The 234,043-nt window shown below is 35.9% G+C and overlaps 5 protein-coding genes and 2 long non-coding RNA genes across 12 annotated transcripts; 6 read left to right on the top strand and 1 right to left on the bottom strand.

Annotated features, from left to right (window-relative positions):
* The first annotated feature begins 17,864 nt into the window (after positions 1–17,864).
* LOC128230716 (uncharacterized protein K02A2.6-like) lies at positions 17,865–21,767 on the top strand. The gene has a single exon (XM_052943162.1). It carries the CDS (start codon positions 17,865–17,867, stop codon positions 21,765–21,767), a length of 3,903 nt encoding a protein of 1,300 aa, XP_052799122.1.
* Positions 21,768–44,333: 22,566 nt separating this feature from the next.
* LOC128232553 (tumor necrosis factor receptor superfamily member 16-like) lies at positions 44,334–52,329 on the top strand. 2 transcript variants are annotated; one of them, XM_052946189.1, is made up of 6 exons: positions 44,334–44,832; positions 45,327–45,768; positions 48,833–48,997; positions 49,639–49,777; positions 50,401–50,495; positions 50,953–52,329. In XM_052946189.1, exons 2-6 carry the CDS (start codon positions 45,345–45,347, stop codon positions 50,967–50,969), a joined length of 840 nt encoding a protein of 279 aa, XP_052802149.1. In that variant the 5' UTR covers positions 44,334–44,832; positions 45,327–45,344; the 3' UTR covers positions 50,970–52,329. The 2 variants fall into 2 exon arrangements, with proteins under 2 accessions (XP_052802149.1, XP_052802148.1); XM_052946188.1 differs by lacking the exon at positions 44,334–44,832 and having other exon boundaries at positions 45,301–45,768.
* Positions 52,330–53,970: 1,641 nt separating this feature from the next.
* Positions 53,971–106,480, bottom strand: LOC128231426 (citron rho-interacting kinase-like). Of its 2 annotated transcripts, XM_052944240.1 has the most exons (46): positions 106,393–106,480; positions 105,011–105,250; positions 104,105–104,280; positions 103,482–103,562; positions 101,942–102,105; positions 101,091–101,184; positions 97,972–98,181; positions 96,755–96,908; positions 96,346–96,523; positions 91,958–92,243; positions 91,245–91,382; positions 90,587–90,727; positions 90,055–90,180; positions 89,493–89,606; positions 86,862–86,924; positions 85,605–85,688; positions 84,990–85,115; positions 83,894–83,980; positions 83,489–83,605; positions 82,721–82,830; positions 81,501–82,174; positions 80,791–80,939; positions 80,050–80,226; positions 79,325–79,357; positions 72,181–72,354; positions 70,799–70,992; positions 70,263–70,398; positions 69,333–69,437; positions 68,663–68,803; positions 67,873–67,986; positions 66,563–66,589; positions 64,898–65,060; positions 64,258–64,421; positions 63,446–63,593; positions 63,057–63,249; positions 62,435–62,674; positions 61,925–62,030; positions 61,625–61,705; positions 60,938–61,079; positions 59,830–60,062; positions 59,421–59,529; positions 58,366–58,497; positions 57,454–57,534; positions 56,954–57,035; positions 55,543–55,710; positions 53,971–55,207 (listed from the first exon to the last, which is right to left on the bottom strand). In XM_052944240.1, the coding sequence occupies exons 2-46, from the start codon at positions 105,219–105,221 to the stop codon at positions 55,036–55,038; spliced, it is 6,798 nt and encodes a 2,265-aa protein (XP_052800200.1). In that variant the 5' UTR covers positions 105,222–105,250; positions 106,393–106,480; the 3' UTR covers positions 53,971–55,035. The 2 variants fall into 2 exon arrangements, with proteins under 2 accessions (XP_052800200.1, XP_052800201.1); XM_052944241.1 differs by lacking the exon at positions 66,563–66,589.
* LOC128231427 (uncharacterized) lies at positions 73,715–77,277 on the top strand. Of its 2 annotated transcripts, none has more exons than XM_052944244.1 (2): positions 73,715–73,822; positions 75,038–77,277. In XM_052944244.1, the coding sequence occupies exons 1-2, from the start codon at positions 73,801–73,803 to the stop codon at positions 76,399–76,401; spliced, it is 1,386 nt and encodes a 461-aa protein (XP_052800204.1). In that variant the 5' UTR covers positions 73,715–73,800; the 3' UTR covers positions 76,402–77,277. The 2 variants fall into 2 exon arrangements, with proteins under 2 accessions (XP_052800204.1, XP_052800202.1); XM_052944242.1 differs by lacking the exon at positions 73,715–73,822 and adding an exon at positions 74,007–74,135.
* LOC128231428 (uncharacterized) lies at positions 93,406–96,310 on the top strand. Its single transcript, XR_008260369.1, has 3 exons — positions 93,406–93,593; positions 94,290–94,327; positions 95,984–96,310. It is a non-coding gene; the product is annotated as an uncharacterized LOC128231428 (long non-coding RNA).
* Positions 106,481–111,546: 5,066 nt separating the features above from the next.
* On the top strand, positions 111,547–159,941 carry LOC128231463 (serine/threonine-protein kinase PrkC-like). 3 transcript variants are annotated; one of them, XM_052944322.1, is made up of 20 exons: positions 111,547–111,636; positions 111,900–111,954; positions 117,279–117,409; positions 117,693–117,936; positions 120,657–120,971; positions 123,598–123,640; positions 124,404–124,852; positions 130,726–130,820; positions 132,558–132,649; positions 133,618–133,803; positions 135,290–135,507; positions 137,792–137,889; positions 140,205–140,333; positions 152,011–152,092; positions 154,207–154,341; positions 154,609–154,738; positions 155,366–156,204; positions 156,585–156,886; positions 157,143–157,304; positions 157,959–159,941. In XM_052944322.1, the coding sequence occupies exons 2-20, from the start codon at positions 111,945–111,947 to the stop codon at positions 158,073–158,075; spliced, it is 3,777 nt and encodes a 1,258-aa protein (XP_052800282.1). In that variant the 5' UTR covers positions 111,547–111,636; positions 111,900–111,944; the 3' UTR covers positions 158,076–159,941. The 3 variants fall into 3 exon arrangements, with proteins under 3 accessions (XP_052800282.1, XP_052800281.1, XP_052800283.1); XM_052944321.1 differs by having other exon boundaries at positions 156,585–156,892; XM_052944323.1 differs by lacking the exons at positions 111,547–111,636; positions 111,900–111,954; positions 117,279–117,409; positions 117,693–117,936; positions 120,657–120,971 and adding an exon at positions 121,366–121,377 and having other exon boundaries at positions 123,599–123,640; positions 156,585–156,892.
* Positions 159,942–162,138: 2,197 nt separating this feature from the next.
* On the top strand, positions 162,139–164,832 carry LOC128229740 (uncharacterized). Its single transcript, XR_008260123.1, has 3 exons — positions 162,139–162,770; positions 163,307–163,467; positions 164,208–164,832. It is a non-coding gene; the product is annotated as an uncharacterized LOC128229740 (long non-coding RNA).
* Positions 164,833–234,043: the final 69,211 nt, after the last annotated feature.

The following is a 234,043-nucleotide window of genomic DNA, read 5'->3' as shown; positions in this document are numbered from 1 at the left end:
TTGATAATGATGATGATATGATGATGAATGAATGATGATGATGATGATGATGATGATGATGGATGATGATGATGATGATGATGATGATGATGCATGAGGAGTGACGAAGAGGATGATTATGACAGCTGAGATTATGACAGCTGAAGATTATGACAGGTGAAGACGATGTTAATGAAGAGGGATGTGAAGAGAAGAAGAAGAAGACAGAAGAAAGAAGAAGAAGAGAAGAAGAGAGAAGAAGAAGAAGAAGAAGAAGAAGAAGAGAAGATTAATGCTAACTTTGGCATTTTAGATATTCACATTGCAAAAAAGGCTGATGAATCGATTCGTTTATACTTTTCAAGTTTTGCCCATTTAAAGTTATTAATCTGATTTTCTCAGGTTGGCGGGATGCAGCTTTACTAGCAGTGGAGTTCGCTTCCTCTGCTTCTGTGGACAACACCATAAAAAAAGTTATGTTTAATTTTGCTCACTTTTCTAGAATTTGTTGAAAGTCCGAAAATGTTTTCAATCAATAAGTCAAATTTTCTTTTATTTTTAAGAAATACACATAAATGAATAGGCATTTTCTGTTGGTTTTTGAAATCTTACAGTGAACATGTTAAAAGGCACCAGCATTGTTCCCAAGATCTCTTTAACCGAACCCGTGTAGTAGAAAATGTTTATTTAGTTTTGGTGTATTACAATAATATAGAATTGAATATTGGACGAGTCTTCATTTTTTTACATTGAATGTTATTTTATGTATTCAGCAAATTGAGAAAATTAAGAAAACCTGATATTTCATTCTTTTGGCTAATATAAGTTTATAAGCACTTCTATTCATTTGTTTAATATTTGTTTGTTTTATTGTTATTGTACTTGATTTATTTAAATATAAACTTTATATAGGCACATATGGTGCTGCTTCTGTTCAAATGTTTCAGCGTCCAATGTACCGGAAGGGTACATCCATCCACCCGAAGAGATGCCCCTGGCAGTGGAGTTGGCTTCTGATGTCCTCCCCCCCCCTCCACCATTGAGGCGATGGCTCATAGCGGGACTGGATGAGGTAAGAATAGTTCTAGAAACCTTATTCATATATATCTATATATTTATATTGATAAAAAAGATAATGATAATAGAAATGGGTAAAACGCGTACATTTAGAGATAGTTCAAGGATTGAATATGTAATGGATGGTGATTATGACCTTGCATTCGGAGAATAAAGATGAGGAGGCGGGTGAGGATATGGATGAAGATGAGGATGAAACACAAGAATGCTTCTGCTACTGGTGGTTGTGGTGGTGGTGGTGCTGCTGCTGATGATGATAATGGTGCTACTTCTTCTGCTGCTGCTGTTGCTGCTGTTACTGCTGTTGATAATGATGATACTGCTGAAAATGATGATGATGATGATGATGATGATGATGATGATGATGATGATGATGATGATGATGATGATGATGATGATGACAAAGAGGATGATTATGACAGCTGCTGCTGCTGCTGATAATGATGCTACTGCTGATAATGATAATGATGATGATGATGATGATGATGATGATGATGATGATGATGATGATGATGAATGAGGAGTGACGAAGAGGATGATTATGACAGCTGAAGATTATGACAGCTGAAGATTATGACAGGTGAAGACGATGTTAATGAAGAGGGGATGTGAAGAAGAAGAAGAAGAAGAAGAAGAAGAAGAAGAAGAAGAAGAAGAAGAAGAAGAAGAAGAAGAAGAAGAAGAAGAAGAAGAAGATTAATGCTAACTTTGGCATTTTAGATATTCACATTGCAAAAAAGGCTGATGAATCGATTCGTTTATACTTTTCAAGTTTTGCCCATTTAAAGTTATTAATCTGATTTTCTCAGGTTGGCGGGATGCAGCTTTACTAGCAGTGGAGTTCGCTTCCTCTGCTTCTGTGGACAACACCATAAAAAAAGTTATGTTTAATTTTGCTCACTTTTCTAGAATTTGTTGAAAGTCCGAAAATGTGTTTCAATCAATAAGTCAAATTTTCTTTTATTTTTAAGAAATACACATAAATGAATAGGCATTTTCTGTTGGTTTTTGAAATCTTACAGTGAACATGTTAAAAGGCACCAGCATTGTTCCCAAGATCTCTTTAACCGAACCCGTGTAGTAGAAAATGTTTATTTAGTTTTGGTGTATTACAATAAATATAGAATTGAATATTGGACGAGTCTTCATTTTTTTACATTGAATGTTATTATTTATGTATTCAGCAAATTGAGAAAATTAAGAAAACCTGATATTTCATTCTTTTGGATAATATAAGTTTATAAGCACTTCTATTCATTTGTTTAATATGTGTTTGTTTTATTGTTATTGTACTTGATTTATTTAAATATAAACTTTATATAGGCACATATGGTGCTGCTTCTGTTCAAATGTTTCAGCGTCCAATGTACCGGAAGGGTACATCCATCCACCCGAAGAGATGCCCCTGGCAGTGGAGTTGGCTTCTGATGTCCTCCCCCCCTCCACCATTGAGGGCTCATAGCGGGACTGGATGAGGTAAGAATAGTTCTAGAAACCTTATTCATATATATCTATATATTTATATTGATAAAAAAAGATAATGATAATAGAAATGGGTAAAACGCGTACATTTAGAGATAGTTCAAGGATTGAATATGTAATGGATGGTGATTATGACCTTGCATTCGGAGAATAAAGATGAGGAGGCGGGTGAGGATATGGATGAAGATGAGGATGAAACACAAGAATGCTTCTGCTACTGGTGGTTGTGGTGGTGGTGGTGCTGCTGCTGATGATGATAATGGTGCGACTTCTTCTGCTGCTGCTGTTGCTGCTGTTACTGCTGTTGATAATCATGATACTGCTGAAAATGATGATGATGATGATGATGATGATGATGATGATGATGATGATGATGATGATGATGATGATAAAGAGGATGATTATGACAGCTGCTGCTGCTGTTGATAATGATGCTACTGCTGATAATGATAATGATGATGATGATGATGATGATGATGATGATGATGATGATGATGATGATGATGATGATGATGATGAATGAGGAGTGACGAAGAGGATGATTATGACAGCTGAAGATTATGACAGGTGAAGACGATGTTAATGAAGAGGGGATATGAAGAAGAAGAAGAAGAAGAAGAAGGAAGAAGAAGAAGAAGAAGAAGAAGAAGAAGAAGAAGAAGAAGAAGAAGAAGAAGAAGAAGAAGAGGAGAAGAAGAAGAAAAGAAGAAGAAGATTAATGCTAACTTTGGCATTTTAGATATTCACATTGCAAAAAAGGCTGATGAATCGATTCGTTTATACTTTTCAAGTTTTGCCCATTTAAAGTTATTAATCTGATTTTCTCAGGTTGGCGGGATGCAGCTTTACTAGCAGTGGAGTTCGCTTCCTCTGCTTCTGTGGACAACACCATAAAAAAGGTATGTTTAATTTTGCTCACTTTTCTAGAATTTGTTGAAAGTCCGAAAATGTGTTTCAATCAATAAGTCAAATTTTCTTTTATTTTTAAGAAATACACATAAATGAATAGGCATTTTCTGTTGGTTTTTGACATCTTACAGTGAACATGTTAAAAGGCACCAGCATTGTTCCCAAGATCTCTTTAACCGAACCCGTGTAGTAGAAAATGTTTATTTAGTTTTGGTGTATTACAATAAATATAGAATTGAATATTGGACGAGTCTTCATTTTTTTACATTGAATGTTATTATTTATGTATTCAGCAAATTTAGAAAATTAAGAAAACCTGATATTTCATTCTTTTGGATAATATAAGTTTATAAGCACTTCTATTCATTTGTTTAATATTTGTTTGTTTTATTGTTATTGTACTTGATTTATTTAAATATAAACTTTATATAGGCACATATGGTGCTGCTTCTGTTCAAATGTTTCAGCGTCCAATGTACCGGAAGGGTACATCCATCCACCCGAAGAGATGCCCCTGGCAGTGGAGTTGGCTTCTGATGTCCTCCCCCCCCTCCACCATTGAGGCGATGGCTCATAGCGGGACTGGATGAGGTAAGAATAGTTCTAGAAACCTTATTCATATATATCTATATATTTATATTGATAAAAAAGATAATGATAATAGAAATGGGTAAAACGCGTACATTTAGAGATAGTTCAAGGATTGAATATGTAATGGATGGTGATTATGACCTTGCATTCGGAGAATAAAGATGAGGAGGCGGGTGAGGATATGGATGAAGATGAGGATGAAACACAAGAATGCTTCTGCTACTGGTGGTTGTGGTGGTGGTGGTGCTGCTGCTGATGATGATAATGGTGCGACTTCTTCTGCTGCTGCTGTTGCTGCTGTTACTGCTGTTGATAATCATGATACTGCTGAAAATGATGATGATGATGATGATGATGATGATGATGATGATGATGATGATGATGATGATGATGACAAAGAGGATGATTATGACAGCTGCTGCTGCTGCTGCTGATAATGATGCTACTGCTGATAATGATAATGATGATGATGATGATGATGATGATGATGATGATGATGATGATGATGATGATGATGATGAATGAGGAGTGACGAAGAGGATGATTATGACAGCTGAAGATTATGACAGGTGAAGACGATGTTAATGAAGAGGGGATGTGAAGAAGAAGAAGAAGAAGAAGAAGAAGAAGAAGAAGAAGAAGAAGAAGAAGAAGAAGAAGAAGAAGAAGAAGAAGAAGAAGAAGAAGAAGAAGAAAAAGAAGAAGAAGATTAATGCTAACTTTGGCATTTTATATATTCACATTGCAAAAAAGGCTGATGAATCGATTCGTTTATACTTTTCAAGTTTTGCCCATTTAAAGTTATTAATCTGATTTTCTCAGGTTGGCGGGATGCAGCTTTACTAGCAGTGGAGTTCGCTTCCTCTGCTTCTGTGGACAACACCATAAAAAAAGTTATGTTTAATTTTGCTCACTTTTCTAGAATTTGTTGAAAGTCCGAAAATGTGTTTCAATCAATAAGTCAAATTTTCTTTTATTTTTAAGAAATACACATAAATGAATAGGCATTTTCTGTTGGTTTTTGACATCTTACAGTGAACATGTTAAAAGGCACCAGCATTGTTCCCAAGATCTCTTTAACCGAACCCGTGTAGTAGAAAATGTTTATTTAGTTTTGGTGTATTACAATAAATATAGAATTGAATATTGGACGAGTCTTCATTTTTTTACATTGAATGTTATTATTTATGTATTCAGCAAATTTAGAAAATTAAGAAAACCTGATATTTCATTCTTTTGGATAATATAAGTTTATAAGCACTTCTATTCATTTGTTTAATATTTGTTTGTTTTATTGTTATTGTACTTGATTTATTTAAATATAAACTTTATATAGGCACATATGGTGCTGCTTCTGTTCAAATGTTTCAGCGTCCAATGTACCGGAAGGGTACATCCATCCACCCGAAGAGATGCCCCTGGCAGTGGAGTTGGCTTCTGATGTCCTCCCCCCCCTCCACCATTGAGGCGATGGCTCATAGCGGGACTGGATGAGGTAAGAATAGTTCTAGAAACCTTATTCATATATATCTATATATTTATATTGATAAAAAAGATAATGATAATAGAAATGGGTAAAACGCGTACATTTAGAGATAGTTCAAGGATTGAATATGTAATGGATGGTGATTATGACCTTGCATTCGGAGAATAAAGATGAGGAGGCGGGTGAGGATATGGATGAAGATGAGGATGAAACACAAGAATGCTTCTGCTACTGGTGGTTGTGGTGGTGGTGGTGCTGATGCTGATGATGATAATGGTGCTACTTCTTCTGCTGCTGCTGTTGCTGCTGTTGCTGCTGTTACTGCTGTTGATAATCATGATACTGCTGAAAATGATGATGATGATGATGATGATGATGATGATGATGATGATGATGATGATGATGATGATGATGATGACAAAGAGGATGATTATGACAGCTGCTGCTGCTGCTGCTGCTGCTGATAATGATGCTACTGCTGATAATGATGATGATGATGATGATGATGATGATGATGATGATGATGATGATGATGATGATGATGATGAATGAGGAGTGACGAAGAGGATGATTATGACAGCTGAAGATTATGACAGCTGAAGATTATGACAGGTGAAGACGATGTTAATGAAGAGGGTATGTGAAGAAGAAGAAGAAGAAGAAGAAGAAGAAGAAGAAGAAGAAGAAGAAGAAGAAGAAGAAGAAGAAGAAGAAGAAGAAGATTAATGCTAACTTTGGCATTTTAGATATTCACATTGCAAAAAAGGCTGATGAATCGATTCGTTTATGCTTTTCAAGTTTTGCCCATTTAAAGTTATTAATCTGATTTTCTCAGGTTGGCGGGATGCAGCTTTACTAGCAGTGGAGTTCGCTTCCTCTGCTTTTGTGGACAACACCATAAAAAAAGTTATGTTTAATTTTGCTCACTTTTCTAGAATTTGTTGAAAGTCCGAAAATGTGTTTCAATCAATAAGTCAAATTTTCTTTTATTTTTAAGAAATACACATAAATGAATAGGCATTTTCTGTTGGTTTTTGAAATCTTACAGTGAACATGTTAAAAGGCACCAGCATTGTTCCCAAGATCTCTTTAACCGAACCCGTGTAGTAGAAAATGTTTATTTAGTTTTGGTGTATTACAATAGATATAGAATTGAATATTGGACGAGTCTTCATTTTTTTACATTGAATGTTATTATTTATGTATTCAGCAAATTGAGAAAATTAAGAAAACCTGATATTTCATTCTTTTGGATAATATAAGTTTATAAGCACTTCTATTCATTTGTTTAATATTTGTTTGTTTTATTGTTATTGTACTTGATTTATTTAAATATAAACTTTATATAGGCACATATGGTGCTGCTTCTGTTCAAATGTTTCAGCGTCCAATGTACCGGAAGGGTACATCCATCCACCCGAAGAGATGCCCCTGGCAGTGGAGTTGGCTTCTGATGTCCTCCCCCCCTCCACCATTGAGGCGATGGCTCATAGCGGGACTGGATGAGGTAAGAATAGTTCTAGAAACCTTATTCATATATATCTATATATTTATATTGATAAAAAAGATAATGATAATAGAAATGGGTAAAACGCGTACATTTAGAGATAGTTCAAGGATTGAATATGTAATGGATGGTGATTATGACCTTGCATTCGGAGAATAAAGATGAGGAGGCGGGTGAGGATATGGATGAAGATGAGGATGAAACACAAGAATGCTTCTGCTACTGGTGGTTGTGGTGGTGGTGGTGCTGCTGCTGATGATGATAATGGTGCTACTTCTTCTGCTGCTGCTGTTGCTGCTGTTACTGCTGTTGATAATGATGATACTGCTGAAAATGATGATGATGATGATGATGATGATGATGATGATGATGATGATGATGATGATGATGATGACAAAAAGGATGATTATGACAGCTGCTGCTGCTGCTGCTGCTGCTGATAATGATGCTACTGCTGATAATGATGATGATGATGATGATGATGATGATGATGATGATGATGATGATGAATGAGGAGTGACGAAGAGGATGATTATGACAGCTGAAGATTATGACAGCTGAAGATTATGACAGGTGAAGACGATGTTAATGAAGAGGGTATGTGAAGAAGAAGAAGAAGAAGAAGAAGAAGAAGAAGAAGAAGAAGAAGAAGAAGAAGAAGAAGAAGAAGAAGAAGAAGATTAATGCTAACTTTGGCATTTTAGATATTCACATTGCAAAAAAGGCTAATGAATCGATTCGTTTATACTTTTCAAGTTTTGCCCATTTAAAGTTATTAATCTGATTTTCTCAGGTTGGCGGGATGCAGCTTTACTAGCAGTGGAGTTCGCTTCCTCTGCTTCTGTGGACAACACCATAAAAAAAGTTATGTTTAATTTTGCTCACTTTTCTAGAATTTGTTGAAAGTCCGAAAATGTGTTTCAATCAATAAGTCAAATTTTCTTTTATTTTTAAGAAATACACATAAATGAATAGGCATTTTCTGTTGGTTTTTTAAATCTTACAGTGAACATGTTAAAAGGCACCAGCATTGTTCCCAAGATCTCTTTAACCGAACCCGTGTAGTAGAAAATGTTTATTTAGTTTTGGTGTATTACAATAAATATAGAATTGAATATTGGACGAGTCTTCATTTTTTTTACATTGAATGTTATTATTTATGTATTCAGCAAATTGAGAAAATTAAGAAAACCTGATATTTCATTCTTTTGGATAATATAAGTTTATAAGCACTTCTATTCATTTGTTTAATATTTGTTTGTTTTATTGTTATTGTACTTGATTTATTTAAATATAAACTTTATATAGGCACATATGGTGCTGCTTCTGTTCAAATGTTTCAGCGTCCAATGTACCGGAAGGGTACATCCATCCACCCGAAGAGATGCCCCTGGCAGTGGAGTTGGCTTCTGATGTCCTCCCCCCCTCCACCATTGAGGCGATGGCTCATATGCGGGACTGGATGAGGTAAGAATAGTTCTAGAAACCTTATTCATATATATCTATATATTTATATTGATAAAAAAGATAATGATAATAGAAATGGGTAAAACGCGTACATTTAGAGATAGTTCAAGGATTGAATATGTAATGGATGGTGATTATGACCTTGCATTCGGAGAATAAAGATGAGGAGGCGGGTGAGGATATGGATGAAGATGAGGATGAAACACAAGAATGCTTCTGCTACTGGTGGTTGTGGTGGTGGTGCTGCTGCTGCTGATGATGATAATTGTGCTACTTCTTCTGCTGCTGCTGTTGCTGCTGTTACTGCTGTTGATAATGATGATACTGCTGAAAAATATGATGATGATGATGATGATGATGATGATGATGATGATGATGATGATGATGACAAAGAGGATGATTATGACAGCTGCTGCTGCTGCTGATAATGATGCTACTGCTGATAATGATAATGATGATGATGATGATGATGATGATGATGATGATGATGATGATGATGATGATGATGATGATGAATGAGGAGTGACGAAGAGGATGATTATGACAGCTGAAGATTATGACAGCTGAAGATTATGACAGGTGAAGACGATGTTAATGAAGAGGGGATGTGAAGAAGAAGAAGAAGAAGAAGAAGAAGAAGAAGAAGAAGAAGAAGAAGATGAAGAAGAAGAAGAAGAAGAAGAAGAAGATTAATGCTAACTTTGGCATTTTAGATATTCACATTGCAAAAAAGGCTGATGAATCGATTCGTTTATACTTTTCAAGTTTTGCCCATTTAAAGTTATTAATCTGATTTTCTCAGGTTGGCGGGATGCAGCTTTACTAGCAGTGGAGTTCGCTTCCTCTGCTTCTGTGGACAACACCATAAAAAAAGTTTTGTTTAATTTTGCTCACTTTTCTAGAATTTGTTGAAAGTCCGAAAATGTGTTTCAATCAATAAGTCAAATTTTCTTTTATTTTTAAGAAATACACATAAATGAATAGGCATTTTCTGTTGGTTTTTGAAATCTTACAGTGAACATGTTAAAAGGCACCAGCATTGTTCCCAAGATCTCTTTAACCGAACCCGTGTAGTAGAAAATGTTTATTTAGTTTTGGTGTATTACAATAAATATAGAATTGAATATTGGACGAGTCTTCATTTTTTTACATTGAATGTTATTATTTATGTATTCAGCAAATTGAGAAAATTAAGAAAACCTGATATTTCATTCTTTTGGATAATATAAGTTTATAAGCACTTCTATTCATTTGTTTAATATTTGTTTGTTTTATTGTTATTGTACTTGATTTATTTAAATATAAACTTTATATAGGCACATATGGTGCTGCTTCTGTTCAAATGTTTCTGCGTCCAATGTACCGGAAGGGTACATCCATCCACCCGAAGAGATGCCCCTGGCAGTGGAGTTGGCTTCTGATGTCCTCCCCCCCCTCCACCATTGAGGCGATGGCTCATAGCGGGACTGGATGAGGTAAGAATAGTTCTAGAAACCTTATTCATATATATCTATATATTTATATTGATAAAAAAGATAATGATAATAGAAATGGGTAAAACGCGTACATTTAGAGATAGTTCAAGGATTGAATATGTAATGGATGGTGATTATGACCTTGCATTCGGAGAATAAAGATGAGGAGGCGGGTGAGGATATGGATGAAGATGAGGATGAAACACAAGAATGCTTCTGCTACTGGTGGTTGTGGTGGTGGTGGTGCTGCTGCTGATGATGATAATGGTGCTACTTTTTCTGCTGCTGCTGTTGCTGCTGTTACTGCTGTTGATAATGATGATACTGCTGAAAATGATGATGATGATGATGATGATGATGATGATGATGATGATGATGATGATGATGATGATGATGATGACAAAGAGGATGATTATGACAGCTGCTGCTGCTGCTGCTGCTGCTGATAATGATGCTACTGCTGATAATGATGATGATGATGATGATGATGATAATGATGATGATGATGATGATGATGATGATGATGATGATGATGATGATGATGATGAATGAGGAGTGACGAAGAGGATGATTATGACAGCTGAAGATTATGACAGCTGAAGATTATGACAGGTGAAGACGATGTTAATGAAGAGGGGATGTGAAGAAGAAGAAGAAGAAGAAGAAGAAGAAGAAGATTAATGCTAACTTTGGCATTTTAGATATTCACATTGCAAAAAAGGCTGATGAATCGATTCGTTTATACTTTTCAAGTTTTGCCCATTTAAAGTTATTAATCTGATTTTCTCAGGTTGGCGGGATGCAGCTTTACTAGCAGTGGAGTTCGCTTCCTCTGCTTCTGTGGACAACACCATAAAAAAAGGTATGTTTAATTTTGCTCACTTTTCTAGAATTTGTTGAAAGTCCGAAAATGTGTTTCAATCAATAAGTCAAATTTTCTTTTATTTTTAAGAAATACACATAAATGAATAGGCATTTTCTGTTGGTTTTTGAAATCTTACAGTGAACATGTTAAAAGGCACCAGCATTGTTCCCAAGATCTCTTTAACCGAACCCGTGTAGTAGAAAATGTTTATTTAGTTTTGGTGTATTACAATAAATATAGAATTGAATATTGGACGAGTCTTCATTTTTTTACATTGAATGTTATTATTTATGTATTCAGCAAATTGAGAAAATTAAGAAAACCTGATATTTCATTCTTTTGGATAATATAAGTTTATAAGCACTTCTATTCATTTGTTTAATATTTGTTTGTTTTATTGTTATTGTACTTGATTTATTTAAATATAAACTTTATATAGGCACATATGGTGCTGCTTCTGTTCAAATGTTTCAGCGTCCAATGTACCGGAAGGGTACATCCATCCACCCGAAGAGATGTCCCTGGCAGTGGAGTTGGCTTCTGATGTCCTCCCCCCTCCACCATTGAGGCGATGGCTCATAGCGGGACTGGATGAGGTAAGAATAGTTCTAGAAACCTTATTCATATATATCTATATATTTATATTGATAAAAAAGATAATGATAATAGAAATGGGTAAAACGCGTACATTTAGAGATAGTTCAAGGATTGAATATGTAATGGATGGTGATTATGACCTTGCATTCGGAGAATAAAGATGAGGAGGCGGGTGAGGATATGGATGAAGATGAGGATGAAACACAAGAATGCTTCTGCTACTGGTGGTTGTGGTGGTGGTGGTGCTGCTGCTGATGATGATAATGGTGCTACTTCTTCTACTGCTGCTGTTGCTGCTGTTACTGCTGTTGATAATGATGATACTGCTTAAAATGATGATGATGATGATGATGATGATGATGATGATGATGATGATGATGATGATGATGATGATGATGATGACAAAGAGGATGATTATGACAGCTGCTGCTGCTGCTGATAATGATGCTACTGCTGATAATGATGATGATGATGATGATGATGATGATGATGATGATGATGATGATGATGATGAATGAGGAGTGACGAAGAGGATGATTATGACAGCTGAAGATTATGACAGCTGAAGATTATGACAGGTGAAGACGATGTTAATGAAGAGGGGATGTGAAGAAGAAGAAGAAGAAGAAGAAGAAGAAGAAGAAGAAGAAGAAGAAGAAGAAGAAGAAGAAGAAGAAGAAGAAGATTAATGCTAACTTTGGCATTTTAGATATTCACATTGCAAAAAGGCTGATGAATCGATTCGTTCATACTTTTCAAGTTTTGCCCATTTAAAGTTATTAATCTGATTTTCTCAGGTTGGCGGGATGCAGCTTTACTAGCAGTGGAGTTCGCTTCCTCTGCTTCTGTGGACAACACCATAAAAAAAGTTATGTTTAATTTTGCTCACTTTTCTAGAATTTGTCAAAAGTCCGAAAATGTGTTTCAATCAATAAGTCAAATTTTCTTTTATTTTTAAGAAATACACATAAATGAATAGGCATTTTCTGTTGGTTTTTGAAATCTTACAGTGAACATGTTAAAAGGCACCAGCATTGTTCCCAAGATCTCTTTAACCGAACCCGTGTAGTAGAAAATGTTTATTTAGTTTTGGTGTATTACAATAAATATAGAATTGAATATTGGACGAGTCTTCATTTTTTTTACATTGAATGTTATTATTTATGTATTCAGCAAATTGAGAAAATTAAGAAAACCTGATATTTCATTCTTTTGGATAATATAAGTTTATAAGCACTTCTATTCATTTGTTTAATATTTGTTTGTTTTATTGTTATTGTACTTGATTTATTTAAATATAAACTTTATATAGGCACATATGGTGCTGCTTGTGTTCAAATGTTTCAGCGTCCAATGTACCGGAAGGGTACATCCATCCACCCGAAGAGATGCCCCTGGCAGTGGAGTTGGCTTCTGATGTCCTCCCCCCCTACACCATTGAGGCGATGGCTCATAGCGGGACTGGATGAGGTAAGAATAGTTCTAGAAACCTTATTCATATATATCTATATATTTATATTGATAAAAAAGATAATGATAATAGAAATGGGTAAAACGCGTACATTTAGAGATAGTTCAAGGATTGAATATGTAATGGATGGTGATTATGACCTTGCATTCGGAGAATAAAGATGAGGAGGCGGGTGAGGATATGGATGAAGATGAGGATGAAACACAAGAATGCTTCTGCTACTGGTGGTTGTGGTGGTGGTGGTGCTGCTGCTGATGATGATAATGGTGCTACTTCTTCTGCTGCTGCTGTTGCTGCTGTTACTGCTGTTGATAATGATGATACTGCTGATAATGATGATGATGATGATGATGATGATGATGATGATGATGATGATGATGATGATGATGATGATGACAAAGAGGATGATTATGACAGCTGCTGCTGCTGCTGCTGCTGCTGATAATGATGCTACTGCTGATAATGATGATGATGATGATGATGATGATGATGATGATGATGATGATGAATGAGGAGTGACGAAGAGGATGATTATGACAGCTGAAGATTATGACAGCTGAAGATTATGACAGGTGAAGACGATGTTAATGAAGAGGGGATGTGAAGAAGAAGAAGAAGAAGAAGAAGAAGAAGAAGAAGAAGAAGAAGAAGAAGAAGAAGAAGAAGAAGAAGAAGAAGAAGAAGAAGAAGAAGAAGATTAATGCTAACTTTGGCATTTTAGATATTCACATTGCAAAAAAGGCTGATGAATCGATTCGTTTATACTTTTCAAGTTTTGCCCATTTAAAGTTATTAATCTGATTTTCTCAGGTTGGCGGGATGCAGCTTTACTAGCAGTGGAGTTCGCTTCCTCTGCTTCTGTGGACAACACCATAAAAAAAGGTATGTTTAATTTTGCTCACTTTTCTAGAATTTGTTGAAAGTCCGAAAATGTGTTTCAATCAATAAGTCAAATTTTCTTTTATTTTTAAGAAATACACATAAATGAATAGGCATTTTCTGTTGGTTTTTGAAATCTTACAGTGAACATGTTAAAAGGCACCAGCATTGTTCCCAAGATCTCTTTAACCGAACCCGTGTAGTAGAAAATGTTTATTTAGTTTTGGTGTATTACAATAAATATAGAATTGAATATTGGACGAGTCTTCATTTTTTTTACATTGAATGTTATTATTTATGTATTCAGCAAATTGAGAAAATTAAGAAAACCTGATATTTCATTCTTTTGGATAATATAAGTTTATAAGCACTTCTATTCATTTGTTTAATATTTGTTTGTTTTATTGTTATTGTACTTGATTTATTTAAATATAAACTTTATATAGGCACATATGGTGCTGCTTCTGTTCAAATGTTTCAGCGTACAATGTACCGGAAGGGTACATCCATCCACCCGAAGAGATGCCCCTGGCAGTGGAGTTGGCTTCTGATGTCCTCCCCCCTCCACCATTGAGGCGATGGCTCATAGCGGGACTGGATGAGGTAAGAATAGTTCTAGAAACCTTCTTCATATATATCTATATATTTATATTGATAAAAAAGATAATGATAATAGAAATGGGTAAAACGCGTACATTTAGAGATAGTTCAAGGATTGAATATGTAATGGATGGTGATTATGACCTTGCATTCGGAGAATAAAGATGAGGAGGCGGGTGAGGATATGGATGAAGATGAGGATGAAACACAAGAATGCTTCTGCTACTGGTGGTTGTGGTGGTGGTGGTGCTGCTGCTGCTGATGATGATAATGGTGCTACTTCTTCTGCTGCTGCTGTTGCTGCTGTTACTGCTGTTGATAATGATGATACTGCTGAAAATGATGATGATGATGATGATGATGATGATGATGATGATGATGATGATGATGATGACAAAGAGGATGATTATGACAGCTGCTGCTGCTGCTGCTGCTGCTGCTGATAATGATGTTACTGCTGATAATGATGATGATGATGATGATGATGATGATGATGATGATGATGATGATGATGATGATGATGATGAATGAGGAGTGACGAAGAGGATGATTATGACAGCTGAAGATTATGACAGCTGAAGATTATGACAGGTGAAGACGATGTTAATGAAGAGGGGATGTGAAGAAGAAGAAGAAGAAGAAGAAGAAGAAGAAGAAGAAGAAGAAGAAGAAGAAGAAGAAGAAGATTAATGCTAACTTTGGCATTTTAGATATTCACATTGCAAAAAAGGCTGATGAATCGATTCGTTTATACTTTTCAAGTTTTGCCCATTTAAAGTTATTAATCTGATTTTCTCAGGTTGGCGGGATGAAGCTTTACTAGCAGTGGAGTTCGCTTCCTCTGCCTCTGTGGACAACACCATAAAAAAGTTATGTTTAATTTTGCTCACTTTTCTAGAATTTGTTGAAAGTCCGAAAATGTGTTTCAATCAATAAGTCAAATTTTCTTTTTTTTTAAGAAATACACATAAATGAATAGGCATTTTCTGTTGGTTTTTGAAATCTTACAGTGAACATGTTAAAAGGCACCAGCATTGTTCCCAAGATCTCTTTAACCGAACCCGTGTAGTAGAAAATGTTTATTTAGTTTTGGTGTATTACAATAAATATAGAATTGAATATTGGACGAGTCTTCATTTTTTTACATTGAATGTTATTATTTATGTATTCAGCAAATTGAGAAAATTAAGAAAACCTGATATTTCATTCTTTTGGATAATATAAGTTTATAAGCACTTCTATTCATTTGTTTAATATTTGTTTGTTTTATTGTTATTGTACTTGATTTATTTAAATATAAACTTTATATAGGCACATATGGTGCTGCTTCTGTTCAAATGTTTCAGCGTCCAATGTACCGGAAGGGTACATCCATCCACCCGAAGAGATGCCCCTGGCAGTGGAGTTGGCTTCTGATGTCCTCCCCCCCCTCCACCATTGAGGCGATGGCTCATAGCGGGACTGGATGAGGTAAGAATAGTTCTAGAAACCTTATTCATATATATCTATACATTTATATTGATAAAAAAGATAATGATAATAGAAATGGGTAAAACGCGTACATTTAGAGATAGTTCAAGGATTGAATATGTAATGGATGGTGATTATGACCTTGCATTCGGAGAATAAAGATGAGGAGGCGGGTGAGGATATGGATGAAGATGAGGATGAAACACAAGAATGCTTCTGCTACTGGTGGTTGTGGTGGTGGTGGTGCTGCTGCTGATGATGATAATGGTGCTACTTCTTCTGCTGCTGCTGTTGCTGCTGTTACTGCTGTTGATAATGATGATACTGCTGAAAATGATGATGATGATGATGATGATGATGATGATGATGATGATGATGATGATGATGATGATGATGACAAAGAGGATGATTATGACAGCTGCTGCTGCTGCTGCTGCTGCTGATAATGATGCTACTGCTGATAATGATGATGATGATGATGATGATGATGATGATGATGATGATGATGATGATGATGATGATGATGATGAATGAGGAATGACGAAGAGGATGATTATGACAGCTGAAGATTATGACAGCTGAAGATTATGACAGGTGAAGACGATGTTAATGAAGAGGGGATGTGAAGAAGAAGAAGAAGAAGAAGAAGAAGAAGAAGAAGAAGAAGAAGAAGAAGAAGAAGAAGAAGAAGAAGAAGAAGATTAATGCTAAATTTGGCATTTTAAATATTTACATTGCAAAAAAGGCTGATGAATCGATTCGTTTATACTTTTCAAGTTTTACCCATTTAAAGTTATTAATCTGATTTTCTCAGGTTGGCGGGATGCAGCTTTACTAGCAGTGGAGTTCGCTTCCTCTGTTTCTGTGGACAACACCATAAAAAAAGTTATGTTTAATTTTGCTCACTTTTCTAGAATTTGTTGAAAGTCCGAAAATGTGTTTCAATCAATAAGTCAAATTTTCTTTTTTTTTTAAGAAATACACATAAATGAATAGGCATTTTCTGTTGGTTTTTGGAATCTTACAGTGAACATGTTAAAAGGCACCAGCATTGTTCCCAAGATCTCTTTAACCGAACCCGTGTAGTAGAAAATGTTTATTTAGTTTTGGTGTATTACAATAAATATAGAATTGAATATTGGACGAGTCTTCATTTTTTTTACATTGAATGTTATTATTTATGTATTCAGCAAATTGAGAAAATTAAGAAAACCTGATATTTCATTCTTTTGGATAATATAAGGTTATAAGCACTTCTATTCATTTGTTTAATATTTGTTTGTTTTATTGTTATTGTACTTGATTTATTTAAATATAAACTTTATATAGGCACATATGGTGCTGCTTCTGTTCAAATGTTTCAGCGTCCAATGTACCGGAAGGGTACATCCATCCACCCGAAGAGATGCCCCTGGCAGTGGAGTTGGCTTCTGATGTCCTCCCCCCCTACACCATTGAGGCGATGGCTCATAGCGGGACTGGATAAGGTAAGAATAGTTCTAGAAACCTTATTCATATATATCTATATATTTATATTGATAAAAAAGATAATGATAATAGAAATGGGTAAAACGCGTACATTTAGAGATAGTTCAAGGATTGAATATGTAATGGATGGTGATTATGACCTTGCATTCGGAGAATAAAGATGAGGAGGCGGGTGAGGATATGGATGAAGATGAGGATGAAACACAAGAATGCTTCTGCTACTGGTGGTTGTGGTGGTGGTGGTTGTAGTGGCCAATCAGAGCCCACTATTGGTAAACCCGCCTCTGTGTATGATAAGCCCGCCTCTGGCTAACAGTTGCATGTATGTCGATAGTTGAGTTATTGATTAGATTCAAGATCGTGTGCGTATGAGTATGAATGTAATAAAGCTATATTAAACCATCCCGATTTGGGTCTGTTATATACATTACACTGACAACATTACATTGGCGACGAGGATTGAGGATAAAAGTGCTAGTAGATTTACATATGAAATACGTCAGTATCAGGATTAACGCACAATGGCTGGATTAGCGCCGTTCCCGAAATTTGATGTGTACGGGGAGGAAACATCCCTTGGCACAAGATGGACTAAATACGTGACAAAGTTGGAAAATTTGTTCACAGGACTTAGCATTGACTCCAAAAAACGGAGGAAAGCGCTATTACTTCACTATGCCGGAGATGAAGTATTCGAAATATACGAAACATTGAATCTTGGAGACAGCGATTCAAACTACGATGACGTCAAGCAAGGGTTAACAGGCTATTTCCAACCGAAGAAAAACAGAGAGTTCGAGCGGTTCGAATTTAGGAACCTAAAACAACATCACGCCGAAACAATAGACCAATTTGCAACTCGCCTCCGCCACAAGGCAGACAATTGTGAATTTTCGGACAAAGACGGTGAAATAAAGAGCCAAATCATCCAAGGCTGCGTGTCAAAGAAACTACGACTTAAATGTCTGGAAGAAGACAAGCCGCTTAAAGATATTTTAACAATGGGAAGAACAATGGAAATTGCGGACAGACAAGCCAAAGCAATGGAACCGCAATACAGCGACGTAAACAAAATTAAAGTCACACCGCAACACACAAAATCGCAACATGCAAATTATAGCTATCCACCCTCAGCACAAAGAAAACGTCAACAACAGTCACAATCAAGACAAACGTGCAGAAACTGTGGCGGCATATATCCACATCAGACCAAGTGCCCAGCCTACGGAGCGACATGTAATTATTGTCGTAAACCAAACCACTTTATTGGCGTATGCAGAAAACGAACGCGTAAGGCACAGGTTCATGGAATTGACCAGGTGGAAAATGAGGCACAAAAGGATCATTCGGTGTCGGATACAGACACATTATTTGGAGTCAACGTTTTGACAGATAACAAAGTACCAAAGATAATATTAAGCATTAATGGTGTTCAAACGAAAACTCTAATTGATACCGGAAGTTCAATAAACATAATCAGCCAAGATGTTGTTAACAAAATGAAACCAAGGCCAATGCTGAAGAAAACAAACATAGAAGTGTTCGCATTTGCACAAAATAAACCGTTAACCATAAAAGGCAAATATACATTTACAGTGGAAACTAAATCAAAAGTGACAGCAGCAGAATTTCACGTTGTTCAGGGATCATCAGTGACATTAATCAGTTACCAGACATCTGTTGAACTCGGTATTGTGCCAGTAATAAACTCAGTGAACAGTAACAAATACGAGGAATTATGTGACAAATATCAGTCCGTGTTCACTGGACTAGGCAAATTAAAAGACAAACAAATCAAGTTCCATGTTGACGAAAACGTCGTGCCTATAGCACAACCAGCTAGAAGAATTCCATTCCACGTGCGAGAAAAAGTGGAACAGGAAATAATACGACTAGAACAGCAAGATGTCATTGAAAAGGTGGACGGGCCGACACCTTGGGTTTCGAACATTGTTGTAGCACCAAAGCCAAACGCTCCAGACCAAATAAGGCTTTGTGTAGATATGAGAAAAGCAAATCAAGCATTGAAACGCGAGCTTCATGTAGTGCCTACAACTGATGACATAATCCTGGAATTAAACGGATCAAAGGTGTTCTCCAAAGTGGATTTTAATAAAGGATTTCACCAGCTTGAGCTGTCCGAGGAGTCACGCAACATGACAGTGTTTGCATCGCATGTCGGATTATACAGGTACAAACGACTGAATTTCGGTGTAAGCGTAGCGCCAGAAATATTCCAGAATGAAATACGACAAGTGCTTACAGGTCTCGAGGGAACATTGAACATATCGGATGACATTATAATACACGCACCAAACCGTGACGAACATGATCGGAGACTCGTAGCCGTACTGCAACGAATGCAAGACAAAAATCTCACACTCAACAAGCAGAAGTGCGAATTTGGTAAAACCTCTGTCAAATTCTATGGCTTTGTTTTTTCGGACAAAGGCATAAGTCCCGATCCGGCCAAAATCACAGCAGTTCAAAATATAGCCGAGCCGAAGACTACAGGTGAATTAAGGTCATTCTTATGTATGACCAATTACCTCTCAAAGTTCATTGACAAGTACTCTACAATTACGGCACCCCTGCGTGATTTATTGAAAGATAGCAGCGATTTTAAATGGACAAATCAGCAGCAGACTGCTTTCGACCAACTTAAACAAGCGCTATGCAGCGATACAGTGATGAGCTATTTTGACCCGAAAAAACACACAGAACTATGGGTAGATGCAAGCCCCGAGGGAATATCAGGGATATTAATACAAGAAAACAAAGTTATCGCATATGGAAGCCGGTCATTGACGCCAGTGGAAAAGCGTTACAGCCAAACAGAACGAGAAATGCTTGCATGTGTTTGGGGCTGCAAACATTTTCACATTTACTTGTATGGAAAGGAATTCCAGCTAGTAACCGACTGCAGACCCCTGCTCTCAATATGCACAAACTCTAAACAAATACAGTCAGCTAGACTTGAACGATGGCGATTGAGACTTACCACCTACAATTTTACAGTCAAGCACATGCCTGGAAATAAAATGATAGCAGATTACTGTTCCCGACATCCAATAAATAATTACTCACACGAAAACATAGCTGAGGAATATGTGAATTTTATTGCCAATGCCGCAGTGCCCAAGTCATTAAATCTCCAAGACGTGGCAAGTGCCACAGCCAAAGATTGTGTGTTGACATGCATAATATCCGCGCTTCAAAACAACACGTGGATTAAGCAAACATGCGCCGGTGATGGCAGCTATAACTGTTATCAGCAGCTTGCAGACGAACTGACCGTCCTGTCAACAGAGCATGGAAACGTTCTCCTACGAGGAATCAAGCTGTGTATCCCAAACAGCCTGCAATCAAAAGTAATTAGCCTAGCACACGAAGGTCACCAAGGGAGAAACAGAACAAAAGCGCTCTTACGAGAAACCTGCTGGTTCCCCTATCTGGACAAACTAGTCGACGAACAATGCAAAAATTGCATACCATGCATGTCCGTATCACCACAAACGACAGTAGAACCGATCAAGCCAAGCCCATTACCAAAGAAACCGTGGGATGAAGTGTCAGTTGATTTTTGTGGGCCGTTTCCCACAGGAGAATATTTTATGGTAGTTATCTGTGACTACAGTAGATACCCATTAGTTGAAAAGTTAACAAGCCTGACTGCACAAAATGTCATATCGCACCTTGAAAGAATTTTTGGAATGTTCTCAATTCCAAGTGTGGTAAAATCCGACAACGGAGCGCCGTTCAATAGCCATGAATTTACGCAATTTGCAAACAGTATCGGGTTCAAACACCGGAAGGTGACCCCTCTAGCCCCACAAGCCAACGGATTGGTAGAAGCATTTATGAAGCCACTAGTAAAAACAATGAAAACTGCTACAGCGTCTGGAAAGAACTTTAAATCTGAACTTACTATTTTTCTAATGAATTACAGATCAACCCCACATCCAAGCACAGGACTTTCGCCATTTGAAATAATGTTCAATCGCAAAATGAAGACAAAGCTTCCAACATTTATCGTGCCGAGAAATGATATATATGTACGCAAAAGGGATACTAAATCAAAGCAAAAGAACAAAAAGTATGCCGATGAGAAACGGAAGGCAAAACCGTGTACATTACAGCCAGGCGATCCGGTCCTTATTAAACAACCCAAACAAAATAAATTAACAACGCCATTCAGTCATAAATGGGGATACGTCGTCAGACGAAAGGGATCCATGGTCACAGTACGCTATGATGGCCGTGAAATGACACGCGACGCCGCACACTTTAAGTTGGTACCTGTACCGCCCACACACAGCCAACAACATAAACAGCGTTCAGGACCGCGTGAGCAGCAAAACAACGAAAACGAACAACGGCGACCAAACAGACATCGTCAGATGCCGATACGTTATCGTGATTGAATGAGTGTTAATTGTGTGATTTTCTTATCCAGGCCATAATAATGCCTGCATAGTATAAATGAGTTTCTAGATAATAATAGAGTGTTAATAGCAAAAAACACACACACAACTATTCACATGCAAAATGCTAATAAACTCAATCCGTGAAGTGTGTTAACCATTTCAGGGGAGTAATAACAATTAACTTCAAAATTCTGGGAGCGTCCAATGGACCAGAACATTGCAGAGATCCGAAACTGATTTACAACCACATCATGATAATTAAACGGACATTTGCTGGGAAATCTCTTCCCGGTCAAACCATTTACATGATATCATCTTAATGTTATAAAGACAAGCCAGATTATCTAACATTCGAACTTAATTCTTGTTCTTAATGATCTATAATGTGTGTGCTATTAGACAGTTTTATTACCTGACATTTTCTAAATTTGTGAGGAAAAAGGGTCAGAGGTTAATTTATAGACAGACAATAATCTTGTTTATTTCAATACATGGTTGCAAGTGATTTGATTATTGCAATGATATTTAAGAAAATGATAGTTTCTGTTAAAAAGAAATAATACAATGTTTTATGAATAATTCATGAAAATATGTTTATATGATTTATTGATCTTTTTTTCATATAAGTAAAATCAAATCCATGTAAAGGAGGGATGTAGTGGCCAATCAGAGCCCACTATTGGTAAACCCGCCTCTGTGTATGATAAGCCCGCCTCTGGCTAACAGTTGCATGTATGTCGATAGTTGAGTTATTGATTAGATTCAAGATCGTGTGCGTATGAGTATGAATGTAATAAAGCTATATTAAACCATCCCGATTTGGGTCTGTTATATACATTACACTGACAACATTACAGTGGTGCTGCTGATGATGATGATAATGGTGCTACTTCTTCTGCTGCTGCTGTTGCTGCTGTTACTGCTGTTGATAATGATGATACTGCTGAAAATGATGATGATGATGATGATGATGATGATGATGATGATGATGATGATGATGATGATGATGATGATGATGATGATGATGACAAAGAGGATGATTATGACAGCTGCTGCTGCTGCTGCTGCTGCTGATAATGATGCTACTGCTGATAATGATGATGATGATGATGATGATGATGATGATGATGATGATGATGATGATGATGATGATGATGAATGAGGAGTGACGAAGAGGATGATTATGACAGCTGAAGATTATGACAGCTGAAGATTATGACAGGTGAAGACGATGTTAATGAAGAGGGGATGTGAAGAAGAAGAAGAAGAAGAAGAAGAAGAAGAAGAAGAAGAAGAAGAAGAAGAAGAAGAAGAAGAAGATTAATGCTAACTTTGGCATTTTAGATATTCACATTGCAAAAAAGGCTGATGAATCGATTCGTTTATACTTTTCAAGTTTTGCCCATTTAAAGTTATTAATCTGATTTTCTCAGGTTGGCGGGATGCAGCTTTACTAGCAGTGGAGTTCGCTTCCTCTGCTTCTGTGGACAACACCATAAAAAAAGTTATGTTTAATTTTGCTCACTTTTCTAGAATTTGTTGAAAGTCCGAAAATGTGTTTCAATCAATAAGTCAAATTTTCTTTTATTTTTAAGAAATACACATAAATGAATAGGCATTTTCTGTTGGTTTTTGAAATCTTACAGTGAACATGTTAAAAGGCACCAGCATTGTTCCCAAGATCTCTTTAACCGAACCCGTGTAGTAGAAAATGTTTATTTAGTTTTGGTGTATTACAATAAATATAGAATTGAATATTGGACGAGTCTTCATTTTTTTACATTGAATGTTATTATTTATGTATTCAGCAAATTGAGAAAATTAAGAAAACCTGATATTTCATTCTTTTGGATAATATAAGTTTATAAGCACTTCTATTCATTTGTTTAATATTTGTTTGTTTTATTGCTATTGTACTTGATTTATTTAAATATAAACTTTATATAGGCACATATGGTGCTGCTTCTGTTCAAATGTTTCAGCGTCCAATGTACCGGAAGGGTACATCCATCCACCCGAAGAGATGCCCCTGGCAGTGGAGTTGGCTTCTGATGTCCTCCCCCCCCTCCACCATTGAGGCGATGGCTCATAGCGGGACTGGATGAGGTAAGAATAGTTCTAGAAACCTTATTCATATATATCTATATATTTATATTGATAAAAAAGATAATGATAATAGAAATGGGTAAACGCGTACATTTAGAGATAGTTCAAGGATTGAATATGTAATGGATGGTGATTATGACCTTGCATTCGGAGAATAAAGATGAGGAGGCGGGTGAGGATATGGATGAAGATGAGGATGAAACACAAGAATGCTTCTGCTACTGGTGGTTGTGGTGGTGGTGGTGCTGATGCTGATGATGATAATGGTGCTACTTCTTCTGCTGCTGCTGTTGCTGCTGTTACTGCTGTTGATAATGATGATACTGCTGAAAATGATGATGATGATGATGATGATGATGATGATGATGATGATGATGATGATGATGATGATGATGATGATGATGATGATGATGATGACAAAGAGGATGATTATGACAGCTGCTGCTGCTGCTGCTGCTGATAATGATGCTACTGCTGATAATGATGATGATGATGATGATGATGATGATGATGATGATGATGATGATGATGATGATGATGATGATGACGATAATGAATGAGGAGTGACGAAGAGGATGATTATGACAGCTGAAGATTATGACAGCTGAAGATTATGACAGGTGAAGACGATGTTAATGAAGAGGGGATGTGAAGAAGAAGAAGAAGAAGAAGAAGAAGAAGAAGAAGAAGAAGAAGAAGAAGAAGAAGAAGAAGAAGAAGATTAATGCTAACTTTGGCATTTTAGATATTCACATTGCAAAAAAGGCTGATGAATCGATTCGTTTATACTTTTCAAGTTTTGCCCATTTAAAGTTATTAATCTGATTTTCTCAGGTTGGCGGGATGCAGCTTTACTAGCAGTGGAGTTCGCTTCCTCTGCTTCTGTGGACAACACCATAAAAAAAGTTATGTTTAATTTTGCTCACTTTTCTAGAATTTGTTGAAAGTCCGAAAATGTGTTTCAATCAATAAGTCAAATTTTCTTTTATTTTTAAGAAATACACATAAATGAATAGGCATTTTCTGTTGGTTTTTGAAATCTTACAGTGAACATGTTAAAAGGCACCAGCATTGTTCCCAAGATCTCTTTAACCGAACCCGTGTAGTAGAAAATGTTTATTTAGTTTTGGTGTATTACAATAAATATAGAATTGAATATTGGACGAGTCTTCATTTTTTTTACATTGAATGTTATTATTTATGTATTCAGCAAATTGAGAAAATTAAGAAAACCTGATATTTCATTCTTTTGGATAATATAAGTTTATAAGCACTTCTATTCATTTGTTTAATATTTGTTTGTTTTATTGTTATTGTACTTGATTTATTTAAATATAAACTTTATATAGGCACATATGGTGCTGCTTCTGTTCAAATGTTTCAGCGTCCAATGTACCGGAAGGGTACATCCATCCACCCGAAGAGATGCCCCTGGCAGTGGAGTTGGCTTCTGATGTCCTCCCCCCCTCCACCATTGAGGCGATGGCTCATAGCGGGACTGGATGAGGTAAGAATAGTTCTAGAAACCTTATTCATATATATCTATATATTTATATTGATAAAAAAGATAATGATAATAGAAATGGGTAAAACGCGTACATTTAGAGATAGTTCAAGGATTGAATATGTAATGGATGGTGATAATGACCTTGCATTCGGAGAATAAAGATGAGGAGGCGGGTGAGGATATGGATGAAGATGAGGATGAAACACAAGAATGCTTCTGCTACTGGTGGTTGTGGTGGTGGTGGTGCTGCTGCTGATGATGATAATGGTGCTACTTCTTCTGCTGCTGCTGTTGCTGCTGTTACTGCTGTTGATAATGATGATACTGCTGAAAATGATGATGATGATGATGATGATGATGATGATGATGATGATGATGATGATGATGATGACAAAGAGGATGATTATGACAGCTGCTGCTGCTGCTGCTGCTGCTGCTGATAATGATGCTACTGCTGATAATGATGATGATGATGATGATGATGATGATGATGATGATGATGATGATGATGAATGAGGAGTGACGAAGAGGATGATTATGACAGCTGAAGATTATGACAGCTGAAGATTATGACAGGTGAAGACGATGTTAATGAAGAGGGGATGTGAAGAAGAAGAAGAAGAAGAAGAAGAAGAAGAAGAAGAAGAAGAAGAAGAAGAAGAAGAAGAAGAAGAATGCTAACTTTGGCATTTAAGATATTCACATCGCAAATAAGGCTGATGAATCGATTCGTTTATACTTTTCAAGTTTTACCCATTTAAAGTTAATTAATCTGATTTTCTCAGGTTGGCGGGATGCAGCTTTACTAGCAGTGGAGTTCGCTTCCTCTGCTTCTGTGGACAACACCATAAAAAAAGTTATGTTTAATTTTGCTCACTTTTCTAGAATTTGTTGAAAGTCCGAAAATGTGTTTCAATCAATAAGTCAAATTTTCTTTTTTTTTAAGAAATACACATAAATGAATAGGCATTTTCTGTTGGTTTGTGAAATCTTACAGTGAACATGTTAAAAGGCACCAGCATTGTTCCCAAGATCTCTTTAACCGAACCCGAGTAGTAGAACATGTTTATTTAGTTTTCGTGTATAACAATATATATGTTATTGTAGAGAGGATATGGCTTCGTTTGGATATAATGTTATTAGTAATAAATTCATCAAATGGAAAGGCTTAAGAAAACCTGTTTTTATTATTTTGGATAATACTAGTTTATAAGCACTTTTGTTATATGCTTAATATGTATTTGTATTATTATTGTACTTGTTTTAATTATATAAAAACTTTATATGGGAATATGTAGTGATGCTTCTGTTCAATAATTTAGCGTCTACTGTACTGGAGTGGTCCAACTAAGAGATTGTCCTGGCAGTGGAGTTGGTAACTGATGACAACCCTACAAGGAGGCGATGGATCATAGCGGGACTGGATGAGGTAAGAATAGGTCTTGAAACATCCTCTACAGATATCAAGGTGCCCATATATATATATATATATTAATCTTGGCATTCCGGGGACCGCTGGATTGAGGCGACAAAAATTGGCCTCCTTAATATTTTCAGTGCAGATATTATGCATCAAATATCAATAAAAATGTCCATTGACAGTAATGTTATTTACGAGATCATTAAATCTTATTCTTTTTTAATATGAAAACAATCTTAAACTGTTATGTGAGTATATTTATGTATCCATGAAAACATCTATTAAGGCGACAAAGAAAAAAAAACTGTTTTAAATACATATTCAACGTTTTAACGTTTATTATTATGTCTTTTTGACAGTAGTATAAATCGTCAAATAAAAGCAAATGAGTTATCCGGATTTTGTCCATCCGAAATCTAAATCACAAGTATCAACATCCAGTATATTTTGGCATGTTTTTTGGAGAAAGTCGATTGATTTCTAGCAATTTGGTCTACCACTACATCGTCGCTTCTTACAATGTGGTATGTTCCAATATAAATAGGCATTTGAACCCTTAACATCACAGATGTTAATAAATAAAAGACGAAATGATACAAATGCCGGACATTTTTTTAGTCAATATAATGTCATCTCATTAGTCATTCACATCACAAATTGATAATAAATTGCATTTTCCCAGATTTACAACCTCCTGTTGCAGATATTTCGGAGGGCGTGGCTCGGGTGCACCAGCCACGCAGAATCAACATGTTCAGCTGAACTGGGCCCGGGAATAATATTAGACTCCTGAGCATCGCGGTGAGTTCTTGTGTTTTTATTTCCAGGCTGGTTACACCGCCAGACTTCCTGCCTGTATTTAAGTTTTCCTTTCGTAACTTTTTAAAAAAGTACCTCGAGTCTTTCAATTAAATCGCACCTGCGACACCTGTGCAGACTACATGTAGATACAAATTAAGGAACCACAATGTGTAAAAAGCTATTTGGGTGATTTAAAATCAGATAAATAAACAGGATTCTCATGGTTAATAAGAATCCCTGTGGACCTTCATTCTTTACTTTGTATGAGTAGATTAAGTATGTAAGAAATGAGGATACAGGTGTGACAGTAAACAGTGTTTAATTAGGTATGTTTGTTTTTATTTTATCACCATTTTGAAGTTAATGATTGTATGTTTACAATTTAACCTAAAATAGATCAATTTTTAAAACTTTAACGTTATTTTCATGATTCAATAGGGAAATGCATGAATTATGAACAGAAAATTTCTGTTTATTATTTATACATGTAACATTGATGTGTACAAGACTCACATTAGACACATGCCATAAAAGATATCACTATGATTTTTTTCACAAAACAAACGATGTTTTTACCTATAAAGTTAGAACTTTTACAGCATAGTTAGTAATGTCTTCTGCTCATTTTAATGATATCATTACATGGAACAATCATTATTTTACAGAATGCCAACCAAGTGTTGCTGCCTTGACATGGTGGAGGCCTCCAATTTACCTGACTGTTCTGTGACAGGTAAAAAAGATATAACAATAAGATGTTTCTTTAATATTTTATTCTTCCACTCTGAATGCTAACCTAAATTATATACTGACCTTTATTCGCTCATGGGGTCCATCAATTGTCTTTAGATTCCGGATGTTCACTTTTAAAATTATTTTTCACAGCAATTAGCAACCCAAAGATGTGAAAACAGGGTTGTTTTTCTTCTTTAGCATTGGCTGTTAATAGGTGCCTCCCCCTCTCAAAATACAGTGTGTGTATCTTGAAGATCAGGCAGTTTTCCCCCAAAACAAATTCAGTTTTTTCCATTGATTGAAATGTATACAAACAAGTGTCCAGTTCATGACATCAATTCTAAATTATGCAATGGCACCTATTATACTACAGGATTCTTGATCATAAGCCCTTCACATATATCTTAATAGGATAGAACGGTTACTGTAAATTATTGCAAGAAATTATGACATTAGTGGTGCATTTCTTGTTTAAAATCATTTTTGTTTTTTAAGGTAAAGAACGGATCGATGATTTCCTTGATATGGACAAGACCCGCTTCCTGCAGGGACTGAGCAGAATAGAGCAGTATTGAAAAACAAGAACAAAACATTTTAATGAACACAAAACACTTGCGTTCGAAAGCACAGAAGAAAAAAGCTGCAATGACGATAGACTAAAACGATTGGGGTTACACCGCGATAAAATACCATCAACAAAGTCATCACACACCAAACTACTAAGTTTTCAAGATACTATCTTGGAACTTTAAACATGTGTTCGGCATGAAGCGAAGATGCATTTGATGCATTTATCATATGGATCAGTCCAATATTTGTTAGAGTGTGGAAAGGATTCTTAAAAAATCTCGTGATGCAAACAAGTAATAATTTTCAGGACAATAATGAATTATAAATATTTTAAAAGATACATACTGTGGAAGAACATTTGATACATACTTATTCACATTTGTTAAGAAAAATCTGGAGTCAGTTTGATCTGTACCTTGCAAGCAATACTATGCAAATAAAGTAACTTTATTATTCATATACATTTAGTCTGATGACTTGATTTACAGGTGTACAATAAATAGCACAACAGTTACCTATTTGTTTGACTGACCACTGTGCACACACTGAAATATAGCCATGGGTATTAAAGTGACCAATAAAGCTGTATTTTCACAAATTGACAGTGTGGACCTTTTTTGGGTTTTTTCTAAGAATCTATATAATAATATGGCCCCAATTTCTCGAAACATTTTAAGCTTAACAGGCTTAAGTCGCTTATTTCAATTAGGTTTAAAACATACTAATAATTGATTTTGATAAATGAAAAATGGTTTCTTCTAATTAGCATACAGATTTTTCTTATATAATTTATAGAAAACTCTTAACAAAAAATAGTTTAGCTGAATTGTGTTATAAGGGACTTAAGAAGTTTCGAGAAATTGGGGCCTGGTGATAACACAACTTAGGTCTTTCCAGGATTTGTGTGTATTTTTGAAGGTAAATACACATACAAGTGTAAAACTGATAGGAAATTTTGGATATTTGCTCAGTAACTACAGCATTATGTAATACTTGTCGTATTCATCAAAAGCTCATGTAGCTTTAAAATGTGTGTACAATTTTCCACCATTCTGTCAACTGCATGCCGCATTGTTGCTACAGTTAGAGTGAACTTTCAATAAGAAATGAGATTGAGTTTCAAAGAGACAATACATTAATCGGGCAACAATTCATTAAATGGAAGTTTATTGCATTGATAAGAAATTGCTACACCCAGATCTAGAATATTGGAGCCTTAAACCATAATTATACAAAAACCTTGTTATATGTACACAGACAATATAATTATTTTTAAGATATTTGGTAACATGATTGCTTAATAATATCATTGTGTCAATGTTGTGATTGTGAATTTTTGGATTTCAGTAAATATTTCTAAATCAATTCTGGTGTTTATTATTTTCTAAAACCCAAATAAGTTTTCGACTGGCATGGACAGGCATAGGATAGCATAGTATGAACAGAGACACAAGTGTCTTCCATAACACTCGGTTTTACTAGATGTTTATAAAAATAATATACAATGTAGCACGAAACAGCATTAGAACTTAATACAAGAGTGAAATGTACAAATACAATTTCACTCTACGTTACTGCCTTGACAGTTTGAATGTATTGTAAGAATGCAATGTAAGTTTATATTAATTCGTTCATCCCCACCAAAGGCAGATGGTTATTCTTTCATAGTTAATGTCTGTCCGCTTCTCCATCCCCCTGTCCGTCCGTCTATAACTTTTTTCTGTCCCGAGCCATATCTTGGTACTTGATAATAAAAACTTGAATGAATGTATATGTGATGAGGGAAATGATGTGTTAAGAGATTTTACATTCCACTAAAAAAATGTATTGCAGATTTATGGCCAATTGGAACTTAATAATAGCTTTTTATTTAAGGAAATATTCCACCAGGCGCCATATCTTAATACTAGTGGGTTATATACCACTTTCCATAAGGTCATACACATGAATGGGAATGGTGCATCTCAATTGCCGTCAAAATCTATATAATTATGTATAGTAGAGTTATGTCCCTTTGTTACTTTCAAACAACCATTACTGCCTGTAGACAAAAACATGTCCAACCAAAACTCTGATGATTTGTCAGGCATAGTGACCTCAAACTTGGTAGTTTGTTGATATTGACAAGTAGATGACCCTTATTGTTTTTAATGCCAATACGGTACTTTAGGAAGTATTTTTCTCTGTTTAATGTTTATCACTATGCCGAAATTTGACCCCCCACTTTGAAATCATTTATGTCCATGGGTCACAATTAAAACATGAAACACTATGAACAACGTTCTTTAATAACGAGCTGACTGTTGCAAGCGTTTACATTCGTGTGAAAGGAAACTGTTAATTTTATAACAAGCACGAAATTTGTATTTAGCATTTACAGTTTCTAATTCAACTGAAAATTCTGTTTAATTATAATTTATCAAATATTAAGTCACCATTCACTAGCAGATTTGAAGGGGGGGGGGGCGCAGCCGGCGCGCACAACCTCTTAAATCGTCCGAGTTTACTTTTTTATGTCAATATAGGAGAAAAATATAATAAAATTAGTAGCCTTCCCGTTTCGACTGGTCATTGTTTCGGGTTTCATTACAAATATTACCATCACTAAATTGTCTCTGAAGGTTACGAGAGCATCAGTGTCAAAAGAAAGATATATATAATATGTCCCCCTAATGTCATAAAATATAGATGGTCCCCTTACTGCCTCAAAAATAATATAATATATACACTGGTCTCCATTAACCCTTCGACATATATACCTGTCCCCTTAAAGCTTTTACAACTTGTTTTATTTTTATCTTGGAAAGAGCAAATTATTGCGATATCTTCAAACCAATGATATAAGATTGCTGACAAAAAAATCAGATCGTAGATTTTCATGTTTCCGTTCGAAAATTAATGTTTTGTGGCTTAAACCGTTACTAACGGTTTAAGAAAAATGGATAAAACATCAATTTTTGAACTTAAATATAAAAACCTGCAATTTTAGTTAGCAGTCTGATATTACTGGTGTCCATGGATTTTCGCAAAAATTGGCTCGTTCAAGACAAAAAATAAAAATGTTGTCAAATCATTCAATCTGTGAGAGTGCAGCTTTAAAACCTGCAATATACTTATAATTTATTAAGGCGTCCGTAAATAACGAATATTTTTTGTTAATTAATTTAAGAGGCATAAAGCTTGTACACGTCTTAAATGATCATTTCAGTACTACATTATTAACAAAAAAGCAATATAAAGTATAAAACAAAAATATACAAATTTTCCCCTTAATGCCGTACAAAATGCCGGTCTCCTTTATGCCCTAAGTAGATTTTGCATAAATATATATATGTATACATTCGGAGCTCCTCGGCCATTTTATCGAAAACAACCTCGGATGTATTTGGACGGTTTACATACTCAAAAAGAGGTACGTTTAAGTCCGCTGCAAGTAGATCGCGTAGTAATTTTATATAGAAGTTAACTTTATAACTGAACTCTTGGGAATTTTAATTATGTTTGCAATAATACACTTCACTGGCAATCAATTTAAACCTAGATCAATAAATACAACTCTGAAACACTACATTTAATTAATGACACAATTCAAAAATGAACGAACTATTTCAACAGATGTACCGGCATACATCCGAGGTTGTTTTCGATAAAAATGGCCGAGGATATTCGAATGATATGTATAATGCAATCTTACACTGGTTTCGTTTATGAAAGGAAATTTGGCGGATTTGTAATTATGTTTATGTCTTTCGGGTAAAACAATGTCAGAGCTCTAATATTTAATGGCAATTTTACTGCTGTAGACATTGACTTCAAAACTTCAAAGTTTATTGACAAATCGGCATATAACAATACCTTTGGCCATTAAACATATGACAAATACAACTACTAAATGGTTTATAAAGAATACAAAAGGAAATTAATATAAACAATAAACCGTCCATTCCCCTCCATCGGTGGTCATGTCACAGTAAACACTCATTCGGAGCTCCTCGGCCATTTTTATCGAAAACAATCTCGGATGTATTTGGACGGTTTACATACTCAAAACGTGGTACGTTAAAGTCCGCTGCAAGTAGATCGCGTAGTAATTTTATTTAGCAGCTCAACTTTATGACCTAACTCTTGGTAATCTTAATTATGTTCGCAATATTACACTTTACTGGCAACCCATTTAAACTGAGATCAATAAATACAACTCTAAAACACTACATTTAATTAATGATATCATTAAAAAAAATACGAACTACTTCAACTGATGTACCGGCATACTTCCGAATGAGTATACACTAATACATATGTATGTGTATGTGACCTCCAAGTGGTTACGTGGTACACTCCACTTTAATGAATTTCCGTCTAATTTAGCAAATCGTAGCTATCAGCTAATAACATCTAGGGCATTCATGTACACTGTTGCAATCATTTTTTATTGATTTGAATCAGGTGAAGCGGTATATATAAACATTTGCTGGCCGATTTAGTAGGCAGTCAATCCAATTTAAGGTTAATAACATAACTTTAAAGAAATCGGTCCTTTACATCCAGTTCGAGCCAACGGGGAACTTGAGCCAACCGAGTTCGAGCCAACGGGGAACTTGAGCCAACCGAGTTCGAGCCAACGGGGAACTTGAGCCAACCGAGTTCGAGCCAACGGGGAACTTGAGCCAACCGAGTTCGAGCCAACGGGGAACTTGAGCCAACCAAGCTCGAGTCAACGGGGTTTGACTGTACTGTCACCCCATAGTTTGAATATTGAACAAGGTCGACACTACAACATTCCCGGACATGATAGGAAATTTTATGTCAACTTTGTCTTCTGAATGATTAAGATGAATTTCTTTTAGTTTGTCGAATATATAGCGACATTAAACAGACTTATATCCCGAGATAGTATATATGAAATTCAAGTAAGTTAGGAATTATGGCATTAATTAATACTGAAAGGAAATCTTTGTTAACAAATTAACCCTGTCAATGGTTCTCAATGTGACGCAACTAATGTAAACGTATCTTATTTTCAGTAATATATTTTGCTGTTTTTTAGTTGTACATCTTTTTGAAAATTGCATGAAATAGTCATTCTAAAATGGAAAATCGTCGAAAGAGCCTATAATGGTACAATGTTGTATGTATGTATTTTCAACCACAAATGGTTTGATACGACACCATTTATTTTGTGTAAGTACATACGTACTACCGTAAACTTTTAAGTGGTCTACATTTTATTGTGTACACTACCTACTAAGTGGGCCAATGTTTATATACATGTCGCTCCACTTAATTTAAATAAGAAACGACTGACTGCTGGATTACTGAAATAAATGTATTGTAAAACTTAAGAAATACTACTGGACAAAATAAAATGTTGACCACTAAAACATTCTAACTCCCACCCCCAACAATCACCCCCGCCCCACCTCGAATTCGTCTGTGGTTGAGTACCTCTTAAAATATAGTATAATAGTTTGTGTAGATAAACATGGTTAAAGGAAGGTCAATCATATACAGTCAAACCTCGCTATCTCGAAATTGTTTGGTCCTCGGGGAAATAGTTCGAGATTACGAAAAATCGATAAAACCGACTTACTAAACTCAATATATTCGTAAAAAATCGACATAACCAAAACTTCGAGATAACAAAGTTCGACATAGCGATTTTCGACTATATATATATATATTGTTCAAGTTGTTTTGGTGGTTTGTTGTTTGTGGTGTTACTCTTTCATTGTCATTTGGCGGTCTAGCGTTTTACCCCTGAACATGGTTTGTGGTGTTACTCTTTCATTGTCATTTGGCGGTCTAGCGTTTTACCCCTGAACATGGTTTGTGGTGTTACTCTTTCATTGTCATTTGGCGGCCTAGCGTTTTTCCCCTGAACATGGTTTGTGGTTTTACTCTTTCATTGTCATTTGGCGGCCTAGCGTTTTACCCCTGAACATTGTTTGTGGTGTTACTCTTTCATTGTCATTTGGCGGCCTAGCGTTTTACCCCTGAACATGGTTTGTGGTGTTACTCTTTCATTGTCATTTGGCGGCCTAGCGTTTTGCCCCTGAACATGGTTTGTGGTCTTACTCATTCATTGTCATTTGGCGGTCTAGCGTTTTGCCCCTGAACATGGTTTGTGGTGTTACTCATTCATTGTCATTTGGCGGTCTAGCGTTTTACCCCTGAACATGGTTTGTGGTGTTACTCATTCATTGTCATTTGGCGGTCTAGCGTTTTACCCCTGAACATGGTTTGTGGTGTTACTCTTTCATTGTCATTTGGCGGTCTAGCGTTTTGCCCCTGAACATGGTTTGTGCTTTGTATACATGTATGCAACTCATTCATTGTCATTTGGCGGCCTAGCGTTTTGCCCCTGAACAAGGTTTGTGCTGTGTATACGTGTATGCCACTCATTCATTGTCATTTGGCGGCCTAGCGTTTTGCCTCTGAACAAGGTTTGTGCTGTGTATACGTGTATGCCACTCATTCATTGTCATTTGGCGGCCTAGTGTTTTACCTCGAAACATGGTGTGTGGTGTTTATACGTGTATGCCACTCTTTCCGTTTCATTTGGGACCTTATGTTTTACCTCTAAACATGGTTTGTGGTGTGTATACGTGTATGCCTCTCATTCATTGTCATTTGGCGGCCTAGCGTTTTACCTCTGAGCATGGTTTGTGCTGTGTATACGTGTATGCCTCTCATTCATTGTCATTTGGCGGCCTAGCGTTTTACCTCTGAGCATGGTTTGTGCTGTGTATACGTGTATGCCTCTCATTCATTGTCATTTGGGGCCTAGCGTTTTACATCTGAGCATGGTTTGTGCTGTGTATACGTTTATGTCACTTATTCCGTGTCATTGGGGACCTAACGTTTTACCACTTAACATGGTGTGTGGTGTTTATACGTGTTTGTCACTTATTCCGTGTCATTGGGGACCTAACGTTTTACCACTTAACATGGTGTGTGGTGTTTATACGTGTTTGTCACTTATTCCGTGTCATTGGGGACCTAACGTTTTACCACTTAACATGGTGTGTGGTGTTTATACGTGTTTGTCACTCTTGAGCGTTGTCACTCGTGTTTTACCCCTAAACATTATTATTCGTGGTGTTTATACGTATGTATCCCTTATTCAGTGGCGTTTGGGGCCAAACGTTTTGCCTACAAACATGTGTTTTTTAGGGGTTTGTGTGTGTGTGTCTTAAAATAACAGTCACTATTAATCCAAACTTATTTATTTTATTACATTTGTGAAACAAATTATAACAACAATATTTATATCGAAATCACTTTCGTTGCAAAATGAAACGCAAGGGTGGAGTCTTGTGTTGTGAGAGAAACTAAACTTACGTACGCCCGTTTTCACAACAAAAGGGAATGCTTTGCATTGACGTGAGAGTAGAAACATCATATATGTACAAATGATAAAATGTTGTATGTATTAAATTGCTCCCCTTTGACAACATAGGCGAGTGCATTGCATTGAACTGAATTGAATTAAGGGTCAAAACATCAACGTTGTACAAATGATAAAATTGTGTATGTATTCAATTGCACTCTTTTGACAACAAAGTTTGAACTGAATTAAGTACCAACTAATGCATACCAAGAGGTCGAAACATCATCGTTGCTGACCGTAGATGAAGGAACAATAAATATCTGATTCCAGAGGTCATTGCCGTTCCCGGTATTCCGTAGTCACCGTTGAGATTTTCTTTCAAACACCGGTTATACCACCTGACTCCATGATATCTATATGCACAGCTGGCATTGAGAATCCGACCCTGGTCATTATCGAAGGTAGAAAAGTTCTGCCCGTATGGCGAGTAGCTTGACCCATCAGACAGATTGTCCCTACCTGTCACTGTAACAAAAATGAAATACTATGTGTATTGTATCATTTTACAAAATATTTTAATTGTTATGTCACTCGTCTCAAGGACCTTTACTCGAGTATTTATCGTTGCTTCCACCCCTCGCAAGGAATGCAACTCGAGCAGTTATCATTGCTTCCACCAATCTCAAGGACCGTTACTCGAGCAGTTATCATTACTTCCACCCGTCTCAAGGACCGCAACTCGAGCAGTTATCATTACTTCCACCCGTCTCGAAGACCGCAACTCGAGCAGTTATTATTGCTTCCCCCCGTCTCAATGATCGCAACTCGAGCAGTTATTATTGCTTCCACCCGTCTCAAGGAACGCAACTCGAGCAGTTATCATTACTTCCACCCGTCTCAAGGACCGCTACTCGAGACGTTTTCATTTATAGGTTACCCGTCTCAAGGACCGTAACTCTGCCATTTATCATTGCTTTCCCCTGTCTCAAGGACTGTAACTCTGCCATTTATCATTGCTTCCAACTGTCTAAAGGACCGCAACTCGAGCATTTATCATTGCTTCCATCCGTCTGAATGACCGCAACTCGAGCAGTTATCATTGCTTCCACCCGTCTCAAGGACCGCAACTCGAGCCGTTATCATTGCTTCAATCCGTCTCAAGGACCGCAACTTGAGCAGTTATCATTTATATGTTACCCGTCACAAGGACCCTAACTCTGTCATTTATCATTGCTTCCACCCGTCTCAAGGACTGCAAATCGAGTAGTTATCTTTTATATGTTACCCGTCTCAAGACAGTAACTATGCCAATTATCACTGCCTACACCCGTCTCAAGGACCGCAACTCGAGCCGTTATCATTGCTTCAACCCGTCTCAAGGACTGCAACTCGAGCAGTTATCATTTATATGTTACCCGTCACAAGGACCCTAACTCTGTCATTTATCATTGCTTCCACCCGTCTTAAGGACCTCAACTCGAGCAGTTATCTTTTATATGTTACCCGTCTCAAGACCAGTAACTCTGCCAATTATCACTGCCTACACCCGTCTCAAGGACCGCAACTCGAGCCGTTGTCATCGCTTCCACTCGTCTCAAGGACCGCAACGCGAGCAGTTATTTTTTATATGTTACCTGTCTCAAGGACCGTAACTCTGTCATTTATCATTGCTTCCACCCGGCTCAAGGACCGCAACTCGAGCAGTTATCATTTATATGTTACCCGTCACAAGGTCCCTAACTGTGTCATTTATCATTGCTTCCACCCATCTCAAGGACCGCAATTCGAGCAGTTATCTTTTATATGTTACCCGTCTCAAGGACAGTCAGTCTGCCAATTATCACTGCCTACATCCCGTCTCAAGGACCGCAACTCGAGCCGTTATCATTGCTTCAACCCGTCATAAGGACCGCAACTCGAGCAGTTATCATTTATATGTTACCCGTCACAAGGAACAATTAGATACACTTGTATAATCCGTATGATCTCTTTACATGAATTGGATTTCGAAATCAAATTTATTATTTAATGTTTTGATATCATTTGTTGAACATGACATGCTAGTTAGAAGTCAAGGTCAGAAAATAAAACCATAAATAAGGAAGCGGCTTGTCAGGAGGATAACTGAAAAAGAACCGAAGGTATTTAAAGGAAGTTTGGAACGTCCTTGTGTACAACTGGTGTATATATGCGAAACGCGAAACAAAATAAATGTAGTAAATTGTCAAATTTTAAAAATATAGGATAGCATTTCAAGAATTCATTGATTATTGCAAGCAATGAAACATTTCTTAAAATGATTTCAATGGTTAAATTTTGATATTAAACCTGCACATTATCATTATGTGATAACAGTTTAAAATATAAATGATTGTTTTTAAATCCGCAAACGGCAGTGCTAACCTGCATGCTATCAGTTTTATCAATGCAGAACATTTAACCTACGCCCACAAAGTAAATATTGACAAAATAGCTTGACAATAAAGAACTGCTTTATTGGATAGCGAATAATTGCGTTAGCCATTCCTGTTACATCAAGATGTAATCAGTATTGTATATGATTTTAGGTTACAATGAAAGCTTAAATTGTTGTGTGTGTGTTAAAGCACACTGGTTTGTCTCAATCCTAGAAATTATTTTACCTGAGTATAGTTTACATATTTAAAAACAAACATACTCTAAAATATGGATCAAACTTGTTATTTGACATTTTCTTTTCAGTTAAGCAAATATAGAAAAGTCGTCATTTCAAAGGTTAAAATAAAGTAAATTACTTTACCAAGTCGGAAACGCTGAAAGTTGTAAAGATAGTTGGCTGAAACATTTGGTGGCTTTATATAATTCAATGCATTTCTTTAAATTTTATAAGCGATTCATTGATGGCGTTTGAAACCTGATGTTAGAAAGTGTTACATAATTATACACATGTATACATGCAAGTGAATGAACTCTTCCTCTAATTAAACTTGTGATTGAAAACTGTCGTAGGTTTGGGCATCAATTTAACGCCATATCTTTCTCTTGAAAATAAAGAAGATATGTTACGATGTGAATTTAATGAGAAATTATAATGTACCTGTATCAATTACTCAAACTAATAGACAGAAGCAACTACTACAAACATGGCTGAGTGGATTGAAGCAGCCGAACTCTCACCCTTGAAGTTTTGGGTTCGAGCCCCCATCCTAGGAGCACCTATCTCGGTTTGGTATCATTTGAAAGGGATTGATGTGCAGAGAAAGATTATGCCAAAAATTAACTTAACAATGAAGGATAAAAAAGGCTTTTTTAGCTTTGTAATATTGCAAAACAGCTCATTTACGTCCGATTTCAGTTGAAATAAAGGAAAAATATACAAGTTGCAATACTAATTTGTTTTGTTTTTTCGGTCATTTGTTTTACATATTTGTTTTGCAGTAAATAGATAACTTAATTAAATGGGTTGAAACTATTATCTATTTTTATATAAAATAACAGGCTGTATAACTAAGCGTGACGCTTGTATGATAAACTTACCTGTACTAAATTACCTGTGTTCAAACTCAAAGTAAAAGTAGACATTCTTTTTATTTTAATGGTAATATTTTAAAAGTTTTGTTTTCCTATCATATAAGCATTTGGCCATAAAATTAAACTAGCGTTGGTTCCTCAAACATTAGCATATATGAGAAAAAAGTAAATAAGAACAATCAAACAGAAACTATGAAAGCGTCCAGGTGCTAAAGTGAAAAATATTTTCCAATATACTATCTCCTTATTAGAAGATACTCACTCATAATAATGACTTAATACGAGATATTATCTCCTAATTAGGATATACTTACTCATAATTATGACTTAGCTAATCGTTATGAAGGTGTACACTCCGCCTTTTACAATTGAACAAGTACACCAGTACTGGTACACCATCATCGTACCAATGTGTTTAACAACCTTCACCGTGCCATGTGCTTACCCCAATCATCATGCCAGTGTGTTTATTCCCCTACCGTACCAGTGTGTTTAACCCCCTACCCGTGCCAGTGTTTTAAACCCCTCACTGTGTCAGTGTTTTAACCCCCTCCCCGTGCCAGAGTGTTTAACCCCCTTATCGTGTCAGTGTGTTTAACCCCTCACCGTGTCAGTGTGTTTAACACCCTCACCGTGTCAGTGTGTTTAGCCCCATCACAGTGCCAGTGTGCTTACCCCCCCCCCCCCTTACGTTGTCAGTGTGTTTAACCTCCTTACCATGCCAGTGATTTAACCCCCTCACCGTGTCATTATGTTTAATCCCCTCACCGTGCCAGTGTGTTAAATCCCCTCACCATGCCAGTGTGTTCACCCCGCCCCTCACCGTGCCAGTGTGTTTAATTCCCTTACCGTGTCAATGTGTTTACCTCTCAATATGGCAATGTGTTTTAACCCCTCACTGTGCCAGTGTGTTTACCCCTCCCCTCACCGTGCCAGTGTGTTTAAACCCCTCACCGTGCAAGTGTGTTTACCCCCCCCCCCCTCACTGTGCCAGTGTGTTTAACCCCTTCACCGTGCCAGTGTGTTTAACCCCTCACCGTGCCAGTGTGTTTAAACCCCTCACCGTGGAAGCGTGTTTTACCCCCCCCCCTTACTGTGCCAGTGCGTTTGCCCCATCACCATGTCAGTGTGTTTAACCCCTCACCGTGCCAGTGTGTTTAACCCCAATCACCGTGCCAAAGTATTTATACCCTCACTGTGCCAGTATTATTACCCACATCACCGTGCCAGTATGTTAAACCCGCTCACCATGCCAGTGTGTTTACACCCTCACTGTGTCTGTGTGTTAAACCCCTCAACATGGCAGTGTGTTGTATAACCACCTCACCGTGCCATGTGTGTTCAACATACTAACCATGCCAGTGTTTACCCCACTCATCGTGCCAGTGTGTTTAACCCCCTCATCGTGACAGAGGGTTTAATCCCCTCGTCGTGCCAGTGTGTTCAGTCCCCTCACCATGCCAGTGTGTTTAACACCCTGACCATATCAGTGTGTTTACCGTCTCACCGTCCGTGTCAGTGTGTTTGATCCCCTCATCGTGCCAGTGTGTTTAGCCCCCTCACCGCGCCAGTGTGTTTAACCCCTTCACCATGCCAGTGTGTTTAACCACCTCATGGTCCATGTGTGTTCAGGCCCCTCAACGTACCACTGTGCTTAACACCCTATTCATGCCAGTGTGTTTACCCCCTCACTGTGCCAGTGTGATTAACCCCTCACCGTGCCAGTGTGTTTAACCCCTTCACCGTGCCAGTATGTTTAACACCATCACTATGCCAGTGTGTTTACCCCATCACCGTGCAAGTGTGTTTAACCCCATCACCGTGCAAGTGTGTTTACTCCCTTATCGTGCCAGTGTGTTTAACACCCTCACTATGCCAGTGTGTTTATCCCCTCATCGTTTCTGTTTGTTTAACATCATCACCATGCCAGTGTGTTTAACCCACTCAACATGCACGTCTGTTTAGCCCCCTAACCGTACCATTGTGTTTAACCCTCTTACCATACCAGTATGTTTACCCACATCACCGTACCAGTGTGTCTAACCTCCTCACTGTGCCTGTGTGTTAAACCCCCTCATTTGTGCCAGTGTGTTAAACCCCCCTCACTGTGCCTGTGTGTTAAACCCTCTCACCGTGCCAGTGTGTTTAACACCCGCACTGTGCCTGTGTGTAAAACCCCCTCACTGTGTCCGTGTGTTAAACCCTTTACAGTGTCAGTGTGTTTAACCCCTCACCGTGCCAGTGTGTTTAACCCCGTCACCGTTCCAGTGTGTTTAACTCCCTCACCGTGCCAGTGTGTTTAACCCTTCACCGTGCCAGTGTGGTAAACCCCTCATCGTGTCAGTATGTTAAACCGTTCAACGTGCCAATGTGTTTAACCAACTCACCGTGCCAGTGTGTCTACACCCCTACCGTGCCAGTGTGTTTTACCTCCTAAACGTGCCAGTATGTTAAACCCCTCATCGTGTCAGTATGTTAAACCCTTCATCGTGCCAATGTGTTTAACCAACTCACCGTGCCAGTGTGTCTACTCCCCTACCGTGCCAGAGTGTTTAACCTCCTAAACGTGCCAGTATGTTAAACCCCTCATCGTGTCAGTATGTTAAACCTTTCATCGTGCCAATGTGTGTAACCTCCTCACCGTGCCAGTGTGTCTCCCCCATACCGTACCAGTGTGTTAAACACCCTCACCATGTCAGTGTGTTCAACCCCATTTCTGAGCCAGTGTGTTAAACACCCTCACTGTGCCATTGCGTTTAACTCACTCACCATGCCAGTGTGTTTAACACCCTTACTGTGCCAGTGTGTTTAACCCCCTCACCGTGCCAGTATTTTATACACACTCACCATGTCAATGTGTTTAACACCCATCCTGTGCCAGTGTGTTAACCCTCTCACCTTGCATGTGTGTTTAACTCCCTCACCGTGCCAGTGTGTCTACCCCCCACCCCAAATCTTGCCACTATGTTTAACACCCTCATTGTGCCAGTGTGTTTAACCCCTTCACCGTGCCAGTGTGTTTGACCTCCTCACCGTGCCAGTTTGTTTAACACCCTCACCATGTCAGTGTGTTTAACCCCCTCTCTGAGCCAGTGTGTTTAACCCCCTCGCCGTGCCAGTGTGTTCAACCCCCTCACCGTGCCAGTGTGTTTAACCCCTTCACCGTGCCAGTGTGTTTGACCTCCTCACCGTGCCAGTTTGCTTAACACCCTCACCATGTCAGTGTTTTAACACCCTCACCGTGTCAGTGCGTTTAACACCCTTTCTGTGCCAGTGTGTTTAACCCCATCACCTAGCCAGTGTGTTTAACTCCCTCACCGTGCCAGTGTATTTAACAACCTCACCGTGTCAGTGTGTTAAACACCCTCACTGTGCCAGTGTGTTTAACCCCCTCACCTAGCCAGTGTGTTTAACTCCCTCATCGTGCCAGTGTATTTAACACCCTCACTGTGTCAGTGTGTTTAACCCCCTCCCTGTGCCAGTGTGTTTACCGCCTACACCGTGCAATGTGCTTACCCCCTTCACCGTGCCAGTGTGTTTAACCCCCTTTCTGAGCCAGTGTGTTTAACAACCTCACCGTGTCAGTGTGTTTAATACCCTCACTGTGCCAGTGAGTTTACCCCCCTTTCTGAGCCAGTGTGTTTAATACCCACACTGTGCCAGTGTGTTTAACCCCCTTTCTGAGCCAGTGTGTTTAAGACCCTTACTGTGCAAGTATGTTTACCCCCCTTACCATGCCAGTGTGTTAAACATCCTCACCGTGCCCGTGTGTTTCACTTCAAATGGCACCTTGACGCTTCCATACTTCTTCCAATGTAAAAGGCGGAGTGTACAACTTTATAACGATTAGCTTAGTCATAACTATGAGTCAGTATCTTCTTATTAGGAGATAGTATACTGGAAAATATTTTTAACTTTGGCACCTGGACGCTTCCATAAGAAACTCAAAACGTAGAACGTAAACAAACATTTTTGTTCATATTTCCATCCAAGGTCATGTTTGAAAAGTATAAAATTCCTTCTACCCACGTTATTGTTGCGAATTATCAAGCATAGAATCATAGTATAGTGTCTATGTATTTGAATCTGTACAAAACTCTTTCTCTGTGTATTTTAGTGGTTACAGAACAACAAGAAGTAAACAAAACTTTGCATCAAATTTTGGTTTGAGCAGATTTCAGATCTTATATCAATTATACAACTAGGAAGTATAAGAAGAACGCGTTGTAATGAATATCATGCTTTCAATGGCAAAAACGTATAGTTGTTTTTTCTATGCGGGACATTGTTACATTGTAATAGTAGCAGTGTGACGAATTTTCCCCAGCCGTATAAAATAGTTGACTGTAACCTAAAAAGTTATTTCTATATTTATTTTGATAGTCATTTAGTTAAGAATAATTTTGTCCAATCAGAATGCTGATTGCAACCAATCAAAGTGCTTGGTTTTCAACCAATCGACGCGCAGTTTAAACAACCAATGAAAGCATTGCTTTGCTTGAGCGCTTTTCGCGGCGTATATATCGCCGAGTTTTTCACATTATCCGCCCGGTTAGCTCAGTCGGTAGAGCGTTGGACTGTTAATCGGACAACCCGGGTTCGATTCCCGGGCGGACCAGATCACTTCTGTTGTGATTGGTTATGAAATCCTTTCTACGACCATTCGCACTGTACCACTGCCCCTTGCATGTACAGAAGTTGTCAGTTCCTTGCAGAAGTAAAGGCACCTAGTACTGGTTCACCGCCCAGGAAAGGTGTGCGGTGGTTGAACTGTCACTCTGGGACCCTTCAATGTGCTCACGCCGGGACCCGGAGTATAAACTACTAACACCACCACCATTATCGTCATTCTCGATGGAGATACCGTACAGTTTACACCAAGAAATGATTAGTATTAATCAACTAGAACTTTGTAGTTGCCAATCTAAAATATTATCTATATTTTCCGTAAAGCTCAGCTTTGAGGTATTGTACAGTTTATAGCTGACCAGTGGACCGGATTGTTGTTGACAGATACGATAGTTAATGTAATGCCTACACTTCTATACTCTTGCTAGAAAGCTCAGCTATCCTGTGAGGCATAGTAAGTTGAAACGTCAACAATCTTTCAGAGAAAGCTCTGCTTTCCTGTTGGATGAAGTTCGAGCATATTTATATTTAGATTGCAGACGCAAAGAAAGAAAGTGAACGCATTTTATGTATTTACCACGCATTTTATGTATTTACCACGAAAGCTCGGCTATCATTAAGACACACGATACAGCAGTTTTAAAATTGAATATTTGTAATAGGCAGTTTTATAGGCATAAACTGTATTTCACTAGCACATCTTAAATGTATTAACATAGTATTAAAATTTATTGATGGAAACCCATGTATCTATTTTCCAAATTTATAATCACCTCACCAGGGTGGAATGCGACCCATCCTTTTTTAAATTGATAAGTTTATAGTAGTGTTGAAATAAACAGCCTAAGTATAAATAGATTAAGAAGGTTTCCCGTTTTAAAAATCCCACGACTGGTCTTGGCTCAATTAAACAGGAGTTACCCATTTCTAATGCATTCTATATTTCAGGAATACTTCATAACCAAAATGGGGCGTGACATTCTAGTGGCTAGTGCTTTGTTCGTGTTAACTGTATTCACACGAGGACTTTTGGCACAGTTAAATGACACTTATTATTCAATAGAAGTTAACTTTGAAACCATCGAGTGTAAAATGTGTCCGCCTGGCACTTACTGGATTCAACATTGTAGTCAAGACGGTGGCCAGGCTGTATGTCAGGCCTGTCCGAATGGACGCTTTACAGAGGACTACAATCGAGCGATTTATTGTGAAAGGTGTACTGAATGTAAAGGAAATTATAAAGAATCGCGTGAAGTTGTGGCAGAGGCGTGTACGGGATTTCACGACACGATATGTGAGTGTAAAGCAGGGTACTGGAGAGAGGAAGGAATAGTCGGAGATTGCCGAGAAGTGTCGCCGTGTGAGCCCAGATATGGCGTGAAAAAGTTGGGTAAGTTGTTTTTCATATATCTCAAACCAGAATAACAAATAAAATTTTACTAAAAGTGAATTGAATACCATTTTGTAAAATTGTTAAATGTGTATTAAACCACAGGCATCTGAATCATTGTTTGTCACTAAAATGTTGTTTAAAACCATTTTGGGTTCATACAATGAGATAAACAACACATCTGAAGATATTTAGTGTCTTTGATATACAAAAAAGAAACAAGGTATGTAACTCAAACTTACCCGATTTCACGATAGAGTCCAGTTTTATGCAAATTTCTCAACGAACATAAACAATCCATTTTTAAATAAGTGACATGGAAAGAAGAGTCAATTACCTTTATAATGGTGTGCGATATGTTGGTATAACTATAGTGTCTTCAGACAAACAAGCATAATACAATGTCCAATTCTCGTGTTTTTCTTTAGTCGAAAAGAGGACAGCAAATTCAAATCTTCAATTTTCCACGTGTAAACAGTACTAAACACAGACCTATTGAAGTTATTTTATGCTTCAGTGTACATATAAATTAATTCCATTCCATAATATCACGAAAAGACTAACACCACAATGTTAGAAACAACTGTACCAGTCTTTAAATTAAATCCTCTTTAAATTTCGTAGGCAGCCAGCCATTTTACTGACAAGCGCCCAGATGATGACATTGAAATGTACATTTAACATCTTTATACCGGCTTGGATGGGTCAAATACTCTTCTTTTGAGGTTGATCAGAAAAATCTGAGTGCTGTCAGGAAAGGAAAATGTCCGCCTCAAACAAAATTTTAAAGTGGATTTAATTTGAAGACTGATACAGTTGTTTCTTAAACTGTGGTGTTAGTCTTATTGTGATATTAAGGAATGGAATTCATTTATCTGTACACTGAAGCATAAAATAAGATAAGATAAGATAAGATAAATTTTATTTTAAGTCGGCAAGTCAGAAATAACAATATAACATAAGCGACAAGCGCTTTTGAACCGACTATAACAATAGTATACATGTTGAACCACAATGTCATGGTAAGAAAGCTGTAAAATAATTTTGAGCATTGTTTAATAAGCACATATCACATAACAAAGCAAGTAAAAGAGTTAAACCTGTGAAAAATCTGCTGCTCTAGACCAAAGGCCTAAGAGACACTTAAGAAAAAGAGAAATAAAAAACTGATAGTCAAAATAGAGGCAGAAACAAGAAACAACTTCAATAAGTCTGTGTTTAGTACTGTTTACACGGGGAAAATTGAAGATTTGAATTTGCTGTACAGCTCTTTCCGACTAAAGAAAAACACGAGAATTGGACATTGTATTATGCTTGTTTGTCTAAAGACACTATAGTTTTACCAACATATCGCACACCATTTTAAAGGTAATTGACTCTTATTTCCATGTCACTTATTTAAAAATGGATTGTTTATATATGTTGGTTGAGAAATTTGCATAAAACTGGACTCTACCGTGAAATCGGGTAAGTTTGAGATACACTCAACGAGTTAGACCCACATTCCGTTTCCCTCCGCGGATTTTTGCTATCGCGGCTAACACAATGATTTTATCGCCTGTCCGCGGTGATGAGTCGACCGGAGAATAACGAACTCGGCGTTCCTCGGAGGGGTTAACTCCGCGAAACTCTGCGGACACTAGATAAGAATCTACGCTAAAGTTATATTTATTTTATTAAAATTTTCAACCGATTACGACAGCTCCAGTAAATTGCTATTATTCTTTTTCCTCTGCCCGTTTTGCATGAAGTTAGCTTACCACAAGAATGCAGTCGTATTTCACTAGTTGCACATCCATCTTATAAACGTGTTTTTGCTAATGACTGATAAACACATTTCTTCCGAGAAATTCTAGGTTACACATTTTCGGAAAATCAGGAGGTCAAACACGCGTTCAAAGGTCACAGCGCATGGTTTTGAAAGCCTTCTTGCCTCGTTTTCTGTGGAATATTCCATGAAACGTCATAGCTATTTTAACCACCAATAATAAATAGTATATTCTACATTGTATTGATCACGCGCTTGACGTCAGAGGTCATGGTTCAGAATCGTGTAAATAGTCGGCTGCTTTATGATGCAATAACTTAGTGGATAATGATTCAATGTTTATAATTCAAGACAATATTCAATTGGCGTTTACGGACATAAATACAAATTAAACGCTGTTACATGTAAGAATCTTTTACGCTTAACAATGTGCATAAGCATAAAAATAAATAACTTCTAAACAAGAATGATTCCTTGCTTATCTGATTAGACTCGGAGTTCCACCGCGGGATCATAAAATCGGACTATTCTCAACGCTATCGTTCATATTAAACTCGGCGGTAAGCCAGCCACTCGGAGGAACTCGTGGGGATTTTAGCGAGGGCAACAGTTTTACCCTCGGAGGAAACCCGCGATCATCGACTTTAGCCCTCGGAGTGAGCGAGGAAAGTGGGTCTAACTCGTTGAGTGTACTGTACATACCTTGTTTTTTTTTATATCAAAGACACTAAATATCTTCAGATGTGTTGTTTATCTCATTGTATGAACCCAAAATGGTTTTAAACAACATGTGACAAACAATGATTCAGATGCCTGTGATTTGGACTAGGCTTGATCCTAAATGCAGACCTTCATCGTTTAAAGCAGTATACAACGTTTTAATTACATTGTACTTCCCCCGACGTTATAAAAAAGCACTGTTCTCATCAAGGGAATTACTGCGTAGGAGTTGAATTGATTTTTTAACACGTTTGGATTTTTTTTTGTCACAACATTTGTTCCCAAAAAGTGAAGAATTTTTTTCACTCCTTTGAAATCCATGCATGGTTTAGTTATGTTTTTGGTATCTAAACTTACATGTTATCAGCTCATTTTAAAATAGTTTCATACCAAATTTTGAGAATTAGTCAATGTTCCCATATTTTGGTAATGGTGATGCAATGTTGATATAAATCTCTTTCTGTATACATGACTTTCATTTATTGTATTGGTTAGCAGCTTTGGGCAATCTACATGTTCTTTTTTATTGAGTGAATAAGAGAGGACCAAGTTCAACCTAATGTTCACTACTTACAGCGAACAGTCACAATGATACAACATGCGAGAGATGTGTTAACGGGAAGACCTTCTCCAACATCAGTTCCGAGGTGACGCCATGTCAGAACTGTTCAGTTTGCCCCGAGGGATGGGTACAGAAATGGCCATGTAACGAATATGAGGATACTGTCTGCATTCCAAAAGGTGGTTCATTATTGTAAATATAAACATTATGAAAGTGTGCGTCGTGCTAAATCTTAAACAGTATCCATAACTTAAAACCATAAGAAACTTCAGTACGCATGTGACATAAGTATGTACTTGGCACCCATCGGTTGTCCTCTTGGTTAGTTGTAGAAGTGAAATATTTCTGACCATGCGTTTACAAAAATAGACAATCATAACATCTATGTAAAAATATCAGACTTACAGCCCTTTTATTGATGATGTTGAAGTGTTAACATTTTCCTTCAAAAATGTTGTCAGGTATTTTAATAGCTTATTTTAAGTTTTGTCCAAGGTCAAGATTACATATGTATGGCAAGTCGAACTAGTATGGAGTGAAGGACAAACAAAAACAGGTTGAATGAAAAACGGGCATTTATTTTAAATGCCATAAATGTTGTTATGTAATAAAGGAGGTATTTTTGAATTGTTTTCCGAAAAAAAACATATCTAGGTGGACAAAACAGTCAAAAGGAACCACCGGCCAGAGTATCTGGAATATCAATACATTTGTACAATTAAAAAAAAATGCCTTTAAAAACATTTATACTTGTTTTCGTTGTACTACACTATTAATAATGGTATATACAAAATTGTATGTATTACATTGTTTATTTCAGATGAAGTTAAAGAGTATAACAAAGTTGGTCTTATTGTTGGGGTGGTCTGTGGCGTTTCAGTACTCATTCTTGTGAGTGTCATCCTTTGCTACTGTTGTCGAAAAAAAAGCGCTCAAGTTCTTCAAAAGTTGCGTAACAGGTACTATACTTATTTTATATACATATTGGTTGCTTACTCATTGAATGCACCACTTTTGTTTCACTCGGTGGTCAGTGAAATTATGGAAAGAATATAAGCAGTTTTTCTTTCATAACGAAATGAAACCAATATTGTAAATTAGTATGAGCCATTCGCTTGGCACATTGTTAAAATCAATAATACCAGAAGTATGGACTCAACATACCCAATGCTTGCCACATTGTTTAAATCAATAATACCAGAAGTATGGACTCGCATACTCAATGCTTGCCACAATTTGTTTAAATCAATAATACCAGGGGTTTTATTTTCCCGACACAACTTGCTTTTGTGCATTTATTTAATAAAATATGACAGTTGTATATAAACCAGAAACCAGAATTCATACTTAAAAATGGCGAGTAGTAGTTGTTTACTGAAATAAGTGGTGGTTGAGGTAGGGTATGATTCAAACATATGTTAACAAGACAGATGCTATCTCGATCAAGTTAATCAGAAGTAAATTGTTAAACTCTTTATCTGGACAGGGAAAAAATCTTAAATATTACCTGTGCCTTTTAAAATTATATTACTAGCTTAAGAAGTTGGACACAATTAATCCGTTTTGTTTCTTTTTCATGCAGCTGGAGAAATAGACGACGTCAAGAAAACGTTGATGATGAGGAACAAGCTAACCCACTACAGCAAGGCAATGATATTGAAATGCATCAAGTAAATGGTAAGTACTTTTTAGCTAGTCTAACCAGTGTATTGTAATAGCCACTGCCTTGGTTGATATCTTCAGTGGCAGGTACTAAGTGTCACTGTTATAGTCATCTTGCAAAATCCCTAATTTGCTTTGATTGAAAGAGAAAATGTCAAGCACTGGCAACCGCTTGTGGTGCACTTGTTGTATAGTCAGGGCACATGTTGGTTTAAAACTACCCAAAGATGCAAGGTTTCTTAGATATAACATGAATTATTCAAGAATATAGGACAGAGAACATGAAACTAATGAGATAACATTTTTATTGGAAGAATTTATAAAAACACGATCCACCCTAGTGTCCAACTCTTCGTTTATTATATCAAGACATTATACTCTTATAAATGTACAGTTAAACATTTTTATATTGGCTCCCCAGTTCAGTGACTACAATGAAATTAAATTCATTATTTTAATATTTCCATTTCAGGAGGAAACAACAGTTAGTGAACCCCATTACCTTAGAGTACTTACTGCAAGAACAATGTCATTTGAGCGCAAAATGCTGATTTACTTGCCACACTCATACATGCTCGAGAATCTCATTGGCAGAAGCATAAGCTTGAAGACTATGAAACATATACAATGTGTATCAACAGGGGTTGATTTGACTATGTACAGTAGAACACTGTAAGATTGGCATGTACGGTAAAACACTGTAAAAATGGCATGTACAGTAAAACACTGTAAGAATGGCATGTATGGTAAAACACTGTAAGAATGGCATGTACGGTAAAACACGGCTAGAATGGCATGTACGGTAAAACACGGCTAGAATGGCATGTACGGTAAAACACTGTAAGAATGGCATGTACGGTAAAACACTGTAAGAATGGCATGTACGGTAAAACACTGTAAGAATGGCATGTACGGTAAAACATGGCTAGAATGGCATGTACGGTAGTACCCGGTTAGAACAGCATGTACAGTAGGGCACGTCTAGAACGGCATGTACGGTAGGGCACTTAGAACGGCATGTACGGTAGCACAATGACTGATTTATGAGAGTATTAGCGAGTATACATCTTTGAGCCTGTTACATGTACATATGTTTTTTTAATTCTGTACTTTATTGTTACTCTTCAACCCCTTTGTATTGTTTTTGTTTTGTTTATAAGTCTTGTTTCATGTGCATGTTGACATACATTAACATCAACTGTTGTTTTTTCATTTATGACATTAGTTTGTATTTATTTAGAATATTTCTATTTATTCCATGTAGAAGTTTTCGAATAAACACAATATTTTTAAAATTTAAGAGAGTTCCTGACGATTTTGTTGAATGTTCAGGAACATTTTCATTATGCATATTAGGGCTGACTTCTTATCTGGTGTCTTTCATAAAGTTAAAGTATCCTTAAAAAAAATATTTTTAAAATGTTAACCGGAGTGCTAGATCATTTCTAAGTCTTGTATTAAATTACATTTCAACCTTTTTGTGGGAATAATTCTGAGTGTCTAGAAAATGGTCTATTCAATGAGTCTATATTTAATTTGACATTAGAAAATACGAGCATAAGAGAGGGCATTTTAAGAACATTTGGACATTTTTCATTATTACAGGCATTATTTTTTTCAAATTATTTTTATTGATTTGTTGTTGAATAATAAATATGTTGTTTAAAGTTTTTTGCTGGTTCCTTTTTCTCTGTTGCATTTGGTGCTCTTTACAACAAAATTACAACTTCAAACCTCATTCACATATTGGGGACTTTCCAGCGTATGACAAAATCAAGGTGTTCTGTTAAAGCTGCACTCTCACAGATTGTACGATTTGACAACTTTTTTATTTTTTATCTTGGAACGAGCCAATTTATGCAAAAATGCATGGAAACCAGTTATGTAAGACTGCTGATAAAAATTTGATCACAGATTTTTATTTTCAGTTCAAAAATTGATGTTTTATGCATTTTTCTTAAACAGTTAGTAACGACTTAAGCAATAAAACAGTAATTTTCAAAATCTGCGATCCGATCTTTTGTCAGCAATCTTTTATTGTTGGTTTGCAGATATTTACGCAAAAATTTGCTCTTTCCAAGACAAAAAATAAAGAAGTTGTAAAAACGGTACGGTATATCTGTGAGAGTGCAGCTTTAAATATGTCTGTATCATCAATTTAATTCAACTTTATTATAGCAAAATTAAATAAAAACTGACCAATGAAGCTCCTTGTTTCGAAATAGATAACAGGGTTTTAGCTAGAGTTATGGAAGGTTGCTGCACCCTGTCCTTTTTTGGAAGTACTCTTCTGCCCTCATGGAGAACAACATGTGCACCCTCCTGCCTTCATAGAATTCAATTCTTAAGACTGTAAAATAGTTGTTTTTTATATTTTGATTAAAAATATATTCACTTCACACATTTGGCAATTGAAACCTGCTATGACTTCAAATGAACACAATTCCCAACATTTTCGGTCAAATTTAAAATGTTTAAATTATTTACTGCCCGTTTCTTCTTAAGCACCCTGTCCCTTTTCTGCAGCATCCTGTCTTTTTTAAAACCTGGCTAAATCCCTAAGAAGGTATGTCTACTCAGAAATATTATCTCGAAAAAGCGATCGTAGGATACATGCGTTGGTAAGATAACCCCTGATCATCTGGTAGAGGAGTGCAGTGCACAAGAACCATAACTCTTCTGAGCTTTTAAACAAAAATAGTTATTTACTGGTCAGCTTATTTTGTCTAGAGCATATCCTTGAGATTTTCCCAGCTTTTGCACTAAACACTTAAGACTGTTCTGTACTTATTTTGGCAGCGGATATGGCGGTCTGTGACGGGTTCATGTACAATTTCTGCTTCTCTTCCAAATTTGTTTGTGATAGCTCTTTTATTCCGCAAACAATTTTGATTGACACAAATGCTCTCAACATTGAGCTTAAGGGTATGATGCACCCTTACTCCCAAATTAGATGTACCACAATTACTGTAATACAATTGTTTTAATTTACCCAAAAGGATGAATACATATCTAAAACAATGGTTCTTATGAAGGATACTGTGCTTAATTTAAAAGAAAGGTGCAGGAAACACAGTATTTCTACCTTATGAGACGATAGTTGATCGCCAGACATTTAATAATTGTGCGTTTTCAGCTATTAAATACACAGTTACAATATTATTATCAGTAATGAATATTTCCATAAATGCATTTTTTAGAATGTAGTTAAAGGTTTATCACTCAAAATTTATGTTTGTTAAACATGTGTATGTATTGATTTTAAGTAAGAAATGGTGTCACTTTAATGATTGTGCTTCTATCCACAACCTACTCTTTGCCGTATGTAGAATTGTGAGTTTTGAAAGATAAATTGAAAAGTATTGTTTTCCAATTTGCGATTTCTTTCCCGATTGTACATCATCAGGGAGCAAACATTGTTGCCAAAAATAGTCTTGATACTTTGATGTCATCGGAAACAATAAAAAAAGTTTTGGTATGAAGTGTTTATTCCAAAAACAGACTCACGGTGACATTCATAGGTCTGTATTGCGTCTTAAACAAATATGACATTATAATGATTATAAATAAGGCACAATATACACAAGAGATACCCATTAAAAGCATTACGAAATGAAGAAGACGACAACAATATGATACACAGGAATAAAAAAATGAATTAAAAGAAAAAAATAATTTAAGATCAAGTCATATTACATGCATACATAATATTCAGAGAAAGTGTACGACTACTTTTAGGGAGATACTTTGAGAAAAAAGAAATACTCCTGTAAGAATTTTGCCATTTAACCATGCACAACAATACACTCAGAAAGTTTCTGTATAGTTAGAACAGCAGTTAGCCAAATTTCATTACATACAAGGCAAAGGTTGAACACAGAAGTGGTTTGAAGATATTCACTATCAACAAGAAACATGAAATGGCTTATTATCCAAAACATACTTTTACTGGCTGTATTGGATAAATTAAACATGCATGCAAGCCAAAAGAACACACTGGTAAAACATGCACTTGATTTCAAACATTTAATAAATATAGCCCATTAGCAAAAGACTCAACACAACAATGTCAAATTATATAACCCTTACATGTCCACAACAAAATCATCTGCAATACATCTAAACTTTATCCTACCAGATAACCCTGTTATTACTGGTAAATTTGAGGCATATGAAGTTAATTTTAATTCAAATTAAATATTACAACAATTAAACCTATAATTTTATACAGTAATTACAATAGGTTAATGCAAAAGTCAATCTTGATAATAAATATACCTGGTAGCTCTTCAGACATAACTGTGTGTATTTGTGGCCATTTGCAGGTTATGTGAGACAATGGTGTAGGTCATTTTGCCACCATTTATTTCTGTATTTCTTGATACTAAAGATCAGTCTGTACATTATTAATGCCAATTCTAGCCACTGTAGGAAACTTTAACAATAACTAAAGTTCAGTCTGAACACTGCTGTAGCTGGACACCGTGGATGATGAGGAAACACTCCTGTTACCATCAATGGAGGTGAGAGCCACTGTAGGAAACTTTAACAATAACTAAAGTTCAGTCTGAACACTGCTGTAGCTGGACACAGTGGATGATGAGGAAACACTGCTGTTACTATCGATGGAGGTGAGGGACAGGCGTCGACACAGACGAGGAGACTTGTACTTGTTAACGTTGTAGGTTTGGCTCTTGGAACTGTCACCTTTCTTGGCCGATCGTATACTGAAACATAGTGTATAACATGTAATTATTTAACAACCTGAAGAAAATGTTCGTACAGATTAACATAAATTTACAGGTTATTATTTTATTTGGATTTTAAAAGAATTTGAGAAACAAAACAACTAAAATTGATGGCCCTACGCTATCAGTCACTCAAAGAACCATGGATAACATTTTTTTAACTATATTTCTTGTTTCAATAAAAAAGATACATTGCCATAATCAAGTCTCCACTTGGCATCTTCATTGCAAATAAAATATCCTGTTTAGATTAAAATGTTGAACCATACCCGGTTCTTGTATTCAAAACCATCTTTTTTTACTAAAACACTCACCCTAATCTATTCTCTTTGCCCATAGGAAGTTCTATGGTCCCGTCCTTGCCCCGTAGACTGAGCATTTGGGTGGTCACCCCGTTACTCGAACCCACAAATACCGTGCAGGGTTCCAGAGCCACGCCCAGGTATCGAGGTCCCACAAGGTCGACAGATGTCTGCTTGCCCCTGTAATATTGAAAGAATCTCAGCTTAGTCATAAGTTTTTTGTAGGAATAGCAATGAATACTTAATCCGTAACTATCATTATTCAAATTGGTATATGTTGTTGGTCCTAGCATTTTGTGAAAAGTTAGCATCTAGATATTTTTAAATAAGGACAAGGCTAAAAAATACTTCCCTAAAGCTGCACTCTCACAGATGAACCATTTTGACTTTTTTTCTTTTTTTGCCTTTGAACAAGCCAATTTTTGCGTAAAGGTCTGGAAACCAGTGATATAAGACTGAGGACAAAATATCAGATAGCAGCTTTTCATATTTAGGTTCGAAATGTTATGTTTTATGCTGAAATACCCATATTTCTTTGAGCATTTAATAGTAACACTTTTAGCCATAAACTTCAATTTTCGAACATTAATGTTAAAAACTTTGATCTGATTATGTAACCAGTATATCCACTGGTTTCCAGATATTTCTGCCAAAATTGGTTCATTAAAAGACAAAAAAATAAAAAAAAGTTGTCAAAAGGGTCAATCTGTGAGAGAGAAGCTTCAAAGGTAAAAAGTCTTGATGGATGCACAAAAGAAACATTTTAAACAAAAAAAGCATATAATTTGTATACAGATAAAAAAATATTTTGACCTTTTTTTTTATTTAACTGTGGAATTTGTGGCCACCTTACTATCAATTTAAAACCCCTTTTTACAAGGCTCCTATTTTATTATCGGTGCACAAATCATACGCTTTTGTTTTGTTTTGACCATTTATGTCAAATGAGTTAAACATAATAGTGCATTAAAGTGAATATGTTTGTTTCATTCATCTACCTATTCTAGACTTTGTACCTAAGAGTAAAACACCAGTGTAACTAAATTGGTAAACCATGATCATTTTAAAGCGTAATTTCCAAAAATCTAATAATAGTCACAACCATCAGGTATTTCTTTACATTGTATCCATAATTTTTTTTTTACTGAAAATTTAAGGGATTGAAAAATTCTACCACTTTTGAACCCAATCTACTGGCTTGGAGACCCAAATCTACCGCTCTGACATTGCCAGAGGTTCACATGTCTGGAATTATTTTAATTATTGAATATAACAAATCATTCTAAATACCAATACAAATGTTTGTATCCAACAAGAAAATGGTCAAAATAGTGGACTTAAGATGTACAAGAACTTCTCTGTCTAGCTGTTTGCTTCAGAGCTAATCTGAAGAAAAGAAAAAAACACTGAGCTATTAGCCTACCTGATTTCCTGCTTACTGGCTGGGACAGTGATGGCTTGGACACTGGTGAAATATGTCACATACAGGAATGGCTCTTTGTAGGCTGTGAAGAAAGTAATACATTATCAAGTACAGAACATAAATTTCATAAAGACTTCTGATAGACCTTGGTAAATATAATATGCAGTTCATATACTGTATCACGATAATGAAATACGTGTGAATAAAGCATTGGATGGAATATGGGTCACTGTAATGGTAATGAACGACTATTTCTGACTATATTTAGCTGGTTCTGTATACTCACTACTAGTACAGTGTACTGGCAGAGATCAACAACTATTTGATCAGCTGTGACTTGACATTGCTTTTTATGAAGATATATGAGGAACCATAATAAAATTTCTTTCTGAAAGAGATGGTCAACACAAAGTTAATTTTGAAAAAAACTGTTGCCAACATAAAGTCTGTTAGTGAGTTGATTGAAAGAAGTTTAAATATTTGCTAAAATGAGTGTTTACCTAGAGAGAGAGGTAGACAGCTCCACTTCATGTCGGCGGGACGGCTTCTTCTTCCCTTATTGTCCACATACACACCAAACTCTGAAAATGGGCCGTTACAATGATCAATCCTGCAGAGCAGTACCATAAACTTGTCAATTCATTTTGGGGATATTACGTGAATGGTCATAACAAGTTTAATAAATTTTGCATTGAATGACCATAATTTTGATATTCTATTTATATCAAAATTGTATTTATACCATAAAAACTAATTTTATATTTTACAGCACTAAATACCCGGTATATAACAGATGGCTGTATTGCTAGAACATTTTCAATGCTATTAATTTATGAGGTCACATTAAAAGTTATTACACTAGTTATATATTTTCTCTGAACACAGCCAGTGCTTTTAAATGATCATGCTATAACCTAATACAGTGTGTGTAAACCACATTATAAATTGCATCATAAATGCTATGTTGGAAGGCAACTTTTTGCTTCGAATGAAGACTTTAAACAAAGATCATTTCACTATTTCTTCACCATTTTAAATGAAACAGTGTGCAGTCTACGCCGCTGAAAGAGCCCCGCCTTCGGTCTTTTACCAGACTTTGATTGAAAGTTTAGTTTCTTAAAACACTTCAACAAACCTTTTCACAACACAGCCGTCTGATGGAACACTATCGAAACATTATTTTGGAAAGGGGTTTGTCAGTGTTTGATGAAACTAATCACTTAATCAAACTCCAGTCATAAAACGAAGGATGGGCTCTTTCAGGGGCACAGACTGCCCTTTGTTTCATTTTAAATAGTTTAGTTGAAGAAAAGTTATCTCTGTTTTAAGTCTTCATTTTAAGCAAAATTTTGCCTTCCAACGTAGCATATATGACATAATTTATCACATGGTATATTTAAATGTTTGGTTACCATGGAAACACAGCAGAAACTCTAATGGCAGGCCTTCAGGTGAGACTTGCACCACAGCCAGAGGGTAGCTGTGATGGGTGGCCGCTCCAAACGCAGCAAATGCCAGAGAGCTGTCCTTCTTGTCCACAAACTCTGAAAACACAAGCATAGATACATAGTACACATATAATCTAAAAGACAAAACCTAGAATCTTCCTAGTGTCTGATGATTTGATTTCTTTCATTTTTTTTTAATAAGTTTTAATAAAGAGAAATACCTGTTTTAATAAAATTTTACATTTATTCGTTCTCAGATTTTACATTGATTACAATGTTTTCAACCTTCTTAAAATCTATTAAGTTTACCTACTTTTATTGACAGAGCACTGAACAGCAACTGACAGATACTAATTTCAACAGAATTCTGTAATTTTTAGCCTTATTTCATTTAATGTTCAACAGTGTTTCTTACACTATTCCGCAAGAAAGCATTTTATGTCACATTTGTTAACAATAAAGTTCATTTATGAGCATGTTATGACGTGTTATCATTGTTACACAAATTTTTTTTACAAACCACACAGTATATATTTGTATATTTCTGGCTCTATAGAATGTGAACCAGAGTCACTTTAAGAGATTTGATTTGATTTTAACTGATACACTATCTTTTTATACAGGAGCTCATTAATCAACCAGCGCCACTCCAGCCAGTAATGATGCTGATTAAGAAATGGCAATAGCTTAAACACATATATTCCCCAAAACAGAAATCTGTGAATCAGAATTGTCACGTAGTAGAAGTGCCCATACTTTTACAAGTAAAGGTCACCATAACCATGACCTTGACCCCCAAATTCAATAGGGGTCATGTACTTCCCATGACTACCGGTAATATAATTACTTACCATGACTCTGCAACAAGTCATCCAAAAGAAATTAATCAGAAATGAAAGTGTATCGGGGTTGACACTGGACAAAGTCATCACTATGTTTCTGCTATCCATCGCTGGCGACATAAATATTCAGAAACACCAACAAAAACTACTCTAATCTTATCTTAAAAACATTCTTACCCAGCAAACTGGGATGATCTAGATTGATCTTGTAGAATCGGTCAGTACCAACGATGGCAAAGCCCTCCACGACAATTACACAGCTGCATGGCTCCATTGAGGATAACTCCTAGAAGGAATGATTGAAACAGTTGTTCAACAGGAAAAGCTTATTTATGTAGAACACTTAATATTCAACACATTTACATACAACTGTATTTAAAAGCTCAAAAAGTTTCACTGTTTTAACACAGCTCTTTGAAATAAGAAAACTATGCAAGTCAGGCACAAAAGTTTGGTATTTTTTAGCCTAAAAAATTGGTTCAACTAGGAAAACATTTTTTTTTATCATGTACATAAACATAGAGCATAACAGGTGAAAACCCTTTCAAAAAATCAAACTGAAACCTGCTAACATCTTAATACCCACCTTCCTAACACAAAACTGCCTCAGCTCAGGGTTATACTTCATGACTAGGATCTTCTCCGTCATGCCGACCACCATGTACACCGCGTCCCCGCACATCCCGACGTCAAACACCGTGCACCCGACCACGTCACTGACAACATTATGGTGGACAGGCTGGGTCTCCTCCCCGCTTGACTGCCCCAGGCGTAACTGAATGAGCTTCTTGTCAATTGTGAGAATACGTCGATCTTTGCCTGAAACAAGAAAATACACATCACTTGTATATCAATATGGTATGATCTTACAAATTTCATTTTAGGGATATTCCAGTAAAACATATACTAGTAACCCACAAGGGAAGGCAATTATTATATAAAGTATATGGGTGGGTGTCTTATTTCTCTAATTTGGACCCCGAAAGGGTAAATTTGCTTCTGTAGGGGGATGGTATATTTTAAAAGTGCCTTCCGCATGGGGTTATATGTTTAAATGGAACAGCCCTTAGCAATTGTTCAAGTAAGACTAATATTATTAAAATGTGAAGGTAAGAGTAAGTCAATAATCTCCAGACAATTGAACTTGGCAAGTTAACATAAGAATTCATTAGCATACATAATCATATTTTGTGGTTATTAGGCCAGGTTCGGATTTATCTTTTACAGTTACTTATATTTCTTAAAAATTGTTTTAAATGTTTATCTACCGTAGCTGCAATGATGTTTCATTCCAATGAGCACAACAATTACTCTCTTATCTAGTATCATATTAGGGCTATTCCATTTCAACATATTACCCATGTGGAGAAGGCACTTCTAAATTATGCCATCACCCTACAGAAGCAACTTTACTCCTTTGGGGTCCAAATTAGCGAAAAAAGACACCCACCCATATACTATGAAAATAATTGCCTCCCCCCATGGGTTTTATGTTTTACTGGAATAACCCTTAGAATATGTAACAGTAATATTTCAATAGATTTAATCCCGTTAATCGATTCATCCTATGATTGGTTCAGTTGCAAACACAGCCATTACAGGCATTATTGTAAACGGATGTACAAATATTAATTTAAAAGAAATTTTCTGAAGAAATCGCTCAATCTCAACCATAAACTTAAGGACTAACTTACCCATAATAAGGACAATAAGGCTAAGTTGAGGAATAAACTTAAGGTGGTGGACGCTCTCGAAGGTGTTCAGTTTTGTGAGAACAGGAGGATCACGTGTTACATTCACCGCAAACAGGCCCTCATCTGCTCCAAGTAACGTCAACTGGAAACACAACAATTATTTAGGGATATTTAAGCAAAAATTCCAGTTGTAAAACTTCAAAGGTGTACAACTTAGTGTTCAGTTCTGTAAGAACAGGGGAAATTTAAGTAACATTTACTGCAAATATGCCCTCATCTGCTCCAAGTCACATCAACTGGAAATACAACATTTTTTTTGGATTTTTTTAGTAGAAATGCTAGACCTGTGTAAAACTAAATTCTGTTTTGTGGAAACGGGTGGACCTCTGGTATTATTCAACGCAAACAGAGCCTTGTCTGCCCCAAGTAACATCAATTGGAAATGAACAATGTTACAAACAATACATTCCAGTAAACAACCATTGAATCCCACTTGTTTAACTCAGGAGCAGTGAATATTTAAGCTCCAGTCTCTTCTCTAAACCTTGGTTTATTATTAACACAAATCATGTGCAAATTCAGATAACAGCTACATTTTCCTGATACATACATATACAATGTAAATGTATGTAACAACATGATTATATTCCAGAAAGCAATTATTCACTCATTCCTACAATTATTTACCTGCTTGCTAAGGAGCAGTGAACAGTTGAGTTCCAGTCTCTGATCTCCGCTCAGGTCCAGTAATGTGGTCATCTCCATCTTCTACAATACAAAACAGTGCTGATAAACATACATAATATTTGTAATACATTCCAATTACATATGCAAATCATTTTGAAAATATTGTGGAATTCTTAGTTTGCTCGGCAATGTCCTTCAGAAGTATTTGCACTCAAAAGACATGTAGGGAAAAACATTACTGCATCATTCCCTATTAATTAAAGATACAAAAAACTGCAGAATTCTTTAAATTTCACATACTGAGCGTTTAACTTTGTCCCCCTTCTGGAGGTGTTTGATGGCGGCCTCCAAGCTCGCCACCCACTGTTGTTTCTCAGGGAATCCCGGGGCCATAAGATAAAGAACCCTGAAATACAATGGTAGGGATCAACTGCTGTGATTACTACAGATAATGTTAACAAGATGACAAAAAAAAACTACTAGTCATCTACTTTTAAGATTTACTGGAATATAAAAATGTTTAACAAAACTCAAAGTTTTAAAAGCCTGGGATTGATTCAAGCTTGCAGGCTTGTGCTATTTTTGATAACTGAGTTCAACAGATAAATAATCTTATTAGTTTGCAAGCATGTTTTACGAAAAAAGCTTAAAAGGTAAGTATCATGTTGGGTGTTCATTTTTAAATCTGAATCACCACTAAATTTGTTCACAAACATATTCTTGCAAGTTTTCATACAACAATTAGCTGAAAAAATGACCTTTATGCACATAAAATATGCAGATAGTCTCTATAGAACTGATAAGCCCTACCTGCCCGGCCAACATGTCGTCAGTGGCTCATGCTCCAATCTAAACACATATGGCAGGTCACTATTTGCTAGACTCGGCAACTCCGCAGCACTGACTGCACTGTGTACGGTAACATCTGTCTCAGGGGGGACAAGGTCAAATGTGTCGCATGGATTGGCGTCGTTATCCTCGTAGAAGAGGAGAAGTATGTTGCCTTCCATTTTGGCATAGCGTCTTTCCCACCCAGGTTGCTTACTGCTCCTTTAATAGTTTCAAATATTGTTAAACACAGTATATATCAACCATATTCAAGTAAATCTTGTCAATGAATGTTAGCCAGCCTATCATAAATACGATTTTTTGAATCCTATGTACTTGGTCGTAATTCTTAATAAGATGGCTTTGCAATGTATATCTTATCCTTGAATCATACACATGTGCAAAAGACTCCTTCTCAAGTGCAAATCTTTAATGAAGCTTAAGTCCTGTCTAAGATTTTTGCACAACAACCACAACTTAAGCACCAAAATAATAAATTAACTATGCTTCAACAGGGGATCCCATAGTGTTGCTTGGCAACGCAGCTGGCCCCTTAGACATAACGTAAGAGCTAAGTGAGAAACTTGACATATATCAACCCTACCTTGGTACCTTGAGCCAACCAGTCATCGAAATCCCCTCTTCGCCCCCTTCCACAGGGGATCCCACAGTGTTGCGAGGCAACTGGGTTGGCCCCTTATCCATCATGGAGGTGAAATGGCGGACATACTCCGTGGGGAGGCCGCACGTTGGCTGGGCGATGTTAGAACACTTCACATGGCATACCATGGAACATTCTTTCAGAAAGGGAATAAAATAATAAAAATTCAGTATTAGCATACAGTCTGATAAGAAATATAGGTAACATGTGTTATACAGTTTGAATTAACAAATCTGCTTGCATATACTGTAGTTACTAGTATATATAAATATACCAGAACAATAGATAGAAAGTAAAAAAAGGAAAAACAATTTTAACATATTTAGAGCTACCTTGACATTTGGATGCCTGTTTCACAAAGGGGACACTACCCAGGCACACACCACACTTGGTGGCTCTTGTATTCAGCCCAGTCACAAACCGGTGCGGAATCTTGTGCTGAATCCGCTGTGGCGTTGGAGCAGATGACAATGCAAGTGCCTGGAAAAAATGTAATTAATCAGTATTGTATTGTTTGAGTATGAGGGATGGATTCAGGTCTAAAGTAGGGAAGGTTAAGGGGCCGAGACCTCTGTTAACATTGTTTCAAAGCAAGTGATGTACATTTCAAGGTACTTGTTACTTACTCAATGCAAATGTCCACCAAACAACAAACATAACAACTTGATAATAGTCTGAAATTAAAAGCTTTCAATCCTAATTTCAGGATTTATTCAGGGGCCCAATTCAGTAAGATATATGTAAGCCATACTCTGCAAAAGTGTGCTTGGGGACAACCCTTTAGAAGTGGGCAAAATCTATACATTTCATGTACTTATGATGGTTTCATTTTATTGCAATGCAGTTTAAGCCAAATACGGAGTAATGCTGTTATCATTTTTATTGCAATGCAGTTTAGGCCAAATATGGAGTAATGCTGTTTTCTTTTTTATTGCAATACAGTTTAAGCCAAATACGGAGTAATGCTGTTTTCATTTTTATTGCAATACAGTTTTAGCCATATATGGAGTAATGCTTAGAAAGTTTCAATCATAAGCTTTACAATCTTTTCTGAAACAGAGCCTTGAACTATATCATCCCAGACAAAATTAAGTTAGAAAACAGTGTATGGAACAAGGTGATAGCTATAAGCTTATTTTATTACCTGATGGGATTTCTTCACACTAGGGGTCAATAGAGGTTTGCCACTGGTCTGATGTGGGGCTGGGGTTCGAATCAGCACTTGGACCTGGGCTTTGATATTTGGGGTCATCATGTTAGTAGAATCCGCAACCATTTTCTCTCTTAGAGTTCCCTTTAGCTTCAACACTGAAAATGAAGAAAGAGCTGAGTAGAAGGTATACACATGTACCGTATGTTTTTTAATCGTATTTAAATAGTTTGCTGTAACCTACACTCCTAAGCTGGTAAGTAGTTTTCAGGCCAAGCATGAAATCCTTTAAATACTTTTGACTGAATTTGCACAAACACATGATAACACAGTCCATCAGAGTGCAATAGACAACCAGATAATTAATGTGTTTGTATTGAATTTATGCTGTCAATTGTACTTCTTCAGGAATTAAATATGTTGGAACTAATGAAAGCAGCATAACTGATAATGTTTTTGATTCAGCATTAAACAGTTACCGGTACTATCAATTGCCATGTACAATATTGGAGAGTGTTTTCAATTATATAATAGAAAAGTGCAATAACTAACGTGCGGATCAAGTACCCCTGACAAGTATCAAGAACTCAAGTATTGGATGCAGTTACTTTTACTTGAATCCACCAAAACCTACACTCATTTGCCTGCTTGTAGTTTTCTGCTCGAAGCCTGTCCAGTTGTTCCTGAAGCTGACGAGATTTCTTCAGCTCATTATCTAGAATTGTCTGTAGGTCCCCCATTACGGGTAACGTGCCCATAGCGTCCTTGCCTCCGGACTTGGCAAAAAACTTCCCGCCCTGTTGGTTACGCAAAACAGGGTTAATATTTCACGTATTTCAACTGTTAAATGTTACAGTTTTTTTAATAACACATTAACCTTTAATTGATTATCTTCGATTTCACAGACTTAGTTATTCCACACTGCTTCTAAATTACACATAAAAAATATTGAACAAAAAACTTTAAGGTTAGACATCCATCATTTGGATGCAAAGTGTTAGTGCATTTTCGATATTAACATAAAGATATTTCTATGTTATATTGATTAACCATTTTTATATTTTTGCATGGATGACATTTTCAAATAATACCATTGTGACACTACAATTATGATATATTAGAGTAAGGTAATAAAACAAATTTTTAGTATGATTACATAGCAATTTTATTAATTCATTTTTTTTATATCATACTGTCTATATAAAAAAAAACTCTCGGTGAAAACATTGAAAGTATTCAAACTTAACATTTTGTTTCTTTAAAATCAAACTTTACCAGTGGCATTTTTTCACCTTAAGAACCCAAAAGGATAATAAAAATAGCCTCAATTCCAGGGGCATATAATTATGTCTTTAATTCAACTTTATGATTGCATGCGGGGTTCAACAAGTCCTCATTACAGAATGTTTAAGAAAAGTAGATACGTGGGATCGTACGATTTCAATGAAACAGTTCAATACACATTGTGAACATAATGTTTCAGATAAACCTGTGTTGTTATGAAAATATACCCAGTCTGTTATTATTGACGAATATCAGTTGAATATTGATCGAATGTAAATTGTTAATTGTATTGAGTTTGACACTCCATTTGTTTTTCATTTCTTTACAGATATATGTGGGTTAAACTACACTAGTAATGATGATTTAGATGAACATGTACATTGATGACACAATACCGAATGAATACATGATGTCAATGATTGTAGCTTTATAACCAATGTTTACATTGATATTTTATGTTATAACCATATATCATGCCTCCAACATATATGACGCAACACGATTGGTCCAGGACTGGTCACGCAGTGACCCCATATTTTTCCATAGTGGGTCACCAAATTTATGTCATTCCAAAATGGTGTCTATTTTCTGATTCCGATGAATTAAAGAAACATTTAAACATGTAAACAGGTTGTCAACGTGATATACAATATACGTTACGGGGTCAGTATGTGACCCGATATGGGACAATGGGGCGCAGGCAACTACGGTATATTAAGGTTCCAGCTTCGCTCTCACCCCATATGGTTTCCTTTGCCTAGTATATCCCATATCGGACCACCTACTAACCCCTTACTTATAATACAAAACCCTCTCACCAAATATATTAGCGCATATAAATAAACCAAAGCATAGATGTAATCCGATAAAACAACAAAGAAGCAATAGTGACATATGGAATTAAAACCAATTTTCGATGAAAATGTCTGAGTACTGTAAGAACATGTACATGATGATTTAATGAAGCAGGACTACAGTAAAGCACATGTATATATATTGTGTTGTCATAACTTACCCTTAGTGAGCCATCTTTTACAGGGGTCTTAAAATGATACATGGTTTATAATGAGGCAATCACACATACTTCTCTTAAGTACTTGCATTTGACTTTAATAAGACTCAAGTATTAAAAGGACTCATATACTCTTCTATGCTGGCAACAATTTTTTGTTTATCTTTTATAACCAAACACCAAAGAGCATTGTGCATTTTTTAAAAGCATAATAAACACTTTTTGGCAAAATATAGCATTTTATATCACATTTTATGTCACAGTTTCAAATAATTAATAACAATAGAGCTCTAAAGGGTTGAACTTTTGGTGATCATTTTCCCAATTTCAGACATTTTTTGTCTAACCCTTTAAAATGAGAGTCCCTTTAAAGATAAAAAAAACTTTGAGCTAATTTGGCTCGCAGACAGAATACGTAAACAGAAGTTGTTCTGTGATTATTTTGAAAAATTATTGAGGCATAAGACAACACTTAATGATTTAAGCATGTATCAGGACTGACTCTTTCCTCCCATGTGCATAAGCCATTCCACATTATGCAAGACCACAGCATTGTTGATGCCAAAGCCCACCCTTTTATCAAAGTTGAGCAAGAGGCAAAACTCAACAATTTTTTAAACAAATGTAATGAAACTCGCTACAATTATATGATCTTTTGAAGTGAAAACTCATATCGAGGATAATGTGAATATCATGAACAATTTTCAAGTTATAGATATTTTCCGCCGCAGACGAGCATAATGAATATAAAAATGACGACAACACCAAGGCCATGACAGTATTGAGAAACAGTATGTGAAAGTGTACTATGTCAAAGTTGTAGTTCAGTTAAAATTGATTACGAAATTTCTTATAAAACTTGTACTTGTAGGCTCAGGAATATTCAATCAATCTCTATCCTGGAGCTATTGTACATGTCATAGTAAACATGTACAATGTACACATACTTGGTTAATATAGTGCTTAAAAGGAGCCCACATGTACAAGTAGTTTTTTGCAACCTCTACTATCTGGCCCCATTGTCTGCAAAGTTTATAAGCTTAAAAGGCTTAAGTAGCTTGCTTCATTCAGCCATATTTCTTACTTGATCTTGACTCACTAAATAAATCTTAGTTTGTCATGATTATCATAAAGATACATTTCCTTTTAGTTTCTAATATTTCTTAAAAATGTTAATATAACACAACTTATACCAAAACAAAAATAGAGAGGTTAGCTTAATAATGCTATAAAGGACTTAATAGGTTTCGTAAAATTGGGGCATGGTCTTTATTCTTTGAAGAGCAAACTTCCTTTAAATTCAGGTGCATTACCTTCTTTTTCTTGTTGGCCATACTGTCCTGCCAGAGCTCCTGTAGGTAATCTATCAGTTTCATCTGTTGGTCAATTGTGCTCTCAAAGCGATACTTCTCCAGGAAATGAAGGCCCTGTGATATACACACAAAATTACATTGATATGTATCAGACGAACAAATACAGTAGTCGGTTATTTTATACAATTTTTGTGCCCCATTGTGCAGACGGTAATAAGCTGATTATAAATCGTTCTCGAGTCCATTTCCTGTATAAAAACCAGTTATGGTATCCTTCTTTAGAGGCTACGAAAAGGTACCTCTGGTCAGGGGCTCGAACCCAAACTCTTTGGTGAATGGCAGACACCTATATCACTACAACACTATAAAGGTAGTAAGGTTATCAGTTTATAAAGGCAATTGTTCAGATTGTTCAGAACTTTGATAAAGTTGACAATGTTTGTTAGCCACATAATAGTTAACTTTTAAAGGTGAAATGCTTTATGATGTGCTGATATATCAAAGTAAAACAAGTATAGCTAAATCAGTTGTCCTGATGTTTATGAAATATAATGCAAATCACATGTGAGGCATGAAACTTTCAGAGTATCTGTAGATTTGAAAGTGAACAACAGTCCTGTTAACAATGTTGTTAACTCTAACAAAGTTCTGAACAATCTGAACAATTGTCTATAAAGTTATTTTGTTGCCTTGCGACCCAAAATAATAACGGACATCATTCAAAGATTTCCCTTTTAACAAAATTCAATGGTTCACATGAAATCCTTTATCCATCACTGACATAACATACCTGTAGTGCCTCAGTGAAGTTTTCAAGGTCAATTTTCTCTCCGAAGATGAGCTCAAGCTTGTCAACAGCTTCCTCGAGGTTCTGCCGCAATTTTAGGTTGGACCGTTTTGTTTCTTGGTTCTCCGTTAATACCTTACTAATCTGCAAAAAAGAAAATGTTACAAATCTTTTATCCTTTTCATTATAGGCAAGTCCATTTTCAGGACTAATTTTCAATGAAAGATTATCGGTCCATAACACTGCCCACACCTCTTCCTTAAGCCCTTTTTTTTTTCATTGCTGGCTTGAGTGTTCCCGGCCAAAATGGACGCTTCAAATGGCAATTGGACTGGTTCAAATTTGGAAAAATAAGATAATTTTAAGAAGAACAAGTAGTAGCTAGTCGGTTCCCTTACTATTTGAGAGGGCTTTAACCGAAACTTATTGAGAACCCTGTGGCTGTCAGCATGGCCTTAAGTTGTTCCACCAGAGCTTGCTATTCTAACTCCACAAATTTGACATCTAAATACACAGTATACAAATTTATCACCATACCTCTTCCTAAAGTTTAATATTTTCTTCGTCATTGGCTGTCAGCGTTAATATTGTTATTCGGACTGTTCAAGACTGAAGTCTAACTATGCAAAGTCTGACACCTTAATACTTATAGTGAACAAATATATCACCATACCTCTTCCTTCAGTCTCCTATTTTCCTCGTCACTGGCTGTCAGCACGGCCTTCTGTTGATCCACCAGAGAGTGAAGCTTGCTGTTTTGACTCTCCAAATCTGAAACCTAAACAGACAGTAAGGTTAACTTAGTTTCAGAGTAAGGTTACACAGATTGTTTACAGAATATGCATCACTAGTGATTTTTCATGAGTAGCAAAAAATGACAAAAATAATTCTACTTTAAGTCATAATTATTTGTATTCTAATTGGCAATATTTGCAATGATGGCTCATGAAAATACATTTACAGTTTTTTAACTATTGTCAGTATCAAAGTTTTTGCATGATGACGACACTAACAATATGAAAAATGCCACGTTTTTTATTAATTTTATTGCATGTTTATGTTTTACTCATTTGACTTTAAAGATCAAAAGAAAGATTTGTGTACAGATTAAAAAAAAAGTGGCCTTTATAAATGGGATTTTTCCAATAATAGCTACATTGCCACAAATTCCCCATTTAAAACACCATCATATCGCTAATCAGTGATTGTTTTTGGAATTATTTTTACCGCCTGTGCCTTGCAAATTGGGAAAAGCAGTCGACTTAGGGAAAAATACAAAATCAGGCCAAAATAACTAATCTAATGGTAAATATACATGCTCTAACTTTTTTATGCTTACGTTATGCTGCGAAAGAGTAAGTATTGTCAAGATTTTGTTTATATTTCAAGAAAAACATTGCTTTTTTTTTATTCATTAACATAATCTTCATTAATCAAATTGGGAAAAAATACATGAAATTTTGGGAAAAATGGTCATTTTTTCGCAAGGAGAAACAGCGTTAAGAAGGCAGTAAATTGCACCAAAAAAAATCAATGTTAATACTTTTTTAGCTGTTTCCCATCAACCTATATTGTGCCCCTTTAATACATCCCTCCAGCCTACCCGTAGTTGTTGCCTCTGTGTCTCCTTGTTGATATCTGCCATCTGCCTCTTAAGTGTGTCAATGTCCGCCTGGTGTTTCAGCCGGGCTTTCTCAAGCTGGTCTTTCACACCTGCTGCCATTTCCGCAGAGTTCTGCCTGAAAATTGATATGTTATCGATAAAACAAGGTTTACTCAAAAGGTTTTGTATCTGTGTTTCCTTGCTAGCAGATGTATCAGACTTAAATTGTTGTTATTTTTAGCCAAGCTTTCTCAAGCTGGGACTCGTTTTAATAAAAGATTTTAGTCAAATATAAAGCAAAATAACAAAAATATGACACTATGATAATATCAATTTTATAACCTTAGTCGACTATGATCTTTCTTAAAATGGCCCCCTTGCCTTTTACACATGTTACCATCGCAGCTTTATTCCGCCTTATTCTTATTTACTAAATGCTTAAAATTCAAAGTTTTCATTCTCAAAACACAAAGAACATATATTTGTGAGTATTACAAAATACCCAATTCTAAGTTCCATATCTCAATTTCCCATACCTGAACTGTTTGAGCACATTAAGCCTCTGGTTCGCCCCTTCTAAGTCATTTTCCCGTTCCTCTACAGCTTTCTCGTATGTGGTCCTCTCACGTTTCCATTGGGCCTCCCTCTCTTCAAACTCCCCTGTCAGGGCCTCCAAGTCACGAATCTGGGCCTCAAGCTCTGTACAGATACTCTTGTATTTATCAGCTTTCTGTTGGGATGGAAAAGATGGTAAATTAATTATTTGTCCTTCTCTTGCAGCTTATGATAAATGACATTGAAATATTTTATGAGCATTCTATAAAACTAGATGGTTAATGTAGATTATTGATAAGCTTCAAAGATTATTTTTTTGGCGAATGACCATCATGAATATTCCTTCCAAAGAGGTTTAAATTTAATCAGTAATTAATTTCTCCTGTTTTGCAACACTAATCATTCATCCAATCCAATACAAAATCTTCTTATGCCAATATCCCACCCTCTGCGCATCCATCTGACAATGGTGTTCCCACTGTGCTAGACTTACTATGACGAGTTGTCTCTACATCAATCCTGCAGCTTTCTCTCACTATTTGGCCTTTTTTGTCTACTTTCTCACCTCACCACCATCAAAGCTCCCACTCTCCCCTCCCCGGCTACCTTACCCCACCCACCTGTGGCTCCAGCTGACAAAGATGTTCCTCCTGTGCCAGGATATCCTTTAGGAGCTCTCTTATGATTCCATAGTCATCTCTCACTTTGATGCCCTAATCTATCTACCCCCATACCTGATCATCCACTGCTCTGGTTACTCCAGCTGACATTGATGTTCAATCAGTGCCAGGCTATCCTTTAGGAGATGTCTCTCTAAAAAGTCCACATTCTTCTTTCACTTTGAGGCCCTTATCTATCTACTCCCATACTTAATCATCCACTGCCCTGGTAACTTCGGCTGACACCAATGTTCCTTCTATGCAATGGTATCCTTCAGGAGTTGTCACCCCTGCAGTCTCCTCCTGCTGTGAGTCCCAATCTATCCCACTCCCTATCCCCTATGTCTTCCACTTACCCCATCCACTTGTTTTTGTAACAGACACTGATATTCCTTTTGTTCCAGGCTATTCTTGTGGACTTATATCTCTCTAAATGCAGAAGTTTTCTGTCGCTGTGAGGTTCCAATCTAACTTACTCTTACCCTCTCTTCCCCCCACCCCCCATCCAAAATCACTCACTTTGCCATTCTTCACCCACCTGTGCCTCTAGCTGACACTGGTGTTCCTTTTGTGACAGACTATCTTTGTGGACCTATATCTCTACAATTCCAACAGTTTTCTCATGGTGTGATGCCTCAACCTATTACTCTTACCCTCTCTCTAACCCCCATCCCAAATCTCTCACTCGCTCATTCCCCACCCACCTGTGCCTCTAGCTGACACTGGTGTTCCTTCTGTGCCAGGCTGTCCTTGAGGAGCTGTCTCTCCATGAGTCCTGCTGTTTTCTCCCGCTGTGAGGCCCCTACCCGGGATTCTGCTTCCTTGACACGCTTTTCCAGGGCCTCGCATTGTGCTGCGGCTTTCTCTGCCTCCTCTTTCTGAGGAAAATAACATATACTTTTACGATTTCTGTAAATTGTTGCAGTTCCATCATTGACTATGTTAAGAATTTAAAACCAATATATCTTTCTAGTGATATTTGACAACCATTGATTCATTATTGGAATTTTAAATTGTGAAAATGGCTAACCCAACATTTCACAAACTATAAATTTTGACCAATCAATTTACAGTATTCAAATTTTCATCACTGTTAAAGCTAAAATTCTATTCAGTCTTAGGCCGGTATTCCAATGTGCATGCTGTTAACCCCTTATCAGTTGCATTGCAGAGCAATTTTAGCAGACTTGGATTTGTTTGAAAAATTAATAAAGAAAGTGGTAGAATTTTGATTATATGAACACTTTTTAATAATCTAGAATGCATAAACAAATTTTCATAAAGCAAAACATACAGAGAACAATTGGAATGTTTTTCAACATGGAAATAAGCCTATTTCATGATTAAATACAGAACTCTTTCATCTGTAAATATTAGAAACATTTTGATGATTGAAATTAAATTACTTTGTATATTTCAGACATTTTTTTCTACTCAAAAATACAACTTTCAGTATTTGTTTTGCGGAAACATGGATTATGGCTTGTTTTTAAATTGCTGATGTGGACGACACATAGACAGAGTGAATATGGAACACCGGCCTAATTCAAATAATATTAATATTCTAGAAACACAAAGTTTCAATAACTTTATTTCAAATTTAATTTATTTTTCCATCTTTGCAAATCTATTGGTGAAGATTTTGAATCTAAAATAATGAAATTAAGTAAATCAGTTCTACTAATTTTAATTCCCACATGTTTTACTCTTTCTAGCTTTAATGACTTCTAATATTTCAATTCCATTTTTATCTTTGAAACTGAAATACTATTTATATTATTTTAACTTTCTCTTTAAAGCCATATAATTCAAATAGTTTCTTGAAGGCTAAATAAAAAACAATGAAATCATATGTTTACTCTTAAAGCTGCACTCTCACAGATATATACCATTTTTACAACTTTTTTATTTTTTGTCTTGGCACGAGCCAATTTTTGCGAATATCCATGGAAACCAGTTATATAAGACTGCTGACAAAAAATAGATTGCAGATTTTTATATTTAAGTTCAAAAATTGATGTTTTATGCATTTTTCCGTAACATTGTTTAAGACATAAAAATTAATTTTCAACAGAAATATGAAAATCTGTGATCTGATCTTTTGTCAGCAATCCTTCATCATTGGTTTGCAGATATTTACGTCAAAATTTGCTCTTTCCAAGACAAAAAATAAAAAAGTTGTAAAAGTGGTATATCTGTGAGAGTGCAGCTTTAAATTGTGATTACCGACAGGCAAGTCATTTTCAAAAAATGAACTGCATATCTCATGACCTGGATATTTAATCTTATCATTTTCCAAAAACCACATATACAGAGAAACAAGAATGGAGGATAGACCTTTAAAAGGTGAGTTGTTTAAATATATAATACTGGAGTGAAATTTATACTGTTTTCTTCAAAACCTCCACTTCTAAAGACTTAATATTTAACAAAAAGTAATACAATACTCTAGCAAGGAAAATAAACAATAAATAATACAAAATAATTATGGTTTAAGGTTACTCTTGAAAGCAGAATAAGTTCAGAAGTCTGTGTCATTTTTTAACAAACAGAAAATAACAGTAATTGAAATGCATATTTCATGACCTTGATATTTAAATCTGATCATTTTCCAAAAACCACATTTAATGAACATGAATGGAGGATAGACCTTTAAAAGGTGAGTTTTTTAAATACTTATTACTGGAGTGCAATTTATACTTTTTTTGTTCAAAAACTCCAATTCTAATGTCTTAATATTTTACAACAAGCAATATAATACAGTTATACTCTAGCAATTAAAAAAACAACACAAAAATGAAATGAGAAAAGATCATTCTCATATTACGGTTATGATGACCCTCAAAAAGTGGGTTGTTTCATTTTCTTCATTAGTAATCAATACTCATAATTCTAAACTTATTGTCTTAATCCTTATATAAGAACATATATTACTTGTTATGTAAATAAAAGAAAAAGAAGGGATGTCACAGGAACATGACAAATATCCCCAAAAGTCATTGGATAGATAGCCATTAGTATTTGGGCAAGTAGGGACAGCCTTTGAGTGTGTAGGGTTACTTCATGATGACCAATCACATTCCAATGAAGTTTGTACATGGAAATGAAAAGGCAAAGCAAAATAGAGTGGATATCAACTTGTGCTTGGGCCTAAGTATTCTTTAGTTATTGTTAGAAAACAGATTTTTAGCTAGAGGTCACCATAACCTTGACCTATGACCAATTGACCTCATAATCAATAGGATTAATCTGCAGGTCAATACCACCATGTTGAGGCCTCTCGGCCAAAGCATTCTTCAGTTAGTGATCCGAAACAGACTTTCAGCACGAGGTCCCAACAACCTTGACCTTTGACCCACTCCCAATATTTTTTCTCGAATTTTCTGTATAATAGGCATCTTTTGTCAATACAATGACCAGTCCATTACTAGACGCATCTGTCAAAAATCGCTTACTGAATGGTTGCCTACAGACGCAGAAGGGCTGAGGAGCAAAAAGCTTCTCTTGAATTTCTTCTTGATTATCCCTACTTCAAGACAATGTTTTCCTATTTTGTTACAGGGATTAGAGAAGGGAAGAGCAGTGATGAGGAGTTGTCTGTGCATGTGTGTGAGGTGTTGGACCAGCTAGGCTACAGTCAGACAATGGTCAAACACAGGCGGGAATCTTGGAGAGAAGGGGCTGCAAAGTGGAATGAAAAAGGACAAAACCCAACTGTAATCATTGCAGGCAGTAAGGGTGAGGGATTAACACCACCAAATGAGAGTGATACTGATAGGATGTTCCAAGACAACTACACAGTGTGTAGAATACCAGAAGATGACTCTCTGACATTGCCTGACACCCACTATGAGTTCACTATGGACAGAGAACACTGCCATCCAGGACACTTCAGACTGGAGCTAAAACACACAGGGACCTCGGAGAATTCAAACATTCAGCAGGCTCTGTTTGTCCATGAGGATGGCAGAACATTCATTTCAAGTGAAAAGTACACAATATCTCAAATCAAGGACAAAACTAAGGAAACCATTTCTGGGCCAGCTCTCAAAGAGTATAATGAACTTTATATTTGGGACCATGTCCATGCCTTCCCCTGCACCAGTCAACAACAGCTGCTCTCAGAGTGGATCAACAGACCCAGACACCACAACTGGCCAACACCTGACATGATAGCAGAGGTGTCGAAACTCCAAGCGCAAATGGTTCCTGTGGGCTGTAAAAGTAGTGAACATAAAGATATTGAATGGAGGGTTTGTTTTATCCCCGGTGAGCAAAGGTTAACTGACAGCTGGAATGAGAACCATTTCAAAATATACATCTTGCTCAAGTGGATAAATAATTCCCACCTGAAACCAATATGTGATGAAATATCATCATACATACTGAAAAATATCATGCTGTGGTACACAGAACAGAATCCAGCAAAAATATTTACCAAGAAGAATTTACTTCAAAATGTATTCTCATGTCTGAAGAATCTCCAAGAAGCCATACAAGCCAGCAACCATCTTCCCTACTATATGATCCCTGCCAGAAACCTGCTGTCAGGCAGAGTCAGCCCAGAACAACAACAACAACTTATAGCTAAGCTAGAAGAGTTGATACAAGAAGGTCCCTGCACGATACTGAGATGCCCTAAAGTGGAGGCAGCGCGGCAGATGTCCTCAGTTAAGCTGGCAGAGAAAGGCTGCTGGAGGGACAAACTAGAAAAGCTAGGACTGCAGAGATGGAGAATATGGGAGACATATTGGAGACCTGGCATGAAGCAGGAAGAAATTGGCCAACTGGCAAGGGGAAATCCACACTATATCAGGGTAGAGGAAAAGATGAATGACATGGTCTGGCCTCAGTGGAGGGACAATGAGGGAGGTGAAATAAGGGCAGATAAATTGAATAAGAAAATTAAAGATGCCCTATCATAGCTATAAAAGGCAAGAAACACTGGAGAGATATCAGTCCTTGAAATTAGTCTTTTCGTTGAACAAGCCAGAATTCATACACCACTGCTCTACATTACATTTTTTAACAAGCCCTGCTGTATAAAAACCAAAACTTGAGCAAGCATGGAAAGCACCAGTACAGGGCTTGCAGGCTTGTGCTAATTTCAACCACTGAGATATATTAAAAATACAAAAGATAAATGGAGTTATACATCACAAATGTGTATGAGACAGGCATTTGTTTTAAGCTTGGGGGGGGGGGGTCATTGGTCAAGGGCTGGTCATGCAATGATGCAATGACCCCATTATTATTCCATATATGGTCACCAAATTTATATCATACCAAAACGGCGTCTATTTTCCAATTCAGATGAATATTCCAATGAATAAATGAAACATTAAAAATTGTAAACAGGTTGTCTACGTGATATTAACATTGCGGGGTCAGTAGGTGACCCGATATGCGTCACATACAAACCCTGTAGCTTATAATATAAAACAACGAGTCTAAAGATTAAAACACTGGCATCTTGATGTACAGAAGCAACTTGTAAAGAAACATACAATATGACAGTGACTGAATCATTGCAGAATTATAAAAAAAAAGTGTATTGAAAAGGAAATTTGATGATGCTGTGTGGTTTTTGGAAAGAAAATGACATAACTAGATACAAGATAACAGTACTAACACTTACAATATATAAACATTTTGTTTCAATTGCAAATAATTACAAAGGAATCCTAAGTATCTAGGTAACAACCAGAATTAATTGACTTTTGGAAACTTTTAAATTTAAAACCTGTATAATGATATTTATACCATAATGAATGTGATGGATTAAAAAAGCCTTTCTTCGACTTCAGAGCTTTTTCACCTACTTTGCTAGGGGCCAAAATGAGGCTACTTCACAATTGGGAAAAATGGCATATTTTCCCAATTTTCAGATATTTTTTTCACAATTCCCAGAGATTTTTCCCAAAAAGGAAGATCTTACTTAAAAAATTTACAATAAAAATTTATTCTGTTTGAGCAAATTATTATTTTTATCTTTTGAGCTTACATAAGAAGAATGCTGTATACTAGTAATTTAAACATTATTCGAGGGCCAATTAGTCCATATATTGTTATCAATTCTTTCCCTCGATTTAGATTCAACTCTATGAAGATTAAAACTAATCTCTCTTGTCATTGTGTCATGTTAAAAAAGCGAAGTCAAAGACATGATTTCTCCCCCAATAAGATCTACATGTGTATCAATTGGAAGTCCATAGGACACGGATGCCCCCACTTCGATTTTTTGTCACAGAAAATAAGCCATAATGATTATTCAGGATAATCTGCACATATAGGATAAGTTGAGTTGAGTTGGGTTTTACGGCATCGCAAGACTGTATAGGTTATATGGCGCCATTCAGGCAGGAAAAAACTTGTTGGATCCACATTGGACACATACTTTTCAAGAATTAGATTGGAAACATATATTTTTGAAGTATTTTTGGCAAAAAAGGGCCGTAACTCCTAAATGACTTAAGCGATTTCCATGACTATCGAACTTGATCAAGATATTATGGTCACAAACATGTGTTTAAAGTTTGGTGAGGATTGGACAAACAGTTTTCAAGAATTAGATTGGAAACATATTTTTTTGAAGTATTTTTGGCAAAAAAGGGCCGTTACTCCTAAATGACTAAAGCGATTTCCATGACTATCGAACTTGATCAAGATATTATGGTCACAAACATGTGTTTAAAGTTTGGTGAGGATTGGACAAACGGTTTTCAAGAATTAGATCGGAATATATTTTTGAAGTATTTTTGGCAAAAAAGGGCCGTAACTCCTAAATGACTAAAGCGATTTCCATGACTATCGAACTTGATCAAGATATTATGGTCACAAACATGTGTTTAAAGTTTGGTGAGGATTGGACAAACGGTTTTCAAGAATTAGATCGGAAACAATCTTCGGGACGTACGTACGTACGTACAGACAGACAGACAGACAGACGTACGGACAAGGGCAACCCTATATGCCGCCACTTTGTGGGGGCATAAAAAACAGCTAGAAGTAGACTCACATGTAATATATGAGCCTGTTTTTTGTAAAATGAGTTCCAAGGTTCATATGGAAACCTTGACCCGTGTTTAAAAAGTGTCTTCAATCCTCATTATGTGGAATTTTCCATTTTGAGACATTTACACATTCAAATTTCCCAATTTGCAGAATTTCACGCGTTTAAATTTTTCAAAATGAAAAGGCTAGGCCTCTTCACAATTTTTGGTGAAAAAGCCTTGGACTTGGTTGATCTCTCATACATTTGCTTTTCATTCTGTGCTTTATTATGTGTCATATCCTACAGGTAATTAATAAAAAATATAAACAACCTAAATATTGCTAGTGCTAGCAGAATGACATATGACAAGTATTTTTTGTTTTGTTTTTTCAGTCATACAAATGACCATATTCAATTATAGTCAATGCCAGTTTTATCCGGGATGCCAACAATGAACATATATTTGTAAACTAATAAGAAATCAGCTGAAAAAAAGGAAAATTGACATCCCTGAGTTAAGAGCCTTGCTGTACACATTTGTTTTGTCTTTAACAACATTTGTACATAGTTCAATCAAAATATCTTGTAATGGCCTAAGTTAAAAAGAATTCACAACAGTTATAAATTACAACAACACCAAATCAGTGACATGACCTTGACTTTTCTTACTTCAAAGAACTGAAGAGCTCAATATGACTTACATGATAAAGTAAATGTTACGGTAACCAAATAGTATCATACTATGTTGGGATAATCTGAATTTAACCATTTCATTATTGCATACTGTATGCAATAATGAAATGGTTAAATTCAGATTATCCCAACACACGAAATTGTTATTAGTTAAGAATTACCTTATTATTGTCCTCATTCAGACCTTTCTCTTTCTGAAATGAAATATGGAACAATTATGGTTACACTCTTGTCATTTAAAACCATAATTCAATTCAAACCTCAAATGTACATTTTATGGTCATTGTGAACATAGGGCCTATTGTTTCATTGAATGGTTCATTTATCTTCCAGAACAATAATGTTTGAAAGTTAACAATGATGATGTTAACAACCCATTGTACACTAAGTTTTGTGATCATATAGGTCAAGAATTTATGGCCAACATGTAAAGAGCTCTCTTTGAAACAGTCTTTGGTCACACAGTCTATAAGAGATATAGTTTCTGCAACATCACTTCGCTACTGACAACAACAGAGGCCAAGCTTTAAAATGCGCATAAATCACTCAAATGTACAAAAAAACTAGCAAATTCCTACCTCTAGCAAGAAAACGTGTCTAAGCTCCCTTATATGGCTCTCTGGAGTGTCTCTAGTGACCTTCTCCTTGTGCTGTGAGACCGATAACAGTGGCCAAGCTTAAGGATGATCAAAAGCCCCTCAAATTTGTAAAAAATCATCGAATTTCTACCTCTAGCAGGAAGATCCTCTGTCTAAGCTCTCTAATATCACCCTCTAAGAGTGTCTCTTGTAGCCATCTTCTGGCGCTGTGTGGCTATTAGAAGAGACCCGAGCCACACTTATGATAAAAAAACCCTCAAATTTGTAAAAAATCATCAAATTCCTACCTCTAGCAGGAAGATCCTCTGTCTAAGCTCTCTAATATCACCCTCTAGAGTGTCCCTAGTGGCCTTCTCCTGGCGCTGTGTGGCTGAGAGTAGAGACCGAGCCTCACTGAGGGCCAGGTTGGATTCATGGAGCTCCTTTTGTAGCCTGGATCGAACTGAATCATTCTTCTCTTTCTCCTGTGAGGATAAGTACACATTTTTGTAATTTCAATTCCTTTCTTTCACCGAAATGACATTGTGGACAGATCTAGTCAATCTGATGTACATTTATGTCTTTTGTAACTTCTTAATCCATTCTCAGTGGCCGCAAAGTGTGACTGACACTGTACTCAATCTGATTCAAAATTTTCAAATTACAATATTAAACGCAACACAATGTTGAAAAAAAGAGAAGTTTTATCATACAGAACAAAACTTTAGAACAATTTTTATGTTATAGACACTTACTGTTTTTTTCCATAGAAGTCAAAACAAGGATTCCAGCGTTTTTATATGGAATTCAGTGTCAAAGAGAAAACATACCCGGTACATATCATAAGGTTTTAAGTTCGAATGAAATTCCAGCAACCTCAGGAACAATACTTATACATCTGAAATAGCATTTCTTGTTTCTGTCTTCATCTGCAGGACCTTAGGGTCTGACGAACTGCCAACCTAACAAATCTAGGAGTCCAGGCCAAAATTTATGAGCCTTAGACTATCTGACTCCTGTAAGTGTCAAACCCAGCTTAATGACAATACCTTATCAAGGTTGTCTTCTGCAATCTGAGCATCCCTCCTTGACATTGCCTGTGACTTCAGCTGTTTCTCGTGTGTCACTCTCTCTGACTGAAGTTCGTCTTGAAGTCTTGACTGCTCTTTTTTCAGTATGGAGATTTCTGCTTCTAACACTGGAAGAATAAAAGATGAATGATGGTTGCAAACTAAAATGATTTGATTGAAAGTAGTTTTTAGATAAATACTGACCAATTAATACAATCGTCTGCAGCATGAACAATATGCAGAAACTTCCTCTGAAGCTTAATACCCTAATCCTATATCATCGAGAGTTACTATTACAGGAATGGGATTGACCTGGCAGCTGGAGGGCTGAAACATTTTCGGCCATGGGTTTATTGGGCGCTCTTGGGGTCAAAAGCGCACTGCTGTAGAAGAAAAATGGCTTTTTAGAAGCTCTTTTGAGGGCTTTCCAGACTTTAAATTTGAAGCAAACTTGAATATTAACTTAAACAACTGAAAGTAACCAAATAAATTTTTTCAGGTATTTTATTTATTTATTATTATTTTTTTTTTTTTTTGGGGGGGGGGGGGGGGGGGGGCCATTAGATCCGCAGAATTCCACCAGTTTTCACCAGACAAAAACTCATTTTCAATATTTGTTGTACTTGGCCGATGGGTAGGACAGGTTTTGCTAACTCTGTAACATGCATTTAAATTGCAATCATACTCACCTTTAACTTTCTCCGCCGCCTCTTTAGCACTACCAAGTTCTTTTTCCAGCTTGAGCGTCTTCTGGTCTGCATTCTCGACCTGTCTCTGCAAATTGGACACCTTACTCTCCAGAAACCTCTTCTCCTGCTTTAGGTCTTCAACATCTTCCATTTTTGATCTCCGCATTGTAACTGACCTTTCCTTGCATTTAATTTCTTGTATTTCATTCTCCATCGATTTTATCTTAGTTTCAAAATTCTGTTTTTCTCTTTCCAATTTAGTCACTTGCTGCTCTTTTTCTGATGTTTCTAAAACTTTCTTTTCCTTTTGTTTAAGATCAAATTCAAGATCCATGACTTTTCTTTCCAGTTCCTGTTTTTCAGTTCTAACTGTTTTCAGATGAGCCAGTTCTTTATTCTTTGCAGCAATATCTTCTTCAAGTTCACCAATATGTCTCTCACACTTGGAAATCTGCTTTTCCATTTTTTCAACATTTCTATTTACATCATCCATCTTGGTCTTCAACTCGAGATTTTCAACCATGACTTTACTTGTTGTGGACATAGCTTTATCACTTAGATCAGTCTGTTTGTCTTTTAACTCATCAAGCTGTTTTGTAATGTCTTTTAGCTGTCTTTCCACTTTAAATTTCTCCTTTTCCACATCTGCAATTCTTTCTTCCGCAATCTTAATTCTAAAACAGATATTTCAGAAAACAAGGTCAGGATTGCCTATTTAGTCTTTGAATATCATTATAGTCATGATAATATGAAAATAATATTTTAGTTATGAAATCATCATTTTACAAGAAATTATGATTTATGATTGTTTTGCTTTAACACACAAATAAGGATCTTAAGGTCAATCTGAATTAAGTTTGCTATTGTCATACTTTTTCATATGTTCTGTACCTCTGTAGGATCTCTTCCATAATGTGTTAAGGTTAAATTTTTAAAGTTAGAGTAGGCCTTGATGAACCTATGTGAATAATGTCTCTGGCAACATGTGTACCAAGTTTCATTTGACCATAATGAACAGCTTTGGAGATATAACCAAGGTTAAAAGTTTAACTCGCACACAACAACACTGACAATGCTACCAGACCTTTGACAATGCCTATGCTACTCTTCAAAACAGACAATATAAAAACATATCATAAGAATAATCTGACTAATGATGTATTCACAACAGAGATGATAAAGTGAGATGAGGTTATTTTCTACATACAAGTCACGCCTACCTGATGTCAGTGAGTTCTCTTCTCTTCAATCTCAAGTCTATCTCCTTTTCCCGAGATTTCTCTAGTTGTCGTTCTAGTCGCTCAATCTTACAACTCTGTCGAGAGGTCGTCTGCAAAATAAAATAGATTCATCAGCAGGGTATCATCAACAACAAATATCTGCATCCTTAAATTACAATATTAACATCTGCCTTGTCCTTTTTATAGATAAAACTTGACGTTCATATTGTATAACCTGCACAGAATTAAGAAATAACAGTTTATTTCAATATTGCACTCCGATTGGATAAGCGTGACATCAATTAACCAATGGTATATCACCTTTCAAATATCACCTATTTTTATACAAAATGAACAATCATTAAAATATAAATATAAGCATTCTTCTTGAATTAATGCTGTAAGACTACAAATTACCAAGAAGTGAAAGCGCACTTAATGGAATTTGCTTGCATGCCCTATTGTTTACATACAGTATGAAATACTGACAATCCTGAAAATGATTTTATGCATCAGTAGTGCCAGCATCAAATGTTAAAAGATTATGGGTATGTTTAAATATGAACAATTCACATTTGTACATGAACGAGCACTATTTACATAAATTTTCTAAGAAAAGAATACATGTATATTCAAACTACTGAAAAATCTCAATTCTCCAAAAATAGCCACTTAAAAGATACCACTTATTCAAATTTTAGAACTACAGAACTCATTAACCTTTTAATACCAAAGAATGCCAAAGGAACCCATAAAACACACTCATACCCTTTCTAGCTCAGCAATCTTGAACTGCCTGTCACCGCTCTCCTCTCGGAAACGGCTCACTTCTGACATCAGGTGACGCTTGTCATCACGGTAACACTCTATCTGCTCCTCCAAGCCCTGGTAACAATGCAGTAGTAAATGTATCTCGGTATTACATGGGGTTATGTAGTTTTATGTATTCATTTTAGACATTTTTACTTCCATTATTCTTAAAATCTTAAAGTCTACATAACATGTGTAGTTTTTCATGTTTTACACCTCCTTTCAGGTCACAAATATCAAACAAGGAGGGATTAAAGTAGAACTACATTTTTTTAGAGTACAGATAAAGTGAACACAACATCCTGAACATGAAGAACATTCTAGTCTGAAAGATTTAATCATTTTCTAACTTAGGTACACTACCTTTATCTGTTTTTCCAAGGCAGATTTCCTCTCTGTATTGTTGGGAGTGTTTTCTGACAACACCAGCTGGACATTCTCTCTCAACTCCTGTAGCAAAGAAATAACGGGGTGACAGTGGTCTTGTGATAAATGTTTCCTTATCTCACCCAAGATGTTGTGGTTTCAATCCACACTAGAACATTCTTATGGACTTCAGTTCAGATTTCTACCAAGGAAACGGACTCTAGAACATTCTTATGGACTTCAGTTCAGATTTCTACCAAGGAAACGGACTCTAGCATTATTCTAAAAGTTATCAGCTTTCTTTAAAAAAAATGGCATAAAAGTATAAACAAAGGAAAAACATCAGGAGTTTTCACATTATAAATTTTGGCATGGAATTTTTTCTGTTTTCAGAAAATCAAAATTAAACCATAACAGCTAACAGACCTAATCAGGTTTGCCATATTTTAACCTAAGAAGATAACCTGCTAAATTCTGCATTGAAAATTAAAAATTCCAAAGTTGTCTTGTCAAAGTAATTAGTTCACTCAAAACTGCTCTATTCATTTAAAAATGTCAAAGTCAATTTCTAATTTAAGGACAAAGTACCTTAATTACCTCCCTTTGACATGAACCTTTTCAGGGTTAATTCTATGTTGGATTTTCCATGAGAATTGCTCCCATTTGTCCAAAATTGGTGAGAGAATTTTAATTTCAGTGTGATTTTTGATAAAAAATGGATAATACAGTGATAAAACAATGCTGAACAGTAATTTAATTTGTGATAATATCAATAATTCCATAAGGTACAGGAAAACCAGTCGACAGTGACGCCGAACTCCATACTACCCCGATGCTGTAATTCAACAAATAACTAAAGCAAAAAAGGCTCATAATACCCAAACTACTAACAAGTACGAGAAATATCACGCATTTATGTCTTTTCAATGCGATATAGACAATTTTTATGCAATATATCACGAAAATTGCTTGCTTGTAATATCCCTGCCTTTTCCTAGAACATGTTTACATGTGTTGCCATGGTGTCTCAGATCTAATCGCAATATTCAAGAATCTTTAATCAGGACCAGCAACTCCCACAAATTTCTCCTACCTTAATGATCTCCCTTTGACTGTGCACCTCTTCCTTGTACATGTGTACTTGTGTTGCCATGGTTTCTCGGACCTCACTACTTAATCTTGCTTTCTCTGATCTGGCCTCGAGCTCCTCTTTAAGTTTCTGTTATAGAAAACTTACGATCAAAGAATGACCTTCACTGCAATTTTAGTTCAAAATAAACAAATCAGCCATTTTTTTTTTATACATTTGCAACTCTTCATTCAGAATTTTCCTCATCTTACCTAAACACCAGTACGCTACAAATTTAAATAGTACTTGTGGAAAAAATGCAAATTTAACAAACAAAAAAGTAAAAATAAATTATTCTGGTAAAAAAGGTAGGTATTCAATCATCATGTTTGCCATTCAAACCTATGTTCTTAAAAAGACTGAAAACATATCTCCTCAACCTTTGAAACTGTCAAAGCAGTTAATCTCATGGTCAAAAAATCCTCTAAACTCACTTTCAATCAATCCTCTAAGACCCTGATAAACAAAAACTCATCTCATTGTCAATAAATCATCTGCACTCAAATCATGTTTTCAACAATCAATTAGTACATTAAGCTACTAATGAGCTGTTAACCATAAACTTGAACACTAGTCTACCTCAATGGTGTCCTTATACTCATGTTCTCTTTCCAGCCAAACTTCATAATCATGCTCTTGTTTATCAACAATACCCTCCAACTCCTGCAAATAGAGGGAAAATGTGTGTGAATAGAATCTAAAAAAGCACAAACATATTTCCATGGATACTGTTTACCCTGACCTGCAAATCTTTTCAAAAATGTATGCTTTTTAAGTTTCAGATGGCCAGAATAACACTTTACTTCTCCCGTCCAACATCAATCTGGACCATCCCAGTCAGGGTTGGCCTGCACATGTAATTTGGTCTAGCTATAGGGTTTTAGCCAGATTTTAAAAAAAGACAGGTTGCTTCCAAACAGGAACACAGTGCTAAAGGAGAAGAGGGCACATTGTAATGGGCTGTAAAGAACTAAAATATTTTGAATTTGTATATATCTAAAATCAAAATACATACTTGATAATCTTTAGCAATTAATTCTAAGAAAGCAATAGGCAGTGGTTGAAATTAGAACAACCCGCAAGCCCTGCACTGGTAAATTTCTTTCCGGGCTTGCCTTAATTCTGGGTTTTATACAGCAGGGCCAGTTCAGAACTGTAATCCCAAGCAGTAGTATATGAAGTCGGGCTTGTTCATCCTAATTTCAATGACTGAATAGGGTGGACATGGTGGCCTCATTGAGGACAGAATGATGCTACCAGGAAAGCGCAGCACCTATCCATTACCCTTAAGCAACACCCATGGGGCATGTTTCAACAAAAAACTTCATGGTTAAAAGCTGTTTTTCATTATTTGAAAATGAATATAATATGAAAAATAAAAACTTACAGTTGAACACACAATCATTGATTGTTAAAAACTAACTTGTTGCCTACCGTGACACTCTTTTTAAGTATTTTTAAAGTTATGACTAGGACCCTGGATTCAAACACAGTCCTTAATGGCACTATTCTTCAGAAGCAGAAAAAAAATCTGCTATAACGAGCGTGCTGTGGAGCAACCCCAAAAGCTTGTCTGTAGGCATTTTTATGCAGACAAACAAGGGGCATAATTCTACATATAGTTAGGCAAGAGTTAAGGGCCCTGTTATGGGTTTCCCTGGCAACATGCACACCAAGATTCATTTCAATATCTTGAATGGATATTGAATTACAGCCAAGGTAGAAGTTTTGCCATGACATTATGGCTATCGCAGTACCATTGCCTTATTTAAAAAAAAAGAGAAGAGAGTGTTAAGGAAAACAATACAATTGATATTTAATTTGTGCCATTTTTACCTTGATTCTTTCTGAAACCCTGCTGTCCTTATTAGGCGATGTTGTGACTCTAACACGAATATCCTGAAATAAAATGGGAAAAATGATAACTGAAATGTTAATCTTAAAGAGCAAATATGAATGATCAATTAGTGTTGGGAATCAGTTCGAGTTTGACTCAGTTTTTTGTTTCACTCAAGTAAACGATAATCGATAGTACAATCAGTTTCTGACAATACCTTTATTGTAGTTTTATTCTTGTACAATATCTCAGAATCCTTAACTATGCTTTTATTATGTATTAGTGTTTTAGCTATAGCGGAATGGAAGGGCGGCCCGCCCTGCCCTTTTTTACCCCGCCCCGTTTCCCCTTTTTACATGCCCTGTCATATTTTTCCCGCCCCCTTGCGCCCTCCTGGCCATTCAGATCGTTGTTTATCACAAAGTTACGCCCTAAAAGCATTTCATTGGTCAATGTCGCCTTTTCCTAATCTGTCATAGATCAGTGCGTGCTAAGGCACACGACCGTCATCGCCGCGGGTCTGATTAACGGTAATTCACGCTTATAATCAGGGTGCTAATTGCTGTTCATTATGACACATTATTCCTTGTCTGAGACATCGAAGTTGTACCTCTAAATGTCGATCTTTGATGTTGTTACAAATTTAATTAATTTAGCCATTTATAATCGGTAATCTCCTAATCACATAATTGGGTTGTCTATCATCCAATTATCGAAACGTCCCATGTTAACCAACCAGAGAAGACACTGGTCAAATGATTAAGTTTGTTAAATTGCGATAGAAAAAGCGAAGAATTGATGAAAAATGTTGTCAAGAATTAGTAAACAATTGATACTTGCAGTGTAAAAACAAGGCACACTTTTTAGAACATTGTTTCGTTTGAAGCAGACGGTCATTGAAAAACAGACGGTGGCGCTAAGAAAATCAAATACTCAAAACTGCATGACCAATATTTGATAGTTTTTGTGTTGATAGTTCATAATGAAAATTTGTTTTGTAATCTCAAAACTTTTTTATTTGCTTTATATAGCGTTTACTACGGTATTTTCCTCATCTGTACGATGTTTAAAAGTAGAAGATTCGGCGAGTCACCGCCATTTTGTCATAACATTTTTCGGAGTTTATTTCTCGATTTTCTAGTTCTATTATTAAGTGTTAGTGAGTTTTTCATGAAGGATAGATATTTTAAATGTCATTTTGTTTTAAAATGTCAGCATATTAAAATTTGTTTTACCAAAGACAAGTAAACAACAGCAAAGCTAAATGTGACATTCGTACCCTATTCTGATCATACCAAAACAAGATTCGCCCCCTGCACTTAAATGTTTTTAACAGCTCATATATAAGGCCATTCTGATTGTTTCAAATGGTATTTTGTTTCAAATGGTATTTTTTTAATGTCTTTGTTTTTATTTTAGACGCTTTTTGGAGGTAAACTATACATTGCAAAAAGGAGAATCTAGACAAGTACACTTTTGATAGGCCAAAAAATAACACTTTTTTTAACATTCCATCTGGTAAAAGCAATCAAAGTAAATGTGAATTTAAAGTTTTGTGGCATGGCACAATATTTATCTCAGGTTTTACGATAAGTATCTCTTCTCCTTAAAGTCTCCCCACTTCTCCCTATTTTGACTGGTGGGAGAAGTGACTTCTCCCAAAAAATAAGCCAGAGATGTTAAAGAAAGTGTCTGACGTGAAAATGAACAAGAAAGAAGAATTAAGAGTATTCTGTAGGGATATTACTACAATGTGTGTATGAACATGCATGTACTTTGATAAGGTACATGGTCGTTTTACAACAATACAAAGCTAATATTGTGCGCATTGTTTTCCCATTTAAGAAAGCACCATGCCCCTATTTTGGCCCACCCTGCCCTTTTTTTGGCCCACCCTGCCCTTTTTAATTCCCGGCTAAAACACTATGTATATGTTTGAAGTTATTTCGTGTTCTTGTTGCTTCGGACCGTATGGGTAAAGATAAGAACTGAACACTTCCAAAAGTATAAATGAACTCAAAGATGAAAGTTGGCGGAAATGAAGCAAACGCAAATAACGAGAAGAGAGAAGCAAAACAACTTGCTGAATGCATCAATGATCGATTATGACCAAATACAATCGATTATTGTTGATTTCAGGCCCAACCAATCAATTTTCAATAAAAATCAATCATCAGAACATCACTATGAGCAATACATTTAACCATTGTCAAAATACAAAATCATTTATATGGATTAAATGGTACAGCTGAAAGAAATTTATGATCTCTGTTATGCTTGGTTAATGACAAGTTATAAGTTACAGTGTTCTAAAAGACATTTATAAACCTAGGTACAATGCCTTTATTGCAATTGATAATTGGAGGTTGGGGGAGGGGGTAGGAGGCCAAAGAACTGTGGCATCAACACACACCATGCCTCTGTGCCTAGATTAAAATTACCATTTCAAATTTAATCTATCTTATTTCTGGATAAATTTTCAATACCAGGCTATCTGTCAGCCAGAATAAACATTTTCTTCCTTAATGCTTGCTCTTTCCATAAACTCTTTCTCCTGCCGCTGGTAAGTCCTTTTAACACTTAAAATTAAATCTTTAATCTATCTTTTCGCTATGACTAGTCCCCATTACCAGGTTATCTGTCCCTGAGTCAGCCTGACTGGAGAGTTTCTGCCTAAGAGCTTGCTCCCTCTCCATAAACTCCTTCTCCTGGCCCTCATAGGCTTCGATCAACTCTTCCAGCTCCTGTTAATGAAATTATAACATGTGAATGCTAGCTTGTGCTATGTAAAATCACCAATATTTATAACTGATTTATATATTTAAATCCATCCAATCTACATGTGATCTAAAGTGATTCACTTGATTGAGCTCGTTCATTTTGAACTTTTCTTTTAGAATGTTTGCAAATTTCAACATAAGTAGTCAAATCGCAAACATTTGTAATACATTTCATTATGGGGCACGGTCCAATTAAATTCTTCCACAAAAAACAGTGACTTTAATTTTTTTTTATGTATTGAGGCTAATAAGTATGCAATTGATGCTGTTTTGAAATAAAATTTGAAAGCTATCTTTTTGTTTTCAATCTGATCACATGGATTAATTAAAGTGTAATTGATCACTTGGCTGCCTCCAATAGAAGATGTTACATATCTGAACCAAAATAAAGTACATGTACATATATACATACAGAGATTCTCTTGTACAGCTCGTGTATCTCGTGCGTTTTATCCTCCAATTCTCCCTTCCATCTTTCATCCTGGCTCTCCAATAATGCAAGATCACGACGCTGTAAGTCGCTCGATTTACGACGCTCCTAAAAATGTTCAGACAAAGTCAGAATGTCCGTAATGCACATTTGTAATATAACAGTTTAAGACCATTACCAAAGACATAAATTATTTCATAAAGTATTATTGTTTTGATGTTTAGCGTATTTTGCAACCATGTATACAACCATGATTTTTTTACAATTTTTGGGGGGAACTAACGAGCAGATAGCTTAAAACAGTGCTCATGTAAATGGTTTTGTCAGCCTTCCAAGAGGATATTGGTTTGATTCCTACCAAGTGCAATTTCTCATGAGCTCTCAAGATTGACACCAACACTGGTTTCTAACCAGGAACCAGCAATTTTTCAGTTGTCTTCACATTAAACTTTAAAACATAGTATAAACTAACCCAAAAAACACCTTTTTTGCAAACCCGTTTACCACTACAAACCTTGTCCATCCTAAACTGCAGCTTAGAGGCCTGTTTCTGCGCAATCTCCAGCTGCTCCCTGTATGTGGCTATCTGCTGGTCTCGTTGACTCAAGCGCCGGGTCAGGGCATTTTTCTCTTCTTGCAACTGCCCTACGATGTCCTAAAATTATTATAAATACTATGTTTTGAAAACAAAGTAAATGGATTAGCTTGCCATGTATGTATAGTATATTAGTGTGACGATTTCAATCTGCTAGTTTTGTGAACTCATGAGTGCCATTCTTTCTCCTCTTGTATTTGACTAACAATATCCTTCAGTAAAGATACCAATATTTAGATACATTAGCTCCCTGTAGACAGATAACTTGTTCACTCAAGCAACACTTGGGCATTTTTCTCCACCAGCTGACCTGCCACTGATTAAGGGCTTCAATTGGGAAATTTCATGGCAGATGCTAGGGATTGGGAAGAAGACACAGAATATTTCATATCAATAAATCCAATACCTGTGAGAGTGAAAACATCTAATTTTATCAAGTTTACCGAAGTTGACTACTTTATTTTCAAAAACTCCAAATGGTTATCATTTTAACATAAAATACTGGAATTAAAACTACATGTATGAAAATAGCTGTAAATAAATCTTATATGAATTGACAATTTAGGAAAACAATTACCTCAAGCTCTTCCATCTGCATCTTATGAAGGTCTCCTTCGATCAGTTCAGCCTCAGAGTTCATACACTTAATCTTTCCTAGCATTACCTCCATCGACGCTCTCTCCTCTATCATAACTTCAATCTGCTTGCTCAGACGCTGTAGAGAAACAATTGGTGTAATATGAGCTTTTAAGTATGGTTTTAAGTTCATCTTAAAATAAGAAATTTATCTGAATAATATCTGGTGTTTCATGCAAAAAATCCCTACAACAGAAAACACAACTGTCAACAATGTTCGGCCACATTGCTTTTCTAGTTGATCAAAGTGCCTTACTCAACGAATATTAAAGTCAGAGTTATGTAGAGTTATGTGATTTTCTCCACATGTGCTTTTGTCAACAGCTCCTAACAGTAAATAGTTTCTTGATTAAACTTCTTAACTTCTTAAATTGGAGAGAAATTTTAATAAGACAAATGAACCTATAAATCATTTTTATATGGAAGAGTGGGTGTATTTTATCACATTGTTTTATCTCCTCTTTACTTTATAAAGCCAAATTGTGCATTTTGAGGGAAATTTGGAATTCACTTATCAAAATGGCACATTTTTTTACTTATCCGTAAAGACTTGCACCAATTCCAAAAAAGGTGAAAGTACCAATATAACTAGATCGAATATCACATCAAATATTTTGTAATAGAAAAGCATATAATAAAAATAAAAGTGCTCACGTTAGATTTGGCGATGTAGGTCTCCAGATCCATCTGGTAAGTCTGGCTCTCACGTGTCAGTTTGTCCACCATATCTTCCCGATCACCCAGTTCAAACTTTAAGTGATCAACGCTCGAGCGCAATGTGCATTCCGACTCCTCAAGTAGCTTGCACTTGTCTCGTAGACGCTGGAGCTCCCGAATTGATGTGCTGACATCACCACCTATAGACTGGCGCACACCGCCTATTGACTGGCGCACACTTAGGTCTAATTTGTCTGTTTTGGCTGAAAGACTGGACTTGCTCCTAATATGAAGAGAGTATTATATCAGAAAACCTTTCTTTACATATACTAATTTAGATGACACACTGGAGTGAGAAAAAACACTCTATTTCTAAAAAGTCACTTTATACACAAACAAATTTCTAAAAATTTATTTCCCTCACAATATATCAAGCATTATTTGTAGCAAAAAAAGATTTCAAAAACCTTCTCATTTAAGAGAAATCAGGAAATAGAGGGCTAGGACAACTTCCCCTTACACAGATGATAATAGACTGAAAATCTCAATCCTTTTAGTTTGAATATGAGAAATGCAGCCCCTAAGCAGTGCTTATGGCTTAGCCTAAGGCCCTTTTTAAAATTGTTTCCAAACCATTTATACCCACTCAAAGTATTTCTTTCTATTTTTAATGCAAATTACCACAGACCTATAAACCATGGACTGGCAACTCCCTCATATCGGTGAAACGATAAGAAATTATAATTTACCCACAATCCTCAGCGCGCGCTCGGCAAAAATTGGAAAATTTCGCCAAATCTCCGATCGGTAATTAACGGCGATCTTCGGTTATTTCCGCCAACTCTGCTAATAATGCTTTGTTCGTTATAGATTTAATTATAATTAATAACTGTGATTTTAATCAGATTCAATTGGACTATTATCAACTCAAATGAAAGTACCGCGCATTTGAGTCAATTTTAATTAATATTTTCCTACATGTATATATTCGGAGGATGTCGGACGTCTTGAAAATGACCACATGGTAAGATCTCGGAATGAAATCCCGCTGCACGCGTGAGTTTAAGATTATCGCATTAACACAGATGAGAGTTGCCAATCCATGGTTTATAGGTCCATGAAATTACTAGAAAAAAAATCACTCATCAACTGTATTCATCCATTTGAAATTCAGGACTAATTCTGAACTTTATCAACCATGTCATATCAGGAGATAACCCCTTGAAAGTAAATAAGGGCTGTTCCAGGAAAAAAGGCCTGGGGGGGTCGGAATGAAACCGAATTAAAATTCAGTGGGTGGGGGGTGCAACTAGTGTTGAAATTGTCTTGTAGGTGGGTAAATTTCAAATTCCAATTCCGTTGTTTGGGGGGCAAATTCGTATTTTAATTGTGTTGTTGGTGGGTCTTTTCTTCGTAAGAGCCCAAAAATGAGGTATTAATTTGTTTTAAAATGACATTTTATGCGTACTTTGCGCGATCGAAAACGGCATTTTGGTACGAAATAAACGAGTCCGAATGCTATTCTCACGACGCGGCTATTCTTACGGTAACACCATGGAGGCTATGAGTGTTTCAGACGTGCGCCAGTTTTTGATGGAGCGTAACCTAAGCTCGCTAACCACGACCTTTGAAGGTATACAGATACAATCATGTCACGTTGCCGCAAAAGTAAATGGCAAATATATATATCACCGCATTTTCTGTACAAATGTTGACCAAGTTATGATTATGGCTATTTTTAGACAATCATTACGTCATCAAAAGGGAAGATGGCCGCATACGTATAGGCGGGGAAAATGTAAACAAACGGGACAGCAAAAACAAAGTCACTAATTACGCTTCAAAAACATGATTTTTTCATATCAGTTTCATTTTAACATGGGTAAGACGCGTTACTTTGTATATTTATCGAGCTTTTGTGATAAATTACAGTTAGTGAATCGGTTCCGGCACTGAATCTATTCCGGGACACTTAATCACAAATATAAACAAACAAGTGAAAAATGATGCATAACAACATAAATACTTTATTTTCAATAAATCATAACCCAAAAATCTTCAAGTTAAACAATTTTCGTTTGTACAATAAATAATGTGATTAAGTGTACCGGAATAGATTCAGTGTCGGAACCAATTCACTAACTGTATATTAATTTAAGAGGACAGCATTAGTTAAGTTCTGATAACCGAGATCCCAAACCTCCCATAACTAAGGTAAAGGTCACTTGTGTCAAAAACCATCCAACATTTACTACTTGTTGGTTATTCTGATAGCTTAAAAGGCGGCTGCTATATAGTGCTGAAATATTTACCGTTTACTTCTTTACAGCTCTGACACTTACATGTAGAAGAAAATTAGTCTGACAGGTAATAACTGTGTTGTACCCTAGATTAGAAATGGTGATGGAATGCTTTTAAACCTGTTTTTTTTCTGTCTTTCAGTGGTGATGGAATGCTTTTTAACCTGCTTTTTTTCTGTCATTCAGTATCTTTAGTTCTTTTTTCTGTTCAAAGATGTATTAACTCAAATGTATTGGTATAGATTTTTTTCAACTTGGACCTAGGTGCATGAACTTGGCAATCAATTCAGAGTTCTCACATGTAAATCATACCATCACACTCGTAATTAACTTCTTAGATCCCTCTTTGCACATCAATCACTTACTGACTTAAGTTACTGTATATAATTTATACTATACTGCACTGTCATGACTGCATTTTCTGTTAACAAGTTTGTCTACAGCCACACTCTTTAAACTTAGAAAGCATTTTTAATTAATCTGGAATTGTTTGAGAGAGATGTGTCTGTTTTTTTAGAAGTTTCTGTTAAAGTTGCCTGAATGCATTTGACCGGACCAAAAATATGTTTTACTAGACCAAAAATACCATTTTGTGCTACCTTGATATGAAGTTTTTCGTGTATGCATGAGCGCTGCATTAACATTTGATTCATTTTCTATATGGTACCATGTATTATTTTTTCTATACTGCCAGACAAAGCTACTCTAAGCCAGAGAGTCAAAAATTAAATTGGGCTTGGGCGTGTTGATTTTATCTTTTGGAATATACATGTAACTGCATTAGCACAATGTTTATGCTAATCTTACCATGCTTATTGCAAAATAGATAAAGAAGTGCTTTACCAAATATTTACTTTTAGAAAGACGCACAAAGAAAAATTCTGATCTCATTTTAAGTTTAATGACCTTTCATAGGCCTGGACTTTGCCTTATGCCAGGTTGTCTCTGTGAAGAGGGATAGACTTGGCTGCCTAGTCAAGATTTCTAACAACTGTCACACAATAGAATTCAATCACAATCTTTAAAATTTGCAGACGCTGCTGCTCAAGTTTAAGTTGAAATCTGGCTCCGGCTAGTAATGAGTAGTAATAAATCTGACAGAAGTTGCATATCCAAGACAAGAATGAAAATTTATACTGTGTTGAATTGCATAATTATTAACCTGCTGCATAAGAGCTTAGTGTTAAGGTATGACAGAGATGAAACCAATATAATGAAAATGAATATCAGCGTTCTAAGGTTCATGCTTGATACGGAAGTCTAGTAATACAAATTGGTATTTTGCCCTTTAATAAAAAATACAAAAATCCAGAGAGTTTCATTGTACATAAACCACCACTTAGTACATACAGCATTTTGTTGAAGGAATTACCCACTTGCATGAAGCCCGAGACAAGTAAAACTTCTGGTGTAATAGTCAATTTAAGTTTCTCTTGTCTGTCAAAAGGGCAAGTGAAAAATATGAGAAAAATCCTTTTAAAACATTTTACCTGATCAAAATTTTTGCACAAGATGCATCTTCCGGTATTTTACAAATTATATTGCATTATTCATGCAAGTCAAAATTGATTCGAGCGAGTACAAATCCCAAGTTGTCTGTCCAAATAGGCAAGTACATGTACAATAATGTTATATTGTGAAGTCTCATATCCAACATTAAGGCACAATTGCCCAACCATTTTCTAGAGAACATTAATCAATTCATGTATTTATCTCATTTCAGAAAATCTGATTGATGGCGAAGCATTGCTTTCTGTGATGGAAGATCACATTTTGTTGAAGGAATTAATACCTGAAGTGGGGTTGAGAGCAAAACTGAGGCGTAAAATAAAAAAGAAGACTTGAGAGTTTTACTGAATGACATGAACAAATACTAATTTCAATTGTGTTGTAGGGTGGTGTTGAGTTTAATCTAAATGTGGTGCTGGTGGGTCTATTACCTATTTTAATTCTGTTGGTGGGGGGTGTAAAAGCAGTTAAAATTGTGTTGGTGGTGCCCCATTTTTGGACTGTCGTTCTTGCCCCCCCAGGCCTTTTTTCCTGGAACAGCCCTAAGCATACCAAACGCAAAAAGCCTACACCTACTTGTCATTGGAATTAAGCTTTTCCACGTATGTGAATCCAACAAACGGTAGATCTTTTCCGGAGAATTCCTTCTCGTTCTTGTGATCATCAAACAGTGGAGGGCTTTTTATCTTCTCAAACTCTTCAAAATTTGACGTATCGTCTAAACCCTGTAGTTGGGGAACGAATGGCGGAGTTTCTGAAAAGATAGATCATTTATTTTCATAAATGACAGGCTTCTTTCTAAAAGTACAATTGTATCAGGGTAGATCATTTATTTTCATAAATGACTGTTTCATAAATGACTGGCTTCTTTCTAAAAATACAATTGTATCAGGTGACAAAATTTGATATTCTACCATTTAAAAGTACATGTAGCATAAAAGGGCAAGCATACTATCAAAAAGATTTCATTCAAAAATGCCCTCACCAGTTCTGATCCTATCCCAGTTGGTGAGTTTGAAGAATGGATGTTTCCTTATTGCAGCATAATCCAGCCTCTTGTTCGTATCTTGAAGAAGGCCTCCCATCAGGCTTTTGGCCTCTGACGAGATGAAGGGAGAGCTTGGATACTTCAGACATGCCTAAGAAACATAATAAAATCAGGTTTAGTTACAATAAATATATTAATAAAAAACATGTTTCCAAATAGTAACATAATAAATCTTTATGCCTCACTCTACTGTAGTATCTCGGTCATCAGACTGTTGGCCTCCCATGAAAAATCAGCAATGTGATTACCTGGCAGATGAAGCCTTAAATCATTTCTGCATGGGGTATGGGTGCCGCTTCAGGCACCTTACCACAAAAGCAAAACTGGCTCTGAGAAGCATGTTGAGGACTGGCATCAAATTAGATGCAAACTGGAGAGTCTATACTAACAACAAATAAAGTTACAACTACAAATGTATAAACAACCAGTTTACTCTTTTTAATCATTTAATTTATATATTTTTTTTTTTGGGGGGGGGGGGGGCCCTGAAGGCATCTGAAATCCACAGACAAATCTATCTCTGAATGTATGGAGAGCTAGGGCACTTCAGCCATACATGGGAAACATAATGATTCGATCTGGTACCAATATCCTATTTAAAAAAAACAAGAGCACTGTAGGATCAACGCCAAAGTTGTTTTTTCCGGTGAAAAAGGCGCGTAACTGAACAATTATTAAAGCCAGATTTATAAGCCTTGCTTCACATGTCAGTTTTGTCTCTGGCAACATGGGTACCAAGTTTCATTTGAATATATCATGAATATTATTTGAGCTATGGCCAGAATTAAGGTATTGCACACCAATTACATTGCTGTCCCTGCAAACGTTGTCAATGACATCAAAGGCTTTACAAAACCTCAACTTTTTCTGATTAAATAGACCATTCATTGCTTATTGGTGCCTGATGGCAGGGTAGTCCAATCTCCCATTCAGCTCCTGTGGTGGTTACAAAGGGCTCTGATTCATGCCCTTGTATTTGAGATAAATAAACAACTGATTAACTTACAAAGTTGCTGTCAGAGTAAGTATGTGTATTAAAATTTAAATTTCAAAGCATTTTATAAATCAAAATCATACAATATGATCATCAAAAAAGTGCATACAATCATAAACTTATCACACCTGTATGCATGGACCTTGATCAAATTAAATACCTTATAATTCATGATGTTTGAATAAGTAGCAACCATGGATCCTGACTCGTCAGTGAATGGAGTTTTCCCGAACAACATCTCGTACATACACACCCCAAGGGACCACCAATCTACTTCTCGACCGTATGTATTGACTGTGTCACTGTTCATGGCGTTAAGCAACTCTGGTGAAACATAGTCTGGCGTACCAACTGGCATTTTAGAGCTTACCTGGGAAAAACAATTATAGGTACCATCTTATCAACAAACAAACAGCAAAATAATCAAGATATTAACATGAACTCTCTGAATCACAGCAATGGTCAGAAATTGGATTCAAACTTTAACTTGCAAATTCAAATAACCTTGAATTAATACCAGAATAAAATACAGTGGAAACTCACTAAACCGGACAAGGTCCGGACTGGGCAAAATTTCCGGTTTAGTGAGGATTCCGGTTTAGTGGGGATTTGATGTACGGAGTAAGATTACTCAAAATATTCATTTTGTCCTCTACGGACAGTTCAATTCTTCGACGTTTAGACGTAAAATAAGACATGATTAAATCACATGCAAAAGTGATAGACATAATTAAACATTTCTGCGTTTTTATTATCATCTTTTTACAAGTCTTAAAATCAAACAACTCGCGTAATTTAATGCTTGTTATGTATGTTTGATAGTTTAATTAACGCACCGCTCTAATTTGATTCAATCATAAAAGTCTTAAGATAATACAACCCTCCAAAATGATCACTTAATAACCGTTTCTAATTCTTTATTTTCTGCAACAAACAAATTAATTTTTCAATCAATTTTCTTTTCACAAGTTTGATTATCGTTTGAATATGGCGCGGCAGTCAATCCACAGCGCAATCATCATTATCGATTAACTCAACATCACAGGTGCAATATTTAACGACGAACCGGCTGTCAAAACAATGTGACACGCGATTCGCGAATTCCTAGAATACTGATAGAATTAAATTACTTACGCTTACATGTTAGTGTTAACCGTTAGCGTTACGTTGAGCTTTTTTAATACCGTCCTATTATTGATTTTTTTTATATTACTAGTATAAGAATCTAGTTAACTTTGCATTGACTTATCAAATGTAAAGTGGATTAATGCTTTAATTTAATCTGCGTGATAAGTATAAACACTTAAATGGTGTTCGATTGAATAGACCAAACAGGGGATATACAGTGCTTTAAGACCAAACTTGTGCACCCATGTGCAATATTTATACCACAAAGGGCAGCTTAAAAAACTTAATTTGTAAAATATGTCAACATTGGAGCAAAAACATGCTTTACATATATAAACAGGACATGATATAAAAATGGGGATCACAACAGAAATGGAAAATATTAGGCTTTATTAAACAGGTATGGGGAGTTTTAACTGGAACCTCCTCAAATATAATTTTGCAATTCTTTCATGTTGCATTTTCACAATTATGTTGTTCAAAACTGGTGATTCTAATGCAATATTCATGCTTATTTGTATTTTGATAAGATAAACAGAAGTGAAACAGGTTGATCCATAAAAGGGGCAATTTATTAGTGGGGTGAAGCGTCCGACGGTTTCTAATTTACCGACTTATCTGTGTCGTAATTTCAAGCGTTCGGATGATGTAAACAGTGGAAGAAAATATTTTTTAGATAAATTGGATTTAAAACTGTACTTGTAGTGGCTTCCTCTATGGAAATAGGAATGTGAGTGGTCTACCACACTTGTCACATTGACAGTGCATTTGTGGAAACCCAATCTGTCATCATGGAGATATTTCACCTCAGGGTCATTTATGCAGGTAAATATTCTGCAATTATTTGGTAACCATAATCATTTCATAGCCTGTTTACAATTACTGATTCAGTTTGGTACTGTAAATAAATGTGTAAGTAACATAGTAACAGGTACTTAAAAACACTGAGCTTATTGTATCAAATGTGCGACAGGTGGTTGGTGATTTAACTTGCAATGACCAGTCAGAGGATAGTATCAAATGTCAGGGACAGTATGGTCGACATATCTAATCAATTCACCACCTCAGAGCCACACTTGCTCGCTCCCGTGCTGACACCGCTCTGACCGTTAAGTCTTACGTTGAAAGTCTTCGGCAAGCAGCTGTACAATTGTTCATTGATATCAAAACAGTAGCGGCATCGCATTTCTAAGTCAACACTTTTCATGTGGATCGAAAGAAATAATTTAATCCTCTCTTTTCTTCTGTTGTTGAGAAAAGCACCAACTGTGTCAGTCATTTTTAACGTTGACAGACTATTTAACGTTGACTCTAACGTAAATCCTTAACGAGAGTTTTGAACAACCGGGCCAAAATCATTTTGACATGTTTTAACATATATACGTCCGGTTTTGTGAGGTAAAATTACATTGACAACTATCAAATTTTCTCGATTTTTTGTCCGGTATCCGGAATTCCGGGGTTCCGGTTTTGTAGGGATGTTTTTACATTGAAAATAGAAGGGAAAAACCAGGACTCTGAAAAAAGTCAGGTATCCCGAGGATTCCGGTTTTGTGGAGATCCGGTTTAGTGAGTTTCCACTGTACTTCTATTGCATGATCATAAGATGTTATAGTTTTATTAATTTATTTTAACATAATAACAAGGAAATTTATTTTACTTACAACAGAAGTTAGGATTGACCAGTCAAGCTTCAAGAAAATTTGAATGTTGCCTAGAAGAAGTTGAGAATTTAGAAATTTACAATTTGGTGCTGAAATTCAGCACAATTTTCAGTGCTTAAACATACAGGACTTTTTCCCCAAATGTGAAAAAACATTCTGATTTTAATGTTTGATAAATAAAAATAACAATAATTTTTAAGAAAATTTGAACAATTTGAACCCCCAAATCATTATGTATTGAAAAGTTATCACATAAATTATTTTTTTATCACATTCTTTTATCTTCTATTTCTTAAGAGCATTCTTGTTCATTTCTACGCAAAATTGGAATTCCCAATTTTAATCAAAATGACACATTTCCTAATCAGAAAATCCCTAGACACATTCCTAAAATAATTAAAAATACCACATTAAATATTATAACAGCAAAAAAAAACAACCTTCTCTAGCAACAGCTTTCTATACAATACAAGATATTCAGACTTACCGTTCCAGCCGCAGACAACTTGGCAGCTGATCCAAAGTCTGCCAGTTTTATATGGCCTGTACAGTCAATTAAGACATTTTCAGGCTTCAGGTCTCTGGATTGGGAACAGGAAGTGATAAAGCTTGATAAATTACTTTCAATTGTTGGCATAAAATTCAGGCTTCAATTTCTTGAAAAATCATCAAGTGTAACAAGCTTAAGTTTTTTATTTGGTTAAGCAAATTAACTCACTTAAACTTGATTTTACAGAACATAAAATGGTTTATCATGATTATCCTAAATTTAACATTCTTCAAAACTTATTAAAAGGAGAATATTAAACATTTCATACCAAACAAAAATAATGTGTGATCCTGTTTAACGGACTAAATATTTTTTGAGAAATTTGGGCAAGTTTAAAAGGACTTTATATTGTTTGAGAAATTTGGGCCTGTTATAAAGGCTAAAATATATGCCAACTTTATCTGTTTTTCTAAATTTGAAATGGGCATACACCAAACTCAACACATAATAATTAAATTTAGTCAGATTGATACAACTTGCTACCCATTTCATGTACTATATTATTAACCTATTATTGCTATATGTATTGTCAATTGTTAACATACATACCAAGTTTCATATGAAAATATCTATACGAAAATCTGCTTGACAACAACAGTACCAGATTACGCCAATGCAAACATAAGTTAATATATTTTTCTGCCCAATTTAACAATCAAAACAAATAATACAGCAATATGCAGAAGTAAATCTTTAATGACAAAATAACACTAGTCAATTTAAATCATACACAAATCTGAGCCAACCTTACCCAGGGCTGGGCTGGCAAAGTGAATGAACATTCTTACCTGTGAACATATCCCATCTTATGTAGGTCGTTTGAGGCGAGGACAATCTCAGCCAGGTAAAAGCGAGCCATTTTCTCCTCAAAGATGTCATCATGTCGGGATAAAAGGGAAAGAAGATCACCTCCAGCGTGGAACTCCATTATGAGGTAGAGAGCTAGGCTGTCCTGGAAATGATCATCAATTGGGTTAAAAAAAGGTTTAATTGAATAATTCTGGGCCATTTTGTCCTCAAAGATGTCATCATGTCGAGATAGAAGGGACAGAAGATCACCTCCAGCATTGAACTCCATTATGAGGTAGAGAGCTAGGCTGTCCTGGAAATGATCATCAATTGCGTTAAGAAAAGTTTCATTGAGATAATAAATGGCCATTTCTGGACAAAGATGTCATCATGTCGGGATAGAAGAGAAAGGAGATCACCTCCAGGGTGGAACTCCATTATGAAGTAAAAACTTAGCTGTCCTGCAAAGATACAGGAGTGGTCACCAAGTCAAGAAACTGCAATTGACTTTTTGGTATTTTAATGATTGTTTTAACAATACAATGCTAAGACAGGAGCAAAAATATAATAATAATAAACACATATATGAACTAAAATTTCTGAGAATAAAACATTTAATGCCAGAGTTAGTGCAAGAAATGGATGATGCTATAATATGCAGAGTCTGAGAACAGCATTTTTTGGTATTTTTCTCAATATTTTTCATTCTCTTAAGCTTTCTGCTCAAATGTTCTATAAATTTACACTCAGGTGTAAAAATAACATGCAGAATACCGCTTATTTACATGTTTTTGTTTGATGTTCAATTTAAAGCTGCCATTCACAAAGACTTGTTTTTCTTACATCGAAAAGAGACACTCCCAAAGGCAAATTGAAAACATGAAATAACGACATTATCTCAGTAAGTGTTTGATATGGAAACATGCTAAAAGCTGATCAAAAGAACTGTATTAGTGGAGTAACTTGACAACATTTATATTGTTAAGATATCAATTACTGACTTGTCAAAATCTTATTTAAGATTAATTATATAAAATATAACTTTATAAACTTTAAAGCTGAATAATGGTCTTTTAGCACATATGAAAAGAACGCCATTTTGACATCATTGAATTGAAGCGTGTTGCTCCGCCTCACCTGTTTAAAAACATAATATAATTAAGCAAACTCAATGTATGTAAATGAAATTTTGCACATTACGAGAAAAGATTCTGGAGATATCTTTTGTATGAATAACCATAATAACAACTTTTATCCAAATGTTTCATGTACAGTGCATATTTTTTAATGGGGCAAAAAAGGTTTGGTTAGGGTTACATCCTTTCAAAAACAGGTAGGGTAGGTAGGCTTTTTTTTACCAACAGACTATAAAACGGTAGGGTTGGCGCCTATTTGGTAGGTAGGGTTGTGTAACCCGAACCAAATGTATTTTTTTTGGCCTGGCCCTCTTACATTTGATTATTAGTATTATGCCACAACAATGTCAAAATCAATCAAGCACAGCAGAAAAAGAGAAAAATATTTGATTTGATATAATACCTGGAAAGCATAGTGAAGCTTGGTGATCCAGGGACTTGTTGCTTTGGCCATTATGTCACGTTCCTCCTCAAAAAACGTTATCTACAAGAAGTATATCAGTAATTTCAAAATAAAGACCACATTTAGATATACAGAATTTGTTTTCCCCGATAGCATAACTCTGGCACATAGATATTGTTATTTGATTGTTAAGTTTTTTGAAGATTAATGAAGATAAAACTGATGTCAGGGAACAATAGGACCAGATGACATTTCTAATGAGATTAATGTCCAATATGTCTAATCTAAAAAATGAATTGTTTGTGACAATAAAAACTGAGTTATGTTGTTTTTTCAAATCTGTTATGGCAAAAACAAACTGTATACTACAAATGTCGTTACTGGGTTAGGATTGTTAAATCTTCATTTTGCCTTAACACTTAAAAATATTTTTCTCTCATAAAAAATTATGTTTTAATCTAACCCTGAGGTGGTATTCAATATTGGTCTTAATTGAATCTAGAAACGATGTAGCTAATCAGATTACTAGATATAAATAATGGACCTATACAATGAATGGAGCTGACGATGTATGACCATAAGATTGACTTAAGTCGCATTTTGAATACCACCCCAGTTAGTACCTCTGGCTGGGAAAGAGTTTCGTGTTTACGGAGTGTCTTCATGGCATAAACTGTCTCTGTGTGCTTGTCCCTGACCACCTGTACATCTCCAAAATGTCCCCGCCCAATTATGTCCTTCACTTCAAAGTCTGACACTAGAATGCGAAGCTTTCGTAACTCGTCAATCGTCTTTCCATCTGAAATAAATCATTTTTGAAAATCAAAATATTACGAAGTAAATTTTTATGAGATTTAATTTTTTACATGTGAAACAATATAGCATGTTTTTAAATTTACACTCACATTCCAATGACACATCTGTACTACAAACAATTAATAATGGAATTTAAAAATCAAAATCTACACACAGTGTTAAATTGTAGGGAATAAGACAACAAATAAATTCATTTAGTCATTATGTCTTGAAAAACATACTTTTCAAAATAATTCCTCATAAAAAAAACAGAGCCTGTCTAAATAGACACAAAGAAACAGTAATGTCAAAAGATTAAGTTACATTTTTGTAATGTTCAGGAAATAAAATCTTGCAGTTTTTTTCTGACCCTTTTAAATATTTTTTTTAATATTTTTTTTTTTTTATATAATATATATATATAGGATTGTTTAATAAAAGGTTTGAAAAAAAGTTGAACAATATATAACTTTTGTAAGTATTATTCCACTATTGCCAAAAAAACTCTTCCTCTCTCTTCACCAAAAACAAGCAAGAATAATTAGAAACTGAAGTTATGCACGAATATTTGACAACAAGGCTGTTCCCACAAACACTCAATTGTGTAGAAAAAATAAAAGATTAAACAGATCAGCATCAGGTTACAATGAACATCAACTACAATGCACGGTACTATATTTAAAGTTAATTTTACGAACGACTGACATGGATATATACATAGGAAAATGGCTTACATTTTGCTACAAAGGCGGCCACATGTTTGTTGGTAAGAAGTCTGTATCTACAGCACTCCTCATACAGCGTCAGCAACGCATCCGTCAGTCCTTCTCGTGAAAGAAGGGATGTACTGATTTTCCCACTATCGTCGTAACAGTCTGTGTGGCACTGCGCAAGCTCATCCAGTACCGCTATACGAGCCTCGATACTCTCATCAGTGACTGACATTGTCAGCAGTTATGCTACCTTGATCACATCTAATAAGAGGAACATAATGTCTATGTAGTGTTTAAGCTAAAGAGTAACAGGAGGGTGCTGCATTCTGTCCTTATTTAAAGACCTCTCAACATGTGTTTCTTGTGGCATTAGTGACAAGATTTTACTAACACATATTTCATAATTTTCAGTGACTAAATAATCCAAGTTTATTTGAAACAACAACATCCAAACATTAATATCTCACTACATAAAAAAGTATTGACATTCTGAAATATTATTTCTGTCAAAATAAGCAGTATAGCATTTGACAAGGGAAATTATGGCAACTGAAAAGTTGGTCAACAGTGTCGAGGTTATTATTCACTCGACAATTTTTTTAGCCAAAAAGCCCGATGATTTCATCGCCAGTCACTTTCTTAAAGCAAATATTTTCGTAGCCTGGTCAATTTTTCGTCACCACACTGTTGTTTGCCTGTTTAAACTGAGAGGTGATTAAACACACATGTTGGACCACTGTCTCCCATGTTGTTATTTAATCAAATTTGTGGGCTAGTTTTCAAATTGAACAAACTGACAAAACCGCCTCAAGAAGGGGGTTTCGAAAGTTTCATAAATCTGTTTTGGTTTTCACAAAATAAACGATTAAACTGATTCTCATTTTATTTGAAACTGTCACAACAAATACACAGTTTGTGAAGCCAAATTAAATCTGAAATAATGTACAGTATTTTATTACTATTTAATTATGCACCAGTCATTAATAACCAAGGCCCCCCCAGGTCCGGGGAATAGCGGGGACTTTCGGTCCAGCCAAAGTCTCCTCCCTGCCGGGACAATCTGCTGGTAAAACCCCGCCAAATGCCCCCGCACCCAAGGGACTCTAGAAAACGCCAATTTCCCCCTAAATTTGGCATGAAGACAAAACCACCGCAGTCACCCGGCACTGCGGGGCCACCTGAAAAGTAAAAACACGGCCCATTTACCCGGCTATCCCCGGTATACCCCCGGACCTGGGGGTCCGTGGTTACAATTGACTGGTGAATTATTATCAACAAAACGCTTTGGAATTGCCTTTGGTCATTCTTTTGAAAAACAACAAAAACATCTAGAGTCGCATTCATTGGGCGCAGGCAATTAAAGATGTTTTATATAAAAGGTATCAAAACAGCGATTTACTTACAAACAATACGATTTTTAAGTATCTTGTTGATATTTTTCTTTTAAATTTTCCGCATTTTGGCGTTCATAATAATGTTAGTTGTAGAAACAGCTTTTCGTTTAAGTAAGTAAAAACGTGCCTATCAAGAAACGGGATCAACTCGTAAAATTCTCAAAATGGTCATAAACCAAATAATTTCTTAACAAACTAGTATGTAGAGCTTACATAGCAATATGGAATTTACAATATGCAGTGGTTTGGCATTAAGAAGGACGAAATCCCTGCAATGCATGTACAAACCAAGTAGTGGGTATTCACGCGGGCCTTACTGCAATTTATTAGTTCTACATGATTATCTGAGAAATGTATCCGATTATATTATTGAAAAAGTTATTGCATTTGCAATATCTTATAAAGGAGAAACCGATTAAATATATGATAAGCCATATCTTGTGTTTAGAACAGCACAAGAAAAGACAACGCAAACTGAAAATAATATGGTGGACTTCAGTTGTCAGCCAAACAGGTAGGTGCTGAAAAGTCTTAGAAATAGGGGTTGAAAAATCTTTGGGTTGAAAAGTCCTGCTCCCAGTTGTCAGAGTTCTCTATATGCAGAGATGCCCCATGCTAATGATAACGCAAATAACTCTTATTTAATATGTTGTACCGTGATAGATTAACTACTCGTTAGTTCCTAACAGTGAATATCAACTTATAACTTATGTTATGCCCCCTACCCCCTACCTAACGTCAAAACAACTTTCTGATTATTTTGTCTTCAAAAATATCAAGTCCACCATTAATGAGATGTTTATATCATTTATGTATTTTGACTTGTGGCCATTTATTCATTAGAACAGCATGATTATCTGTAGAAAATGTAGATTCACTTTAGAGTAAAAGTCATTCACTTTTTCACGTCCCATGGCAGTCCGTGCTCATCATTAATTCAATTAATTCAATCAATAATGGTTAATGTTCAATAATTTGGAAAATATTTGCACCCCATTGGACAAACACTCTACATAGTATTTTTACATCAACGTACGTAAGACCATCTGTTACTGTGAGTTAAATATAATAAATCCTTGTCTGTTATGTCCGCAAATATGGTACGTTATAAAGTTCAAAAACAAAATATGAGTGAAAAAATAATTCATGGTCCGTAATGTCCCGAAATTAGTCCGTAATGTCCCGAAATATGGCCCGTAATGTATTGTCCATAATGTCCGTGACCTTCTATTACAATCCATTAATCTTTGAAAGAAAATACTGTGACCTTGTGTTTCGACGATGCAGTAATATAGGTTAACATTGTCTGATAGTCAATCACGAAATATTCCGAGTTTTCGGAATGGCCAATTTTTAAGTAATGACGATTGCCTGTAATTAAGAATTAATTAATCGCCTGCAAACTCACAAAATTAAATAAAATTGAAAGCTATTGCTGTGTTTCAAAACATATCGTTTTTTTAAAAAGAGGTACGCATTTAAAATAACCAATTGAATGGTTGTTATGCTGACGTCATTAGAAATGTTAATAAATGTCACGTCATTTTTCCATTCACATGATATCTTCTGTAAAAGTTCGTACTTTAATGAATGTTCGCAACATCGTGCAAACGAGAGTCACAACTATTGCATTATAGGTTAATGTTACTTTCTCCTAAATCGTTGTTACTATAATTCACTTATATATAATTACTGCAATGATTTAAATTACTGCAAGCTTTTCTGATTCTTGCGTGGTGGCTAATAGATATTCTGTAGTCCGCAAAATAATACTTCGGAACATCTGCATGCGCCTTAATAATTCTGTACTTAAATTTGAAACGTTACTCGAAAATCATTTAGCGCGTTATTGTTAATTAAGACACGGTTCCACAAATCTTTGTACGAAGAAATTGTTGGTTTCGAATAAAGTTTAGTTAGTTTAGTCATTTAGCCACTTGGAATGCCAGTGGAATCATGTCAAGCGCAAGTTATTTAAGCCACTTGCTGGAAACGAATAACATTCAAGTGTGTGGCCTTTCAAAGCACTGGCTATACAGAGCAAATTTGTCATTTCTCGATTCTATAAATAACAAGTATATGAGTTATGCCTTTTCCGATCCCGACCTAGATATTATGTCCCGAAGGAAAGTGGGAAAAGGCGGTCTTGCTTTTCTTTGGAAAAAAGACATAAACCACATAATATCGCCTTTGGAACTTAAAATAGATATTAATGTCAATAACTTTGACATTCGGAAAGGATTATTGGTATACAAATTATGACAGCCCCAGATCCATATATCTTTATCATACAGGTCTATGTACCATGTAAAAACCATCCAATGTCTGTGTGTAATGGCTATCTTGAAGAGCTAGAAAACATTGCAAGTAAATATAATGATAAGGGAACACTGATTATTTTAGGAGACTTTAACACTGAACTCCCTTCAGAGAGATGTATATACACAATATTAGGATCAAGGGGAACACAATTGTTAGATATAGCAAACCGACATAATCTCAAATCTTTAAATACAATGTCATTTTGTCAGGGTTCGAAGTTTAGCAATGTACCTTTTAATACTATAAGAGAAACGCTTATTGACCATATTTTTGTATCAAAAATGGCACTTGATTGTTTTACATATTGTGAAATTTTAGAGGATCATGCAACAAATATTTCTACCCATAGGCCAATAATTTGTAAACTTAGCATTCCAAGTAACGAGGGCCCTCTTCCTACTAAACTTGGGGGCGTTATCAACTGGCACAACGTCAAACCAAACAATATAGATAATTATAGGAACTTTCTAGAAAACAGCGAGGTCCTGCGTCTTGCGCTAGAACTACCCATCGTTTCTACATCAGATATTGACAATCTCTATTCGGGTATCACTGTGATAATAAATCTAGCCACCGACTTGTTTATCCCTAGAGTAAAATTTAAACCGCATATAAAACCATATTGGAATGTAAGTCTAAAAACACTTCACAAAAAGATGGAAGTTGCGCGGGCAGCTTGGGTAACCGATGGACAGCCCCGCGACGTCACTTCCGGAAGCTACAAACATTACAAACAATTAAAAGCAATATTTCGTCGAACTCACCGCCATGAAGTTCTCGCATTTATAGAAAAAGAAGAAAACCGGTTTGATAGTGCCGCTGATCTTGATAACAATGAATTCTGGAAATTAGTTAACAAACACAAAACAAAAAATAACTTTACACCCGGCTTTGAAATGAATTTTGATGGCAATAAAGTCTCAGACCCCGAACGTATTAACCATGGCTGGAAAACATATTTCTCAAAGTTATACTCAGTGAACGGAGACAATTCTTTTGACATCGAAAACAAAACGTATGTTGAAAGGGAACTGAACGACTTAACAAATAATACACTTCAAGGGTGCACACAGTTTCCAAGAATATCTATCGATATGGTTACAACAGCGCTAAAATCATGCAAAAAAAGAAAAACTTGTGGATACAACAATTTGTTTTATGAAAACTACATCCACGGCGGAAATCACTTAATTAAATGCATAACGAAATTGTTTAATCATATGATACAATTATCGCACACTCCAACAGAGATGAAGAAGGGCGTGATTACAGTTCTGTTCTAGGGAGGCAACAAAATAAGATCTGACCCGTCAAGTTATAGAGCTATCTCCCTTTGTTCTACTATGTTAAAACTTTTCGAAAAGATCGTTTTAAACCTTCTTGAAAAAGACGGTTCTATACAGTTAAACCCCTATCAAGGTGGCTTTCAAAAGAACGTAAATTGTACTATGACGTTATTTATGTTACGTGAATGCATTTACTATGCCAAAGAAAATAACTCGAAACTATATTCATGTTTTCTTGACGCCAAACAGGCCTTCGATCATACTTGGCTATCTTCGCTTCTTCTGAAGTTGTACAGAACCGGAGTTGATATATTTCTCTATTTAGAATATTAAAATCGTTCTTTGAAAATAGTTTCAGTTGTGTCAAAACCAACGGATTTTCGTTTGAATTTTTCCCGATCCTACAAGGCACTCGCCAAGGCCAATGCTGTAGCCCGCAATTTTATATCCTCTTTATTGATGAATTACTACATAAGATTGACGCCTGCAACAGCAGTGGAAGGTTAGTGGTAAAGACTCTTGTTTTGGTATGGTAACATAAGCATGCCTTTTTCGTAGCTGATAATTTGATCGTATGTTCAATTGTTTATGAATATTGTTCGCGAAGGTAATGTGACAAACCATCACTGTTTATTCGCTATAAATTAAAAGTTACCTTTGCATTTTTCTGCGATCACCTAGAGGAATCGAACCGACTTTAATCAAATGTCTATGAATTGAAACTGTTTTGGTTAACCAAACATAACCCAAGCAGCTCCATTTTTTATTAACATTATTTTTCATAGACGGCACTATGTGTATTATCCCATACTATTCGGATAACTATTATTACAAATGTCGCATGAACGAGAAATATATATCTAGCTAAAATTAAGTGTTTATCTACCAAGATTGTATTTTAACGCCAAAGCACTTTAGAGATTAATTTAATTACTTGGCTAATCTTCTCATTCCATGTTCCATTTGCTTTAAACCAAGTATTCATTATGTTCAACAAAGTTCAAAGAAACATGCATGTCACTATACCTAATGTTTGGTTGAATTGGACTGCATTGTATTAAAAAATATTCCGTACTGAGAGGATGTACAAGCCATTGTTTAGACCAACTTAAAATATCTTTAAGACCATTATTTAGGGTAGATTAATAAAAGTGGAATCTGAAAATGAAACTTTTGGTGAGCCATCATCTGCAATGAATCGCGTTGAAATTACAAGAGAATCGGCAATGTCATTAACATAAATCAGAAAAAAGTAACGGACAAAGTACAGACTTTTGAGTTACATCTGCATCGAGATTGTTAACTTCAGACCATGAATGTCAAACAATGAATTTTAAAATGTAACCTAGGCGACAAATAATAAGCAATCCAGTATTACACCGTGCCCTCAGTTCCATACTATTTTTCTTTTAAAAACCTTTCTGCCCCTTTCTGCTTTGGAAATATGAAAGACTTGAATACTTTCGCAGTTATGCTAGTGTGGTAACCGTTCAGTAAAATAACGGGGGAAGTAACGCTGTGTGGAGTTTTGACACTGGCCGTTTCTATATAGGCCGTTATAACTCATATTTTTGGGTTTCCATGTTTTTCCAAAAAATAAAATAAAATAAAAACACAATTTTAAGTTATAAAATCGGAAATTACAGTAAGCGTGACCTAATTTTGCACTTAATTATTTTATTTTATGTGTCTGAGTTTCTCAGTTTCTTAGACATATGTCTAATTTACTGAAAATTTGATGTTTACTTTATTCTATTTTCGGTTTCTTAAAGTTTTAAGTCTACTGTTAGTGTTAAACTTCCCCAATTATGTCAATATTTCACTTGCATGTAGTGGTAACTTTTATAGTGTTTGTTACCATCTCGTTGACGTAAGATTCTTGTGTTGAAACTCTTGTTGATTTTCTAGGACAGCAAAAATGTTTCATTTGGCAAGTACATTGAATGCTGAAGGATGGCATTAGGTAAGATAATTTAGATATCAGCTAACAAATTAATGTCTGTTACAGGCCCAACTGCTTATGAACTTTTTTGACTATTCCAAGTACAAAGTTTAAAAAATATATGTTCAAATATTTCTTTGGGCATACAAATTATATATTGTCACATACTGTTCTATAAAAATACTGTTTCACAATTTGTTTAACTTCCATCTTGGTCCAGATTAGTCTAAAATAATAGACGTGTTATACGGGATTCTTCCAATCCCTAACGTCTAAACGGGAATGTGCAAAAAACGGGGGTGTTTTAAAAATATTTCAATTGTTTTAAGTGAAGTATTTTATGGTTGAAATTGATCATAAAGACTTATATTCATATTTTACCATGTAAGTGAAATGTTATTTTGCACTAAACAAGCATTTAATGCTATTTTGCACTAAACAAGCATTTAATGCATTAAAACAAGTTGTTTACCTTTCCAATAAAACGAAAGTTGACTGACACAGACAACAATTATGCGAAGGGGAACAACTCGATACAATCGTAATAACTCGGCCTCCTCCAACAAAGCTTCAAGATAGACCTCGTTATACAATCGTAACAACTCGGCCATGGCCGAAATGTTCCGAGCGATTTAAAACTGTGCCCTAAAGCCTTGCAGGTGCCCTTCATGTATATATCGTTATGTTTTGACAGAATGAAATAAAGAAAGCCGTCAAACTCATAATTAGAAGTTGGATATTTATTTTTTATGTACGGAACTAATATAAAACAACATTATCTGGTAATATTTCTTGTTTATATGATATTTTATAGACGCTATATGCTTTAACCCGGAATCCTGATCGGAACAACTACCCACTTTTGATACTAAACAATTTGTACGTGAAGGATTTACCATATCAAAAATCTAAAAAAAATCTGTCAACGTACAATTATTTGGACTAGGTCCATATATGTGTCAGTCTGAAAAGAAAGGTTTACCTGTCCGCTACCATTCTTGTAAACCAGGGCACTGATGCTGTACATACAACCATCTGGCTCAATTGCCCCAATTCTGAGTACAAACTGAAAATTCCATTGATTCAGAGCCGTTTCGCTGTTTCTATATATAGATTCTGTGGGGTCTGTCAACCATGCGGATTGTCTTTAGCCAATGATAATGAATGAAAAGGCCTAAGAGCTGTGGGACCACTGTAGATGTCATTCATCGCAGGTTTACTCGAGGCTCAAACTCCCTTTTGGCTTCTAAATTCTGTTTAAGTCACACTTGGGGATGAGATGGGGTCAAGCCATAATGCAGCATTATAGGGTGCGGGCAGACCTTTATAAATTCAACAACAACAACAACAAAAGGGCTATAACAAACACAAATAAAATTAGAAATTCTGTAAACAACCGGTCTGAGACATGAGCCCAGCTTTTCATACTTCTTGTATAATTTTTGACTGGAACATATAACGCATATTTGTCTTTAACCTTCAGTCAGTTGAAATTCCAACATATGGCGGTGATGAATTTTCTTGCAAAAAACAGTATTTGTCCAACAATTAGTCTCAAACAGAATTCATATAGGAGATAAATATTTAAACCAGCATAGCTCATTTATTTATGAATATATGTCTTTTAAGTTCTGTTGGTGTTATACTGATAGGAAAATATTTCCTTAATATTTAATTTGATTTCTTTTTAATGTTCATGCAATATTTACATTTTAGTCCTTTTTAGGTTTTATTTTAAAACCCTATATACTAGTGTTGTGCCGATGATCGATTATTATCGACAGTTGATCGGAAAGGCCTACATCGGTGACAATTGATAGTAAAATTTGAACAATTGATTATAGAAACAAGGGACGTAACCGCTACTGACTTTGTAACCAGTAAAATAGATGTCATGAAAATATGTTTTGTTTCTGGTTAATGCTAGTTAATGTTAAAATGTTAAGGTGGTAATATGTTAAGTTATCTAGTCATATTCTTCTCAAGTCAGTAAGTCTAAATACAGTAATTAATTACAAAATTTCTTTTTTAATTTAACTGCTCAAGGATTGGTTCCCAACTTCTTATATTTGTGGTTTAAAAGTGATTATTAAAACATGTAAACGTTTACTTTTTACCATTTAAGAATTAAGTTTTCTCAGTTTTCTGAAAGAAATTGTTCTTTTAAAACATAAATTTTTTAACTTCTTGATGTACTTGTAACTGACTGATTATTAAAAAGAAATATCTTTCTCTGTGTTCATTTTACACAAGTATACAATACTGAATGTAAGACAAAAATAGAGCCTGTGGTCTTATGTTCTGTAATAGTAACTTGTAAATACTAAAGGATAGTTGTGTTCTGAAAAAATAATGTAATTTATACAAATAAATGTACACACAATATTGTAAGGGAACATTGGATCTTAAAAATGATGCATGTACTGTATCTGTCGACCAAAGATAATTAAATAACGATTAAATCGATTAATAATCGATCATTGATCAGTTTCATAAACCGATTATCGATAGTTATTTTTCTGTCCAATACCCAACACTACTAGATACATTGAATAAGAAGGGACAGATATATGGTATCTAACTGTCTATCAATATTTAACATACATGTTTTTCTAATTATCTGAATAATTTCGATCCTACAATCATTGAAATTAGACTTTTGGAATACATATACTATAGCTTGGCATCAAATTTTTGAACTGCTATATAAAATTCAGAATTTGAGCAAGCCCGGAAGACATTTTATCAGTGCAGGGCTTGCGGGCTTGTGTTAATTTTGACCACAGTCCTGGGAAACTCTTAAGTAAATGATATATATTTTCAATGCTCTTTTTCATTTAAGAATATTTAGTTATGTCAATCTAAGTCCTTTTTAACATTTAATTGGACTAGGGTATTGGACTGTGTGGTTATGCGTTTATGTCCTGTGTCATCTCTGTGGTGCATATGATGTAATATTGGTCCATCTTTTATGACCAGTGCCATAAGACTGCGAGAATAATATAATTATGATAACCAAATGTATTGTTTGAACTAATTTGAACAGGGATTTTCATAACTAAATGTGCTTGATTGTTTAGAATTTGGCGATTATCTTGTAATTTACTGTTTCATATAAAATATGTATTTCAAGAAATGGAACTTGATTGAATATTTTATAAATATTGATAAGTATTTATATATATATATACCCTGTGGAGGGTGGTATATTAAAGTTTACACAATTAATTGTTCACACTCACTTAAATAGGACTATCGAATATATATATAGACCTGTGGAGGGTGGTATATTAAAGTTTACACAATTAATTGTTCACACTCACTTAAATAGGACTATCGAATATATATAAAACTTTAATATACCACCCTCCACAGGTCTACCTCTCGGAAGAACACTTACACAATATTATGATTTATCCCCCAACACCTTGCCCTGTAAAGCCTAATAAAAATTAGACCATATTGACCTTTAAATCGCTTGCTTTATAAAACATTCAATTGTGAAATAGGTGGATTTATCATTATCAAACTTTTTTAACTATCGAATATATATATATATATATATTCGATAGTCCTATTTAAGTGAGTGTGAACAATTAATTGTGTAAACTTTAATATACCACCCTCCACAGGTCTACCTCTCGGAAGAACACTTACACAATATTATGATTTATCCCCCAACACCTCGCCCTGTAAAGCCTAATAAAAATTAGACCATATTGACCTTTAAATCGCTTGCTTTATAAAACATTCAATTGTGAAATAGGTGGATTTATCATTATCAAACCTGAATGATGAATGAGAATGGTCTGCTACCAGATTTAAATTTATCTCCAACATGATTGACAGTTTTTTCCATTTACTTAAATGTGACGAAATTTTACCACAGCCGTATAAAATAGTTGACTGTAGCCTAAAAAGTTGCTTCTTTATTTATTTTGATAGTCATTTAGATAAGAATAATTTTAACCAATCAGAATGCTGATCGCAAACCAATCCAATTGCTTGGTTTTCAACCAATCGATGCCCAGTTTTAACAACCAATGAAAGCATTGCTTTGCTTGAGCGCTTTTCGAGGCGTATATAAGGCCGAGTTTTTCATAATATCGTCATTCTAGATGCAGTTACCATACAGTCAACATCAAGAAATAATTGGTATTAATCAACTTGAACTTTGAAGTTGCTTATCTGAAATATGAACTATATTTACCGAAAAGCTCAGCTTTGACGTATTGTATAGTTAATAGCTGACGAGTGGACCGGGTTGTTGTTGAAAGATAGGATAGTTCATTTAATGTCTACACTTTTATGCTCTTGCTAGAAAGCTCAGCTATCCTGTGAGGCATAGTAAGTTGAAACTTCAACAATCTTTCGGAGAAAGCTCTGCTTTCCTGTTGGATGAAGTTAGAGCGTATTTATATTTAGATTGCAGATGCAAAGAAAGAAAGTGAACGCATTTTATGTATTTACCACGAAAGCTTGGCTATCTGGTATTTCATAACTGAGTAGTATTTTAAATATTGTAATTTTGATAGATACAACTCTGTGTTTTATGCAAGAAAGCCCAGCTTTCTGTTAATTCACAGAGATCACTCAAAGCAGTAGATTTAAAGAGTTGAAAAAATCATTTTAATAAGTTGATCATAGGCATTTTTGCAAAAAGGAAAATTACTTATACAAAACTTGTTCTAAAATTATTTTGTGATTATTTATTTGGAGCTCAATCAAAATCATTTGTACACAATCAAAAGGTTAAGTAACCTTGAGGAAAATGATAATATAGTTTCATCTTTTGTTACTTACTGAGTTCTGTCATAAATTTGGTAAAATAGTGTACAGCCGCTCGGTACACTCCAAACACGTTACACTTAGATTGGAAATGAAGTGTGTTTTCAAAATGGCTTTATTGTTTGCCGGTGCTATTTCACTAAAACTATTCCCAGCCTTTAAGTACATGTATAGTAAAAATGTCAGCACTAAATAAAGTGCATAACAAGGTGTTGTTCCATCAGAGTCATGATTATTTAAAATTTTAATGAATAGTAGCATACCGGCCCAGGGTTGGGGCAGTATATTTGTTTATTTAATTGCTTTCATGTGTTTCACGAAAGAATCTTTTAATGCGTAGCTTCAAAATATTTTGATTTTGAAAAAAAAAATCACTGAACATTGAACTCTATAATTCAGAAGTAATCAAATATAAATAATTTTGTTTTTCTACAAAAAAGAAGCTTTGAGCCAAGATCTCAAGAGCTGCCAAGATGCCAAACATATGATTTTTATAAGAATGAAATAGATTTATTTCACAAAAAGAATACTATAGAGCATTATTTATCTTTTGTCAGATTCAGATACATGCAGGAGGGCATTGAACCGAGCCCACAGACGATTGGTAAATGATATAAAACCAAAGGAGGTTCTGGATCTTCTTGAGAGGGATGGACTGCTTGGCTATGAGCAGATCAAAGATATACGGGTCAGAAATTTGCCAAGATTTTCCCATCATCATTAAGCTCTGCTTTATATAATTTACTGTATATTCATTTATATAGCTCAATTGTGAAGCTAATTATCTCTTATACATAATTTTTATGTTTTTCTTTTCTGAAGCTCAGGTACTGTGTACTGAATGATGCTTACATTATCCTTATAACAAACGTCAGACTCAGCAGTTTCACTCTAGAGTGTCGGTCAATTTTCAGTTTAATGAAAAAACTTTGATTTTGTTTCTAAGTTAAACCTTCATTTATGCATAATAGGGTCTTCTTACTTCTTCGATGCAAAACCGGATTTTGTTAAGCAAAATCAGCCAGAAAGGTGTTGAAGGGTACAAAATATTCAAGGAGTGTTTGGCTGAATCTGACCAAAAGGAATTAAAAAAATTATTAGATGAAATAGAAGAGGAGCTTTACAGAGAGAAGAACCGAGCTGAAACTATACAAGAGGAAAGACAAAGGATGCTTAAGAAACGGGAACTACAACAGGCATGCAGAAATGCTCCCGGTATGGTACCTTAAAAATACTCCTGAAATGATACCTTAAAGACTTTGGACTAGTATTCATAAAACATCTTAAGTCAATTCCTTAATAAAGTCAGTTTGCTAAATTAAGTATTTCACTGGTCATTTGTTATAATAACTTAATAATATCTGAAAATAATTTCAATTATTATATTGAATTCTAAAATCAACTTTAAATATTTGTTTTAAAAGTTAAGATATACTATAAATATAGGCCCTGAATAAAAATTAATTAACCATTAAAATGTTGAATGTTGATGCTGGAGGCTCTATTCACATAACAACTTCGGTTATATTTTTAAATTGGGGGAATATTGTTTCTTTTACTAAGCTAAATTAACAGAAAGTAAAAGTTTTTGTTCACCAAAAATATGAAAATAAGCAACAAAATGGTTTAAATAATAAATCCTCACGAATAAAATTAACGAATAGTAGAGAGCATTTTAGATAAACATTAGGAATTATTCATTAATTTGAGAATTTTCACAAAGATGCTTAATGGGGCCCTTTTGGCCCATTTCAATCAAGATCCTTAGGCGTAAGATTAAAAATTTCAAGGCCCCGGCTATTATTGTAGCAAATAACATCTGTAAGTTACTACATTTCTTAAATATTCATTTTGGTTATCGAATATTCGATCGAAAGAACTACCGAATATTCTAATATCAATTTTGCCATTCATTTGCATCCCGTCAAATAAGATATGTTATTGAAATGGGACCCTGATGACCCCATGTAACTTTGGCGTCATTGGAAAGTTTAATGCTGCTGGCTGGTAACTAATATGTAAAGTAACGACACATCAAGTTTGTTTTATTATCTTATGTCTTATTTTCTGACCTTTTATTTTTTTGCACATATTCCCCTTTGAAATGTTATTAAGTGTTCTTAAGTATGTTATTCTTTATTTATGAAAATATGAGCATCCTTCCCTGGCTGAGAAGAAGTTTTTGCTGTCTGCTACGAGATTTAAAATACCCTCAGGATATCAGGATGATTGACAGTTCTTCCGAATGAGAATTAATAAGATTGTTGTTGTTATATGAGTTATCAATACACCACTTTGAGATTCTTTCAAAAACAAGCAGACAGTTTGAATTGTGTATACATCTGATCAGTTACAATGTGAAATCCTCCCTTCCTACCAAAGAGGCTTAATTCTCAGCTGACCGTATTTCTTTGAAACAATATATTCCAGGCCTTTAAGGACAAATTTAGCTTATATGATTACATCTGACCATTGACTCATTTTTCTGTTATTAACCAGGTTTTCACATAGTGAAACCTGGTTATTAGAATGGCGAATGTCGTTGTTCTGGCAGGCAGGCGGCGTCAGACTCACCTTTGAAACTGAATAACTTTAGTAAGGGTTGACATATCTTGACCAAACTTGGTCTATAGGAAGAGGTTATGGAGACCTTTCATGGGATTGCGTTTGGGGTCCCTAGGGTCAAGGTCAAGGTCACTGTTACTAAAAATAGAAAAATGGTTGAAACTGAATAACTTTAGTTAGGGATGACATATCTTGACTAAACTTGGTCTATAGGAAGAGTTTATGGAGACCTTTCATGGGATTGCGTTTGGGGTTCCTAGGGTCAAGGTCAAGGTCACTGTTACTAAAAATAGAAAAATGGTTGAAACTGAATAACTTTAGTTAGGGATGACATATCTTGACCAAATTTGGTCAATAGGAAGAGTTTATGGATACCTTTCATGGGATTGCGTTTGGGGTCCCTAGGGTCAAGGTCAAGGTCACTGTTACTAAAAATAGAAAAACGTTTGAAACTGAATAACTTTAGTTAGGGATTACATATCTTGACAAAGCTTGGTCTATAGGAAGAGTTTATGGAGACCTTTCATGGGATTGCGTTTGGGGTCCCTAGGTTCAAGGTCATGGTGTCTGTTACGATAAATAGAAAAACGGTTGAAACTGAATCACTTTAGTAAGGCTTGACATATCTTGACCAAACTTGGTCTATAGAAAGAGTTTATGGGTACTTTTCATGGGATTGTGATTGGGGTCCCTAGGTTCAAGGTCAAATTCACTGTTACTAAAAATAGAAAAATGGTTGAAACCAAATAACTTTAGTTCGGGATGACATATCTTGAATAAACTTAGTGTACATGAGGAGTTTACGGATACCTTTCATGGGATTGCGTTTGGGGTCCCTAGGGTCAAGGTCACTGTTACTAAAAATAGAAAAATGGTTCAAACTGAATATCTTTAGTTAGGGTTGACATATCTTGACCAAACTTGGTCTATAGGAAGAGTTATGGATACTTTCATGGGATTGCGTTTTGGGGTCCCTAGATTCAAGGTCAAGGTCACTGTTACTAAAAATAGAAAAACAGTTGAAACTGAATAATTTTAGTCAGGGTCTACATATCTTGACCAAACCAGGTATAAAGGAAGAGTTTATGGATACCTTTCATGGGATTGCGTTTGGGGTCCCTAGATTCAAGGACAAGGTCACTGTTACTAAAAATAGAAAAATGGTTGAAACTGAATAACTTAAGCTAGGGTTGACATATCCTGGTATTAAGGAAGAGTTTATGGATACCTTTCAATGGATTGCATTTGGGGTCCCTAGGTTCAAGGTCACTGTTACTAAAAAAAGAAAAAACAGACACAGGCTGAAGTTCTTCTGTCAATCATTAAAAACCTGGTTTCGTTGCATTGCGGCGTTTCTTGTTTTGTTTTAGGCTCAAGATCTGCTTCCACTCTTGAAAAACTAGACAAAGTGCCCAGTGACCGTGAGTTAGTCAGCATTGCTCCATCCATTGGCAGCGGATGGGAACTCTTGGCCGCCATGTTGGACGTGAAAAGACCTGCTGTTGAACGAATAAAACTTGACCATGGGTATTCTTCTGTAGAGCAGATTTACAACATGTTGCAACATTGGAAACAGAGGAATGCAAATAAGGCCACATTTAAGGCCCTACTTAAAGAAATGAAGGACTGCAATTCTGTAACTATTGACTGGGAAGAACTGAGAGAAAAACTTGGATTTGGCATTGGTAAAGTTTATGATCCGTTTTGATGATTGTCACAACTGTTGATATACCAAGTGACATTGGTAAAGTTTGTAATCAGTTTTGATGATTGTCACAACTGTTAATATACCAAGTGGCATTGGTAAAGTTTATGATCAGTTTTGATGATTGTCACAACTGTTAATATACCAAGTGGCATTGGTAAAGTTTATGATCAGTTTTGATGATTGTCACAACTGTTGCTATACTAAGTGGCATTGGTAAAGTTTATGATCTGTTTTGATGATTGTCACAACTGTTAATATACCAAGTGGCATTGGTAAAGTTTATGGTCCGTTTTAATGATTGTCACAACTGTTAATGTACTAAGTGGCATTCGTAAAGTTTATGATCTGTTTTGATGATTGTCACAACTTGGATTTGGCATTGATCAAGTTTATGATCTGTTTTGATGATGGTCACAACTGTTTATATACTAAGTGGCATTGGTAAAGTTTATGATCTGTTTTGATGATTGTCACAACTTTTAATATACCAAGTGGCATTGGTAAAGTTTATGATCCATTCTGATGATTGTCACAACTGTTAATATACCAAGTGGCATTGGTAAAGTTTATCAGTTTTGATGATTGTCACAACTGTTGCTATACCAAGTGGCATTTATTAAGTTTATGATCCGTTCTGATGATTATCACAACTGTTAATGTACTTAGAATAGAACTGTTATCATGAAATGTCTTCATTATTGTTTTTAGCTCACCTGAGCACGAAGTGCTCATGGTGAGCTATTGTGATTGCCCTGTGTCCGTCGTCGTCCGTCGTCAACAATTTGACTGTTAACACTCTAGAGGCCACAATTTGGGCACTATCTTAATGAAACTTGGTCAGAATGTTACCCTCAATAAAATCTTGAATGAGTTCGATATTGGGTCATCTGGGGTTAAAAACTAGGTCACCAGGTCAAATTAAAGGAAAAGCTTGTTAACACTATAGAGGTCACATTTATGACTGTATCTTCAGGAAACTTGGTCAGAATGTTAATATTACTACTCTCTAGGTCAAGTTCGATTCTGGGTCATGTGCGGTCAAAAACTATGTCACCAGGTCAAATTGAAGGAAAACCTTGTTAACACTCTAGAGGTCCCATTTATGACTGTATCTTCATGAAAGTTGGTCAGAATGTTTATATTAATAATCTTTAAGTCAAGTTTAAATCTGGGTCATGTGCGGTCAAAAACTAGATCACCAGGTCAAATCATAGGAAAAGCTTGTTATCACTCTAGAGGTCACATTTATGACTGTATGTTCATGAAACTTAGTTAGAATGTTTATATTAATTAGCTTTAGGCCAAGTTCGACTCTGGGTCATGTGTGGTCGAAAACTAGGTCACCAGGTCAAATTAAAGGAAAAGCTTAACACTCTAGAGGTCACATTTATAAAGGTTTCTTCATGAAAGTTGGTCAGAATGTTAACATTAATTATCTCTAAGTCAAGTTTAAAACTGGGTCATGTGCGGTCAAAAACTAGGTCATAAGGTCAAATCATAGGAAAAGCTTGTTAGCACTTTAGAGGTCACATTTATGACTGAATCATCGGGAATCTTGGTCAGAATGTTTATATTGATTACCTCTAGGCCAAGTTCGAATCTGGGTCATGTGCAGTCAAAAACTAGGTCACCAGGTCAAATTTAAGAAAAAGCTTGTTAACACTCTAGAGGTCACATTTATAAATGTATCTTAATGACAGTTGGTCAGAATGTTTATATTAGTACTCTCTAAGTCAAGTTTAAATCTAGGTCAATTGTGGTCAAAAACTAGATCATTAGGTCAAATCATAGGAAAAGCTTGTTAGCACTCTAGAGGTCACATTTATGACTGTATGTTCATGAAACTTAGTCAGAATGTTTATATTGATTAGCTCTAGGCCAAGTTCTAATCTGGATCATATGCGGTCAAAAACTAGGTCACCAGGTCAAATTGAAGGAAAAGCTTGTTAACACTCTAAAAGTCACATTTATAAATGTTTCTTTATGAAAGTTGGTCAGAATATTTATATTTATAATCTCTAAGTCAAGTTAAAATCTGGGTCATGTGCGGTCAAAATCTAGGTCATTAGGTCAAATCATAGGAAAAGCTTGTTAGCACTCTAGATGTCACATTTATGACTTTATGTCCAAGAAACTTAGTCAGAATGTTTATATTGATTAGCTCTAGGCCAAGTTTGAATCTGGGTCATGTGCGGTCAAAAACTAGGTCACCAGGTCAAATAATAGGAAAAGTATTTTAACACTATAGAGGCCATATTTATGACCATATGTTCATGGAACTTGATCAAAATGTTATTGTTGATGATCTATTTTGGATCAGGTGAGCGATTCAGGGCCTTCAGCGCCCTCTTTTTTTTTTCGAAGAATGCAATTATGCCTTTGTGTTGTTGTCGTCAATGTTTTAAAAATTAACGTTGACCAATAAAGGTAGAATAAATTTACATCAAACTTGGTACTAATATTTACTGCGTCAATACGGCAATGTTTAAGAACCAATAACTCTTGAGAAAAAAGTGTCCCGAATTTTGCCTCTAATAAGAAAGAACATAATGCATTATTACATACTTTATTTCCGTGTTAATATATTATTGAATCACTTACAGAGGCGTTGATGGACCCTGAACCCATGGAAGTAGAGGCACTAAAGTAAGAAAATAAATAATTGAATTTCAGCATTTTTTATATTGTTTCTCTTATAAGAATAATTCCTTCCAAATTTACACAAAAAACAACAATTTATATACAACAGTGTGTGTATACCACTTGATAAATTACATTATTTATGCTACGTCAGAAGGCAACATTTTGCTTAAAATGAAGACTTAAATCAAAGATAACTTTTCTTTTACTACACCATTTTAAATGAAACAAAGGGCAGTCTATGCCTCTTAAAGAGCCACGCCTTCATTTTATTACGGGAGTTTGATATGGTAATTAGTTTCATCAGACACTTCGACAAACCTGTTTCCAAAATAATATTTTGACAGTGCTCTGCCAGACGGCCGTATTGTGAAAAGGTTTGTGGAAGTATATTAAGAAACTACACTCTCAATCAAACTCTGCTGATAGACCGAAGGTGGGGTCCATAAGCGCCGTTGACTGCCCTTTGTTTCATTTAAAATGGTGAATAAATAGGAAAGTTATCTTTGTTTAAAGTCTTCATTCGAAGCCAAATATTGCCATCCGATGTAGCATTTATGACGCAATTGATCACATGGTATACACACGCTGTACAAGCAGATACATATTGCAAGTATTGTTATCCTTCTAGCATTGACATTCTCAAAGGTTATATATGCATGTCAAATTGTTCATAATAAATTTATCAAATATAAAATGAATACACATGTAACTACCGTAGAGTATATGTCTAAAATAGAAAAGTGGTAGATAAAAATTAATTTTTCAGTCCACCTGCGCCAACATACGCACTGAGAGGAGGAGCAGGTGGAACTCGTGCCATGCAACCTCGTTCATTGGAATCAGGGGTTGAGGAGAGTGAACCTATGGACACTAGCCTGCCAATTGCCGCTCAAAACCTGCCGGGACAGAATGTGCCGGATGCTCAAATGGCTAATGATGGACAGTTTGGAGCGCAACCTCAAAATGAGTCACGGTTTGGAGACACGCGAGCTATACAACCGCATAATGAGGTACGTTTAGGGATTACTACCGCTAAGATGCCACCAAATGAGCTTTCATCTTTAGAAAGGCTTAACACAGAAATAGTGATACGGATTAAACAAGATTTGTTTGACGGACGTCTTATCAGTCTCGACCAATCTCAAATAGAAGATATCATGAAACTCGGTGAAGCAAAAGAATTGGCAAAAACCAAAGGTGCCAGAGTATTTGCAAGTAAGTTGGTTTTATTTCCTTTTATCTAAGACTATTCAAAGAATAAGGAGGCTTCTTGAGGTATTGCATTGAGACTTCATATGATGGTAATCAACCATCCAACCTACTTTATTAACCAAGTTAGATAACTCTAGTTTGCATTTAATGCAAATAATAGGCCTTTATTATTCGACTTAGAAATTCTGGTTAAGATTTTGCGTGCAAGCACACATAGGTTAATATCTCAGTAACTATTTGAGGTATTGCATTGAGACTTTATACAATGATACTCAACCATCCAGCCTACTTAATTAACCAAGTTATATAACTCTAGTTTTCATTTAATGCAAATAATAGGGCTTTATTATTCGACTTAGAAATTCTGGTTAATGTTTTGCGTGCAAGCACACATAGGTAAATATTTCAGCAACTACTTGAGGTATTGCATTGAGACTTGATACAATGGTACGCAACCATCCAACCTACTTAATTAACCAAGTTAAATAACTCTAGTTTTCATTAAATTCAAATTATGGCCCCTTTTTTATTCGACATAGACATTTTGGTTAAGGAGTTGCATGTAACCACTTTTAAGTCAATACCTCAGCAAATACATCATGTATTGCATTGAAACTTTACACACAGGCTCCCAACCATTTAACCTTCTTCTTTATTTAAGTAAGATAACTCTATCTTTCATATCATATAATTTTTGCCCCTTTCTTATTCGACTTAGAAATTCTGGTTACGGTCTTGCATGTTAGCACACATAGGATAATATCTCAGCACCTACTTGATGTATTGCATTGAGACTTTATACAATGGTATTCAACCACCCAACATAATTGAATAACCAAAATAGATAACTGTATTTTGCAAATAATGGCCCTTTATTATTAGACTTAAAAATTCTGGTTGAAATTTTCCATGTAACTACATTTGTTAATATCTCAGCACATCATGTATTGCATTGAAATCTAATCTAACAGTGATCCATGCATGTTTCGCCAAAACTTTTCAATCCATACACTGAAAAGCAGCGGACTAGTCGAGCGCGCTGTCTCTGTGACAGCTCTTGTTACTTATTACTCCAATATTGTTCATTCAATTCACTTTATAAGTAACAAAATTGTCCAGGACCATCATACAATTAGGTTCCATAACTTTAAATTTTAGGGCAAGTTGGGATTTTCATTAATAACTCCTATACCCTTCATTAAATATACTTTGCACAAATGTTGACGACCATCTTACAATTAGATTAAACATCCATGTTATTCTAAATATAAGTTATGGCCCTTGATAAACTTTGTTAAAGTTTTAGGGCAACTTGGCATTTTCACTTTTAACTCAAATACTGTTTATTCAATGAAATTTATACTTCACACAGTTGTCCAAGGCCATCACACAATTAAGTTACATAATTCATATTTTCTTAAAAAACAAATTATGGCCCTTAATGACTTAGTTTGTTTAAGATTTAAAATTAATCATATACCAATCATTCAATGGACTTCAGCCTCCACACAATTGTTGGAGGCCATCAACCAATTGGGTTATATAAAACCCTGTTAATCTTACTTACAAATTATGGCCCTTGATTGACTTGGAAAGTAAATTTGGTTAATTTTTAGGGCAACTTGGTATATTAACCCAAATTATGTTTGTTAAATGGATTTCATTCTTCATCCAGTTGCTGACAGCTATCACACTTTTAGGTTGAATAAATAGATATTATCTGAAATACGAGTCCTAGAGGTTAGATATTTGGTGTGTTACATTGTCTACCAAATGTGTTCAAATTATGCCACTGGGGTCAAAACTGGCCAGCTCTGGGGATCATAAGTTGCTTACATACTTATATGGTGAAAATCTTCTTGTATGCATCTGTAGGCCAAAGACCCTTGATTTTGTGAGTATCATCATATTTTCATAAACTTGTCCTGTATCAAGTTTGTTAAAATCATGCCCTGGGGGTCAAAACTGGCCCCTACCAGCGATTACAAGTTAACTATAAAATAACATAAGAAACATATTTTGTTAAAATCTGATAGTTATGTAAAGTTTACTCTAGAAGCAAGGGCAGCAAATCTTGTCTCCCTTGCTCTTGGAGCTCACTTTTGGAGCTCACTTTTGGAATTATTATCTTGTTTAGAAACAATGAAATAGATTTTATACTTGACAAATTCTTCAAAATAGTCACTTCTTAGTTAATTATTGTTGTGTCGCCTGAAAAGACGACATATAGGGGTTACTTTTGTCGGCGGCGGCGGCGGTGTTGGCGGCGGCGTCCGCGTCCCATTTTCGCTTGTCCGGGGTATATCTCCTAAACTATTAGTGGTATCAACTTGAAACTTCATATGTACATAGATCTAATTGAGGGCAAGTGTAATGCACAAGAACTGTTACTCTTGCTTCCATATTTTTAGAGTTTTGCCCTTTGTTATTTTTCATGCTTAAAGTTTTGTCCGGGGCATATCTTGTAGAATATAAGAGTTATCAACTTGAAACTTCATATGTAGATAGATCTCATGGAGGGCAAGTGCTGTGCACAATAACAGTAACTCTTGCTTTCTTAGTTTTAAAATTATTGCCCTTTGTTAATTTTCATGCTTAAAAGTTTTGTCCGGGGCATATCTTGAAGAATATAAGAGGTATCAACTTGAAACTTCATAGCTAGACAGATCTCATTGAGGGCAAGTGCAGTGCACAATAACAGTAACTCTTGCTTTCTTAGTTTTAAAGTTATTGCCCTTTGTTAATTTTCATGCTTAAAGTTTTGTCCGGGGCATATCTTGAAGTATATAAGAGGTATCAACTTGAAACTTCATAGCTAGATATATCTCATTGAGGGCAAGTGCAGTGCACAATAACAGTAACTCTTGCTTTCTTAGTTTTAAAGTTATTGCCCTTTGTTAATTTTCATGCTTAAAGTTTTGTCTGGGGCATATCTTGAAGAACATAAGAGGTATCAACTTGAAACTTCATAGCTAGATAGATCTCATTGAGGGCAAGTGCAGTGCACAAGAACCGTTACTCTTGCTGCCATATTTTTAGAGTTATTGCCCTTTGCTAATTTTATTGCTTAGGTTTTGTCCGTGGCATATCTCGTAAACTATAGGAGGTTTCAACCTGAAACTTATTCCGTAGGTATATCTGATTGAGGGTTCAAATGCCACCTACACTTGAAAGTTAAATGGCAACATCATTGTCTATAAATGAATAAAATGCCAATCTAACAGCTATAATGTCGACAGTAAATAATTCGTCAGGCGACACATCCGACTCGCGGAGTTCTAGTTCTATTAAGAGATTTATAGGTTACAGTATTTTTTGCTTTATTTTGTAGATGTTCATTTTTTTTACTCAGAATTCAATTTAATAATCAAATTTTTCCATTGAAGATGACCATTGTACAGAATTATACACATCCTATTTTTGCTTGTGTAATTAATATATCTTTTATAAACATAAAATTAATACATGTATAATCAACGAAAACTGGGTATGTCTATTTTGGAGGTAGAGTAACTTAAATATTTGTTTGTAAATCTGAAGTGTCTTGGTTTTTATTTATTTTGAATAGATTGAAAGCTTTTAATTACTTAAAGATGTTGATTCACTTTAAGAAACTTACTTTATTGTATTATAAACAATTATTAACAGTTAAATTTTATACTTCAACCAATTAATTTATAGTCAAGATAGATTAAACTTTGAAAAATCTTTTTGTCCGATCAGTTTGCAGGTAACTGTATCAAGTCTGTCAGTATGCAGATAACTGTATCAAGTCCTGTCGTTAAAGAAGGATGATTGATTTGTAGCTCTACTATTGAAAGTAGGTCAATAGCTAACTGTCAAGGTCATCCAATGACATCATTGATAGCTGTTTACAAAACTGTACATATGGTCTTAATTTCATTGCTGTAGCTTCCCAAAATGAGAAAGTAGTTCAATAGATCAAAGCCAAGGTCATCCAATGACAACATTGGTAGCTGTTTACAAAACTGTACATAAGGTCCTAATGTCATTGCTGTAGCTTAAAAAATAAGAAAGTAGGTGAAGATGTCACATTCAAGGTCATCCAACCACAACATTGATATATGTTTACAAAACTGTACAAATAGTTGTACCATTATTGCTGTAGCTTCCAAAAATAAGACAGTAGGTCAAAAGGTCAAAGTCAAGTTCATCCGAGGACAACATCGATATCGTTTTCAAAACTGTACACATGGCCCAAACTCCATTGCTCTCAGAAAAGAAGATTTTCAAAGATTCCCTACATAAGTCCACAGGAGCCTTGGGGGTTGCGAGTTTTAACCCGAGGTGAATAATTTTTTGTTCACAAGCAATTGTTTACCGACAGACACACAAAAGACAGCCACTGTGCAATCCCATAGCTCTTCATTGACTCTGACCTTCTGATCTTCTTTCTTATTTTGAAGGTACAGCAATGACACTTGGATCATGCATACAGTTTTGAAAGCAAATATCAATGTTGAGTGTTGATGACTTTGATTTTGACCTTTTGACCTACTATCTTATTTTTGAAGCTACTGTTATGAAATGTGTACAGTTTTGAGAACAAATAACAAACTTATATATTTGATGTGGAGCATTGTCAAATTGTCATCTGGGTTCAAAATTGGCCCTTCAAAGAGGGTCAATGTGTAACATAGATATATGTTTGTTTATATAAAAGGAGATATTTGTTGTGTTACCTTGTATAGTGGTAACAAAGGTCAAACACTTTTACTCAGTTGAGCAATTTAGGGCCATCATGGCCCTCTTTATTGTTTTTGATAGGCACATACTCCTTACACATTGATGCATTCATTTCTAAGACAAAGCGGTGTTTAGTCGAGCCAGCTGTTCTACAATGTTCTTGTTTATACAAAGCCTTCCTGAGAGCACTTTGTGCTCATGGTGAGGTATAGTGATAAGCTGTCATCCATCATGCATCGTCTATTGTCTATGTAAACACTTCAAACCAAGCTTTAAGAAACTACATTATGTAAAACATAACAAGTTTCAAAGTTTATTGGCAAATCATCATAAAATATCCTTTGGCTATTACAAAACATGATTATCCCAAAAGCATAAATCAACTGTAGAGAGTAACTGAATAATAATAAATATACATTATGTAATTAAATATAACCATATAGATTGTTAAACATTTAGAGAGAAATTACATAAATAAACAAAGATTAGTATTAGGAACATTGTTATTGTACAAGGAAAGTATTTCTTTAATTCATGGCTTCTTTGATGTAGATTGCTATCTAATTTGTTCTTTTGCTGAACATAATGCGTTTAAACATATCTAAATTTGGCCATGATATTCTATTGTTTAGGTATTTTAAGCTTAGGTGTCTAAATTTACTACAGGATAATAAAGAATGGTATTCATTTTCAATTACATTAGCGTTACAGCATGAGCGTTACTCTATTTCCTCTCGCAATACCGGTATATCTGCTGACTTCAATTTCTAACTTGTGAACTTGTGAAAAGAGCAGAATGATAACCTAATGGAAGAAAAAATACCATTTTCAACTTTATCAACATATTCTTTGTATTCACAATTTGTTTTCAATAAACAATATGTATCTTATTAGGTAATTTATTGAACAGTGCCAGTCATGGATAAACTGGTCCCATCCACTGGTCCCGGAGTCTAGCTTTTTACATCGGAAAGTATTAGGCATTTACATCAAAGTTGTCAGCAAGAAAATGTAATCCTAAATGTTTTATAATAAATTTCATCTTAGTCACCAAGCATTGAGGATTGTCCATTATTTTATTCAACACACCAGTGCTATCCATCTTTTTTATATTTGTCTATATGCCTGTCTTTTGATAAGAATCTTGTTGTTTTATTCGTTTTTTTCAGCGTCAAAAACGATTTCAGGTTTCAACACTAAAGTGGTCATTAAGGAATTGCACATAGATAAAGATGATTTGGATAGGATGAGATATGTCACAAATGTAAGTTTTGTTTCAAAAGCAGTTACCCCAATGTTAATTGTGTTTTAGTGCTATGTACTTTGCGTTTGTTGTCTTGCATGCCTCACTTTATATTTTAACAGGCTTCGATTATAGTGCTTTTAAATAAGTTCCTGGTTAAATATTCAGCTGCAGGCTTGTCCCTATAATTTCCCTTGTTATATTTTTAACAGTTTCTGGATATTGTCATTATGAAAAATAAGGATTGATTATGATTGATTTGTTGAGCATTATTGCAGTGAGAATCTATGAAGCATGCTAGCGCTTCTATGAAAATTTGCAAAATCATGGCAAAGCATTCATACTGCGGGTACTCATGAAAAATAAGAATCGATCCTATTTATTTACACTAACGAAATTTTACATATGCATGACCCAGGTGAGTGAGCACCAAAGGAAACATGTAAACAAGCTGGCATTTACATGCATGCTGTTATAGGGAATATTAAACTGCATGTAATTGGTAGTGACTTCTCAGTGTAACATGCATTTTTCCTTTTATTCACACATATCAGTGAATAAAATCATGATTATACCATCTCAGACCATGGGCTACTTTCACTCTTTACAGGCTTTGAAGCTGAATGATTTCTTATTCCAAAAATAGGCTGAACATGCGGGATCTACTTTTTTGTTTACATTTTCACGGCATTGCTTACACCCGATATGGTCCCATAATGGAATACACATTCGATTACATTCAGCCAGTTTATATTTTTCTAACAAGAAACTTTTTTTTCTAACTTTGTTTAATGTTTGGACACAAGTCAAACCTTCTCTCCATATATAGTGACGAGAGTCATATAGCACTGGAAATCAGTTATATGGCGTACAAATTTGTTAATTGACTATAAAATATCTAAGATATCTAAGTGCAGTGATTCACCAGCGTCTTGTCAGAGCGTTGCTTTCTTGCAAAAATCTGCATACAAAATTGCTCACTAAACAATGTTACAATATCTTTTTTGATAGAGCTCTATGTAACACAGGTGATCCTCATGGTGAGACAATTTTGAACCTAGTTGTATAAATTTCAACAATATTGGTAAAGGAACATTTGACAATGCTGCACACCATATATATATAAGCTTGATATTTGTTCTCAAAATTAAACACATGGTAAAAATTTCATTACAGAAGCTTCAAAAATAAGGAGTATGTCAAAAGGTCAGAAAGAAGGTCATCCACACACAGCATTAATATTTGTTTTAAAAAGCTTCAAAAATAAGAAAGTAGGCTAAAGGTCACAGTCAAGGTCATCCAAGCACAACATTGATATCTGTTTACAATACTGTACAGATGGTCCAAATTCCATTGCTGTAGCTTCAAAATAAGAATGTTGGTCAAAAGGTCATAGTCAAGGTCACCTGAGGTCACGACAGGTCAAACAGTTGCAAAATGAATGAGAATTTTATCATTCAGCAAATAAAATGCCAATGTTAATATTTAACTGAGTACCTCAAATTTACTTAAAATATAAATACTTATAGTTTCAAATATGGCTTCTACTGGTCATTAAACACAATTATGTTGCCTTGTTGTTAGCCAATACTGATGTCCATTTAAAAGGCCATAAAATATTCCAAAGGCGGGGCTAAAACCCTTGACCTGCAAAATTTAGTTCCAATGGATTTCGGCACAACATATATTTCCAAATTCAGGCAATGGTAATGAAGGGTAATATGATCAGCCTTAAGCATCCATCAATTGTCTTCACAGGAGAAGCTTGCATCCAGAATTCTTCATTTTGGGATAGTGCCATTGCTTGCATACCATGATGCGTTGCTGACGGATCAGTCTGTGAGATTTGGGTATGTTTTTCCTAGTTTTGTACTTTTCAATAAACCTGTCATTACCATACAAACATCTTTGGTGTAAGTCTGCCTGGGCCAGCAATAATGATGGAGGACTATTTTATTAATAGTAATACTCTGTGACGTGTTGGCATAACAAGTCAACAGCCAGAGTACACTATTCACTCTAGAGTTATGGCCATTGTAATTGGGCAAATTGAGTTTGCCTTCTTGGCGCAGTAACATTTATTTTGATTGCTTCTCAAGCTTGGTTACTTTATGAGCATAATTCCCCATGTGAGTAATTTACAGCCATATCAACATTACTCACTCTGGAGTGATGGACCTTGAATTGTCAAAACTTGACCAAATTATTTTTTTCGCTTTCTTCAAAACTTGAGCATATCTTTTCTAATCATGGTCACAATGTTAATTGGCATTATATTAAGAGTCTGTTTAATAAAACATTTCATCAAACTTCCCTGCAGAGTTACAGTCCTTTTATTGTCAATAATTAATGAAATTAATAAAAACTCACCTTAATGGTTTCTGTTTATCTAATCACGATCAAACTTGTTAGCAATGTTCATAGGCTCTTGAGCTATGGGCCTTGAATTTAACAATTCTTTGACCATCTCTATTATATTACTTATAACTTTCAACTCACTTCATCAAGCTTTAGTTACTGGTACATCAGTCCTACTGATAATTCTTTTTTTTTTCATTCCAAAAAGAGGGGTGCTACGTGATAGCAACTTAAACATCTCAGATTCTAAAAATAAACTTGTTATACATGTAAGACAATGCTTCAACATGCAAAATTTGAGGATGAAAAATGTGAAGGAACAGGGATCAAGCTAGACTTAGAAACAGGGAGTTAATGGAAATTATCTGTTACTTTCCTTAAAACATGGCAAATTACTGCGTTTCTTTCCTACAATATTTGTACTTTTTTATAAACACACCTTTTTAAATTATTTTAACAGATACTACTATTTTGTGTCACCATATTTTGAGGGAGGAAATCTCTTGAAGGCTCTTGAAGAAGACACAAATTTAATATTCCTAAAACAAACAAACAGTATTAGAATGTTGCAAAAAACGAGATTAAAGATTATCTACCAAGTGGCTTCTGCACTTTATTACTTGCACACGCCTGTAAAGGACTTCAGGTAAGTTTTTCTCAAATAAAATAATATGAATTGTCATAGCCTTGATTTCTTCAATGAGTGAGCTGATGGCATCATTGTGCAAAAATTTGAACCATGGCCATAAACAAAAGTCCATTGAAGTCGAGATTTTTTATTGATTAATATTCAGATACAATTTTTATATATATATATATATTAAAATATAATAAGATCACAGTCATGTTGACCATGAAGTCTAAAGACCTGTCTGACTGATAACTTGAGTATGCATGGCCCTAAAACTTTAGATGAAACTTCACTGGGATCTTCCTTGGATGGTGCCCTTTGAAAATTGTTTGACTGGAACAACTTAAATCTTCTTGACATGAGGCCTGAAGCACAGATATTTGTGTGTTACATTGTGTAATGGCGCTTTACCAAGTTTGTTCAAATTAAGCCCCATGGGTTTAAACTGGGATTCGCAAGTTTCTTAAATACTAGGGAAATCTTGTCTGAAACCACTAGGCCCAGACCCTTGATAATTTGTAGCATCATATAGTGGTTTCATTATCAAGTTTGTTCAAATCATGCCCCTTGGGTCAAAACTTGTGTGAAACTGCAAGGCCCAGACCTAAAAGACTTACATAGGGAAATCTTTTAAAATCTTCTTTTATTCATTGACCCTTGATATTTAACCAGATTTTCATCGAAAATTAAATTTTAAGAATGGGGATGTCATTGGGCGAGCAGGCATGCGTCAAACATTGGTTTCTGCTCAATAACTTAATATAGCATTGATGGATAGTAATGAAAGTTGTTGTGTAGGTAGCTTATGCGAAGAGCTAGCTTTCGATTGATTTTGAAGGGTTAAGGTCAAGGTATGATGGATAATAATGAAGGTTAGTGTGTAGGTAACTTATGTGAAGAGCTAGCTTGGAATTGCTTTTGAGGTGCTCAGAGTCAAGGTCAAGGTCACTAAAAATAGATGATTGGTTTCCGCTCAATAACTTAAGTTAGAAAGATGGATAGTAATGGAAATTGGGGTGTAAGTAGCTTATGGGATGGATTGCTTTGGGGGGGGGGTCAAGGTCACTGTTACTGATGGTGTGTATGCAGCTTATGTGAAGAGCTAGTTTGGGTTTGCTTTTGAGGGGGGTGTGGTCAAGGTCACTGTTATTAAAAATAGAAAAATGGTTTTTGCCCAAGAACTTAAGTTAGAACTGATGGAAACTAAACACACAAGATACTGTACTAATACTTAAGTAATTTTCAGTGATGTCTCTTTTTGATTAAAATTACGATAAAGGCTGTTTCTTTTTCCTAAATGATACAAGAAATGAATTGGCTATATTTTCTGATTGCCCATTTAAAATCTGGTTTTGTGGCATATCAGTGCTTCCAGTAAAACTTTCTATTTTTTATTATTTTTAACCATTTCATTAGCCACGTTCTGAATGTCTTTTCAGTATATCTAGTATTGTGAAGCTGTTATGATATTTACTTTATTTTTTTTGTTTTATTTTTACAGGCATGATGTCTTGCATATGGATATAAAGTCCCTTAACATTGTGCTGGATTTGAACAACAATGCAAGGTTGATTGATTTTGGATTAGCAAGAGAAATGAAGGAGCCCAATGCTAAACTCTTGATGACTGCATCACCAGTTGATGGAACTGTTGGCTACTTCCCAACAACAACATTCCAGGGTTTGACCAAGTTTCATGACTACCACAACTTTGGAGTTGGTATGATACTTTTCGAAACTTTTGTTTTATTATATGTTTAATTATCTCTCACTTCTCAATTGGTTTAAATTTTCAGGACAAACCATTGCATGTGATATTTATCATCAAAAGTGATATACATGTAAGCTGACATACATGTACAACTTTGTCTCAGTAAATTTCATTTTCTATGGTCCATAAAACTGGATATCATCAGTCAGAACATGTGTATTATACTGCCATATCATGGTACATAATTGGGGTTCTTGCAAGATATTCAAGAAAGGTCAATGACTCATTTATAAAAGGTTGTCCAGTCAGTGCAGTGTTTCGCTTAAGTGTGGTCACCAAGCTGGACAAGTGTTACATGCACCATGCGGCCAATGTAATTTAATGGTGTTATAACTTGTTTCAGAATCATTGTAAATAAATGTTTAAATTAAGGTTGATTGCACTGATATTTCATTCGAATATTTCAAGACACCAAATGCAATGAAAGCCATCTGAGCATTGGAGCTTATCACTTTTGTCAGAAGATGAAATCATAGATAAGTTAGATTCATTTTCTGAAAGGTTAGAGTCATAGCAACCTGCTAACTTAGGATGTTTTGCTATATTAGCTTACTGATAATAGTTTGAGTCCGGTCCATATTTTCTCATTCATGGTTGGTGTTTTGAAATGGTTTTGCCAAAGTGATCACCATAGCATAAGGATGTGTCACGAAGAAGACCCATGTCCTTTCCTTAAAGTTCAAGCACACAGCAACCTTCTAAATTTCTGACCGTCTGTCGGTCCGTCCCATTTTTTTCCGGACCATGTCTTTCTCATTCATGATTGGAATTTAATATTATTTGGAAGAAATGACCATCATACATGAAGCATGTCGGGCACAAGACCATTATCCCTACCTTCAAGGTCACAGTCAAGGTCACAACATGCTTATGAACTAAGTATGTTTTGCTATATAAGCTTTACTGAAAACAGGTTGTGTCTAGTCAGTATCTTTCTCATTTATGGTTGGATTTTAAATTATTTTGCTGTAGTGACCACCATAGAATGAGTATGTGTCGCGCACAAGTCCCGTTTTCCTACCTTCTAGGTCAAGGTCACATTAGCCTTCTGAACTTAGTATGTTTTATATATACCATACGGAGATAGTTTGTTCCATATCACAGCAGCAATATTTTCCAATCTCCCTCATATCTTTACATTATTGACAATTCTGGGCACGTTACCTTCAGTGAAAGATGTTCCACTTGATTCCTTTAGTTGTTCTATCCGGGCAGTATTTCTGACACTTGGGTTAGTGGGGTTATAAATAAATAACATTCAATGATAGCTCTAGTTATTCTTCTTATTATGTCTCCCCTTCAGCCTAAAGAGAGACCTACTGTTTTTGTCATTATTCTTCTTCTATTTATTATTTTTCGTTTTCTTCAACCAACTTTGTCTGAAGCAGAACTTAAAGCTGCACTCTCACAGATATACCGATTTTTCAACTTTTTATTTTTTTGTCTTGGAAAGAGCAAATTTTTACGTAAATATCTGCAAACCAATGAAAAAAAGAATTGCTGACAAAAGATCAGATCGCCGATTTTTATATTTCTGTTTGAAAATTAATGTTTTATGACTTAAACCGTTACTGATGGTTTAAGAAAAATGCATAAAACCTTATTTTTTGTTCTTAAATATAAAAATCTGCGATCTAATTTTTTGTCAGCAGTCTTATATGACTGATTTCCAGATATATTTTCGCAAAAAATGCCCCGTTCCATGACAAAAAATAAAGAAGTTGTCAAAACGTTCAATCTGTGAGAGTGCAGATTTAAAAAATACTTGAAGGAATTGAAAATTAAAATTTGTGCATCTTGCAAGAATTATAAGTTGAGGACACCTTATTGCAAATTTATATCTCTTTGGCATAATATCTCAGACGTGTTTGATAACCAGCTGTAGTTTGCTGTAGTCACTTGAGAGTTCTCGCCCTTTAAATCTAACAATTATCTTATATCGATCTTATCTGATCAATAACTTGAGAAGCCATCATTTCACCAAAGCTCGATCTAATTAACCTAATTTTGTTTGAGTATCAAATCAATTGAACAATTATTTTTTTTACAAGTTCAAGCACATGATAATAAAAAAAAATTTAGTCCAATTAGAATATTTTTGTAAAATTATTGATGCATCATAAGGTTGTGTCTTGGTGAAATTTATCCTCTTAAACAACTTTAAAGAAGACTGTGTAAAACACTGTAAAATCAAATTGTTTTACATTGATGAAGAAATCTGGTTGTATTACAGTGATAAGAGAACTATTGACTGGAATTAATCCTGCTCAAAGGTTTCAGACTTTTACCCTACGGACTATGTCATCATTTCGGCTGAAGGATAACATTCAGGTAAAACTATAAATGTACACACATCTACAATGCCTTTTCTTATGGCTACAGCATAAGCACAATTACTTTAGAAGCTATCATTTCCAATCATCATTTCACCAATGATTGATTTTCATTCCATTTAATTGACCTAATCAGGGGTGGATATTAATGTAACAAATTTGCCTTTTTTACAAGTAATGTAAGCACATGATGATTTAAGTCCAATTAGAATAGAATAATTTTATAAAATTATTCATGCATCAGTTTGTGGAACAAACTGCTTCTACAGTTTTATGCTGCATATTCTTGATGCTTCACAAAAAATAATTCTAATTGGTAGGTGTGGTGGTTGACAAGTTTTTTCCCTTAGCTGATTCGAGGTGGCAAACTGGCTCTTGAGTTTTTCTTAAGTTTGTTTATTTTCTGAATCAGGTTTGAAAACCTGGTTATAACAATGGGAATGTTGTTTTCCGACAGGCGGGTGGGCCGGCTTGTCTTGAACATCTTTTCCGCCAAATAACTTAAGCTAGCATTGATCAATGGTGTGAAAGTTGGTGTGTAGGTAGCTTATGTGAAGAGCTAGCTTGGGATTGCTTTTGAGAGGGGTGAAATCAAGGTCAAGGTCACTTTAACTAAAAAAAGAACAATAGTTTCCGCCCAATTAACTTAAGTAAGAATTGATGGATATTGATAAAAGTTGATGTGTAGTTAGCTTATGTGAAGAGCTAGCTTGGGATTGCTTTTGAGGGGGTGATGTCTAGGTCAAATGGCCAGTAATAAAATTTGATGTGTAGGTAGCTTATGTGATACTCCCATTGTTATTTTTGTGTCCACCTTTCTATTTCTTTGCAACCACTGGCCAGAAATCATTGACACTTCACATCAGTGATTGTAACTGAATATAGTTGTGCATGTCTTTGGCACATAAGCTTGGGTAGCTTTATGAGTTATAGATTTTTTTATGGGAATAGTTGACGTACATATTTTTTCTTACTGATATGTTGTGAGCTATGCTAATTGCCTAAAAAAATCTTGTACAGATTGCATACCTAGAAAGGGGGAGACATATTACTTTTCTAGAACACAGTCTCTAGTTGTATAGTTTTCCTGATTTACTTATAACAAGTTTTAAACTTGCACCTCCTGTAAAAAGTGTTATAATTTGAGGACCAAAGCACTCCCTGTGATGGCTCTAGTTTATTTCAAGCCAGATTTTTGATAAAAAGTAATAGGTTATCGAATGGCGAAAAGCGAGTGGGCGAGCTGGTGGGCAGCCGATAACAAGTCTGTGTTAAAGTTTTTATACCATGTCATAAAGTCAATAGTTTTATCAAGTTGTAATGAAACATCGTCTACATGTTGTTTTGAACATTTGTGAATATGTCACCTCAGGTTTAAAAACAAGGTTACTAGGTCAAATCTTTGTAAATATTTTTCCCATGTCATTTATTCATTTTTGTCATATAGTAACTATAGCCTGAATACTTGTCTACATGTTGTCTTGAACAAATGTGAATAATTTTTGGGTCACCTCAGGTCAACAACGAATTGCGTAGGTCAAATCTTAATTAATATTTTATATTAAAAATTCATTTGTTGTCATAAAGTCAAAAGTTTTTATCCAATTGTTATGAAACTTTGACGGAAAACTTTTCTCCATGTCGTTTTGAACAATTGTGAATATGGGTCAGCTTTGGTAAAAAACTAGGTTACTATGTCAATATTTTTTTTCCATGTGATTAATTCATATTTTTTTTCGTGACTCTTTACAACTGTTTTTCTGCATGATATCTAAGTCACATTAAAGTATAATAGAATTTAAGCAAAAGTATAGTTTTTTCTGCCGGATATTAAAAAAAACCCTCCAAATTTCAGGATAGTAAAAATGGTTTAGTTTACATGCATACACACAAGCACACATGTTTTTACTCACACACACACCATAGACCCTTCAGCACCGCAATCAATGATAATATTTTTCAGGATCTTTATATTTTGCTTCTTTGATGGGTCATCTGGGGTCAAAAACTATGTCTCTGAGACATATATTTTAGAAAAAGCTGATGTGTTTTTGAATGTTTATTTTTCACCACACAAATGTAATAGTTTCTGTTGATCTTCATGAAATTTGATCAAGTTATTTTTATAAAAAATATCTCTGAGAATTATAAACATGGGTCACTTGCTCAAATTTTAGGATTGTTAAATAGCATCGCCAGTGTGTTACCGCATTGGTGTCTTGTGACTGTTTTAGAAATGAACCAATAAGTCTTCTTTGAAATGCATAATATAGATTAGCAAGCTCCCAAATGTTCCTTGTTTGCGTTTTTTAGAAAGAGATCTGGAAAAAAGAGAAGGTTTGGAAGGCCCTACTGGATTTAGCTGAAAAATGTGTAGGAAGCCTGGGACAGCATACATTATCAAACACATTCCAGATTTCTGAGATGCTTCTTGAGCTGGAGGTAAGAAATAAATTCAGCATTTTGCATTTTATGATTCCATGTAAATGTTAACCATGTTAACCATGTTTTCAATTTTTGGATGGGCTGCATCCGGACATCAAACATAATAACTTATATTTTAAAAATAGGTAAATTTGTATTCACTGTGATTTACGTGGTAGACATACCCAGTAAATTTGGAATTGGAAAAAAGGACACTTGTGTTAAAGCAATGTGATACATAAGCAAGTAAGATTCAAGGTGTTGTATACAACGATATAAATTTTATGTATCAGTTTTTTGACAATTTTTTTTCTTGAAAAGTTATCATCTTTTGTCTATGCCCTAAAAGACATTTAGTTTTGATTGATGTGATGAAACTTAAATGACATTTATCTATACATACCTTTTGATTGTATTAGGGGTATGAAGGGTGAAGGTCACTTTTTTCTAAAAAAATGAGAAATGGTCTCAACTCAATAATTTATGTTAGGAATAATGTATAAAGATGAAAAATGACATATATTAAGATCAAACAGAAAAATGGTTTCGGATCCTTTTCTTTTGTAAGGATTGACATTAAGTGATGAGACTTAATGCCACATAGCAAGTTAATGTGGAGACATACGTGGGGTACTATGTGGGACACGGTCACTGTTACAACAATAGAGAAATGGTTTCTGCCTTATGATCATAGTTTAGTGATGACGCTTTGAGGATACATATCTTGGACATGAACTTTTATGATGGTGGAGTCAAGGATTATGTTACTTCAAGTAGAAACATGGATTCCGGTCAAAAACTTATGTAAGGAATTATATAGTGATGTGCCCTGTAGTTGGGAATTGCATTTGGGGTTAGAGGAGTCGACGTCAATGTCCCTGTTGGTAAAGATAGAAAAATTATTCTGTTTAACAAATGCAGCAGCAATGCATAGAATGATGATGATGATGATGATGATGATGATGATGATGATGACGACAACGACGCTGTTGCTGCTGCTGCTGCTGATGAGGATGATGATTATATACAATGCATTTTAATTAAGTGATTTTGGAAGGGAAATGGCTTTTAATGATTGAAAATAAGTTTTCTTTGCATTTCCTCTATTTTTTACAAGGTATTCTCTTAAATCACAAACTAAATTAATTGGAACTACATAGACATGTATACTTTTTATTAAATTCATTAAGACTAGAATCATGGCACTTCATACAAACATAAACACATTTGACATACAGCACACAAACACACAGTTTTATGTTGCCTGCTAACATGTACATGGCAGATGAAATAGGGGTCATGTTGTCCGTTGTCCTACACTGCGACACACCCAAACTCCAGTATATCATCCAATATTTACCAAACATTGTAGTTATGTTTTTGAAATAATACCTTGACGAGTTTCACCAAAAACAAATTGTGATACTTACTGTGGTGTAATGGCCCCTAAATTGTCATACGTTGACCAAAAATACTCAGCTCTTTTCTTGAGCATGTTGTCCTCTCATGCTCAAGAATTTCCTAACAATTCCTTTCCAGAAAGTATGACCATGGTGTTCTTTTGAAAGTTTGATGATCTGTCAGATTGCAACATTTACTTCCAAGTTATTGGTCTTGCATTTTCATATTGCAATCTCCATATAAATGTATTCAGAAGGAAAGGTTTAGTCAGTACTTTGTACAAAAATGGAGATAAAAATATTTAGTTCAACCAATCGACTTGCCACATAGTTTATTTAATACCCAACATATGTTAACAATATAAACAGAAAATACCAACTAATTCCATTTGTGCCCTTATAACATGAAGTGGTGCTCCCACCCATTCCTCGTGCAAATAGCCTCAAGGTCCACCACCTTGTTGATGTTGATCTCTGCTTCCTCTAACGTGCTAGGTAGTCCAACATATGCGGTGAGAAATCAGGTGAATTTGCAGGCCAATCGATGAGATGTCCCGCAAGAATATCATGTGTAAAGGTAGTGGGGCAACGTGCTTTATCCTGCTGTAAAACGTCAGCATGAGGGTTGGCTGTGTTCTTAAAAATAACGGGAGCGATGATTTCATCACAATAGCAAACATCTTTTAGATTACCAAGTAATGTTTTATGTTATGTTTTCCCACTGTGTGAAATCACGCCCCATATCATATCACTTTCACCATAGTACCGATCGCTGTAGATGACGTTAGCAGGGTCAGCTGTTCACCCTTCCGTCTTCATACACAAATCCTGCTATCTGCCCCTTGTAGATTAAATTTTAATTTATCTGTGAATATGATCTGGTAGTCAAGACAACATTATGGCGAACCCAATTCAGATGTGCTGCACCGTGACTCTCAGTCAACGAAATGCCGTTTGAAACAGCAACTATCACGAAGTCGTGCTGCCTTCATGCACATACAGGCCGTCAAAACCGAAATTCTTGATTCTGGTGGCAGTTCTTTGTTGATCTACAAGCTTTCGGATGACCATGTAACAATCATGTCGAGATAAAGTCACAATAAAGTTGAATAAACTAATCTTCGCTTGAACTTCTTTTACGAGGTCTCCTTGACCCCAGCCTGTCCCGAAAGCGACATCAAACATGCTTGCAGAAGCAATACAGTCCGTTCATGAATGAACACAGAAAAGACGTGCGACGTCAGCTGCACGTACCCTAGCTTTCAACAAACAATCCTAAATCAACATTTAGCCAGGTTTTCACATAGTGAAACCTGGTTATTAGAATGACAAACGTCGTTGTTCGGGCGGGCGGCCTGGCGGCGTCAAACTCACCTATGAAACTGAATAATTTCAGTGAGGGTTGATTTATCTTAACCAAACTTGGTCCATAGGAAGAGTTAATGGATACCTTTAATGGGATTGCGTTTGGGGTCCCTAGAGTCAAAGTCACTGTTACTAAAAATAGAAAAACGTTTGAAACTGAATAACTTGCGTTGGGGCTGACATATCTTGACCCAACTTGGTATTAAGCAAGAGTTTATGGAGACTTTTCATGGGATTGTGTTTTGGTCCCTAGGGTCAAGGTCACTGTTACTAAAAATAGAAAAACAGTTGAAACTGAATAACTTTAGTCAGGGTTCACATAATTATCTTGACCAAACTTGGTATAAAGGAAGAGTTTATGGAGACCTTTCATGGTATTGCGTTTGGGGTCCCTAGGGTCAAGGTCACTGTAACTAAAAATAGAAGAATGGTTGAAACTGAATAACTTTAGTCAGGGTTTACATATCTTGACCAAGCTTGGTACATAGAAAGAGTTTATTGCGACCTTTCATGGGATTGCGAATAGGGCCCTAGGGTCAAGGTCACTGTTACTGTGTATATCCTCTAACCGATTTGGCATGTTCTTATACATACATACACACATCAACTTAATTTTAATTCTCACAACACAGGCTGAAGTTCTTCTGTCAATCATTGAAAACCTGGTTTCGTTGCTTTGCGGCGTTTCCTGTTTTTGTTATTTGACGATAAGCTTGGGCGATGTTCTATGGTTCTTGTCAATATGTTATGTCCAGACAGTTTTAATGTGACCATTTCACTATTCATTTGGAACAATTGCCGACATACAGACCATCCAAATTACCTGTGCATGTGTAGCACATACTTTACTGAAAAAAAATAACAAAAAAAACACATTACAGTTGTTAAAATGAATTTGCTGGTGTATAGGTGATAACTCAAAGAATTCACAGTAGTTTGGTGGGAAAGTACTCCCGGTCAGAAGTGCAGTTCTTTTTTTCTTCACTGAATCACCCATTTACAGAAGGCAGCCACACGTCACAAATTTAAACTGTCATATATTTTCGCGACTTCTTTAAATGGTATTTTCCCAACAAAAAGTCTTACACAGTGAACGTCCTTTAAAACGATGAAGCATTACTAGTTTTAGCGCTTTTGAATATTTTGAAAGAAAAAAAAATAAGACGTGGATCATAAAGGACGCGAGACAAGTTGGCCCCTTACAAAATTGCCCCTCTGACATTTCGGCCTTGCCGCTTCGACGCCTTTAAGATATTAACTTGGGACTTTTCGGCCCCTTCCTGATTTTCAACTGAGACATTTCGGCCCCTTATTTTTACTTTTTTCTTAAATTAATAAACACAGTAGAAATGCTCACATTTTAGCTCGACTGTTCGAAGAATATGGAGAGCTATACTACTCGCCCAAGCGTCGGCGTCACACCTTGGTTAAGGTTTTGCATGTAAGAAACTTTAAGTCATTATCTCAGTAAATACATCAAGTATTGCATTGAAACTTTAGATATGTATTCCCAACTATCTAACCTACTAATTTAATGAAGTAAGATAACTCTAGTTTGCATTTAATGCAAATAATGGGCCTTTATTATTTGACTTAGAAATTCTGGTTAAGGTTTTGCATGTAACCACATTTAAGTCAATATCTCAGCAAATACAGCATGTATTTCATTGAAACTTTAGATATGTATTCCCAACTATCAAACCTACTAATTAAATGAAGTTAGATAACACTTTTTGGAATATAATGCAAATTATGGGCCTTTATTATTTGACTTAGAACTTCTGGTTAAGGTTTTGCATGTTAGCACTCATAGGTTAATTTCTCAGCAACTACTTGATCTATGGCATTGAGACTTTAGACAATGGTACTCAACCATCCAACCTACTTAATTAACCACGTAAGATAAATCTTGCTTGCATTTAATGCAGATAATTGCACTTTATTATTCGACTTAAAAATTCTGGTTAAGGTTTTGCATGTAACCACATTTTAGTCAATATCTCAGCAATTACATCATGTATTTCATTGAAACTTTAGATATGTATTCCCAACTATCTAACCTACTAATTTAATGAAGTTAGATGACACTTTTTGGAATTTAATGCAAATTATGGGCCTTTATTATTTGACTTAGAAATTCTGGTTAAGGTTTTGCATGTAAGCAAACCTAGGTTAATATCTCAGCAACTACTTGATGTATTGCATTGACTTTATACAATGGTACTCAACCATCCAATCTACTTAAATAACCAAGTAAGATCTCTCTAGTTTGCATTTAATTCAAATTATGACCCTTTTTTATTCGACATTGCAATTCAAATACATCATGTATTGCATTGAAACTTCATAAACAGGCTCTCAACCATTCAACCTTCTTAATTAATCAAGAAAGATAACTCTATCTTGCATATTATATAATTTTTGCCCCTTTATTATGCGACTTAGAAATTATGGTTAAAGTTTTGCATGTTAGCACACATAGGTTAATATCTCAGCAACTACTTCATGTATTGTATTGAGACTTTATACAATGGTACTCAACCACCCAACCTACTTGAATAGCCAAGTTAGATAACTGTATTTTGCAAATAATGGCCCTTTATTATAGGACTTAGAAATTCTGGTTTAAACTTTGCATGTTACCACATTTATGATAATATCTCAGCAAATACATCATCTTTTGCATTGAAATCTAATCTAAGTTTACAGTGATCCACGTTTCGCCAAAACTTTCCAATCCTTACACTGAAAAGCGGCAGAATAGCGAGCGCGCTGTCTCTGTGACAGCTCTTGTTTTATTTCAATAGTTTTAATGAAATTTGTAATTCGACATAAAACATATATTCATGAAAATATTGGTAAAATATTGGCAGAAAAGAAGTCATATATATGAAATTTATTTGTACTTAACATATACAATATAATGAAAATACATAATAATATTTACAACACAAATAATAAAAAATGTAAAAATATTAAGAAAATAAAGACACTTATTCATTCTCATGTTTTGAACGTCTTTAACACACCCACAACACCCCCCGAAATGTCGGAGGGGGGAGGATGATATGTGGTTATCTTTTCATATTTTGGAATTAACATTTTATTATGATAATTTGTCACTTGATACTAGAAGAAGGTCACATACATGTTCGAATATTTACTTTTCTTTGATGTAAGCGACCAGTAGCAATAGGCGGCGTGTCTGTTTTGGCAAATTTTGCGAATATTGTCAGTAATTCAGACAATAAATGGACTTTTTAGGGGAGGTAAGAAGATTAGATTAGAGGATGGAAATCACATCTATTAATGATTATACCAGTTTTTAGTCAGTGTTATTTTTTTACACTGTCTTAACAGCGGAGATTAAATGACTATAATAAAATGCCAATCAGTTGTATATACACAACATGGTTATTAAAGTTAAAGTTGTATGACAAAAACTACCGCATTTTGATTCTATAATTTATTTTTCTAACATCAAATATAAGTATCTTAGATACACACATATATAATATCAAATCAAATTTTAATGGAACCTTTTTTCAAGTGATATACCATTGGTAAAAATAAGTCTATTGGAATTTTGCCTTATTCCAATCTCGTTGTCACCTTTATCACTGGAAATCCAGTGGTATACCACTAGAATAAAATTGACCAGTGGCATACCAGTATTGATTATTACTGGAATACCAGTGCATTTATATAATGTACACATGTTTACCACTTAAATGCAGGAGTAATGCATTGGTATTATGTGGTATTATACTCGCATACCAGTGTGTTTATGTTTACGACCTGAATGTTTTGGTATTCCACTGGCATTCAAATGACATTTTACTGTGGGGAAAAGGCCCAATGCAGAAATAGGCTGTAATTGAACATTTTTGTTATTTTCTGGAAAGGTTTCCTTTCCATCAGACAAGTATTGACATGATTTGCAGTATCTTAAACATCTGCTTTGAGGCCAGGCCACAATTTAATTAGTATAGGATCTTATTATAGGTTTTGTTATTGAGCACTTCATGGGCTTAACTAAATATTTCCCGTAGATATGACTTAAAGATCACAATTCGATAGTTGACTGTCCACTTATCTCCACCGGGGATACTCAGTGGTCGCAATGTTCTCATAATAATCCTATTCTGGTTATATTAACGGTTATGGACCTTTATCATCTTCGTTTAAAATCCTTTCAAACAAATACGCAACCTCAGGACCATTTTGTTGTCCCTGGATAAGCTGTGAGTTTGACAGCGTGTCATAAAAAGAATTAGTTATAAGATATAAAAAATCCTCACACATCTGAATGCTTAGAAGTTTGATTTTACTCTGATATGTGGTATTTATATAAAATTGCGCTCTACAATACACAATTTTGCTAAATATTAATAATTGGATTTTTTTTCAACTAAAGACAGGGCGTTTCAAGCAGACGACATTTTCAATTTACGGATTTTCGATGACGGTCTTAAGAACACTTACTCAAAAACTGATACAAATATTAAACACTCAAAACAACACCAACATTCAGCATTCATGACAACACAAACGAAAACAGTTGTCATTCAAAACAGCTCACATCAATTCAATACATCGTACATAAAGTATACATTTTACATTCAAGACAAAATAAAAACATTTTATATTCAAAACAGCATTTACGCATTTTATAATCTCGACAGCATACGCTTGTTCATTCAAGTTACCATACACTCTTTTACAGTCAAAACACTAACATCTTTAAAATCTTTTTAATCCCCCGTCACGGAGTGGGCAGGAGATTATAGGAATGCCCTTCGTCCGTCCGTCAGTCTGTCTGTCCGTAACATTTCGTGTCCGGGCTATAACTAACTTATGCATTTATGGATTACCATATAACTTGGTATAAATGTTGTTCTCATTGAGACGGTGTGCAGTGACCTTGACACTGGTCCAGTCCTCAAAGGTCAATGTCACAGGAGACATTTAGAGCTCAGAGTACACATGCTCTTGTCCGCACTATAACTTACTTATTCATTGATGGATTACCATATAACTTAACAACTGTATCTCATTGAGTGACCTACTAATTGGAAACTTTTGTTGTTAAAACATTAACATTTTTCCTGGATCACATCAATTTCATCATGTAAGTATTTAGATTTTTATGCCCCCGAAGGTGGGCATATTAAAATCGCACCGTCCGTCCGTCTGTCCGTCCGTCCGTCCGGCTCTGTAACTTTCCCTTGTATGGACAGATTTTAAAATATCTTGTCACATGTGTTCCACATACCAAGACGACGTGTGGCGTGCAAGACCCGTGTCCCTACCTCAAAGGTCAAGGTCACACTTAGTGTTTATTCACAATGGAGTACTGCATATAAGGACATAGAGTATAGGTTGTCGTGTCCGGGCTGTTACTTTCTCTTGTATGGACAGATTTTAAAATAACTTGCCACATGTGTACCACATACCAAGACGACGTGTCGCGTGCAAGACCCGTGTCCCTACCTCAAAGGTCAAGGTCACACTTAGTGTTTATTCACCATGGAGTGCTGCATATAAGCATAGAGTATATGTTGTCGTGTCCGGGCTGTAACTTTCCCTTGTATGGACAGATTTTAAAATAACTTGCCACATGTGTACCACATACCAAGACGACGTGTCGCGTGCAAGACCCGTGTCCCTACCTCAAAGGTCAAGGTCACACTTAGTGTTTATTCACAATGGAGTGCTGCATATAAGGACATAGAGTATAGGTTGTCGTGTCCGTGGTGTAACTTTCCCTTGTATGGACAGATTTTAAAATAACTTTCCAAATGTGTTCCACATACCAAGACGATGTGTCGCGTGCAAAACCCGTGTCCCTACCTCAAAGGTCAAGGTCACACATAGTGTTTATTCACAATGGAGTGCTGCATATAAGGACATAGAGTATAGGTTGTCGTGTCCGGGCTGTTACTTTCTCTTGTATGGACAGATTTTAAAATAACTTGCCACATGTGTTCCACATACCAAGACGATGTGTCGTGTGCAAGACCCTTGTCCCTACCTCAAAGGTCAAGGTCACACTTAGTGTTTATTTACAATGGAGTGCTGCATATAAGGACATAGAGTATAGGTTGTCGTGTCCGGGCTGTAACTTTCCCTTGTATGGACAAATTTTAAAATAACTTGCCACATGTGTTCCATATACCAAAATGACGTGTCGCGTGCAAAACCCTTGTCCCTACCTCAAAGGTCAAGGTCACACTTAGTGTTTATTCACAATGGAGTGCTGCATATAAGGACATAGAGTATAGGTTGTCGTGTCCGGGATGTAACTTTCTCTTGTATGGACAGATTTTAAAATAACTTGCCACATGTGTTCCACATACCAAGACGACGTGTCGCGTGCAAGACCCGTGTCCCTACCTCAAAAGTCAAGGTCACACTTAGTGTTTATTCACTATGGAGTGCTGCATATAAGGACATAGAGTATAGGTTGTCGTGTCCGTGGTGTAACTTTCCCTTGTATGGACAAATTTTAAAATAACTTGCCACATGTGTTCCACATACCAAGATGACGTGTCGCGTGCAAAACCCGTGTCCCTACCTCAAAGGTCAAGGTCACACTTAGAGTTTATTCACCATGGAGTGCTGCATATAAGCATAGAGTATAGGTTGTCGTGTCCGGGCTGTAACTTTCCCTTGTATGGACAGATTTTAAAATAACTTGCCACATGTGTACCACATACCAAGATGACGTGTCGCGTGCAAGACCCGTGTCCCTACCTCAAAGGTCAAGGTCACACTTAGTGTTTATTCACAATGGAGTGCTGCATATAAGGACATAGAGTATAGGTTGTCGTGTCCGTGGTGTTACTTTCCCTTGTAATGACAGATTTTAAAATAACTTGCCACATGTGTTCCACATACCAAGACGATGTGTCGCGTGCAAAACCCGTGTCCCTACCTCAGAGGTCAAGGTCACACATAGTGTTTATTCACTATATAGTGCTGCATATAAGGACATAGAGTATAGGTTGTCGTGTCCGGGCTGTTACTTTCTCTTGTATGGACAGATTTTAAAATAACTTGCCACATGTGTTCCACATACCAAGACGATGTGTCGCGTGCAAGACCCGTGTCCCTACCTCAAAGGTCAAGGTCACACTTAGTGTTTATTTACAATGGAGCGCTGCATATAAGGACATAGGGTATATGTTGTCGTGTCCGGGCTGTAACTTTCCCTTGCATGGACAAATTTTAAAATAACTTGCCACATGTGTTCCATATACCAAGATGACGTGTCTCGTGCAAAACCCGTGTCCCTACCTCAAAGGTCAAGGTCACACTTAGTGTTTATTCACAATGGAGTGCTGCATATAAGGACATAGAGTATAGGTTGTCGTGTCCGGGCTGTAACTTTCCCTTGTATGGACAGATTTTAAAATAACTTGCCACATGTGTTCCACATACCAAGACGACGTGTCGCGTGCAAGACCCGTGTCCCTACCTCAAAGGTCATAGAGTATAGGTTGTCGTGTCCGGGCTGTAACTTTCTCTTGTATGGACAGATTTTAAAATAACTTGCCACATGTGTTCCACATACCAAGACGACGTGTCGCGTGCAAGACCCGTGTCCCTTCCTCAAAAGTCGAGGTCACACATAGTGTTTATTCACTATGGAGTGCTGCATATAAGGACATAGAGTATAGGTTGTCGTGTCCGTGGTGTAACTTTCCCTTGTATGGACAGATTTTAAAATAACTTGCCACATGTGTTCCACATACCAAGACGACGTGTCGCGTGCAAAACCCGTGTCCCTTCCTCAAAGGTCAAGGTCACACTTAGTGTTTATTTACAATGGAGTGCTGCATATAAGGACATAGAGTATAGGTTGTCGTGTCCGGGCTTTAACTTTCCCTTGTATGGACAGATTTTAAAATAACTTGCCACATGTGTTCCATATACCAAGATGACGTGTCGCGTGCAAAACCCGTGTCCCTACCTCAAAGGTCAAGGTCACACTTAGTGTTTATTCACAATGGAGTGCTGCATATAAGGACATAGCGTATAGGTTGTCGTGTCCATGGTGTAACTTTCTCTTGTATGGACTGATTTTAAAATAACTTGCCACATGTGTTCCACATACCAAGACGATGTGTCGCGTGCAAAACCCGTGTCCCTACCACAAAGGTCAAGGTCACACATAGTGTTTATTCACAATGGAGTGCTGCATATAAGGACATAGAGTATAGGTTGTCGTGTCCGTGGTGTAACTGTCCCTTGTATGGACAGATTTTAAAATAACTTGCCACATGTGTTTCACATACCAAGACGACGTGTCGCGTGCAAGACCCGTGTCCCTACCTCAAAGGTCAAGGTCACACTTAGTGTTTATTCACAATGGAGTGCTGCATACAAGGACATAGGGTATAGGTTGTCGTGTCCGGGCTGTAACTTTCCCTTGTAAGGACAGATTTTAAAATAACTTGCTACATATGTTCTACATACGTAGACGACGTGTCCTGTGCAAGACCCATTTCCCTACCTCTAAGGTGAAAGATACAATAAGTGTTTATTCACAAGGGAATTCTGAATATAAGGACATAACAGTGTAGGTTGTCAAGTATGGGTGGTATTTTTTATGTTCAGAGGAAATTTAAAATAACTTGCCATATGTATTTGACACATAAAGGCAAGATCAACTGTTCATGTACTGGCCTTGTTCGTAGGTCAATGTCACATTCGGGGGCATTCGTCACATACTGTGACAGCTCTTGTTTTTCTTAAAAACAACGGCAGAGGATATAGCCATGTTAAAATCTTATATTTGGTAAATGCTGCATAACTACTTTGCTCTTCATAATTTTATCTAATTGGCTACATATCGTATTTTTACCAATATATTTTAACACCCAAATTTTTGTTGTATAAGTTATTTTCTTTCTTTAAATATAAAGCCACTAATGCGAGAAGTTGGTGCACAAAGGTGGAGCAGAAATCCAGGGAAGGAATGCGAAGTGTGTCTAGTAAATCAAGCTGGTGAGTTTTTCTTTTCATCGTGTCCGTGAGTAGAAGAAGATTTTATTAACTATAATCTTACAGCCCATGAGTTACATATAATATAAACATGTACAGTATATAAACTTTTCCGATAGAACAACTTTCAAAATCAATCATAATGTATAAACAAAGTAAAGTTATATCACATTTGCTTGAAATACTGAAAAATAGTTAGTGGAGAAAAGTATCTAATGTCTATACTGACGCATTTCAAAGCCCTTATAAACAAAACAACATAGTTTTATAATAGTAGTTACATTTTCGCTCGAAATCAGTTCGATGAATTTAGGAATATTTGGATGGCGCCAATAATATCGCTTAATGTATAAGATTCTTAATTCATGGTATAAAGGACATTCTAAGAGAAAATAGAATTCATCTTCAAGTGTATTACAAAGTTGGCATTTTCGTTCATTTCTTGTTATTATTTGGGGTTTGTGCCATCTGCCCATTTCTATTTCTAATCTGTGTGAAGCTACTCTTAGTCGTGTTAAAGCTGTTCTGAATTTATTGTTTTGTATGGTGTCTAAATATGACTGATAATTAAAATTTGCAAATAGTATGTATGTTGACGCTCTTGATGACTCTCGTAATTCTTCATTCCATTTTTGCATGAAACAATCTCTAGCCCTCATCTTAAATGTGTGTATAAAATATTTTGTATTTACAACCCCTTGGTTAAGCCAAACTTCAGCGAATCCCATAGATTCTAACGAGTGCTCTTCAAATAGTAATTTCATTGATGATATCCAAAACTTGAATTTGCCCATTTATCTAAAAGCTATATTTTAACATCTTGGTGAATTCTTTATTAACATTTAAACCTAAAAAAGTTGAAGCTTTTGATGCATAACTAAAAGAATGATTTGATTTTGAATGAGAATATCTCATATACACTGTAAATATTAAAACTGTGTATTGATGTAAGCAAATTCCATTGCCAATTCAATAAAATAAACGTTTACGAAGTATTGACTAATAAAAATGGAGTTTCATTCATTACGTGCATCCTAATTTGTAATAAATAGATTGAGATATTTAAAGCTGCTCAATCAAGCACCGTAAAGGAGGGCAAAGAAAACTTTGACTATGCAGCATATCGCTTCTGGAAGAACATTGGTGATAATTTGTTTGTGATTTTGCTTTTATATCTGTTTTCAGTAGGGCGCGTAAATACTTTCCTGAATAAGACATTTGAACATGTTGCGTTGACTTGATACATTCGATTTTCATAGATTTTTAAGACCAGACTTAAGTCAGACTTTGGTTTATGTGACGCTTCCTAATTGGAAGATCAAAAAGATGATAGTTGGACAGAGATATAATACCAGAACTGTTCTCTGAAGCCCAGCAACCTGATGATTTCAGACAATGACTAGCGTGATTGCAAAAATGCTTTGGTATACATACGTACACAAGGGGTCATATATTATAAGGTTACAACAAAATGAGACTGTATGTGTGCGGTTTTTGAGGTACCCTTATAGTTCTTCAGCATTAAGTAAATACAAAAGGAACCATTCTATCTGTTATTTGTAAAATAGTTACCAGATTAAAATCTTACAAATAACTGACAGATGCTTAAACCATGGTGGTTGGATGTCCTTTTTCTGGTGTAAATAAGGGAAAACATGAGCTGAACTGCAGTATTAGCAGTGGTTACCAGTTTATCCCTTCAACAACATTTGCCTGTGCTATAGAGCGACTAAGAATGAACTCTGATTATTGTTATAACATATGGCTATCGAATACATAAATATACATCAGATTGCAGATAAACTAGAATATTCCAAAATAACCTCCATAATTGGAAAAATGTCAACATCCATGTTATGCGCCCGACAGATGTTACTACGTAAGATGTAAAACACATTAAATATGAAATAAAACGGTCTTCAACATCAAGTAAAACAGAATAACCTTCTCTTGGAAATTGTTATAAGAAATTGATAGAGAGAGATTTAGGAAAATAGTCTGACTAAACCTTAAAACCTATTTTTGACCAGGGAAGAAAAAAGTTCTCGATTTTGTGTATCATTTATCATGGATTTCAAAGTCGAGCTTGATGTCATACATTGTGTTTTTATCATTAGCTGAAGAAAGCGAGTTTCTGAAACATGACGATACGTGTATGTTGCATATCAACGTGTGCGCATCTTGCATGAGAAATTCCTTCTTGAATCCAATCATTTGTCACACTTGTGAAACGGAGGTTCAACCATTTATTGGTAAGCTACTAGTATTGCCCTTTAAAGTTTGTTCATTAATCTTAAATTATTATCATTCATCATTACAGAACAATAAGAACATGCTCTGGGTAGATTTATTCAAGGCCCAGTTCATATTGATTCATTATCACCTCGTCTGTAACACCTAGTTTGTTTCCATGGAAGAAAACATTATTTGTGTCCTAACCAAGAGGAAATTAGATTAAACTCGTGAAATAATGAGTTTTTAAACTGCACTTAAATATCCTATTATTTCTTGCATTCCAGGGCGAAACTGGGGAGCCATTTTGATTGCAGGAAATGACAAAGACAAACTTGTAGCAGATGCTTTCAAAAATGATGTGCATAGACTAAAAGAGGTTATCACAAGTAGAAGTGTTCCTATCATGTGCATCAGGTATATTTTTAGCTCGTCTGTCCAATAAAATGCCTTGGTGGCGTTAATGTCGCTGTCGTCCTCCAAATGCAAACTCTTAATCGAACATCAAACTAACATGTTAAAAAGATATTAAGTGAATACTAAAGCTGTAGTGTGCCCTTTGTTTGACAGGAAGGGGAACAGAACAACCGAGTGTTGGTGTTTATTCTGCACTGCCTTTATTCAGTATTACAGCCGTTGATAGGCACAATTTTAAATTGATCTCGTATGTCTGAATTTATACTGTACACAATGTATTTTCTCGCCACTTGGTTTTTCATCAAGTTAACTAAAACAACAGTGAACCTTTATATTGTCACTTCAACAACATAAACTGCACTTGAACAGGCAAACACATAAAACTACCTCGCCTATGCCAATTTATGAAACAAGCCCTTAGAAAAGCATAGTTTTTTTTAATTTAAATAGACATAAGGAACACCATTTTCACTTATAATATATAAATACTTGGATTGCCGGCCAAAATACCTAACTATAGTCGAACTTCAAACTAGACTGTATTGAATTTGATAAACTATTATTAAAATACAAAATGAACAAATTCACACACAATCAGACAAAATGATGTTTATTTAAAATCAACAGGGAGGAAAGCATTGAAGTTGTTACTCCAGATGAACCAGACATGGAAGACAATAAGCTGTGGGGCAAAGTTCAAGATGCCTTTAAAAAACTGAAAGAGAAAAGCCTCAAAACTCTTTTAGTGGTGTACTCGGGTCACCATGGCTTCCAGACAAAAGAAGGAATTGCAAAGAACGAAAAGAAGTCAATTGGTCCTCTTGAGAGTGTGACAGGATCAACAATTGCAGCCATGGAAGGCTATTTCCAACTGAGTGAAAACGAATTGATGAAAGACGTTGAATTGTGCAATGAAATACAGCAGTTAAAATCTGTTGACAAAATTTTCCTTTTTGAAGATTGTTGTCATGGTGATGTCGAAATAAAAACTGCATTAACGGGCAAAACTGTCGTGAAGTTCAACAGTAGTAATACGACTACACCATCTTCAGTGGACTTTAAAAAGAAAGAAAGCAAGTATATTGGTACATTGATCAAAGCACTCACGGCAACCGTGGAAACCAAACATGAATTGTACCAACATAAAGATTGCAAGAGATGTGAAGACATCGCCAACACATTGTTCTATGGAAACTTTCTGACAGTAAACACCTTGCATTCATTCCTTACAGAATATATTGAACACTGTAAAAATACTGAGATGAAAAGCCTTGGCAGCCCTATACTTTCACTTCAAAATCTTTCGGGAAAAGATTGCATTTTGGCCTATAGATACAGTTTCCAAGTGGCCTTTCAATTCGAGATAAAGAAACCAAAAGGCGGAGAAGTAACGTCTGAATCAATTTGCCTGAATAAATTTGATGATTGTCAAAGGCTGAAGGAAAACTTGTTTAGAAAAATGCTAAGTGAGTATAGTAGCTAATTGTTTTATTATTTTTATAGCTTACCTGAGTATATTGGATCTGTTATGATATAAATAATGCCCATTGTCGTGGTCGGCCACAATTGCTTTGAACAACTGTGGTCACATTAATATTCCGATAATCGTCCGTCGTAGCGAAGAATTGCTTCGAACAAGGTTTGTCACATTATAATATTTTGATAATCAAGCTAGGTTGATAATTCATGATTTGAACCACCAGCAAAATGACAAGTTATGATGTTGATATGCCATTCGTCAAAACCACGCATTGTGTCCTAAATTAAAAAGGATCTTCGACAAGGAATGATTTCATAAAGTACCTCACTGGAAGAGAGTATACTAGGTTAAAAATGTTTATTACAGGCTATGATGAATCTACCAAATACCTCGTTGAAAACGAGGATCAATTGAAGGTCTATGCTGCTGCTGTTAGCATACAAGTAAAACATGGACCCAGCGAAGTCCATTTGAAGGAAATTGATTCTCTTGAACAGGCATCTTCAGCTTGGATAGCTCGAAGAGAACTGATTGCACAAATTCGAAGTGTTGAGAAAATTGACTTGAAGAACTATGATGTGGCTGGCATCTTTGTTTTACCAACCGATGTTCAAGACATTTTCAAAATAGTGAACTCGTTGCGACCGAAAGTTTGTCTGTCTGATCCGGTAACGGTAACTTTTTGAAAAAAAAAACACAAATGATTCCAAAAAGAAAGTTTGCTTTTTTTAGAGCCTTGGCGTACTTATTAGTTTCATGCCTGTTTAAGGCATTGCTGTTTTTATAGCCTACCCCAATGTGGTTATATTGCCTTGTTTGTAATTTTAACTCATAGTCAAATGCAATGCATTAAATGTTCAAATTACGTTTACCAAGAACAACTTTCATTGTTCTTTACAGTCAATGTATAGATACCTGTTTCAGATGTCAGAGAGGTTGGTTGTGGACAGAACTGACCTTCCACGTTGTGTTACAGAACTTGAAGAACTCCGTAGAAAGGTTCCAGAGAGAGAACGCTTTAAACATGTTTTCTTTGACTTCAACCATAGCCTGGATCATATAGACGCAGTTCTTCGTAACAAACATGTATGTTTTTGGCCAAAAGATTCTTTTAAATGGTTTCTTCGTCAATGATGAAAACTTATGCCCGAGAACGTAAAAGAAGGATATAGTTATTTTTTTCCGTTTTAAGCTTGTCAGGTTTTCAAAGAAAATGTTTAGGTGTTTTGATAGCCATGGTGTCGTCGGAGTCAGAATGGAAAAACTGAAATATTGACCGTTACTCATAATTGCTCAAGGTATTCCGAAGAAACATGGTTTACATAGTGTCAGTAAATATAGGCCCATGTATAGTAAAGGTCCATAACTCTGGCTTTAGTAATTACCGATATATTCCCCTTACACGAATGAAAGAGAGAAAAGATAAGACGAAGAAGAGTTTGCGCTCGCTCCGTGGTGCTACTTTTTTTTAGAAACTATAGCTCGTATCCGGTGTATCAAGTTATGTAAGAATAAAAGCAATTCTGCAAAAATGATTAAAATAAGCAGATGGTTCATATATGTATTTGCTTTCATGATTAGTATTTTTAGGGAATCAAAATTAATGTTTGTTTTTTCATGAAAGATCAATAGAATCGTGCTCAAAATTATAACCTTTGTGTGTTTTAATAGTTTTAATAATATGCATATGAGAGACTTAACTTAATTATGATTGTTATAAATGTTTTTATCATTTTTCAGGAGGATGTTTCAAATGTGAAAGTTCATATAATATTTCCAAAGAACAAGAGCGTAGATGTTTCAAAATTCTGGCCATTTATTTTCTATCGCATTGAAAGAGCAAGCGCGCAGTCATAATGCAGTGGCTTTGACGCCGGTGTACTTTGATTACAATGTTCAGGATAAGATCCTGAGCTCAAGATTGAGAGCTTTCAGATTATGATAACCATATAGTTACCTGCTTGGTGCAGTCGTACTCGAACCCATATTAAAGGTTGAATAGTTGATCATTCACGAGTGTACATACATGTACATGTATAGAGATCGTGTCACTGTACAACTCTTAATTAATTTGTGGAGGATATGAACATTACTAAACATATAGTCACTAAAGAAACAAACGATACAAGGGAATTCATGTAAAAGTGTTTTGATCTCAGTGGAATTAAGTTTGTTTCTGGATAGCACGGGCATCACAGTGGCGTCTAATTTAAGTTTGACGAAACAAACGCAAATGTTTGAGGAATGTTGCACCTGTTATTGTTTGCATGCATTTTTATTATAGATGATCAAATATTTCTACCTAGCAACCCATATAAAAAAATCAATTTGTGTTGTGTTGTCGTAAGGAAGTGATCAGAGCGACACGTGTTATACCCAAAATATTCCCTTTAAAATCAAATCTGATATCATTAATAAACATATTTTATGTATACAGGTAATGTACGGAGTGTCCATTGCAATACATGGACTCATAAAACTGGTGAATCGTTTTCGTTGCATTAAAAGATTAACAGTTCCGTCGATAACCCTGCTAGGTTATCTATAGTCTTAAGTTTTTCATAAAAACTCGAAAACCTGAAAAACGTTTAAGAAGAGATTGATATTGTTTCTTGTTTCGCGGCCCCCTTATCCTCTCGCAAAAAAGTGGCGACAGCATTTTAGAACCCAGGGGGAACCTTGAATATTATTATGCTCCTCGAAGTGAGGAGGATATAGTCGCCTCTTTGTCCTATGTCGATACTTCCGTATGCCATTCGAAACCCTGTCCGGCGATAACTTTAATTAAAACTACTGATGGCATTGTAATACATTGGTAAAGATAGATGGCAATGAAATGAAGTGCAGTGCACAAGATCCATAATCCGGTATGCATATTGATTAAGAAACCTTTTTTCATAATCGATGCTTATCTGTTCCATATCTCTGAAATTAGTGAAATGATTTAAATGAACCTTTAAATAAAGATTGATTGAGATGAGGGGAAGCGCAGTGCACACGAACCATTATCCTGTTCAACATATGTTTAAGTCAGATCCCCGTACCTGATGTTTTCGGTTCTTATTCGGTCCATATCTTGGAAAATAGTTATTATGAGCTGGAAAGAAATCTTGAAAAATAGATAGATGACAATGAGAGGAAGGAAAGTGAAGTGAAAGGAATCATAATCTTGCCCTGAAAATGTTCAGCTATCTCCAAGCTATTTTCTAACCTGATATGTTATTGAAAGTGGGTGTTTGTATGGGCTAAATCTTGGATAGTTCTAAAGGCATTTAAATGAAACTTGAAATATAGATATATAATTCAATTCTCAAACTTTCCCATATCATTGCAACTTATATATTGTAATGCTTTAACCATTGATCTTTACCCAGCTCATTGTGTTACGGTTTATGCCTTTTCATAGAAAAAGGGCGTTGAGTATCCAAGCTTCCAGTAATATATATATTTCTTTTCTTACCATCATACATACTTTTAAAATAATTTCAGTATACATGTAATTCTCACTTAAGTAAGGTTGCTATTGAAAGAGTATTTCATTGACACGTGTGAAATAAGCATACGATTAAACATGCATTTTAAGGAATGTGGACATTAATACCTTTTATGTGTTTATGAGACGTATCTTAAATGAGTATATATTTTTTAAGAGCATTCGTATACTTGTAAATTGTAAGTTTTCTTTTGCAAATTATATATAAGACATTAAATGTATTGAATAAGCTCGTTTGTTTACTTTTGAAGTATTCGTTGTCGTCGTCCTTTATAACTTAGATAACAGACGTGAAAACAGCTGAAATGGTTTACCTGGAACGTGGTAGACGTGCTTTTAATGAACATATGTCTATATTGGTAGGAAATGCCATTTTTCTTGAGTTTCTTAAATTATCTGATGTTCCTTTTGTTATTAAAAAAAAAGAAGGACGCTTCGACAACCGCTTATAATGCTGTTGCTAATTCTGATTCTCTACAAATATATTATACAACAAGGGGTCACGATTGATCAACAACAACAAAACGGCCCGACTTCCTGTTTTGTTTTAAAAACACCTCTGAAACTACCACTCCAAATTCAATGACCGTTTACAGGAAGCTTTCTTGGCTGACCCTTTACAAAAATACAACAAGGGGTCACGATTGATAAACAACAACAGCAACACCAACAAAATGGCTGACTTCCTGTTTTGCTTTAAAACACATCTCTGAAACTACCAGTCCAATTTCAATAACATTTTACAGGAAGCTTCCTTGGGTAACCCTTTACAAAAATACAACAAGGGATCACCATTGATCAACAACAACAACAACAAAATGACCGACATCCTGTTTTGCTTTTTAAAACATCTCTGAAATTACCAGTCCAAGATCAATGAAACTTTACAGGAAGCTTCCTTGGGTAACCTACAAAAACACAACGGTTGATCAACAACAACCACAATCTGGCCAACTTCCTGTTTTGCTTTTAAAAACAACTCCTCTGAAACTACTTGGCCAAATTCACTGAAACTTAACAGAAACCTTCATTGCATGACCCTCTAAAAAAAAACAACAAGGCATTGAGATTGATCATCAACAACAAGAACAAAATGGCCAACTTACTGTGTTGCTTTTAAAAAAATCTCTGAAACTACCGGGCCAAATTCAATGAAACTTTACAGGTAGCTTCATTAAATGACACTTTACAAATATAAAACAAGGCATCTTCATCAGTAAAGATATGTTTAAATTGCAACATGTTTATTAATATTCTTTATCACAGAGTTGTGGCCCTTTGCTTAGGTGAGCGTTTTAGGGTCATCATGGCCGTCTTGTTTAAATTTAAATTTAAGTTCCACTCTTTCTACCAAATAAGATTTACCACAATTATTACAGTTGTTTTAATATATCATAATGGATGATTAAATGTCGAAAACAATGGTTCTTATGAAGGATACCGAGTTTAATTGGAAAGAAAGGTACAGAAAACACGGTATTTCTACCTCAACATCCCCCCACTAAAAAAACAAACAAAAAACGTGCACAGTACACAACTACTGTGTATTGATCTTTATCTTAATCGCCTTGTTTTGCTTATCAGACCTCCGAGATTATCTACTTGGAAAAGTGTCAACTCTAAATAGTCCTAAGCCAATAAACAAATAGACAGGAAATGACCCCTACTGGGACACCAGAGCAATAAAAGAGGAGATGCACAGCAGGGAATTGTCATGCCAAACATTCCCTTAACTATGCCTTTAAGCTGATTATAACACGTAGTTATTATTATATGTCAGCTGGATTTGTGTATTTTCATCTGACGACTTCTGAAAGTACACATCTTGGCATTATTTGTCTGCATCCTGAAGACTGTCTCATCAACATTGTCCCTTTGCATTAGTCTAGCTGTCTGTTTTAAATACTTTTGGTTGTTTCATGCATTTCTGCGATCTAACATTGACCAGAACTTTTTATATCTTAAATTACTATGCTAGATATTATTTTTTGTTCATGTGGTATTCGTTGCCTCTACACCGAGATTCTTTGAAAATGTTCAAGATCATAGGTTGAAGACTTGAATGTTACGTTTTAAAGCAATGAAACAACATTTAATATAAAAATGCAATATTTACTTCGAAATAATTACCATCAATTCAATCTATGAACTGTTCCTATCGGCATGGGTCAGTTGGTCAGGGCTAAAGACTTCGCATTTTGGAACATTTCTAGGCAATACTTGTGAATAATTGCGCGGGCGCATCGGCGCCCGGCGCATATATTGATTGTTTTTGAAGTGTCCCTGGTGCAATGGGCTTGCGCATGCGGCGTTTTCATTTTTTTGATCGCGCATGCGCCGTTTCTTACCGTCCGCTCTCGGATAATTCCGAAGCAGTTCGCCATTAGACTGGTTTCTGTTCGATTTTGCAATAGAAGATTGGTAATCTTCTAATATGTGAAGCTTTGAAAATATAAGGCAAATTAAAACCAGAGATTTTTTTAAATAACTCTTTTAGAGAAAAAATATCATAAATGCACAGTTGTTGAGAAAACTCCTCTTTTTTATTTAAATATTTTTACATAAAAGAATAAACCACGAATGCGCATAATGTATCTTACAATAATCTTAGAAAATCGGTGAACTAGTCTATTATCTGATTACCCGGTTATGACACGTACGGGTCAGATGCAAGCGTCCAGTAGACTAGGGATATCGAGGTCAACACGCTGGCGGTTGGGGAAAGGTATTTTCATTTTCTTTTTACATAGTGAACTGAAAAACTATTGTTATTTTATATTTATCATTTTAAAAGCAGGTTTCGTGTCTTTCGATTTAAACAGTAGCACGTTTTTTTTTGCGGTATTCCTACTTTCATTTTGGACAACATTTGAAGGCTTTTCCAAATTGCGTCATTAAAACCAGGAATTATAGCCGTCCAATGAAAACGCTTCTTGCATTTCAGACATAGGCGAGTGTGCGGTCAAGGTCAAAATTGCGAGAGGGTGATTCGAAGTGAAATACCGCAACAAAAACGTTCGATTTGGACATTAACGCGTCTAACTCAATGAGTCACAATGGTAGGGATGATATTTCAAGCCCTTCTTTGTAATGCATGCGCAAAGTTTGCATGTCAGTCTGTATGTAACGAGTTTAAGGTGATTTGTTCGTAGTCATTAAATTTTTGCATCGTTTTGATTATGCACCAGTTATATAAATTATTTTAGACTAATGCATCAGTCAATTGAAACCACGCCCCCCCCCGGTCAGGGGAATAGTGAGGACCCTGACCATAGGTCTAGCCAACCTTGGCTAAAATCCCGTCCTGCGGGGATGAACAGATGGTTTAATCTCGTCAAATGCCCCCCGGCCCCCGCACCACAAGGGCCCTAGGTAAGGCCCATTCCCTGCTATATTTAAAGCGAAGACATAACCATCCCATTCACCCGGCAATGCAGGGCCACCTGAAAGTTAAAAACATGGTCCATTTCCCCGGCTATCCCCGGTATACCCCCGGACCTTGGGGGTCGTTGTTACAATTGACTGGTGCATTAGTTTAAAATAATAAACATGTCTCAATCAAATGTATATTTATATTTATCATCCTACATTCCAGTTTCTACCACAAGAGTTGTAAATATTGAACAGATAGGGCTTCATCTTCAAGATGAAAACTGCAAAAAATGGCCAACAATAATGGGCCAGGACTGAGGAGTTCCAAGAAATGAGTATTCTTCAGCCCACAAATATCAGTGCTGCCCCGCTGCCCAAAATGAGGTTTGTTCTCTCTCTTAGTTTCCTGTTAACTTTATGGTTTCAGAACAATAGCCAGCATTCATATTGAAAATGAAATCCCAAACCTTCTGCATTTTGTGTTGTTATGTAAACCAACTAAAGCTAGGCAAATCTTTTGCTAAGTTTTTAACTGCAACTTTAAATAGCATTGCTTTTGGTATTAACATTCAACCTTTAATAAAACAAAAACATATGGATGTTTCAATGCATTTCAATAAATAATTGAATGTATTTACAATTATTCACAATTTTATATAATGTTTAAAAAATATTAACTCTACAAGCTTACATTATTTCACAATATAATCTTTTTTTAGACATCATTTTGATATTTATTTCTCACAAAATACATGACCTATAAACAAGCCTTCCTAAAAATTAATAACATTTTTTCACTTTTTCTAACAAAATTGCTTAACTCAATAGCTGAATAAATGAATGAAATCATTACTTGTATATAAATACTTAATCTTAATTATTATTCTGCAATTCATGCATCAATCTTTGATTTTTATAACCTGATTCAGAATTGACATCAAATTGCAAATTACCTGTCAATTCACATTTCGAATAAAGCTTATGAAATCAACCTTGAAACCTAACAACTTCACCTCAGTTTAATGTTTAGAGTTATTTTATTTCTCATGTTTCATGTTATTAGGTTTTCAGTGCTACATTCACTTATCATGATATCATAACAAACTCCTTTCATATCTTTTTAGAGTGTGGCAACAAGTAAATGGACCTTGACAAATGTCCTCTATGTTAGAGCCAGTCCCTTACACAAGTGGCCTACTTTTGCACAGCTGAGGTTGTTATCAAACGCAGCAGTAGGTATGAAATGCGGAAACTGTTCCAACTTGATCTTCAACAGTTGAGTTACTCCTCATCACAATACCTGAACTGAAAACAATCGGTGACGATCCAGCACTTCACTTCTACCTCACAGTGCTCTTCCCTATAAACGCTAGAAGAAAGTTTGAAAATGAAAAACTTGTCATTGCAAGTGTGAAAGGACCAATTGATTTTTAACGAAACAACCTGCCTCAATGCTTTAGCTGACACTACATCAAGTCAACACAAGGCAATTTGTTTTTCTCGCAACCTGACCGGTATGTTGAATCTGATCAAAATTGTACACAAACACTGGTCAAGAATATAGAAATACAAGTTGTATGATCAGTAACCTAAAATATTCTTGAATATTTGAACATAATAAAAGAGTATTTGTTAAAGTTATACATTTTGTGTGTAGTGTAGGTAAGATCAATGTCAAGGTTATTTTGGCTAAAAAAAAGGAAAATGAGTCTTGATTCATAACATCGATGAAATAGCAAGCCTGAAGTATTTTCGATAAAGTGATACATATATTTTGTGGTGATGTCATAACCTTGTTTCACTGTTTTTGAAGAGAAAACACATGTTATAAATATATTATCACATTTGTGTTTTTTTAGCTCGACTAAGAATAAGGTGGGCTATACTATTTGCTCTGGTGTCGGTGTCCGGTTCAAGTTTTAGGGCAAGTTGGGATTTTCACTTATAAGTCCAATACTCTTCATTCAATTGACTTAATACCTCACACAGTTGTTCAGGGCCATCATATAATGGGAATAGATAACTCCTTTATACAAGTTATGGCCCCTGATTGACTATCAAACTTAGGTTTAAGTTTTAGGGCAGGTTGGGATATTTATTAATAACTTCTCTACCATTCGTTCATTTAACTTAATACTTGACACATTTGTTCAGGACCATCACACAATGAGGTTACATAACTCTGTTTTATCCTTAATACAAGTTATAGCCCCTGATTGACTTAGATTAAAGGTTTAGGGCAAGTTAAAGTTTTGGAACAAGTTGGGAATTTCAATAATAAGTCCAATACCCTTCATTCAATTGACTTAATACTTTACACAGTTGTTCAGTGCCATCACATAATTAGGTAAGATAACTCCATATCATATTTTATACACATAATGGCTCCTGATTGACTAAGGTTAAAATTTTAGGGCAGGTTGATATATTTATTGATAACTTCTATACCCTTCATTCATTTTATCCTTAGTACAAGTTATGGCCCCTGATTGACTTAGGTTAAAGTTTTAGGGCAAGTTAAAGTTTAAGGACAAGTTGGGATTTTAATAAAAAAACTTCTATACCTTCATTCAATGCACTTAATACTTCACAGAATTATTGACAACCATCTTACACTAAGGAACATAACTTCATGTTAGCCCTAAATACAAATTATTGCCCTTGAATGTTTTTTTTTTCTTTTTAACTCTTCTTTTAATTTCTTTTGACACATTTTTATATTCCTAACCACATTTTCATAAAGGGAAAACAAGTTATTTGAATGACCTGTGTCATTGTTCGGGCGGGCTGGTGTTAGAGCAGCGTCAAAATCACCTTATGTATTGAATAATTTTAGCTATGTTTGACATAAAGAGACCAAACTTGGTATATGCAAAGAGTTTATGGATACCTTTTATGGGAATGCGTTTGAGGCCCCTATGATCAAGGTCAAGGTTACTATTAATAGAAAAAGGGTTGGTTTTGAATAACTTAAGTAAGGGTTTTCTAATTGGTACCAAATTTGGTATATAGGAAGAGTTTATAGAGACATTTCCTGAGATTGTGTTTTTGGCCCCGAGAGTTATGGTCTAGGTCAAGGTCAAAATAGAAATATGGTAAGTACTGAATAACTCAAGTAAGGGTTGACATAGTGTGACCAAACTTGGCTTTTTGCATATATATATTGGTATATAGGACAAGTTTATGCAGAGCTTTAATGGATGCTTTTTGGCCCCGTAGGGTCGTTGTCACTGTTACTAAAAATAGATTACTGTTTCAGTAAGGCTGACATACTGTGACCAAACTTGATATATGTAGGAAGAGTTTATAGCGCGGACACGAGTATGTGTACTCTGACATTTAAATATCTCGTGTGACTTTGATCTTTGAGTTATGGACCCTGGTCAATGTCACTGCTCATCGTCTCAATGAGGACAACATTTGTACCAAGCAATATGGTAATCCATCAATGCATAAGTAAGTTATAGCACGGACAAGAAATGTTAAAGCCAGACGGACAGACAGACTGATGAAGTGTTTCTGTAATCCCCTCCCCACTCCGTGGCGGGGGATTTGAAATTTGAAATTTATAAAATAGTGTACTTCCATTTTTGTCATTGTTGTGTTTTACCATTCTGTCAATATGTTAAGTTTCAGTTGTGCCAATATCTTAGTCACCATATATGACTTTATAGAATCGTAACATTATTTAATAACCTCATCATAATGATTACTTATCTTCCTATTGTTTTCTTAAATGTTCTGCAATTTCAATAATTATTTACAAAACATGTTCCTAAAATCAGAGATATTTGACAGTATTATAAAACTTCTCATTCAAGGTTTTGTCTATCTGAACACTGATGTTGACATAATGCTCTGTAGATATCACTATGTTTTTGTTAAGTTTAATTCCCATTAATGTTTAAATTAATTTCTCATATGTACATATATTTAACAATGTTCTGTTTTTCAACATCTCACTTAAACAGTTACAAAATGTTAATTTACAAGAAATACTTGTATTTATATCACTATGTCATTTTGCCATGTCACCCTTCTTTACTACCTGTTATGCTTAAAGCTGCACTCTCACAGGTTTACCATTTGTACAACTCTTTTTATTGTTTGTCTTGGAAAGCGCAAATTTTGTGTAGATATCTGCAAACAAATGACTTAAGATTACTGACAAAAGATCAAATCACAGATTTTCATATTTCCATTTGAAAATTAATGTCTTATGGCTTAAGCTGTTACTAACAGTTTAAGGAAAATTGCATAAAACATCAATTTTTGAACTTAAGTATAAAAATCTGCAATCTTTTTTGTCAGCAGTCTTATATAACTGGTTTCAATGGATTTTCGCAAAATATGGCTCGTTCTAAGTCAAAAAATGAAAAAGTTGTCAAAACGTTCAATTTGTGAGAGTGCAGCTTTAACTCTGATGAATATATCATTCAATGTCTCTTTTATAGGCACTGACTCTCCATTTACAAACATTAGAATTCATAATGCTTAAAAATGCTTTCAACTTCTCAACTTACCCTGCTTTTTTTTGCCTTAACCATTCTATTGTGTGTTGTTGTTTTTCATTTTCGTGATTTATGACTTTTCAAACATTAAAAAATAAAGGCCTTTTGGCTATCAACCATATCAGCAATGCTTATGATAATATAAAACTACAGGCATATCATTTATAGTTTTGGGTTTGACAACTTTCTACTTTTAAGTTAGTAAATCATTTAACAAATATATCTATTTACAACCCAATTCATTCCAACATAACAACTGAAACTGAGTCTTTTTAAGCCCCCCCATGTAAAAGATATTTATCACCCTATAAACAGTTTCATTCAAATACTGTGCATTTGCATACTAGGTACATATTACTAGGTTTTCATGCATTTTCATTTATATTTTTTTTTTCATACCTGTTCTATTTCATTGCTTATGAAATAGTGGCAGCATGTATTTTAGTATTGTATTAATTTGTCTGTGTGCATTTTTAGCTCTACTGGCCAAAGGCCAGAAGAGCTTATGCGATGGTAATGTGTACGTAGTATGTGCATCCGTGCGTCCGTGCCGTCGTGCGTCCGTGCGGTCGTGCGTCTGTAAACAATTGCTTGTGAACACGATACAGTCTTCAGTTTTGATTGTATCTCGATGAAACTTGTACAGTATCTAGATATCCATTAGAGCTCGGTTCCTTTCGAAAACCAGCCAGATCCGCCCATGAATGCCTAGATTATGGGCCATGAAAGTTTTAAAGAAATGCTTTCTATTTTTAGCCAGGTCTACATGAGCGAATTCTATTTTTAGCCAAGTTTACATGTATATGTTAATTCAAGTCTAGAGTAAAGGGAGACAATTTGCAAGTCTAGGATTTTGAGAGACAATTTGCTTTTTGCTTCTGCAGTTGATTTTGTGAATTACTCTGCCTTGTTCTTGTTGAAAGGCCAAAGGCCATTTTTTTAGCTTTAAGTTCTGTAGTTTGCGCATTCATCTTAACAAAATTGATTGTGAATGTTTAAGTTATGCACCTGGTGTCATTACTGGCCACACCCAGGGTTCACAGGTTTGGTAAACACAAATCTGGAAAGGTTTGAAAATCTTTTTGTGTGTTCGTGCATCCATCTCAGCACAATTGATTGTGAATGTTTGTTCAAATTGATCAATGTTGTCCTAGGATGCCCTTGACTTTGACCTTTTGACCAACTTTTTTTAACTTTTAAAACTACAGAAAATTTTACTATGAGTACAGTTTTGAAAGCATTTTTTTTTTGTCAGATGACTTTTACTTGGCACATACCGGGTATTAAAATAGTTCATGCAACTAATCTGCTTGCAATACTTTCTGGGCTCAGATGTTGAACGTGCTACGTTTTCAGGTAAACCAAACACAAAACATAAACTGTATGTCTGTTGCCTTTTACCCATACATACATGCTCTGGATTGATATGACCACAAAAGCCATGCCAGTAGAGCATAGGCCCTTTTGGGCCTCTTGTTATTCCTAGTATTGGTCATAATGTATATGTCGCACTTACACCAAATTATAACAAATATTCTTTCTATTGTTTATTACATTTAAGTACAACTCTACCATTCCCAGCATACATACTAACTCTGTATATTTTGTTATCATGCTTATTACTCTTTGTTGTACACAAAATGTATATAACATGTCATATTGCTCATGTTCTTCCTTGTTTGTACATATGTTCACATTTCAGTAATACTTAATGCAGTATTTATTCTTATATTTCAATGTCATATTTAAAGAATTGAAAAGTTCTACAGGCGAAATAACATTAACACATTTCCACCAAACATTGTACAAATGCTTCTCTTCTCATGTATTAAAACATATTGCTCACTTCATTTCATTGTAACCTATAATTTTCAGCACTTTCTTCATAAATCTTTTGTGTCGTTATATTTCCATACACATTAAGTGATCAACTTCCTAGTCATACCACTATCAACCTGCATCACATTCTGCTCATCATTCTTATATCTTATGCCTTAAAAGTGCATAATGCATGATGATTACATAATGTTTATTACCTATAAGTGTCAGTATATGCTAAACTTGTTTCCTTTGTTTAAAACATCCTGCATATCTATAAATCATCTACGCCACAGAACAAGGAAAATGACATTAATAATGATAATCAGACTTCTTTCTTTCAGCTCATGTATAACCAACTTCTTTTAGTTTATGTTAAATGTATGTTTTTAATTGTGTTAAAATCTGTTACATAAGCAAACAGTTTTGTGTGTTTATCAGTTAGAAACAATGGCTTCGTAACACTTAATTATAACGGTCAACTTGTTTCGCGGATTATTAGCCAAAAGTAAACATTGTTTTAAGCAGATGTCCTTAATTAGTTTTTTGGATAAACCTTTGGTGCTACTCTTGTTTAAAGTCAACATTTCACCAAAGTACTTCAAATTCTCAACGTTTCGAACTTTACCCAGAATTTAGCAAATCATGTTGGCATATTTAACATTTCAGCTATCATATCAGCCACTCCAAAAGAAAACCACCACTGTGGCCATGTTATATTTTATAAATGTGCGTATATTGATACAGTTCATGAATAAAGTTATTTGATACAATTATGGTTTCTGTCATAGGTATACCATCAGTTGTACAATTGTTATTGTGTTAAGTTTTATTTTTATTTCAAAACAACAGCCCAATTCTGTCATCTTTTAAGTAACTTCATTTCACTGACATCTACAATCAATGTTTGGCCTCACTTTATTTACTTCGTTCTGACCCTATATAAAGACTTGCATAACCAATAGTTGGCCCGCGCTAACATCCAATTGCTGCATCTTGCAGCAACTTTTGTACTTGTTAGTTTTATAATCTGTTAATTGAGCCTCTATATATTTCAGTTATCTGGTACTGACCCTAACTGTAAAGCCACTCTCCCCAGTCTGATTGGGGGTTTAAAGCATTTTAGATAGCGATACGACTTGCGATTAGCCTAGTTTGTAGCTTAATTGATTACTTTTTTACCGCAATGAAAAACAGGCATTTATTAAAATGCCAAAAATATTGCTAAGTTACTTATTCAAAAGGTAATTTAGAAAAGTTGTCCGAAAAACATGTGGACCAAAACCGCCCACTCCTAGATGCATATATTAAGAAAGTGGTCAGAAAATAAAAACATACAATTAAAAACAACATGAAATCTCAAAATTAACAAAGTTGGGTGAACTCATTCGGAAGAACAGTAATTATAAGGCAATGGAAAATACAAAACGTTGCCCAGAAAAACAAAACAATTACAACAACAATTGGTATATCTTAAGGTACGAGGCGGTAAGTGAAAGAAACGGAGAAAAGAAACAAGGTAGACCTTGGAAAGAGCGTCCATAAAATTAAAAAGAGAAAATAAAATGGAGGAGGTGGTGGTTAAAATATATTCCAGAGACTGGCGAGCGCTTAGCATACGCCAGAGAGAACAAAGAAGAATGGCAGACGCATTCTGATTGGCCTGTAGCATCACATGGCACAAAAAGGGGGAAATTGATTTGCTCCTGGGATAAAGTGCCCGTATGGCTAATTCCCGAGATATTGCCTAAACAAGTAATATTATTATAATTGTTAAGCCGAAAATCTTTTTCACTTGACTCTTAAGTCAATATATAGGGAGCTATTGCAGTAAGTTTTATAGGGTAAAACTCTCTTGAAAGATAAGCATGCAAATGGTATACTCCACCCATTTAGGTATATCGGAGGAGTCACAGCTCATGGGTCAAAGTGTGAGTATTGGTTGGCCAGAACGTGCGTCAGTACCTTTCGGTAGGCCGTGTTAGAAGACCCCAGAAATAAAATGTATCTGGTATTTAGACTGCAGTTTTGGCCAGTCGAGCTATCCACATCGAGCGAATCGGTCCCTATGTTTAGCTTTTGTCCGTATTTTAATAACTGTGTGTTTGTACTCTATGATGCACAAAATAAACAAAAAAACTCCACTTGTGCTCGTATATTTTTACACATTAGATTTTTTAACATTTTATACATCTGATAATTTTAAAGACTTGTATGAAATAATAATTTATCGTTAAAACTGGTGCAATATGGTTATCGCCCTTTGATTTCGACAATGTACATGTAGGTAGCCGCTCACGTCTATTTGGCGATATGAAATCAATATGAAGAAAACAATCGTTAATAAATAGCGTATCTGTACATACACGTGCACAACCTAAACATTCTCTGAATGGATGTTAAAAAATATTATAATTATAGTTTATATGCTGTAAATTTCTATAATCTTCCGTACCAATTAAATCTGAAATTTCTGTTATTGAACGCAATCGTTTAACTGGGATGTGCTCCGATTGAAAGCTGAAGTACGCCACGAAAAACAAAACGATGAGTCACATTATACATTATGAATTTTGACCTTCACAAACGGAATTTTCGCAGATTTAGAACTTTATTAGTTACGGAAATAACACAAAACAAGTCATATACATGTTAGTAAAAGAGAGAATTAAATTATTGTAAATTATGAACTGGCAAAACAGGATTACCTAAAAGCTTGTCAGTGCTCGGTAGGCCCCCAAAGATTGCTAAAGAAATGATTATGGAATGTGGTAAGTACAGTTAATCACTGTTTGATTTTTCGAGATGTCAGAATTCCCGATTTCAGTAAACAAGATTTTTTTTACAGACATTTCCTCCTGAAACATAATGAACATTAAAACGAATGTCAGCATTTCCTATTGGTCGCAAATGTCCGGGCACATCATAAACAACGATTGCATTTACAAAGTGATTTACAGATATCAAATATCTGCCTGGGAGCATACATTTTGCCATGTCGGATCTTGTCCGCACAGTAAAGCATTGTTTTTGTCTTGGCTTGAAAATCATCGTTTTCAGAAGATGTTACGTTGTATCATTCCATAGCTCAGGACCATTGCTGTAGAAGCTTTAAGACACCGATGGGTTAGCTCTCAATGTGTGAATGGCGCGAAATACCATAGGGTAAAATAAGTATATATGCAATTTCGTATTTCAGCAATCCTTTTGAATTTAAGATTGCTGTAGCATTCCTAAGTGAACATAAGCATTTTTATGGCGGGGGATTGGGGTATTTTACAACATATGATTCCGGGGCTATCGGCGGCCTGTTGCATTTTTGATTGCTATTGTGATCGATTTGTCTATGTCAATCTCTATTTGTCATGATCGGCAGCATTGGTAAACGGTACCAATTAAGAGGCTATACGGTGACATAGAGATTAGGGATATGTTACAAAAGCCGGGTTATTACATAAGACAAAAATAAAATTACCTTTGCTCCATATGGGTTTGCACTGAGTTTTATAAAACGCTTAATATCAAATTAGTATCTTAAATTTTCATTTAACTTGCCCTGCCTATGGCATGAGGCATATACTTTTGATTCATAGTCATTGACCTGGATTCAACTTATAAACAATTCCAATTGAAAGACAAAGATCTGAAAGATGTAAAACAATCCAAGACAAAACAAATAATCACAAGAAAACCTCACAATGACAAATGACCCGGCGGTCAAAACGGGGTAGTCATACATTACCCTACACTTTTCTCGTTAATTTGCTACATACAACTAGTTTACAGACTTCCACAGGTAACATTTAAACTGCCATGAAAGCTATATCTCTTATTGACCTTGGAGCAATTCAGTGGCGAATTAAGTTATGTTCTTTGCAAAAATAATACTTTTCTTCCCTTTTACTAAATTTTAATAAAATATTGATACTGGATCAAAAGCACCCGAGTATTCCGTCATTTTGTAGTAGATCAAGCATAAATATCTCCGTTTAAAGCGTATGTTTGTACATTATAGCCACTCCAGCTTTTCCACGGTGTATTAGTGTAATACTGAGACGAGGAATCATTGTTAAATCATCGCAAGAGTTTTTCATCTTAGCTAGGTACGATGGTTTACACAGGGGCCGCAGATTTAAATACCCGCCTCAACACTAAAGCATACCAATCGTCCTCCGCCAGGGGCGCCAAATAGGGATCCACCGTGACAATGCTGTATACTGATGCAAGAAAAACAACCTGGGTGGTTCTTAGCAGGATTACATTCTGTCTGTGCACTTCGCTCCAAAAACTTTAAACGACTATAACTCTCATGTAGTGCAGGGGAAATAAAAGCTGCAATAACTTATTCTTATTCTTCGCAAGAGTCAATCATCTTATGTAGTTTGGTTCCCAGCATGGCTCAAGCATTGCCAAAGTAGCATGGTGGCAGAGCCGATAATCAGACGGTGGAGGTGAGTATCGGGTGAGCATCATATCAACAAAAAATCTGAAGTTTATTTTGACCTCCAAGTAAAGTTAAATTCAGTAACGATTTTAATTAAAACAACGCAGATTGTAGTGACAATCCAATCCAGGGACAACTTATTTGTTCAGCTTTTTGAACTGATTGTTCAGGATAGTGCTTTCAGCTTGAACTTTTAATAACTAAATGAGATTAAAGAAATGAAGATTATCAAAATTTGAATAAAAAGCTTCGCAGGCCTTATTACTTTACATTGAAACTTGATTGGATAACACAACTTTTCGTAGGCAAGTATTTTTAACAATACCGTTTTAAATGTGTTACTTTATTAGAAGAGAGCTTAAATTGAAGGAGGCAGAAAGGAGTGAAGAGGCAGTTTATTTAAACTGTTTTCAAGGCTTCAGTTCTGATGGGCTGCAGTGTGCGTATTCCGTTAACTATAATTGTGTTGAATTCAGTGTCGAGCGACTGTCGTTGACTCAGACCATGTATAAATGATAGAAAAAAACGCGGTTGAAATTCTACATTAGTGGGTTAGATGTGGCTACTTGTTCTTTTCCTGAAGGAAAGTCGCACCTTTTACGAGAATATCAAACATGCGCGTATTATTCAAGGCAATTATGTGCTATGAAAGAAGTGTTTCAGAATTGGAAAACATTTGTTTTTCTTTTGAAAAATACACTTGGTAGAAATATACGTAGTAAATTATACGTAGTAAATGCTGTTGTGATTAAAGAAAGCGACTTGAAGTTTTTAATCTCAGTGCCTGGATGTCAAAAGGTCATGTCGTACAATATAGGAAAATGGATATATTCGAGGAAATAGGATGAGAAATTGAAAAGCATTTGGTGTCGAAAAATTCATGAGCCCCGCTCCGAAATGTATATTTAGATGGTTCTTCTGCCTGGCTGAAATGACGACAGCTTTAAACAAGAGTATGCTTGATCGTCAGTCGAAACCTGAAGTGACTGTACCACTTGGAATTTCAGAGAACTAATAATAAGCTAGTAAAAACCAAAAAAAAACAAAAAAAAAACGCTTGAGTTTTTAGGGCGGATACATTTGAGTTATAAGGATAACAAGAAACCAAAAAGGTGGCGCCATCTAGGGAGAAAAAGCCGGGACAAACTTCAGACAAGTCCGTAATCAACGTCTTTCTTATTAGCACTGAATCGTGTTTGTTTGAATAGTTTTAGAAGACGTGATGATATGTTTCAACATAAAAGGTCTGCGCATTTCATTTAAAAAACAAGATACGGATGAAGATGCGATGTCTGACATGAATGAATAAGGAGATATATGTTTACCTAATGATGAAAACCAGTCTGATAACATATCTGTATGCTCCGATAACTTTTTGGATAATTGTCGTTGGCAAGAGACAGTGTCGATGAGACCCTTTTCCATACAAAAACGGGGGCTGAACAAGAATGACGTGTGCTTACAATTGATAAATATAATTCAATGGATTATTTGCAAGCAATTGAAATGGAATAAAGCTTAAATGCATATTCTTACAATGTGTGCATTTTATCTCAATACAGGGTACTGAAACTCTGCTTACTCGGTCGGTGGGGTTGTATAATGTGATTACGATGTTCAGATGAGTATTTTTGGATATATAAATCATTCAATGATGTAACTGTACCGCCAGGCAATACTGGACTGGATGGTTCGGCAAATATATACCCTGAGACGTGCTAATCACATTGCTTAACATTTACAATACAATATACAAAATAAATGTTTAATATAAAACTGTCAATCCCAATATTCTAGACACATTAAATGAAAATGGTTCGTTCCAGCTCGTGTCTCATTTGTATTTTAACAGTCATTAGAATACAACCTAAATTTTCAGCCAATAAAATTGCAGACAGGCAGTCATTAACTAGTAGACCTAATCATTAATAATTTCAATTGCTTCGCGTGTTTAAGATACACACTTCCTGCGTCAGATTTTGCGTTAACTTATGTATATTTATCAGCCAATGGGGTAGTATTCTAAGTCAGTTAGATGACATGAAGATAATTCTTAATGATTAAAAAGGACTCGTTCGCTTCGCTCACTCGGCCCATTCTTAATCATTATGAATTCACTTTATGTCATCTAACTGTTACATACATATTTATAAAATATTGATATATTCTAACACAAATCTATACCAGAAACATAGTTTAACCGAGTGCTTGAATCAAAAATGACTGAAAGATACCTTTATACTTATAAAATGCAACGTTACAATAATGTTCAGAGAATAAAATGGTTATTGTCTGCTCGAACAGATTTACAGAAGAAATAGTTCGAAGCAAATAGAGCACGAATGATGACAATTTCATAACGCCGAAGACCAAGAAAGCCAAGAACTGTTCCACCACCCTGTAATGAAGAATTGTTCCAAGTATTCATTCATCATTATATTTTACATAATTAGTACGTCTGAGATGTTTTCCTTTCGACTTCGTTGACGTTGTGGTTTTGTCACCATCGTGCGTCAGAGAGGAAACGCTGCCCAAATAATATTTTATTATAATGAAATAAATATATAAATCGTCCAAATTTAAAACGGTCAAATCATAACGGTTCCCATACACCCCCCTCTGATAAAAATGCGTCGCTACTTTTTTCTGGAATAATGTTAAGAAAACATTAAATTAAATGCTGTAAGTTAAAACAACCCTTGTCTGCTCATACTATAAGTCATCCTGTAAAAAATAAAATTGAACGATAATATTTCAACCATTATAAACCACCAACAAAACAAATGACATCATAATTGGCAATATAGAAATTATTAAATTTAAAGAAATACATGCTATTTCTCTAAAACAAAATATCTGAAAAACCATACAACATGAAAATAACCTCTGAAACATAACATTTTGATTTTTAAGTATATCTTGCCTAAAATATAATTAATTAAACATGAAAAATAATATGCATGTGAATGTAAAACTAACAACATATTCTATTCAACTATACACCCATGTGCACTACTTACCCAGTAAAATATCTAGATAAAATATAAAATCAATTTGAAATTTCAGCACAATCTACTATCTCCAGTCTTGATATGAATAAAATTATGGAGGCCGCCTATCTCGAACTGATCGTCTTAGTTCTGTGATTTTTTTGTTCCTCCTCAAAAAACTCTTATTCTGGTTATTGCTCTGGCCTTTCTCCCTTTTCTCTGACCTCTACATCTTCCTCAATGCTTTGATTATGATCGTTTTCATTATTCTCCCTATCCTCATTATTTTCGACTTCATGCATTTCTTCAATATTTTCTTCATCAACATCAAAACTAGATCTGCTCCCTGAGGGTTCTCTCCCAGAATCCTAATAGTGGCGTCCCAATCATCACTATTTAAAAACATTAATCAATGTTTTCATTTACGGATTCTGTATCAGTCCTTGCGACGTCACTTTTCTTTTCAATCAACTCCCTCCCTTGATCATGAATTCTAATTCTTCTTTTTATGCCCTCTGCCAGCTTTTTATACTTTTTAAACAATGGTACAGGTACCCATGATTCATTTTTTTTTCAACAAATAATTTCTATTTAGTACCTTTAATCTTCTATCTGGTGATCGATCCTCATACCGGAATATCGGTATTTGGCTGGTTTGTCACTTCGAAGATGTCTTTTTCAAACTTGTCTGCTAGTTTATGAGGTCCTTTAAATTTCCATACCTTGTTCAGAATTATTGTCCCCTATCTTCAACTCATTTGTTCTCACCTTAAGCTTTTTGTCATATTGTTTCTTCTGTTTTCTTTTGTTTTCTTAGCCATCTTTCTCGCTACATCGTTGATGTGTCTCATTCTGTCTTTCAATTCTGAAATGTAGTCTGTTTGTGAAGCATACTCCTGTGTAAGGTCTGTATGAAACATCAGGTACACCGGTAAACGTGGTTTCCCCCCGAACATTAATTCAAATGCTTAAATACAAATACTTTCATGAAGAATCGCATTGTATGTATAAGCCATGGGTTCCACATACTTTTTCCAATCATGTTTTTGATGGTTTTGTAGAGTACCTAGCATTGATATTAAATTCTTATCCCACCTCTCTGCCATGCCATTACATTTTGGATTATATGGTGTGGTTCTGAGTTTCTTAATTCCAGAAATTCAAAGAAGTTCTCTACCTATATCACTTTCAAAATTCTTTCCTTGATCCATGAGAAGTGTTGTTGGAAAACCATATTTCATAATTAAATTGTTGAAAAACATATCAGATGTAGTCTTTGCAATCTGATTTTAGGACGGAAATGCTTGAGCTTGTAAAATGGCCTGTTATTACTAGTATATAACAAATTACTCCTTTGCTTGTTCAAGTTTTAGGAAATCTATACCCCTGCAAGCAAGGCTAAATGGGTCCCATATGGGCTTAATCTGGGCAAAAAGCCCATATGGGGCCCATATAGGACCCATATGGTTGAGAATGCCCAGATGGGACCCAGATGGGACCCATATAGCTGTGCATCTATATTAATTGGATATACAAAGGGAAACGAAGATCATTGTTATATGAAAATATGTAAACATCGATACTATGTGAAAAAAGTTCATTATTTCATGAATCGGATTCACATCTTTTGACATGATATGCCCCAGATAGGTCCCATATGGGTCCCATATACTCGACATTATCATTATAGTAGGGCAGTGTTAGATGGTAAGACACGATGTTGTGGCGATGATACATAAATACACAAGGAACAAATATTTTTCCGTATTTTCATTTTTTTATTACTTCTTAAATATAAACCTTTTGCAATTGTGTTTTTAGTAGCAATTTAGTTACAAATAATAAAAAAAAATATGCAGAAAAAATTGTCACGTGACATTTTATAGACGCGCGGATGATGAACGTGATTGAGTGAAAAAACAATGGTTAAATTCATCTTTAAAGAAAAGGTAAGGGTTTTTATTTAACTTTTAGAGCAACTTGTATTTATATTTATAGTAATTTGATTTTAAACAAGTGAATTACTGATGAATATCTTGTAGAAGTATTGTTTGTGCTACGATTTTGTATTTTGTCATATAATTTCGCGATAATATATAAATTATAAAGGCATTCGGGATGGCAGATGCCAAAACAAAACAAAACTAAATAAAAATAACGGCAAATTAATGGTTCATGCAGGTGTGGGGAACCTATTTACATATAGACCTCCAAAGAGATTTTAACATTCTTTTCTCTTGAATGGATTCTGACAATCATTAATCTTTTATCCAATTTAAAAGTGCACCAAGGATCGAGGCTGTACGAGGATATGAGCCAGGATGCCACTGTTGCTAATGGTGATGATGAGGATGATGGCCCTGTTACAGTCAAGACCAACACCCCCTAACATTCCAGCTACCTGTTCATTATTCGATGCTCGGCAGAGCAGAATCCAAAAAGGTAAATAGAAAATGTTAATGGAATGTAAATGGGTTTTCATAATTGAACCTTGCATCTTTTTATTATTATAAAAATTAACAAACAGCCAATCACATTATTGGTTTAATAGTTCACTGTTTATTACCTGAAGAGTCTTGTTTAAATTTTTATTTTTGACAGATTGTTATTTGTTCCAGATCAGGACACTTGGATCTTTGTGATTTTGGAAAACCAGCAGGAGCAATTGCGATAGCATACGCAGCTCCTGCGTCTCATCCTGGCGAGAGGTTCAGCACAAGATGCAGTTCCGAGTGAGTTGCCAGAGGAGATATCTTTCCCCCTCAAAACTGTGGTGGATTTGGCAGCCTTCAAAGAGCGAAAGTCACAAGCGAATGCTGCAACATCCATTGTAAGTTTCCCAAACATAGTTGACTGATATTTTTTATGAGGTGTCTTTAAATTTAAAAATGCATAATTTGAGCTTTAAAATTACATTTTGAAGTGACATTATTCATTTAAGTTTGTTTTTGAAACGTGATCTGATATTATCAATATAAGGGCAGGCACACAAACTGAGCCAGTATAGGGGGCGCTGACAGTGCTTCAAATTTTAATATTTAATTGTACCACATTGAGTGTAATACTATGGTTCTGCTTGAAAGTTTTTGCTGTTTTGCATTTATATGTGGATTTACAGGCATTTTCATGCACAACTTTTCGTTCAAGGTAAAATACTTGGCAGAATATGGTGGGAGTGACACAGTGGACACGTTTTCCCGGATGATAAAGACGGTGTTGACAACAAATCTGGCCCGCCAATACAACCTAAAGGAAACCAAACAAAAAAATAAACTGGACAGACTCCACTTGATAAACATCTTTTTCAGTAGGTGGTTTTGTTGTTGTATATATTAAGGTGTACTAAATGAAACTACCTATGCTGTGCATATACATCAATGGATTTAAAGAAAAATATAACTGAGTATTAGTGTTAAAAAATGACAAACTTTTTAAGATACCTAAATTTATCTGCCTAGCTAAAATTACCATATATAGTTGACGATAAAATGCTGCTTATTTATTACTAAACATTTGATAATCACTTTGATGAAATAACTGTCTCAGATATTCATCTATCCACTAACACTATTTACAGGATGTCAATAATTGAACCCAGCAACACACTTTAGAACCGCAAGGAAATGGAGGGGGCCATATAGAAGTGGCTTTCCGAGTCGCGGAGTCGTGAGGTTGGCCGCAAAGACCGAGCAAGAGTCACCCCGATGCTTCCTGAGTAGAATGTTGACTTATTTACTTACCATAAAATTTACGATTTCACGAACCACGAACATACGGATTTACGACTCAGAATTAAACCAGCAAAACTTGTCAGGCTATTTTTCAAATTGATAATATACAATATGTATGCTTCTATTGTTTTATCATTAACACATCAATGTCGTGTGACATGTTATGTAGTTTGTATGCAAAATGTATCACAATAATGTAATAATGAGATATCTCCAACTTTTCCCCTAAATTTTCATATCATTAAGGGCTTCAAGAAGAGCATTTCTTATCTATATTTATAGGCAAATCCATGTTGCTTTTACTTTTTTGTATAATTATAAGACAAACTGTCCATGACTAATAAGAGACCCATCAACAAGACAAATAAGTTTAGTTCACATTTGGATGATTGTTCTAAAGAAGACTCTTAATAAGCGAAACCTGTTGACATTGAATAATTATCATAATATCTCGGAATGATGTCAGTTTTTGTTTTACTATAATATTTTCTTATCCTGGGTACACCATTTTAAACTTTGATACACTCAAAATAAACTTATTTTAAGATGAAGTAAGAAATTTGGCTGAATGAAATAAGCTACTTAAGGGTGTTACGCTTAAGAACTTTCGAGAAATTGGGGCCAGATGACTTTAATTATATCAACCCCATTTATTTCCCTGGCGATAACAGTGATCCCAGATCTGTATATGGTAGATACATTTTTTAACCTATGGATTGAGCGTGTATATATTAATAAATTCTTCTTGATATACAACAATGAATCAGGTCTAAATGATATAATTTTATTATGTAAATATTTGTTATAACTTATATGCTGTTGCTCTACTTTTGTTTCATATGTATTTTGTAATGTAACTCAACATACATGGAGGAAATAAGGATATATATATGTTTTAACATTCAGTCATGTCAGTTCACTAGTTAGTATAACAAGGTGCATTAATTGTGTTAGTCAATAGCTCTGGTTTGTGTTTAATTTTTTCTCCTTTTATTTTTTTTTATTTTACATGTATGATTTTTGTGATTGAATCCAATGTACCAATGAACTTGAAACTGTTATTTCATTTCTGGTTTGAAACGCTGCTTTATGTCTAAGCAATATTGTTATACTTGAATGTGTAGATGCATTCATGCTCTGTTTATTAGAATGGTGCGTCTTTCGATGAGTGTATTTTTTTTAAACACATTCGTTAAAGCATTCGGAGCTCCGCGGCCATTTTTATCGAAAACAACCTTAGATGTATGCCGGTACATCAGTTAAATTTCTTAATTATATCATTAATTAAATGTAGGGTTTTAGAATTGTTTTTATTGATCTAAGTTTAAATTGATTGCCAGTGAAGTGTAATATTGCAAACATAATTAAGATTCCCATAAGTTAAGTCATAAAGTTTAACTGCTAAAAAAATTACTACGCGATCTACTTGCAGCGGACTTAAACGTACCGCTTTTTGAGTATGTAAACCGTCCAAATACATCAGAGGTTGTTTATGATAAAATGGCCGAGGAGCTCCGAATGTCGTTAAAGCCTTTAAAAAGTGTGTTTTTTACATGTAATTTTTGACACAATTTTTCAGTTTGACAGCTTTAACTGACATATACAATCAATAAAACAAAGTTTTCACTTATTATTAAGTTATTAATCAAATTACTTTATAAATGTACTAGATAGTTTTAGCTTGGTATTGTCAAACCAAACTGAAAAAAATGTGTCATAATTTCAGTGACATTTTTCTTGTGTGCCACTTTTATATTGCCAGTATTACGCAAAATCTTAACATTGTCAGTATGTAATTTTTGATGTCTTTTTTAGTGTACATCTTGTTTTACATTTCTAATGTTTTCATGTTAATAAACTTAATAAGATTATTGCTATCTTTGTTGTGTAATGAAATATTATGTTGACATTATGTCATTTGTACTTCTCAACATAGCTGTTTGTAGAGATAATCAATGAAAGGATAGTAATGCAATAGGTGAACACTCAAGATCAAATATTTTAGGTAATTGGAATCAATATATTATAACCTGTAATAACAAAAGTAACGGTTTAGCCCAAATTAATTGCTTAGGTAGGGCATATAGAGCCCACAAATACCATGTGGGGCCCATATGGGTCCTAAATCGAGCCCAGTTCCAAAACCCATGTGGGGCCCAGATGGGTAGCCCATATGGGACCCATATGGTAACCCATGTGGGACCCATATGGGTCCCATAAGTTTTGCTGGCTGGGACATTCTAGTTCAAGGGAATAACTAATGGTGATATTAGCTAATGGCGATTTGGTGTAATCGCTCCTTCTCACACATCTTTCGCAGTTATCTACCCAATTTTAAGTATCTGCCACCAAACCCGGCCAAAATAATATTTTTCTTTAAAACAAAACTGTTCTCTCCTTGCCAGGATGGACTAGCTGATTATGATAACCATTTAATGCATCATTAACATATTTTTCTGGTAAGACTAACTGATATCTCTCATTTTCTTTATCATCAATCTCTCTGTACACAACTCCTCTTATCATGTTAAAGTACTTAAAATCCTTTCCGTTATAGCGATTTTCTAGTCAAAATTTGTTTCCTTTCTCTGAGGCTTTGTATGATCATAAAGATTCCTAAACCAGACTTATAGTATCGGGTTTGCTTGCTGACATATCTTTAATTCTCTTACGTTAGTCGGTGTTCCTAGTGTACCTGCATATGTGGCTTCAATGATGTCGATAACTTCTCCTTGTGCTATGGTATCAATCAGAGGAGCGTTTGATGAACATGTGGCTTTCACTGCCCTGTGGTGATCTCTTTCATCCCTGGATATCTGCTGAGTGAACCTGGTTTGTGAATGGTGTAACAATTATATATAATGCAGAAACCTATATTTGTCCAATAGCATCTAATTTCGCAGTTGAAAATACATAAACCAAAGGGTTATTTTCTGTAATTACTGTATAGGTAATCTGAAAAGTCGTCCTTGACTGACCACTTTAATGCTAAAAACTGTTCTTTTCCCAAATAAAACTCTTCAGAAGATTTGTTTTTTTACTCCTTTTCTGTTTTGTATTGGCATGACTTTATGTAAAGCTCCAACAATCTTACTGAAATTCTTGACATACTATCTGTATTGTCCGAGGTAAAGTTTACATATGTACAGGCATGTCGAACTCGTATGCATTGAAGGAAAGCAAACAGTACAGGTCGAATGAAAAACGCGCATTTATTAAAATGCCATAAATGATGTTATGTTACTAAGAAGGCATTTTTTTTTAAAAAATGGAAAAACATATCGGGGTGGACAAATGGATCCGCCGCCCGTAAAGGATAGTCTAACACAAAAAAAAGCAAGTCACAAGGAAAAACAAGAAAGACGCACAGTAGAAATAGTGTATAATGACGCGGCGTTAATCGTCGGCCAAGCATTACGTATGCATGATCAAACACTAATAAAGCACAAATAAATTGATAAACAGGTAACGGCGTTCAATGTTAATGATGTGGACAAATTGGAAACGGAGCTGCTGCCTAAAACCGTCAGACCGGATGTTAAGGAAAGGAAATGTAATGTAGAGCCCCTAAGTGATAATGCAAAGAATGTCAGGAATGAGCTACAAGGGGGTCAGATGTATTTCTTAAGTGGCCGGAAGACTTTCACCGGCCAAGAGATTGAATATTGGAAGTAGACATTTTGTTGTGGAAGGCATGTGTTGCCTCGCCGATTCGAAAAGAGTGTGTAGTGTAGTACCTGGGATTGAGGCTGCAAACATGAGTACAGGACCTGAGTATTGACCGGAAATAGGTGGTAGTGACCGGTTTACCGGATGTATGTACAGAGAGGGAGCCGGATGTATGTGACGTTAGATTTAGGTAACGCAATAGAGCGCGGACTGGGCATAACAAAGTAATAGGGTACCGGGCGAAGGCCTCTGAAATATTTGTAGTGTTTCAAAGTGAGCGAAGCGGAGCATAGGTAGAGTTATGATAAAGTCTTTGGAAAACATTATTGGAACCTTTTGCTGAACGTGGCAGTTCGCCGATACGGAACAACCCAAAGAAGGCTGGAAGGAACATGGAGCGCAGGAGGAACAGAGCGTAGCAGTCAGGGAGAGAAGCGAAGCCTGTATGTTGTCTATTATGAATAGTTTACGTACATCCAAAAACTATAGACTGTGCAATACGTTTTTGGTGACAAGGGAAACAGCAGGGTTGGCAATATTGTGTAGCTAATATGGACGAATCCAATAGCCGAAATGTAAGAAGTGATAGTTGAGGGTTAAAGGGCCCGGGTGTTGCAAGTTGCAATAAACTGTGCTAGTTGGTAGGATGAGACAGGCAGTTAAGGCAATAGGTGGAATAGAATCCTGATAATGATGTAATGCGTTCCTGTAACTGGCTTTAGTGGAAGGTGCAAGGGAGAAGTCAAGAAGGCGGTAAACCGCCTGTTTCAGAGGGGCATGAGAAGGCCGGCAGATGTCACGGTGGAGTTGCTGTCCATAGTTGGATCCAACGAAAGAAATACTCGATCTGTAAACGAGAAAGACGACCAGGTAACATATTGAGTTTCCGAGGAATGTGTTCAGCTCGTAACAAGATGTTGAATTTTATGCTAGCTAACACCAAACTCCGTACAAGAGCCATGATGGCTAAAACTTTACATGTCTGTTTGTTGATTATGTGAACCAGCGCAGCACTGTCGGTGTTCAGAACGATGCATTTATTAGTAAGTATTTGGCCCCAAACTTCAAGGGACAGTACAATGTGGAGGAACAAGGGACAATACAATGTCACGTTAAAAGTGATGCCCTGGTGTTGCCAGGAAGGGGGCCAGGCACAGTAGAACCAATGTGAATCGAGAATAGCTCCGTAGCCAACGGAAACTGAAGCATCAGTATGGACGCGTAGAGTCACTTGTGTAGAATGAAAATGAATTCACGTATAATGAAAGGTGCATTCATGCTATTCTATCGAATATGCAAATACTTACTTTTGTACAAGTTCAACATTTGATATTTAGTATATGTTGATGCATATGTGTCTGTGGTGTTTTGTTTATTTTCTATCTTTGTTGTTTCCATGTTGTTTGTACCTCGTGAACAATTTGGCTGTGACATTTTGTCAGTTTGTGTCATCGTAAACGTTTTAGCTTTTGGGCTTGTTCCTGAAGTTTTCGATGTTTTATTGAACGACCTAAAATTACTTTTAATTTATTGATTACTATCGACACATTTATGTGATGCATACTAAGGAATGAAAAACAGGATTAAACAAACGTTTTGCCTATACATTTGTTAGACTTAGTTTCTCTTGACTAAGAGTTTAAATTATTATACCACGAAGGTGGGCATATTAAACTCGTACCATCCGCCGAACGGCTGTTCGTCCAGTTATCTGTGTCCGGACTGTATCGTTGTCTTGCAGGGATTGATTTTAAAGATACTCGTCACATATGTTCAGTACATAAGGACAACGAGTCGCGTGCAATACCTATATGTCTCTACCTCAAAGGTCAAGGTCACACTTACAGGTCTATCATTATGAAATACATGATAGTTGATCGTGTCTTGGATTTAATTTTGTCATGCACATAGGGATTTAAAATGAATTGGCACACGAGTTCGGTACATAAAAGCAATGTATCGCATGCAAGACCCACGACTCTTCCTCAAAAGTCAAGGTCATTTTTGGTGTTTAATCATTAAGGAATGCTGCTAATATGCACATGGACCTACGTCGTTACCTCAACAATATGACAGCCAGTCAGCCAACTTCATTCATCAATGCGATTGGAAAATGTTTTATATGACTATTATTCTTTGTTTAAAATTATATAGGTCATATCCGCTTGTGTCAAAAATTATCATCACTCGCTGAAAACAGAAAGACAGATGACCAACACAATATCAAAACGTATCCTAATTTGGTTTGTCTACGGTTTTTTTTAGCCATTTCCTTTAATAAATGGGTATCCCAACACTCATTCTAGTAACCGGTAGTTATAAGCCCCAAGGTCAATTGCATATGCATCTCCTTGTCTATTTAATCTCCGATGTAGATTTTCATTTGAACAGACATTAAGATGGGCATAGTGAAAAATATTAAATTCTATTTTTTGTCTTATTTCATAAAGTGCATGTAGATTTTAACATTCTCTTTTGAAGTGTTGTTGTGACTGAAAGCCATTTGCATTATTGAGTACTATTAAGTGTCCTTTATGAAACAAAAATAATGCAAATTTGTTCACAATTTTATGTGGTTTATAGAGATCATCAACAATATTTGGATAATTTTATTCATAGGTAACTATAACATTTACTTCTTCTTGAATTGCTTTTAAAACTTCACTGAAAATATGTATTTCATCACCTGATTTAGGGTTAGGACAGCATGTTACAAGGACAACACCGCGTTATGGCAAGGACAATGTAAACATTAAGTGCATGATGATATCATTCCATATTATATATCAATTAGCTGAAGATTTTACAACTTGAACACTCATTTATTTAAAAAAAATACAAGCCAATATTGGTAAGACCAATGTAACAGTTTTATGTTTCCTTATAGATAGCAATTATTTTCTAAACATTATGTTTTTAAAAATTTAAGCAACTAATTATCAACTACTAGTAAATAATAACACAGCTAAATTACCCCGGCCGAACGTTATGAATGTAATACTTTGAAGACGGACTACTTCAGCGTTCGCAAAGAACGAGAATAAAGATCATTTACCAAGTGGCTTCTGTAATACGTTACTTTCATACCCCTGTAAAGGAATTCAGGTTATTTTTTTTAAGAATAAGACATTTACAAAGTCTTAATGTCTTTTTGAAAACTAATATCCACATGATGAGGAAATTGAAAAATATGAATTATTTCCTCTTCAAAGAAGAGGGGGTTTACTGCTTTCTAGCATTATGTAAAGTGTTCACGTACATACATATTTAATAATGCCAAAAATCTCATTTAAAAGTACAACAAACGACACGGATTGACACCCACTCCTTCTAGCAGAGACTTAAAACTAAGCTTTCTAAAATGCATGCTATCAATATTTCTAAACTGCATGGGAAGTACGTCATAAAAATGTATAAGATACTATCCATATAGACACAAATAACAATGGCTATCTGTCCAGTGATGCCTTTCGGAGGCAGTGAGTTTAAACATCTTTTACATGAAAAAGTACAATTGACAACATGAATTTAAAACAAACGCATCAGAATCTGCCATATCAGTTTTTCGCAGCTCATTTGACATATTATGAATGTATTTTTTAAAGTACTTTAGTTTTGTAAGGCTGATATGATATTTACTCAATATACTTTGGCTTTTCAGGAATCATGTCTTGCATTTAGATATAAAGTCCCCAAACATTGTTCTTGATTTGAGTAACAATGCCAGGTTGATTTTGGATTAGCAAGAGAAATGAGGGAGCCCAATGCTAAACTCTTGGTCACTTTATCTCCACTTGCTGGAACTGTTGGCTACTTTCCAACAACAACATTCGAGGGTTTGACAAAGTTTCATGACTACAACAACTTTGGAGTTGGTACGAAAACTTTTGGTACTAGCGATTATATGCCTTATCATCTTTTACTTTCTAATTGGCTTTTATTTTCAGGACAAACCATTGCATGTGATATTCGAATGCAAGTTTGTATTTTTTGTAAGATAACACACACCTGTGACTCAGTAAAATACTACGTCGATATTCCGTAAAACGAGATGTATTCCTTATAATCAGTCAGTACATGTATCTTAGTTCAAATAAGGTTATTTGTAAAAGGTTGTCCTGTTGGCGAAATGTGAGCGCTGGTCTAGTTGTGTGTGAGTTTGGTGTGTGGTCACCAAGCCGGGCCATAGGGGTTTTAACAGTGTAACACCACACCCTCACGTTACATGGTGCCAGCAATAGCGTTTAATATAATAGTGTTATAACTGTGTTTTTTTTAAAATTATGGTTAATCGTACTAATATTTCATTCAAATATACCTAGACAAGATGCATTAATTATATGGAAAGCTACTTAAGGTATCATTGTTGCCAAAGAGAAGACGTTTGTTCAGTGATATTTATGTCATAGATAAGTTAGATAAGTAAAACACTTGGCCATTCGTTCTTTACACTTTATCTGCATTTCTGTTAAATTTGGCCTTGCTGCTAAAAGCACGCGTGTGCTGGACCGTCATAATGATTAATGTGCATTGAAGTACATTCAAAATTATCACTATGTTTATTTATCAAAATAACATGACGAAACTTTGAACTAGTTATAAATCAAAGTTAACATAAAAAACAACCATACAGCTTAAAAAAGGCAAGGATTTTACATATTTACTTAATCTAAAACGACAAAAATGGTTTAAGTTATGCAATTCAGTCCAGCTGAAACGTTTGAGAACTATACCCTTCGGACTATGTTACCATTTCTTTTGAAATACAAAATTCAGGTAAAAGCTATTCACGTATACACATCAAGAAAATTTGATCATGTGTACAATTCTGTAAACACATAACAATGTTGTGCCTGGATGCGTTGACTGTGATCTGTTGACCTTCTTTCTTATTTTTGAAGCTACAGCAATGAAAATTTGACCAGGTGTAGAGTTTTGAAAACAAATATCAATGTTGTCCTCACGATGACCTTGACTCTGACCTTTTGACTTACTTTCTTATTTTTGAAGATATTTCAATGAAATTTGGACAAGGTAATGCCGTATTGTTTTGAAAATTAATATCAATTTTGTCCTCGGATGACCTTAACTGTGACATATTACCTACATTATTATTTTTGAAGCTACAGCAATGAAATTTGGACCATGAGTTAAATTTTAGAAACATATTTGAATGTTGTGATGGCCTTGACAACTACAACATTTGACAATAATCGTTCATAGTCTTATCTCTTGTTGCATTGTCATTTTCTTAAAAAAATATTCAAAACTTTCACTCAGGTGAACGTTTTAGGGTCATCATGGACGTCTTATGATTAAGTTATGGTTCTTTGATTATTTTGCACATATTTAACACTAAGATTTCATTCCTACTGATGACTCTGAGGTGTGATAATTGTGAAGTTCTTGTACACTTTGCACAGGGGAGACATATGTTTTTGCTTGGAAAAAATATCTCTAAACTCATAGTTATCCCGGTTGACTAATACCATGCCACATAACATTGCTCCCCCTGTATAAAATGCCATAAATCCGGGCGCTTAAGACATTCTGTAATGGTTCGTTTTAATAAAATACTCAATTATTCTTTTTTGAAATGCATGATAAATATATATGGTACAGCTCCCAAATGGTTCATTTTTTATATCTTAGGATGTGATCTGGAAAAACAAAACGGTTTGGAAGGCCCTACTAAAATTAACGGATAAATGTTTGAAATGCCTTACACAGAATACAGCAGCAAGTACATTCCAGATTTCTCATACGCTTGAAAAGCTGGAGGTAAGAAACATATTCACCCTTTTCTAAAATATGATTTCGCATAAATGATATATTGTTAACCAGGTTTTAAATTAGAATGAGAATGTCGTTAGGCGGGAAGGCATCAAACTAATGATTATCGCTCAAAAATTTAGTTATAATTGACGTGATGAAACTTGTTATGTAACAAGCTATTGTGGAGACTTACCTTTAAATTAAATTTGGGGTATGTCGGGGTCAAGTTCCCAAGAGAAGGATGAAACATAGCATGTACCAAGATCATGTGTAGAGGTGCATATGGGGTCAAGGTAAATAAAATAGGAAAATGGTTTAAGCTCATTAACTCTAGGTAGGAGTGACGTATAGTAATGAATCTTGGTGATGTCCCTCAAATCCTTAAAAGATATTGCTAATTCTAAAACAACTTTAAATGGAATGAACGAAATAGTGGGCTCATCTGGATTGGTAATGGTAGCGGTGTTTTGTTCAGATGTGGGGCTAAGGCCAGTGCTTCTTGAACCTGTAACCGAAAAAGTAAGTCACAAATTGTATTTTTCTTGGTGCTAATGCGTTTGGCCTGGAAACAAAAATTGTTTTCCAATGCGGATAGAACGATATTCCTAATGAGCTTCATCATGATTTTGTCCTTAGACGACTGTTTGTTTAGGCAGTACACCACTGCCATATTGTCGCAGATGAAACAGATGTGGGTGTTTTGCCAAAGATGTCCAAACATAGTCACCGCCAGTGCAATGGGATACAGTTCAAGGATGTTGATATGATGTTGTTTTACTTTTTAGGGAAATATACCGAAGGTCCAAGATGACCTGTGGGTACATGCGAAACCTTTTGACCCCGCTGCATCGGTGAATAATTTAAGAGTTGTTGAAGTGGTAAATCTATCCCCTGTGAAAAGAGTACAGCCATTGTATTCATTGAGAAATTTGTGCCATAACGCTATGTCAGCCCTTGTTTGGTTCGTACACCTTATGGTTAAGTCGTAGAGGCGGCGCAAGAAGCACCTTCCCGGTTTGATAACCTTACAGGCAAAGTTGAGGTGTCCCAAAAGGGATTGCAATTGCTTTAGGGTTACCTTTTTACGCTTTTTAAAACTTTCTAGCAGTGTGCGTAAAAGCTGTACCTTGTCGGGTGGCAAGATTGCTGTGAGAGAGTTGGTATCTACAAGAATACCATGCACTTCAACTTGGGTGTTTGGGAAAACTGTCTTTGAAGACTTAATTGGCAGACCAATCGTTTAAGCAAAATCGAAGAACCTTTGAAGAGAATTAAATCATGTATTCGAACCGGCATGACCGACAAAAATGAAGTCATCAATAATGTGAGATACGTAGTTTATGTGGAGTTTGTGTTGTAGGATCCACTGTATACTAGTTGAGAAAGCTTCAAAAATGGCCACTGAAGATGAAGCACCCATTGGTAAAACGTTGTCGAAATAGTACATGTTTTCAAATGTGAATCCCAATTTGTGATAATCCAATGGTGATATTGGAATAACGCGGAGAGCTTCCTCACTGTCAGCTTTTGCAATTGTACAGTTTCGGCCACATTGAAGAATGAGTGATGCAACGTGGTCAAATGTTTCCAGTGTAACCACAGAATCATATTTTGGAATAAAATAATTCACTGATGGCATTGCTGTGGATGACGGGAATAAAAGGTCATGAATGAGTCTGAAGCTGTTTTTGGCGCGTTTTGGTACCGCTCCCAGGGGACTACATACAAGATTTAGTAGAGGTGGTGTAATGTAGGGACCCTTTATGCGCCCACGTGTAACCTCAGAGGCTAATTTGTTTCTGACAAAAGCAAGGTTTATATGAACTGAAGAATGGTTCTGTGATACCCGAGGAGGAATGTAGTCGGCTGTTCCTAATGAAACTCCCTGATTAAAACCCGTAACCACGAAATGAGTTTTATCTGTGTCATATCCATCAAGGTAAGGTGCTAAGGTGTTGATTATAACGGGTGTAGGCAACTTATAGATGTTCTCACTTTTTGGTTGAAGAGTGGCCTGACTTTTGAAAGTCTGGTGTGTTGAAAGAGTATCTCTTTGGTATATTGAATGGTTTTGAGCAACGTGAAGCGCCATGGGGTCCTTCACAGTTGCTACAATGGTGGGCGACAGTGCACTTTGGCTTTCTGCAGTGCCCAGTAATCCCAACAGTAACCTTTTCTGAACATGATTTTGTTGGACAGAAAATTGAATTGACGTTAGAGGGGCCACGAAAGGGCTGGTTTAGTATTGAGCAAAATAGGTACGTCTCTGTGTGTATGATGCCCCACGGTATGGAAGGTGAGACAGCACGCAGTTTTCTGAACTTCTCATCATAGAGTTGCCAGTGTTTAGATGTGTTTGTGAGGTGTTGAATGATTGACATGTAACGAAAAAGATGAGGGGCTTGAAATGCCCTATTCCATTGGCCAATTTCAGTAATGGGCTGTGGGGATGACTTTTGAATTGAAGTAATGGTGGCATTATTTGTTTTTGTGATGGTTGTGGTTTCATTATTCTTTGTGTAGTAAGTATGGAAAGTCCACAAACTCTCCGTTTGTTATTTTGTCAATGACTTTTTTTATCAAGGGGGGGGGGGTGAATAGCTGAGAATTCCCTCAAAGAAATGTCTTCATATGCATGGGCGGTATGCATAGACGAGTCACAAACACTCACGGATGAACTTTCATCATCGGAGGACTCGGATGATATAGAAGGAACCTCCGTACCGTCAGCCTTGTTCTGGTCCTTGTTCCCCAGGAGTTCACCAATGGAGATGGAGTCAGCTAGAAGGACTGATAGGCGGCTCTGTTTATTTCCCGTGTTTTGATCCTGGACTGCCTTCCGTTTGTCCGTTCTAGCTGTCTTGGGGTTCTTCTTGGACATTATGCTAAAATTAATGAGGTTGGTTATTTTTTTTTATGTATTAATGGTACAGGCTACAAGTTGTAACCTGTACGCACACTGTGTTTGTAACAATCACATTGGTGATAATAAAGATAGGAAATAGGCACACAACTAATGCCCTAAAATCCATCTTTAAAATAATGTCACACAAGTGATAATAAAGATAGGAAATAGGCACACAATCAATGCCCGAAAATCTATCCATAAATAAATGTCCCATTAAGTGATAAATAGGATAGGAAATAGGCACACAACCAATGCCTGAAAATGCATCCATAAATAAATGTCACATTAAGTGATAAATAGGATAGGAAATAGGCACACAACCAATGCCCGAAAATCACTCCATAAATAAATGTCACATTAAGTGATAATTAGGATAGGAAATAGGCACACACCAATGGCCGAAAATCCATCCATAAATAAATGTCACATTAAGTGATAATTAGGATAGGAAATAGGCACACAACCAATGCCCGAAAATCCATCCATAAATGAATGTCACATCAAGTGATAAAAGGATAGGAAATAGACACGCAACTAATGTCCGAAAATCCATCAATAAAAATAATGTCACATATTGTGATAATAGGAAAGGGTTAGAGTTAGGAATGGGCGCATAGCCAATGCCCAAAAATCTGTCCCAACTAATTAAATAATGTCACATAAAGTGATAACAGGATAGGAATAGGCATATTAGCATTGCCCCAAATTCTTCCATGAAATAATAATGAATAATAATAGAAGTGATAATAACATGAATCTCAGTTCTGAAAGTCATTAAAGCCAAAGGTAGCATTATTGTAACTTATGTTACCAGTACTTATTTAAATAGCTGTTCATTCGAACAATATATGGTTCACTAGAAAAGTAAAACCCAATGGGTAGTATCTTACCAAAATTAATGTATAACTAAACACCATACAAAGGCGATAATTGATGTAAGAGCAAAACAAACAAAAACAATCCCTGTGGATACAAATACCTAGGGTGTTGCTGATATGCACTTCACAGGAAGAAGGTGCGATTGGTAAAATGTAGCTGAACCCAGGTACGGCAATATACACACACTGCAGATCAGTTCACCTTGTGACAAGTGTGTTCTGAAAATTTTACTATAAGTTATGAAAAATGAAAAGATCAAGCCCAATGCTGGGACTATTGACCAAGTCAGTAATTTAAATCCTCACACGTCTCTCTGCGAAAAGGATAGCACACACTTGATGTACGTGAACTCCGTCATTAGCACAGAAATCACGTACAAACCTTGAATTAAAATAGTTTCTGGAATGAGACCAAAAAAGTATGTTGGCAGTGTTCTGACATCTCAGCCGTATATACGAATTGGATTGACGTACTTTGGAATTAAATTGGTTGTTTCCCCGATTCTCCAGAATTTTAGAGAGAACAACTTTTTTACATCCAATCCTTATAAGGGAGGATGCAAATTCAAACAAATTCTGGACAAAAAGTTCAGCATAAAATGTATGTCACATAAATCATTACTGCCTATGTCTATAAATGCAATATCTATGTCAAGCTCAGCAATAAGATATGTTGATTGCCACAATGATTTTTTCTTATCGGCGGGAAGGAGAATTCCCCCTCTAATGCCATGCCAGAAAATTTGATTGTGTTCAGGTGACAAATTCGTGTTAATTTATTTGTTTACTACACACCGAGACTGGAGACGTTTCGTGAAGGAATGTCCAATAATGAAAGTAGAAAATGGCATCGTTAAGCTGTTATAAAAATTATGGTTAAAATTTTGCCACAAAGAAACAAAGGAACAAAGAATGCGGTGAAAGTAGGTCACACAGCGGAAAGATACTAATTGGAAATATACTTACAGTTCCAATGTCCCGATTATAATTTTGATTGCAATATCAACACAAATATTTAATGCAAAACATACAATGTACTTTTAACCCGAAAATTCACGTTGAACCGAACTAATGAAGAAAAAATCGACAGCGAATTTGCAGCGTGCAATCTGCATGAGCTTGGAAAATAGAAAGGCCGTTATGCGCATGCTTGCTATGCTGCTTCCGTTGCGCTGAGGTTATTTTATACTGATATATGTATCGTCAAAAGAACTCAACACTGCTTTGCCTCTCAGCCTGTCCAAGACTGTTATCAAAAAATACACATGCACAATATAAATCAATTTATCCTTTGTCATATAAATTATGTTTTTACCCTCTATAGTGAACGCTCAGAATTTTCTGTGCTGAGAAAGCATTTATCCTTTCTCAAAAATCACCATGATAGCAATTATTTGTCAGTATTGCTGATAGACAGCATGTAGTCAATTTATTCATGATCGCCGTCTGTCAAACATTAATCTGAAAAGAATTTTGTTTCCTGGATCTCTCTATATTTCATGTCCTGTCAAAACTACAAATTCACATATATATACTCGGCAAAATAAATCATGCGACAACGTGTTCACGAAATTATCCCCGCATTCAATCATTCCTCATTCTTGATGAATAAACGAGTTTTTTTTTATTTTGTGTTGCGGAGTCGCATCCAATTCCTCTTTAAGAAATCTTCGAATAGGTTACTATGTGGCGTTATGCGCAGAGAAACGCGGCGTCCAAAAACAACCCAAACTGGTTCAATGCACGAGAGGTCGGGCGACATTGCGGACCAGTTCAAGCGCTGTATGCCATTTTCCTAGACGAACTGGTTCACAATAGCAGCCATATGGGGCTTGGCATTGTCATCTTGATAGATTGGCTGGCGAACGTTCATCTGGCGTAAGAACGGAAACACGTGCGGTCCCAGAATCTCGTATCGATATCGTTGACCGGTCAATGTGCTGTCAACAAACACAAGACGTGTTCTACCCTTTGCAGTTATACACCCCCCCCCCTCCTCGAGATTGTCACTGATCCTCCCTTTACCGCGGCAGTCGGTATTACGGTAAAATGCACCTGACGCTCACGACGCCGGCGCCACACACGATGGCGTCCGTCTACATTCCGAAGGTAAAAACGCGACCCCTCTCTAAACAACACAGTCCGCCACTGCTCTCTGTTCTAGCACACGTGACTTTAAACCCGGCTGCGTGCATTCGGTTACTGAATTTTTTGAATGAAACAGGTCTCGCACCTGGACCCCGCCTCGCCATAAGAATTTGACGCAACGCAACACTGGACAGAAACATATCTCTAACGACGTTAAAGTATCGGTCTTCCTGGCCAAAAGTGCCTCTGGGTCGCCCTGACCGCGGTATATCATGAACGGTCCTTGTCGCTTGAAACTGTTGCCATAAGCGATAAATCGTTGCACGGCTAACGCAACATTAGGTACAAGGTTAAGGAACATATGCTTCACAAGTAGTAAAAATATATACAAAGCATATGCCGTAAGAGCAAAAACAGATAGCTGTTTCATGAGTAAGCAAAATTACAAAACGAAAGGCTATGTACAAAAAAGGGTAGTCCCCGCTAGCAAATAGGAGAAATATGCAGACGGCATGAGAACAAGTAAAAATATGAACCTAGTAGATAAAAGAACCCAGTAGGAAAACATACCATAATGTATTCTATAGGCTGCTAATAAGTGAGGCAAGTCAGAGGTACGAGTATTAACTACTGATGTTGGGAAGACGAATGTAGCGGCGGAAACCATTGGACCGCCAGCGCCCCATGCGCATGATCTCAGTGTCAGAGACACCAAGCAGTGCAGCTAGGCTTCAAGCACCTATGCGAAAACTGTGGAGTTTATAATGGTATGGGGTAAGGTTACCGTTAACCAGAAGTTCTTTGAAAACGGACCGAAACTTTACAAAAGAAAATGGGGATGAAAGGGAAGACACAAATAATGTCCCATTTTGGTCACCCCGTACTAGAAAGTAAGCCCGCAGGGCCTTAACAGGGATAATAGGGATTGGGATTTGATCAGGATGGTAAGAGGTTTGTCAGTCTTCTGAGTTTTGTAATGATGCAAATGTAAGCACAGGAATGTTGAGGAGAGTGTAACATGCTGGCGTTGAACAACAGCTGAAGATAAATGTGATGAAAGTGGTAACAATTCACCAATGCTAGTAGTATGACGGCACAGGAAAACTTTTGTAGGTAAGGTACAGAAAAGAACGCCTTGAATTAACAGTGTGATGTGCGTGTGAAATGGAGGAAGACGGGTGTCGATATGTTGTTTTAGTTTAAGACAACCCAAAGTCATATGACGGACTTGGGTATTGGCGCATGGGTCAGGGAATCTCGAAAGGGAATCCAAATAAGAGATGGCCGCAAGGTTACTGTTGATTGTAGAAGGGGAAAAACCCTGTTGGAAGAGATGGGTCACAAAGAAAGGGATCAAGTGGACAGATGATGGCAGAACAGGTTGATGTGATCCAAAGTTTGCATGGACATCTTTGAATTTGGTCCATGATTTGGAGTACACTGTACGGGTCGAAGGTGCTTATGACGCTTACTAGAACTTCCTTCAATGAAGCAAGCTCATAGGTGACACGTGATGGGGTATGGGAAGTGGGAGTGGGTCCAAGTGAGGCGCGAGTCTTAGGGCATTCTCGACCTGAAACCGAGACAGAAGATCACACGCCGTATTATGGGCGGTGGGGATATGTTTAGGACGGATACAAAAGTTGTGTTCAAGGGCATGAAGAACAATTATGCGAATGAGCTTCATCATTAGAAGTCTGGCTATTGAGGCTAGGTTATTACAGATAAAGAGGATGTTCTTATTATGCCAGCTTTTGCTGAACAGAAACACAGCTAATGATATGGGGTATAATTTCAGAATATTGATATGGTGGGATTTTGTTTTCTCATTGAAGACGCCATATGTCCATGAAGAGATATGAGTACAACCAACCCTTTGAACCGGCAGCATAAATGTTAAGTATCAGAGGAAATGAGACAGTCACCGGTCAACAAAGTACAACCATTTTATTTGTCTAAAAAACTGTACCAAAGAGTGAGATCAGCTCGGCATTCAGCCGATAGCTTAATGAAATGATTTCTGTTGGTAACTCCAACAGAAGAGTCATAGAGTCTGCAAAGGAAACATCTCCCAGGCTTCGTTCAACGGAAAATTTGTTTTGTAGGACCCATTGTAAACTTGAAGAGAAATATTAAAAAGTTAGGACAGACAAAGAAGCACACATAGGTAAAACAGTACCGAAATAGAAGCATTTGTTTAAGAAAAAAACCTAGCTTATGATAATCCAATGGTGAAATATGCATAATTTTGAAAGCTCAATATCAGCTTTAGCTATGAGTACACCTCTGCCAGCATCTTAAACCAGTTGGGCGACTGTATCAAAGGTCTCACATTGAAATGTTGAGTGATCAGGTGGGATAGTGTCATTGACTGACAAGGAGTTCCTTGAGAATGGCAAGTCATGAATGACACGAAAAGAGTCGTAATGCCTTCTTTGGGACAACACCTAGTGTGAAAAAATGAAGCTGGGCAAGGGTGGGTCTAAGTATGGCCATTTAAACCGATCTAGCTTGATTTCGGATATAACCTTTGATCGAACAAAATCAAAATCGGCGGAAACGGAAGGGTGATTGGAGTAAATAGTTTAGGGCGTGAGTGTGGTACCTAGGATAAACCCGCTTTGAAAACCTTTCAATAGAAATGATGATTTGTCAGGGCCATAACCGTCCACGTACTTGGCAAAATTATTGGCACGTACATGCATTGGCAATGGAAACTTTTTTGGAGGGATTTGGTGCCTTGGAGGAGATAGGGTGGAATTTGTGTTGAGTGGTTGTGGGCCTGTCGGGTGGAACTTAATATCGTTCATAAGCCATCAATGAGGATTAAAGTGGGCCAGGGATTGAATGACCCTCATGTACTTAAAAAGTTCTGGCGATTCCATTGCATTGTTGGTACAGTAAATGTCAGCGTTCCTCTGAAATGCCTTACACAATGTTGTATTGTATTTATTTTTTAAAAGTTGTTGTTTAAATTGATGCCACAGTTTGATGGTAGGATTTTTTTTAATATTTCTTGTTTCCTCAAGGGAACTGTCCAAGAAGATTAGACGACCTAAATAAACGTACTTGCGATTGAGTATCTGGATGCGTTACTTTTTCTCCATTGGTGGATGTACGATTGAAAAAAACTCCTAAATCAACAGGTAGAGGAGGCTCATTGAAATCGCCAGAATTATCAATACCATTTACTGAAACCTCTGACACTGAGGTAGACACATCGTTCCATGCCGGAAGTGGTGACAGCCGTACCATCGAGCTTTGTCCGTTTAAACAGGAGTAGGATTAAATTTCCTCAAGGATGTCCTAATCATTGGAAAGTGCCTCAGTAACCAAGTTGGCAAGGCGGTTCTGACCCGGCTGATGAGTGTTTGGAGGCCTTCCCTTTACCAGAGGTCACCTCATTTGGCCGCCGTTTAGGCATACTGAAAAGGCCAAAGCACGATCAGAAATAGTATCGATAGGCAATATCGAAGATATTGCAAACGGGTCACGGGAAAAACATATGAAACAAAAAATGAAATGTGGAAACACTTAAATGATCCAAAGACCAGATGAAACTACACTGTCTGAATGGAAACACTGAAACGGTTAAAAAAAAACCAGGTGAGACCATTACATAGTGCAAACTGCCAACGCGTAAACACTAGAAATGGCCAAAAAAAACCCAGATGAAACGCGCATAAACAATAGCAGCGTGGAAACACTGAAAAAGATTCATGAACCTATAGGAAGCACAGCATAAGGTCAATATGACAGTGGGACCTCCAAAGACGGCTCATAAAACAGGTGAATCCATTATGAAAGGTGTAAAAATGACAGTAAGGAAACACTAAAAATGGCTGAAAAGAACCAGGTGAATCCATGACCCCGTGAAAAAATGTAATATAGACACACGTTAAAGGCTCAAAGAACCAAAGGCATCCTACATATTTGCAGTGGAAAATTTGGCAAGCACAACCACACAATGTACTGTGCAAAAGAGCAAGTCAGGGGTTAAGCCAAGCCAGACTATCAACCAAAATAAAAAGCCACACGGCTATAAATACATACCCGCCAGTAATGCAGGGACTGTGTAATTAAAGGTAACGATCCGCAAAGCTTACTGCACCCTGAACCGAGCTGAAGTACCTCCTCATGTGTACTATGCAAATGAGCCCGTAAGGGGTAGCCAAGTCAAACTATCAACCAAAATAGAAAGCCACACGGCTATAAATACATACCCGCCAGCAATGCAGGGACTGTGTAATCAAAGGTAACGCTCCGCAAAGCGTACTGCACCCCGAACCGAGATGAAGTACGTCCTCCTGCCTCGGCAAGGATCAACGCGTGGAAACGCTTATTGTAGTTATTCATGGCGTGTCGCCGAAAGATAACCTGGGATGCACCAAGGCAGAAACCCTCAAACTGCTCATTTGTGTCTGCTACCCGTTGGTTGTATACTGCTGCTCCCTGCCGGGGTAATATTTTGCTGAGGACAACACCTTTGCAACTTCCTGACAATATATTCTGTGCAAAAGAAATAATAGCATTGGCTACTAAAGACGGAGTAGAAGTCGGATTGCAAAGGTCGTAACTTCCGATATCTACAAAAGTCATTGCAGCATCGAGGTCAGTAGCCTTATGTAGTTCCCTCCAGAGAGATTTAGAATGAATGGTTGTACAATGGTGTCTCCTCCCTGTCCATGCCAAAAACCCTGCAACCTACTGGAATCAATGTTTATATTAGCCTGCCCATTTTGACACAGCTTGAAGAGAGACGTTTCGTAAATGAATGGCCTAAAATCAAAACGCCTCGAATCAATAGGATAAAAACGTCGTCGTATTACATAAAATAAATTTAATGAAGCTAAAATGTCTCAACAAGAGAAGTAGGTCAAGATAGCGTAAGTAAACAAGAATAAAAACATATCCTTTAGAAAATCAACGCGTCATCGACAAGGAAAATAAGGAAAACAGAAACGTAGACTTAGTGAATAACCGACAATATAGCAATGTTACTAATGAATAAAAAGGTATAATATTAAAATAAATTTGTAAAACTACTCTGAAAAGTTTCGCTGCTGCGCATCCAAAACGAGGCTTATTTATGACAGGGGTAACAATACAAACTATACAGTGTGCAGTTACACTAAACTTAATTAAGTTGCAATATCTCCAACCTCCAAGGCAAAAATACAATGAGGAATATTAATGAATAATGTCTCGCAAATATTAACCACTTTATAAATGGCTTACTAAGTAAGATTTTTTTGTCGACAGTCTTATATAACTGGTATACATGCATTTCCGCATAAATTGGCTCGTTCCAAGACAGAAAATAAAATAAAAGTTTTCAAAACGTTCAATCCGTGAGAGTTCAGCTTTAAATTAAATCTTATCTTGATAAACAACAGCCTGATCCTGAATGTTTACATTAATGTATTTATGAATTTTATGGAAACATAAAATTATTTATGGAATTGTTCAAACATTAAATAAAGATTTATCTTTGCGTTTTATCTTTATTAAGAGTTGTTGGGATAAGAGTGAGGTTTGTGCACATAAACTGGTTTAAACCCCCAGTAAATTTACATTTTACTGACCGTTCCAAGGCGGTACCTAACAATTCTTGATAAACATACCAACTATTTATTTATATATATATTCTATATATAGTATTTATGCACTGTGCTGTTTGTAGAGTTGTGTGCTGTTCTATGTTTCTTGTTTGTGATTTTGTGTTCTATGTCTTTGGCGTTGCCTGTTGCCACTAAACCGGGCTTATGTTTAAACATTTTGCTACTGAGCATGTTTCTGTAGCTTTTTGCATATATATTAATTTAGTGGTATTAAACCATGTCAGCATCCTGCATAAATTATTGCCTCAGCCAATCACCTTTAAGTTTTATCTCATGTGGCTCTGAACAGCCAATCGCGATACGTTGTAGCCATTATTGATATATTTTTAGCGTGGGCGAAAGCCTCGGCATTTTATTTTAGTTTTCATATAATACATGAAACGTTTGTACCTTTCACGGTTATTTACTTATGACATTTATAGCTGTTTGATATACTTTACGGTTTGGACTAAACATGTCAGGGTGGCGACCCTGTTTTATAGCGAAGTTTTGTGCGGAAAAGGCAACCAACCAAATCGGCTGTTTACGGGATCACGTGACTCAAGATGGCAGCTCCCAGTGTCGCAATTTTGATACTACATCTACAAGTCCTCAAGAACTCTTCTGTCATTATTGTGATTTGATACCCAATACGGACTTATATGAGCCTCCTTACGTGCTATGCTTGGAGTTTTCCTGGTGCTTAGTTCAAACAATGGATAATATGAACACGGTGTATGATTTCAGCCCTTATCATTCTCGTGCTGGTCATTGTTAAACCCAGGTTTCAGGACCCGTTCAGTTGATGCATTCTACCATTTCACTTTGGACGATTGCCACCTTTCCGTCACATGCTCTCTTCGCTTCGCCAACATCCCCATGCTGCTGTGGTCGCTGCCCTGGATCCATTCGCTTTTACTTGAAAAGATATGTAGTTTTTTCCATATTCTAGCAAGTTCTGTGCTTCTAATATTATAATAATTTTTGTGTGGCTTAGTTTACACGCCACATTTTTCTTTTCGTACCATGGTTTAGTTATCACACCATGTGTATTTTTTTACGGCTTGGCTTAGTTTACACGCCATGTCCCATTACTTACCATGGTTTAGTTATCACACCATGTGTATTATTTACGGCTTAGCTTAGTTTACACGCCATGTCCCATTACTTACCATGGTTTAGTTATCACACCATGTGTATTATTTACGGCTTGGCTTATTGTACACGCCATGTCCCTAATTTTTACTTACCATAGTTTAGTTATCACACCATGTGTATTATTTACGGCTTGACTTAGTTTACACGCCATGTCCCTAATTTTTACTTACCATGGTTTAGTTATCACACCATGTGTATTATTTACGGCTTGACTTAGTTTACACGCCATGTCCCTAATTTTTACTTACCATGGAGGCCTTCCCTTTAACTAAACACTATACAAAGGCGATAATTGATGTAAGAGCAAAACAAACAAAAACAATCCCTGTGGATACAAATACCTAGGGTGTTGCTGATATGCACTTCACAGGAAGAAGGTGCGATTGGTAAAATGTAGCTGAACCCAGGTACGGCAATATACACACACTGCAGATCAGTTCACCTTGTGACAAGTGTGTTCTGAAAATTTTACTATAAGTTATGAAAAATGAAAAGATCAAGCCCAATGCTGGGACTATTGACCAAGTCAGTAATTTAAATCCTCACACGTCTCTCTGCGAAAAGGATAGCACACACTTGATGTACGTGAACTCCGTCATTAGCACAGAAATCACGTACAAACCTTGAATTAAAATAGTTTCTGGAATGAGACCAAAAAAGTATGTTGGCAGTGTTCTGACATCTCAGCCGTATATACGAATTGGATTGACGTACTTTGGAATTAAATTGGTTGTTTCCCCGATTCTCCAGAATTTTAGAGAGAACAACTTTTTTACATCCAATCCTTATAAGGGAGGATGCAAATTCAAACAAATTCTGGACAAAAAGTTCAGCATAAAATGTATGTCACATAAATCATTACTGCCTATGTCTATAAATGCAATATCTTTGTCAAGCTCAGCAATAAGATATGTTGATTGCCACAATGATTTTTTCTTATCGGCGGGAAGGAGAATTCCCCCTCTAATGCCATGCCAGAAAATTTGATTGTGTTCAGGTGACAAATTCGTGTTAATTTATTTGTTTACTACACACCGAGACTGGAGACGTTTCGTGAAGGAATGTCCAATAATGAAAGTAGAAAATGGCATCGTTAAGCTGTTATAAAAATTATGGTTAAAATTTTGCCACAAAGAAACAAAGGAACAAAGAATGCGGTGAAAGTAGGTCACACAGCGGAAAGATGCTAATTGGAAATATTCTTACAGTTCCAATGTCCCGATTATAATTTTGATTGCAATATCAACACAAATATTTAATGCAAAACATACAATGTACTTTTAACCCAAAAATTCACGTTGAACCGAACTAATGAAGAAAAAATCGACAGCGAATTTGCAGCGTGCAATCTGCATGAGCTTGGAAAATAGAAAGGCCGTTATGCGCATGCTTGCTATGCTGCTTCCGTTGCGCTGAGGTTATTTTATACTGATATATGTATCGTCAAAAGAACTCAACACTGCTTTGCCTCTCAGCCTGTCCAAGACTGTTATCAAAAAATACACATGCACAATATAAATCAATTTATCCTTTGTCATATAAATTATGTTTTTACCCTCTATAGTGAACGCTCAGAATTTTCTGTGCTGAGAAAGCATTTATCCTTTCTCAAAAATCACCATGATAGCAATTATTTGTCAGTATTGCTGATAGACAGCATGTAGTCAATTTATTTATGATCGCCGTCTGTCAAACACTAATCTGAAAAGAATTTTGTTTCCTGGATCTCTCTATATTTCATGTCCTGTCAAAACTACAAATTCACATATATATACTCGGCAAAATAAATCATGCGACAACGTGTTCACGAAATTATCCCCGCATTCAATCATTCCTCATTCTTGATGAATAAACGAGTTTTTTTATTTTGTGTTGTGGAGTCGCATCCAATTCCTCTTTAAGAAATCTTCGAATAGGTTACTATGTGGCGTTATGCGCAGAGAAACGCGGCGTCCAAAAACAACCCAAACTGGTTCAATGCACGAGAGGTCGGGCGACATTGCGGACCAGTTCAAGCGCTGTATGCCATTTTCCTAGACGAACTGGTTCACAATAGCAGCCATATGGGGCTTGGCATTGTCATCTTGATAGATTGGCTGGCGAACGTTCATCTGGCGTAAGAACGGAAACACGTGCGGTCCCAGAATCTCGTATCGATATCGTTGACCGTACAATGAGCTGTCAACAAACACAAGACGTGTTCTACCCTTTGCAGTTATACACCCCCCCCCCCTCCTCGAGATTGTCACTGATCCTCCCTTTACCGCGGCAGACGCTCACGACGCCGGCGCCACACACGATGGCGTCCGTCTACATTCCGAAGGTAAAAACGCGACCCCTCTCTAAACAACACAGTCCGCCACTGCTCTCTGTTCTAGCACACGTGACTTTAAACCCGGCTGCGTGCATTCGGTTACTGAATTTTTTGAATGAAACAGGTCTCGCACCTGGACCCCGCCTCGCCATAAGAATTTGACGCAACGCAACACTGGACAGAAACATATTTCTAACGACGTTAAAGTATCGGTCTTCCTGGCCAAAAGTGCCTCTGGGTCGCCCTGACCGCGGTATATCATGAACGGTCCTTGTCGCTTGAAACTGTTGCCATAAGCGATAAATCGTTGCACGGCTAACGCAACATTAGGTACAAGGTTAAGGAAAATATGCTTCACAAGTAGTAAAAATATATACAAAGCATATGCCGTAAGAGCAAAAACAGATAGCTGTATCATGAGTAAGCAAAATTACAAAACGAAAGGCTATGTACAAAAAAGGGTAGTCCCCGCTAGCAAATAGGAGAAATATGCAGACGGCATGAGAACAAGTAAAAATATGAACCTAGTAGATAAAAGAACCCAGTAGGAAAACATACCATAATGTATTCTATAGGCTGCTAATAAGTGAGGCAAGTCAGAGGTACGAGTATTAACTACTGATGTTGGGAAGACGAATGTAGCGGCGGAAACCATTGGACCGCCAGCGCCCCATGCGCATGATCTCAGTGTCAGAGACACCAAGCAGTGCAGCTAGGCTTCAAGCACCTATGCGAAAACTGTGGAGTTTATAATGGTATGGGGTAAGGTAACCGTTAACCAGAAGTTCTTTGAAAACGGACCGAAACTTTACAAAAGAAAATGGGGATGAAAGGGAAGACACAAATAATGTCCCATTTTGGTCACCCCGTACTAGAAAGTAAGCCCGCAGGGCCTTAACAGGGATAATAGGGATTGGGATTTGATCAGGATGGTAAGAGGTTTGTCAGTCTTCTGAGTTTTGTAATGATGCAAATGTAAGCGCAGGAATGTTGAGGAGAGTGTAACATGCTGGCGTTGAACAACAGCTGAAGATAAATGTGATGAAAGTGGTAACAATTCACCAATGCTAGTAGTATGACGGCACAGGAAAACTTTTGTAGGTAAGGTACAGAAAAGAACGCCTTGAATTAACAGTGTGATGTGCGTGTGAAATGGAGGAAGACGGGTGTCGATGTGTTGTTTTAGTTTAAGACAACCCAAAGTCATATGACGGACTTGGGTATTGGCGCATGGGTCAGGGAATCTCGAAAGGGAATCCAAATAAGAGATGGCCGCAAGGTTACTGTTGATTGTAGAAGGGGAAAGACCCTGTTGGAAGAGATGGGTCACAAAGAAAGGGATCAAGTGGACAGATGATGGCAGAACAGGTTGATGTGATCCAAAGTTTGCATGGACATCTTTGAATTTGGTCCATGATTTGGAGTACACTGTACGGGTCGAAGGTGCTTATGACGCTTACTAGAACTTCCTTCAATGAAGCAAGCTGAAGGTGACACGTGATGGGGTATGGGAAGTGGGAGTGGGTCCAAGTGAGGCGCGAGTCTTAGGGCATTCTCGACCTGAAACCGAGACAGAAGATCACACGCCGTATTATGGGCGGTGGGGATATGTTTAGGACGGATACAAAAGTTGTGTTCAAGGGCATGAAGAACAATTATGCGAATGAGCTTCATCATTAGAAGTCTGGCTATTGAGGCTAGGTTATTACAGATAAAGAGGATGTTCTTATTATGCCAGCTTTTGCTGAACAGAAACACAGCTAATGATATGGGGTATAATTTCAGAATATTGATATGGTGGGATTTTGTTTTCTCATTGAAGACGCCATATGTCCATGAAGAGATATGAGTACAACCAACCCTTTGAACCGGCAGCATAAATGTTAAGTATCAGAGGAAATGAGACAGTCACCGGTCAACAAAGTACAACCATTTTATTTGTCTAAAAAACTGTACCAAAGAGTGAGATCAGCTCGGCATTCAGCCGATAGCTTAATGAAATGATTTCTGTTGGTAACTCCAACAGAAGAGTCATAGAGTCTGCAAAGGAAACATCTCCCAGGCTTCGTTCAACGGAAAATTTGTTTTGTAGGACCCATTGTAAACTTGAAGAGAAATATTAAAAAGTTAGGACAGACAAAGAAGCACACATAGGTAAAACAGTACCGAAATAGAAGCATTTGTTTAAGAAAAAAACCTAGCTTATGATAATCCAATGGTGAAATATGCATAATTTTGAAAGCTCAATATCAGCTTTAGCTATGAGTGCACCTCTGCCAGCATCTTAAACCAGTTGGGCGACTGTATCAAAGGTCTCACATTGAAATGTTGAGTGATCAGGTGGGATAGTGTCATTGACTGACAAGGAGTTCCTTGAGAATGGCAAGTCATGAATGACACGGAAAGAGTCGTAATGCTTTCTTTGGGACAACACCTAGTGTGAAAAAATGAAGCTGGGCAAGGGTGGGTCTAAGTATGGCCCTTTAAACCGACCTAGCTTGATTTCGGATATAACCTTTGATCGAACAAAATCAAAATCGGCGGAAACGGAAGGGTGATTGGAGTGAATAGTTTAGGGCGTGAGTGTGGTACCTAGGATAAACCCGCTTTGAAAACCTTTCAATAGAAATGATGATTTGTCAGGGCCATAACCGTCCACGTACTTGGCAAAATTATTGGCACGTACATGCATTGGCAATGGAAACTTTTTTGGAGGGATTTGGTGCCTTGGAGGAGATAGGGTGGAATTTGTGTTGAGTGGTTGTGGGCCTGTCGGGTGGAACTTAATATCGTTTATAAGCCATCAATGAGGATTAAAGTGGGCCAGGGATTGAATGACCCTCATGTACTTAAAAAGTTCTGGCGATTCCATTGCATTGTTGGTACAGTAAATGTCAGCGTTCCTCTGAAATGCCTTACACAATGTTGTATTGTATTTATTTTTTAAAAGTTGTTGTTTAAATGGATGCCACAGTTTGATGGTCTGGATTTTTTTAATATTTCTTGTTTCCTCAAGGGAACTGTCCAAGAAGATTAGACGACCTAAATAAACATACTTGCGATTGAGTATCTGGATGCGTTACTTTTTCTCCATTGGTGGATGTACGATTGAAAAAAACTCCTAAATCAACAGGTAGAGGAGGCTCATTGAAATCGTCAGAATTATCAATACCATTTACTGAAACCTCTGACACTGAGGTAGACACATCGTTCCATGCCGGAAGTGGTGACAGTCGTACCATCGTGCTTTGTCCGTTTGACCAGGAGTAGGATTAAATTTCCTCAAGGATGTCCTAATCATTGGAAAGTGCCTCAGTAACCAAGTTGGCAAGGCGGTTCTGACCCGGCTGATGAGTGTTTGGAGGCCTTCCCTTTACCAGAGGTCACCTCATTTGGCCGCCGTTTAGGCATACTGAAAAGGCCAAAGCACGATCAGAAATAGTATCGATAGGCAATATCGAAGATATTGCAAACGGGTCACGGGAAAAACATATGAAACAAAAAATGAAATGTGGAAACACTTAAATGATCCAAAGACCAGATGAAACTACACTGTCTGAATGGAAACACTGAAACGGTTAAAAAAAACCCAGGTGATACCATTACATAGTGCAAACTGCCAACGCGTAAACACTAGAAATGGCCAAAAAAAACCCAGATGAAACGCGCATAAACAATAGCAGCGTGGAAACACTGAAAAAAGATTCATGAACCTATAGGAAGCACAGCATAAGGTCAATATGACAGTGGGACCTCCAAAGACGGCTCATAAAACAGGTGAATCCATTATGAAAGGTGTAAAAATGACAGTAAGGAAACACTAAAAATGGCTGAAAAGAACCAGGTGAATCCATGACCCCGTGAAAAAATGTAATATAGACACACGTTAAAGGCTCAAAGAACCAAAGGCATCCTACATATTTGCAGTGGAAAATTTGGCAAGCACAACCACACAATGTACTGTGCAAAAGAGCCAGTCAGGGGTTAAGCCAAGCCAGACTATCAACCAAAATAAAAAGCCACACGGCTATAAATACATACCCGCCAGTAATGCAGGGACTGTGTAATTTAAGGTAACGATCCGCAAAGCTTACTGCACCCTGAACCGAGCTGAAGTACCTCCTCATGTGTACTATGCAAATGAACCCGTCAGGGGTAGCCAAGTCAAACTATCAACCAAAATAGAAAGCCACACGGCTATAAATACATACCCGCCAGCAATGCAGGGACTGTATAATCAAAGGTAACGCTCCGCAAAGCGTACTGCACCCCGAACCGAGATGAAGTACGTCCTCCTGCCTCGGCAAGGATCAACGCGTGGAAACGCTTATTGTAGTTGTTCATGGCGTGTCGCCGAAAGATAACCTGGGATGCACCAAGGCAGAAACCCTCAAACTGCTCATTTGTGTCTGCTACCCGTTGGTTGTATACTGCTGCTCCCTGCCGGGGTAATATTTCGCTGAGGACAACACCTTTGCAACTTCCTGACAATATATTCTGTGCAAAAGAAATAATAGCATTGGCTACTAAAGACGGAGTAGAAGTCGGATTGCAAAGGTCGTAACTTCCGATATCTACAAAAGTCATTGCAGCATCGAGGTCAGTAGCCTTATGTAGTTCCCTCCAGAGAGATTTAGAATGATTGGTTGTACAATGGTGTCTCCTCCCTGTCCATGCCAAAAACCCTGCAACCTACTGGAATCAATGTTTATATTAGCCTGCCCATTTTGACACAGCTTGAAGAGAGACGTTTCGTAAATGAATGGCCTAAAATCAAAACGCCTCGAATCAATAGGATAAAAACGTCGTCGTATTACATAAAATGAATTTAATGAAGCTAAAATGTCTCAACAAGAGAAGTAGGTCAAGATAGCGTAAGTAAACAAGAATAAAAACATATCCTTTAGAAAATCAACGCGTCATCGACAAGGAAAATAAGGAGAACAGAAACGTAGACTTAGTGAATAACCGACAATATAGCAATGTTACTAATGAATAAAAAGGTATAATATTAAAATAAATTTGTAAAACTACTCTGAAAAGTTTCGCTGCTGCGCATCCAAAACGAGGCTTATTTATGACAGGGGTAACAATACAAACTATACAGTGTGCAGTTACACTAAACTTAATTAAGTTGCAATATCTCCAACCTCCAAGGCAAAAATACAATGAGGAATATTAATGAATAATGTCTCGCAAATATTAACCACTTTATAAATGGCTTACTAAGTAAGATTTTTTTGTCGACAGTCTTATATAACTGGTTTACATGCATTTCCGCATAAATTGGCTCGTTCCAAGACAGAAAATAAAATAAAAGTTTTCAAAACGTTCAATCCGTGAGAGTGCAGCTTTAAATTAAATCTTATCTTGATAAACAACAGCCTAATCCTGAATGTTTACATTAATGTATTTATGAATTTTATGGAAACATAAAATTATTTATGGAATTGTTCAAACATTAAATAAAGATTTATCTTTGCGTTTTATCTTTATTAAGAGTTGTTGGGATAAGAGTGAGGTTTGTGCAAATAAACTGGTTTAAACCCCCAGTAAATTTACATTTTACTGACCGTTCCAAGGCGGTACCTAACAATTCTTGATAAACATACCAACTATTTATTTATATATATATTCTATATATAGTATTTATGCACTGTGCTGTTTGTAGAGTTGTGTGCTGTTCTATGTTTCTTGTTTGTGATTTTGTGTTCTATGTCTTTGGCGTTGCCTGTTGCCACTAAACCGGGCTTATGTTTAAACATTTTGCTACTGAGCATGTTTCTGTAGCTTTTTGTATATATATTAATTTAGTGGTATTTAACCATGTCAGCATCCTGCATAAATTATTGCCTCAGCCAATCACCTTTAAGTTTTATCTCATGTGGCTCTGAACAGCCAATCGCGATACGTTGTAGCCATTACTGATATATTTTTAGCATGGGCGAAAGCCTCGGCATTTTATTTTAGTTTTCATATAATACATGAAACGTTTGTACCTTTCACGGTTATTTACTTATGACATTTATAGCTGTTTGCTATACTTTACGGTTTGGACTAAACATGTCAGGGTGGCGACCCTGTTTTATAGCGAAGTTTTGTGCGGAAAAGACAACCAACCAAATCGGCTGTTTACGGGATCACGTGACTCAAGGTGGCAGCTCCCAGTATCGCAATTTTGATACTACATCTACAAGTCCTCAAGAACTCTTCTGTCATTATTGTGATTTGATACCCAATACGGACTTAAATGGGCCTCCTTACGTGCTATGCTTGGAGTTTTCGTGGTGCTTAGTTCAAACAATGGATAATATGAACACGGTGTATGATTTCAGCCCTTATCATTCTCGTGCTGGTCATTGTTAAACCCATGTTAACCAAGAATACGTTGCTCAGCATATTTCTGATTTGGACTTATTGTTTAACATTGGACTACCACATGCGCGTATCTCCAGTCATTCGACAAAAAGGTTTCAGGACCCGTTCAGTTGATGCATTCTACCATTTCACTTTGGACGATTGCCACCTTTCCGTCACATGCTCTCTTCGCTTCGCCAACATCCCCATGCTGCTGTGGTCGCTGCCCTGGATCCATTCGCTTTTACTTGAAAAGATATGAAGTTTTTTCCATATTCTAGCAAGTTCTGTGCTTCTAATATTATAATAATTTTTGTGTGGCTTAGTTTACACGCCACATTTTTCTTTTCGTACCATGGTTTAGTTATCACACCATGTGTATTTTTTTACGGCTTGGCTTAGTTTACACGCCATGTCCCATTACTTACCATGGTTTAGTTATCACACCATGTGTATTTTTTACGGCTTAGCTTAGTTTACACGCCATGTCCCATTACTTACCATGGTTTAGTTATCACACCATGTGTATTATTTACGGCTTGGCTTAGTGTACACGCCATGTCCCTAAGTTTTACTTACCATGGTTTAGTTATCACACCATGTGTATTATTTACGGCTTGACTTAGTTTACACGCCATGTCCCTAATTTTTACTAACCATGGTTTAGTTATCACACCATGTGTATTATTTACGGCTTGACTTAGTTTACACGCCATGTCCCTAATTTTTACTTACCATGGTTAAGTTATCACACCATGTGTATTATTTACGGCTTGACTTAATTTACGCGTCATGTCCCGTTGCTTACCATGGTTTAGTTATAACACCATGTGTATTATTTATGGCTTGGCTTAGTTTACACGTCATGTCCCATTACTCATCATGGTTTAGTTATCACACCATGTGTATTATTTATGGCTTGGATTAGTTTACACGCCATGTCCCATTACGTACCATGGTTTAGTTATCACACCATGTGTATTATATTACGGCTTGGCTTAGTGTACATGCCATGTCTTATTACTTACCATGGTTTAGTTATCACACCATGTGTATTATTTACGGCTTGACTTAGTTTACACGCCATGTCCCTAATTTTTACTTACCATGGTTTAGTTATCACACCATGTGTATTATTTACGGCTTGGCTTAGTGTACACGCCATGTCCCATTGCTTACCATGGTTTAGTTATCACACCATGTGTATTATTTACGGCTTGGCTTAGTTTACACGCTATGTCCCTAATTTTTACTTACCATGGTTTAGTTATCACACCATGTGTATTATTTACGACTTGACTTAGTTTACACGCCATGTCCCTAATTTTTACTTACCATGGTTTAGTTATCACACCATGTGTATTATTTACGGCTTGACTTAGTTTACACGCCATGTCCCTAATTTTTACTTACCATGGTTTAGTTATCACACCTTGTGTATTATTTACGACTTGACTTAGTTTACACGCCATGTCCCTAATTTTTACTTACCATGGTTTAGTTATCAGACCAAGTGTATTATTTACGGCTCGGCTTAGTTTACACGTCATGTCCCGTTGCTTACCATGGTTTAGATACACACCATGTGTATTATTTATGGCTTGGCTTAGTTTACACGCCTTGTCCAATTGCTTACCATGGTTTAGTTATCACACCATGTGTATTACTTACGGCTTGGCTTAGTTTACACGCCATGTCCCATTACTTAGCATGCATGCAAAAATAGGTTTTTTTAGTTTGCACACCTTGTGTACTACATTATTAACTGGTAGCTTTTGCGTTTCTATCATTGAATTTGATTTATTTCTACACCATGTGTACTACTGTATTAACGGTTCGCCTTTTTAAACGCATATTGTCTTCGCATTTATCATGTCTTCGTTACCCCACGAGTACTAAGTCTACTATGTTTACTACAAGACTGCATTAGTTAACAGGCCCGGATCCATCATTTGCCATAATTAGGTTTACACTATATGCACTACATGATTTATGGCATGGTTAAGTAATCGAGCTCTGTTCCATCGTTGATTTAGTTATTCACACCATTTGATATGACCTTTATTCTTAATTACGGCTCGGCTAAGTTACGTTGTAGCATAATTTTTCTTTGGTTTCATTAACACGCCATGGGTACTACCAGTGCTCACAGCTTGGCTTTATTAACACACCTTGCTATTCAAAAAATCAAAAAAATGTACTTGGGGTACATGATTCTGATTATACATTACAACCTTCAAGTGTTTCTCAACTATTCAAATATGACTCGCACTAATAACGGTCAATTTACGCCCTTGGTTATGATTTCAGATTACTTTACCTCTTACCAATGTCTGGGTTCATCATAAGTAATAACCCCAACACTTTATTATAATTAAATTTGGGAACCCTCTTTGGTGGTATCCCTTTCTCAATATTAACTTTCCTTTCAGATGACACCTGCTGACAATCAAAGACAGGCACCTTCGGAATCTTCTTGCCATATATACAGACAGGGGAAACAACCTTCTGTTCACATGATTGCACAGCCCCAATACACACGGACTGTTACCCATGCCACTACCACCTGCAATGCTGGCCACAATATTTCGCTGTCAACAGTCTTCCCACCGGGACCTGTACTTCATGAGACCACTACCAGGTTACATGGTTCTATTCCAGCTGGCGACAAACAAACAAACAAGTCCCTTGTTTACAACCCTCTCCTGGTGCTACGCTTCCACGCTGTGATCAACCTCTTCATGGTCTACAGAACATTCCAGTTGTTTCACACTCTCAGCATCGCCTGACATTGAGTCAACCTCTCCCGCGTCATTTGCAGATCGACAGTGCTTATGATTCTGATGATTTCATAACTAATTATTTTCAACACGCCAGTCCCAATCACACAAGCAAGCTGATATTACATGGCATTCAATACACCGAGCCAATTACTACACCCATCCTCAACCAAATGAAGAGGCCAATCTGCAAATATATTTGGAGAAATTAATTCATCGACTTCTCTTGTCAACTACCCTCTTTCCCTTCGTCTACCTGCGATCCCCAATTCTTATTTCAACTCGATCAACACTCGAACCTTACACTTCGACCCTCCATCCGCACCCAGAAAATCATAACCATAGAGTCCTGGACATCAGCTTTTATCAAATTCACAGCAGTGTATACAACCAAATTTCCCCATGAAGTTGCACAGCTTATGAAGTACGCCGTAATCGTCCGGGACATTGCAGCTCGCTGTCCTGGTCTTGCTTTTAACCATTACGACATCCATTTCAGAAGGTTACGAGAGTCCGTCCCCCTCCCCTGGGATATATTGCATACTGAGTTTTGGCTTAGGGTGTGTACATCTTTCCATCAACAACCCACTCCGTTTTCACCTCCCCGCCATACATCTTTTCATAGCTCGCACAGCCACCGTATCCATAGGTTCAATGACAAGACCTGCTGGAATTTCAACAAAAGAACGCTTTTAACAATGCCAAATACCCGCACCCTCACATCTGTGGTTTCTGCAGGGGGTCCCACGCAGCCTACCACTGCAAGTTCTCAAGCAAACGAGACACCGTCAAATTACCATGACACACTATACCCAATTTCATTGGTCAAACATAAATCCCCCCATGTTTCAGGTGCACACTACATTGTGCTTAGTTTAGGCCCTGTTACCCTATTTCCTCAAACCGCACTTTTCAATGCTCTTCTTTTTTTGCCCTTTTCTGGTATACAGGTTACCACCTGTTTCATTTTCAGCTATACATGCCCCAACAACATCACTATTTCTCATATCCAATAACCTTGCCAGCGGCATTCAGCTGCTTCCTTATAATACACGTCACCTCTCACACGTTGAAACCCTCCCCTCATGCTTACATTCCTACTTACACGGTTTTGATCTGTCGGTTAAAGACAGCAGATCATCCTATTATTTCATATCCGTCTTGACCACTAGTTCTGACGGTTCTATATAGCAGATCTACTCATCACTCTTAAGTATCCCAGGATATTGAATGCCATTACCATCGGTTAACACTACACTTTGCATAACTCAGTCTCACCGACGGTTTAAGGCCGCGGTGGTTTTTCAATTTCTATTTTCCTGCTGTTATTTGCTGTATAAACATTAGAACCATTTCACCGACGGTTTAAGGCCGCGGTGCTCATTTTTATATGTTGTTCATTGTCGTAGTTCTAAAGATACACAGGTTAACCCGACAGTTTAAGGCCGCGGTGCTCTTTTTTATGTGTACGTTGACTCATGTAGTTCTAAAGATACATTGGTTTTACCGACGGTTTAAGGCCGCAGTGCACTTTTTTATGTACATGTATGTTTACTGATATAATTCGATGACTTACACTGGTTTAACCGACAGTTTAAGGCCGCGGTAAACCTGTGCTAAATGTTTTACCACAACTGTGGTACACTTCATTGCTGTAATTATTTTGCTTTAAAGTATTGCCGTTTTGTTTTTTTGTTTTTGTGTTTATAGTCTGACGGTTAGATTTTGCCTTTAAGTATTGCGTTTTTGTTTTTTTGTTTTTGTGTTTATAGTCTGACGATTGAAGGCCGCAGTTTTTATTAAGTGCCATGTAACCTTCTTTTACCTTTGATCTCAAACAGCCTCTACAGGCTGTCAAGTGAACCTCTTGTAAAAAGTAGGAGAAAAGTAGGAATAAAATTTACCAAAAAGTAGGAGAAAAGTAGGAAAAGTAAGGAATTTGTACTAAAAAGTAGGAGTTTTACATACCTGGGCAGAACTTTGTATTACTCACAGACATTAATTGCAAACTGGAATACATCTTGACGAGACTGCATAGACTGGTATTTTGACTCTCATACATCTTTCACCTTGGTGTGATCTGGAATAAAGTTTTTTATTAAATCAAACAGTCAAACAACATACAAAGGTATTGCACAGTAAAATCTTTATAAAAGAACGGTAATGGTATTAAGTGCATAGCAAACATATTATTTGCATACAAAAGCTATGTTTACAAAGGTGAATATAAAAACGTATTAGTAAAATAGTGCAATAAGAGATACTAGGCATCAATTTCAGGTAATATAAGCTACTAGTAAGCATTCTTAAGATTTATACAATGTGTTTACAAGCTAGGTACACAAGCCTATATGGTTAGCTTACATCTAGCTATCATGCACATATAATTCTGACATAGTAATAGGAACATTTTGATTTGGTTAACATAATCAACAAATCAAGATAGAGCACATATACAGCAAAGCTTTCAAAACAGCAACCAGTATCATGTACACCCAATTTATCTATGTTATACACTATTTGCATGTTAGTGGGAAGCACATTATTTTATATGAGCAATTGTCCAAGTAATCTTCTAAAATATTAGAACACTGAGCCACCTTAATGTCTTCTTAAGTAGTCATTGGGTACTGGTTTGTTATACTTTTTTCATTAGTCACAAATTGCAAGTTTTAGTTGTCGATTTAGCATAGTTTGGTTTTATCTGACTGTGAACAGCTTGCAACTTTTGTGTTGTACCTCTGTGTATAACTATCAATCAATTTCCTGCGTTTAATATCAATTTCTTCTCTTTGCTCTGTGCATTTCACTAATGCTTCCGTTGCCTTATCCAAGTCCTTTTTGGCAACTTCTAACAAACCTTGGGCTATGTTCAGTAGAGTGAAATCTTTCTTTTTAATAGCCTCTGACAACTTTTTATTAGCTTCTTCAAAAACATCAGTTGCTTTTTTCATCTTACTACTAAGTTCCTCCTCTGTTAGTTTATCCTGCATTTCTTTTTGTTGGATCTTTCTCTTCCTTTCTTCATTTTCTTTCAACAACTTCTGTTCTGTTTCATTTTGCTCAGCCACATCCTTTTTGTGCTTATTCTTTAACATTTCTTCAGCTTTTTCTTCCTCTCGTCTACTCTGGTAACAGGAGTAAGCCTCCTTGACTTTGTTTTTCATTTCTTGGGTAAGAGGTACATTAGCTGCAGATCCATAACTTTCAATGGAATCTCTGGTGATTCTCAAACCATTCAATGACGTCTTCGAGAGCAAAGTCCTTCATTTGTCAAAAGCTTTTTGTTTGTCGAGAGATTTCTTTCAACATCAGCATTGCCATGGCTAAGGCAAAGGCAAGATGTAACAACCTTTTTCAGATAAGGGTATCGCAGTTTGCTATTTGAGTTCTTCAAGCTTAGAACATGGTTCCAGTACTGGTCTATCCTTTTAATATCACCCTTCTCATCATAGATGATGTTGTCAGGAATCTCTTCCATACAATAGATTCTCCATTCATCACATACCAGAGGCAATTCTTCTTTTGGTACATTTGGCAATGACTGGCTCAGGTTTTTCAGCAATCCAGATGCTGTTTGCTGATCACGTACTTCTGGATGAAGGCACTGAACATACTTTATCAGTGGAACACTGATTGGGAGTTTCTTGGACAAGTAACTTGTAACTTCCTGGTAGAACTTTCTTATGTCATATAGCATTACCTTTTGCTTTCCAGTATTTAGTTTTGACAAAGTTTCTGGAGTGTTTCCACCAACTTCCATCTTATTCAAGTCAAGGCATTTCTCGGGATCTTTGACATCAACATCAAGCAGTTTTGATCCTTTGGCTGTAACTACTACATCTTGTTTCATGAACCTGAGCAGCAAGGTTCTCAGAAGTTCTGAAGATTCAGCATACAGGAGGTGTACAAGTGGTTCCTGCTTTTGAAACAGGGTCAAGAAGCGTTCAAAGATGGGGCCTGTGCTCAAAAGGAACTGGATTTTAACTAATGTAGAAACTGACTTCAACATCTCACATATCCTTTGATATCTCACATTTTTAGCTTCTTGGAAGCTCCTTTAAGAAGTAGTTTTTTGCTGCTTTCCAATGTCGTTCAACTCTTTCAAGAGCTGGCAGTAGAGTGAGCCATCTACACTGGACATGACGCACAAACATCTCTTCATCCATACCCAAGTCTGCAAGGGTCAAACTGTAGTCTTCTCTCTGACAGGTATGACTTTTAAACCATTGGAAGAGGTCCATGGACAACTGCTCAGCTCCCTCTCCAAAGACATACAAGCCTTTGCGAAATGCATTATGGACAACATGTACTCGACAAGGAATAAAATCCACTAAACCAGTGTGACCAATTTCTGTCTTGTGCTTATTAACATATGACCATATTGATTGTTAACGTTGGGACCATGACTACCAAGGGACAATAACTGGTTTAAAGGAATCTCACAACCAGGTTCTGATAAACAGTCCAAAAGAACTTGCCCAACATCCTTCCCTTTCGCATGACCAAACAGTAAGCTCTTTAGAAAAACAGTACGGACTTGTCCTTCATCCCAAAACCGAAGCAGAATATCACACTGTTTCTTTCCCTGCACAGTTCCTGTTTCGTCATATTGGAGAGTAAATGAACACTTAGACTCATGTATTTTTTCTGCAATCCTTTTCCGAAAATATGGGCGTAGTCCATCTGACATCATGTATGATATTTTTGATCGACTCATCTGAAAGTCCTTGCTTATGTTTCCAGGGAACATGGCCTGAAAAAGCTCAGGGGTCCCATCACAAGACCTATAGCTATATCCACTCTCTGCCACTTTAAGAGCCCATAGAATTTCCGCATTCTGCACTTGTTGTTTGACAGACAAGGACTGAAGTTGTATCATATTCTGTTTGGCTTCACCAGCATCTCCACCACCTTGAGTTGCTGATGATGTGCTTGGTTGTTGTCATCACTAAGAAAGATATTTTTCTGGGAACTGTCCAGTCTACATTTTATCCTTTCCTTGTGTTTTTGTCCATCAGTATGTTTCAGGAGTTGTTTCATGCCAGCATTTGTACATGATATTGTCTTCTGACACACAAAACAAAATGCAGCAAAAATATCACTGACATCTCTTCTGCACCATGATGATAGTTTATTACCACTTGAGTCAACTTCTTCCAACCAGGATTCATTAAATTTTGTTTTTCCACCAGCCATTGTTTATCATACTAGTGCATCATAATAATCCCTGTTAAAAGCTAAAGATTAGTATATCACCATCACCATATTAATGCATCTGATTTTGTAACTGTTTCTTGTTTCAAAAGCTATGATACTAAACTATATGGACAAAAGGATCAAACAACATATCAACACTGTGTGCCTTCAGACACAGTTAAAAATCAAATAACATTCTAAATAGCAAAACAGCAGACAATCAAGCAGACAGGTTTGGTATTTCCAAATTGCTTTTGAAAAACACAATTTTCTCTCAGACGTTTGTGCCATTGCCAGTATTTACCATATATGGTACAGGATAGTTAAAAATCATCTGAATAGATGCCTTTTATTAAATGTTTATGATGAAACAAGCACAGTGTATTTATCTGTAATTGTGTCAACAAATAATTACTCAAAATATAATGCACCAAGTATTTCAAAAGACGGTTAATGAAAATCTATCGTTATATAAACAAACTGAAGTTGTAAAATAAATATATGTTGCTATCTCAAGTATAATGACAAACATAGTGTAAAATAATGACTTGAGAGAGTTTAAGTTGAAAAATGGTGACAGATATTTTACTGCTTTAAATATATTTTTGTAATGAATATCACATCACATACTACAGGAAACAAAAGAGCTATAGTTCTCACCCGAGTAACAAGTTTCTTGAAGATTTAACCAAAATGTTAACTCTTAACTGTTACTTTTTTCAGTTGGTTGACATACTTACCTAGTTTTTGACTGTGCATATTCAAAATTGACTGAGATTTTATTGAGACTATCATTTTGGCCAAGTTTCATGAAAATATGGCTAAAAATGTGGCTGCTAAGCTGTTAATTAGGTTTTTCTTCAATTTGACCAGTGACCAACTTTTTTAACCCACATGACATATATTCTAAATCCTTTTCATAGACAAACATTCTACCCATGTTTCATGAACATTGGACTATAACTGTGGACTCTAGCTAAAAATCTATTTTACAAATATTTTAGTAATGAAAAGATCTTCTTTAAAAAAAAAACATATTAGGTTTTACAAAATATAGGTGATAATTTAAATGGGGGGAAATTTATCAAGTAAAGTTTCACTTACAAGTTATACAACCTATTTAGTTTAAAACTATCATTAATATACATGAAATTACATACCAATTTTTAAAATGATTTTCAATTATCGAATGGATTGTACATGTATAATTATCCAAAGGATTGTACATGTATATTGTGTATGGTTTTACTATGTTATAAAGGCATTGTGGCACCGCATATCATCACTGAGAACATTTAACATTGACAAAATCTCTACTGAGTACTGAATCATGTCAAATATAGGATTGTTCTGGAATGACTATACAACATAAACAAGACGCAAAACTAATAAAGTCAATTCTTACCATGAAGTAAGCAGCCACAGGCCCCCAGTCTGCACCCCCAGTCTGTACAGTCTCATCAAGATGATTCCAGTCTTCTATGCACTTCCAATTAAAAAGATCCTACAAATATACTACCATTTTCTAACTATTAATATAAGGTAATTGTGAAATACACAACTTGAACCAAAAAAGTAGGAAATTTCAGGAGTTTTGGACCAAAAAGTAGGAAAAAGTACGAAGGAATATAAAAAAATAAGGAAAATAAGGAAAATGTATGAAAAATAAGGACCGCTTGCCTCTATGGCCAAATGGTCATTCTTGCCAATTTTTTGTACAATCTCTGACGGTTAAAGGCCGCAGTTTTTATTTTTCATGCTTTTGTTTTCACCTTGTGGTTATATGCCGCAAACACTGTATTCATTTGTGATAATACTATACAATTACTGACGGTTTAAGGCCTCAGTCGGATTGCATTTATGTTGTTTGTTTTTATATTTTTCTCATGTTCTCGACCACATCATGTTTTTGAATATGTATCTGCGGTCATAATAGTAAAAAGGGATAACCAAAGTTCCTAGCCATTTTAAAAAAAGATTACGTATTATTTTAAGTAACAATTAATAAATAAACATTCGCACTCGGTCTAAAACCCCAAATCAACGCTACTGAGTGCCAGTTTTTCATCTTTTTACTGTGTTCCAACCTTGATGCTTCGGCGTTGTTTCAATGTTAAGATATTGTTGATCGACGTCGTGACCAATACTATACTGTACTAAACGGGGCGATGGAAACCATATTCTGGTTCGAGCTTCGCTCTCACCAGATATGGTTCCGTTGCCCCGTATATCCCATATTGGGTCACCTACTTACCGCGAAACTTAAAATATTTCAACGTTAAAACGACGTTGTGTGTCTGCTGGGAATTAGTTTAATTCATAACAGTTCATGTGTACTCAAATTCATATAATTAAATACTTAAACATAAACAGTCAAACCTAATCATTTAATCATTCTCTCAATAATGTGTTTAGATGTCATACATGGTATTACGTACATTTACTTGTTTAAAGGAGTGAACTGAACATTCACTTAATGCATGCATGAAAGAAGAAAAGTATATGATTGAAACGACATATCAATAGTAGTCTTAAATAGGTATTATAAAAAGGAACATTTTTTTCTGATTATATAATGACCTTTTGAAAACATTAAAGCTGCACTCTCACAGATTGACAGTTTGAACATTTGTTTTAGTTTTGTCTCATAATTAGCTGATTTTAACTGCGATCTGATATTTTGTCAACAGCCTTGTATCACTGGTGTTCAGACATTTATGCAGGAATTGGCTCATTCAAAAACAAAGAATTAAATATGTTCTCAAAACAGTCATTACGTCAGAGTACAGCTTTTATATATTGTCCAAGGTCAAAGTTACATATGTACAGGGACGTCGAACTGGTATGGATTGAAAGAAAACATAATGCCATAAATGTTGATAAGTTACTTAGAAGGTATTTTAGAAAAAGTTTTCCGAAAAAACATCTGGGTAGACAAAACCGCTCACTCAATAGATGAATATTTTAACAAAGAGGTCAGAAAGAAAATCATAAAGTTACGAAAAACAATATTAAATCCCAAAATTAACAAAATTGGGAGTACATATTCGGTATAACAGTAATAAAGCAAAAGGAAAATACAAAACGGTGCACGGAAAAAACAAAACAACAACAAAAAATGTTATGTCTTAAGGTACGGAGCCTTTAAGTGAAAGAAACGGAGAAAAGAAATAGGGTGAACCTTGTGGGTTACAAAAACGCTACTAATGAAAGTGGTGGGTGTGTGGAGGTGGTGGTAAAATAAATTCCAGAGACTGGCGAGCGCTTTGCATACGCCAGAAATAATAAAGAAGAATGGCAGACGCCTTCTGATTGGCCTTTAGCGTCACGTGAGACGGTAAGGGGGGAGTTGATTGGCTTCTGGGATAAAGTGAGCGTATAGCTAATTCCCGAGATATTGTCTAAACCCCGTGTCACGGACGTACAGAAATAAAGCTTAATAATTGTACAACGCCATAAATAATTTTATTTTTGCATAAAATTGCATTTATGTATTTTATGTAGCTAGGTCAAAGTAACATATGTACAGGGACGTCGAACTAGTATGGATTGAAGGAAAACAAACACCGTTTGAATGAAAAACGGGCATTTATTAAAATGCAATATATGTTGATACACAGTTACTAAGAAGGTATTTTAGAAAAGTTTCCCAAACAACATATCTTGGTGGACAAATACGCCAAAAGGAACCGCCGCCCAGTTTTACTGCATAGAAACAATTCTTGTACATATATTGTTCTGTTTTCTGGACGTAAAAAGTTTACGTTGGACGTGATTTGCCTAATCCGATTGGCAAAAAAACCCCGGTTTGATAGCAGACATGAGCAATAAAAAAATCTGCGTGAAATGAGTGCGTAAAACAATATGCTAAAGGATGTTGTGGTTAGTGTTTATTTAGGGAAGTTGTATCTTAAATGTGTTTGCATTAATTTATAAATTGCTTAATTACAGTCAAAACAAAGAGAGGGGAATATTATTTTATCCTTACTGACCTTATTATTGAATGACTAATATTTATAAAATAAATCAGCTCGTCCAACTGCCCTTTTTATAGAACAATTGAACATCGTTATTGGAATATAAACGACCATCCATCACAATTTATATACACAGCATTTATTATTCAATATTTATATAAACATCTTTCTTATTTTCACTAAATAAGTGAGGTCCATTATTTTCAATACGGATTATAAGTCTAAACAATATCTTAACAGCTTGACCACGAATTCATTAACTGCGTGTTTACATTAAAGCGGTTGACGTGCAGTTTGAAACCTTGGAATGGTTATGCCCTTACATCTACAACCACTTAATATTTTGAATACCCTTGCGCCTAATCATTTAAACATAAACTGTTTCTATTGTTTTTCATATAATATTCCTATCATCCACCAAAATCAAATACAGGCTGGTTGATATTAATAAGGCTGTAGTATTGCTCTAATAGTTTTAAACTTTAAGGCGTTACAACAATGTCTGATAAATACACAGTTACAATCTAACAAGATCAGTAATTAATATTTTCTGTAAAAACTATTTAGGAAGTAGTTAAAGGTTTATCATTCAAAATTTATGTTGATTTTGAGTGTCACTTTAGCAGGGATAATGAACAGGATAATCGTTTAATGGGAAAATAGGTTAAAATTCACCCGTTCCTGTTCTTCAAATAGATGAAAAAAAATATGTTTTATTTACTTAACTTTTCTCGACTAAAATAAATCAGACGGTCAAAAAATAACAATTTTGTGTGACCTTAGTAGTATTTTACTAAATGGGAGACAGGAAGTTTGAACATTAGTCACTTATAAACTGCTGTCAATTGAACATACTTTGACATATTCAAATGACGGGCTTTGAAGAGGAAAATACTGAAGAAAATAATACACACTATGAGCTCACATTTTGAACGTCATGAACCTTATTTAAATTATCGCTGTAGGCACACGACCAGACAGGTAACGGCAACGAGCTTTTTGACGGGAAACAAACGAAACTTCAATATATAATTTTGGTCGCAAATGTCCATGCACATCAATAACAACGATTGTATATATTGAGTAATTTACATATATCGGATATTAAGCCCAAGGTAAACCACTTTTTATCCTTTAAAGATCTCTTTTGTTATTTGCTATTCTGGAAGTGACAGTATTTTGTGCAGAAATAGTTTTCTTAATTACACCTCCGAGCTTATTCCATATAAAGCGTCCACAGATATGGTCATGTCGTACGGATCTTGTCCGCAAAGTTAAACATTGTATTTACTTGGCAACCGGGTGTTGGAACTTGTCAAGGTCATCGTTAACAGACTCTGTTGTGTTTTTTCCATAGCTCAGCGCCTTAAAAAGGTGTAGAAAGGACACGTTTGGTGTTGAGGCTTCATTACACCAGTAAGTCATCTCCAAAGGGATGTACGCCTCGACATACCATATGATAAAATGAGTTTCTGGCTTGTTTTGTAAAAGATCATCAAATATTTCATCTAATTCAAAGTTATTATATTTCTAAGTCCTGAGTAAACACGTGTATGTCGGGGGTCCATATTTAATTCCTGCTTTCAACGTCTACTTGCTTTAACTGAATGATATCATGTTCGGATTGTATGCGATAATCTCTATGTTTCACGTGCGGGTTTGTTGGTAAACGATTTCAATTAAGCGCTGGAAGCAACAAGTTGATGTATAAATTGGGTATAAGTCGGGCTACTACATACGGCGGACATGACCATTGACCAAAATAAAGGCTTTCACTGAATTTTAAAAAGAGTTTATCAACATAAACATGGTTTGAACACTTCGACAATTTGACAGGCGCTTCCTCGAATTATTTCGAATTGGCATGATACATATCCTGCATATCTGACGATATCAGAAATCAGAATATTTAAGACGTTTGAATTTTAAAAAAAAATGCATACTTTATCCGGTCGGCCTATTTTAAGCATTAATAGTAGACGTTACGTTCACTATTATAAGCCTCCTTTTTTTGCTCAGCGAAATAAGTTGTTACCCAACTTCTGCAAACAGTATTGCTCATTTATAAACTGTCGGCTCCAAGCCGACAGTCTTTTGACGACATATTGAACATGAATATATTAATAAACACCACCTGCTTAGCAACAGAACTGCTAACGTGAATGTGGTGCGTCAAGTACTTGCGTATTTAACACGTTATTGCATTTTTTCATGACAAAACATTACGTGTTACTTTTAGTATAGTCGTACTTGCAATTTGATGAGTTCTATTGAACAAAAAAAATGAAAATATAGCATTTACATACGAATTCATTTTACACTACAACCAAAAGTAAGCTACGCCACATGTTTGCACCCCGTGTGACGTCACACATATCCCGGCATTCAAGAATGACCCGGCAAAGAACATATTTTATGAATAAAAGCTATTAAGAAATAAATCATACGCGGTTAACGAGTTCATGTCATGTAATATTTTGTTAAATAGCTTTTATGTTTCAAATGATTTTTTTTTTCAACAGGAATTGAACTATTGTATTTGTTTGAGTAAGTTATTCGGATTATACTATCACAGTGTGTCAACGTAATGCCTATTGTTATTCTGTACTATAGGGTGTAGTTTTTAAAGTCATACAATATGGCGGCGATTATGCGGAAATGAAATTGAAAGTTACTTCGAACACGTTTCTCTACAAAATAACCGACCCGTATTTAGTGTTATTGCTTCAACATCAGTCGAAGCAAAAATGGCATCAATGTAAGCGTCTAAAGATATTGATTTGGATGGAGACAATCCAGAAATGAGCTGCCAAAACCGCGACGCATGCGCAGTTGAATAACATCTAACTGAATTTCCATCAAGAAAAACTGAATTTCTTCGATACCTGGAACTTTTAATGAACTTTTTAACCAAGGATACTTTTATAAATGTTTTACTGATCACCTTAACTCATCGCATGCATTTTTTATCATAGCTTGTCGTATTTGAAAATATTTTACCTAAGTCAGTGCCATTTGACGCTTGACTGTATCACCTGGAAAGCGCCTAGCACTAGTGCCCAACCAATATGGCATCCGCCGCTAAAATACTTCCGTCGATATTGTTTTGTGCTTTCATTTCATTTGCACAACCAAAGAAAGTCAAATTGGCGATGAACAATATGTGTCCAACCACACGGTGAACACTCATAGTGTTATTTACTTTCATCTGAAATTTACACGACGTGTTCAGTCACAGCCTATAAAAATCAGGCAGTGTTATAAAAGGTACCTGTTAGTAATGGCTGGAGATATTGCACTTAACCCTGAACCTACCGAGTACCCATGTGGCAAATGCAACCGACCAGTGGCTAGTAATCGCAGAGCATTGGGGAGTGAGGCTTGTTACAAATGGATTCACACAAAGTGTGCCAATATTGCTCCACAAGAGAACATCAGACTCGGCAATAGCTCGGAATCTTGGACATGCAACCAATGTGAAATTTTTCATTTTGCAGACTCTTTCTTTTCGGCTGCAAGTGTTTTATGCGACTATACTACGGAGTCAATTACCTCCAAAGATATGGAAAAGACTATTAATGAAAACTAACAAAACAACAGTGACATCTTTGGCGAATTACATCTACTCCGCAAGGAATATCCAAACAATTTTTTATCGGCCTACGTGAACATCAATAGCCTGCCGAATAAGTTTAGACATATGAAAGAACTATTATTGAAAAACTCTGTTGACCTACTTTTTATTTCTGAAACCAAACTTGACGATAGATTTGTCGATTCTCAATTTCAAGTTGACAACTACCACTTCTGGAGGGCAGACAGGAACGCACATGGTGGAGGGATAGCAGCCTTTCTCAGATCTGACTTAGCCGGCGATCGGAAGAAACATTTAGAATTCAGTGCTGTTGAATCTATCTGCATTGAGGTAATGATAGAATGATCTAAATGGTTAATCTCAGGACTTTATTGCATACCAAGTATGAATGATACTGAATCTGTTGATGATTTATACAAGTCCTTAGATAAAAGTGTTGCAAATTATGATAATTATATATTCCTAGGGGATTTGAACTATGACTGCCTTGTGAAGGACAAATGTACAAATATAGATGAGATATGTGATATATTTGACCTGACTAACATGGTCAAAGTAGCTACTTGTTATTCTGCAAATCATACACCCACTGTTAAACTTACTAATGTAACAAAAAATGTCCTGATGTTATTAATTTTAACTGTAGCATAAGTGACAGCCATAACATGATTGGTCTTACTCTAAATTTAACAGTACCAAAATATAAAGCAAGGTGGATTAGCTACAGGAGTTTTAATTTTTTTAGCGAAACATAATTTTTAAATGATTTTAGAAGCTCAGATTTATCTTTTATTAATAATGGTTATGATATTAACTCAGTTTTTGACAAATTCTCAACAGGTGTGACTGAATTTTTTGACAAACATGATCCGATTAAGCAAAGAAGGAAACCTTTACAGCCTGCCCCTTTCATGAACTCTGCCTTAAGAAAAGCCATTTATAAGAAGAAAATTTATTATTTAATAAATATTTAAGGAATAACAATGCAACCAAATGGGAAAACTACAGGCAAATGAGAAATCAAGTTAATAAAATTAAGAAAAAATCAATAAAAAAATATTTCTTAGACAGATGCTCTGTAGGCTGTAAGCAAACTGACTCTTGGAAATCAATCAAACCTTTCGTCACTAATAAGGGTACTACTTGTCAAAAGAATTTTGTGCTTAGTGAACATGACTCACTTATTTCTGACCAAGTTGAAATCAGTAATGTTTTTAATGATTTCTATATCAATGTGGCGAAGTATATAGGTGACAGTAACACCCATTGTGATGACAATCATGTAAGTATCAATAAAATTAAGGAAACTACCCGTATTACTGAAGAGTTATAATTTAAACCTGTCTCCGTAGATTTTGTAAACAAACAAATTAGAAATATGAGTATAAAAAGGCAACTAAGTGTGATAAAATTTCTTTTAAAATGTTAAAAATCGCTTCCCCTGTTATTGCACAACCACTAACTGAGATGATGAATAGATATCTAGTGGAGTCAACTTTCCCAGACAATATGAAAAAAGCACAAGTTGTTCCAATACACAAGAAAAATAGCATTTTAGATAAGAGTAACAACCATAGACCTGTCAGCCTTTTACCTGTGATGTCAAAGGTGTTTGAGAAGGCCATTTATGAACAACTGATGTCATTCTTTGACAAAGTATTTAACCCTTTCCTTCTTAGACAAAAATCAGTATTTGGCAGCAATTCTGATGGATCTCTCAAAGGCCTTTGACTGTTTACCCCATAACCTATTGTTATTGAAAATGAAATTCTATGGTGTTTCTGAACAATCTCTAAGACTTATCAAAATTTACCTTTCTTCCAGAAAGCAATGTACAAAAATTGGAAACATATTTAGTGATTATCACAACATTGTTAAAGGTGTACCACAGGGCTCAATACTCGGTCCGATACTTTTTAATATTTTTATCAACGATATCTTCTACTTCATTTACAGGAGTCAGCTATACAATTATGCAGACGATAACACTCTTTCTTACTCAAGTCACTGGTTCACAGATTTAATAAGTACATTAGAAAATGATAGCTTAACCCTTATAGACTGGTTCTCAAAATATCAGATGAAGGCAAACCCGGAGAAATTTCACGCGATAGCTCTTGGCAAGAAAACACACCAGCAGCAAGTGAAATTTGAATTCCATTACATAGAAATATCATGTGACGACGAAGTGAAGCTGCTTGGTGTTAATCTACACTTTTTGCTAAATTTTATTTCACATGTTGCTAGTATGTGTAGAAAAGCCTCCAGACAACTGAATGTTTTAAAAAGAATAGATAAACATATAAATAGATTAGGCAGATTAACAATTTATTACTCTTTTATGATGTCTAACTTCAGCTACTGCCCTTTAAGTTGGCATTCTATTGCTAACGAATCGAACACCAGGAAAATGGAAAAAAATCAATATAGAGCACTAAGACTATACTAGCAGCTATGGACAGTTACTTGTAATATCTGGTCTTATCTCTTTAAAAGTTAAAAGACTAGGAACAATTGCCTTAAAAACATACAAAATTTTGAACAATATGTCTCCAGAATATTTGAATGCTCTTATGAAATATAAACCTGTTAATTATCATTTTAGACACACAAACATTGTTGATGCTCCACAACCAAGAACAGAAAGGTATGACAAGAAATCTTTTCGGTATGCTGCCGCCAAACTATGGAATCAGCATTAAGATGACTTTCGAAATGCCACTTTTTTAACCATTTCGCGCCTTAGTTATTACTTGGCAGGGAGATGAATGCTCCTGCTCATCGTGTGGATTTACATAAAGAATTCAGCTTCCCATGGTCAACTGGCGGCAACATACTGGATTTCTTAAGCTCAGTTATTCTAATCTGCTCGCCTCTGTGTCTTATGTACCCATATCAGCATGCATCTTGTCCATTGCCCTAATTGTTATTATCTATGTTGCCAATGCTTGCTGCGCTTGTTATGTTATTTATCTGTAATTTATGCGTTATTTATGAGCTATTTATGTACCTTTAATGGGCTTTTAATGGGCTATCTAGTTGACTGTATGCTACTGAAGCTATTTGCTTGTGATTGTTGTATGTTGTCTGGCTTAATTTCATATTGTAACACGTATGTACTTTTAGTAACTTAGCTCTTAACTTGAACATTTATATTAACTATGCATGTGATAGTATGTAAGTTGGTGTAAAAAGCTCATAAGAGCTTATGTGACTTGTTATGCCATCCGACTTCAGAAAATAAATATTACTTGACTTGCCAGGAAGTGATCGATTAAGGACACGGAGGAACATCTCATCTACATCTCTTAGTGAATAGTCCAAATATGTGTACGTTGACGGACTTTTTTACGATTAAAAAAATGATATGGCAAATCCTTCACTATAACGTCTTCATTTGTTACTTTCAAGTCAGAGTTGTTTATTCACTAAAAAAATTGCAGACAAAAAATACAAAAGTTGTAAAACCGGTTAATCTATGAGAGTGCAGCTTTAAAGCAGAGACATTAAACGCATAAAGCTTGTATGTGTGACAACTTGACAAAGCCTGCATCCATGGCTTTCAAACTTGAAATTTAGGATGGGGGTGACCAGCAGATCACAAGGTCAAGGTCACAATTCCAATATTGGTCATTAACACTTTGTCATTTACTTATTCCCTGCTGCTAAGAGGATACATATTTATCAGCAAGTATTAGCCATCATCTGAATATGATTGAAAATTGTACCAACTACCCTCATACTTTGAATGGTCATAATCTTAAAACTGTAAAGGCATCTTTTGTTAATGAAAAAAAAAACAGCTATCATTTCGGTCCATGCATATTTCATTCAATTGTCCAGATATTTTTGACAACATGGCGCTAATTAATGCTGCAGGTTTGAACGTTAGGACATTAGTATTTTTCTTCAGCACAATGCAGATTTATTTTCACTTTTATAATAAAAACAAACTAGAAAGCACATTTTGAAGATGTAAAGTTTTTCTTGGTATGATGCCACAACACCATGCGGATTAATTTTCACTTTTATTTCAAAAAAAGTTACTAGAGCACAAATTTTGTATATATATATGTTGAATCTGTTTATAAAAGTTCTGGGAGGCATTTTAGGCTTGAAAGAGCATCATTTAAAGTTACATTTTTATTATGTCCCTTAAATCTTGGGTATAGTTTGTATTGTATTTGCATTTTAAAGACATTGGCTTCAACAGACCCTAATGAAATGAAGGTATGTAATTGCTTACAAAAACTGTTATAAGCGACGTCAAATAGCATATATTGAAGCATTTCTAACATAATGAATATGATTTAACTGATTTAAAGCGGTTCAAACTTAGGAAACTTAAATTAAGAATCTTGAAGGCTGGATATATGATTAATTTAAGCCAATATATTTGTGCTTTTTATAATTACATTTATCCTTCTTCATCTACTTTAAAGGGTATTAATCATTTGTATGAAATCATTTGATCACGTTTCATTTGAAAGAGCTTAGCGATAGTGTTTGTTTGCTTTAGTGACATCACCGACAGCCTTTGCAGCGCTTTCAGCGCTTTGATTTTAAAAGGGACCGATAACTAGTGGGGTCGCAATTGTGTATTGAATTTTGCATCCACCTTTATAAAGAGGATGATTATTCTCGTTTGTCACTATATGGGGACTGTCATGAATGGGTGTGTATGTTATTTAACAAGATAACGGGGGTTAAAGCTGGATTGGGCCACGTGGAATGTCTTTAACAACCCAGCTCTGTAAACGTGAACATGAATAGGCGTCCATATGGCTTGGCGTGCTCATTAATGTTCTGCTAGGCAAGTATTTTGAAGCCTCATACAAGATAGTTTTCAGAAGTTTATTTAGTGTTCTATGTTGATGCACGTGCAGATCTTGTACAATATTAGAAATGTGCGATGCACGTGCGACAACTGCCAAATGCACTTTTGCACACTTATTCCAGGATATACTTTGACTGCGTTGAGACACTTGAGGGTCCGATGTTGCTAGCAGTCTCGATCACGATTGGGTAGAATGTCAACAACATATAGGACATAGACTTTTCGATTAGCACATGACCAAAACGTTGTTTTCGAATAACAGTGTAGTATCAAAGTGTAATACTCAATAAAAAATGTCCAGTGAATATGAAAGCTTTTATAACATTCGCTACGTGCTTATATTGCGTATTATCATAAAACAATATTGATCACTGTGTTTATATATTTTTTACACTTCTTGACAGTTTCATATTTCATACCTTACCAATGGTAAGTCGGCTTTTGAAGTGGAAATGAAAGACCTATAGCTGATTATTCAAAGGTCAGACAGGAAAAACGTCCGAAAATGCCGTAAACATGAGTTTATGTACAGGATTAAATCGGTGAGTGATCTAGATTCCCTTTATTTGTTTCGATATTTTTTAATTAAGTATAATTATTACTGACTTTAAGTTCTAACGTGCATTTTCGACCATTGTAAGAGTTTAAATGTTACGAAACAAATACTTGCTAACCACCATCCGGATGTCCACTACTTGTTATTACAACAACATCAGCCACATCAACCCAATCAAGATCTACTGCTGTTACAAATATTTGGGGAGTTATCAATCTGATTAACAGTACACGTTTTGTCATTATTTGGCATGCACAGTATTATATATATAACCATGACCTTCAATCAATACCGGTCCTTGGTAGATTCAACGCAGAGAATGAAGTGGCGCAATATGGTATGCAAGCGGCAGAAAGTATATCTGACAATAATAAACCTAATAAACGTTTTCAAGTGAAAAAGGTTCCTTTTTCAACTAAATAGAATTGAGTCCAATTGTAAAAGTCATTGCTTCAACTTAATTAGCAATGCCATGAAAAGCATTTTTTGAAATCCAGATCGTTCGAAATACTATACATATAATAGTGTAATGAAGATATAGTCACCCTAGTGCAAAAACTCAATAACTACACAAATAAACAATAGCAGATATTGATTTCTTGCACTAAGCTGCTAACTTTAAGCAAAATATCAAGTACCTAAGTCACATTTGGGGGAGTTCTCAAACTATTTTTGAAAAATAACAAGGCAAAATAAATTACATTATTGTGTTTAATCTTTCCTGTATACACACAGGCATATTCACAGTGTCAACTCGTTACCAGGTAAAATAGTTGACATATGTTATTTGACTCATCCTTTTGTCTCGTCAATGTTGGCTTACCGGTAACACACCACGAGAAGAAGCGGACGGACCTGGACTTCTTCCAAAACGGATTTTATTTGGGATGTTTTCAGTTTACTATATCAGATGCGTAGTTCCTGGATTACATATCATTTATCAGTTATTTTATAGACAAAACAATTGAATTATGGTTGTCAATTTTGCAGTATAGTTTTTCTGGATGTCGGAATATGAAATACTCAGAGGAAACGAATACTATCTAATACTACTTATGCTTATAAATGCGCGCCCTTGCTTATACAGATATATGTTTAACGTTTTTCCGCGAGTTTAATGGTAAATTAGTTTCAAACTCAGGTAATGTTTCTTAAAAATAAGTTAAATATGTATAACATTTCATAAACAGATCACATTTTGAATAGAGCTATAATACTTTTTTGAATTAAACGAAGTTTTCTAGTTATTAAAGAATGTAACCGATAACAACCATTTAGTTAAAACAGACTTCTTAATTATGCATTAACAAAATAAAGAATGCCATAAAATTTGAGTAGATGCTTATAAGAAAAAAAGACTATATTGAGTATGATTAACTGGGTTAATTTCAATGTGTTCAGATGGGGCAGCTGTGAACATGGTTCACTATTAAAAAGCAATGGTTTGACTGAATTTCGTTAAAAAACATGTTTAATGTTATAACTTAAATAAAACCATGATGTACTGGTTAAGGGCAGAATGAACTGCAGAACAAAAATAATAAACATGCAATAAGCGTTGCACGGCAACACAAATACATCACACCGAGTTATTGGTGAATTAGCGAGATTGCGGACGATAAGAAATTCATTCATGGAATCAATGAAATAGGTGGTCATCTTGCACGTATCTTTGTAAAGAAATCATTTAAAATTCTCGATTACATAAGTGAAATAATATTTCCATGGTTTGGTTAACCACCACAACCCTTAGTTATTCAACCACATACTAACGC

Source organism: Mya arenaria, chromosome 4 (genome assembly GCF_026914265.1).
Source record: "Mya arenaria isolate MELC-2E11 chromosome 4, ASM2691426v1".
NCBI lineage: Eukaryota > Metazoa > Mollusca > Bivalvia > Myida > Myidae > Mya > Mya arenaria.
The sequence above is the reverse complement of the archived record's forward strand: the minus strand, read 5'-3'. Positions and strand labels throughout refer to the sequence as shown.

Bases quoted from the DNA above. Each gene is read 5' to 3' on its own strand.
- LOC128230716 (XM_052943162.1), top strand. From the start codon at position 17,865: ATGGCTGGATTAGCGCCGTTCCCGAAATTTGATGTGTACGGGGAGGAA.
- LOC128232553 (XM_052946188.1), top strand. From the start codon at position 45,309: ATGCATTCTATATTTCAGGAATACTTCATAACCAAAATGGGGCGTGAC. The intron at 48,998-49,638 runs GTGGTTCATTAT...TGTTTATTTCAG, and splicing joins TACTGTCTGCATTCCAAAAG to ATGAAGTTAAAGAGTATAAC. The intron at 49,778-50,400 runs GTACTATACTTA...TTTTTCATGCAG, and splicing joins CTTCAAAAGTTGCGTAACAG to CTGGAGAAATAGACGACGTC.
- LOC128231427 (XM_052944244.1), top strand. From the start codon at position 73,801: ATGGAGGATAGACCTTTAAAAG. The intron at 73,823-75,037 runs GTGAGTTGTTTA...ATTTTGTTACAG, and splicing joins GGAGGATAGACCTTTAAAAG to GGATTAGAGAAGGGAAGAGC.
- LOC128231426 (XM_052944240.1), bottom strand. From the start codon at position 105,221: ATGTCAGTCACTGATGAGAGTATCGAGGCTCGTATAGCGGTACTGGAT. The intron at 90,728-91,244 runs GTAATTGTTTTC...TAATAATTTTAG, and splicing joins TGCAGATGGAAGAGCTTGAG to GACATCGTAGGGCAGTTGCA. The intron at 85,116-85,604 runs GTAGACTAGTGT...TTTCTATAACAG, and splicing joins AGTATAAGGACACCATTGAG to AAACTTAAAGAGGAGCTCGA.
- LOC128231463 (XM_052944321.1), top strand. The intron at 130,821-132,557 runs GTAAGTTTTGTT...TTGTCTTCACAG, and splicing joins GGATGAGATATGTCACAAAT to GAGAAGCTTGCATCCAGAAT. The intron at 137,890-140,204 runs GTAAAACTATAA...TGCGTTTTTTAG, and splicing joins GGCTGAAGGATAACATTCAG to AAAGAGATCTGGAAAAAAGA.